The sequence below is a fragment of the Oncorhynchus clarkii genome, chromosome 27 (genome assembly GCF_045791955.1).
Source record: "Oncorhynchus clarkii lewisi isolate Uvic-CL-2024 chromosome 27, UVic_Ocla_1.0, whole genome shotgun sequence".
NCBI lineage: Eukaryota > Metazoa > Chordata > Actinopteri > Salmoniformes > Salmonidae > Oncorhynchus > Oncorhynchus clarkii.
Genome location: NC_092173.1, coordinates 2,462,423 through 2,682,364, shown reverse-complemented (window position 1 = coordinate 2,682,364; position 219,942 = coordinate 2,462,423). Strand labels below are relative to the sequence as shown.

The 219,942-nt window shown below is 43.7% G+C and overlaps 2 protein-coding genes across 3 annotated transcripts; one reads left to right on the top strand and one right to left on the bottom strand.

The window, feature by feature from the left end:
• Window positions 1-13,623: 13,623 nt before the first annotated feature.
• Window positions 13,624-28,409, bottom strand: LOC139386434 (pentraxin fusion protein-like). Its single transcript, XM_071132022.1, has 3 exons — window positions 28,382-28,409; window positions 13,927-14,038; window positions 13,624-13,774 (listed from the first exon to the last, which is right to left on the bottom strand). Exons 1-3 carry the CDS (start codon window positions 28,407-28,409, stop codon window positions 13,624-13,626), a joined length of 291 nt encoding a protein of 96 aa, XP_070988123.1.
• A 65,215-nt stretch (window positions 28,410-93,624) lies between these two features.
• On the top strand, window positions 93,625-215,922 carry LOC139386167 (dedicator of cytokinesis protein 10-like). Of its 2 annotated transcripts, XM_071131626.1 has the most exons (56): window positions 93,626-94,025; window positions 119,798-119,917; window positions 121,279-121,368; window positions 123,964-124,046; window positions 147,166-147,238; window positions 147,817-147,939; window positions 148,702-148,836; window positions 149,731-149,929; window positions 153,276-153,361; window positions 154,342-154,425; window positions 154,700-154,858; window positions 155,333-155,566; window positions 155,800-155,922; window positions 156,904-156,986; window positions 157,227-157,349; window positions 157,627-157,706; window positions 158,140-158,327; window positions 159,787-159,852; window positions 159,966-160,058; window positions 162,115-162,238; window positions 162,744-162,865; window positions 163,197-163,280; window positions 163,630-163,722; window positions 163,926-164,044; window positions 164,189-164,258; window positions 165,718-165,831; window positions 166,323-166,394; window positions 168,967-169,113; window positions 170,394-170,477; window positions 174,840-174,936; window positions 175,064-175,096; window positions 175,598-175,776; window positions 176,939-177,055; window positions 177,545-177,662; window positions 177,750-177,871; window positions 178,249-178,363; window positions 180,540-180,606; window positions 182,514-182,561; window positions 185,253-185,357; window positions 186,888-186,997; window positions 187,335-187,450; window positions 188,187-188,324; window positions 188,539-188,721; window positions 189,032-189,142; window positions 189,702-189,917; window positions 194,300-194,357; window positions 195,287-195,385; window positions 198,884-198,990; window positions 199,192-199,314; window positions 199,431-199,544; window positions 202,792-202,938; window positions 205,331-205,541; window positions 206,069-206,259; window positions 207,129-207,229; window positions 213,933-214,071; window positions 214,808-215,922. In XM_071131626.1, exons 1-56 carry the CDS (start codon window positions 93,858-93,860, stop codon window positions 214,853-214,855), a joined length of 6,552 nt encoding a protein of 2,183 aa, XP_070987727.1. In that variant the 5' UTR covers window positions 93,626-93,857; the 3' UTR covers window positions 214,856-215,922. The 2 variants fall into 2 exon arrangements, with proteins under 2 accessions (XP_070987728.1, XP_070987727.1); XM_071131627.1 differs by lacking the exon at window positions 195,287-195,385 and having other exon boundaries at window positions 93,625-94,025.
• The last annotated feature ends 4,020 nt before the right edge of the window (window positions 215,923-219,942 follow it).

Genomic DNA, 219,942 nt, shown 5'->3' with positions numbered 1-219,942 from the left:
AAGTAGATGTCCTAACCGACTTGGCAAAACTATAGTTTGTTAACAAGAAATTTGTGGAGTGGTTGAAAAACTAGTTTTAATGACTCCAACCTAAGTGTATGTAAACCTCTGACTTCAACTGTATATTAAGATTATCATCAAAAATAGCCAAAACAATGCGTCTCGCTGTGCAATAAAAGCAGTTGTACTTCACTAGCCTGATGCTTTCAACTCGACCCTCAGAATCTGCCACAACAACAACAAACACATGAAAAACCCACAGCTCGCCCGTCAAGTGTGATTTATTTCATATTTCCATTTGATTCTGAACTGTTCCCGGCATTTAGAGGCTTTTAGTCTCTCAGTCTCTTTCTCTGCTGTTTATATGGTTATTTTGGGAACATGTTGACTTGGAGGGAGGGAGGGAGGGATCCTCTCAAGGTCTGCCCACACTGGAGATGGCGGATCTGGGCATAGTAGGGCCGAGAGAGGCTGTGGATCCATGGACCCTGCTCAATTTGCCACACAACCATCCTCTGGCTGGACCTAAGCCACAGGAGGCACAGGCACAACAAGTGGTTTTGGGGCGCATCCCATATCGGGATTACAGTTAGTGTTCACTAACTCAGAGCAGAGGCAGGCAGACCACATGACTGGCAGTCAAGAGTAAATTTTTTTTTTTTTTTAATTTTACCCCTTTTTCTCCCCAATTTCGTAGTATCCAATTGTTGTAGTAGCTACTATCTTGTCTCATCGCTACAACTCCCGTACGGGCTCGGGAGAGACGAAGGTTGAAAGTCATGCGTCCTCCGATACACAACCAACCAAGCCGCTGCTTCTTTAACACAGCGCACATCCAACCCGGAAGCCAGCCGCACCAATGCGCCGGAGGAAACACCGTGCACCTGGCCAGCTTGGCTAGCGTACACTGCGCCCAGCCCGCCACAGGAGTCGCTGGTGCGCGATGAGACAAGGACACCCCTACCGACCAAGCCCTCCCTAACCCGGGCGACGCTAGGCCAATTGTGCGTCGCCCCACGGACCTCCCGGTCGCGGCCGGTTAGGACAGAGCCTGGGCGCGAACCCAGGACTCTGATGGCACAGCTGGCGCTGCAGTACAGCGCCCTTAACCACTGCGCCACCCGGGAGGCCTTCAAGAGTAAATTTCGATGTTTCATTTGAAGAACAGAGAAACAGGCAAAGATCCCACACATCAGCCAGCCTGAGAAATGACCCCAGGCAAAAGAAGAAAGGGTACTTTTCTTTCCCGGGGTGGATAAAGTTTGAGAAACCTTGACAATGGAGTGATTAAGGTGTTGAACATGTTAACAACAACACTTGACATTCTTTATCCATGTTATGTTTACATGCCACTGCATCAGAACGGTATAAAGTTAGGATTGAGTCCATCAATGGCAAAAAGTCCTGTTCCCCTGCACAAACACACAAGTGAACTCTTTGAAAAGCAGAAGCTGACATCCTTAGGAAAGACAAATGCTCCTCTCTTTCCGTCTCCTTTCGCTGTGTCTTTGTACGTGTACGAACCAGAAGGAAACACAAGTCTGCTCTGAGCCATGCACCGGGGGTAACCAACCAACTCCCAGTTTCTTTCTATCTTAAAATAAAATAAATGTATAATGCTGTTAGATATATTTGGCGAGGTGGTGCTGATTTCAATGCCAAATGTCAAATCACCTCCCTATGACTGGAAGGCCTCTTTATGCTAATCACCGGGGCTTTAGTATTCAGATGATATGTCTACACAGCGCTTGAGTGTGTTTTTAATATCCCTAGGAGAGGGGTGTATGCAAGTGTGTGTGCATCTCTGTCTGAGAGTGAGAGAGAGAGAGAAAGAGAGAGAGAGAGAGAGAGACCTTTCAGACTGTCTCACCCAGGGGCGTCTGTGGCAGCGATGGCGGCGCTACTACCCTGACTCGGGCCGCGGTGGTGCGGGCGCCTCTTCTGTTTTAACCGCGGGAAGGAACAAAAAGAGCAGCAGGAATGTTTATTAACACCTCCGTCGGCTCACCCCCCACCCATCTCTTCCTCCTCGCTCCTGCTTCCTCCAGCACCAGTAGGCTGCCCTGATTAGCGCCCGTCTGTAATTACACAGTAAGGAGAGGTGTGCTGCTCCGTAACACTCCTCATGGGGTAGCCCTGATTAATGTGGGGGGGGGCACTGCCTGCCATAACACTGATGGGTATCATTAAAGGAGTGAAGGGGTGACGGGGGGAGATTTTATTTTTCTTTGTGCAAGTAAAGATGGAGCGGGCTTCGAGTCGGAGCCACTATAGGCAGTGCACTTTGCTGCCCCGAAGAGAGGCAGAAAGGGTGTTATTTGAGCTTGTTTTGATTCTTTTAACATGAGCTCTTTCTTCGACTGTCGCCTTTGTAAAACAGGAAATCAAACAACAGAAGGAACAGGATGAAATCTATTTCCCCCCAACCCTGTTCAAATTCTGCCAGCCCCTCCAGCATATACATACCAAAATAAAAAAAAAGTGCTATCTTCACTAGAAAAACTACATTTCTCATTCCTCTAAGTTTGAGAAATTATCTTCCACTTGCGTGTGTGCATATATGTGTGTGTGCATATATGTGTGTGTGTGCGAGCGTGTGCGTGCGTGCGTGTGTGTGTGTGTGACAGTGCGTGTGTGTGCGTGTGCGTGTGTGTGTGTGTGTGTGTGTGTGTGCGCGCGCGTGTGTGTGTGAGTGTGTGTGTCAGTGTGTGTGTGTGCGCGCGTGTGTGTGTGTGTGTGTGTGTCAGTGTGTGTGTGTGTGTGTCTGTGTGTGTGTGTGTGTGTGTGTGTGTGTGTGTGTGTGTGTGTGTGTGTGTGTGTGTGTGTGTGTGTGTGTGTGTGTGTGTGTGTGTGTGTGTGCGTGCGTGTGCGTGTGTGTGTGTGCGTCCATGTGTCAGTGCAGGGCCAGACAGGGTGACAGGCAGTGTTCATGCTGCAGTGTGAAGGACTGAGACCTGGGGTCAGGCTGAAGTTAAAGGTCAGGAGTTGACAGCTGCTGATTGGGATTCTTACTCAGAGATAGTCATGAATAACCCACACTTTTGCAGTAATCAAATTTATGTTGGTTGATAAGAGATCTTCTTAGGAATTTGAGTTTCACATGCGTTATGTTATGGTCATAAGATATCAAACTCTGGTTCTTTGGGTTATAATTTAGACTTTCATTAGTAACCTACTTTAAGGTATTTTATATGCTGGGCCAATTTTTTGTGTGATTCTGTGTATCAGCTGTAGACCGCTGAGATTAAAGGCCTGCCTGCCTGCCTGTACAGAAACACATCATAGCAGAGCAGATATACAGCTGAGTGCTGCCATCTATTGGTCAGACCAGGGAACAGGGCCAAGGGGGCTTGCAAGTTGTCCTAATATGGACACCGTACATGTTCGAGTCAGTTCATCTAATAAACAAAGCCTTGAGCCTTGTGGATCGGAGTGTTTACAAAACATGGCGATGTTTTTACGAGTTAATATTTAGTCAGCCTCGCTTTTCACGTACACAAGTGCTCTCGCAGCGAATCTGCATAGTCTTACCTGAGTGAGCAGGTAATCAAGGAGAATTCTTCAAGAGGCGTATGCTTTCAAGTGCGCTATGATCACTTACCTGTGTACAGCTTGCTGGTATTACTGAGAGTGTCAAGATAACTCACAACGACGTGTGGTGGAGTTATTGCTCTGACTACGAGCCTTCTGGTTCTAGCTGAAGCTCTCGGTTTGATCTTTTATTTAGATTCCTTTTTGCTCACGATTCCAGGATTTTCTTCTTTTTTTTGAAAGCATTTTATAGTCAACAACTACAAAGCACGGGCATTCATTCTATGGACAGAGGCACTCGGAGGCATTTATGAACAGCAAAGAGAGAAACACAGACTGTGGTTTATGGTGTCAGGATGATAGAATATCAACAGCACTAGGTGCTCCCAATTAAAATAGCTTTATCTAAGTCCGGATAGACCATAGTGTTGTCTGAATTGGATATGAAAACAGAACTTGGTGTTATACATTCCGTTGGATATTTAAGTGGATGGACTGTGCGCTGTAGAGTTGCATATGCATTGAAGTGGTCCCCTGTTTTTTGTGTTTGTTTTTTTTTCAAAAGGGAAGGGGGGAGGAGAAGGATGGGGGCAGCTAAAACAATTATTATACCATTAGTTTTCCTCGGGTTACAATTCTGGCATAATGCAATAGGATTCATCTATTTCATTCATTTTCTTTCTTAGAGAGCGACATGCAATTTAATTACCCATGCTCCTCTTTGGCTGCCTGAGCGAGGGCGAGCGTCTCTTCGCAAAGACTGCAGAGCGGCCCCCTCGCGTCTCTCACTCACTTCTCGTAAAGGATCGAGGGTGGCGAAACAATGATGGATAGACTCTGAATAGTGCATTATTTCTGATGCATTTTTGATTATTTCTACCCTTTCCCTTTTTTTCACGTAATGCAATAAGCCATGATATACCCTGAGTTCTGTCAAATGCATGGATATTGCAACGGCTCGGGCCGCTACCCGTTCCCTTTACTGTTAAGAAAGGAACTGTGCAGGCAACTCCTATTGTCTCTGAAACTCTGGGATTCATAGGGTTCTCTTCCTCTCTTCGTTTCTTTCTCTTTCTCTCTCACATACACGCTCACTCTCGCTCACTCTCTCTCTCTCTCCGTATGGCTCTATCTCCCTCTGTCTGTCTTTTCACCCCACCCCCCCACCCCCATCCCCATACATATCACTCTCTCTCTTTCTCTCTCTCTGTTTGTCTCTTTCTCTTGCCTGTAGCATGCTTGGAGACATTCACAGTTGGACCGGTGCCTCCATTCTCTCTGAAGACTGGGCTGTATCGTTCCCTATCTGAAGAATTTCAAGGGCCTCTTTAAAGTAAACAAATCAATAATGCTCATATGAGGGGTGAAAACCGAGGTTACATTCATATGAGACAATTTCCCACATTTTTCCCTTTAACAAAATGTTTCAGACACATTCCCGCTCCTCCAACCTACCCTGGAGATCCCGTGACCTCTTGTTGAGTTTACATAATGCATGCTTTGAATAAAATCATTCAAAAAAAAAATAATGTTGTTTAACATTCTCTACCTCATACGTGTATGTGTGTACAGTACAGTAGGAAGTCTAAGTCAGTATCTGCAATTGAGCTTCTAATTTCACTTAAAGTGGAGCAGGAAGTGGACTATTCATCGTGCGATTGTGGCATGGCCTCGCTCAAAGACATGCTGTAGGACTAGGAGACTCTTGACGCTGTTCTACACTGTTGTTACCACAATATTGATTAGCAAAGCACTGCCTCCTCAACTGATAAACCAGAATTGAACACAAGCCCTAAATTCTACAGCCGTCAAGATATTAAGAAAACACTGTTCATTCCACTTAAATTCTGTTCAAACTAGCTTTATGTCAAAGGGACAACCCAATGTTGGCCACAGCAATGCAATCACTGAAATTAATCAAGTCAATATTGTAATATACTGATGATAATCTTACTAAATCTATGTGAAAAGAGAGTGGTTGTGTGTGGCTGGTTGATCGGTCACGTCCTATGGTATGGTGTCCTGGACAGTCAGGAAGCCCATCACAGTAAGCTCAAATTCTTTCATAAACCATAGTCTAATGTAGCCATCCTCCCAAGTCTCGTTCATCACTCAGCTTTGAGGCTGTCCTAATATGGACACCGTATCACAGCGTTGAGGGTACAGGAACCATAAAACGGAGCAGCTCTTCCAAACGTTTGTTGTGGAGCCCGTATATGTTGAGCCTCCTCCAACCATGTTCTTCTCTCAGGTAGAGAGAACTGCTTTGATTCGACAGAGGGCTTTACTAAGACAGGTGCTGATAGGTCTGTGTGCTAGGGGGAGGGGTCAGGGCTACAGGTGAATGCGGTACAGGTGAGTTTGGCAGCGGAACTCAGGCTCGTCTGTCGAACATGTCGCTGGGATCATCTCCAAAGGCTTTTCTTGGCATGGAACTTCCCTCACAAAGAACAACAATGTAGTAACTCTGGGAAGGACACATCATTGGCTAACCTCCAACAGGAAATTACCAAAAAAGAACAGATGATTATTTTTTGGGTTATGATTAAGCACACAGCCATGTATGTCATGATGACAACCTATCTGTGAGGTCACAGGTCACGCGACCCATTATTAGAGACGCATCACTGATTGCCATAGGCTGTATCACAACTTGAAATCTGGGCCTGTATTCATAAAGCGCCTCATAGTAGGAGCGCTGATCTAGGATCAGTTTTGCCATTTTAGATCATAATGAATGAGATTATATAGACAGGTAGGAGAGAATCCTAGATCAGCACTCCTACTCTGAAACACTTTATAAATATGGGACGTACATAGTAACTCATGTACTGCCTAATGGTGCATTGATGTCAATAAGATATTTGTTGTGAAATTAAAGGTACATTGTTGGATCTGAAGTTATGATTCATTTAAATGTATAATTTGAGTATAAAAGTGTAAAGTTTTTGCTTTAACAGGGCTCTTCATCAGAGCAATAATAGCAGTAAAAGACCTCTCCATCTCATATCTCCAGAACAATGTCTAAAAAAAGTTAGTGCAGAAGAGGAGTGCTTTCTTTAGCTTTAACTTTCTCTTCTCTTGAATGCACACACACACACACGCACGCACGCACGCACGCACGCACACACGCACACACACACACACACGCACACACGCGCACACGCACACACGCACGCACACATGCACACACGCACACACGCACACACGCACACACGCACACACACACACACACAAACAACCCCTCCCACACACACACAAACTACCCCCCCCCCCCCCCCCCCCCCCCATGGTCCTCCAGACACAGCCTCTCCTGTGACATTTCATCAGCAGGTGTGTGAGGTGTCCCGGGCTTGTCCATGTGATTGGCTTTGTGTTGTGCTGTCGGTGACAAGGGGGGGGAGATTGATCGTCCCCCTGCAGCTGAGCTCTGGGAGGACCTGGCTGGCTGCTGTGAAAGGTCAGCCACCAGAGGTGAGGGCTTTGATATTGACTCCACAAAGGTTCTGTCTGATGAGACTATTATGTCTGCGACGCTGGGACACAGACCCACACACAGTGACACAGACACACAGTAACACACACACACACCTCAATGACAACGTCATCCCCAAATATTACACACAAAGACAGGAATATGTACACAGATGCACACACACATGCAGGCGTGCACGAACGCACACACATGTACACTTAAACACGCACGCATGCACACACACACACACAGGCAGGCACCCATGGTCCATAGTCAAAAGTAGTGCACTATATAGGGAATAGGGCACCATTTGGGAAACCTACTACTTACTGTATGTTGGCTGGTTGCTCACAGACAGGACATTCCATTTCCTCATGCTGTCTGACCCTTTCACATCAGGACATAGTATAGACTCATAGGATACACTCTGTCATGCTCCCAAAATAAAGTTCTCTTCCATATTACATGCCAGTCTGGATTCATTACCCGGTAGTCTGCATAGGTTTTCCAGCACTTTCCCCCTCTTACTCTTTTTTTCATTTCCCTCTCCCTCTCTTTCTGCCCCTCCCTCTCTTTCTGCCCCTCCCTCTCTTTCTGCCCCTCCCTCTCTTTCTGCCCCTCCCTCTCTTTCTGCCCCTCCCTCTCTTTCTGCCCCTCCCTCTCTTTCTGCCCCTCCCTCTCTTTCTGCCCCTCCCTCTCTCAGCACCACTGCGGCTGCTATTTTATCTCTCTCTCTCTTTCTCTCTTCCTCTCTCTTCCTTTACCTCTCTCAGTTTCTCCCTTTCCCTCTCTCTTCCTTTACCTCTCTCAGTTTCTCCCTTTCCCTCTCTCTTCCTTTACCTCTCTCAGTTTCTCCCTTTCCCTCTCTCTTCCTTTACCTCTCTCAGTTTCTCCCTTTCCCTCTCTCTTCCTTTACCTCTCTCAGTTTCTCCCTTTCCCTCTCTCTTCCTTTACCTCTCTCAGTTTCTCCCTTTCCCTCTCTCTTCCTTTACCTCTCTCAGTTTCTCCCTTTCCCTCTCTCTTCCTTTACCTCTCTCAGTTTCTCCCTTTCCCTCTCTCTTCCTTTACCTCTCTCAGTTTCTCCCTTTCCCTCTCTCTTCCTTTACCTCTCTCAGTTTCTCCCTTTCCCTCTCTCTCAGCACCACCGCTCATGCTGTTTTCTGCTGGACGTTTCCTATCATTGTGCTTTAATGTCGCTGCGCCAGGCTGTATGTATCCTGAGCCGTCTCCATCTGTGTCCCGCGCCCATTCGTCTTACGCCCACGTATTAATGAATGCTGGAACTAAACGGTTCCTCTCGGCCCTGTTTCTGGGGTCCGGGCCTACGTTAGCCCCTCGCTTTCGGGAACATGGCTTCCTAATTAAAGGAAAACAAACGCTAGTGCTCCCCCCCACCACTCGCTGCGAAACAGACATTATTTGCGTGTAAAAGTCCAACTTCATGATTCATTAAGAAGAGGAAGTGAGAGCTGGTTGGACAGACCATACGCAAGCAGCGAATGGGAGGATGAAAGCAGGGAGGGAGGGGAAATAAGGAAAGAGGATAAGAAGGAGAGTGTGTGTGCACTTGTGCACGTGCACGTGCGTGTGTGTGTCTGATGTGTGAGGGTTTTGTGAGAACAACGGTTATTGATTGTGTTTAGAGAGGGCCATCAGAGTGAAAAGCTGTGCCAGGCTCATTCCTGTAATTACTAGCATTCTTCTGAGTGTGCGTCTGTATTGAGAGGAGAGGGTTGAGAATGACAGGAATGATGGTGAAAGGAGTGAGAGTGGCAGGAATGATGGTGAGAGAGAGGGTTGAGAATGACAGGAATGATGGTGAGAGGAGTGAGAGTGGCAGGAATGAGGGTGAGAGAGAGGGTTGACAGTGACAGGAATGATGGTGAGAGAGAGGGGTGAGAGTAACAGGAATGATAGTGAGAGAGAGGGTTGAGTGACAGGAATGATGGTGAGAGAGAGGGTTGAGAGTGACAGGAAGGATGGTGAGAGAGATGGGTGAGAGTGACAAGAATGATGGTGAGAGAGAGGGGTGAGAGTGGCAGGAATGGTGGTGAGAAAGAGGGTTGAGAGTGACAGGAATGATGGTGAGAGAGAGGGGTGAGAATGACAGGAATGATGGTGAGAGATAGTGGTGAGAGTGACAGGAATGATGGTGAGAGAGAGGGGTGAGAGTGGCAGGAATGATGGTGAGAGAGAGGGTTGAGAGTGACAGGAATGATGGTGAGAGAGAGGGGTGAGAATGACAGGAATGATGGTGAATGATAGGGGTGAGAGTGACAGGAATGATGGTGAGAGAGAGGGGTGAGAGTGACAGGAATAATGGTGAGAGAGAGGGGTGAGAATGACAGGAATGATGGTGAATGATAGGGGTGAGAGTGACAGGAATGATGGTGAAAGAGAGGGGTGAGAGTGACCAGAATGATGGTGAGAGAGAGGGTTGAGAGTGACAGGAATGATGGTGAGAGAGAGGGTTGAGAGTGACAGGAATGATGGTGAAAGGAGTGAGAGTGGCAGGAATGATGGTGAGAGAGAGGGTTGAGAATGACAGGAATGATGGTGAGAGGAGTGAGAGTGGCAGGAATGAGGGTGAGAGAGAGGGTTGACAGTGACAGGAATGATGGTGAGAGAGAGGGGTGAGAGTAACAGGAATGATAGTGAGAGAGAGGGTTGAGTGACAGGAATGATGGTGAGAGAGAGGGTTGAGAGTGACAGGAAGGATGGTGAGAGAGATGGGTGAGAGTGACAAGAATGATGGTGAGAGAGAGGGGTGAGAGTGGCAGGAATGGTGGTGAGAAAGAGGGTTGAGAGTGACAGGAATGATGGTGAGAGAGAGGGGTGAGAATGACAGGAATGATGGTGAGAGATAGTGGTGAGAGTGACAGGAATGATGGTGAGAGAGAGGGGTGAGAGTGGCAGGAATGATGGTGAGAGAGAGGGTTGAGAGTGACAGGAATGATGGTGAGAGAGAGGGGTGAGAATGACAGGAATGATGGTGAATGATAGGGGTGAGAGTGACAGGAATGATGGTGAGAGAGAGGGGTGAGAGTGACAGGAATAATGGTGAGAGAGAGGGGTGAGAATGACAGGAATGATGGTGAATGATAGGGGTGAGAGTGACAGGAATGATGGTGAAAGAGAGGGGTGAGAGTGACCAGAATGATGGTGAGAGAGAGGGTTGAGAGTGACAGGAATGATGGTGAGAGAGAGGGTTGAGAGTGACAGGAATGATGGTGAGAGAGAGGGGCGAGAGTGACAGGAATGATGGTGAGAGAGGGGTGAGAATGACAGGAATGATGGTGAATGATAGGGGTGAGAGTGACAGGAATGATGGTGAGCGAGAGGGGTGAGAGTGACAGGAATGATGGTGTTAGAGAGAGAGAGAGGGATGAGAGTGACCAGGAATGATGGTGAGAGAGAGGGTGAGAGTGACCAGGTATGATGGTGAGAGAGAGGGTGAGACTGACAGGAGTTATGGAGTGAAAGGATGGGGTTTTGGGGTGAGGCTGAGAAATGGTGACAAAGTGAGGAGTGAGAAAGTAAAATGTGAGATGGGAGATTGTGAGAGGAATGGGGACTGTGTTTCATGTAAATTGTCCATTAACTCAACCATTACAATACATGTTACTCAATCACGTGTCAATAGTAAATGTAAGCACAATTACTGTAATGGGAATAAGATATATTTGCAACAAAGAGGATATGAAGTGATAGGACATGGATAACAATGAAATGGAATAGTAAAGTTGAGATGCAGTATGTTCCTCCCTCTAGTAAAATCCTGATCTGTTATACAGCACAGTTGTCGTGTTTTGAGTGGAGCTGTTGCGAGACTAGGCTCCGGCCATGTGTGTCTGTTACTCAAACATCTCCAACTGCCTGTAAAACTCGAGTCATACTGTCACGGATCCCTTCGGAACTATCATTACGCACACCTGGTCCCTATTCCCATTGATTAGTAATTGTATAAGTGTGCCCTTTGTTTACCATTGTCCTGTCGATTGTTGTTCCAATGTCCGTTGGTTCGTGTGAGTACATGTGCTATGTTGTTTTGGGCCTCCGTGCCACGTATATTTAGCAGATGATTACCGGTCTCGTCCCGTGTGATAATCATTGTGCGATTGTGTATTTATTCGAGGTACTCCTTTCTCTTTTGTTTGGGTTTCAACCCTGTGTTTTGTATATGTTTTTGTTTGGTCTTCGTCCCCGTGCCTTTACACGGCGCGCTGTCATTTGGGAAATAAAAAACCCTATTACGCATTCCTGCGCCTGTCTCCCGACCCTTTATGCCAGCGTGACACATATGTGGTGCTCACTCAGATATCAATCAGATGTTCTTATCACTTAACGCTTTTTAAGTACTGTTAACAAATATTAGATGACTTTGTTAATATCTTTTATATCTGTGTTCTGCTGATCTAAAGTTATTTAGAGTTTTTACAAGTTATGATTATTTAATATTTTACAGTCATTCTAAACTTTATTAAATAAGTTGTACTTGGTTCTATTATGTTGTATGTCTTTAACTTAAAGTAATATAGTAGTTGCCAGGCACATTCATATTTGAGTTAAAAACACTTGATTTATCTGTGTTGTGCTGATATAGATTTGAGAATGAGCACGGGTTCAAATGTCACCTCGTCAAGTACAGAAAACAATATTAAACATTAAGACACGACCACTGAAAATGACTCATCAGAACTACTTACACTTGACAAAAATGTGCAATGAAGGTTGATAATTTAAGTAAAATGGGCACTACATTTTTATGTTCAAAACAACAAATATTAAGTAACTTCAATCGTTATAGTTCAGAATACACAATTCAATTTAGTGTCAAAAATTTTTGTAAAACAGTTAAGTACTTAGAACTTAAAAAGATAACCACATGGGTGGTGGTCACGTTATAACTTGAAGTATTGAACACTGACATGCTTTGAGTTGGGTTACTCAAATGGTTCTAGGCACCGGGTTTCATTAGCAGAACTAAATACTTTTTACAGTACATAGTCCATCCCTCACTATCCTCCATGTGTTTGTTTTCTACTTTCTGACACTCCTTAATATGTTTTAATGAATGTCTACTGATGACTGTGGGTTTGTGTACGTGTGACTGTGTTAGTGTATGAGCTTGCGTAGCCTGCATGTGTGTGGACTGTGGACATACTGTATGTGCGTTCCCCTCTCCTCCATCTCCACCAGCTCCTCAGTGTGATGTTTTCCATTAGCTCTAATGAGTTCTAAGTGGCCAATACTTTCTTCTGCAGGGAACTCGTGTCAAACTAATTCACTTTTAATGAGAGGAAACCGACTGATTAGAGTGTTTTTCTTGGCAAACGAGCCAATCAATTCTCTGTTTGGTCGAAGCTGGGGCAAGAAGCGAGCCTTTCTTTCGGGCAGAGAACGCTCATCCAAGCTCTAGGTCTATCTGTCTGTCTGCCCTATTTACATAGTCATTGAACACGGGTCACTTTAATAATGTTGTACCCCATATACTGTTTTACCCACTTCATATGTATATACTGTGTTCTAGTCAAAGCTCATCCTACAGTATAACTACTGCTGTACACCCCTTTTCTAGTCATACTGTCTTTGCACACCTATTATGTATATTATATTCCAGACTCTGACATTGCTTTCTTTTTGTATTTGCATTGTTTTGTATTGTTACGTATTACTGCACTATTTTCACACTGCTTTGTTTGGCAGAACTTTTACTGGGCCTATATAGGTAGTAAACCTTTCAACGTAATGGGATAGTTCAGTGAAATTATGTATTCTGATTTTTGTTTCCTTACTGCACTGAGGAGTGTCTGCAATCCACATTGGTTTGGGTAGAAAAGTCACCGCCAAGAAATGCCAACGTTAGCATTTTCAGACAAAAAAAATAACATAACTTTTACTCAGTATAGACTCTGTTTAAAAGTTACACTTCGCACTACTACAACAGTGTTTCTGTTTTTCAGAATAAAAACAAATATATTTTCCTGCCTATTGTTTAACCATTGATACGTTCTGGCGGCCATTTTGAGATCTTAATTAAGGAGGTGGTCCTGTGTGGCTCAGTAGGCATGGCACCTGCAACTCCAGGATTGTGGGTTTGATTCCCAGGACTAACCATGAATAAAATATTTATGCACGCATGACTGTAAGTCTCTTTGGATAAAGGTATCTGCTAAATGGCATTTATTATTATATTAGGAGCACCAGGCACTGCCAGAGTGTCTATCAATGGCATGTCCATCTTTCTGTGAGAAATTCCACTTGTCACTCAAAACATTTATAAAGTATAAATGGCACTCACTTTATGTTAGGTCATGCAGATATACTTTACTGATGATTAGTACATGTATAAGGACCTATAATTAACATCTCATTAAATTCTTGTCTAGATGACATGATGTGATCGCGTGAAATGCTTTAGATTCACTATTTATCTTCACCAAATACTTTAACTTTAGCAGCCATTAAAATGGCAGAGGCGTTACTTACAGACAGTCTATAAAACAGAGTCTGATTATTTAAAATCCCAAAAGTAATCTAAGAATGAAAAGCCCAGGAGACAGTGTACGGTTGCTGTAGTTTGAGTGTTAGTGGTATGTTCGTATCAATGTTCAGATTCAGTCCAGTGGTGCCCTGTAGCTCTCCACCTCACACAGGGTCAGGTACTCATTCCTTCCTGGAATGACCACGTTGATGTATTGTCCCTCCATGCCGTTACAATGGAAGGTGCTGAAGGCGCGCTCTGGGACAGAAGGGACCAAAGCACGTCTGCAGGATGAATCACAATGACAAGTTACTGCAGAAATAGCAACTATGACTCTGTTTGCACACAGTCTCATGTGAACTCACTCTGACGCTAACAAAATTGAATAATTTGCCCAGTTGAGCAATTCAGTGGAACCACAACTCCCATAGTTCACCTGGGATTGTTGTTGCCGTTGTTGTCCTCCACAGAGTCTCTAATCCGGATCTCAGCTCCATTCAGTCTGCTGGAACAACAATCAATTCTGTTGGTGATGGTAATGAAGAACACTGTATGTATTAAGCAGGTTCAATCACTACCATGGGTTAGGTTCAATCTCAATGTGCAGGAGCCATGTGTCACGGTTCCCATCAATGGCGTTTAGAACATAATAAAGGCCAGTATTGATTACTGGGTGGCTTTTCCCCGTAATGCCACGTTCTTTCCTGGACAAGATGCAAAAAGAGTTGTGAGAAATAAGCTAATTGTGGTTACACATTTAAATTAGTTCGTATAAGAGCTGATTGCTCTGAATTAGTTACTAATTAACCTGTAACATTACTTCAATGATACTCAAATGCAATATAAAGTGATTGGTCTCTCTCTCTCTCTCTCTCTCTCTCTCTCTCTCTCTCTCTCTCTCTCTCTCTCTCTCTCTCTCTCATAACAATATTTGGAAGTTGATCCAATATTTTTGGTAGCCTGCAGCATAGTCTTCACTTTTCAGCAGGAGCCATTTGCTTTCTAACCTTTGTTTTCCCTCAATTGTATTTGAAATATTGTGAAAGTCCTGTTTGGTCTGCATGCTGCTTTTTTCACTGACAGATTTGCAGCGCGTTCCTGACTGTAGGCTATTCCTTGTTCTTTGGGCTACAATCCACAGCTAGGCTTTTTATTTAAACAAATAAATAAGCGATTGATCCTCTGTGGCTAAATTATAGGGCTTCTCTTGGCGTAGTAGGCTATTCTGAATGATGTCATTTATTTATGAACAGACAGTAATTCTATCATTTTGGCAAATGCATTTCAATTTACAGGGGCGCTGCAGTTCTTTCAGAACCCTTCGCGCGGCAATGATTATATGAGGAAATAAATGATGAAGTGCAACGCAGGAACCCCAAAATACAAGCTTGTAAACAAAGAAATGTAAAAAAAGAAAAATAGCACTACATAGCCTGGTTAAAACGATCATTTTGATATCATGGATGGTCAGTCCTTGCATCCATAACTGTCTACGAATTTGAGATTGATGACATTTCTCCAGCCCCATCCCTCAGCTTTTTGCCAAAACAGAGGCGGGGAGGGCGCTTTGTTATTGTTTCTACTGCTGACTGCCACTTTAAGAAGGTTGTAGCACAGCCTGAATGACATAAAGATGATCATCCAGATATCCCCATGTGCACCAGAATCACATCCTTCTCCTGAAATCAACAGCTTGTTCCAAGCTTAAAGCATTGGGGAGTTAGGCATTGTTATCAATTGCTTAAACCCCCCCAAAAATTGTGGTAATTTGACAGGTACAAATACATTGACACATTAAATAAACACTTATCTGATGCATTTCACCACAGTGTGTATAGCTCACACAAATTGTCAACACCTGCCGCAGTAGTATTGATCGTGCTTCAGGAGTATGTTGAGTCATTGTGGCTCTCATCTAAGTTTCAGTCACACTTGGTCACATTGGGGTGGCAGGGTAGCCGAGTGGTTAGCGTGTTGGACTAGTAACCAGAAGGTTGCAAGTTCAAACCCCTGAGCTGACAAGGTACAAATCTATCATTGAAAATAAGAATTTGTTCTTAACTGACTTGCCTAGGTAAAATAAATGAACATTTTTATTTGATTTTTTACAGTGGTTCAAATCACCTCCCTTCTCAGTTTATTCAGATACATTGTCAATACTTCATGCCATCCATGTCCTCATCCTTACTACACCCCCTTTACATGAGATGGGATATAAGGCCAGACCTGCTCCACTGAAACCTGCAACTCAGATTCTTCAATCGAAAGCTCCTAAATACTTGTAAGTACCTACCTTACTTTAACTTTAGATAACTATTACTTTGAACAATTGACCATTTACTTGTGTTTTCTTCATTTGTGTAGGCTTACAGGGAATGGCCATGGTAAAATAAGGCCTAAATTATATATGTATTTGAATTACTTTTGTGTACTATTACATTTTATTTGAACGAAAGTTCTTCATGTAAAAGTTTTAAGTTAGCAGGTTTTGTAGATTATACACTACCGGTCAAACATTTTAGAACACCTACTCATTCAAGGGTTTTTCTTTATTTTTACTATTTTCTATATTGTAAAACAATAGTGAAGACATCAAAACCGCATTGGTGCGGCTGGCTTCCGTGTTGGATGGCGCTGTGTTAAGAAGCAGTGCGGCTTGGTTGGGTTGTGTATCGGAGGACGCATGACTTTCAACCTTCGTCTCTCCCGACCCCGTACGGGAGTTGTAGCGATGAGACAAGATAGTAGCTACTAAAAAATTGGATACCACGAAAAAGGGGTACATTTTTTAAAATTAAATAAATAAATAAGCAAAGAGAAACGACAGTTCATCATTACTTTAAGATATGAAGATCAATCAATATGGAACATTTCAAGAACTTTGAAAGTTTCTTCAAGTGCATTTGCAAAAACAATCAAGCGCTATGATGAAACTGGCTCTCATGAGGACTGCCACAGGAATGGAAGACCCAGAGTTACCTCTGCTGCAGAGAATACGTTCATTAGAGTTACCAGCTTCAGAAATTGCAGCCCAAATACATGCTTCACGGAGTTACTTGCTGTAAATCATGGAGGAGGAGGTCTTATGGTGTGTGGGTGCTTTGCTGGTGACACTGTCTGTGATTAAGAATTCAAGGCACACTTAACCAGCATGGCTACAGTATCACAGCATTCTGCAGCGATATGCCATCCCATCTGGTTTGGGCTTAGTGGGACAATCATTTGTTTTTCAACAGAACAATGACCCAACACACCTCCAGGCTGTGTAAGGGCTATTTGACCAAGAAGGAGAGTGATGGAGTGCTGCATCAGATTACCTGGCCTCCACAATCCCCCGACCTCAATCAAAATGAGATGGTTTGGGATGAGTTGGACCGCAGAGTGAAGGAAAAGCAGCCAACAAATGCTCAGCATATGTGGGAACTGCTTCAAGAATGTTGGAAAGCATTCCAGGTGAAGCTGGTTGAGAGAATGCCAAGTGTGTGCGAAGCTGTCATCAAGGCAAACGGTGACTATTTGAAGAATCTCAAATATAAAACATATTTTGATTTGTTTATCACTTTTTTGGTTACTACATGATTCCATATGCGTTATTTCATAGTTTTAATGTTTTCACTATTAATCTACAATGTAAAAAATAAAAATAAAGAAAAAACCCTTGAATGAGTGTAGGTGTTCTAAAACCTTTGACCAGTAGTGTATATACTCATTATAAAAAAAAGTTTAACACTTGAAAATAATGCAATATATATCCCAAAATGTCCAAATATGTGTCATGACATTGTTATGACCATATTAGAACAGGTTATGACCAAAAAATGTGTTTCCAAAAACTGCTAGTTCAGGCCCATTTTCTGTCTCCCTTTCTTCCCTTTCCTTTTTTTGTGTGACATGCGTCAGCTGACTGTGGTTGCGTTCAGGTCCATCTCGTTATTGGAGGGTGGGATTTGCCTTATAAAATTCCAGTCTTTCCCTGTGCCAGAAAATTCCCTTTACCTGTGAAGGTTGGCGTGCCTAAGAGCGGTGAATGTGCCTTTAGTCCAAATTCCAGTGTGGCAGCCTAATCGTAATGTACAGTGCCTTCAGAAAGTATTCACACCTCTTGACCTTTAAGACATTTTGTTGTGTTAAAGCCTGAATTTACAATTGATTGAATTTAGATTTTTTTTCATCGGCCTACACACAATACCCCATAATGTCAAAGTGGCATTATGTTTTTTGACATTTTTACAAATTAATTAAAAATGTAAGGTGGAATGTCTTGAGTCAATAATTATTCAACCTCTTTGTTATGGCAAGCCTAAATAGGTTCAAGTCACATAATAAGTTGCATGGACTAATAATAGTGTTTAACAAAAAAAATTCAATGACTACCTCATCTCTGTACCCCACACATGCAATTATCTGTAAGGTCCCTCAGTCGAGCAGTGAATTTCAAACACAGATTTCAACCACAGAGACCATAGAGGTTTTCCAACGGCTCGCAAAGAAGGTTCACCTATTGGTAGATGGGTACAAAAAAAAGCAGACATTGAATATCCCTTTGAGCATGGTGAAGTTATTAATTACGTTTTCGATGGTGTATCAGTACACCCAATCACTACAAAGACATAGGCGTCCTTTCTAACTTAGTTGGCAGAGAGGAAGGAAACCGCTCAGGGATTTCACCATGAGGCCAATGGTAACTTTAAAACAGTCACAGAGTTTAAAGGCTGCGTTAGGAGAAAACAGAGGTTAGATCTACAACATTGTTGTTACTCCAGAATACTAACCCAACTAATAGGTTGAAAAGAAGGAAGCCTGTACATAATACAAATATTCAAAAACATGAATCCTGTTTGCAACTAGGCACTAAAGTAATACTTTAGTATTACTTTTTACTTTTTATTAGCCTACTTTCCTCAAGACACTGGGAGAGGAATTCACCTTTCAGCAGAACAATAACCTAAAACACAAGGCCAAATCTACACTAGAGTTCAGTGGAGACTGCTCAGTGGAGGACAGCTCATAATAATGGCTGGAATGGAGTCAATGAAATGGCATCAAACACATTAAACATGTGGTTTCCATGTGCTTGATACCATTCCATTGACCCCATTTCAGCCATTAATATGAGCTGGAATGGAGAAGTGAATGTTCCTGTGTGGCCGAGAATCTGTTTGAAAATATATGGCAAGACCTGAAAATGGTTTGACAGAGCTTGAAGAATTTTGAAACGAATAATGGGCAATTGTTGCACAATACAGGTGGGGAAAGCTCTTAGAGACTTACCCAGAAAGACTCAGCTGTAATCGCTGTCAAAGGTGATTCTGACATGTATAGACTCAGGAGGTTGAATACTTATCTAATCAAGATATATTAATTGTATTTTTAATTGTATGTCTTACAAATGTTAGATTTTTTCCCCACTTTGACATTACAGAGTATTTTGTGTAGATAGTTGACCAAAAAAAAGACAACTAAATCCATTTTAATCCCACTTTGTAACACAACAGAATGTGTGCTTTTGCGAGCAACAGAGCTGAAGATTGTATATATGCAGAGCTTTGATTATTGATGTGTGAAACTACGAATCTATTGAATATAAGAACGAAGCTGATGCTAAAACTATTAAAACTATTAATTGCTGTCGCAGAAAATAAAACTCCTTCTATTTGCAGTCTTGTTGTTTCCTTGGTATTTCCATGCTCCAGCCCTGTTGGTAGAACCTGCGTGCTTATTGGTTAGATAATATTGTTATTTATTGATGAGCTGAAATTATAACTGATAACAACGATATATTGTGATTGAATTGCAGCCTAAAAGATGGTTTCAGTCTTTGTGACAGCGTTTCTGTGGACTGGTTCCTATTAAAGCCGTTGTTGAATTTGCTCTGTGCTTTCCCTTCCGGAGGATGAGATCGACCAAGATGTTTCTAATGTTGACTATGCTGGGACTGGCAGGCTTTATTGGAGCTGCGCGTCCTTGTGCGAGTCAGTGAAACTGGATAGCATTTTTAGGACTATAATTTCCTCCTCATAATGTAGCCTACAATATGTGTCTCCACACACCTAAGGCTATTGATGGATTCAAGACAAGGTATTTTTTTTATTGATTTCAGATTCTCAGTTTGTCAGTGTCAAAGTAGCCTGTCATTTCTGTCATTTGTGCGATATTAAAAAAGATTCTGCCAAAGTCTCCAGTCATGTAAATTGACATAGAACCCCACGAAATGTGTTTATAAAAGGCATACGTTTTCCAGGACCCTAGGCTACTAAAAATGTTCCCAATGGGTACAACTTCTTCAAGCACCTCTACTCTACTGCTCAATGCCACTTCGCAAATGCGATGATATGCATGCAATGCTTTATTATAAAAGGTGTTTTTTGTGTTATTTTTTTAAGCATTCCGGTACCTCAGAACTCCTCAAGACACCCCCCTCTCGTGCTAACTTTTTGTTCTGGCACCTCCCGATTTACAAATGAACAAAAATGCTAAGTTGTCCTTGATGAGATTAGAACACGCTAGACATTAAATCATTGTAATTGATGGGCCTATGATGGGCCTATGATTCAGTGAGGGAGTGTTTGGTCTTCCTCGTTTTTCCCTTTTTACTCAAAGTGATCGTTGCTATAGTCTACATATACACTATGGGCGTGTATTTGCTAATTGTTCATGTCAAAATTTGAGTTGAATGTAGGCTGTATGGTATATTTAATATACACTACATGACCAAAGGTATGTGGACACCTGCTCGTCGAACATCTCATTCCAAAATCATGGGCACTAACATGGAGTTTGTCCCCCATTTGCTGCTATAACATCCTCCACTCTTCTGGGAAGGCTGCAACATGGAACATGGTTGCAGGGACTTGCTTCCATTCAGCCACAAGAGCATTAGTGAGGTCTGGCACTGATGTTGGGCGATTAGGCCTTGCTCGCAGTCAGGGTTCCAATTGATCCAAAAGATGTTCAATGGGGTTGAGGTCAGGTCTCTGTGCAGACCAGTCAAGTTCTTCCACACCGATCTCAACAAACGATCTCTGTATGTACCTTGCTTTGTGCACGGGGGCATTATCATACTGAAACAGGAAAGGGCCTTTCACAAACTGTTGCCACAAAGTTGGAAGCACAGAATCGTGTAGAATGTCATTGTGTGCTGTAGCGTTATGACTTACCTTCACTAGAACTAAGGGTCCTAGCCTGAACCATGAAATACAGACCCAGACCATTATTCCTCCTCCACAAAACTTTACAGTTTGCACTATGCATTGGGGCAGGTAGCGTTCTCCTGGCATCCCAGATTTGTCCGTCGGACTGCCAGATGGTTCTCTTATCACTCCAGAGAACGCGTTTCCACTGCTCCAGAGTCCAATGGTCGACGAGCTTCATACCACTCCAGCCGACGCTTGGCATTGCGCATGGTGATCTTAGGCTTGTATGGCTGCTTGACAATGGAAACCCATTTCATGAAGCTCCCCACGAACCGTTATTGTGCTGATGTTGCTCATAGAGTGGTGGTGAGTGTTGCAACCATGGACAGACGATTTTTAAGCGCTACGCACTTCAGCACTCGGCAGTCCCGTTCTGTGAGCTTGTGTGGCCTACCTCTTTGCAGCTATGTCTATGGAGATTGCATGGCTGTGTGCTCAATTTTATACACCTGCTTCAACGGGTGTGGCTGAAATAGCCGAATCCACTAATTTGAAGGGGTGTCCACATACTTTTGTGTACATTTATATTCCAGACTCTGACATTGCTTGTTCTGATATTTCTTACCTTTTTCTTTCTTTTAACTTTTTGGATTACATGCATATTGTATTGCTAGGTATTATTACTGCACTGTTGGTGCTAGAAACACAATAACTGCAATAACATCTGCAAGTCTGTGTCCTTGACCAATAAACTTGGATTTGATCTACATTTCTTATTTTATGAAATTACACAAATACTTCACATTGGGCAAACATGATATGCTTTTACTCATGGGTGTGGGTGTGCCCCTTTCTGTCCAATGAGGTTATTTCTGGACAATATTTCTGAAAGTAAAAATATGGTTACACTTTAGAATAGGGAACACATTTTAAGGTACTATGTCCTTAATAGTCCCACATTGAGACAGCTTACTAAGAATCTGTTTCTTGTGTAACTTGCTCTTTATTATTACTAATATGTCTTTATTATGGCGAACAAATAGGTTATTAAGGATTGGCCAGTAACACTTGACTTGTAATGTTTGAATAAGAAAACACTTACCTAATAAGACATAATGAAGAACTTTTCAGCTACTTATATGCACACTTACAAACTACAAATGAGTGGCTAATATGTGTAATATGTGTCACTGTGTTTTTAAAATGATTTGCTTGGTTTTGATTATTAAGATCATGTCTAGCCTTAATTGTAACAAGTGCGCTTTTAAATAATAAAAACACAAAAGGTAAAAAGAAGATATTTTTCTTTCTATTGTATCAATGCATTTTAAATAGGGTAGTCTATATGATTGATTAATGAGGCATATGACATTATGAATGTCTGTTATGACCATTTATTAGGATTGTGTTACCATACCTGCATGTGTTTGACATTGTCATTTTCTGTAGAGGTGAGGGATTCAGATGGCCACCAGAGGGCCAGGGACTGTTCATCTGAGGAGAGGCGGGGACTGAGAGACATTAGGCCTAGATGTTCCATGTGAACACAGTGGAGTAAAATCTCCCCTGTAGAATCTGTGGCCCGTACTCATAAAGCATCTCAGACTAGGAGTGCTGATCTAGGATCAGGACCCTGTTGTCCATGTCATCTTATTCATTAGGATTGTAAAGGTCAAACTAATCCTAGATAAGCATTCCTACACTGGGGTGCTTTATGAGTACAGGCCAGTATGTATTTGACTAATAATACTGTATCTTTTATATATCACAGTAATATTTACGTGGGCTAAATGTGCAACTGTGCTCAAATCCTCTAGGAGCCGCACAACGCTCTGTGTCACTCCCAGGCGGGGCCCATTGATGTTCCCAGTTCGATCGGGACTCTCAGAACCTGCAAAATGTGTCCGTTTCATCTCTCAATTACAGAATTAGTTTGTATTGCTGATGTTCAGGCCTTTATCCGTCACAATATGGCTCAAGTTTGTTGAAGTGTTAAAAAAAAATCCTAAAAGAAAAGTCATGCATCACCGGCAGCTGGTGCTGTTTCAAAGCAGCCCCATCCCCTTAAAGATGAAATCAATTTCGTTTCAAGTCCTGTACCTCTGCTGGATGATGAGGGCTCTAGGGGTGGGGTTTTTATTGGGAGTGAAGAGGGGAGAGAGAAAAAAAAATCTGTTTGATTTGTCAGAACTTCTTTAGATTAATATACAGCTGTCACTATACTGAGGAACCAGACCTCATCATCACCTTTCATCTGGCTGATTTAACCCCAGGCACCAGACACACCTTTCACACACACACATGCACGCACGCACACGCACGCTCACAAACACACACGCACATGCATGTGTACGTGTGTGAGTATGGTTATGTCTGTTGTGTGTGTCTCTGTCGTTGAATGTCAATGTATTGCCACACTCGAACAAAGACTACCCTAGTTGTCTATCTGTCTAGTCCACACGTTTACAGGGTCACATGAGCACGTCGTCAGAATGGCAGTCTAATTGAGTGTGATGGGCTTTTGAAGGACCATTTGCATTCCCAGGCTCGGGCTCTAATGCAAACAGAGACATCAAGGGTCTCTCTGTGATTTGAGAGTGTTTAAATAGCACGTTGTGTTCAATCACCAGCCAGGCAGGCCTCACGAGGCACAGAAAGAGGGGGTAAGGTGGAGGGAGAGAAATACAGAGAGATTGGGGGAGAGAGAAGGAGAGAGAAAAGAGGTCACACTCTAATACGAGTATGATGAATTGTTTACACATGTGGATCTTTCAGTACAGTAATCAAGTATTCTAGACTCAGATATTACAGTTGTGCTGTACAAACAGGCACACACACACATGAAACACACGCATACACACACACACACACACACACACACACACACACACTCAGCATGTTTAAGAAACATACTGTAGCTGATCTCTGTACCAGTACTATTGTACACTCAGGGTAGTTTGGAGACTCGGTGAGCGACAAGAGCACTTATGCATGAAACCCTTTGGCTCTGAGGAACACTAATCAGGCAAGCCCGTACTCTGAGAAACAAGCAGGGCTGCCTGAGTGGGACAGGAGTGGGATCATTATTAATTAACACGTTTAAAAGTGAAGGCACACTCTGAGACATCACTAATTACTGCTGCTGGTGCTGCACTTAAAACACATCTGAGACTCAGCACACACTGTAGCGTGTGTGTGTGTGTTTGCTTAACTGTAATGTCATAACGCACACTTTTGGTTCCTCTTCTGTGTGTTCCTACCCCAGTGCGCATTCCTCACCTCTGCCTTGGCTTACACACACACACACACACACACACACACACACACTTCGGCTGTCCCCTGTCCAGGACAATTTTCTGCTTAGCCTTGAAATACCTCTTCACCTGTGTGTGTTTAGATTAATTTATTCCCTCAATGAGTTCCACGGACAGAAAGGAGTATTGAAGTATCTGTCAGTTGACGGCCTCAGTTTAGTGCATAGAGCAGGACGAGGGTGTGGGCTGTGTTATTATTACATTACAGTAAGACAATGATTTACAATTCATTCCATTCCAACACACAGAGTGCCATGGACTCAAACGGGGTGAGCAAGTAAAACATATTTATTATCATTAGTTATTAGAAAAAGAGGGTTGTTATTATTATTTTTTTTTAAGTACTATGAACTGTTAAAAGTGCTCATATTGCTGCACATTTGTAGGGGATTATTCATTATCAATAATATTGTAGGTAAACCCATCGAATTATAGTATCTCTATGAGTAAACCTTTCATCGTAAAGATAGCTCATCAAAATCCTGACAATGTCATTTAAGTTAATACAGCAATGTATCCCAATCTTTTCTTGTCTTCTTATACTTGAACACACACTTTATTTTCTCAATACCTAACTGTCTCGTCTATATTTACTGGAATCGCATAAACGCACACCTCTCCTGTGTTGCTACTCTCCCCATCCCGTTCCTAAGTGGAAAGGCAGGTCTATAGAGGATTCACACCCTGTCTGCTGTTTTAGGGAGATTAGAGGTTCTGAAATGTGAAACTCAGCATTGAGAGAAACGTGGAAGTCTTAAACCCTGGTATTTTATGTCACCTCCCCTCTTTCACATGGGTTGTTCATGAACATGTAGGTGATACTACCTGTCACATGGGTTGTTGATGAAAATGGAGGTGATAATACCTGTCCCATGGGTTGTTGATGAACATACAGGTGATAATACCTGTCACATGCGCTGTTGATGAACATGCAGGTGATACTACCTGTCACATGGGTTGTTGATGAACATGCAGGTGATAATACCTGACACATGGGTTGTTGATGAACATGCAGGTGATAATACCTGTCGCATGGGTTGTTGATGAACATGCAGGTGATAATACCTGTCACATGGGTTGTTGATGAACATGCAGGTGATAATACCTGTCACATGGGTTGTTGATGAACATGCAGGTGATAATACCTGTCACATGGGTTGTTGATGAAAATTGAGGTGATAATACCTGTCACATGGGTTGTTGATGAACATGCAGGTGATACTACCCGTCACATGCGCTGTTGATGAACATGCAGGTGATAATACCTGTCACATGCGCTGTTGATGAAGATGCAGGTGATAATACCTGTCACATGGGTTGTTGATGAACATGCAGGTGATACTACCCGTCACATGCGCTGTTGATGAACATGCAGGTGATACTACCTGTCACATGGGTTGTTGATGAACATGCAGGTGATAATACCTGTCACATGGGTTGTTGATGAACATGCAGGTGATAATCCCTGACACATGGGTTGTTGATGAACATGCAGGTGATACTACCTGTCATATGGGTTGTTGATGAACATGCAGGTAATACTACCTGTCACATGGGTTGTTTATGAACATACAGGTGATACTACCCGTCACATGGGTTGTTGATGAACATGCAGGTGATACTACCTGTCACATGCACTGTTGATGAAGATGCAGGTGATAATAGCTGTCACATGGGCTGTTGATGAACATGTAGGTGATACTACCTGTCACATGTGCTGTTGATGAACATGCAGGTGATACTACCTGTCACATGCGCTGTTGATGAAAATTCTGGTGATAATACCTGTCACATGCGCTGTTGATGAAAATTCTGGTGATAATACCTTTCCAGGAGAAGTAGGTTCTGTCTCTAATGGCACCCTATCTATTTCCTATACAGAGCACTACTTTTGACCGGAGTCCTATGCTCCCTGGTCAAAAGTAGTGCACTATATAGGGATAGGGTGCCATTTGGGATGTAGCCATAGAGAGATCCAACAGGATCTTTTAGAGAATGAAAAATGAAGGGGCTTGACTTTCTCAACTTTGAACCTTGTTCTCTCATGAAAAACACTACATTGAAATCTAAAATCTAAATCCATCTTTCTCTTTTACCTTCTCATAACCTTCATTTCTTATTTTCCATGACTAGGTACAAATGTTTAGTACAACTGGTGCTATGTCTACTGGCAGGATGTGCAGGTGAGAGACCCTCCACCCAGTCTGCTCAACTCTGACATGCTCCTACCTCCATGTAGGCCACAGGTTTGAGACAATAGACTACACAATCTGTCTCTCTGTCTTTCTCATTCTCCCCCTCTCAATCTCTCTGTAGCACTTTTGTCTCTCCCTCTCTATTTCCATAATCCTCTCTGTCTAGCTCCCCATCTCCCTCTCTCTAGGGTCGTATAAATCCACCGTCAGCTTGTCTTTCTCTGGCAGTGCTGCACACCATCTCTCCCCTCTCTCCTTCTCATTCTCACTCTCTCCGCACCGGGTGGGAGGACAACATTGCTCTCAGTCAAACACACAATCCTGTTTTGTTACCTTGTAAATAATTTTCCTGGGAGGATGTTGGGCTTGGAGGAGGAAATGAGATAGAAGGCTCCTCCACCATGTGAGAAATTAGCCCAGAGATATGTGATCCTGCCTGGGCTCCCTTGGCCCCCAGCCTCCTCTCCTCCTCCTCCTCTCCCTCTTCCTCCTCCTTCCCTGGCGGCTAGCTGCTGGCCTGGCTCTGTCCTCAACGCTGGGGTGAGACTAGATGGCCTGTCAGACTGCACATGTTCCTGTGATTCCTCCCAATAATACATCTGGTGTATTAGAGAGAGAGTGTATGAGCGTGTGTGTGTATGAGCGTGTGTGTGTGTGTGTGTGTGTGAGTGTGCGTATGTGTGTGTGCGATAATATGCGTGAAAGGTTAATATTAGGACAGTATATCTCTCTGTTGTCTTTATTTTACTGAAACTTGTTCTCTAATACAAATCATGCAATTAAACACTCTAGTGTAGTTGTATAGTTACACTGTCCATTATGGTGCTAAATGCATACCTGTAAAGGACACACGAGTCTATTCATTACTGATAGGTAAACACCGGTCGCTGTGCTTCACATACTGAAATGAGTTAGAGCAACCTGTAGTAGTAACCTTCCTGTGTGTTGGAGAATCCGTTTCCATTTTGATATGTCCATTTCCTTTACTCTGTCTCCATCTTGTGGTCAACACTGTTCTATAACGTTGATGCCAAAAAGGTGAACGAAAGATGGAAAATGAGAAGGAATACTTATTAAGGTATCTAAAAGGGTTTTTGAAAGGAAGTTCAATTGTTATAGACTAATTATTAAAGGTAGAATTTAAGCTAAGCAAAACCTGAAACAGTTAGATGTAGTAAAATAACAGGTCTGATTCCTGTAGTAAGCCTAAACTTCAATATCAAAGCGCATTCGCATAACGGCCTACTTGATCCTGACAATGACAAAAGACATGGAGCTCGAGACGCGCGAATTAGCCTACAAGCAACGGGAAATGTAGGCCTATACTAATTTATGAAAATAAAAACAAATCCTCTTTCTCATGAGTGTTGCTGGTGTAAACTTATCTTGCATAAACTTGTCTTGAAGGATTGCATACGGGTAAATTAATGTATTTAAATGTTTCACTCAAGTACGAGAACAACGAGAACAACATTTCCCCAACACATTAGATTTGCGCAGGGTAAATACTCATGATAATGGCAGAAAAATGTAATTAAAACTAAATGTATTAGCCTACTTTGGGGAAGCGAATGACTAAATATATATCCTATAGGGAAATAAGAAGTAGACCCAATAATTTAAGTGAAATTCAACTATGTGCTTAAGTAACGACGGAGACTCACTGAGTCACACAGTATAATTGTATTTTTTTAATGAGTTGAGTGTTTCCAAACTAAAACTAACTAGCTAAACTAAATTAAATTAGGGATGTGGGATTAGGCTACTTTCTAAGATCAACTGTTGAAGAGTTGTGTTGTTTTTTTAAAAAATTAGGCTAGTGTTATGATCTCTTAGGGTTTTGAATATGAGTAAATTACTAAATAATAATGTGTTTTAGGCCCTAAACTCTGCCTTTATTCGTTATTTTTGTATGATAATTATGAGTTGTGATAATTAGGCCTATGATACAATAGTTGGTGCGTCAGCTTCTCAATCAAGAGCCTAACATTCCTTGACGATGGGTTTAATTTTATCATCTGTGTCAACACAGTTTGAGATTATTTTGACCCGTAGGCCATTTATTCATTTCAATGCGGATCTGCGCTTTGCTGGAAGAAAAAACCCATGTCGGACCTCGCAACAGTAACTAAGGGGTGCGGCTTGATAATGTCTCTATTATGACGTCACAAAGCATGCATTTAAAAAATTGAGTCTTGTGTATTTTGGTTCAGTCATCGATATGGATGTGTATCAAGAAGTAGGTGTACCGGAGTTTGGTGCTCCTTGGCCCGCCATGACGATGCCCGAACAAGGAGTGATTGGCCAATTTACCATTTTCTTCGCGCTTTTTCTTGGAGGACTAAAGGATGTAGGCCTGAGTACAAAACTAGACAAGGACATTTCCTGAACATAATGTGTGCCTGCTTGTATTGAAGTAATCTAATAATGGTAGAAGTGTGAAGAGCTTGTGGCTGGTGTAGTCTATGGAGCTTAATGCAAATATGAAATGGCTTAAGTTGAAAGAGTAGTTAAATAGCAGTGGTGGAAAAAGTACCCAATTGTCCTACATAAAAGTTAAGATACCTTAATAGAAAATCAAGTACAAGTGAAAGTCACCCAGTAAAATACTACTTAAATAAAAGTCTAAAGGTATTTGGTTTTAAATATACTGTAATGAAACGGCAGGGAGCAGGTCTTCGAGCCCGAGGTCCGGTGCCGCAAAAGCATGCTCGAGCGGCAGAATCGATTTCCGCGCTTATAAACCAAGGGTCGTTACACTACTCCTTCCTTTCAAAGAGCGCGTCCTCGCGCTAGCTTGTGACTCTAGGTCTTACAGGAACGCGCTCACCGGCCAAGCACACGCACTGTCGTGTATGTAAGGTCCGATCACTTCTGACACCAATGTAATGTGACCTTCGAGCCCGCGGTCCGGCGCGCTATCGACTGTGCCGCAAAAGCATGTTCGAGCGGCAGCGTCGATTTCGGCTGAAAACCCAGGGTCGTTACACTACTGAAGTATCAAAAGTAAATGTAGCCTATAAATAATTTCAAATTCCATGTATTAACAAAACCAGAAGGCACAATTTTCTTGTTTTAATTTACGGATAGCCAGGAGCACACTCCAACACTTTTACAAACAAAGTGTGTGTGTTTTGTGAGTCCGCCATCAGAGGCAGTAAGGATGACCAGGGCTGTTCTCTTGATAAGTGCATGAATTGGACAATTTTCCTGTCCTGCTAAGCATTCAAAATGTAACCAGTACTACTTGAGTAGTTTTTGGGGGTAGTTTTTTGGGGGATTTGTACTTTATTAAGGTACTTTACACCACTGGTAAATAGTACCCACAGAGATCCTTTATGGTAATCTACCTTTCTACCTCACTGACAGTCCATTCCATCTGATGTGAATTCCATAATAAATGGTAATGTGACATTTGTTTGTTTGTTTGTCCAGTTTCTCTTCTCTCTAGAAGAGGAATGGTTTGGAGCAACCCATCCTGGAGTGGGATGGGAGCTCACTCTCCCTGCTGCCCTGATTGTTCTTGGTGTGATATTACTATGGAGGAGCGTCCTTGCGGTAAACTTTTTGTATTATTACCATGTTACAACCATTTTCATACACTTCAATTTCCTATGGAAATGAAAGGAATTGAGGGAAAGGCTCATTTTGCAATTTGATTGATCTTCAAATGATGTATGATGTAGTCAATTTTTGAACGTTGTTCTCATTGCCTTGTCTCTGTTTCTCATAGATCAAAAGCAGGCTACGTCTATGTGAGTTTTCCTACCTTTCATTAAGTAGCTCAGATGAGGAGAAGAAAGCTTTTGTACTTACATTTTATACAGTAGATTTAGCTCCTTAGTCATGCCTGAACCAAGACTAATTTCATATTCCCATCTGTATCGCCAGTGACTGAGACACAGCTAAACGTGAAACTCGCCCAGCTATCGAAAAAGAAATGTGACATAATGATTCAATTGTCTGAAATTGAGACACTGGTACGTTTCAGAAGATAAGTCAGACCTGGGACATTCTGGACTTGAATAACATACTTTTCTATGATAATTGTAACTTATGTTCTAAATCTGGTTGGCTTTAGTTGAAGGACTATGACGCGCCAGTGAAAAGGTTGCGGGCATGCCTGCAGTCCTCTCAGGAGGATAGTCAGGAGCTGGATGTAAGCAGTCAGAGAACTATTATTCCTCAACCCCTTTAACTAGTTTCCCTGCCCTCTACAGTGTATGACCAATGTGTCATCAGGTCTAATGGACTGACATTGACTAATGTTTAGTTTCTGGAAATGTATGGAGTTGTATAGGTGCAAAGTCAAAAAACTACCGGTCTACCGGTGAAAATGTATTTGAACTATTAACTCACGGTCAAAGTATAGTCCATTCATCAATTTGTTTAATTGTCATGGTCAGACGTTTCTCACACAGTTAACATTGAGCCCATCTCTTTTATCCCAAGGATATGAAGAAAGAATGGGACATCAGAGCTGGAGAAATGGAGGCATTTCATCTCCAGCTCCAGGAGCGTGCTGAACGCATACAGAAACTGAAAGCTGTTGTAAGTCCATTACTGCTCAATCAAACTCACTGGTTTGGTATGATGATAAAGAGCTATCTTAATGGGGTTTATGTTATGGCTCCCAACAGTGGGGACCGATGGAACCACTTAAAGAGCATCACGGTGGGGATGCCTGGATCCCTAGTGCCACCGACACCCAATCTACCGGTGAGTAAATCACACAGTTTGATCTGCGTGTAGAAAGTTTGCAAACTGTTTATCGACCTACTAAGCTTACTTGTCAGGATTGTTCGAGGGTAGAAGCATGCAGGGTTATCTACAACTAAATGTGCATTAATCTGTTGATCAAATAACCATCTTAGTTACAGATATCAAGAGTGAGGAAAACATTGAGATCGAGGTCACTGTGATGAAGGATGCAACCTTAGTAAGTTAATGTATAGTCTTGTGTAAGCTAGGAGACATTTGGTTAAGTTACTGAAATAAGTAGATGAAAAGAATGGGTGTGATTACAGAAAGGACCCTCTTTTCAGTTTACCCCAAAACTGTAAATACTATAATATTTTACAATGGATCAGTTGTTTGCTGGCTCTAGCACTTAAAAATGCAGAATCTTCTACAGATCAACACCACACTGGAGGAGGTGAACAGGGGTCTTCAGGGTAGGCTATGTTACAAACACACAACATATGTCTCACCAGCCAGAATCACTTTATTCTGTATTGATATGTTCTTTACTTTACATGTATATCTGTTTACTTTGCAACAGACAAAAATTGTCAGCTTGAAGAGAAGAATGCCGCTCTACATCAAAAACTCCACAGCACTGAGAAGATGTATAGACAGACTCTAAACGAGCTGTAAGTGGATTTTGATATTAGTTTGATCATATTAGGATTTGTTCTCATTCACATGACATGTACATTGGTGTTTGTCTTTTCACAGGACCAAAGCCCTGATTCAAGGCAAACATGAGGAAAAGCAACATGTAAGTAAGCCTAAGACAGCCTGCCAAATACTGATCCATAACCGCTCAATAGTAAGCTAAACTACGAAGTACTTAAACCAAACCATAAGCCCCAGTATCAACACTCGTATTGGGTCACATGTGATAGGATGTCTTTGCACACATTTCTAATGCAATTTTTGTTCTCTCTTCAGATTGACACGCTACAAGAGAAAATCCAGACCATATCTGTAAGTAGAACATTCACTTTAAAGTTAGCTACTGTAGTTGCACTAAGGTGTTATTAGCTACGTTTTGCTAGTTAATCTGTGTCTTGCTGTACACTAAGATATACAGTGTTGCTTGAATGTATGTGAACCCTACAGGACTGCTCATTATTTTGCTATAAAATAAACATATAAAATCCTTATCTAAACCCCAATTCGTAAGAAAAACATTCCAAGTAAGTGACAGAAACCAAAAAATTATGATATATTTTCATTGTTTATTTAACAAAAGAGGTTTATTTAACAGAAACTCAGATTTGATGTGTGCAAAATACATGAACTCCTTCAGTCAATCGCTTGTGGCACCTCCATTAGCAGTTATAGTAAACGTCTCCTATATCCAGTAATCAGTTTCTGACATCTGTTTTGAGGGATTTTTGCCCACTCCTCCTTACAGAACTCAGCCAATTGAGTGAGGTTTGAGGGGTGTCTGGCATGAACTTCCTGCTTCAGGTCCTGCCACAGCATCTCGATTGGAAGGGGGTCAGGACTTTGACTTGGCCAATCCAAAACACAAATCTTCTTTCTCGTGAGCCTTTCTTTGGTAGATTTGGTTGAATGCTTTGGGTCATTGTCTTGTTGGAAGCCACATTTTCGACCCAGCTTCAGCTCCTTGACTGATGACCTGGCGTTCTGTTCAAGAATCTCCTGGTATACCTCAGAATTCATGGTTCTCTTAATGATGTGGAGTCATCCGGATCCAGAGGAGGAAAAGCAGCCCCAGATCTTGACATTCCCAGCACCATGCTTGACTGTTGGGATAAGGTTATTTTGGTGGTGGGCAGTGTTGGGATTTTGCCAAATGATGATGATTGTGACCAAAAAGGTCAATTTTTTGATTAATTGATCCAGAGAATGGACTGCCAGAAACACTCAGGTTTGTACAGGTGGTCTCTGGCAAATTTAAGACGGGCAGTTTGGTTATTTTTTGACAGCGGAGACTTCTTCCTAGAAACCCCCCCATGAATGGCATTTGGATTCAGTGTTCTTATTATTGAAGCTTGCACAGTTACCAGAGATGCAGCAAGGGAGGTCTGCAAATCTCTAGATGTTATGTTTGGGTTTGCTTTTACCTGTTCTTGTGGCTCTTGGGGATATTTTGGAAGGGCGCCCACTTCTAGGCCGACTTGCTGTCATGTTAAATGCTCTCCATTTGTAAATGCCTCACAGAGGACTGAGCTCAAATCTTTTAAAGAGGATTTTATAGCCTTCTCCCAGACTGATGTGCTCTCACTACCCTCGTCCTGATGTCCTCTGAGATCTCCTTTCCTCTTGGCATGGTGTGCTTTGCATTCACCTGGATGGGTAACACCAAACTGACCAGGTTTGTTATCTCTATTATCATAGTCCCGCCCAAACTCTGTCCTAACGATCTCTCCTTTTATTGGTTCATTTGGTACCCAATTATGTACCCACCTTATTCGACATACTTACTGATTTAAACAATGCAACTTGGGGTTCAATTCTTTTTGAACCTGCAATAATTCCTTTAAAAACAAAACATTCTACTACACGCATGATTTCTTCTTCACCAACATATGGTATTGGTAAATATTAACCTGTTATGTCAGATCAAAAAGACAGATTCTGGTTCAATTAAGATTTTAATGTGAAAACTACAATAAATCTGTAATTGCACAAGGGGATCACATACTTTCAAGTAGTACTGTAATTCGTTTATTGTCTTTAGCGGAGAGCCTCTGCTGCTGAGCATGCTCTGGCCATGGAGAAGAATGAGGCAGCGCTACTCCGCCAGAGGTGAGTCCAACAGTCAATGGATTCTATAGAAATATATTACTGTCGGAGGCATGTCGAGTGCTAAAACTCGACTGGACCATGCCACGGTTTCGTCGGGTTCTAGTCACTACGCGACGTCTGTCCGTGTTCTTCCTCTCAGTCTTCATCCACCTATCTCTCTCCCTAGCCTCTACTTCCTACTACAGCAGGAGATCGGTCTCCTTTAAAAACGAAAGAAAAAAACATTATTGATGAGTGTACATCTGAATTGTGTCCTATAGAAGGGCATTTCATCCCATCCTTAACCCTAAAACGTAATTTACATTCTATGACACTAAAAGCTACAAACACAACCCCTTATTGTGGTCAGTTGAGTGCTTATGCCACGCTCACGTGCTCGTCGGAACTTCCTATTTTCTAGGAAATACGACTGTTTCATTCATATGCTTTTTGGTTGGAATAATTATCCAACCAATACGATTTTAGCTAGCTTGATAAACTAGCTGACGTTGCTCATAATTGCGTTAGCTAGCATCCTTAACATTGACAATATGGCCAAACTAGCTACATTATCAAATGGCAAATGTCGCCTAATTATCCATTTTGACAGGGTTGTAGTTGTCAAAAACGTATTTGCTGTCATCTTTTGGTTAAAACGGTAAAAGGTCAGTCAGTGGTGAAACGTCACAACTCGGCAACAGCTTTTCTCAGTTTCCCACTTGTAATTCTGATTTGGAGGGCCGTTCAAGGGAAACCTCCTAGTTTGAATTTGTAATTTTGATAACTATTATAGCACGTGAACGTGGCATTAGTCAAGATCTACCCTGTTAGGGACAATTTGGGCAGTCCTCTCTAAGAACTGTGATTTCTTTCTAGGATTTTCCAACTAACCTCAAAGAAGCTGAAAATAGGAAAACCTGGGTTCCTGTTCAAGACCATCCCCAAGCCCCCAACCAAGACAACCAAGACCAACAAACCCTTCTTGAAAACCTGCAAAGTTCTGAAAGCTTTCAAAGCACTAATGAAGAAATGAAGGCAATGCATACAATTGTACATTTGGTGCAATTATTCTCAGCACACGGGGTGAAGCAGAATACAATAAATAAATCCAGATGTCTTATTCCATCAAACAACTGCAAGAAGTCTTCTTTAAAATAAAGCAAGCTAAATTGGACACGTGTTTTATGTCATTTATATGGTAGGTCTCATTAGATATAATCCAACTCTTTAAAAATGCCTTTGTGTGCAGATTTCTGCTCTGTTGCCATTAGGTAAGATACAACTCCATGGGGCTTACCTGCCAATACCTCCATGGAAGTCACATATCCCATCAATTACCAAAGCCAAATGGTAGGCTTATGATGAAGTCTATTTTCTAGGTCTCCAGGGCTATTTTGGCGACGGGAAACCCCCACGTGAAGGTCGATTTGTCCTCACTTTGCAACCCAGACTCTCTTAGGGACCTGAGCTGTCCAAGAAACCAAAACATCTGGACATTTTAAAAGCCGTAGATGGTTCACTTGAATGCTTTGCGCAGAAGCACGAGTAGGACAAGAGTGGACGAATAGATGTCCATTCAGCGAGACGCGCGAATTAGCCTACAAACAAAGGGAAATGCAGAACAAATGCTCTTTCTCGTTAGGGTTGCGGGTGTAAACTTATCTTGCATAAACTTATCTTGGAGGATTATATACGGGTAAATTAACGTATTTAAATGTTTCACTCAAGTACGAGAAGAACGAGAACAACATTTCCCCAACACATTAGATTTGCGCAGGGTAAATACTCATGATAATGGCCAATTTCTTTTATTAAAACAAGATGTATAAGCCTACTTTGGGGAAACAAATGACTAAATATATATCCTATAGGGAAGTAAGAAGGAGTGCCAACAATATAAGTGAAATTCAACAATGTGCTTTAGTAACGACGTTGTAATGGCTGTCGTTGGTGGAAGAAGGTGAGGACCAAGGTGCAGCGTGGTAAGTGTTCATCTTTTTATTTTGAACTGAACACTGAGCTAGCTTAAAACAAAAAAGAGAATGAACGAAACCGAAACAGTTCTGTCTGGTGCAGACACAAAAACAGAAAACAACTACCAACAAAACACAGTGAGACAACAGGCTACCTAAGTATGGTTCTTAATCAGAGACAACGATCGACAGCTGCCTCTGATTGGAAACCATACCAGGCCAAACATAGAAATACAAAACCTAGAACAAAAACATAGAATGCCCACCCCAACTCACGCCCTGACCACACTAAAACAGAGACATAAAAAAGGAACTAAGGTCAGGACGTGACAGACGGAGACTCACTGAGTCTGCTTCGTCACACAGTATAATAAGTGTTTGACTTAAATCCATAAAGGCATCCATTGGGTTTAACATAAAAACTGGAGTTAATTGCCTGTTAAAGAGGGCACGTTTAAATACAGATGCTCTGGTGTCTGGTCCCTAACATATTGTTAGGCCTATACATTTGATTCCTATCTGATGTGTGTTCATACCACTCAAGATTTTATGTTGAGCATTTATTGAGCACTTGTAGGCTTATGTTACTGAGTTGGTTGTTGGAAATACATTTGTATGCAGTTAAGGATAAACATATTTAGGCCTTCCTGTTATTCATTTGCATGGGAGGGTTGTGTATAGTAGATGACAATTTCTTAAAAAATAAATAATTGTATTTTTTTAATGAGTTGAGTGTTTCCAAACTAAAACTAACTAGCTAAACTAAATTAAATTAGGGATGTGGGATTAGGCTACTGTCTAAGATCAACTGTTGAAGAGCTAAACAAAAATATCTTAGATAGGCTACTTTATATTCTGTAGGCCTATTCCCTGATGTTTTTGAAATTAGGCTAGTGTTATGATTCTCTTATGGTTTTGAATATGAGTAAATGACTAAACAATAAAGTGTTTTAGGCCCTAAGCTCTGCCTTTATTTGTTATTTTTGTAATCAGAACCTTCAGCTGCTGGCTAAAGAATTGTGATAATTAGGCCTATGATACAATAGTTGGTGCGTCAGCTTGTCAATCAAGAGCCTAACATTCCTTGACGATGGGTTTAATTTTATCATCTGTGTCAACACAGTTTAGATCATTTTGACCCGTAGGCCTTCCATCCATTTCAATGCGGATATGCGCTTTGCTGGAAGAAAAAAACCATGTCGGACCTCGCAACAGTAACTAAGGGGTGCGGCTTGACAATGTCTCTATTATGATGTCACAAAGCATGCAGTTAAAAAATAGAGTTTAGTGTATTTTGGTTCAGTCATCGATATGGATGTGTATCAAGAAGTAGGTGTACCGGAGTTTGGTGCTCCTTGGCCCGCCATGACGATGCCCGAACAGGGAGTGATTGGCCAATTTACCATTTTCTTCGCGCTTTTTCTTGGAGGACTAAAGGATGTAGGCCTGAGTATAAAACTAGACAAGGATATTTCCTGAACATAATGTGTGCCTGCTTGTATTGAAGTAGGCTAATAATGGTAGAAGTGTGAAGGGCTTGTGGCTGGTGTAGTCTATGGAGCTTAATGCAAATATGAAATGGCTTTAGTTGAAAGAGTAGTTAAATAGCAGTGGTGGAAAAAGTACCCAATTGTCCTACATAAAAGTTAAGATACCTTCATAGAAAATCAAGTAAAAGTGAAAATCACCCAGTAAAATACGACTTAAATAAAAGTCTAAAGGTATTTGGTTTTAAATATACTGTAATGAAACGGCAGGGAGCAGGTCTTCGAGCCCGAGGTCCGGCGCGCTATCGACTGTGCAGCAAAAGCATGCCCGAGCGGCAGAATCGATTTCCGCGCTTATAAACCCAGGGTCGTTACACTACTCCCTCCTTTCAAAGAGCGCGATTTCCGCTGAAAACCCAGAGTCGTTAAACTACTGAAGTATCAAAAGTAAATGTAGCCTATTTCAAATTCCATGTATTAACAAAACCAGAAGGCACAATGTTCTTGTTGTTTTAATTTACGGATAGCCAGGAGCACACTCCAACACTTTTACAAACAAAGTGTGTGTTTTTTGTGAGTCCGCCATCAGAGGCAGTAAGGATGACTAGGGCTGTTCTCTTGAAAAGGGCGTGAATTGGACAATTTTCCTGTCCTGCTAAGCATTCAAAATGTAACAAGTACTTTTGGGTGTCAGGGAAGATGTTTGAAATTAAAAGTACATTATTTAGGGCCTCCCCATAGTCTCAGCAATCTAAGCATCACTACAGCCTGGGGTTCGATACCAGGCTGTGTCATTACCGGCCGTGACCGGGAGTCCCATAAGGTGGTTCACAATTGGCCCAGCAGGTTAGTGCAGGGTTTTGAGGAGGCTTTACTTGGCACATCTCTCTATCTAGCCTGCAGGCTGACCTCTGTTGTCAGTTGAACAGTGTTTCCTCTGACATGTTGGTGCAGCTAAAATGTAAAAGTACTACTTGAATAGTTTTTGGTGGGATTTGTACTTTATGAAGGTACTTTACTGGTAAATAGTACCCACAGAGATCCTTTATGGTAATCTACCTTTCTACCTCACTGACAGTCCATTCCATCTGATGTGAATTCCATAATAAATGGTAATGTGACATTTGTTTGTTTGTTTGTCCAGTTTCTCTTCTCTCTAGAAGAGGAATGGTTTGGAGCAACCCACCCTGGAGTGGGATGGGAGCTCACTCTCCCTGCTGCCCTGATTGTTCTTGGTGTGATATTACTATGGAGGACCGTCCTTGCGGTAAACTTTTTGTATTATTACCATGTTACAACAAAACACTTTCCTATGGAAATGAAAGGAATTGAGGGAAAGGCTCATTTTGCAGTTTGATTGATCTTCAAATGATGTATGATGTAGTCCATGTTTGAACGTTGTTCTCATTGCCTTGTCTCTGTTTCTCATAGATCAAAAGCAGGCTACGTCTATGTGAGTTTTCCTACCTTTCATTAAGTAGCTCAGATGAGGAGAAGAAAGCTTTTGTACTTACATTTTATACAGTAGATTTAGCTCCTTAGTCATGCCTGAACCAAGACTAATTTCATATTCCCATCTGTATCTCCAGTGACTGAGACACAGCTAAACGTGAAACTCGCCCAGCTATCGAAAAAGAAATGTGACATAGTGATTAAATTGTCTGAAATGGAGACACTGGTACGTTTCAGAAGCTAAGTCAGACCTGGCACATTCTGGACTTGAATAACATACTTTTCCATGATCATTGTAACCTATGTTCTAAATCTGGTTGGTTTTAGTAGAAGGACTATGACTCGCGGGTGCAAAGGTCGGGTGCATACCTGCAGTAACATATACTTTTCCATGATAATTGTAACTTATGTTCTAAATCTGGTTGGCTTTAGTTGAAGGACTATGACGCGCCAGTGAAAAGGTTGCGGGCATGCCTGCAGTCCTCTCAGGAGGATAGTCAGGAGCTGGAGGTAAGCAGTCAGAGAACTATTATTCCTCAACCCCTTTAACTAGTTTCCCTGCCCTCTACAGTGTATGACCAATGTGTCATCAGGTCTAATGGACTGACATTGACTAATGTTTAGTTTCTGGAAATGTATGGAGTTGTATAGGTGCAAAGTCAAAAAACTACCGGTCTACCGGTGAAAATGTATTTGAACTATTAACTCACGGTCAAAGTATAGTCCATTTATCAATTTGTTTAATTGTCATGGTCAGACGTTTCTCACACAGTTAACATTGAGCCCACCTCTTTTATCCCAAGGATATGAAGAAACAATGGGACATCAGAGCTGGAGAAATGGAGGCATTTCATCTCCAGCTCCAGGAGCGTGCTGAACGCATACAGAAACTGAAAGCTGTTGTAAGTCCATTACTGCTCAATCAAACTCACTGGTTTGGTATGATGATAAAGAGCTATCTTAATGGGGTTTATGTTATGGCTCCCAACAGTGGGGACCGATGGAACCACTTAAAGAGCATCACGGTGGGGATGCCAGGATCCCTAGTGCCACCAACACCCAATCTACCGGTGAGTAAATCACACAGTTTGATCTGCGTGTAGAAAGTTTGCAAACTGTTTATCGACCTACTAAGCTTACTTGTCAGGATTGTTCGAGGGTAGAAGCATGCAGGGTTATCTACAACTAAATGTGCATTAATCTGTTGATCAAATAACCACCTTGGTTACAGATATCAAGAGTGAGGAAAACATTGAGATCGAGGTCACTGTGATGAAGGATGCAACCTTAGTAAGTTAATGTATAGTCTTGTGTAAACTAGGAGACATTTGGTTAAGTTACTGAAATAAGTAGATGAAAAGAATGGGTGTGATTACAGAAAGGACCCTCTTTTCAGTTTACCCCAAAACTGTAAATACTATAATATTTTACAATGGATCAGTTGTTTGCTGGCTCTAGCACTTAAAAATGCAGAATCTTCTACAGATCAAAACCACACTGGAGGAGGTGAACAGGGGTCTTCAGGGTAGGCTATGTTACAAACACACAACATATGTCTCACCAGCCAGAATCACTTTATTCTGTATTGATATGTTCTTTACTTTACATGTATATCTGTTTACTTTGCAACAGACAAAAATTGTCAGCTTGAAGAGAAGAATGCCGCTCTACATCAAAAACTCCACAGCACTGAGAAGATGTATAGACAGACTCTAAACGAGCTGTAAGTGGATTTTGATATTAGTTTGATCATATTAGGATTTGTTCTGATTCACATGACATGTACATTGGTGTTTGTCTTTTCACAGGACCAAAGCCCTGATTCAAGGCAAACATGAGGAAAAGCAACATGTAAGTAAGCCTAAGACAGCCTGCCAAATACTGATCCATAACCGCTCAATAGTAAGCTAAACTACGAAGTACTTAAACCAAACCATAAGCCCCAGTATCAACATGTGATAGGATGTCTTTGCACACATTTCTAATGCAATTTTTGTTCTCTCTTCAGATTGACACGCTACAAGAGAAAATCCAGACCATATCTGTAAGTAGAACATTCACTTTAAAGTTAGCTACTGTAGTTGCACTAAGGTGTTATTAGCTACGTTTTGATAGTTACTCTGTGTCTTGCTGTACACTAAGATATACAGTGTTGCTTGAATGTATGTGAACCCTACAGGACTGCTCATTATTTTGCTATAAAATAAACATATAAAATCCTTATCTAAACCCCAATTCGTAAGAAAAACATTCCAAGTAAGTGACAGAAACCAAAAAATCATGATATATTTTCATTGTTTATTTAACAAAAGAGGTTTATTTAACAGAAACTCAGATTTGATGTGTGCAAAATACATGAACTCCTTCAGTCAATCGCTTGTGGCACCTCCATTAGCAGTGATAGTAAACGTCTCCTATATCCAGTAATCAGTTTCTGACATCTGTTTTGAGGGATTTTTGCCCACTCCTCCTTACAGAACTCAGCCAATTGAGTGAGGTTTGAGGGGTGTCTGGCATGAACTTCCTGCTTCAGGTCCTGCCACAGCATCTCGATTGGAAGGGGGTCAGGACTTTGACTTGGCCAATCCAAAACACAAATCTTCTTTCTCGTGAGCTATTCTTTGGTAGATTTGATTGAATGCTTTGGGTCATTGTCTTGTTGGAAGACTAATTTTCGACCCAGCTTCTGCTCCTTGACTGATGTTCTGACGTTCTGTTTAAGAATCTCCTGGTATACCTCAGAATCCATGGTTCCCTTAATGATGTGGAGTCATCCGGATCCAGAGGAGGAAAAGCAGCCCCAGATCTTGACATTCCCAGCACCATGCTTGACTGTTGGGATAAGGTTATTTTGGTGGTGGGCAGTGTTGGGTTTTTGCCAAACATAGCGGTGATGATTGTGACCAAAAAGGTCAATTTTTTTGATTAATTGATCCAGAGAATGGACTTCCAGAAACACTCAGGTTTGTACAGGTGGTCTCTGTCGAATTTAAGACGGGCAGTTTGGTTATTTTTTGACAGCGGAGACTTCTTCCTAGAAACCCCCCCATGAAGAGCATTTGGATTCAGTGTTCTTATTATTGAAGCTTGCACAGTTACCGGAGATGCAGCAAGGGAGGTCTGCAAATCTCTAGATGTTATGTTTGGGTTTGCTTTTACCTGATTTATTATTGTTCTTGTGGCTCTTGGGGATATTTTGGAAGGGCGTCCACTTCTAGGCCGACTTGCTGTCATGTTAAATGCTCTCCATTTGTAAATGCTTCACAGTGGACTGAGCTCAAATCTTTTAAAGAGGATTTTATAGCCTCCTCCCAGACTGATGTGCTCTCACTACCCTCGTCCTGATGTCCTCTGAGATCTCCTTTCCTCTTGGCATGGTGTGCTTTGCATTCACCTGGATGGGTAACACCAAACTGACCAGGTTTCTTATCTCTATTATCATAGTCCCGCCCAAACTCTGTCCTAACGATCTCTCCTTTTATTGGTTCATTTGGTACCCAATTATGTACCCACCTTATTCGACATACTTACTGATTTAAACAATGCAACTTGGGGTTCAATTCTTTTTGAACCTGCAATAATTCCTTTAAAAACAAAACATTCTACTACACGCATGATTTCTTCTTCACCAACATATGGTATTGGTAAATATTAACCTGTTATGTCAGATCAAAAAGACAGATTCTGGTTCAATTAAGATTTTAATGTGAAAACTACAATATATCTGTAATTGCACAAGGGGATCACATACTTTCAAGTAGTACTGTAATTCGTTTATTGTCTTTAGCGGAGAGCCTCTGCTGCTGAGCATGCTCTGGCCATGGAGAAGAATGAGGCAGCGCTACTCCGCCAGAGGTGAGTCCAACAGTCAATGAATTCTATTGAAATATATTACTGTCGGAGGCATGTTGAGTGCTAAAACTCGACTGGACCATGCCACGGTTCGGTTTGAATTCTGAATTTTCGATAACTATTATAGCACGTGAACGTGGCATTAGTCAAGATCTATCCTGTTAGGGACAATTTGGGCAGTCCTCTCTAAGAACTGTGATTTCTTTCTAGGATTTTTCAACTAACCTCAAAGAAGCTGAAAATAGGAAAACCTGGGTTCCTGATCAAGACCATCCCCAAGCCCCCGAAAACAACCAAGACCAACAAACCCTTCTTGAAAACCTGCAAAGTTCTGAAAGCTTTCAAAGCACTACTCAAGATATGAAGGCAATGCATACAATTGTACATTTGGTGCAATTATTCTCAGGACACGGGGTGAAGCAGAGTACAATAAATAAATCCAGATGCCTTATTCCATCAAACAACTGCAAGAAGTCTTCTTTAAAATCAACCAAGCTAAATTGGACACGTGTTTTATGTCATTTATATGGTAGGTCTCATTAGATATCATCCAACTCTTTAAAAATGCCTTTGTATGCAGATTTCTGCTCTGTTGCCATTAGGTAAGATACAACTCCATTGGGCTTACCTGCCAAGACCTCCATGGAAGCCACATATCCCATCAATTACCAAAGCCAAATGGTAGGCCTATGATGAAGTCTATTTTCTAGGTCTCCAGGGCTATTTTGGCGACGGGAAACCCCCACGTGAAGGTCGATTTGTCCTCACTTTGCAACCCAGACTCTCTTTAGGGACCTGAGCTGTTCAAGAAACCTAGACATCTTAACAGCTGTAGATGGTTCACTTGAGTGCTTTGCGCTGAAGCACGAAAATGACGAGTGGACGAATAGATGTCCATTGGATAGCCGTGATCATATTGGCATCGTGTTTTCACAAGGACTTAGGTCATGGGGCGGCAGGGTAGCCTAGTGGTTAGAGCGTTGGACTAGGAACCAGAAGGTTGCAAGTTCAAAACCCTGAGCTGACAAGGTACTGCCCCTGAACAGGCAGATAACCCACTGTTCCTAGGCCGTCATTGAAAATAAGAATTTGTTCTTAACAGACTTGCCTGGTTAAATAAAGGTTAAAAAAATGATTTGGAATTGTCAAATTTGAAGGCCTAATGCCATTTTTGGGTTTCTGTTTCCTTCCTGATAGCCAGCTAACATGATCATTTATGCAAAGTAGGGCTTGTATTGCTAAATAGTTCAATGCAAAAAATACCAGAAAGGCATATTGATCATATCCGACGATGGCTTGTATTCAATGTGGATATACAGTATAGTGCCCAACAATGTTGCAACCATGCTACAGGCGTCGTGTAGCCTGTTATGATAATGCTGCCTATAGAAGAAAAAAAACAAAACATTAATGACTGACTAGCACTAGCCTATTCCACCACAATAGGTCGCTGTGTTACCATTTTTCCTCCCTTCCTTTCCCTCCCTCCCCTCCAACCATGGTCCTGCGTAGACTGCTGATGAGTTAATGCCATTCTGGAGGTTATTCTCCTAGATTTCTCTCCTTGGTCTGGTCTGGTCTACCTGTGGCAGAGGTCAAATTGTAGACGTAATGGTCACTGTCATTGCAGACCTATTAGAATTGTGCTTTATGACCAATTAGAACATTTCGTAGACTTGCATTCAGCAACAGATAATCATCAATAGTGGGGTTGAAGAGTACTGTTTGGGAAAGCCCATCCTATGTTAATAGTTTAAAAAGGCTTCTTGCAGACCAGGGTTGGCCGCATGTGGTCTCGTTGGGCAGGGGGCTTGCCTTGGAGGAGATTGGCCATTAGTTCCGCTTCCTTTGACTCTGTAGCGCACGGGAATTAGTAGAATCTCGCTGAATAGGCATCTGTAGCCTACGCAAGCAGGGCTGCTGTGTAGTACTAGTAGGCGCAGCAGCGAGACAAGCAGGCGAGCAGAGCCGTCGCTGGCGTATACAGTGGATTTACAATAGACGAACGCGTTGAACGGCGGCACTTGAAACAGAGGAATAGTGTGGGCCGTTCTGAAATGGCAGCGGAATCGACCCGGAGATTCACGAAGAACCTGCTCAAGCCCGGGAGTGCGGCGGAGATAAGGCAGACGGCATCCAATGCTGTCAGACATTCGGCAATGACGGTGAGTCGATGGGGAAAAACAAAGGTTACGACTGCACCTTCTTCAGTAATGCTGAGTAGGCCTATATTATAGAGCTCGATGTGTAGGGTTCCCCCCTGTACCCTACAATGACGCTATACAGCCGAGAGTCACCCATTGATTGTGAATTGACTGTTGGAGATGCGAGCCGCACCATTTGCACCCTGACCCCAACGTTCAGAATTGTGTTGACGCGATTTGGGTTTAATGAACACAGCTGGTACATTTTAATTGTGATATCAACTGTGATATGCCTGCATGTTTGCAGCGAAGGGACGTTTGTATTGATGCTGCAATATACAATGTTGCATTCGTGTAAAGGATTTCATTAAATGGGCTACAATGTTGCATTTGATGAGGACATGGGTCGAGGTTTGTGAATGCTTATCCTTAATAACGTTACCCACCTCACGGTTTTACTCGTATCGAGATTTGCTGCTCAAATCGAAGCAGCCGCCTATTCTCTAGAGATTTTCGGTATTTTCCATGCTGCCTCGTTGAAATAAATAAATAACGGTCCTGGTTGTAGCCTAGTCCTTGGCTTTCCGCGGGAAATGCCCTCCTGCCTTGAGCCGAGGATGCTGAATGACGTAAGCAGTAGTAACATCAGCCCAGTTTGTGTGTGTGTGTGTGTGTGTGTAAAGAAAAAAACAGCGGTGCGATGGGGTGAGACCCATTCACACATTTCGGATGGATTGGCATTTTAATTAAGATACATTGGCTCTGGAAGATGTGTGTGTTGTACCTACCAGTGGAGGCTCCTCAGAGGAGGAAGGGGAGGACCATCCTCAGTGAATTTCATAAAAATTAAAATAGTGAAATATTTAAAAACTTAGAAACCACTCTAAAACTATTAAATATATGAATATTTCACTCCAAAATGTATTAATGAATGTCAACAGTAGCCTCAACCTCTCATTCTGGGGTAGCACAATGGTGTAGTCAGAGGACAGCTAGTTTCCGTTCTCCTCTGGGTACATTGACGTCAATGCAAAACCTAGGAGGCTCATGGTAATCACCCCTTCCGTAGACTTACACAGTAATTATTATTATTATGACAACTTCCGGAGGACGTCCTCCAATCTAATAGAGCTTTTGCAGCATGAACTGACATGTTGTCCACCCAATCAAAGGAACAGAGAATGAATATAGTACTGAAAGCATAAGCTACAGCTAGCTAGCACTGCAGTGCATAAAATGTGGTGAGCAGCTGACTCAAAGAGAATATAAATTGTTTAACAGTTTTGAACAGATTAATTTATTCGAATATGAAGGAGAAGAGAGAGAGAGAGGAATATTTTGTTATATTTTTGTTCACTTGCACTTACTTAGCTAGCGAACGCAGCAAGCTAGTTTAGCCTAATCAAACAACCGGCTCAAACAGAGAAGGATGCTATGTTAGCTAGTTGGCCATGGCTATCCAACACCGGAACTCTTCCAAGTTAAGGCAAGCTTTTGGTTTGATTAAGTTATTGCCAATGCGGCCGGCCGGTGTAACTGCTAAACTGCTTACTGTACTGCATGACTACATGATTGTTTGCTAACGAGTTCTAGTAGCTATGTTGACTATGACATTAGTAAATATGGTGACAACAATGTAGGCTGTGTGTAGCGGATAGTGGTTATGGCATGAAGGTTTGGCTTGAAAATTATTTTTTTTGCCTGGTCACAGTCCACAAGCAAAGGGAAAAGGTGAAAGGAGGGGAGCGTGTAGATGCGAGAAGGAATATACAATGAGCAAAGTGATTATGCTGTTTGGATGTGACTGCTAGCAACGTGAACTGTGTTTACAGGTGATCAAGGCTGTAATTCGTTCCGTCGATTCTGTTTAAAAACATTTCTTAAACAGAAGCAGACGGAACAAAATGGGGATGAGCATACTTGAATTTGTCCAATAGAAATTCTTGTTTGCAACTGTTGGACTAATGATTACATCCTAGATTAGCTAGATGCAGGCAAGAGTGGGCAAGGCGGTATTGAATGTGTCACTGTCTGTCACCATGATTACACAAATTTGTCTCACGACCTGTGCACCTTTTGTTGTAAACTTTAATTCGTAGGCTATGTTGTAGCGACCTCATGATATTTTCAATCATTCTTTTTGTTACAGATCTTCACTATGGGTTTCTATGCTATTCTCTCTGCTTTTATCAGTACATCAGTGTTCGAATGTGTGAGGTGGTATCTATCACCCTGGCTGTCACATCCAGTCCTAACGTTACTGCCACCACAGCTCTGAGATGACAATTACTGTTTTAGGTGAAGTTGCCCCTAGACGCTGATCTTGGTTCAGTATTGCGTTTTGCCCAGTAATGGTTAAGGTTGGAATTGGGGGAGGGGAATCTGATACTAGATCTGAACTAGGGGCAGCAACAATTATAGATGAGTGGGAAAGCCCAGTGACTCAACTTTCATTATGACAGGTCATTGCCCACCAGTTGTGCCATACATACATACAAACACTGAACAAAAATGTAAACGCAACATGCAACATCTATGGATTACACATGACTGGGAATACAGATATGCATCTGTTGGTCACAGATTCCTTTAAAAAAAAGGCAGGGGCATGGATCAGAAAACCAGTCAGTATCATGTAGAGCGACACATCTCCTTCGCATAGAGTTGATCAGGCTTGTTGGTTGTGGCCTGTGGAATGTTGTCCCACTCCTCTTCAACGGCTGTGCCGAAGTTGCTGGATATCGTCGGGAACTGGAACACACTGTCGTACACGTCCATCCAGAGCATCCCAAACGTGCTTGATGGGTGTCATGTCTGAGTATTCATGCCATGGAAGAACTGGGACATTTTCAGCTTCCAGGAATTGTGTACAGATCCTTGCAACACGGGGCCGTGCATTATCATGCTGATACATGAGGTGAGGGTAGTGGATGAATGGCACGACAATGGGTCTCAGGATATCATCAATGGTATCTCTGTGCGTTCAAATTGCCATCGATAAAATGCAATTGTGTTTGCTGTCCGTAGCTTATGCCTGCCCATACCATAACCCCACCATGGGGCACTCTGTTCACATCAGCAAACCGCTCGCTCACACAAATTCACTTTTAACAAGGTACACCTGTTAATTGAAATGCATTCCAGGTGACTACCTCATGAAGCTGGATGAATGTCAAGCGTGTGCAAAGCTGTCATCAAGGCAAAGGGTGACTACTTTGAAGAATATCAAATATAAAATATATATTTACCACTTTTTGGGGATACGATATGATTCCGTATGTGTTATTTCATAGTGTTGATGTCTTCACTATTATTCTACAATGTAGAAAATATAAAAAAAATAAAGAACAACCCTTGAATGACTCGGTGTGTCCAAACTAGAGGTTGACCGATTATGATTTTATGATTTTTCAACGCTGATACCGATTATTGGAGGACATTAAAAGCCGATACAGATTAATCGGCCGATTTAAAAATAAAAATAAATATGTATTTGTAATAATGACAATTACAACAATACTGAATGAACACTTATCAATCAAATCAATTTAGCCTCAAATAAATAATGAAACGTTCAATTTGGTTTAAATAATGCAAAAACAAAGTGTTGGGGAAGAAAGTAAAAGTGCAGTATGTGCCATGTAAGAAAGCTAACGTTTAAGTTCCTTGCTCAGAACATGAGAACATATGAAAGCTGGTGGTTCCTTTTAACATGTGTCTTCAATATTCCCAGGTAAGAAGTTTTAGGTTGTAGTTATTATAGGAATTATAGGACTATTTCTCTCTCTACCATTTGTATTTCATATACCTTTGACTATTGGATGTTCTTATAGGCACTTTAGTATTGCCAGTGTAACAGTATAGCTTCCGTCCCTCTCCTCGCTCCTACCTGGGCTCGAACCAGGAACACAACGACAACAGCCACCCTCGAAGCAGCGTTACCCATGCAGAGCAAGGGGAACAACTACTCCAAGTCTCAGAGCGAGTGACGTTTGAAACGCTATGAGCGCGCACCCCGCTAACTAGCTAGCCATTTCACATCACATCGTTACACCAGCCTAATCTCGGGAGTTGATAGGCTTGAAGTCATAAACAGCAGAGCTGCTGGTAAAATGCACTGTTTGTGCTGTTTGAATTAATGCTTATGAGCCTGCTGGTGCCTACCATCGCTCAGTCAGACTGCTTTATCAAATCATAGACTTAATTATAACATAATAACACACAGAAATGCGAGCGTTAGGTCAATAATATGGCCGAATCCGGAAACTATCATCTCAAAAACAAGACGTTTATTCTTTCAGTGAAATACGGAACCGTTCCGTATTTAATCTAAGGGGTGGCATCCATAAGTCTAAATATTCCTGTTACATTGCACAACCTTCAATGTTATTTCATAATTACGTAAAATTCTGGCAAATTAGTTCGCAATAGCCAGGCCGCCCAAACTGTTGCATATACCCTGACTCTGCGTGCAATGAACGCAAGAGAAGTGACACAATTTCACCTGGTTAATATTGCCTGCTAACCTGGATTTCTTTTATCTAAATATGCAGGTTTAAAAATATATACTTCTGTGTATTGATTTTAAGAAAGGCATTGACGTTTATGGTTAGGTACACGTTGGAGCAACGACAGTCCTTTTTCGCAAATACGCACTGCATCGATTATATGCTACGCAGGACACGCTAGATAAACTAGTAATATCATCAACCATGTGTAGTTATAACTAGTGATTATGATTGATTAAGTTTAATGCTTGCTAGCAACTTACCTTGGCTTCTTACTGCATTCGCGTAACAGGCGGGCTCCTTGTGAGGCAGGTGGTTAGAGCGTTGGACTAGTTAACCGTAAGGTTGCAAGATTGAATCCCTGAGCTGACAAGGTAAAACTCTGTCGTTCTGCCCCTGAACAAGGCAGTTAACCCACCGTTCCTAGGCCGTCATTGAAAATAAGAATGTGTTCTTAACTGACTTGCCTAGTTAAATAAATATTAAATAAAGGTGTAAAAAAATATATTTAAAACATTTGCAAAATCGGCGTCCAAAATGACCGATTTCCGATTGTTAGGAAAACTTGAAATCGTCCCTAATTAATCGGCCATTCCGATTTTAATCGGTCGAACTCTAGTCCAAACTTTCGACTGGTACTGTATATGTGTATGTATAGACAGTATATCAATAGAACAGGTGTGTTGTCTGTATTTCAGGGCAGGGTACCGGGCGGAGGCCGGCTAGTAATGACTTTTTAAAACACTAATGGACTGGCGATTTAAAAGCTGTTTTTCAGCCTCGGTCCCAGCTTTGATGTACCTGTACTGTCTCCGCCAACTAGAAGAAACAGGCCTTAGCTCGTGTGGCTGACGTCCTTGATGATCGTCTTGGCCTTCCTGTGACACCGGGTGTTGTGGATGTCATGGAGGGCAGGCAGTGTGCCCCCGGTGATGACCGCACCACACTCTGGAGAGCCCTGCGTTTGCGGGCTGTGCAGTTGCTGCACCAGGCGGTGATGCACCACATTTCTTCAGCTTCCTGAGGTTGAAGAGGCGCTCTTGCGCTTTCTTTACCACTCTGTCGACGTGAAGGGATCATTTCAGGTCCTCGGTGATGTGCACGTCGAGGAACTTGAATCTTTTGACCCTCTCCACTGCGGCCCCGTCGATGGGGATAGGGGGCGTGCTCTCTCTGCTGTCTCCTGTAATCCACGATCAGCTCCTTTGTTTTGTTGACGGTAAGGGAGAGGTTATTTTCCTACCACCACTCCCCCAGGGCTCTCACTTCCTCCCTGTAGACCAGGGTTCTCCAACTTTGGCCCGCGTGTGGTTTTATATTTAGTTGTTGGACATAAGACTGTAAAAACACCAGCATATCAGCTCCAAGGCATTCCCACTCATAATAGAGACACAGTATACATGTGATCGTATACAAATGTCAGCAGTTTTTGAAATGATTGTTTTAGTCAAATATTATATCTGTTTTGGCTTCTTGCCGTCAATTTTCAGTCTACAAATTATTTGCAATTATGTTTCGGACCCCTGACCATCCGCTAAAGAGAAAATCAACCCGCGGTTGAATCTAGTTGATGATCCCTGCTTTAAGCTGTATCTTCATTGTTGGTAATCGGGCCTACCACTGTTATGTCGTCAGCAAACTAGATGGTTGAGTTGAGTTGTAAACCATAAATATTGATGCATTACTAGCTCAAACACAATCTGCAAACTTGAGAAGTTAATTAGTGGGTAATGGTGATTTCAGAACCAAAGTGGGGTTAGACTTAGGCTACTTTGTCCCCCCTAATCTGATAGTGGTAGTGGCATGATAGATGCTTAGTCTCCCTTATGGCTCAGATCAGGTGCCTACATAGTATACCCCATAGACATACATCATTTACACACGCGCACACACACACACTTCAGCTCAGACAGATCCAGCCCAAAGAGGCCCAACTCATTAGCTATATCGGCAGCAGATTTGAATTTAGAACGGAAAATAAATGTGTCTATGCAACAAATGTGAGTGCATTGAACCAAATCGCACTGATTTCTTTCTCTAATCAAACCGAATCGCACCGAATCGTTTCAAACTAAATTCCAAATTAAAACGTATTGTTCCTGTATCACATCAGAACCTATGTATCTAGATACATATCGAATTGTCTTGAAAGGTAAAGATGTACATCCCTAGTGACTAGTTTCCCTGCAGATGAACCAAGATAAAGGTCAGAGTCACCCTCCATCTTTCCCCATAGGGCCTGCTGGGTCCTGTGCCTCCTGAGGCTGATCAGCTTCACTTTCTCATCAGCCCTGAGAACAGGGGGGGAGGGAAGGCATAGAAATATTATCTAGATTCTATTTATATTTATATGGGGGAGTGGAACATATAGAACAAATGAATATAGGACCTCTATGTAATTCTATGGAGGGAACCGCCCAGCCAGGATTAGTGTCCATTGGAATTGAAGTCAGTTTTTGGAAGTAAACTGAAAATGCTAATGGCCTTAAACCCTGTAACCTAGAAGCCAGTAGTAGCTAGTAACACACACATTTTGCTGCACCTGCTATAACATCTGCTAAACTGTGTACGTGACCAATATACTTTGATTTGATGACAGCCAGCCTCTCATGTACTTCAAGCGCCCTGACAACATAGTGGAAGATAGCATGTGTTGCTGATACACAATGGCGTTGGCATAATATAATAACAGTCAAGCACTTATATTATTTGTAATTAAATGTGACATTTTCCCGCCCCTTGCTTGATATCAGATCGAGAGGAAATTGAACTGCAATGTCAAGAGCTCTTGAGCTTGTCCACGGAGATGACAAAGGCACACAATGTCGGAGTCCTCAGTTGGAGTCTTTCTCTTTGAGCTGTCTGACAGGCTAGTCTCTCTCTCTCTCTCTACACTCTGAGAAAGAGACTGTTTAATCTGATCCGTTTTCTAGCAATGCACGATTTATTGATTGTGTAATATCAGTTTGTTTGAAAATAACACAAAAGTACAGAAGCATTCCCTAGGTGGGGTCAGGGCTCCGGGTCGGCACCATCTCTCCTGTCTACGGCCAGTACAGTCAATAGTTGAATCCATCAAGGACAAGCCGTCGCTGGAGGGGTTGTTTTGAGTCTGCGTGCAACTGTAAACCTCTAGGTGTCGAGAGGGACAGATGTTGTGGTTGCATAGACCAAGAGAGTAAAAAAGCACTGTGGAGTTGAGTATGAAGAGCGAGCGAGGGATATACTTTACCAGGCATCTGAGGGACAGCTGTAATAAAGGTGAGACACTTTCCTTTCATCTCTCTCTCTCTCTCTTCCAGATCTTCTACCTACCTCAAAAAGAACAAGAATACCTACCACCATTTTGATACCTACCATCTCGGATTGTTCTGAAATTGTTTCTATTGGAAACAGATAAGATTTGGCATTCCCACAACATCATTCTGTTGAAATATAATTTGATCTCTGCGAAAGATAGAAAACTGAAAACTGGTTCTGTGTCTGACAAGTAGTATCCCCTGTTAGAAATTAGTCATTGAAGTTGTTAGGTTTATGTCTCAATTTACATCCTGATATTACCAGGTTCTGACCACTAGATGGTGCTGTTCCAGGTGATTTTGTATTGTATTTTTAAGAACCCCCCCCTCCCCTCAATATTAGAGTGAAAGATGGTTTCCTTACCCTGTAAGCAGCCTATGGACATGATATGACAGCAATCCATGCGTTGGCTTTGTTTTCCACTGTTTCAAATAGGTACCATTCACTTGCATTGGATTTGTGCTACACATGGGGTGGTAGGTAGCCTAGTGGGTAGAACATTGGACTAGTAACCAAAAGGTTTCTAGCTCGAATCCCTGAGCTGACAAGGTAAAAATCTGTTGTTCTGCCCCTGAACAAGGCAGTTAACCCACAGTTCCTAGGCTGTCATTGAAAATAAGAATTAGTTCTTAACTCACTTGCCTAGTTAAATAAAGGTAAAAAAAAAAAACATGCTAAAAAGTTAGCATTTTAAACAGTGGCCAGGTAAACAAAACCAAAGCATAGGTTGTCCATAGACTGCTTACAGGAAAAGGAAACCAATATGTAATTTGGGTGAACTATCCTTTTACCATTGAGGGGAGTGGGATTCTTTCAAATAAATATCCCCTAATAGTAGAAACAGCACCATCTAGTGGTCAGAACCTGGTAAAATCAGGATGTGGAATGGGACATAAACCTAGCAACTTCAATTCCCATAAACCTAGCGACTCATTTCTCTGAACAGGGGTTAAAAACCATCACCAAATTCACTGAGAAGACATAACATAGGATGAAGAAACAATACTCCAATCCACAGCTCCATACTACTTGTCAGACACATAGAACTTATACTGTATACTCCAGTGGAGGCTGATGGGAGGAGCTATAGGAGGATGGGCTCATTGTAATGGTGGGAATGGATTGAAACGGGGTTCCCATATGTTTGATGTATTTGATACCGTTCCATACACTCCATTCCAGCCATTACAATGATCCCGTCCTCCATGGGGGGCTTTTGACAATTTCTTTGGATTCTTTATTGTTAGAGAAATGTTTGTTCCATATTGAGTGTTAGGTACTATATTTATTGCATATTCAATGAATCCAATACATTTAAAAAAGGCCAATTTGGGTGCAATCAATTAACTTAATTTCTCAGGGAGCAAATTATATTTCAACAAAATAATGGTGAAGGAATGCCAGTCTTATCTAACTACAGAAATTATTTCAGGGGCCTCCCGAGTGGTGCAGTGGTTTAAGGCACTGCATCGCTGTGCTAGCTGTGCCACTAGAGATTCTGGGTTTGAGTCCAGGTTCTGTTGCAGCCGGCCGCGACCTGGAGAGAGAGCACAATTACAGAGCACAATTGGCCCAGCGTCGTCTGGGTTAGGGGAGGGTTAGGCCGGCAGGGATGTCCTTGTCCCATCGTGCACTCCTGTGGCGGGCCGGGCGCAGTGTACTCTGACACAGTCGCCAGGTGTATGGGGTGACATATTGGTGCGGCTGGCTTCCGGGTTAAGTGGACATTGTGTCAAGAAGCAGTGGGGTTGTGGTTGTGTTTTGGAGGACGCACGGCTCTCGACCTTCGGGAGTTGCAGCAACGAGATAAGACTGTTTATTTATTTTTTTATTTCACCTTTATTTAACCAGGTAGGCAAGTTGAGAACAAGTTCTCATTTACAATTGCGACCTGGCCAAGATAAAGCAAAGCAGTTCGACACATACAACGACACAGACACATGGAGTAAAACAAACATACAGTCAATAATACAGTATAAACAAGTCTATATACGATGTGAGCAAATGAGCAGCAGAGAACTGGAAGGAGAGGCGGCCAAAGAAAGAATTGGTTTTGGGGGTGACTAGAGAGATATACCTGCTGGAGCGTGTGCTACAGGTGGGAGATGCAATGGTGACCAGCGAGCTGAGATAAGGGGGGACTTTACCTAGCAGGGTCTTGTAGATGACATGGAGCCAGTGGGTTTGGCGACGAGTATGAAGCGAGGGCCAGCCAACGAGAGCGTACAGGTCGCAATGGTGGGTAGTATATGGGGCTTTGGTGACAAAACGGATTGCACTGTGATAGACTGCATCCAATTTGTTGAGTAGGGTATTGGAGGCTATTTTGTAAATGACATCGCCAAAGTCGAGGATTGGTAGGATGTAACTGTAACTACCAATTGGATACTATGAAAAAGGGGGTAAAAAAACCAAAGGATTTCAGATCATTCTGAGATGGTGGGTGTCATATGGCTTTCTGAAATGAAATGGATCCACGTGGGGGAGAGAGAGAGGTGAAGAGGTGCCAAGAGGGGAAGAGAGAGAGAGATGAAGAGGTGTCAAGAGGGGAAGAGAGAGAGATGAAGAGAGCGAGAGAGAGCGATGAAGAGCTCTCTCGCTCTTCATCGCTCTCGCTCTCCATCTCTCTCATCTTCTCTTGGCACCTCTTCACCTCTCTCTCTTCCCCTCTTGGCACCTCTTCACCTGTCTCTCTCTCTCTCTTCTCCTATTGGCACCTCTTCACCTCTCTCTCTTCCCCTCTTGGCACCTCTTCACCTTTCTCTCTTCCCCTCTTGGCACCTCTTCACCTGTCTCTCTCTCTTCTCCTATTGGCACCTCTTCATTGGCGCTGCCCATCTCACGTTGGCTTTCCCCTCTATTTTTCCTCTCTGTGTGTTTCTCAGTCCTGTCCTGCGGCCTGCGCAGCTCCAACACATTGGTCGTTCTCTGGGTTAGCTCAGGCTGACAGAAAGATGCTTAGTGTGTGTTGGTTTGAGTGCCTAGTAAATGCACACAACATCCTCTGCAGGCAAGAGAGGCAGGTCAATCTCTCTGTGGAGCCTAATGGGAAAGTGTGTGGAGGGTGGTGTGTGAGGGGAGTGGGTGTTTGTGTGTTCCCGGGAGGGCGGACATAGTGTGTGTGCTAGTACCAGATTGTCATTGTTTGGACTGAGTCCTCCTCTGTCATCACGATCTGTAAACGGTAACTAGATGACAGCTGTCAGTCATCTAGAGGCCAAGCCTACCTGCTGTGTTCAACCTGCCCTATGCCCAGACGATTCCTAGAGCATGCCTGGGCACAGTGCCATGCCGGACCAAATGCCAAATCTCAAAAGACATCCTAGTATCACTATATAATGCACTACTTTTGACCAGAGACTATACAGAGCTGCCACGTAGGCCTCTAGGTCGAAAGTAGTGCACTATATATAGAGAGTAGGGTGTCATTTGGGAATCAGACACGGAATCTCTGCTGCCCTTCTGCCCCTTGTGTGCCCACTTGGGAGCGTACACACCCTCTCCCCTTGTGTCTTCCGATCCTGGCTTGCTTCCTGATCTGGCAGGGCTGTATGGGAATGGGCAGGTCAAGACTTGGATGGACTGACTGACTGAGTACCGGACTGACGGGCTGCATCTTCCAAGTAGCCATAGTACAGATGTAGGAACTTAATTTGATCACCCTGTTGCAGGAGTACTTTCCTGCAACGCAGGACATCCTAAACTTGTAGTGTATTTGAGGCTTACGAAAAATCTAGCAACTCGTTCAAAAATGGCAATTAATTATAATCCACATAATACTGCTGCAGGATTATTTTCCTGCTGTAGCAAACTGGCTCAAATTAAGATCCTACATCTGTATGTACGGAAAGGCCACATAAACCTTAAAAGGTCGAAAATGATTTTCCTTTTTTCTTCCGGCTCTTCTGGTTTCCATGCCCTTTAGTCTGTTTTTGTCCCATGCACATTGTCAGGGCTGGTGTGACTGTGTGAGCCTCTCTTCTTTCATCTCGCTCTACGTCTGTCTGTCTGTCTGTCTGTCTGTCTGTCTGTCTGTCACTGCATGCCCTGGGAGCAGAGATGTGAAAGGGTAGAAGGAGGAGGGGCTATGGCAGGATGTGCAGATGTCGAGGACCCCCCCTCCCCTCCCTTTCCTCTGTTCTTTTCACCACTCCTCCCTTCTCCTCTCCACTACTTTCTTATTCTCTTCTCCTCCCCACTCCTTTCCTCTCCTCCCTTCTCCCTCTGTGTCCCCTGATGAAAAGAGCTCAGTGACTCAGTGACTCGGTGACAGGGCCCTCGTCTCTCCTCTCACTCTGGGGGGGTTGTTCTCTCTCTCGCTGTGGGAGGAGGAGGGGGTTGCCGAGAGGAATGCCACTGCTCTCCCACAACATCTGTATGCAGACTGTTCTCTTTCTCTCCTTCTCCTGCCCTCTTTCTCTCGCTGACTCTCTCCCGAACCTCGACCAATAGGACTCTGAAAGGTTCTCCTTTCCTCTTTTACACCACACACACGTTTGTTTTACTATTTAATTGATTCCCAATCAAAATCCTATTTTCTTTAACCCCAAACTTCTAATTCTAACCCTAATCCTAAACCTAACCACTAAGCCTAAAATAGTGTTTTTCCTTGTGGGGTGAAGTGTCCTCACTTGTCACAATTTTCCTTGTTTAACTATCCTCTTGAGGACTTCTGGTCCCCACAAGGATAGTAGAGCCAAACAAACACACACACTCTCCTCTCTCTCTCCTCTCTCTCTCTCCTCTCTCTCTCTGTCTCTCTCTCCTCTCTCTCTCTCTGTCTCCCTCTCTGTCTCCCTCTCTCTCTCCTCTCTCTCTCTCTCCTCTCTCTCTCTCTCTCTCTCTCTCTCTCCTCTCTCTCTCTGTCTCTCTCTCTCTCTGTCTCTCTCTCCTCTCTGTCTCTCTCCTCTCTCTCCTTTGTCTCTCTCTCTCCTCTCTCTCTCCTCTCTCTCTCTGTTTCTCTCTCCTCTCTCTCTCTGTCTCTCTCTCCTCTCTCTCTCTGTAAGAGTGTAGAATGTAAGAGTGTAGAATGTAAGAGTGTAGAATGTAAGAGTGTAGTATGTAAGAGTGTATTTCTTTACTTCTTTTGTACATAATGTTTGTTATTGTGTTACTTTTTATTATTTTTTACTTTTGTTTATTTGGTAAATATTTTCTTAAAGCGTTTCACGGTAAGGTCTACATGTGACAAATAAAGTTTGATTTGATTTTGACCCGAAAATGCCTATAGGATCAAATATACCCACGATAGCATGAAATCTAATGTTAGATTGAAAAAAGTGACAGGAGAAATGCAATACTGTACATGCAATAGAGAATGTTGGTGTTAAACATGTGCTTCGTCCAGAATGGCACCCTATTCCCTATGGGCCCTGGTCAAAATTAGTGCACTAAATAGGGAATAGGGTGCCATTTGGGACGATGAGAGCAGAGGAAGTCCCTGCACTCGCAGTGTAATTATGGTGAGTGGGAGAAGAGGATGAGTATGTAAGGGAGGGATGGAGAGAGGCAGTGCTCTTTAGTGTGTTATTGAGATGATGAGGTGCTGCGGGTTTCTCCTGCTAAACCCTCTAAATGTACCCTCCATATGGGAGTAACACACACACACACACACACACGCAGTAAGCTCTCCATCAATGTCTCTGGTGGCAAGAATCAAAAGTTATTAACAATTATAAACTGGGTGGTTCAAGCCCTGAATGCTGATTGGCTGAGAGCCATGGTATATCAGACCATATACCACGGGTATGACAAAACATGTATTTTTACTGCTCTAATTACATTGGAAACCAGTTTATAATAGCAATAAGGCACCATGGGGGTTTGTGGTATATGGCCAATATACCACGGCTAAGGGCTGTACCAGGCACTCCGCGTTGCGTCGTGCAAAAGAACATCCCTTAGCCGTCGTATATTTTCCATATACCACACCCCCTCATGCCTTATTGCTTAATTCTATACCGCAGTGCATCTGACTGAGACAGACAGACAGAGGAATAACAGTCAGACAGACACACAGGCAGACAGAGCAGTGACTGCCAGTTCACCCCATATTCCACGGTCACCAGTCACGTCAGACTGAGTTCCAGACTACTTCTATGCCGTGGGCCCCTGTATATATATCTATATCTCAGTCTCAGCGCTACGGATATGTCTTAAATGGCACCCTATTCCCTATAAAGTGCACTACTTTTGACCAGGACCTAAATGATTCCCATAGTACACTGCTTTTGAGCAGTGCCCTATCCAAGGAATAGGGTGCCATTTAAGAACTAAGAATGTGTGTCAACCAGTGCGGCTCAATGGGTGGTTTGGTGGCTGGAAGCAAAGCCGCTGTCATCCCAGCTCAGCTCCCTCTCCGTGACGCATCATCACTCCGCGTCAGGGCATGAGGACTTGCCTGACTGGTTACACTTTGTCCGTTTGCCCTGTAGTCATCATCTGCGAGTTGCTCGGTCTCTGTCCCAAATTTCTGGGTGTATAGGGTGAACTTGCCCCTAGACGCTGATTTTGGGTCAGTTTAGCATTTTCCCCACTAAATGGTTGAGGTTAGGTTTGGGGGAGAAGCTAGATCTGCAACCAGGGGAAACCTCATCCCGGAGCAGTTTTCTTTACAGGAATGCCACTTGGGGTTGTTTATGAAGTTGTGGGAACACCTACTGGTTTGGTAGTGTATAAAGCTACACACCATAAATGCGTGTGTAGCGGATGGCTAAGTAAGCATTGTTTACTGCCTTCCTCAGTAGAGACTTGTAATAGTGCCGCCCCTGGCCCGCCACAACCATGGATTTGGTAGGCTAGTGGCTAGCACACTAGCTTCCGGAGTACGTTGTGGCGTGGGCTCGAATCCCCGGGTCTGCCATGGCAATGATGGAGCAACTTATACTGCACATGCATAAGGAGCTTAAGAGTTTGCGTTGAGACTGTTTGAGGATCGGTGAGAACCAGACTCAGTCTCACTTGTCTGAGACCCAAATCAGCTGTTTATCAGGGGCCCATTTATAAACCCATGAAGGGAAAGATGGAAGCTTGCCTGGTCATTACTTTGTGTCTGTGCGCGTCCCAAATGGCACCTCTTTCCGTATATACTACACTACTTTTGACCAGGGCCCAGAGCTTTTGGTCTGACGGTTAGACTGAGTCTGGTTTCTCACCAATCCTCAGGCATGGTCTAATTGCCATTTGGGACAGGGACCCTGTCCAGTCAATGCTGTGTAAGCTACAGAGCGGGCTTAATTATGATGGAATGTAAACTAAGGAAATGTTTGTATCATTTTGACTCCTCTCGTATCTCTCCTCCTCCCGACTGCTACACGGCCTAGCTACAGGACATCTGGTTCAACGCAGGCTCTCTCACGCTGTTAGATCAAGAGACGCACGTTGAAATGAATCTCGTCAGTCATTTGTAATCGCAACAAGATACTTTTCCTTGTTTTCCTTGTTATTCTCTCTTTCACTCTCGTGGTGATCAGATAAGCTCTGGCCATAGAGGAGATGGTCGACTTGTCCGGTAGACTGCGGTGTAGGGTGAAGTTGCCCCGAGATCAGCGTCTCGGGGCAACTAATGGTTAAGGTTAGGATTGGAGGGGAAACTGATCCTAGATCTGTACCTAGGGGACACTTTACCCCGGAGCACTAAGTATGAAGGCCCAGAAGCCATAGAAGATATTGTTTTGGGTTTAAGGCACTCCTTTCGCTCTATCTGCCCCTGTCTCTTAGAGGAATGAATAGTATGTGATGTTGCCAGTAGGGCTGGGATGAGATGGCAGTCGCGCGTCTCTGATTAGACCTACTTGTGGGATGATGGGGGGGGGGGGGGTATATTGTGTCACAAGCTATCTGAGGCTTGTGCGTGAGAGAGTGAGAGGGTCAGTCTGTCTCCCTCACTGAGGAGCATGTCCTCACCCTCATACTGCTCACAGACACTTAATTATCCCCCTCCAAACACACACTGTCCCGTGTGTGTGCGCGCGCAGGTCTCTGTCTGTCCGTCCTTTTGTCTGACGTTGTTAGCGCGCATGCATGTGTGTCTTGAAGAGATCGGATGGATGCCGTTGGTTGTTTACTAATCCTGGATCTAGTTTCCTGAAAATGTTTTGACTTGTCAATCGTTGTTCTCTAGGCAGCTAAATCATTCATCATGTGCCTGTTTGTTGAGGTACTTCACTGGTCCTCTGGGTTCCTTAAATGGTGTGGCTGTTTCCCAATGGCACCCTGTTCCCTACATGGTGCACTTCACTTGAGCAGAGCACCATGGGCCATAGTCAAAAGTAGAGCACTATATAGGGGATAAGGTGCCATTATTGTATGCAGCTGGTGTGTGTGTGCCTGGTCTTTGTCTGCGTCGCAGGAAGTCATGTTTTAGCAGTCAGCAAGGTTAACTCTTTGATGACGGCGCTGTCACACACACACACACACACACATGCACAGAGAGACACACACATGCACACTGCTGTTTAACCACAGGACGTGTGTGTCACAGAGCTGTGTCACCTACACTAGTGCCAATCCTGTTCCCATCTGATACTATGTGACTGTGTGTCTCTCTCTAATCTCTCTGGGCCACATCAACATTCTGTACTGGACCATGCTTCTGGCTCATCCTGATACACCACACCCTTCTCTCGTGTGTGTGTGTGTGTGTGTCTGCCTCTCTGTATGCCTGCACATTGAAGGCCAAGCTCCAGTGTCCTCTACTCCGAGACCCAGCATCACAGCAGGCATTTGTTTCCCGAATTCTTGCCGTCCGACAAATCAAGCACTCTGCCAATTAAAGCTAGCATCTGTAGAACTACTAGATCGTGACACATGGGGGAGAGTAGCTATTCCCCTTAGGTCCAGATTGCTTTGCAATATGAATGAGGCCTGTTGTTGCATATTGCATGCCAGCACTGCCATTTCCTTACATAAGCTGTGTTTTTGGAGAGGGGAACCCAAACAAGCTTATAAACCAGACCAACAGCATGAGAGGGATTCAATCCCACCCAAAGCAATTAGGGGAGTGACCACTGTCCGTCTGTCTGGCACCGTGGCCTGCCTGCCACCATGTAGAACTGACCTATGGATTATAGGTGTATGTTTGTCTGTACTGGCAGTGTTGGTCCATGCAGATCTATCTGCTATAGGACAGTGTGTGGTGCTGGTCCATGCAGATCTATCTGCTCTAGATGTATGTGTGGTGGTGGTGCATGCAGATCTATCTGCTATAGGACAGTGTGTGGTGGTGGTCCATGCAGATCTATCTGCTATAGGACAGTGTGTGGTGGTGGTCCATGCAGATCTATCTGCTATAGGACAGTGTGTGGTGGTGGTCCATGCAGATCTATCTGCTATAAGACTGTGTGTGGTGGTGGTGCATGAAGATCTATTTGCTATAGGACAGTGTGTGGTGCTGGTCCATGCAGATCTATCTGCTCTAGATGTATGTGTGGTGGTGGTGCATGCAGATCTATCTGCTATAGGACAGTGTGTGGTGGTGGTCCATGCAGATCTATCTGCTATAGGACAGTGTGTGGTGGTGGTCCATGCAGATCTATCTGCTATAGGACAGTGTGTGGTGGTGGTGCATGCAGATCTATCTGCTATAGGACTGTGTGTGGTGGTGGTGGTCCATGCAGATCTATCTGCTATAAGACTGTGTGTGGTGGTGGTGCATGAAGATCTATTTGCTATAGGACTGTGTGTGGTGGTGGTCCATGCAGATCTATCTGCTATAGGACAGTGTGTGGTGGTGGTCCATGCAGATCTATCTGCTATAGGACTGTGTGTGGTGGTGGTCCATGCAGATCTATCTGCTATAAGACTGTGTGTGGTGGTGGTGCATGCAGATCTATTTGCTATAGGACTGTGTGTGGTGGTGGTCCATGCAGATCTATCTGCTATAGGACAGTGTGTGGTGGTGGTCCATGCAGATCTATCTGCTATAGGACTGTGTGTGGTGGTGGTCCATGCAGATCTATCTGCTATAGGACTGTGTGTGGTGGTGGTCCATGCAGATCTATCTGCTATAGGACTGTGTGTGGTGGTGGTCCATGCAGATCTATCTGCTATAGGACAGTGTGTGGTGGTGGTCCATGCATATCTATCTGCTATAGGACAGTGTGTGGTGGTGGTCCATGCAGATCTATCTGCTATAGGACTGTGTGTGGTGGTGGTGCATGCAGATCTATCTGCTCTATGATTGTGTGGTGGTGCATGCAGATCTATCTACTCTAGGACTATGTGTGGTGGTGGTCCATGCAGATCTATCTGCTCTATGATTGTGTGGTGGTGCATGCAGATCTATCTACTCTAGGACTATGTGTGGTGGTGGTCCATGCAGATCTATCTGCTCTATGATTGTGTGGTGGTGCATGCAGACATATCTGCTCTAGGACTATGTGTGGTGGTGGTGCATGCATATCTACCTGCTCTAGGACTATGTGTGGTGGTGGTCCATGCAGATCTATCTGCTCTAGATGTATGTGTGTTGATGGCCTGCCTGTCTGCCTACCAACCTACCTACCTTCCCACATACATGTCTGCTTCTCTGCCTGTCTGTCTGTTTGCGCAGTAGTGGATAGAGGAGCTGTGTCCCAGCTCTGTGAGGGAGAAACCAGACCATTACCTACAAAGCTTTACAGGCTCACTGGGACAGTAAAAACCGATGCCACTAATATCACGACCATTCTACCATCGCATTCCAGCCTGGGTCGTATTCATTGGTGCACACCATAAGAAAACATTTGCAGCAGAAAACAAAAACAAGTGTTTCTTATTCGACAAGTTCAGTTATTCCCTCCCCGTTTCAGTCAAATTTTCTTTCGTTTGTTGCCTAATGAACATCACCCTGATGTCTTGTCCTTATCTTCGGTCAAGGGGCAAGGCTCTGCACTGGCACTTACAGGTATTTTTTCTCTGCACAGCCACTTACAAAGGCTGCATCCCAAATGACCCCTATTCCACATTTAGTGCACTGCTTTTGTGACACATACACACACTCTATGCCGTACATGGTTCCGCTGTTTTGAAAAGTGACACACTATATAGGGCAGGTGCCATTTGGGACGCTGGCAAAAATATAACCTTGGCCCGAAGAGTAGGTTGTTGGTTCTTGTGCTATACAGCTGATGTACTGCAGAGTGTCAAAGTGGGTGCATGCACAGGTCACATCGCACATAAACAGGATGTCGATCTGTCACAGAGAGTGCAGTGTGGGCCTCGCCGATTCAGTCGTTTCGAATGAAGCGTGAGGCAAGGCGACTGAGCTGGCGCGGTCTGTGTGCTCAGTCAACATCAATATGAATTTGCATTAATGGAATGACATATTGATACAATGTTACATTATGGGGGGGGGAAGTGACTTACACCCACTGTTTCTTTTATTTCTATCTAACCTCTTTTCCCATGTTTCCCCCTCCTACTGACTGCTACTCCGAGACCCTCCAAATATTGACCTCCTCAAAAAGGTGAAACTTACAGTGCAGTAACCTGGACAGGGTTAAAACTAGCACTCATGGATTTCTCCTGGACAGGTCACGGGTTCAGGTAAAACTCCAGGTGTGATTACACTACACGATGGCTACTGAATAAATATCATCCCTTTTGACCCTTTTCACACATACATACATACATCATACATAGCCAAACAGTGCTGCGTCTAGCTGAGCTGTACTGGGCTGTCCTAGGTTTTTTTGTACACCATTGAAAATAATAGAGACGGGGATTATGGGAAGTGAATGGGTCTTTGACTTGTGTTATGACTGAACCGCAGACTCACTCTGACATGTTTGGAACCGTGTACGGCGTGGATGTGTCTCTCCCCCCTGAATGCCTCATTGTGGAAAGAGAGAAAGAAATAAAGGAGAGAAAAGAAGAGGCAGCAGAGAGAACTGGAGCTGGTCAGAACTCAGAAGTGACCGTGTTTTCCTTTTTTTTTCTGGCTGAATCGCCCCAGTGTTTGAACTCTGTGTGATCTCACTGGGGGGGCTGGTGCCATGCACAGTGATCTCAGCTATGTGTGTGCCTGTGTGTGTCTCCCCTGACCATATGCGTCTAGGGGTGTTTCTCAATATGCATACTATCGTGCTCCACACGCTCTCATGCTCAGAGTGCATTCTCCGACCACGTTCTCTTGAGTACGTTCTTGTGAGGACTAGAGTGTGGAGAATGCATCAAACGATACATTTGAGAAGAACTCCCCTTACTGTATTACCTCACACTTCACCTCCCCATTCACTGAACCGTCTTCCAGACGAGGACAATGGCAACAATAGACGAAACAATACAGTGGTGCAAAAAAGTATTTAGTCAGCCACCAATTGTGCAAGTTCTCCCACTTAAAAAGATGAGAGAGCCCTGTAATGTTCATCATAGGTACACTTCAACTATGACAGACAAAATACTTTGTTATATACCCTTTGTTAGCAATGACAGAGGTCAAACGTTTTCTGTAAGTCTTCACAAGGTTTTCACACACTGTTGCTGGTATTTTGGCCCATTCCTCCATGCAGATCTCCTCTAGAGCAGTGATGTTTTGGGGCTGTTGCTGGGCAACGCAGACTTTCAACTCCCTCCAAAGATTTTCTATGGAGTTGAGATCTGGAGACTGGCTAGGCCACTCCAGGACCTTGAAATGCTTCTTACGAAGCCACTCCTTCGTTGCCCGGGCGGTGTGTTTGGGATCATTGTCATGCTGAAAGACCCAGCCACGTTTCATCTTCAATGCCCTTGCTGATGGAAGGAGGGTTTTACTCAAAATCTCACGATACATGGCCCCATTCATTCTTTCCTTTACACGGATCAGTCGTCCTGGTCCCTTTGCAGAAAAACAGCCCCAAAGCATGATGTTTCCACCCCCATGCTTCACAGTGTTCTTTGGATGCAACTCAGCATTCTTTGTCCTCCAAACACGACGAGTTGAGTTTTTACCAAAAAGTTATATTTTGGTTTCATCTGACCATATGACATTCTCCCAATCTTCTTCTGGATCATCCAAATGCTCTCTAGCAAACTTCAGATGGGCCTGGACAAGTACTGGCTTAAGCAGGGGGACACGTCTGGCACTGCAGGATTTGAGTCCCTGGCGGCGTAGTGTGTTACTGATGGTAGGCTTTGTTACTTTGGTCCCAGCTCTCTGCAGGACATTCACTAGGTCCCCCCGTGTGGTTCTGGGATTTTTGCTCACCGTTCTTGTGATCATTTTGACCCCACGGGGTGAGATCTTGCGTGGAGCCCCAGATCGAGGGAGATTATCAGTGGTCTTGTATGTCTTCCATTTCCTAATAATTGCTCCCACAGTTGATTTCTTCAAACCAAGCTGCTTACCTATTGCAGATTCAGTCTTCCCAGCCTGGTGCAGGTCTACAATTTTGTTTCTGGTGTCCTTTGACAGCTCTTTGGTCTTGGCCATAGTGGAGTTTGGAGTGTGACTGTTTTAGGTTGTGGACAGGTGTCTTTTATACTGATAACAAGTTCAAACAGGTGCCATTAATACAGGTAACGAGTGGAGGACAGAGGAGCCTCTTTAAAAATGAATTTACAGGTCTGTGAGAGCCAGAAATCTTGCTTGTTTGTAGGTGACCAAATACTTATTTTCCACCATAATTTGCAAATAAATTCATAACAAATCCTACAATGTGATTTTCTGGATTTTTTTTCTTATTTTGTCTGTCATAGTTGAAGTGTACCTATGATGAAAATATGATGAAACTTGCACAATTGGTGGCTGACTAAATACTTTTTTGTCCCACTGTATATACACAAAGCACACAGTTTTTTTCATAATTATCAGCTAGATATGTAAAATTGTAATAATCTAGTTAGGCAATTAGTTAAACAGGCAAAAATGACCTAAAATGTTATGCAAGGTAGCTAGCCAGGTAGCCATATTGACTTACTATGGACTTACATATTCACTGAACCGTTTTTGCCTGTTTAACTAGTTGGCTTCCAGCCAGGACAACAATGGCAATAGAGATTAAACAATATAAACACAAAGCAACCGTTTTACTTCATAAATATCAGCTAGCTATATGTGAATCGTAATAATGTAGCTAACCAGATAGTTTAACAGGCAAACATGACCTAAAACTAATATTATGCAATAAACTGTAATGTTAATTATTCATGGATATCTGGTTGCTAACAGTATTAACATAAACACACCCCATTCCAGACAAATGTGCGCAACCGCAACATTCAAACGAAGCTACAAAGAAAACTAATGGGACTGTAGCGACTGTGTTGACGTCAAAACCTAGTCATGTTTTGCGTCATCATTGCAAGCGATCATCATTCTCAAAGAAGATCACTTTAGCATCGCCCTAAAAACCCGATTCAAATTCGACACAAACCTTCAAATAGGTATGTAAATGACACATTATATAAACTCTTTATAGTGTTTTATTTACATTTTAGGGGCGATAAGGTGATAAGTTGGACAGGCCGAGTGGAAAAAAAAGCTATTTTCCCACACAACATCTCCTTCTCACTATCACGTATTAGTTTTGTTTCCCCACCCGCCATTTTTAAAAAGACCCGACGGGGCTCATTGCCTGCTTGAATTATGCAGAAACGGGCAGCGTTTAGGTCATGTAATTGATTCTGTTGGAAAGGGGAGAAATATTGACATTACAGTTGATCTGGAAGTATTACGTTTTTGGGGCGCTTAAAATAAGGGCAATTGTACGGACCAAGGCGATGTACGAGTTTACTTGAGTTTACGTTAGTAGCTAGCCAGTTAGCCCTATTGATAGGTAGGTAAACATGCCAAAATCAACACAGCATGTATTTATTAACATATCAAGATAACATATTGTAGTCAGGAAACATATAAGATGTGAAAAGGAAACATTTAATTCTGAAGTCAGTGTATTTTCTCTCACTTTAGCTCAGATATTAGCCGCCATTGATTTCAAGAAATGTTGCATAATTTTTTACGAGGTTGTGTCATATTTCTTCGCATACTTTCTGTTGAAGCTTGCATCGATGCATGCTTCAAAATATGTACAAACGGAGTACGCATTCGAGAAGTCCCCTCCCTCCATGCTCCATTTCGCATACTTTGACTTGGACTCAGGGTAGTATGTATTTTGAGAAAGACCCTAGGTGTCTCTGTTAGTGTGTGTGTGTGTGTGTGTGTGTACCTCTCAATATCCCGTAGCTAGGCGTTGTAATCCCCGCTCACGCTGTGTGTGTGTGTGTGTGTCAGCTTTAGGGGATTAACTCTCTGATGGCAGACCATTAAACCCAATGGGTAAAGAGTGGAAAGGGAGGGGGGTGAAATGTCCTTGGCCATGGCTGTTTTGACTGAGATGCAGAGAGAGAGAGGGGGGGGATAAAGGGTGAATGAGAGCGAGAAGAGGGATCGCTTGGGCTGCATTGCATTGTGCTGGTGGAGCTTTACAATAGTATGTATGAAGTGTGTTTAGAGGCTCTGGGCTCGTGCCATTCAGCCACTGCTGACCAGGCTATGCTTCATTAAAGCTTAGCGTTCACCCCTGTCTGTCTATCTGCCTGCCTGCCTGCCTGGACAAAACCCTATCCACTCTGTCTAGAGCACATACACGCATGCACACACAGAGAGATTCACACAATCCTCTCTCTCTCACTGACTGACGCACACACATCCCCTCTACCGCCCCTACCGGCTTTGCAAACACCCTGACTCCAAACGATACCACAATCTAAAGAGGTTTCTGGGGAATGGGGGGGTATCCATATCAGACTCCAAGAATAGGATTTTTCTGCTTTGGGTACATCCTAAATGGCACCCTATTCCCTATAATGGTGCACTACTTTTGACCAGGGCACCACTACTTTTAGATCTGCCCATAGGGCTCTGGTTGAAAATGCAGTATGTAGGGAATAGGGTGCATTTGGGACGCAGATGTTGATGAGTGAGCGCTCTCTCCAGAGCTCTTAGGGCTTCGGGAGGGACTGCATTCCTGAGTGCAGTAGGAGGCCGGAGTATGCTGCTGTTGCTGCTGCTGCCATTACTGTACGCCCCCCTGCTCTATGCATACTGAATACACTAGCAGCTCAGCACTAGCACAGAGCACACACTCAGAGACACACAAACACACACAGGTTGAGCCCTGCTGCTCATTGTTGGTTATACTCAGAATCAGAAACTAAATAGAAACTATAGCAGAATCACACAGTATAAAGACTCTGCAGGGAGGGGAAGTGTTCTGATTGGGCAGGGGCTAAAGCAGACTTTGCTGATTGGACACCGTCAACAGACCTCGCTCACAGCCCCTGTAGCCAAGACCCCAACCAGTGACCTTGGGTGTGTGTGTGTGTGTGTGTGTGTGTGTGTGTGTGTGTGTGCAAGTCTCTCTCTGATGCCAGCCTTTGCTGAGCCACATGCTGCTGGTGTGGCAGAGTGGCAGAGTGATGGCAGGCAGGGCAGTGACGACAGTGCCAACAGGATTGGCACACTGGATGAACATGAGTTGGCATATCAGCACATGCATACTGCAGTCCAGCTGAGATATGATTGTGTGTGTTTGTCTCCCAAAAGTGTTTTCTTATGTTGGGACAGGTGAACATGTCATAGAAGCACAGAAACTGTTAGAGCGGGGGGTGTTTCCCCGGGGGGGGGCATTGCTGTCTTGTAAACATTTTTTTTCTGCCATCATATTTTTTGCAGCGATGGAAATAATGAAGCCCGTCCTACTCCTCTCTGCCCCTTGCCTGGGCAGGGGTGGGCAGAGGAGAGAGAGCAGGGAACCGTCTGTCAGGCCCGCGGGGTACCCACCATCCCCTGCCAGCCGCATGCCCGCGTCATCATCGTTCGCCACTGAGGCATCATTCATGTTTCATCTGCTCTCAGACAAAACGCCCGCTCACACTCAGGATGCGTCCTAAATGGCACCCTATTTCCTACATAGTGCACTACTTTTGACCAGGGCCCTATTGTCCATTTGAGACACAGATTACGCTATTATGACTGCATTGTCAGTTTGCCTGTTATAAAAATAACATTTTGTGAGTTAATGACCAAAAAGAATGTATAGCAGACGGAGAGGAGGAGAAAAGAAGGAGAGAGTTCTGGGCTCGAGGTCCGTGTGTGTGTGTGTGTGTGTGTGTGTGTGTGTGAAGAGATGCGCGCCCATCAAAAGCAGACCCCTTGGCCCGGTGCCAATGCCACTTCCAGGTGACAGACTCAGGGAGGTGCCACGTTGATAAACGCCCCCGGGGAAACAACGTACCCCTCTGCCCAGGCAAAATAAACAATAAAGTAGAGAAAGGATCCGCTGACTTAAAAGGCAGAGGGAACAATAGAGAGAGATGAATAATGCTGTCACACTTCTGTAAACTGATATTATGTGGAGAGTCAGAGGGTTTGTGTTTTGTGTCTCTTCTACTCTGTTTGGGATTTGCACTCAGTCTCTGGCTCCATGCTGGCTGTGTGTGTGTGTGTGTGTGTGTGTGTGTGTGTGTGTGTGTGTGTGTAACTCTGGGCAGAGAACTCACCGAGGATCTGTAAAAATAATAAGAGAAAATAAAAGCAGGAGGAGGAGGAGGAGGAGGAGGAGGGGGGAGGCAGAGCAAAAATACAAATATTGAAAGTTTGGACACACCTCAGAGGGATTTTTCTTTATTTTCTACATTGTATAATAATAATAAAGATGTCAAAACTATGAAATAACACATATGGAATCATGTAGCAACCCAAAAAAAAACTGTTAAACAAATCAAAATATAATATTTTAGATTCTTCAAAGTAGCCACCCTTTGCCTTGATGACATAAAATAAACGGAACATGATACAAAACAAGAAACACTAACAGCACACAGACATGAAACAGAAACAATAACATCTGGGGAAGGAACCAAAGGGAGTGACATGTATAGGGAAGATAATCAGGGAGTCCAGGTGAGTCTGATGACGTGCAGGTGCGCGTAACGATGGTGACAGGTGTGCGCCATAACGAGCAGACTGGTGACCTATAGGCCGGAGAGGGAGCACACGTGACAGTGTGGTTCATTTATGTAAGTGGCCAGTGATGATTTCAAGTCTATGTACAGTGGCACCAAAAAGTATGTGAACCCTTTGGAATTACCTGGATTTCTAAATAAATTGGTCATCAAATTTGATCTGATCTTCATCTAAGTCACAACAATAGACAAACAGTGTGCTTAAATTAATAACACAGTCATTTCTGTATTTTTTGGAGTCAGGAGTCCGCTAACCTGAAGATGTTGGTTGGAGCTGCCTTGCCCTATAAAAATACTCACTTAATTTGAGTTTGCTATTCACAAAAAGCGTTGTCTGATGTTAACCATACCTCAAACAAAAGAGATCTCAGAAGACTTAAGATTAAGAATTGTTTACTGGAAAGGGTTACAAAAGTATCTCTAAAAGCCTTGATGTTCATCAGTCCACATTTAAGACTAATTGTCTACAAATTGTAACGGTTCTCCTCTTGTGAAGTAAAGGCGGACCAAAGCGCAGCGTGGTGGTTGTTCATTGTATTTATTGACGACACTATACATGAACAAACTAACGAAAACCAAACAAGAAACGTGAGAACTCAAAACAGCCCTGTCTGGTGCAAACACAAAAACAGGAACAATCACCCACACACAAACAGTGAAACCCAGGCTACCTAAGTATGATTCTCAATCAGAGACAACTAATGACACCTGCCTCTGATTGAGAACCATACTAGGCCGAAAACATAGAACTGACCCAAAACATAGAAAAACAAACAGACTGCCCACCCAACTCACGCCCTGACCATACTAAATGAATACAAAAACAAAGGAAATAGAGGTCAGAACGTGACAGTACCCCCCCCCAAAGGTGCGGACTCCGGCCGCAAAACCTTGACCTATAGGGGAGGGTCTGGGTGGGCGTCTGTCCGCGGTGGCGGCTCTGGCGCGGGACGCGGACCCCACTTCACCATTGTCTCAGTCCGCCTTATTGTCCGCCTCCGTGGCTTACTCACCATGCCCACCCCTCTCAATGACCCCACTGGACAGAGGGGCTGCTTGGGACAGAGGGGCAGCTCGGGACAGAGGTGAAGCAGCTGCTCGGGACAGAGGGACAGCTGCTCGGGACAGAGGGACAGCTGCTCGAGACAGAGGGACAGCTGATCGGGACAGAGGGGCAGCTGCTCGGGACAGAGGGGCAGCTGCTCGGGACAGAGGGGCAGCTGCTCGGGACAGAGGGGCTCTAGCGGCCCCTGGCTGACTGGCGGCACTGGCGGCCCCTGGCTGACTGGCGGCCCCTGGTTGACTGGCGGCACTGGCGGCCCCTGGCTGACTGGCGGCACTGGCGGCCCCTGGCTGACTGGCGGCACTGGCGGCCCCTGGCTGACTGGCGGCACTGGCGGCCCCTGGCTGACTGGCGGCACTGGCGGCCCCTGGCTGACGGGCGGCACTGGCGGCCCCTGGCTGACGGGCGGCACTGGCGGCCCCTGGCAGACGGGCGGCATTGGCGGCTCCTGGCAGACGGGCGGCATTGGCGGCTCCTGGCAGACGGGCGGCACTGGCGGCGCTGGGCAGACGGGCGGCACTGGCGGCGCTGGGCAGACGGGCGGCGCTGGCGCTGGGCAGACGGGAGGCTCCGGCAGAGGCGCCGGACAGGCGGGAGGCTCCGGCAGAGGCGCCGGACAGGCGGGAGGCTCCGGCAGAGGCGCCGGACAGGCGGGAGGCTCCGGCAGAGGCGCCGGACAGGCGGGAGGCTCCGGCAGAGGCGCCGGACAGGCGGGAGGCTCCGGCAGAGGCGCCGGACAGGCGGGAGGCTCCGGCAGAGGCGCCGGACAGGCGGGAGGCTCCGGCAGAGGCGCCGGACAGGCGGGAGGCTCCGGCAGAGGCGCCGGACAGGCGGGAGGCTCCGGCAGAGGCGCCGGACAGGCGGGAGGCTCCGGCAGAGGCGCCGGACAGGCGGGAGGCTCCGGCAGAGGCGCCGGACAGGCGGGAGACTCCGGCAGCGCTGGAGAGGAAGGCTCTGGTAGCGCCGGAGAGGCGGGAGACTCCGGCAGCGCTGGAGAGGAAGGCTCTGGTAGCGCCGGAGAGGCGGGAGACTCCGGCAGCGCTGGAGAGGAGGAAGGCTCTGGACGGATGGGCCGGAGAGACAGCCTGGTACGGGGAGCTGCCACCGGAGGGCTGGGGTGTGGAGGTGGTGACGGATAGACCGGGCCGTGCAGGCGCACTGGAGCTCTTGAGCACCGAGCCTGCCCAACCTTACCCGGTTGAATGGTCCCGGTCGCCCTGCCAGTGCGGCGAGGTGGAATAGCCCGCACTGGGCTATGCAGGCGAACCGGGGACACCGTGCGCAAGGCTGGTGCCATGTAAGCCGGCCCAAGGAGACGCACTGGAGACCAGATGCGTAGAGCCGGCTTCATGGCACTTGGCTCGATGCCCACTCTAGCCCGGCCGATACGCGGAGCTGGAATGTACCGCACCGGGCTGTGCACCCGCACTGGGGACACCGTGCGCTCCACAGCATAACACGGTGCCTGCCCGGTCTCTCCAGCCCCCCGGTAACCACAGGAAGTTGGCTCAGGTCTCCTACCTGGCGTAGCCATACTCCCTGTTAGCCCCCCCCCCAAGAAATTTTTGGGGCTGACTCCCGGGCTTCCATCCACGACGCCGCGCTGCCTCCTCATACCAGCGCCTCTCCGCTTTCGCCGCCTCCCGTTCTTCCTTGGGGCGGCGATACTCTCCTGGCTGAGCCCAAGGTCCTTTACCGTCTAGTTCGTCCTCCCATGTCCATACCTCCTCGCGCTGCTCCTGCTGCTGCTTTTTCCTTTGCCCATTACCACACCGCTTGGTCCTGTTGTGGTGGGTGATTCTGTAACGGTTCTCTTCTTGTGAAGTAAAGGCGGACCAAAGCGCAGCGTGGTGGTTGTTCATTGTATTTATTGACGACACTATACATGAACAAACTAACGAAAACCAAACAAGAAACGTGAGAACTCAAAACAGCCCTGTCTGGTGCAAACACAAAAACAGGAACAATCACCCACACACAAACAGTGAAACCCAGGCTACCTAAGTATGATTCTCAATCAGAGACAACTAATGACACCTGCCTCTGATTGAGAACCATACTAGGCCGAAAACATAGAACTGACCCAAAACATAGAAAAACAAACATAGACTGCCCACCCAACTCACGCCCTGACCATACTAAATGAATACAAAAACAAAGGAAATAGAGGTCAGAACGTGACACAAATGGAGAAAGTTCAGCACTGTTGCTACTCTCCCTAGGAGTGGCCATCCTGCGAAGACGTCTCTTTTGACGAGTCTACGATATGTAGAACACTAGACAAGAATGGTGTTCATGTTAGGACACCACGGAAGAAGCCACTGCTGTCCAAAAAAAAAACATTGCTGCACGTCTGAAATTTGCAAAAGTGCACCTGGATGTTCCACAGCGCTACTGGGAAAATATTCTGTGGACAGATTAAACTACAGTTGGGTTGTTTGGAAGGAACACACAACACTATCTGTTGTGTGTTCGTTCTATCATCCCAACTGTAAAGTATGGTGGAGGGAGCATCATGGTTTGGTGGTGTCTCAGGGCCTGGACAGCTTGCTATCATTGACGGAGAAATGAGTTCCCGGGTTTATGAAAATATTTTGCAGGATAATGTTAGGCTATCTGTCCGCCAATTGAAGCGCAACAGAAGTTGGGTGATGCAAAAGGACAACGACCCAAAACACAGAAGTAAATCAACAACTGAATGGCTTCAACAGAAGAAAATACGCCTTCTGGAGTGGCCCAGTCAGAGTCCTGACCTCAACCCGATTGAGATGCTTTGGCATGATCTTGAGAGTTGTTCACACCGTACATCCCAAGAATATTGCTGAACTGAAACAGTTTTGTAAAGAGGAATGGTCCAAAATTCCTCCTGACCGTTGTGCAGGTCTGATCTGCAACTACAGAAAATGTTTGGTTGAGGTTATTGCTGCCAAAGGAGTGTCAACCAGTTATTAAATCCAAGGGTTCACATACTTTTCCCACCCTGCACTATGAATGTTTACACGGTGTGTTCAATAAAGACATGAAAACGTATAATTGTTTGTGTGTTATTAGTTTAAACAGACTGTGTTTGTCTATTGTTTTGACCTAGATGAAGATCAGATCAAATTGTATGACCAATTTATGCAGAAATCCAAGTATTTCCAAAGGGTCCACATACTTTTTCTTGCCACTGTATATATGGCAGCAGCCTTTAATGTGCTAGTGATGGCTATTTAACAGTCTGATGGCCTTGAGATAGAAGTTGTTTTTCAGTCTCTCGGTCCCAGCTTTGATGCACCTGTACTGACCTCGCCTTCTTGATGATAGCGAGGTGAACAGGCAGTGGCTTGGGTGGTTGTTGTCCTTGATCTTTTGGGCCTTCCTGTGACATCGGGTGCTGTAGGTGTCCTGGAGGGTAGGTAGTTTGCCCCCGGTGATGCATTGGGTAGACCACACCACCCTCTGGAGAGCCTTGCGGTTGCGGGCGGTGCAGTTGCCGCACTAGGCGGTGATACAGCCCGACAGGATGCTCTCAATTGTGGATCTGTAAAAGTTTGTGAGGGTTTTAGGTGCCAAGACAAATGTCTTCAGCCTCCTGAGGTTGAAGAGGCGCTGTTGCACCTTCTTCACCACACTGTCTGTGTGGGTGGACCATTTCAGTTTGTCAGTGATGTGTACGCCGAGGAACTTGAAGCTTTCCACCTTCTTCACTGCGGTCCCGTCGATGTGGATAGGTCCGTGCTCCCTCTACTGTTTCCTGAAGTCCACGATCGGCTCCTTTGTTTTGTTGATGTTGGGTGAGAGGTTATTTTCCTGCAAAACACTCCCAGGGCCCTCACCTCCTCTCTGTAGGCTGTCTCGCCATTGTTGGTAATCAGGCCTACTACTGTTGTGTCGTCTGCAAACTTGATGATTAATTTGGAGGCATGCGTGGCCACGCAGTCATGGGTGAACAGGGAGTACAGGAGGGGGCTGAGCACGCATCCTTGTGGGGCAGCAGTGTTGAGGATCAGCGAAGTGGAGGTGATGTTTCTTACCTTCACAACCTGGGGGGCGGCCCGTCAGGAAGTCCAGGACCCAGTTGCACAGGGCGGGGTTCATACCCAGGGTCTCGAGCTTAAGAACGAGCTTGGAGGGTACTATGGTGTTGAATGCTGAGCTGTAGCCAATAAACAGCATTCATACATAGGTATTCCGCTCGTCCAGGTGGGATGTAATACAGTATGTAAGCCGACATGGATAAACAGCTATGCTAAGCAAATAAATGCTAATGCGTACGGCGGCGACAAGATCACCGTTATGCACATTATCCTGGTGGCATGTTTTACTTTGTTCATCGTTGTATTCTTTCACATCGCGTGTGTTGTTTTGGAACAATATGTCTGCGTCCCAAATGGCACTCACGGTCCTGGTCAGAAGTAGTGCTCTGTAAAGGTAATGGGGTACCATTTGGGATGAAGCCTATGACTTTCAGCATCAAGATAATGAAGTCGGAAAGATGTGGGGTGAGATTTAAGTGTATTAGCAGTGACACATACAGTACATTTGCCTCCAAAGCTCTTCTCTTTCTCTCCTTCCCTCTCTCGCTCCCTGCCTTCTTCCCAGGTGAATTCCCATTCAATCAGTGCAGAGGATAACGCTTTAGCCGTGCTACATAGTGCACTAATTTTGACCAGAACCCTACGGGAAACCCTATGGGCCCTGTTCAACAGTAGTGCTCTATAAAGGGACCAAGGCGTCATTTGGGACGCAGGGAGAGCAAGCTTGGCTTTCCTCGCCGACCCCTAACAGTCTGGTTCTCATTACCTTTCTGTTCTCCTGGGTGGAAAAAGACAAAGAGCACAGCAGCGTTGTGCTCGCTCCTCGTTCGCTGCTACTTGTTGTACTTGTAAAAGCTTCTCCTGCTACTTCTTACCTCTACAGTTGTTGTTTACGTCTGTTTTGGCATTTTAGTCGTTTAGCAGACTTATCCAGCACGACTTACAGGGGCAATTAGGGTTAAGTGCCTTGCTCAAGGGCACATCGGGCAGATTTTCACCTAGCCGGCTTATGGATTCTAACCAGCGACCTTTTGTTTACTGGCCCAACTCTCTTAACCGCTAAGCTACCTGCCTGTTGTTGTCGTTGTTGCTATTGTAGATATTACTATGGTACTGCAACTGTACTGTACTGTAGTTAGTTGCTCTGCCACAGTTGTTATACAGATAATTGAACTCTAGTTGTTGTTGTTGTTCTCAGCTTAGTTGTGGTTGTTCTAAGACTAGTTGTAACTGTCGGTGTCATTTGTTATAGGGCTGATATAACAGTAGTTATTGCTGTAGCGGTGCAGCACAGTAGTTGTCAGTGTAGTGTTGATAGTTGCAGTAGCGCTCGTCTCCAGACCCTTGGCTGCACTGAGTAACAGGCAAGTCTGTCCCAGGTAGGAGGTCTGCTCTGCACTGGGGATCTGTGTGGCGTCCCAAATTGCATCCTATTACCTATAAAATAGGTCACAAGTAGTGCACTAAATAGGGAATAGGGTGCATATTTGGGTCTGGGTCCCACTGGTACTGTAAATTTAGGTCAGAGGGGCTGATTTTTGGACCGGGCCCCTGTTCTCTATGTTAGGCCTCCACGCCCCTTCCATTCTGTACCCCATGTCTCACAGCATGCTCTAAATCGTCCGCTTTGTCTTCCTGCTAACAGCTGATTAGTGGGGGACACGGCATAAGTTTAGATCCATAGAAGAAACATTTAACTCAATGTCGGACTGAGAGAGGGGGGACAGAGAGAGAAGCTGAGGTTTATATGAGAGCTGTACCCTTGGAGGGAATGAGGGGGGGGGGGGAGAAGTAAAGAAAATAGAGAGTTAGTACAGTGAAGTGAAGACAAGGCCTTGTGAGCTGTGTGTTGTGTGATTCCAGCAGGGTCGGGTGAGGAGGAGGGGAGGGGAGGAGGGGAGGGGAGGGGGGGGGGGGTGAACTGCCACGTGGGTGGATTAATTAATGAGACCCTGCTTTCTTTCTGACAGTAGGGTTTGTGTGTCTCCGCTCCACCGATAGCTGGCTATTTGTGTCCCTTTCTGTTTCTCTCTGAGATCTAGTAGTGTGTCCCATATGGCACCCTATTCCCTAGTGCACTACTTTTGGCTAAGGCCCATGGGGAATAGATAGCTAATCGGGACACAGCCCCAGTGGTGCATATCTGATCACAGCACTGAGCTGTGCTAGGTTGGGTTTATGTAACCCCTCTGTGAGCTCATACATGCCTAATGTCTTCATGTTTACCATGGGGGCAGAAAGGCAGGGTGGACAGGCAGGCGGACAGACAGGTGAACAGACAGACAGACATGGTGGTGATCCCTGCCTGTCTTGCTTTTCAGATCAACACCTCGTCCCTACACTACCACCACCTTCCAGCCTCTTGACCATGTCTCCTCTCCTCTTTCCCTTCTGATGATTGTGATCTGTGGTTCTCTCCCTCTCCTTCTCCCCCCTGGAGGATGGCTGGGCTGGGGAGGGAGGGAGAGAGAGGGACAGACGGAGAGAGAGGTTCACATATCTAGGGGGAAGGGAGGGGAGGAAGAGACTTGCATGAGAGAGAGAGCGGAAACTTTTGACATCCTCTGTTTTCACCAGCCCTCATCCCCTGTTCCTCTGTTACCCCCTGTCCAGGACTTTAATTCTTCTTTAATGGTTTCCTTCCATAAACAAACGCTCAGCGAGTTCCCTGATATACATCTCAGGGTTAGGGCGCCACCTGGAGGGTATCACAAAGAGCCTGGTTTATCTGATGTACGCGCGCACACATACACAACCACACACACACCCCAGGTTTATACATCTATCACACACTCATTCAAAGGCTCCTTGGAGTAAACACAAATATAAACAGGGATTTTCAATCAGTGCTATTATGACTCTCTTTCTCATATACACACACACACACACACCACTCTCACAAAAAAGTATTGATCTGTGCATTCCGCTGTTTGTGCATGTTTTATTGTGGGCTCAGCACTAGATGGCAATGGCAGAGTACTGTACTGACTGTACTGTAGACCATATATCACTACAACCTTCCCCCTTCTAGCAGAGCAGCTGTAGTTTGTTATACACCATAGTCATCACTGTTACAGGTTGGCTCCAAGTCAGAGTCAAACCTCTCTACAACGTTTTGAGGAGAGAGAGAGAGAGAGAGAGAGAGAGAGAGAGAGAGAGAGAGAGAGAGAGAGAGAGAGAGAGAGAGAGAGAGAGAGAGAGAGAGAGAGAGAGAGAGAGAGAGAGAGAGAGAGAGAGAGAGAGAGAGAGAGAGAGAGAGAGAGAGAGAGAGAGAGAGAGAGAGAGAGAGAGAGAGAGAGAGAGAGAGAGAGAGAGAGAGAGAGAGAGAGAGAGAGAGAGAGAGAGAGAGAATCTTCCTGTTTTATTCAAGGCTTTGTTTCAGAGAACACGGGCGAATTGTGCTATATCCGGCAATAGAGGTTTTACCGAGAATGTGATCGTAGGGGAGGAAGGCTGTGGGTTTGAAGACTGTAGAGCAGAGGTGTGTGTGTGTGTGTACAGTGGCAGTCAAAAGGTTGGACACACCTACTCACTCAATGGTTTTTCTTTCATTTCTCTTTAAATCATCAAAACTATGAAATAACATATGGAATCATGTAATAACAAAAAAAAGTGCTAAACAAATGAAAATGTATTTTTATATTCTATAAAGTAGCCACCATTTGCCTTGATGACAGCTTTGCACACTCTTGGCATTGTCTCAACCAGCTTCATGAGGTAGTCGCCTGGAATGCATTTCAATTAACAGGTGTGCCTTGTTAAAAGTTAATTTGTGGAATTTCTTTCCTTCTTCATGTGTTTGAGCCAATCACTTGTGTTGTGACAAGGTCACTTGTGTTGTGACAAGTCCATATTATGTCAAGAACAGCTCAAACACGCAAAGAGAAACGACAGTCCATCATTACTTCAAAACATGATGGTCAGTCAATACAGAACATTTCAAGAACTTTGAAAGTTTCTTCAAGTGCAGTCGCAAAAAACATCAAGCGCTATGATGAAACTGTCTCTAATGAGGACCGCCACAGGAACACCCAGTTACCTCTGCTTTAGTGGATAAGTTCATTAGAATTACCTGCCTCAGAAATCAGCAATTAACTGCACCTCAGATTGCATCTCAAAGGGTTCAAGTAACAGACACATCTCAACATCAACTGTTCAGAGGAGACTACGTGAATCAGGCCTTTGTGGTCGAATTGCTGCAAAGAAACCACTACTAAAGGACACCAATAAGAAGAAAAGACTTGCTTGGGCCAAGAAACACGAGGAATGGACATTAGAACGGTGGAAATCTGTCCTTTGGTCTGATGATGCAGGGCCGATTTTAGCATGTCAATCTTGGTGGGGCAAAAAAATAAATAAATAAGTGGGATGCATGCCAGCAAAGCCTCTACTCAACACAAAACAATACATATATTGCACTATAACGGTGACAAACGGTGCCCACAAACTGTTAGGTCCTACGTAAAGCAGTCCTAACATCTTCCCAATGCTACACCTGGCTATCAGCGAAGCCTTGTCTGGCAGCGAAACAGTTCATTCAGCCTCATTTACCTGCCTTTTACATAAACATAGCTGATATGGCTGACTTGCTTAAACTAATGTGGCTTCTAATGACAATTGAGATGTACAAACTATGGCATAAGGGGGCGACAAGCAGATAAGATGCAATACGTATAATTTTGATTTAAGACATTAATGAGCGTAGTCAATATAACTATTTGTTTAGCACTTTTGAAATGTACAGTGAGAGAATTCAGAACATGGGCCGTTCTTACAGTGTTATCCCTGTACACCAAGTCAGAACCATAGGATAAATAAAGGGGGCAAATAAGCAGACAATGAAAGCTCTTACAAAATTTGATGATTACATTTCTCTAAAACAGGTTATAGGCTACATGTGCACCACCAAGTCAGAACAGTACATGAAATTAAGAGGGGTAAATAGACCAAATTATTAGTGTGAGGCACATGGGCTACTAACAGCTTACTACACAGCATATACTTAGTATTACTTTCTTAGCTACAGTATACATATCTCTCTGGCATATTACATAATTTATGCAGTAGCATACATGAAATTTTTGGACTCACCTTGTTGTGCTGTGCTCACTTGAACAGGAAGGTGGCCCTTTGTGGGCAAATTTTGTCATTTTTTTTGTCATTTATGGTGCTTTCAAGACAACTGGGAACTCTGAAAAAAAAAAAAAATCAAGGTCCAATCATAATGACGTCATTGATCTTCAGGTCGTAGCTCTAGAAAGAGACCCGAGTTCACGATTTACAATTCCGAGTTGGATGACCGTTCAAAACTTTTCCCTGTCGGAGCTAGTTTTTTTCCCGAATTCCCAGTTGTCTTGAACTCACTGAAGTCAAGTTTTCGCAGTTCCGAGTACACAGTTGTTTTGAGCACGGCTCAAATCATGCTTCATTGACAGTATGGCCAATGTTGAATGTTTATCATTTTAAACTTGGAAAAGAGACCCTTAATCCCAGATTTGAGACTATCAGTGATTGTGATCAGTGATTGATTTGTTGATTTTGCGATTTCCAACTTGTTGTGTAATCTTTATGTCCAATGGCCGATGAGCACTGACACGTTTTATCTATAATTTCTCTTCATTATTTCTCTTCATATGACAAGGATTAAAAATGATTTGCCAGTAGATTGTCGACTTGATTCATGATGATGACCGCTAGCTAAGATTATGAAAGTATGATGTTGACATCAATCCAATCAAAGTGCCCAATGAACTTGAGCCTTCTTGGATGGGCACTTCTAATGTAACTATATGGCAGCACCCAAGGGTGCTAAAAATGTGGGGCTCAAAAAAGGTGGGGCTCCACACCACCTGCCCTGAATGATGGGTCACCACTGGTCTGATGAGTCCAAATGTGAGGTTTTTTGATTCCAACCGCCGTGTCTTTGTGAGACGCAGACTAGGTGAACGGATGATCTCTGCATGTGTGGTTCCCACCTTGAAGCATGGAGGTGTGATGGTGTGGGGATGCTTTGCTGGTGACACTGTCTGTGATTTATTTAGAATCCAAGGCACACTTAACCAACATGGCTAGCACAGCATTCTGCAGTGAAACACCATCCAATATGGTTTGTGATTATTGGGACTATCATTTCAACAGGACAATGACCCAAAACACACCTCCAGGTTGTATAAGGGCTTTGACCAAGAAGGAGAGTGATGGAGTGCTGCATCAGATGACCTGGCCTCCACAATCATCCGACCTCAACCCAATTGAGATGGTTTGGGATGAGTTGAACTGCAGAGTGAAGGAAAAGCAGCAAACAAGTGCTCAGCATGTGGGAACTCCTTCAAGATAGTTGGAAAAGCATTCCAGATGAAGCTGGTTGAGAGAATGCCAAGAGTGTGCAAAGCTGTCGTCAAGGCAAAGGGTGGCTACTTTGAAGAATCTCAAATATGTTTTCATGACTGTTGGAAAAGCATTCCACCTCATCAATCAATCAAATGTATTTATAAAGCCCTTTTTACATCAGCTGATGTCACAAAGTGCTATACAGAAACCCAGCCTAAACCCCTAACAGCAGTCAATGCAGATGTAGAAGCACAGTGGCTAGGAAAAACTTCCTAGAAAGGAAGCTGGTTGAGAGAACGCCAAGCTGTCATCAAGGCAAAGGGTGGCTACTTTGAAAAATCTAAAATCTTAAATATATTTTGATTTGTTAAACACTTTTTTGGGGTTAGTACATGATTCCATGTGTTATTTCATAGTTTTGACGTCTTCACTATTATTATACAATGTAGAAAATAGTAAAAATGACAAAAAAACCCTTGAATGAGTAGGTGTGTCCAAACTTTTGACTGGTACTGTATGTGTGTGTGTGTGTACACCTGTGTGTGTGCATGCATATGTCCCAACACCTCACCATGCACAACAGAAATGTGTTCCATTTGTGGTGTAGAACAGCAGCCAGCAGCAAACTGAGAAGTTACAGGTTTCAAACAACTTTGAGTTTGAGTTAGGTTTTACCTAAACTTAACTTGTGGAAAGTAAGCTCTTCCCTCCCACTCTGTTAATAGTGTTACAAATGGCTCTTGTGCGGCTCAGTTGGTAGAGAATGGTGCAAGGGGGGTGTGTTCGATTCCTGCTGGGGCCACCCATCTGTAAAATGTATGCACGAATGACTGAATTGTTTTGTATAAAAGCATCTTCTAAATTGCATATATTATGAATATACTACCGTTATAATAATACTATTACAGTATTCTACTATATTATGTGTTAATGACATTATCTAAGCAAATACTTTACAAAGTAAACGTACTCTAGTGACAGGGAGAGAGTGTGAGAGAGAGAGAGTGTGAGAGGGAGAAAGAGAGGGAGAGAGTTGAGAGAGAGAGAGAGAGAAAAAAAGATGGGAAGAGAAAGTGAACGAGGGACCTTTTGTGCCTCTGCTGTGCGTCAGATACTCAGGGGCCAAAGCAGAAGTTTTCTGCTGGTAATTCCCTGCTCTGAGTATCAGCATCCTGTTGCAGTCGTCATGACAACGGCGGAATGTTTTCACCATGTCAACCCCAGCCCCCCTTGCCACAACAAACCACCATGGGATGACTCACACACACTGGCTCTAGGTTCCAAATGGCACCATATTCACTACATAGTGCATTGCTTTTGTCAAAAGTAGTTCACTATACAGTATACACTATACAGTTTTCCTGACAATTCCTGATATTTAATCTGAGCAAAAATTCCCTGATTTAGGTCAGTTAGGTCAGTCACCACTTTATTTGAATAATGTGAACTGTCAGAATAATAGTAGACATAATTATTTATTTCAGCTTTTATTTCTTTCATCACATTCCCAGTGGGTCAGAAGTCCATATGCTTCCCACAATAATTAGGGTGAATTTTGGCCCATTCCTCCTGACAGAGCTGGTGTAACTGAGTCAGGTTTGTAGGCCTCCTTGCTCGCACACACTTTTTCAGTTCTGAGATACGTGAGATATTGGCCTATAGGCTACCTGCATCTAGCTCAGCAAACCATGGAAAAGTAGAATTGCAATTATAAACCCATATTTTAGTCAGTAGCTTATGCCTAATGAAATAACAAGTCAATCTCTCAAATAGCCAATAAAAATAAAAAAACAACGTTCATCTCTTAAACTCTCCTGTCGGTTTTACCTGTAGTTTTGCACATGTGATTTATGTACAATCACAAACTTGGTGGTTTGAGGCCTGAATGCTGATTGGTTGAAAGCCATGGTATATCAGACCACGTACCACGGGAATTACAAAAAAATTAGTTTTTACTGTTCTAATTACGATGGTACCGAGTTTATAATAGTAATAAAGCCGATCCCAGGCTGTATCGCAACCGGCCGTGACCGGGAGACCCATGAGACGGCCCACAAGTGGCCCAGCATTGTCCGGTGTTAGGGTAGGGTTTGGCCGGCCGGGTTGTCCTTGTCCCATCGCGCACTAGCGACTCCTGTGGAGGACCAGGCACAATTCACACTCACACGGTCGCCAGGTGTACGGTGTTTCCTCCGACACATGGCTTCCGGGTTAACCGAGCATTGTGTCAAGAAGCAGTGGTGCTTGGTGGAGTTTCGGAGGACGCATGGCTCCTCGACCTTCGCCTCTCCTGAGTCCGTGTGGTAGTTGCAGTGATGGGACAAGACTGTAACTTACCAATTGGATAGCATGAAATTGGGGAGAAAAAAAATTCTAGCAAAAAGGAACCTCAGAGGTTTGTGGTATATGGCCAATATTCCACGGCTAAGGGTTATGTCCTAGGAACAACCCTTAGCTGTGGTATACTGGCCATATACCACACCTCCTCGGGCCTTGTTGCTTAATCATAGCAGTCAAAACAAGTTAAAACGACATCCATTGATGGAAAATGATCTAGAGAGTTTAATAAGGGGGATTTATATTTTCTCTTGCAACTTAATCTTAAACTCGCAAGAATTATAATTTTGATGGACAACCAAATTGTGTTTCTTAGCCTACTATATAAAATGGCGTCGATATTCCTTCTTAATTCGCTCGATAATGTTATGTAAAAAAAGGGTTTATTGGATAAGTGTGCAAACACTTTTCTTTTAGCTAGTTTTCAGGCCTTGTGGGTGGGTTTTCAGAGGTCATTGGGATACATTTTTTTGCTAGACTTGGCAACCCTGAGTGGGCCAGACAGGGCCTACCATTCACTGCAACCGCACCAAAAAAATTCTGGGTTAAAAACAACCCAGCGATGGGTAAATAGTGGACAGGAGACACAGTAAGTTATTTTTGACCCTGCGGGTCAGTTCAGAAGACTGGAGGCGTGGTTTAGTAGGGCAGAGGCTTTCAGATAGTTATTTTTGGCCACCTGTGAGAGTAAATGTCATTCCAGTTAATCTGTTCTGTTGTTTTGTCAACACATGTTTAAGGTTGAGCACGGACACTTTTGTAGCTTAATGAGTCTTACACAAGTTGAGTTCCTGAAGTGCCTATGCGTATCCCAATGTTGGAATAGTTATCACTTTGTTATGGTATTAAAATAATAACGTTATTGATTATATATTAAAATATGCAATGTGATAAAATAATGCAGTGTAGAAACATAACAAAATTAACAGGAATTACATTTAATGGGTGGCCAACATGGGTGGCCAACAATACCCATCTGAACGCCACACCTCCAATAAGCCACTCCTCCAGACAATTACCATTAAAAAATGATGCACAAATTAAAAAATGTAGGTTGTGGTCTAATAAAGAATACTTGTAAAGAACAGGAAGGACCACACACTGTTTATGCTCCCAATTCACTGCTTTATTGACAATGTTTCGATCCGAAATGGATCTTAGTCAGGTCAAACAGACTGAGTGCTCACATTCCAAAATGTACACATTTCACCTCACATGACCATTACGCACATGACACATGGTGGGTGTGGAAACAATTCAATTCCCTTTTGCGCATAGTCAATCATAATCAACTACAGAGGTATATAATCATAAAGGATTATATACCTACAAATCAGTCCAAGTTAAAGTCTAGGCAACAGTAAAAAATAATATGTATGTACAAACTCATGTTGGAAACTGTTGGAATACCCGCCGATATGACCATTACACGCAGGATGTACGGTGGCTGTAGATATACTGTAATAGCAGTGACTTATTTCAAAAACAACTTGTGTACCTCCAATAATTTGTTATCAATGAGATGAGCACATGCAGTAGTTACAGAAAATCTATTATGGACAGACAGTATGTACCAAAGGACCAAGTGGCGACATGGATGGCCAGACAAATCAACGTAACATTCATCTAAGAAATGCTCTGATATCAAACTCTTGGTTCAGATCTTGGCGGACAAACTGTGAATCCAATACAGTTCTCTTTACAGTAATAGATTATCAGTATACCCCCCCCCCCCCCCCCCAGGGGTCTTAACATGTTCAATACCAATGTACTGCATCTCTAAGAGATGATGTTTTGACGAGCCTCTATGAAATGTGCAGCCACAGGGTTTCTCTGGTCAAGAGTCCTGATATTACTCCTGTGTTCCGCTATTCTTGTGTTTAGAGCTCGTTTCGTTTTTCCTACATAGCACAGACCACAAATACACTCGATCAGGTATACCACATTGTTTGTTGAATCACGGAATGATGCCCTTAATCTTAAATGCCTTTTCCCGTCATTGAACATTGTGCATTTGTTCGTAAAGTTACACTGGGTACATCGGCCACATCAGGAATTACCATCCGGCACCTTGTCTAGGAAGGTGCGACGTGGTACCAGTTGAAGATCAGACCTCACCACCATCTGGTTGATGTTGGGGGTGCGTCTGAAGACGAACCGCGGGTGTTCTTTTAAACTTGTTTTCCAGGTGTGGAACAGTGCTCAAGATGTGTGTTTTTTTAATGATAGGGTCAAACTGTTTGCGAAGTGGGGAGTATTGAAGGAAGCATGGAACTTGGTTTGAGCGTGAGGCTGTAATACTGGGTCATATTTTTGTAGCGGTACCCTTGCATCATGCAGCCACTCCCTAGTGGTGCAGCGGTCTAAGGCACTGCATCTCAGCGCTTGAGGAGTCTACTACAGACACCCTGGTTTGATTCCAGACTGTATCACAACAGGACGTGATTGGGAGTCCCATAGGGCGTCTCTCAATTGGCCCAGCGTTGTCCGGGTTTGACCGGTGTAGGCCGTCATTGTAAATAAGAATAAGATTAAATAAAGATGTAAAAAAATACATAAATAAAAAAAATGGCAAAATCGGCGTCCAAAATGACCGATTTCCGATTTGTTATGAAAACTTAAAATCGGCCCTAATTAATCGGCCATTCCGATTAATCGGTCGACCTCTACTCCTGACTATATGTCATCAAGTGAAAATGGAGAAAATGTGCTATGAAGTTCCCTTTTTTCTCTTGAACATTTATTGAATCATGACATTTTTCACTACTTTTGACCAGGGCCCATAGTCCTCAGAAGGTCAGAAATATTGCACTATGTAGAGAGAGCAGTGTTTCTTAATCTTGGTCCTGGGAACCCAAAGAGGGCCGCATTTGAGTTTTTGTCCTCTAGCACTACACACTAGATTCCATTAATCAACTCATCATTAAGTCTTTGAATAGTGGAATCAGGTGTGTAGTGCTGGAGGGGAAAAACTCAAATGTTCCCCTCTTTTTCGGTTCCCATGACTAGGATTAAGAAACACTAATGTAGGGACGCTGCCAGAGGCTGTGGCCCAGTCCAAAAACAACTCCAGAAACAAACCCTCGCCCTCTACTCTCTAGGCTCCTGCACTTAACGGACAGTAAATCCAGAAGAATTGGTTTGGTATATATAGCAAACTGGTTTTCTGCCAAGGAAGGAGAGGGAGAGGAGAAAAGGGCTCCTCTCACCTTGTAGTGGAGGAAAACTGATGAGATGTGAGTCTATGGTTGGTATATACAGTAGAGGAGCAATATATTTTATTTATGCATTTTCTATATTCAGACTTTTTCACCCAGCACTTAGTGTAATATATTGTGATGTGAGGATAATAGCATTGCTTTCAAGTATTTCTGCCCTGTGATACAGTGTATCCCTACACCAGCAATCTATCTCATCGGGGAATTAGGATCAGTTTTATGTATACAGTGTGTGTGAGTGCGAGCAAGCGTGTGTGTGTGTGTGTCTGGATAGAGTTTAGATAGGAGCCAGACCGGGTTTATGGTGCTGCTTAGCATTTCGTTTGAAAGTGCCAGAAAGGGAGAACGATCAAACTGGGTTGTTATATTCTGTGGAATGCAGAACAGGGGAATTATAGCAGATTCCTGCTCGCTCGCTCTCTCTCAATATTGGTCAATAAGGCAGTGCCTGCAAACTCCAGTCACAATGCATAGTTCAAAGGTAGAAGGCGAAGCCAGGCTTACGATGTGACACGGAAATGCTAACCTTTTGGACCTGGGTCACATTCATTTGTGCACACCGTATCAAAATGTTTTGCAATAGGAAAATGAAAAACAACCATTTCTTATTGGACAAATAAGTAGGTCCCGCCCCGTTTCGGCCCATTTGCTTCCTAGTGAATATATCCCAGTCCTCATCTCCTTAGACAGTGCACTTAACCACGAGGACCTGGAGAACACGTCTGTGTCCTCCAGGTAAACGCTGGGTAGACAGTCTGGTCCCTTGTATCAGACCCACCATCACAGGCCTGACTGGAAACACAGCAGGGCAGCAACAGCAGACTCAACACAAGATAATAGCATCCTCATACAGTAAAATCCATAAACCAAATCAGTAGCCTTATGGTTAGAGTGTCTTCCCTGAGATTGGAAGGTTGGGAGGTTTGTTCCTCAGCCATTCGTTCTCCTTCTCAGTGCCTAATCTCTGTTGGTCCAATCAGTCCTTTTTCGGGGTTATTTCTTTTTCTTTTAAAGGGAGTGGGTCAGTCCCGTCCCTCGCATATTTATTGGACAGGATAGAGAGAGTATGTTGAAATAGCAGTTTTCCAGATTCAAACCCATGCTGCAGCGGTGTATATATGTCCCAGAGGCAGCAGCTTAGACCTCTAGACCACCCTAGGCCAATCTTTCTGACTCTCAGGCCCAGTAAACTGTCTGCGACTGCTGGACCGATGCGATACCATGAGCTGTAATGAACTTGTAGAGACATTTCACATGCTTCCCTTTCCTCAATAGTCCTTAAACCCAGGGAGTCCCTCCCTCTTTGTTTTCTCTGGAACCCTGGTAACCTATAATTACTCTAGTATACACATCTCGTTCTCCCTCTCCCCCTCTATATCTATCTCTCGCTCTCTGTTCCACCTCTATATCTATCTCTCGCTCTCTGTTCCCCCTCTATATCTATCTCTCGCTCTCTGTTCCCCCTCTATATCTATCTCTCGCTCTCTGTTCCCCCTCTATATCTACAGTGCCTTGCGAAAGTATTCGGCCCCCTTGAACTTTGCGACCTTTTGCCACATTTCAGGCTTCAAACATAAAGATATAAAACTGTATTTTTTTTGTGAAGAATCAACAACAAGTGGGACACAATCATGAAGTGGAACGACATTTATTGGATATTTCAAACTTTTTTAACAAATCAAAAACTGAAAAATTGGGCGTGCAAAATTATTCAGCCCCCTTAAGTTAATACTTTGTAGCACCACCTTTAGCTGTGATTAAAGCTGTAAGTCGCTTGGGGTATGTCTCTATCAGTTTTGCACATCGAGAGACTGAAATTTTTTCCCATTCCTCCTTGCAAAACAGCTCGAGCTCAGTGAGGTTGGATGGAGAGCATTTGTGAACAGCAGTTTTCAGTTCTTTCCACAGATTCTCGATTGGATTCAGGTCTGGACTTTGACTTGGCCATTCTAACACCTGGATATGTTTATTTTTGAACCATTCCATTGTAGATTTTGCTTCATGTTTTGGATCATTGTCTTGTTGGAAGACAAATCTCCGTCCCAGTCTCAGGTCTTTTGCAGACTCCATCAGGTTTTCTTCCAGAATGGTCCTGTATTTGGCTCCATCCATCTTCCCATCAATTTTATCCATCTTCCCTGTCCCTGCTGAAGAAAAGCAGGCCCAAACCATGATGCTGCCACCACCATGTTTGACAGTGGGGATGGTGTGTTCAGAGTGATGAGCTGTGTTGCTTTTACGCCAAACATAACGTTTTGCATTGTTGCCAAAAAGTTAAATTTTGGTTTCATCTGACCAGAGCACCTTCTTCCACATGTTTGGTGTGTCTCCCAGGTGGCTTGTGGCAAACTTTAAACGACACTTTTTATGGATATCTTTAAGAAATGGCTTTCTTCTTGCCACTCTTCCATAAAGGCCAGATTTGTGCAATATACGACTGATTGTTGTCCTATGGACAGAGTCTCCCACCTCAGCTGTAGATCTCTGTAGTTCATCCAGAGTGATCATGGGCCTCTTGGCTGCATCTCTGATCAGTCTTCTCCTTGTATGAGCTGAAAGTTTAGAGGGACGGCCAGGTCTTGGTAGATTTGCAGTGGTCTGATACTCCTTCCATTTCAATATTATCGCTTGCACAGTGCTCCTTGTGATGTTTAAAGCTTGGGAAATCTTTTTGTATCCAAATCCGGCTTTAAACTTCTTCACAACAGTATCTCGGACCTGCCTGGTGTGTTCCTTGTTCTTCATGATGCTCTCTGCGCTTTTAACGGACCTCTGAGACTATCACAGTGCAGGTGCATTTATACGGAGACTTGATTACACACAGGTGGATTGTATTTATCATCATTAGTCATTTAGGTCAACATTGGATCATTCAGAGATCCTCACTGAACTTCTGGAGAGAGTTTGCTGCACTGAAAGTAAAGGGGCTGAATAATTTTGCACGCCCTATTTTTCAGTTTTTGATTTGTTAAAAAAGTTTGAAATATCCAATAAATGTCATTCCACTTCATGATTGTGTCCCACTTGTTGTTGATTCTTCACAAAAAAATACAGTTTTATATCTTTATGTTTGAAGCCTGAAATGTGGCAAAAGGTCGCAAAGTTCAAGGGGGCCGAATACTTTCGCAAGGCACTGTATCTCTCGCTCTCTGTTCTCCCTCTCCCCCTCTATATCTATCTCTCGCTCTCTGTTCTCCCTCTCCCCCTCTATATCTATCTCTCGCTCTCTGTTCCCCCTCTATATCTATCTCTCGCTCTCTGTTCTCCCTCTCCCCCTCTATATCTATCTCTCGCTCTCTGTTCTCCCTCTCCCCCTCTATTTATCTCTCCCTCTCCCCCTCCATATCTCTGTCTCGCTCTCCATCCTTTCTCCATCTCTTGCTCGCACGCCAGGGCTGTGGCGGTTATTGTCATGTAAAAGTAATTGACCATTAATTAAGATACGTGCGTTTAGCATCTCCAGGCCTCCGCGCATATAAACCGCATGCAGGCCGCTGATGCACGCCTTTGGAGCGTTTACATTTAAATATAAATTAAATATACACACCATCACAATAAATCAATGTTTTATTTTAGGCAGGTTTAAATAAGCACGATATGAAGAAAATGTATTTCAGGAGAACAGCATATGTGTTGGACGACTGTATGTTATCTGGCTATACACCATGCCATAGGCTGTAGGCGTGCTTATTTAGGAGATCAGATGTGCTTATAAATCCCGTGCCATTATTTTATATTCTATGATTTTATAGTAAAAAGAATATACTTGAACTCAGCTAAATGAAATAGAAAGGATATTTGTCCCATTCCGGGAGCGAGTATGCACGTGAAGTGGCTGTGTTGAGTGCAAAAGTGATCATTTGAAACAAATCCTATATGCTTGATTTAGAGTTATTTGGCAACTTTAGTTGTGAATGATCCAATCCTTAGAATGTCTTCGAAATCTAAACCTAAACGGGATGCATGATGCAACTATAGACTATTGATGATTTGATAAAGTCTCTAAAAAAAACTTGCGCTCTGTTCCTTGAGTCCAGGCTGCACATGCTGTTCTCTCATCAAGTGGTCCTATTATCACCCATCAGACTATTCACAATTGAATTTAGTCTTTGCTAATATGTAAAATTTGTTCCAATTTAGAATGGCCCATTATCAAATGGGCAGGGCCAGGGGGGAAATGACTGTATTTTGTAATCTGTATGCACTGGAATGGCTCATTATCAAATGGGCAGGGCCAGGGGGGAAATGACTGTATGCTGTCATCTGTATGCACTGGAATGGCGAATGGAGGCCGCCGCTTTCCCACTGGTTCGGTTTTCAATCATGCTGGTAGGCTACCCGGTTATTTCACTCCAGGCATCAACCACTGTTTGAGGAGCATGCAGTCTCTTGCTGTATGCAGTCTCTTGGGTATGCAGTCTCTTTGGTATTCCGCCCAAACTCTGTATGCCAGCGGCTCTCCTACCCTGTTCCTGCAGCTACCCAGTGTTTAATTTGGGGAACCATGTGAAATCGGGAATATATGGATAGTAACACGTTTTCAAAACAAAACATATTCAATTCAACTGTTGGCAGCCCCTCTCCTCTGCAAGCTGGAGAAAGGAATTGAAGCCAAGAGAGGAGATGGAAACGCATGGTGTGGAGAAATTCTGTAGCTAAAGGTAACGTGTCAGCCTATTTAATTATGAAAATATAACAAAATCCCTATTACTAGGCTATTCAAAATCAAATACAAATCCACTATAATTGTAGGCTAACTGTAAGCCGCCCTGCACAATCAGTAAACCAACAGCATCGCCTAGGCCTATACTTTCTCTCTAAGACTCATGGATAGAAAGTTTGGAGCGTAGCATGAGGTAACCAGTCCATCCAGTATGCATAATAATACAGTCCACACGCAAAGGCAATTACGAGAATTTGTTTAATTTTGGAGTATAGGCTAGCTAGAGCAATTATGTACCAATTGTGTGCCCATCTGAAATCAGTTATTATATGTTTTTCTGCCATGCATAATATGTGGTAGGCTATGTATTGTCATTATTTTAATTTCACTTTTTTTTTGCAGGCTTAATATAAAATGATCACCTTAGAAAGCGCTGTCCATTTCATTGTGTTTGTCTTTGAAACAACGTCCCGCAATGACCATGTTTTCAACCCGTTGTTGAACTTCTTTCTTCAACTTGATTGATCCCAGTGAGGTGAGTTTTAAAAGCACGATACTGTTTTGGTGATGTGTTGGATGTGATTTTAGATTGTATTTGCGTTGATGTCAGAGTGATTAGATGGACAATAGAGCCCTGATGGACTCTAATGTCCATCCCTGATGGACATTAGCGACCTGATGGTCAGTAGTCAGCTGGGTACTACCAATGGATGCCTAGAGTGCATAAGAGGAGATTACCATGGAATTTTACTGCGGTCATGACTCATGACTGCCGGTATGGCCGTAACATGGTCACCGCAACAGCCCTAATCACACCCTCTTTCTCCCTTACTCTGTCCTCTCTTTCTTTCTCTCTTTCTCCCTCACACTCTTCTCACTTCTCTTTCTCCCTCTCTTTCTTTCTGTCAATTCCACTAGGTAGGGTAGCCTAGTGGTTAGAGCATTGGACTAGTAACCAGAAGGTTGCAAGTTCAAACCCCCGAGCTGACAAGGTACAATACTGTCGTTCTGCCCCTGAACAGGCAGTTAACCCACTGTTCCTAGACCGTCATTGAAAATAAGAATTTGTTGTTAACTGACTTGCCTAGTAAAATAAAAATATTCTCCTACTTTTTCTTGCTCTGAAATCTGCTTTTCGGTGCAGGCGGCAGCACTCTAGGTACCGCGAAGTGAGTGTACAGTATGAGCCAGATTTCAACATTCTTAAGTAGGAGAGAGGAAGAGAAAGAAGTGCGGAGTGAGAGATAGTGTGTGGAGTAGGTGTCTGGTCTGGATAGTTGAACGACACTGAAACTGCTGATGTAACACAGCTGGTTGTTTTAGACACGCATGCACAGACACACACACACACTCACCCCTTTGCGTATGCATAGTGCAATTCCCGGAGCTTGCTCCAGCTTGGATTGACTTCCAGGCGTTTTACCATCTCCCTCTCAATCAGAATATTTGTGTGAGTGTGTACAGTATGTGTGGAAGAGGGAGGGAGTGCACGAGACCTAGAGGGAGCGGGTGAGACTGGGTGGTAGTGCGTGCGTGCCTGTGTGTGTGTGTGTTTGACCGTCAGTTCTGGTCAGCTGATGGCCGTGGCTTGCTTCGATTGGAGGAGCCAGCTGTGTTCAGCTGCAGTGTAGGCAGATCAGTGCGGAGAGTGGAGAGACAAGGCAGCCTCTGTCTCCTGCAGCCGGAGGGAGCCCAGCGCTCAGCAGTGCAGAGCTAGAGGAGAGCAGTGGGTCTGCAGTACGAAGCAGGCAGGCAGGGCTGGAGCACCGGTGCTTTAGGACTGGAGCAGGGCTACAGGGGGAACCTGGGCTAACCTAATCTGGACTGGACTAGGCTGTAGCTGGGCTTTCCTGAACTTAGCTCCATTAGGCTGGTCCAAGGTCCAGACTGCTAGGGACAGGTTGGCCAGAGCTGGGTGGTGATCCCAGGGCAGAGGGCTCTGTCTGGGGGTGACGTGGTTGGGTACCTGGGTATGGGCTGCTCGGCCAGCTTGGTGCTTCTCCAGGCCCTGCGTTCCGTGGGCCGGGCCAACTGTGCCCACATGTGCTCCCGCCAGGACCAGCTATCCCCGGATGTCCTGCCGCCCGGCGAGGGCCACGCCACCTCCGGGGGAAGTAGAGCCCTCACCATCATCGTTATGGTAACTAACATCAGACTGCGGAGCTGTAGGCTGCAGCCTCCCTTGTTCCTTTGTTGGGGGTTGGGGGGTGTGTAAGAGGGCTAGAGGGAATCTGTTTGGTCTCCTATTTTTGGATATGAGGGTTTTACCATGTGGTTTTCTCCCCTTGCTGTATGTTAGTGTGTCCTCTGTGTGTGTGTGTGTGTGTGTGTGTGTGTGTGTGTGTGTGTGTGTGTGTGTGTGTGTGTGTGTGTGTGTGTGTGTGTGTGTGTGTGTGTGTGTGTGTGTGTGTGTGTGTGTGTGTGTGTGTGTGTGTGTGTGTGTGTGTGTGTGTGTGTGTGTGTGTGTGCGTGTGACTGAGTGTGTGTGTGCATGGGTGTGTGAAGGGTAATGTACAGTATTATCGAGGAGCGAGGCATGACGTGATCAGAGCTGTGTGAGGGAGTGGGGCGAAAACAGAAGCAGGGGGCTGGCGGGGGTGTACAGGGAGAGAAGTGGGGTGGGGGGCTGTCTGGGGTTCAGTCCTGAGGAATTTAGTTTCTGTGGGAAAAATGTGCCTCATTGCTCATGGTTCGTCTAGTAGGCTGCTGATAAGATGTGAGTGTTTGTCTAAGTCAACGGGTGAATGAATGAACAAATGTAGGATACTGGACTTGTCAACATTCTTATGTTTCTGTCTGTGAGTGACAGTGATACTGATTGTGCAATACCATTTGGATCCATTATTAGGAGCAGTAGGGTGAAGTTGCCCCTATACGCTGCTCTTGGTTCAGTTTAGCATTTTCCCTACTAATGGTTAAGGCCATGATTGTGGAGGGGAAGCTGATCCAAGATCTGTACCTAGAGGAAGGTTGACCCCAGAGTTATTAAGACAGCGTTGAGACGTGACAGCTTGGTTCATGATGATTCATAAATTAGTAGGCGTGACATCAGTGGGGAGTCTGAGACGGATGGTATGTGAGGTGAGGATATACCCAGGGTGGCAAGGTGGTGCCGAGGAGCAGGGGTGTAGAGATATTTAATAGTTACCCCTGTTGAATGGTGACGACAATCCTGGCTGCATCTGTATTTCAATGTCCCTGTCTGTCCGACCGTCCATATGCCTGGTCGTTGTATGGACAATCCCCCTCTCTGGGACACGCATCAATATCAGCCTCTGTTTCCCCGAGGGCTGCATGGATGACAACATTGAAGAAGTAGAAAAAATGTCAGGCTCATTTTGGCAGGGGTGTGATCCATAAAGTTTGCCTGACGACTCAAACTGAGTCCTTACGCTGCTCTGTCGCTCGCTACGTACTTCAGTCTGAGACTGCAATCATTGAAGTAGTTTGTGGTGACGTCAAAATGAGGGGCGTTGTACAAAACAACGGCATCGGCGTTTGGACGTAACCAATCGGAGGAACAAAGTCAATGATACGTTTTCAAAATGTCGCTTTACCCACGTGTGTTTTGGCTCTGGTGCAACCCGTCGTTTTTGTGTGACCAATCAGACGATCTAGAATGTATTTCCATTCTAGACATCGTAGGGGAGGCTAGCCAGGCAACCACAAAGTTCTCTCTCTCTCTCCTCACATATACCAGAGGAACCTGTCTGTCTACCCACTCACCTTCTCCTTGTGGCACTTAAAGTCTTGTTCATCTGCAGACTGGACCCATGCACGGTGTAGTCCTCTCTGCTGGAAGGAGCCGGAGAGAGACAGAGGAAGAAAAGACTGGGAGGGTAAAAGACTCCTGGTCTGGTTATCTTCCCTTCTCTGCTTTCCTCTCCTTTTTTCTGGTCCTGCACAGGGGCACGAGTAAGACGCTCGGGCAGACCTTTCTTCTGTACGGTAGTCTGCAGGGAGCTGAGGACTCGTAATCCTCCTGGTCCATTAAGACATTGACCCACATCTGACCTGACGGTGTAGGAGAGGAAGCAGGACGGACAGTTATGGGCTGGGAAAAGAGTCTGCACTGAGCTCACAGTGATGGAAGACATGAAGAACTTAAATGAATTAATCTATGTAATGCATGTTGGGAGGGAAGTAGAGAGCGCTCCAACCAACATGAGTCGAGGGGATGGCCAAAAATCACAAGAACATAAAAAAAGCATGTTAATATGTTTTATAGACATTTTTTAGGTAGCCTAGTGGTTAGAACGTTGGGTCAGTAACCGAAAGGTTGCTAGATTGAATCCCCAAGCTGACAAGGTATAAATCTGTCATTCCGCCCCTGAACAAGGCAGTTAACCCACTGTTCTTACGCCAAATAGTTAAATCTTGGTTTCTTCTGACCAGAGAATCTTGTTTCTCATGGTCTGAAAGTATTTTGGTTCACCTCCCTGACCAAGGTCCTTCTCCTCCGATTGCTCAGTTTGACTGGCCTGCCAGCTCTAGGAAAAGTCTTGGTGGTTCGAAACTTCTTCCATTTAAGAATGATGGAGGCCACTGTGCTCTTGGGGACCTTCAATGCTGCAGAAATGTTTTGGTACCCTTCCCCAGATCGGTGCCTCAACAGAATCCTGTTTCGGAGCTCTACGGACAATTCCTTCGACCTCATGGCTTGGTTTTTGCTCTGACATGCACTGTCAACTGTATGACCAGGTGTGTGCCTTTCCAAATCATGTACAATCAATTGAATTTACCACAGGTGGACTCCAATCAAGTTGTAGAAACATCTCAAGGATGATCAATGGAAACAGGATGCACCTGAGCTCAATTCCGAGTCTTATAGCAAAGGGTACTTATGTAATAAATTTGCAAACATGTCTAAACACCTGATTTTGCTTTGCCATTATGGGGTGTTGTGTATAGATTGCTGTGGGAATTGTTATTTAATCAATTTTAGAAGAAGGCTGTAACGTAACAAAATGTGGAAAAAGTCAACGGGTCTGAATACTTCCCCGAAGGCTCTGTACATTGCTGTCAAAACATTTTTCACGTCTTCCATCACTGTGAGCTCAGTGCATACTCTATTCCCAGCATTTTGACTGCAATGTATCTCCATAAATAGCAACAAAAAAGTAATCAAGTTCAGGGTGAGGGCTGCAGTATGAAGCTCATTAAACTAAGGTTGATTGAGGTCCAGACATTAGGCTGTTCTCAGTCTCTCCATGGTCCCTATCTGTCTGTCGCTGACACTGGTGTTAAGAGGAAATATGTAACGACTTCCTGCCATTCCATTCCTTCATCTCTGCTTCTCTATCTCCTCCCTCTCTCGGCAGGTTGTGTTGGGCCAGTAACAAAAGGTTGCTGGTTTGAATACCCGAGCCGACGAGGTGAAAAATATGCTGATGTGCCCTTGAGCCAAGCACTTAACCCTAATTTGCTCTAACCCTAATAATATATTTGTTTACCTGCCTCCTTCCCCTGTTCATAAGAGTATGATATTCTCACTCTCTGTACTCTCTAGCCCTCTCTCTTTACTCTTTCCCGCCCTCTCCTCCCCCTCTTTTTCTCTCTCCCCCTCTATCCCCTCATCTCTCATTATCTCTGTCTCTCTCTCTACCCCCCCCCCCTCCTCTCTCCCCCTTGCTTTCTCTCTCTCTGTAGTAGATGTGGACTGAGTTGATGTGATCCAGATGGCGATAGCTGCAGTCTGGTCCTGGACCCTGTCCTGTGCTGTTTCAGCACTAGGAAACATAAACTCTCTGGCTCCCATCATACAACAGACTATTACTGCCTCCCAAACGGCACCTATATTCCTACAGTACATAGTGCTGTGTACTGCTTTTGACCAGAGCCCTATGTGCCCTGATCAAAAGGAGTGCTCTGCAAAGGGAATAGGGTGCCATTTGGGACATAGATATAAATTGTAATTGAGATAAACATTCCCAGCTTCTACAGGTGGTCACACTCCAAGATATTACATGACCTTGGACCTACCTTGTCAGCTCTGCTTTTCATCTGTTTCCTTCCGTCTTCTCTTGTGTTTTCTCTGATCATATCGCTCTCTCGCTTTCTCTCAATTCAAAGGGATTTATTGGCATGGGAAGCTTATGTTTACATTGCCAAAGCAAGTGAAATAGATAATAAACAAAAGTGAAATTAACAATATAAAATGAACAGCAAACATTACTTATGCAAATGTTCCAAAGGAGTAGACATTTTAAATGTCATATTATGGCGATGTGCAAATAGTTACAAAAGGGAAAATGAATAAACATAAATATGGGTTGTATATACAATGGTGTTTGTTCTTCACTGGTTGCCCTTTTCTTGTTGCAACAGGTCACAAATCTTGCTGCTGTGATGTAATTCACTGGCTTGTATGCGAAGCAGTAATTGTTTCAAAACATCTCCTGCCATGTCACTGATGCGTCGTGAATTCACTTTTTTTTTAAAACAGGGCTATACATTTGGGTGAGTTTTTTTCCTCGCCTAAGTAGCCTCGTTTCACTGCCAAAAATAAAATTAAACGATCTAGTGTTCGGCAAAATAACACAATGTCAAATACAGGTAGCCTAGTCAAATAATTAACATCTAATCACATTAACCGTTACTCTCTCGCGGGAAACCTTAACTCTTGCGCAGACATTTAGAAACTAAACAAGACCATTTGAAAAATAACCCACGGGAGTGTTTTGAGCGAGAATAAAGACGACTTTCGAGTAGTAAGACGGATAGTGTTACTACAGCTCCTGCTATATGTCCGTTACGTTTATTGGGTGTATTTATTTTATTTTATTTTTTTACATTTATTTAACTAGGCAGGGGCAGCACGACAGGTTTTTACCTTGTCAGCTCGGGGATTCGATCCAACAACCCAACGCTCTAACAACTAGGCTACCTGCCGCCCCAATTAAGGTAGACATCCTCTTCTGCAAACCACTGGAAACCAGGTCAACATGAGAGGATATTTTTTAATTACTGGACAAAAGCCATGACAGGGAGACATAGTGGAGTGGTAACGCACATGCAAGCAGTTGCTCCCGACGCCACTTGGGTACACAGCAGCATCCACTGAGAGGCTCTTGCAGCCAAAGGAATGCCTGACAGCTTGAAAGACGTTTTGTTTTGGACACTACAGTGAAAATGGTTAAAAGGCCCCTGAACTCTCGTGCGCCGGTTATCAAGGGGAAAAGTATTGACACGTTTTTTGAACTGAGAGACGAGCTTAAAGTTTTCTTTACTGACCATCATTTTCACTTGTCTGACCGCTTGCATGATGACAAGTTTCTCAGATGACTGGCCTATTTGGGGGATGTTTTTTCTCACCTTAATGATCTGAATCTAGGATTACAGGGACTCAACTATATTCAATGATGCACGACAAAATTGAGGCTATGATTAAGAAGTTGGAGCTCTTTTCTGACAACACACAGGTTTTTCCATTATTGTAGGATTTTTTTGTGTGCAAATGAACTCAAGCTTACGGACAATGTCAAATGTGATTATAGCGAAGCACTTGAGTAAGCTGGGTGCGTAATTACGCAGGTACTTTCCCGAAACGGACGACACAAACAACTGGATTCGTTATCCCTTTCATGCCCTGCCTCCAGTCCACTTACCGATATCTGAACAAGAGAGCCTCATCAAAATTGCAACAAGCGGTTCTGTGAAAATGTAATTTAATCAGAAGCCACTTCCAGATTTCTGGATAGGGCTGCGCTCAGAGTTTTTTGCCTAGGCAAATCGCGCTGTTAAGACACTGATGCCCTTTGCAACCACGTACCTATGTGAGAGTGGATTCTCGGCCCTCACTAGCATGAAAACTAAATACAGGCACAGACTGTGTGGACTGAGACTCTCTCCAATACAACCTAACATTACAGAGTTATGTGCATCCTTTCAAGCACACCCTTCTCATTAACCTGTGGTGAGTTATTCACAATTTTTGTTGAACAAATAAGGTTTTATATGTAAGATGACTAAATAAAGAGCAAAATTATTGATTATTATTATTTGTGCCCAGGCCCTATAAGAGCTCTTTGTCACTTCCCACGAGACGCGTTGTGACAAACTCATACTCATTCTTATGTTTAATAAATGTATCATATAGTGTGTGTGTGGCAGGCTTACAATGATGTCAAAAAAACAACATTTGAGAGTGCACTGACCCATGTGCTAGATGGAGGTTGAATGTTTGAAGGGCTACGGGACTATAAAAAGTTTGGGAACCAATGTTCTAGGGCAACGGTGTCTAGATGGAATTTGTATTTGTAGTTCTGACATCTGGACCTTTTTTGGAACACCATTATTTTTGTCTTACTGAGATTTACTGTCAGGGCCCAAGTCTGACATAATCTGTGCAGAAGATATAGGTGCTGCTGTAGACCCTCCTTGATTGTGGACAGAAGCACCAGATCATCAGCAAACAATAGACATTTGACTTCAGATTTCAGTAGGGTGTGGCCGGGTGCTGCAGACTGTCCTAGTGCCTTCGCCAATTCGTTGATATATATGTTGAAGATGGTGGGGCTCAAGCTGCATCCCTGTCTCACCCCACGGCTCTGTGGAAAGAAATGTGTGTGTTTTTGTCCATTTTAACCGCACACTTGTTGTTTGTGTACACAGATTTTATAATGTTGTATGTTTTTCCCCCAACACTGCTTTCCATCAATTTGTATTGTAGACCCTCATGCCAAATTGAGTCAAAAGCTTTTTTGAACTCAACCAAGCATGAAAAGACTTTGCCTTTGTTTTGGTTTGTTTGTTTGTCAATTACGGTGTGCAGGGTGAATACATGGTAAAAGCCAATATGACATTTGCTCAGAACAGTGTTTTCACTGGGGAAATGTACAAGTCTGCTGTTAATGATAATGCAGAGGATTTTCTCAAGGTTGCTGTTGACGCATATCCCACAGTAGTTATTTGGGTCAGATTTGTCTCCACTTTTGTGGATTGGGGTGATCAGTCCTTTGTTCCAAATATTGGGGAAGATGCCAGAGCTGAGGATGATGTTAAAGAGTTTAAGTAAAGCCAATTGGAATTTTTGGTCTGTATATTTTATCATTTCATTTAGGATAACATCAACACCATAATCAACATCAACGCCTTTTTGGGTTGGAGGGTTTGTATTTTGGCCTGTGTAATTGGAGAATTCAGTGTGTTCTGGTAGTGTTTAATAGTTGATTCGAAGATTTTGTATTTGATCATGTATATGTTTTTGCTGTTTGGTCTTTGTTATAGAGCCCAAATGTATCTACAGTGGGGCAAAAAAGTATTTAGTCAGCCACCAATTGTGCAAGTTATCCCACTTAAAAAGATGAGAGAGTCTTGTAATTTTCATCATAGGTACACTTCAACTATGACAGACAAAATGAGAAAAAAAATCCAGAAAGTCACGTTGTAGGATTTTTAATCAATTTATTTGCAAATGATGGTGGAAAATAAGTATTTGGTCAATAACAAAAGGTTATCTCAATACTTTGTTATATACCCTTTGTTGGCAATGACAGAGGTCAAACGTTTTCTGTAAGTCTTCACAAGGTTTTCACACACTGTTGCTGGTATTTTGGCCCATTCCTCCATGCAGATCTCCTCTAGAGCAGTGATGTTTTGGGGCTGTTGCTGGGCAACACGGACTTTCAACTCCCTCCAAAGATTTTCTATGGGGTTGAGATCTGGAGACTGGCTAGGCCACTCCAGGACCTTGAAATGCTTCTTACGAAGCCACTCCTTCGTTGCCCGGGTGGTGTGTTTGGGATCATTGTCATGCTGAAAGACCCAGCCACGTTTCATCTTCAATGCCCTTGCTGATGGAAGGAGGTTTTCACTCAAAATCTTACGATACATGGCCCCATTCATTCTTTCCTTTACACGGATCAGTCGTCCTGGTCCCTTTGCAGAAAAACAGCCCCAAAGCATGATGTTTCCACCCCCATGCTTCACAGTAGGTATGGTGTTCTTTGGATGCAACTCAGCATTCTTTGTCCTCCAAACACGACGAGTTGAGTTTTTACCAAAAAGTTCTATTTTGGTTTCATCTGACCATATGACATTCTCCCAATCTTCTTCTGGATCATCCAAATGCTCTCTAGCAAACTTCAGACGGGCCTGGACATGTACTGGCTTAAGTAGGGGGACACGTCTGGCACTGCAGGATTTGAGTCCCTGGCGGCGTAGTGTGTTACCGAGGGTAGGCTTTGTTACTTTGGTCCCAGCTCTCTGCTGGTCATTCACTAGGTCACCCCGTGTGGTTCTGGGATTTTTGCTCACCGTTCTTGTGATCATTTTGACCCCACGGGGTGAGATCTTGTGTGGAGCCCCAGATCGAGGGAGATTATCAGTGGTGTTGAATGTCTTCTATTTCCTAATAATTGCTCCCACAGTTGATTTCTTCAAACCAAGCTGCTTACCTATTGCAGATTCAGTCTTCCCAGCCTGGTGCAGGTCTACAATTTTGTTTCTGGTGTCCTTTGACAGCTCTTTGGTCTTGGCCATAGTGGAGTTTGGAGTGTGACTGTTTGAGGTTGTGGACAGGTGTCTTTTATACTGATAACAAGTTCAAACAGGTGCCATTAATACAGGTAACAAGTGGAGGACAGAGGAGCCTCTTAAAGAAGAAGTTCCAGGTCTGTGAGAGGAAGAAATCTTGCTTGTTTGTAGGTGACCAAATACTTATTTTCCACCATAATTTGCAAATAAATTCATAAAAAATCCTACAATGTGATTTTCTGGAATTTTTTTCTCATTTTGTCTGTCATAGTTGAAGTGTACCTATGATGAAAATTACAGGCCTCTCTCATCTTTTTAAGTGAGAGAACTTGCACAATTGTTGGCTGACTAAATACTTTTTTGCCCCACTGTATGTGTCTCTCTCCCCCAGCCTACATTCTCTCTCTCTCGCGCTCTCTCTCTCTCTCTTTAACTCTAATACTTTTTCTATTTGTTTATTGTGATATCTTATGTTGTTCTTGCCTATAACTGTTCTGTACTTTAGCAGATATTTGTACATGTTATGTGGACCCCAGGAAGAGTAGCTGCTGAATGTGCAGTAGTTAATGGGGATCCTAATTAACTTAACTCTCTCTCTGTCTATTTTCTCTTTGTCTCTTTCTCTCTCTGTGTCTCTCTCCCTCAGTCTATTTTCTCTCTCTCTCGTTCACACCCCTGTTTGATAAGCAGTCGCTGCTAATTCCAAGGCCTGCACTCATTCTATTTTAATCCTGCACAGCTGCAGTTTACTGACAGAATCAGCACAGGGGTGGATGGAGAGAAAGGGAGAAAATAAGGAGAAAGGGGCTGTTTGGTGGGATGTGGAAGTGAGTGAGTCAGGGTGGGTAGACAGGAAAGAGGGAGAGATGGAGGGATGGAAGCAGCCCAGACAGCTGAGGCAGAATTCGAGGGGGGAATAAGGGAAGGAGGAAAGGAAGGAGAGAGAGAGAGGTGGTTGGATGTTTGATGGGCTGCAGGTGTTTTAGAAGCTTGTTAAAGGACTTAATGGGCTGGTGTGCAACAGAGCCTGTTGATGAAGCACACTGATGGAGATTTTCTAAATATTAAGCAATTATGGAACTCAAAATAGTTTGAAATAAGGAGGAAGAATGGTACTACTACCACTACTAATAGCAGTACTACTATATGGGATCAATGTGTCCTCTCTTACTGGAAGTTTAGAGGTGTCAACCATTAATCTCGTGTGTGTGTGTGTGTGTGTGTGTGTGTGTGTGTGTGTGTGTGTGTGTGTGTGTGTGTGTGTGTGTGTGTGTGTGTGTGTGTGTGTGTGTGTGTGTGTGTGTGTGTGTGTGTGTGTGTGTGTGTGTGTGTGTGTGTGTGTGTGTGTGTGTGTGTGTGAGAGAGAGACACTGTTTCCCTGATCTGCCTGAGAAAAGTGGTCTGTGGTCTAACTGTCACTAAGAGCAAGAGAGAAGGGGGCTAGCTAGAGGGAAGACGGAGAGGTACATAACATTGAGTATGACACACTCACGGTGTGTTTTCAGACTGTACTGTCTCTCTGTCCATTAGATACAAGTTAGGTCCATCTGTATAGGGTCGTCTATATGAATTCAATCACTTTATGACCTTACCCCTTTTGATTTTAACAAAACGTTCCATACATTTTTGCCCATTGCAGAAGGGGTCAGAAAGTGACTTTTTGAACCTGAATGCCAAAACATTTAGGAGAAAGAGGTGCTCAAAAGTTGACCCATTTTGCATACTACACCCTAGCATGAGGCATCCATGTTTTAATCACTGAAAAACATCAACGGTTGAGTTTGGTATCATTTGAAAGCCTGAAGCATGAAATACAGCCAAAGACCATTATTCCTCCTCCACCAAACTTTACAGTTGGCACTATGCATTGGGGCAGGTAGCGTTCTCCTTGTATCCGCCAAACTCAGATTCGTCCTTCAGACTACCAGATGGTGAAGCGGCATTCATCAATCCAGCGAATACGTTTCCACTGCTACAGATTCCAATGGCGGCGAGCTTTACACCACTCCATGCTACACTTGTCATTGCGCATGGTGATCTTAGGCATGTGTGCAGCTGTTTTGGCCATTGAAACCCATTTAAAGAAGCTCCAGGCGAACAGCTGCTGACGTTGCTTCCAGAGGCAGTTTGGAACTCGGTAGTGAGTGTTGCAACCGAGGACAGATGACTTTTACGCACTACTCGCTTCAGTACTCGGCAGTCCCGTTCTGTGAGCTTGTGTGGCCTACCACTTCGCGGCTGAGCCGTTGTTGCTCCTAGACGTTTTCACTTCACAATAACAGCACTTACTGTTGACCGGGGCAGCTCTAGCAGGGCAGGAATTTGTCGAACTGACTTGTTGGAAAGGATGCATTCTATGACAGTGCCACGTTGAAAGTCACTGATCTCTTCAGTAAGGCCATTCTACTGCCAATGATTTTCTATGGCTGTGTGCTCGATTTTTATATACCTGTCAATAAAGGGTGTGGCTGAAATAGCCGAATACACTTGAAGGGGTGTCCACATACTTTTGTGTATATACAGTGTATGTTGGACCTTAGACCCTAATTTACATAATCTAGGGTTTTTCATGTGTGTCCACCATCAGTTGAGACACAGCATACTCTTGAATACAGGGTGGGTGCCAATTCACTCATAGAAACATAATCCATAGAATGGACCTATCCCTTCAGACCACTGAAATTAGCTGGTACACTATTGACATTAATATTGTATTGACATTTTTACTTCCATTTACTACCACAAAGATAGATGGCCACCGCTCCACCCACCGTTGAATGTAAACTTAGATGGGAATATATTTTCTATGATCTATATTTCTATGATTTCAATAGCTTTCCTATGAAAGATTGATAGTATAATTTGAAAAGAACAGATATTCCCATTCAAGTAAACAAACCCTGATGTGTGGACCTCCAGCCATCTTTATGGTACTATGTGAAAGTTGAAATGTAATGTTTAGCAGCTACATTTATCAGCCAAAACATGACACTTTATTCAAGAGCATGTCGTGTCTCAACCGATGGCGGGCGCAAGATGAACACCTCAGATGACATAAAACAGTGACTAAGCTACAAAAGTGAAAATGATGAAAATGTTCGATAATTGCCCATTTAAAGGTTAAAAATTGACATAATGTTGAGAGAAAAAAAAACGTTTTCAAGAAATTATAAAATAGTTTGACCATCCTGATTGTAAGCTTTCAAATGATATCAAATTCAACCGTTTCTCTTTTTCAGTAATGAAGACATGACCGTGTCATTGTAGGGTGAGGTATGCAAAATGGGTCAACTTTGAGCAGCTTTATCTCCTGAATGTTTTGGTGTCGAAAAGTTATTGAAATCAAATGGAATGGCCCTATACTAACATATGCCTGGAGAGTTGTTGATCTGAGGTGTGCGTCCCAATTGGCACCCTATTGTTCCCTATATAGTGCGCTACTTTCTCTATATAATGCATTACTATGGGCTCTGGTCAAAAGTAATGCACTATATAGGGAATAGGCAGGGCTGGATTAATGCAGGGGCTTACCAGTGCTGAAGCCCCTGGGCCCAGGCCGTGGGGGGCCGAAGAGGCATGTAATTAAGGAAATGTGTATTAAGGAAATATATACGGTATATACAGTGGACAAAACATTAATGACACCTTCCTAATAATGAGTTGCACCCCTCCCCTTTTCCCTCAGAACAGCCTCAATTTGTTGGGGCTTGGACTCAAAGTCTTCCACACGGATTCTGGCACACGTTGACTAAAATGCTTCCCACAGTTGTGTCAAGTTGGCTGGATGTCCTTTGGGTGGTGGACCATTCTTGATACACACGGGAAGCTGTTGAGCGTGAAAAACCCAGCAGCGTTGCAGTTCTTGACACAAACTGGTGCACCTGACACCTACTACCATACCCCGTTCAAAGGCACTTAAATATTTTGTCTTGCCCATTCACCTTCTGAATGGCACACACACACACAAGCCATGTCTCAATTGTCTCAAGGCTTAAAAATCCTACTTTAACCTGTCTCCTCCCCTTCATCTACACCGATTGAAGTGTATTTAACAAGTGACATCAATAAGGAATCATAGCTTTCACCTGGTCAGTCTGTCATTGAAAAAGCAGGTGTCCTTAATGTTTTGTACACTCAGTGTAATATATACAGTGGGGCAAAAAAGTATTTAGTCAGCCACCAATTGTGCAAGTTCCCCCACTTAAAAAGATGAGAGAGGCCTGTAATTTTCATCATAGGTACACTTCAACTATGACAGACAAAATGAGAAAAAAAAATCCAGAAAATCACATTGTAGGATTTTTTAATGAATTTATTTGCAAATTATGGTGGAAAATAAGTATTTAGTCACCTACAAACAAGCAAGATTTCTAGCTCTCACAGACCTGTAACTTCTTCTTTAAGAGGCTCCTCTGTCCTCCACTTGTTACCTTTATTAATGGCACCTGTTTGAACTTGTTATCAGTATAAAATACACCTGTCCACAACCTCAAACAGCCACACTCCAAACTCCACTATGGCCAAGACCAAAGAGCTGTCAAAGGACACCAGAAACAAAATTGTAGAACTGCACCAGGCTGGGAAGACTGAATCTGCAATAGGTAAGCAGCTTGGTTTGAAGAAATCAACTGTGGGAGCAATTATTAGGAAATGGAAGACATACAAGACCACTGATAATCTCCCTCGATCTGGGGCTCCACGCAAGATCTCACCCCGTGGGGTCAAAATGATCACAAGAACGGTGAGCAAAAATCCCAGAACCACACGGGGGGACCTAGTGAATGACCAGAGCTGGGACCAAAGTAACAAAGCCTACCATCAGTAACACACTACGCCGCCAGGGACTCAAATCCTGCAGTGCCAGACGTGTCCCCCTGCTTAAGCCAGTACATGTCCAGGCCCGTCTGAAGTTTGCTAGAGAGCATTTGGATGATCCAGAAGAAGATTGGGAGAATGTCATATGGTCAGATGAAACCAAAATATAACTGTTTGGTAAAAACTCAACTCGTTGTGTTTGGAGAACAAAGAATGCTGAGTTGCATCCAAAGAACACCATACCTACTGTGAAGCATGGGGGTGGAAACATCATGCTTTGGGGCTGTTTTTCTGCAAAGGGACCAGGACGACTGATCCGTGTAAAGGAAAGAATGAATGGGGCCATGTATCGTGAGATATTGAGTGAAAACCTCCTTCCATCAGCAAGGGCATTGAAGATGAAACGTGGCTGGGTCTTTCAGCATGACAATGATCCCAAACACACCGCCCGGGCAACGAAGGAGTGGCTTCGTAAGAAGCATTTCAAGGTCCTGGAGTGGCCTAGCCAGTCTCCAGAGCTCAACCCCATAGAAAATCTTTGGAGGGAGTTGAAAGTCCGTGTTGCCCAGCAACAGCCCCAAAACATCACTGCTCTAGAGGAGATCTGCATGGAGGAATGGGCCAAAATACCAGCAACAGTGTGTGAAAACCTTGTGAAGACTTACAGAAAATGTTTGACCTCTGTCATTGCCAACAAAGGGTATATAACAAAGTACTGAGATAAACTTTTGTTATTGACCAAATACTTATTTTCCACCATATTTTGCCAATAAAATGTGGTCCCATGGTGTTTATACTTGAGTTCTATTGTTTGTACAGATGAACGTGGTACTTTCAGGCATTTGGAAATTGCTCCCAAGGATCAACCAGACTTGTGGACGTCTACGATTTTTTTTCTGAGGTCTTTACTGATTTCTTTTGATTTTCCCATGATGTCAAGGAAAGAGGCACTGAGTTTGAAGGTAAAGCCTTGAAATATGCACAAAGTAGATGTCCTATCCGACTTGTCAAATCTATAGTTTGTTAACAAGAAATTTGTGGAGTGGTTGAAAAATGAGTTTTAATGATTCCAACCTAAGTGTATGTAAACTTCTGACTTCAACTGTATGTTACCAATTGAACGACATCTATTGCAGGATAAATCAATGTTAAAGTTTACATAGCTGACCATATATGGATTTTCAATTTTACTTTGTGTTGGTTGTGTAGGCTTCTTCTAACCCATCACTTTCTACTACATATAAATAATATGATTCAATTATATCTTTACATTAAAAACCAAAGTCTATCAGAATTCCAGTCATTCCAATAAATGTTATACCCCTTGATCTTCAAGAATAGGACTTGGAAATATGGAAGTATAGATTATCCCCCCCCCAAAATCCTGAGCATATCCCCAAAACAAAGGACTTATTAGCCAGCCCTACTCTGTTGATTATGATTTTGCTTTCATGGAGGACTGATTGGGCTGAGCTTATGGAATGGCATGCTTTGAGCACTACAGAAAAGTGCTATTTACACGTGGGAAATGAATGCCATATGTTGCATTTGCTATAGGCCTACTGTTTACCTTTTTGTTGGTGACACTTTGATTTCTTGATAAGGATGAAACAATTACAAAATGGGCTCCCCACCTCTGTTTTGGTAAATAAAATAGCTGAAGGACGGGCCTGGAGAAATGTAACCACTCTCAGATTAATAGACAGAGTTATGGATGCAAGGACTGACCGTCCATGATATCAAAACTATTGTTTTAACCACATTATGAGGCTATACAATGTTTGTTTACATTTACAATGTTTACAAACATAAGCTTATATTTTGGGTTATCATGGAGTGTGACAGTTGAACTAAGTTCATGAGGCATTTATAAGTTATATTCTTCAAGAATCAATGGATATATGTATACAGTTTCAGTCAAAAGTTTGGACACACCTACTCATTTAAGGGTTTTCTTTATTTTTTACTATTTTCTACATTGTAGAGTAATTGTGAAGACATCAACACTATGAAATAACACATATGTAGTAACCAAAAAAGTGTAAAACAGATCTAAATATATTTGAGATTTGAGATTTGAGATTCTTCAAAGTAGCCACCCTTTGCCTTGATAACAGCTTTGCACACTCTTGGCATTCTCTCAACCAGCTTCATGAAGGAGTCACATGAAATGCATTTCAATTAACAAGTGTGCCTTGTTAAGTGGAATTTCTTTCCTTAATGCGTTTGAGCCACTCAGTTGTGTTGTGACAAGGTAGGGTTGGTATACCAAGTCGGTAAAAGACCAAGTCCATATTATGGCATGAACAGCTCAAATAAGCAAAGAGAAATGACAGTCCATCATTACTTTAAGACATGAAGGTCAGTCAATCTGGAAAATTTCAAGAACTTTGAAAGTTTCTTCAAGTGCAGTCACAAAAACCATTAAGCGCAATGATGATACTGGCTCTCATGAGATCCGCCACAGGAATAGAAGACCCAGAGTTACCTTTGCTGTAGAGGATAAGTTCATTAGAAGTCGGCAATTAACTGCACCTCAGATTGCAGCCCAAATAAATGCTTCAGAGAGTTCAAGTAACAGACACATCTCAACATCAACTGTTCAGAGGAGACTGTATGAATCAGGCCTTCATGGTCGGACACCAATAAGAAGAAGAGACTTGCTTGGGCCAAGAAACACAAGCAATGGACATTAGACCGGTGGACATCTGTCCTTTGGTCTGATGAGTCCAAATTTGAGATTTTTGGTTTCAACTGCCCTGTCTTTGTGAGACGCAGAGAGTGTGAACAGCCGTCCACAACAGCCACAATCTGTGAGGCGCTAATAGCTGAATGAGAGCAGCAGTGTGATTCACATCAATGCGCTTTGTAGATATCAATAACAAGTGATATCCGTATCGCCGTAGACTACACCACTGCCGGCATCCTTACCACCAAGCGTTTATTCAAGTTGGATAATCTTTGGATGCCGACAGCAGTCGCACCATTGGAAGACATAGCTTGGACTGTAGCCTACAAGAGCCTATTCCTGCACCTTTCCCGAGATCCATCAAACACATTTGGCGTGTCATCATAGTGGTCTCTGACTTGTGGTCAGACTCGCTCAGGTGGAACAAATTTAAACTTGTGCCTTTTTTCAATGCTGATTTTAATCAAGTGTCAAAGATTTTTTTCTTGCAAACATCCTTTCAGATTTTAAACGTAATCCTCGAAGTAATCATCTACTTTTTCAAAAGTATCTGTATTCTGATTACAATATTTTTGCTGGTAGTGTAACAGATGACAGTTACTGTTTATTTTGCAATCCCTTACATGTAATCCGTTACTCCCCAACCCTGGTAGTTACAGTCTTGTTCTGTTGCTGCAACTCCCCTACGGACTCTGGAGGGGCGAAGGTCGAGAGCCATGCGTTCTCCGAAACACGACCCTGACAAGCACCGATTCTTGACACGCTGCTCGCTGAACCCGGAAGCCAGCCGCACTAATTTGTCAGGGAAAACACCGTCCAGCTGGCGACCATAGTCAGCTTGCAGGCGCCCGCCCCGCCACAAGGAGCCACTAGAGCGCGATGAGACAAGGAAATCCCAGCCGGCCAAACCCTCCCCTAACTGGGCCAATTGTGCGCTGCCTCATGGGTCTCCCGGTCACGGCCGGCTGTGACAGCCTGGGATCGAACCCCGGGTCTGTAGTGACGCCTCACGACTCAAGCCTTAGACCGCTGCGGCACTCTGGAGGCCCCGGATTATATTTCTATGGTTGGTTGCGGCTGTCAGTTTGCCTTTTGCAGATTTCAAAAGTTGTGGGAAATTGTGGGATTGTGGGAAAAACGCTCAATTTGGAAAGTACTAATCCTACTATTGTACATTAACACTTTATGTGAAACCCAGCGTCATAACAAATTATGTTTATTTTTAATAAAATAAGGCAAGTCAGTAAAGAACAAATTCTTATTTTCATTGACGGCCTAGTTCTGCCTGTTCAGGGGCAGAACGACAGATTTGTACCTTGTCAGCTCGGGGGTTTGAACTTGCAACCTTCCGGTTACTAGTCCAACGCTCTAACCACTCTGCCACCCCAAAATGTGCCATCTAACCATGTCATGATATGGCATAGCAGCTGACATAACTTGTCATAACCTGTCATAATATGTTCACAACTCTGTCATGACCCATATGTTTACACCTATTGTGACATATATACTGCATTATTTTTTGGCTAGTTATGACACCTACCTACATAAGAGTGTCAAAACCCACATTTATTTAAAAATATATATTCTCCCAAGAAGTTTCCTTTAAAAAAAAGTTTGTTTCTTAAATCCTTTGTTGTTGTTGTAATGACGACTTGTCATGTTTTTGTCCTCATATTTTATATCACTTGTAGAAAATACAATTTATGACCCTGTCATGAAGCATTATGACCATTCTTTGTCACTTTACTTGGACTAAGAAAATACACTTAATGACACTGTCAAGAAGCATTACGACTATCATAATCATATGCGGCAGATAGGCCTATCACGTACATGCCCTTATATCAGTCATCAGTCAAAAAGAGGGTGCCTTGTCCTGCTCCTGAAATCTGCTCCTCCCAGTCATCAGCAACAGATCACTGGAGTAGGTGCATGTCTGACATCAATGTGTGTGCAATTACAATGATAATATAATATGATACATTTGAATATATACAGTGCCTTGCAAAAGTATTCATACCCCTTGGCGTTTTTCCTATTTTTGTTGCATTACAACCTGTAATTTAAATTGATTTTTATTTGGATTTCATGTAATGGACATACACAAAATAGTCAAAATTTGGTGAAGTGAAATTAAAAAAAAAAAGTGTATACATTTTTTTATAAAAACATAAACGGAAGTGGTGCGTGCTTATGTATTCACCCCCTTTGCTATGAAGCCCCTAAATAAGATCTGGTGCAACCAATTACCTTCAGAAGTCACATAATTAGTTAGATTGCACACATGTGACTTTATTTAAGTGTCACATGATCTGTCACATGATCTCAGTGTATATATATATATACACGTGTTCTGAAAGGTCCCAGAGTCTGCAAGGGGCACCACCAAGCAAGTGGCACCCTGAAGACCAAGGAGATCTCCAAACAGGTCAGGGACAAAGTTGTGGAGAAGTACAGTTGGGTTATAAAAAAAGATCCAAAACTTTGAACATCCTACGGAGTACCATTTCAATCCATTACTAAAAAATGGAAAGAAAATGGCACCACAACAAACCTGCCAAGAGAGGGCCGCCCACGAAAACTCATGGACCAGGCAAGGAGGGCATTAATCAGAGAGGCAACAAAGAGACCAAAGATAACCCTGAAGGAGCTACAAAGCTCCACAGCAGAGATTGGAGTATCTATCCATAGGACCACTTTAAGCCGTAGAGCTGGGCTTTACAGAAGAGTGGCCAGAAAAAAGACACTGCTTAAAAAAAAAAATAAGCAAACACGTTTGGTGTTCACCAAAAGGTATGTGGGAGACTCCCAAAATATGGAAGAACGTACTCTGGTCAAATGAGACTAAAATTGAGCTTTTTGGCCATCAAGGAAAATGCTATGTCTGGCGCAATCCCACCACCTCTCATCACCCTGAGATCATCATCCCCAGAGTAAGGTATGGTGGTGGCAGCATCATGCTGTCGGGATATTTTTCATCGGCAGGGACTGGGAAACTGATCAGAATTGAAGGAATGATGGATGGCACTAAATACAGTGAAATTCTTGAGGGAAACCTGTTTCAGTCTTCCAAAGATTTGAGACTGGGACAGAGGTTCACCTTCCAGCAGGACAATGACCCTAAGCATACTGCTAAAGCAACACTTAAGTGGTTTAAGGAGAATAATTTAAATGTATTGGAATGGCCTAGTCAAAGCCCAGACCTCAATCAAACAAGAATCTGTGGAATGACATAAAGATTGCTGTACACCAGCCGAACCCATCCAACTTGAAGGAGCTGGAGCAGTTTTGCCTTGAAGAATGGGCAAAACTCCCAATGGCTAGATGTGCCAAGCTTATAGAGACATACCCCAAGAGACTTGAAAATCAAATGAAACAAACCACGAAAAAAATCCAAAATCCATCCATTTAATTCTAGGTTGTAAGGCAACAAAATAGGAAAGATGCCAAGGGGGGTGAATACTTTCGCAAGCCACTGTATACACTACCGTTCAAAAGTTTGGGTTCACTTAGAAATGTCCTTGTTTTCAAAAGAAAAGCACATTTTTTGTCCATTAAAATAACATCAAATTGATCAGAAATACAGAGTAGACATTGTTCATGTTGTAAATGACTATTGTAGCTGGAAACGGCAGATAACAAAAAATAATAATAATATCTACATGGGCCCATTATCAGCAACCATCACTCCTGTGTTCCAATGACACTTTGTGTTAGTTAATCCAAGTTTATACTTCTAAAAGGCTAATTGATCATTAGAAAACCCCTTTGCGGGCCTCCCGGGTGGCGCAGTGGTTAAGGGCGCTGTACTGCAGCACCAGCTGTGCCACCAGAGACCCTGGGTTCTCGTCCAGGCTCTGGTGTACCGGCCGCGACCGGGAGGTCCTAGCGTTGTCCGAGTTAGGGAGGGTTTGCCCGGGAGGGATATCCTTGTTTCATCGCGCACCAGCGACTCCTGTGGCGGGCCGGGCGCGCTAACCAAGGTTGCCAGGTGCACGGTGTTGCGGCTGGCTTCCTTGCGGCTGGCTTGGATGTGTGCTGTGTTAAGAAGCAGTGCGGCTTGGTTGGGTTGTGTATTGGACGCATGACTTTCAACCTTTGTCTCTCCCGAGCCCGTACGGGAGTTGAGATCAGAAATACTAAAATATTTGGATACCACGAAAAAGGGGTAAAATTCAAAACAAAAAAATAATTTTGCAATTATGCACAGCTGAAAACTGCCCCGGGGCCTATGATTTCTTAATTTGGCCATTGGAATAGGGTACTAATTTGGGATGCAACCCTTGTCTCCTCTCTCTCTATCAGTGTCTGTCAATGACTCTTCCTGTGACCCCTGTCTGTATCATTCTTCTCATGTGTTGGTTTGCGTGTCAAAGTCATGCTGCATTTCCGCTTTAAACTCTCGGTACTCTTCCCTGGTGTTGCATTGACCACCATTGGATGGAGAGAGTAAAAATCGATTGCATTTTCACCTCTTTTTAAATGATCAATAACATAAAAAGACGTAACAGTAGCTAATGTAATCAGGCTAACAGCACTCAGACAGGTTGATTCCTAAATGGCATCCTATTCCCTATATAGTGCACTAATTTTGACACAGCCCTATGAGCCCTGGTCAAAAGTACATTAATGCCCTATGTAGGGAATAGGGTGCCATTTGGGACACGGAATCAGATGGTGTGACGTCACAGGGTCAGTTCCTCAAACTGTCTGGCAGCTGACAGCTCTCTGTTCTGCATTGAAATTCCATCAAGGGAAGTGTGTGGGGGGGGGGGGGGGGGGGTTTGTCAGAATACTAGTAGAGAGAATTATTTATTTCAGCTTTTATTTCTTTCATCACATTCCCAGTGGGTAAGAAGTTTCATACACTCAATTAGTATTTGGTAGCATTGCCTCGTTTAACTTGGGTCAAACGTTTGGGTAGCCTTCCACAAGCTTCCCACAATAAGTGGGGTGAATTTTGTCCCATTCCTCCTGACAGAGCTGGTGTAACTGAGTCAGTTTTGTAAGCCTCCATGTTCGCACATGCTTTTTCAGTTCTGCCCACAAATTTTCTATAGGATCGAGGTCAGGGTTTTGTGATGGCCACTCCAATACCTTGACTTTGTTTTCCTTAAGCCAATTTGCCACAACTTTGAAAGTATGCTTGGGGTCGTTGTCCATTTGGAAGACCCATTTGCGACCAAGCTTTAACTTCCTGACTGATATCTTGAGATGTTGCTTCAATATATCCACATAATTTTTGTTCCTCATGATGCCATCTATTTTGTGAAGTGCACCAGTCCCTCCTGCAGAAAAGCACCCCCACAACATGATGCTGCTGGTGTTCTTCTGCTTGCAAGCCTCCCCCTTTTTCCTCCAAGCATAATAATGGTCATTATGGCCAAACAGTTCTATTTTTGTTTCATCAGACCAGAGGACATTTCTCCAAAAAATATGATCTTCGTCCCCATGTGCAGTTGCAAACCGTAGTCTGGCTTTTTATGGCGGTTTTGGAGCAGTGGCTTCTTCCTTGCTGAGCGGCCTTTCAGGTTATGTCAATATAGGACTTGTTTTACTGTGGATATAGATACTTTTGTACCTGTTTCCTCCAGAATCTGTTGTTCTGGGATTGATTTGCACTTTTCACACCAAAATACGTTAATCTCTAGGAGACAGAGCGCATCTCCTTCCTGAGCGGTATGACGGCTGCGTGGTCCCATGGTGTTTATACTTGTGTGCTATTGTTTGTACAGAAGAACGTGGTACCTTCAGGTGTTTGGAAATTGCTCCCAAGGATGAACCAGACTTGTGGAGGTCTACAATTTTTTTTTCTGAGGTCTTGGCTGATTTCTTTTGATTTTCCCATGATGTCAAGCAAAGAGGCACTGAGTTTGAAGGCAGGCCTTGAAATACATCCACAGGTACACCAATTGACTCAAATTATGTCAATTAGCCCATCAGAAGCTTCTAAAGCCATGACATCATTTTCTGGATTTTTACGAGTTTTCATGACTCCACCCTTGGTGTATGTAAACTTCCGATTTCAACTGTAGGTTGTGTGTGTGTGTGCGTGTGTGTGTGTGTGTGTGTGTGTGTGCGCGCATGTTTGTGAAAAGAGAGTGAGAGGGTTGGGCATTGATTACAACCATGGAGACAAAAACCGAGAGTGTGTGATGGTGGCAGTTTGCAAGAATTCAGTTGTGTGACGTAGCGAGGGGATGTGGTCACTTTATTGTGTACGCAGTGTCAGTATTACCAAGCAGTACCAAGCACAACTAAGTATAGCCAGCCCTGTAATGGTACTATGGCTAATGTATCTAATAATATTAATAATAATAATGATGATATAATTAATGCCATTTATCAGACATTTTTATACCAAGTGACTGACCGTAGTGTGTGCATACAGTACATTTTCCATATGGGCGGCCCCAGCGGGAATCCATCCCGAAAATGTGGTGAGATTAAGAACAGAGAGAGCGAGAGAGCAGTCTACAGAGAGAAACAGAGAGAGAGAGAGAGAGAGAGAGAGAGAGAGAGAGAGAGAGAGAGAGAGAGAGAGAGAGAGAGAGAGAGAGAGAGAGAGAGAGAGAGAGAGAGAGAGAGAGAGAGAGAGAGAGAGAGAGAGAGAGAGAGAGAGAGAGAGAGAGAGAGAGAGAGAGAGAGAGAGAGAGAGAGAGAGAGAGAGAGAGAGAGAGAGAGAGGTTTGGTGGTTGGACTTTCTTTTTTTGTTGTAAGTTTCCCCTGCTGCACCTCTGTCACTGTGTGACATCAAGCCTCTACTTCCTCCTTGGGCCACCACGCGCTCCAACAGGTCTCGCACACCCTTCAATGGACCTTCTGCTTCTGCCTGCTGGAACACATGTCCTCTCCGTGTTCTCGTGTCAGTGTGTGTCACCGGTATCCGTGTGCAGTAGTCTCCTGTTTTGAATCAGGATGAGTTTCAGGAGTAAGATCACGTTCCGAAGGAAGAACAGGGATAAGAACAGGCGTGTGCGGAACGATTTCAACCGCCTGAGCGTTGTATGTATGGCCTCTTTCTATCTAGCTATCTATATTTCTATCTTTCTATCTCCCTCTTTAGTGCAGTGCCGTACCTGTGTGTTTTTATTGCCCTGGGCTTCCTGTTCCTTTCTGTTGCACCTGTCGATCCGGGGTGAAGTTCCCCTTAGGTACAGATCTAGGATCAGCTTCCCCTTCCCCAGTCCTAACCTTAATCATTAGTGGGTGAAAGACGAAACTGACCCGAGATCAGTCTCTATGGGGCAACTTCACTCGACACTGCACCTGTCCGTCAACATGCGGCACAGTTTGGAATTGGACATTGCTAGCCTTTGTCTAATACTAGTTAGCCAATGCCTCTCTGTTTGACTATCTGATCGGTGTGTTGGTATCTGTAACTGGCAGAGACTCCAACAGTATTGCTCCCTATGTCTATCTGAGTTTTTAACCAGTGGAGTGGCCATGTACAATCAGGAAGGGCATCTTTTTGTTCACAACATTTCAACTGGAGATATGAGGTTGTCAGCAAGGGACTTGTACGCCTCTATACGTAGGTCTGATTGTACAAATGCTCTGCACATTCCTAACTATATCGGGTGTGATGTAGTCTGGCGCAACATAGACCCCGAGCGTGTAGGTGTTACGTAGCGTGTATCAAGCTGCTCTGAGATTTGATACGACGCCGACAGCAACACGGCTGACTCTGAAGTCTCAGTCAGTACCAAGCTGTTGTGTGACTGAGCCGATAGTACGTCAGGCGTCAGGGAAGGTGGCGCCACTGTACGACGCTAAGCTAGCTTCGGCCGACTGTCATCAGCGCCCATTTCCTTCCACATTGTTGTGTCATTTTCCAAGCAGTTTTGTCTGTCTTAATGACACCCTACTCCCTCACCATTGCACTACTTTTGACCAGACTAAAGGGGAACCAAAACTTAAGGGGTGCCATTTGACCTCTCTGTGCCCCTGGTCAAGTCACAAGTCAAAACTGAATGAGCCAAATCCACAGCCCTGCTCAGTAGGGTGATTAAGTGATTTGGCAACAGCTTGAATGAATGCTGAATATGAATGGCTGTTGTTCATGTGTTTCTTTGCCCCTCCCCCGGGTTCATCTTTATGGTAAGATCCCTACTGACTGGAACCAAGGTAGGAGAGATTGCGAGGCAGATTCGAACCCATGCCGATGGATAGTTTTGGCTAAACATGTGTGCCGGGGCGGGTACTCGGCACTAACTGCTGGACCACAGGCCACTCAGGCAAAATATACTGTCTTGGTAGACATTTCTGTGAGGTTGAGAAATTAAATTGTCCTCAGTCGTCATTCTCTCTTCCAGTCAGGTACAGTTCGTATAAACATTTATTATTATTTATTTTTTTACAGTGGAGTCACACCAAGATCCTTCCTCACAACAAGGAATATTATGATTCTGGGTATTTTTCAGTCTTTCGTTTTTTGTCACATTCTTTGTCGTGGTTTTATGCCTCAATGACGGCTTGGTTTCTACCTCTTTCCCCTGTGGGTGAGCGGTGCATTCTGTCAGAGTTGTATTCACTAGGAACCAAATGGAAGCAAACAGGCTGAAACGCGGAGGGACCTAGCTGAACTTAAGAAGCCCTTTTAAGAAATCCAATAAACCCTATTTCCTTTTCAAAACGTTTTGCTACGGTGTGCACTAATGAATACACCCCTGGTCTTACTGAACAGGGGATAGTGGTCGGAACCCCCCGCTATGGGCGTGTAAACAGAGAACACAGGTCTCCAGTTTTCCACCCCTCTGACCACAGTTTGTGTTAGCAGTGATGAATAAGACATACTGCTTTCCTTTGAGGACGGAAATAGCCTCGTCTCATCATGTGCAGTCCATTTCGCTTTCTGTGAAACGCTCTGTCTGGATGGGCTTGTTGAGACCATGTGCTGTGCAGATGTGTAGCCTAACCCTTAACCTAAAACGTATTGTAAACTTCTGCCTTTGTGACATATCAGACTACTGTCTTTTCAGAACTCAAATCTCCTTTGCATCGAAATACTATTAAGTACCAGAATCTAAAAATAATAGGTGACATTGAGCCTATCATTTAAATATGTTTTCTGAGCTGTTATGATCACTGCTAATGTGATATAGTCTCCATCTGTCAGTAAAACAGTTTCCCTTGTTGGAAAGAGGGGAACAGCTCGACATGTTTCTGGTTCAGTTTGGTTTGGCACATGACATGTAAACCACTTCATCCTCTATTTTACTTCTCTCTTCCCCGCCCCTCTAGACTGGGGCCTGCGTCCCAAATGGCACTCTCTTCACTATGTAGTGCACCACTTCTGGCCAGGGTCTATAGGGAACGGGGCCGCATTTTGGGTGCAGCCTTGATGTTTGTGGAGCTGATCCAATTGTGACGGAGTGAACACAGGAAGTGAGGTGGTAGCTAGTTTTTCATGCCGTTTCAAAAACGAACAAAAAAAGAAAAGAGAAATGGATAGATGAACAGATATTCTGAGGTTTTAGACAATTTGCCTAGCCACACCATTTGGCTCGTCTTTGATTTGAAGAATACTTGTTGACTGGCTGACTTCTCTCAGAGTTCAGAGAGGTTTATGAGTCATGATTATTGAACAGTGTAGAGGCAAATTGCACTTGGTGTTAGCCTAGTCATTTGTGTCGCTGGCGGTCTGTCTTTCTCTCTCTCTGTGTGTTACAGCAGGGTAAGTCCTAGATGTAGAAGACTTTCTGTGTGACCTAATAGTTGACTATGTTGGATATCCCAATGGTGTGACTGTTAGTCATCAAGTGTATGGCTGACCTCGCAATTTTGAAAACGAGTGTGTTCCACGTGGACCGGGATTTGAATCCTGCCTCCGCCACTGTCTCATCTGCGTTTCCCCATGTAGTACCCAAGTATTTATTTCACTGCCATATGGGATAAGTCAAATGTCTGTCTGCGTGTGTGTGTTCCAGCAGGAGAAACCCAAGCTGATAGACCCTCTGGACTATGAGGCTGTGATCTGTGACCTGGGAGATGAGCTGAAGGAAGACCCCCTCCGAGAGCTGCTCCTCTTCCCCGACAACGATTTCACGGTGGGTACAAGCGTGTCTGTGTCTGTGCTTGGAGGGGGGCGGGGGGGGGGGGGGGGGGGTGTTGTATGTGCGTGTGCGTTTGAGACGTGTGTGTGAATGCCATCCTGTCTCTGTCAAGTCTGTCTGTATTGTCACCCACAAACGACCTCCTTTCACTTATTTCGTTTGCTGTGTGTGTGTGGGAATGGGGGTGTGGGTGTGTGTGGGACTGTGTCTGTGTCTGGCTCATGCCAGCCACACCAATGTTTTTCAACAAGACGGAAGGACTGACAGACACACACACTCATTTTGCATTCTCAACCCCACATTCCCCCCATTGCTTCTGCTCCCCAATGTCCTGTGGCTGTTGCTCATTAGTGACTTAATTAGTGCGCTAATGTGACTCCTTAAGACCGCCACTTCATATTAACTAATTTTAATTGGTTTTCGGGAAATGACTCGGCTCTCGAGTTGATGTTTAAAGTCATGACTCTGCTACCGTGAAATACACACACACACACACACACACACACACACACAGGCCCGGCAACCAAACAGTCCTGTTTCATTTGCTGGGTCTCCATAGCTCAATCTAATTGAAACTCCAAGTCACTTGCTAATGGACAAACCTAATTCGCTTCCAAAACCCCAAACTAAATGTCCTTCCTCTGAGTGTGCTGCATTTTAAACAGCTGACTGCAGACACAGTAAATCAGAACCAAGCATTGATCAGAAAGGGCGGGAACTTGGCTGTTCTCAGTGGCCTGTTCTCAATGACACCCTATTCCCTGTATAGTGCACTACTTTTGACTAGAGTCCCATGGGCCCTGGTCAAAAGTAGTGCACTACATTGGGAATAGGGTGCTATTTGGGACAGAATTGCATTGAGTTGCCACTAGCTGCGTAATAATCAGTGAGATCAGTATTTCTCCAACTTTCAATCTTTCCTTCTAGGTATGGATGATTTATTTGAGCCATTTGCTATTTTTGACCTCAATATTTATGAATGAATTATGACGACACCGGAGCTCTCGGTCGGATGTTATTCGTCAAGTGCTGACACACTGGAATAGGGCTCAGTGATCTGACAGTACATCATAGTGGTAAAGACTGTATCCTTAGATTTCATATGTCCCCTCAAGCATTTACATATTCAGACTTGCACATATATCTTATCCCACGACTGCGTGTAGTACCTAATCTCAGTAATCCAAAACCCGCTCTCGCGTCAACAACAGCTACAGAGTTTTGTTCTAGGGGAAGAGGTTGAGATGTCAAGTCCACACCCCTTCCAGCCCGACAGTCTTTCACAAGAGATTAGCTTTTACCTGACATCAAACTGTCCCTCCCCATCTGATTTCTCCTTCCCCTCTGTCCCCCAGGTGTTCACAGTGCCTCTGGAGAGACGGACACTGCAGTCCACCGTGCCCCAGGGGGCCGAGCTCCAGGCCGAGTGTCTGCTGGTCAGACAGGTGAGTGTGTGAGAGAGAGAGAGAGAGAGAGAGAGAGAGAGAGAGTGCCATGCTTAGTTGTGTGATTGAGCTCGGGTGCAGAGGAGGGCTATGGAGCAGGGCTGACTCCACATTCAGTCTGGCAGGCAGGCAGCTTGGCCTGGTGGTTGTCCGGGTAAGGGTCCGGACTGCATGCAGTTGTTAGTGTACTTTAAACATATCCTCAACACAGAGGTCTACATCAACATCATGAGCTCGTAAGGCAGTGACATCAGGAGCACAGATGTGTTCTGTTCCTCCAGGAGCTGTGTGTGATTCTGTGTGCCTGCGAGTGTGTGTGTGTGCGTGGGTGGGAGAGAGAGAGAGAGAACGAGAGTTTCCCCAGCTAGCTCTATTAGTGAAAGTGCAAGACTACAGAGAGAGAGAGAGAGAGAGAGAGAGAGAGAGAGAGAGAGAGAGAGAGAGAGAGAGAGAGAGAGAGAGCGCTTCCTGGTCCTTGACCCACTTCAGTCCCTATGTACGGAATACATACGAGAAAGTTCCTAACATGTATTCTGAACCCATGCCTTGGAGTTACTGCTCCTCCTCTGAACCAGAGGGAACGAGAAGTACAGTCGTGCAGCTTGCTGCTGGATCATGTTTCTCTCTGGGAATCAACAGCATCTGGAGTGTGTGTGGGGGGGGAGACCCAGCCCATGTTGTCAGAGCTGTGTGGCTGAGCTGACTGGACTGCTGACTGCTGCTTCCAATGAGCTCGTCTATGGAGCGGAATCATCTGAGGCTGCCTGCTGACCATGCAGGGAGGGAGGAGAGAGAGCAGGGATTTTGTCCACTGCATCCTGTTGTTTTGAAGGAACTCTGCTCTACTCAGCTTAGTTAGGCTGGCAAAGACACTAAGGGCACTAATGACTGCGACCTTTTGCACCATGAAACCATTTCATCTATTTTTGAGGAACCCTAGAAATGCAAATGATGACGACCAGCGAAATTTTTGCATACATTTCCCCTATTGGATTGTCAGTTGAAGATGTGGATCTGATAAGCCTATACTGTGGCTGTGACCCAAATGGCACGCCATTCCCTTTTATAGGGCAATCATTTGGGGTGGTACCCTATGGGCCGTGGTCAAAAGTAGTGCACTATAGAGAATTGGGTGCCATTTGGGTGTGCCTGTTTTCATGCTCTTATCGTGTGACAAGTCATGTTTGATGGTGAGGCTGAAGTGAAAGAGTTACAGCACACGCTGGCTAGGAGGAAGTGCTCAAATTAGCCAAACATTGTCTCACAGATATCCTCGCTGCATACGGAAACACACCAGACACCACACCGTCACAGCTTACTGATGATGGGGTGCGTGTGAGAGACTAGAGAGAGACTAGACACACAGAGAGAGAGAGAGAGAGAGAGAGAGAGAGCTGGAAGAAAGAGAATGGCTATTTAAGTATGTGCTCCCAGACATGTGTTATTGCCTTGTAGAAGTAAATATGTTTTGAGTGTCTTTAATAATGAATGTGATGACTGCCAGTGGAGCTGTGTTTAAGTGATAGATAATGATACTGCCACTCAGACAGAAAGAAGATAAGAATCCACAGAACAACAGAGAAAACATACTGCCGAGAGGAGAGAGATAGAGAGAGACAGGGTGAGAGTGCATGCGTGCGTGAGCTTCTGTGTGTGTTAATGAGTGAGAGGGAGTGCGCTTGCGCGCAGCCGAGCTTGCGTATCTGCGCTTTGTGTGCATGTGAGAGACAGAGAGAAGAGAGCGAGAGGGAGAGAAAGAAAGTCTGTAACTCAAGCCCGTGGGACAGAATGTTAATTCAATTCTTCTTATGGTTTGATTCATCTAATCATGGATTCAATCTTGTAACTCTGTAAGCTTGTGGGGCTCCAAGACGGCCTGTGTGAAGCAAGCTAGGGCTGCGGAGTCTGCGTCCCTCTTCAACATTAATGTCATGTCCCAAATTGCGCCCTATTCCCTACATAGTGCACTACTTTTGACAAGGGCCCATAGGGAAACGGGTGCCATTTGGGACACACACTTAATGTTGTTGAGGGAGGCAGACTCTGCAGCCCTAGCTTGCTTCACACAGGTCGTCTTGGTTGTATGAGGACAGCTACTCATGTAAAACAAAGCTGTACACTGCATTTACATTACCATTACCGTGCCTTGGATCTACTTATTTCAATGGATAGAGTGTGTGTGTGTGTGTGTGTGTGTGTGTGTGAGAGAGACTACTCTCTGATAGACATCTGTAGAGCTGTATAAGAACCACGTTGTGACAGAGAGGGGATTTTAAGCATCAACTGCCCATGCCAAGACGCGCACACACACACACACAAATCTCTATTGTTGTTGATTGAGAACCTCTTTGCTGAGGAATGTGACTGGTATATTCCCTAGGTGTAATTTGTTGTGTAGTTGCAAAAGAGACCATTGTCTCAATGCGACTCCCTGTTAAAATAAAGGTCAAATAAATACATGAAATAAAACACTCTCATACACACGGTCATATATACAGACAGAATCAACTGTCTGTTATTCACCTGCACTAGGCATTAACAGAACCTCTTTCCCCTCCACTTCCTCCTCTTCCTCTTTCTTCTCCTCTATTCCAGGCCTGCGAGTACTACAACTCCCAACTACACGTGGTCCATTACAAATATGATGAGTACGCAGGAGATTACCGGCTACTTCCCAGGTACAGAACAGGCTATGAAAGAGTTGCAAAATTCCGTCAACTTTCCCAAAATACCCAGGTTTTCCAGAAATGTTGTGAAAGTTACCAGAATTTTGCAACCCTTGTCTATGATTACACCAATGTACAGAGCAGTGTGTGTACATATTTTCATTGTTCCGCATAAGAAAAGCACAGTACTTCGCCACTTCGTGCACTTCTAAGTGTCATGATGTTATGGGTATTAAGTTAGACAGGGCCCACTCCAGGGCTTAACTGTTTTTGACATAGCGTCTTTGTCAGGAACGCATGCCAGACTTTCCAAAAGCGTACTTCACATAAACACCAGGAAAGACGCAGCTGAAAACCTCAGCTAGACCAGAAGATCCAGGGGCAGTGTCCCTAATGGAACCCTACTCCCTATTTAGTGCACTACTTTTGACCAGAGTTCACTAAATAGGGAATAGGGTGCCAATTAAGATTCAGCCTGTGGTCTGCGGTTGCATAACGGGCCTCTTGAAAAATAGCTCTCTGTGATGTCAACAATGGGAACAAAAAAACCAAAATGGTGGACGTCGGTGGGATGTGTTGTTGAGTGGCAGGCTGTCCAGCTGCGGAGATGTCAGGGCTGTGCATTGGTCACTCAACCCCTGGGAGCCCAGCCATCAGAGCAGGGCCTCTTTGACCTCTGACCCCTATCCAGACCACTATAATGTTCTCCTGGTCTCCCATGGGTTGGTTATGTTGGAGTCCAGTTAATTTCACGTGACCTTTCTGAGTTTGTTGAACTTACAATCTTTTTGAGTTCATATACTGTACATCGACTCTAAAACTGATCCATAGTTTACTTTTGATACTGTGTACAGTAGTTAACATCATAGATACTAAGAGACGATGTACATGCTCTTATAGAGGTTATATCCACATGATGAGTTTTCTTTCTGAATCAGTTCCTCTGTCTTTCCCTGGACACAGAGTTATCAGCAGATCTGAGATCAGTTTGGGCTCATCATACTATACAGTGCCTTGCGAAAGTATTCGGCCCCCTTGAACTTTGCGACCTTTTGCCACATTTCAGGCTTCAAACATAAAGATATAAAACTGTATTTGTTTTGTGAAGAATCAACAAGAAGTGGGACACAATCATGAAGTGGAACGACATTTATTGGATATTTCAAACTTTTTTAACATATCAAAAACTGAAAAATTGGGTGTGCAAAATTATTCAGCCCCTTTACTTTCAGTGCAGCAAACTCTCTCCAGAAGTTCAGTGAGGATCTCTGAATGATCCAATGTTGACCTAAATGACTAATGATGATAAATACAATCCACCTGTGTGTAATCAAGTCTCCGTATAAATGCACCTGCACTGTGATAGTCTCAGAGGTCCGTTAAAAGTGCAGAGAGCATCATGAAGAACAAGGAACATACCAGGCAGGTCCGAGATACTGCTGTGAAGAAGTTTAAAGCCGGATTTGGATACAAAAAGATTTCCCAAGCTTTAAACATCCCAAGGAGCACTGTGCAAGCGATATATTGAAATGGAAGGAGTATCAGACCACTTAAAATCTACCAAGACCTGGCCATCCCTATAAACTTTCAGCTCATACAAGGAGAAGACTGATCAGAGATGCAGCCAAGAGGCCCATGATCACTCTGGATGAACTACAGAGATCTACAGCTGAGGTGGGAGACTCTGTCCATAGGACAACAATCAGTCGTATATTGCACAAATCTGGCCTTTATGGAAGAGTGGCAAGAAGAAAGCAATTTCTTAAAGATATCCATAAAAAGTGTCGTTTAAAGTTTGCCACAAGCCACCTGGGAGACAAACCAAACATGTGGAAGAAGGTGCTCTGGTCAGATGAAACCAAAATTGAACTTTTTGTCAACAATGCAAAATGTTATGTTTGGCGTAAAAGCAACACAGCTCATCACTCTGAACACACCATCCCCACTGTCAAACATGGTGGTGGCAGCATCATGGTTTGGGCCTGCTTTTCTTCAGCAGGGACAGGGAAGATGGTTAAAATTGATGGGAAGATGGATGGAGCCAAATACAGGACCATTCTGGAAGAAAACCTGATGGAGTCTGCAAAAGACCTGAGACTGGGATGGAGATTTGTCTTCCAACAAGACAATGATCCAAAACATAAAGCAAAGTCTACAATGGAATGGTTCAAAAATAAACATATCCAGGTGTTAGAATGGCCAAGTCAAAGTCCAGACCTGAATCCAATCGAGAATCAGTGGAAAGAACTGAAAACTGCTGTTCACAAATGCTCTCCATCCAACCTCACTGAGCTCGAGCTGTTTTGCAAGGAGGAATGGGAAAAAATTTCAGTCTCTCGATGTGCAAAACTGATAGAGACATACCCCAAGCGACTTACAGCTGTAATCGCAGCAAAAGGTGGCGCTACAAAGTATTAACTACAGGGGGCTGAATAATTTTGCATGCCCAATTTTTCGGTTTTTGATATGTTAAAAAAGTTTGAAATATCCAATAAATGTCGTTCCACTTCATGATTGTGTCCCACTTGTTGTTGATTCTTCACAAAAAAATACAGTTTTATATATTTATGTTTGAAGCCTGAAATGTGGCAAAAGGTCGCAAAGTTCAAGGGGGCCGAATACTTTCGCAGGGCACTGTATGTCTGGGATCCAATTGGCAGATTGACAGCCCAGTTCACTATGAGCTAGTCATCTTCACAAGCTGTGTCTTCGCATGGGAAACAGTGTTTAAACCCTTTACAATGAAGATATGTGAAGTTATTTGGATTTTTACGAATTATCTTTGATAAACAGGGTCCTGAAAAAGGGCTGTTTCTTTTTTTACAAGAGTTTACAAGAGCCTTGAAGTCTGGCATGATGCAAGACTATTCAAACTATGACGTCCAAACACAGGGGTGTCCCTGAAGATTGCCTTTTTTTTAAGCCTGTTGGAGACACTTTTAAAAAGATGGCATGAATTATATTTGCTGAGACTAGTTCCAGTGCTGGGTCTGCTAAAAAAGAGGGCTCAGTGCACACACACAAACACAGGGCGGCTCATGAGCGCACTTGAGCGAGGGCAGCCCCTTGTCGGGTCCTTTTCGGGAGGAGATGGAGAGGACTCGGCCGCACATACAGTAAGTCAGGGCTCATCTCAGACACCCAGCCATAGAGATGGAGGAGAGAACACCTATCTTTGCTATGATAATCTCCCCAAGGGGCAATCTGCTGTTTACCAAAACTGAACATTGTCCCTTTAACCCATTTAAAATGGAGAAAGACCTCGATGGCGCTGCCCATGCTATAACAAGCTGTGTAGCAAGTCTACCCTCTATCCAACTCCATGCACCCAGCACATCTACAGTAAAGCTTACCGTATGCTTCCCAGTCAAAAGAGTTCACGGATATATTACACAACATTTTTCTTGCGTTTGTTCATTTTGGTGTTCGGCAGGGTTCAGCTGGGTTTTTTCCAGCTGTTTGAGACCACAACATTTTTTCTTGAGGCTTGTCGAAATTCGGTAGCCAAAGTTTATGCCCCTTCATCAGTGATTGGTCAAAAGCAGGGATTCTTCAATTAAGTGTTTGTTGTCATTCAACAACAGACGACTCGTTTTCATGCACATTTTATTTGAGAAATACTGCACCAAACATCTTAGTTACATCTAAAACTTCCTCGGCAAAAACGTCAAAAAGAATTACAGATTTCTTGACTTATCTTAGATTCATTCGGACTATTTTGAGGAAGGGTACTTGTTGCTATGGCGTCTCAAGAGGGACAAACAGTAATATTTTTCTAGTTTTTCAAGCAACGGTATTGTAAGGGAGTATGCAAGGGAGTATTTACTTCGCATAGCCGAGTTTTGCTAGGAGCAAACCAAACCTATGTATGCAGACACCTTCAGGGGAGTGAGAGCGCCAAAGGTTTCTAACTGTGTCTTGTAATCGTGAGTTAGTACCTAGGTGATCCTAGAACTTATACACAGAGCCAGGGGTTTTCCCTGACAATGTGATCTGGTCAGAAACAACTCTGGGCTCAAGTTAGCCCCTGCCTGTGTAGTTAAACAGGCCCTACTACTACTACAATATACTGCTGGACTGTTATGTTGCTATCACAACACAGGTATCAACAGTAGAGTTGAGGTTGAATGTCATTACTGAGTCTAGTACATTTACGATATGATGAAAGGAGACATTGAAAGAGGACATCCTCCCTGTCTGCGTCCCATATGACAGCCTATTGCCTAACTGCATAGTGCACTACTTTTGACCAGAGCCCTATGGGCCCTGTTCAAATGTAGTGCACTATGTAGTGGCAATAGGGTGCCTTTTGGAACGCAGACCGTCTCTCTTTCTGCCTGGAGGCTTTTAAGTGTAGTCTTCTCCCTCTTGATATCCCTAATGGAAGACCCCCCCCCCGACTGTCTGTGAGGGGAGAGAGAAATGGGGAAGGCAGAATGAGGAGGGTGGGGAGAAAGAGCAAGTAAGCAAAGTTGAGAGGTTGGAAATCCCGCTCATCGCTCATGGAACGATGCTTGTGGTCCAGCCTTCCATGTCCTTTCAAACAGCGATGCTAACGCTCAGCGCTCACAGGGGGAACAACTGCCGCTCCTAACTGGATTCATTCTTCAAAATCACAATTTAACATGCATCTATGTGGTGCCTGCAAAGCCGGTCAGCAGCGGAGAATACCCTTCCCACACTTGCAGAGCCACTGTGGATGCTAAACACCCTTTTGGCTAGTCTTAGGTTTTTAGGCAAAATAACCCAATCAAAACGGAAAGCTCCTTGAATGTGGGAATATACCAGGCCTACTGAACCAAAATCAATGATGGCCTATTATATAGATAATAGAACAAAAATGAACGAAACGTTTAAGAGATCAGATTTTTGGTTGATGCATACATTGCTACAATGACACACTTAGTATTCTAACCACCGCCTTCCTTTTAGCATGTGCGCGTATGTAAGTACACCGTCATGCTTGCTATAGCAGCACACAAGTAGACTACAGATGCATGCTGAGTCGGGCATGACCTGAGCTTGTGAAGTGACAACTACTGGAGCGATATTAGAGGACGAGAAGGCTGACGCCCCAGACTTTGGGAATCTCACTCCGCGCTGCTATGGGGGGTGATTCATGGCAGAATTAAGCCTCCTGAAGCTACTGATACCTCTCACCAAGTCACCGAGCGTCTTCCTAGCACTATAAAATAACGCCATGAATTACTGTCAGTGGAGACAAGTTTGTTTCTAAGGAGTCAAACTGCCGACGCGTTCACGTCACGTGTAAGTTATTATGAATGATCTTACCATGAACGCCTTAAAAACGTCTACATGTGTTACGTGTTAGTTTAAGTGTGTTTTAGTTCATCAATTTCAGTTGGCCTAAAATAGGCCTATCACCTCGATTCAAAAATTATTAGGCTAGTTGATATCGTAGCCACCATTATTGTGTAGATAAGCCTATTTCTCACATCAATACAAACACAAGGGATTCTTGGTAGCCTAGTGGTTAGTGTTGGGCCAGTAACCAAAAGGTTGCTAGATTGAATCCCAAAGCTGACAAACCTTTTTTTGTCGTTTTGCCCGAGCAAGGCTGTCAACCCATTGTTCCCTGGGCGACGAATATGTGGATTTCGGTTAAGGAGGCCCCGCACCACTCTGATTCAGAGGGGTTGGGATGAATGCATTCAGTTGTACAACTGACTAGGTATCCCACTTTCCTTTGCTTTGTTGTGGGTAGTCTAGATCTCTAGTGGCGCATTCAAAACAACTCGGAAGTTGGCAATCTCTGACTTCCGACTTCAATGCGTTCAAGTCATCCAACTCGGAATCTCTGGCATCTTTCTATTGACCTGAAAATCACTGATGTCATGATTTGACCTCGTCCCCCCCAACTTCCCAGTGTACTGGATTAACAGACACATTTACTGTCACCATGCAATCCTTTGTCTATACATTTCTGTGGAAAGCAGGGTTCAAATTGAGGGAGTATGTGAGGATATAGGCCTTGTTATAGAGACGTGCAAAAGAATATGCTACCACTTGTTTGCTTAGCCATAGGGAAAGCAACAGTCCAGATTTTATAAAGCGATCTAGGCTACAACAATGATAAACTCCAGATTATTTCCACAGTCTACTAGCCTATCGAAGGTCTTGCGCAGCCTTAACATCCCAGGAAAATGTGGTTGGTTTATTAAATGCTCTGCAATGTAGAGCTATGCCTAATGCAAAATACCAAAAAGTTAGAATTGGTATGGATCTATGCGTAGACCAAACAGTTTAACAGATAAAAACATGTATTATTCAGGAGAATCCCGTTGAATCAGGGTATTCATTTCAGTGCAGTTGCTTTCTTACGCATATCTTTAGACTAAACGGAACCAAAAACACAGTTTCCTACACATGAAGACCTATATTTAATCTGGAGTTGACAAACAAAAGCCTGGCTATTGTCCCGACTTTCCCCCTCATCATATTACCAATTAGGCTAAATGTATTCCTATTAAATTTGTATAGGCTAACCATTGCGATTAATGTTATTTACCATCTTCTGCTTTTTATGAATAAACAGGCATCAAAATAAACATAATATAATTTCAATGCCCCCCCACGCACACATAGTTACTTACCTTACAGATCACAAAGTTAACTGATTTCCACTCATTCATATGCAAATACATTTGATTCATACACTTGCTTGTCTGGCTGGCATGTTTTCATTTTAAATAGGCATTCCCTTACCTACACTGAAATCATTTTAGTCCTCAATTATGATTTAAAAAAATCATAGCACATTAGTACACCCTTGTGGTTGAATATATATCTATTGTAAGTCTTATAATACAATTAATAATGTTGAACTAACAAATACCATCAAGGGATACGTTACAATTTACAATAACAAACCAATCTAGCAATATTTTTGATTAAAATACACAACCATTGATATTTTTTTGGTACGTGTGTGTCAATTTACTTTCCAATTTTTTTGTACACTCACATGGCAATCAGACTGAAATACAGAATTGTGGTGTGTGGAATAGAGAGGAGGTGGGTCTTGTGTGAATAGGAGGTTCTGCCTGTCACTTGTTTTTCAACATGTAGTGGACTCAAGAGGGAAACTGCAAAGTCCAGGCGCTGCTGACCTCTTTGTTCTGAGTGTTTGCAGTGCTAGTGTTTTTAGCAAATCTGTGCAGCCCACATTGTGCCCAGTATGATAGTTGTCTTGCTCTTTCTTAGCGGATAATGACAACTTGACAATAACAGTAGCTGATGTAATGAAAAGTTGGAGGGTGGTTGGTAATGGTAGTGGATCCATGTCTGGGTGTTAGGCAGAATCCCTAGGTCCTGGAGAACAGGAGTAGAGTAAAGGAACAGGGTAGGAGACAGACTTAAACAAGCAAACACACAGGTTAAATTATTCAGGTATGTAAAAAAATAAATACAGTTTTTGAATTATTTCATTTAGATGTTTGATTAGACAGGCAATAATGTTAAAGGATACCTGTCTATCATTTTTGATGTCAGTGGGGTTGGTAAAGGATGGTCCCTGGGAAAGATGGAGAGATGAGTTGAGAGAAACTCTAGTGTGGTGTCATGACGACTGGAGTCATACACCTTAACAGTACCTACCTGGAAGTGGCGGTTACTTAACGTGACCCAGTGGTTAGCCTTAAGATTGACTATTTGGATTGACCCCTGGGCCAGTGTTGGTTACTTAATGTGACCCAGTGGTTAGCCTTAAGATTGACTATTTGGATTGACCCCTGGGCCAGTGTTGGTTACTTAACATGACCCAGTGGTTAGCCTTAAGATTGACTATTTGGATTGACCCCTGGGCCAGTGTTGGTTACTTAACGTGACCCAGTGGTTAGCCTTAAGATTTACTATTTGGATTGACCCCTGGGCCAGTGTTGGTACTGCTGACAGCATGGCGATGCCACCCACCACGAGGCAGCAAATGCAAATAGTTATCATCTGAGATTTTTATATTCACCTTAATAATGGATATTGACCCCAGCTAGGAGCAAAAGAGCACCAAGCTTTCCCGGGTCTCGCCTTCCTTTCGTCCTTCTTCCAAGCCAAGTAATTCGCCCGGATGTCGAAGCACTTGGTCCGTTCATCCAAACGGGGACTGTATTATCAGTGTCAATTTCGGAGAAAAAAACTCCTAACTCCTATAAAACGCCTATGCAAAACAATGCCACAACCATTACATTAAGCTGACATGGACTAAAACCAACTAGGCTAAAGCTAACTACTATAGCCAAGCTAAATTTGGTTAGCAACAAGCTAGCGAACTGTTAAACACGATTTTCTTTTTTACAAATATTAACACTAACACATTTTATCGTGACATCGCATATTTACATATATTACCTAAAGTAAACTGAGTCTTTGTTCATAGAAAATAAAACAAATAGCATCTAAAATGTTGAGAAAAAATTTACAGAAAGTTTGGACGCCATGTTGATCCTTTCTCGTTGATGTAAACCATTAGCAACCTAGCCTAACTCCATTAGTTTACTTACAATGGGGGAAAATACCAACCAGTTCTTCAGTCAGTTAAAACTGCCTTCAAACATCATCAAACTCACAGACTATGTAATTAACCATGTTACCTCAATATTTTGAGTCATATTGCATTTTCGCACATTACATACCTGAATTAATAGGGTAAAATGATAAGATGGAGAAACATTAGTTTTCAGAACTAGTCGTTCTCCACCATGAAGAAGAAATGTTAAATATCTCACTAACTCACTTCATTGGCGTCACAGCTCCCCTAGCAGCAGTAATTATATACATACATTAAATGCAAATACCTGGGAGGCAAAATAAACAAAATAAAACTTAAAAAATATCACCATACATGTGTGTCATAAACACATGGCATATGCTTGAGTACCACCATGACATCTCTGATCTTCTTGCCTCAATAAATGAATACTAGAACATTAGTAGCCAGGATTAGGTATTTTGAATCTAATCAAACTTTATTTGTCACATGCGCCGAATACAAGTATAGACCTTACCGTGAAATGCCTACTTGCAAGCCCTTAACAAACAGTGCAGTTTTGTTTTACACGGTACCGTGTCAGTGTGCGGGGGTACAGGTTAGTTGAGGTAATTTGTACATGTAGGTAGGGGTGAAGTGACTAAGCATAGATAATAAACAGCGAGTAGAAGCTTTGTAGAAAATAAATGGAGGGGGGGGGGTCAATGTAGCAGCAGTGTATCTAGTCCCTAATATTTGCATAACTGTGCAAGTTAGACAAGTCATCTTTTGTTTGCATGTTTTTTCATTGAACCTTTACTTTACTAGGCAAGTCTTGTTAAGAACAAATTCTTATTTACAATGATGACCTGCCCCGGCCAAACCTTAGCCCGGACGATGCTGGGCCAATTATGGGACTCCCAATCACAGCCGGTTGTGATACAGCCTGGAAACAAACCAGGGTCTGTAGTGATGCAGTGCCTTAGATAGCTGCGCCACTCGGGAGTCCCAAGCATGTCTTTTTTGTTGGACCTGTCAGTGTTGAGTGATCACACATGCCTCAGCACACACAGGCTACTTTGCCTGCTTGCAAATGTGGGGATATTTCATAGTATTTCTTTTTATCTTAACTCGCCACCACCAATGAACTTTATTTTTCACAGATATCCACAGAACCACGACTGAAATATAGGCCTACACTCAGATAAAAAGGTGCTGCTATCTACAAACGAATTGGATTATTCTGCTGTCCCCATAGGAGAACCCTTTTTGGTTCCAGGGAGAACCTGGAAGTGTCTAGGGCATGGGTGTCAAACTCTGGCCCGTGGGCCAAATTTGGCCCGCGGGGTAATTATATTTGGCCCGCGAGACAATACCAAATTACTACTAGAGCTGGCCCGCCGGTATTATACAGCGCATTCACCACTAATACTACGAATCCCATAATGCTCTGCTGTTTTCGCGCGCCAATCAGGACAGGACCCAGAAACGCAAGGACCTGGACATGACTCAAAGGAGCCAGAAAGTAGAGGAGATGAAAATAAGTTTGGTTTCACAACAGAATATGTTTAAAAAAGCCACATCACAAAGCGAGGCTGCTGTAAAGGCTAGTTATATAGTGGCAGCAGAGATCGCAAAATTAGCCCGGCCCTTTAATGAGGGAGAGTTCATGAAAAAGTGCATGATGAAGGTTTGTGACCTCGTATGCCCAGAGAAAAAACAAGCATTTTCAAACGTGAGCCTGAGCAGGAACACAGTAGCTGATCGCACATGTGATCTTGCCACCAATCTGTATGACCAGCTGATGGAAAAGGGAAAAGATTTTGTTGCGTTCTCCCTCGCTGTGGATGAGAGCTGCGACGCATCTGATACTGCTCAGTTGTCAGTCTTCATCCGTGGAGTGGACTCAAATCTGTGTGTAACGGAGGAGCTATTAGGATTCAAATCAATGCATGGCACAACCACATGAAAGGAAATCTTTGAGGAGGTTTCCAAATGTGTAACTGAAATAAAGCTGCCGTGGGATAAACTCGTTGGATTAACGACAGATGGTGCGCCAGCGATGTGCGGTAAAAAGAGTGGACTGGTGGGCATGGTTCGGGAGAAGATGCGGGAAGAGAACTGTGCAGGTGAGCTAACTGTTTACCACTGCATCATACATCAGGAAGCACTGTGTGCCAAAGCCCTAAAGATGGAACATGTTATGACCACAGTAACACAGGTAGTTAACTTTATAAGAGCCAAAGGTCTAAATCACCGCCAGTTTAAATCTTTTCTGGAGGAGTGTGGTTCGGAATACGCAGACAGAGGTGAGATGGCTAAGCAGAGGAAAAGTACTGAACAGATGTTTCGAGCTGCGTGAGGAAATATGTCAATTCCTGGAAACCAAAGGGAAGGATACAGCAGAGCTCCGGGAGCAAAAGTTCCTGTGTGAGCTGGCCTTTCTCTGTGACATCTCGAGCCATCTCGATGCGCTGAACCTGCAGCTTCAGGGGCGGGGGCGCATCATCACAGACATGTACGCTGAAGTGAGGGCCTTCAAAACTAAACTGTGCCTGTGGGAGAATCAGATGCTGCAAGGAAACCCTTGCCATTTTCCCTGCTGCCAATCCATAAAAGCGCAGATCTCTACCGCCGTGTTCCCATGCGCACAGTTTGCTGAAAAACTCAGTGTTCTCGCCGCTGAGTTTAGCCGGCGATTTGCCGACTTCGATGCCCAGAAATGCAAGTTTGAACTGCTTAGTAATCCCTTCGCAGTTGATGTGGAAAATGCACCAACCAACATCCAAATGGAGCTGATTGAACTCCAGTGCAACGACACGCTGAAGTCAAAGTATGATGCTGTGGGCGCCGCACAGTTTCCACGGTTCATCCCTGACACAATGCCTCAGCTCCGCACCCAAGCTGCTCAGATGCTCTCCATGTTCGGCAGCACTTATCTATGCGAGCAACTTTTCTCCTCGATGAAGATGACCAAAACAACTCACAGGAGACGTCTGACTGATGAACATCTTCGCTCGATACTGAGGATTTCTTCAGCTCAGAGCTTGAGCCCAGACATTGATGAACTAGCATCCAAGAAGAGATGCCAGGTATCTGGCTTGGGCACATCAGATTAGACCAGTGTGCAATAATTAACGTTTTCTTTATGCACTTTTTCTTGCTATAAGGCATGGGCTTGAATGGTTGATTGATTTATTATCATTTTATTTGTAAAATTATTAGCCAGTGGAAAAAGTTTATTTTGGTATTTAAATCAGAAGGCTGCAAATAGAAAAGAGGCATACAATTTTTATTTAAATTTTATTTATTTAATAAATGAATGCCATTGATGTGTTTTTTCATTTGAAATTCGATTTTGCATGTCTCCACTATTAAATTATATATTGTATGGTAATAAGCGATGCTTGTTCCATATTCAATGTTAAAGCAAAACTTGTTTGGGTCCATATTAAAAGGTTAATTTGTTCAATGTTGGCCCGTGACTTTGTTCAGGTTTTACATTTTGGCCCACTGGGTATTTGAGTTTGACACCCCTGGTCTAGGGAGAACCATTTTGGGCTCCATTCCACAAAGGGTTCTACCTGGAACCAAAATGTTCTCTCCTTTGGTGACAGCCAAAGAACCCTTTTTGAACCCGTAACCTTTCTCAGAGTGTACTGAACAAGTTTAGCCTGTTAAGTTTACACCATTTGATTCTGTACTCTGCCTGGTATTCAAGATAAAATGCAACATATCACCACCACCTTTGGAAGGTTTCCGTCAACCTCTGCGACTTATATCGCAGTGTTCCAAGAACCTCCACCAGGGGTGACTGTAGTATCCTCAAACGGACAAAAAGGAGACACAAGAGGCACCCCACACTCATTTTTAGATCCCAAGGGGTCTTTATTTTCATACCGTATGCTCTCACTCTCATCACTATCTCCTTTGCCATCTTCTCAAGTCTTTACTTGGAACTCCATCCATCCATCCACACACAGTATAGCATCTCGCTTACATTTCTCACATTTTAGGCATCCAGCTGAGGCATTGGATGGATCATGTTACACTGAGATGGGCACAGGGGTATATGTACAGTCATTTTTAGGAGTTGAACAGGAGAAGAGGATGTGGTTACTTGTGGAGGGAGAGCAGTGAGGGTGGTGGGTTGAGCACCTGCAGTGAAGCCGATTGTCTGGCTCGTCACATAGAGATTTAGAGATTTAGAAATTAGTTTAACATTGCCATAGTTCAACAGCTGAAAAGCCGTCATTAACATACTACCAGAGATAGCAATATATTCAGTATTCACTGAATGAAGTAGCCTACCCATCCCCACCTACAATTGTCTTCATCAATTAAATAAATGATACTATAGCACACTCAATTACATTATTATTATTACATTATTATTGTAGGCTATAGACTACTCCTGTATCTACCTTGTACAAAACATAATCGTTTAATGAAATAGAGTACCCATCCACATTTACAATATAATTGATCAGTTAGATAAATAATACTAGGACATACATTTATATTGTTGTAGAATAGGCTACTGCTGTATCCCCACTATATTAGGATACTGTTGTGATATTGTCAGGCATGAATCTCAATTCAACGGCTCAGACACAAGAGGCATGTGGCAGGGTCTACAGTCAATCACGGACTACAGGAAGAAACCCAGCCCAGTCACGGACCAGGATGTCTTGCTCCCAGGCAGACTAAATAACTTTTTTGCCCGCTTTGAGGACAATACAGTGCCACTGACACGGCCTGCAACGAAAACATGCGGTCTCTCCTTCACTGCAGCCGAGGTGAGTAAGACATTTAAACGTGTTAACCCTCGCAAGGCTGCAGGCCCAGATGGCATCCCCAGCCGCGCCCTCAGAGCATGCGCAGACCAGCTGGCCGGTGTGTTTACGGACATATTCAATCAATCCCTATACCAGTCTGCTGTTCCCACATGCTTCAAGAGGGCCACCATTGTTCCTGTTCCCAAGAAAGCTAAGGTAACTGAGCTAAATGACTACCGCCCCGTAGCACTCACATCCGTCATCATGAAGTGCTTTGAGAGACTAGTCAAGGACCATATCACCTCCACCCTACCTGACACCCCAGACCCACTCCAATTTGCTTACCGCCCAAATAGGTCCACAGACGATGCAATCTCAACCACACTGCACACTGCCCTAACCCATCTGGACAAGAGGAATACCTATGTGAGAATGCTGTTCATCGACTACAGCTCGGCATTCAACACCATAGTACCCTCCAAGCTCGTCATCAAGCTCGAGACCCTGGGTCTCGACCCCGCCCTGTGCAACTGGGTACTGGACTTCCTGACGGGCCGCCCCCAGGTGGTGAGGGTAGGCAACAACATCTCCTCCCCGCTGATCCTCAACACTGGGGCCCCACAAGGTTGCGTTCTGAGCCCTCTCCTGTACTCCCTGTTCACCCACGACTGCGTGGCCACGCACGCCTCCAACTCAATCATCAAGTTTGCGGACGACACAACAGTGGTAGGCTTGATTACCAACAACGATGAGACGGCCTACAGGGAGGAGGTGAGGGCCCTCGGAGTGTGGTGTCAGGAAAACAACCTCACACTCAACGTCAACAAAACTAAGGAGATGATTGTGGACTTCAGGAAACAGCAGAGGGAACACCCCCCTATCCACATCGATGGAACAGTAGTGGAGAGGGTAGCAAGTTTTAAGTTCCTCGGCATACACATCACAGACAAACTGAATTGGTCCACTCACACAGACAGCATCGTGAAGAAGGCGCAGCAGCGCCTCTTCAACCTCAGGAGGCTGAAGAAATTCGGCTTGTCACCAAAAGCACTCACAAACTTCTACAGATGCACAATCGAGAGCATCCTGGCGGGCTGTATCACCGCCTGGTATGGCAACTGCACCGCCCTCAACCGTAAGGCTCTCCAGAGGGTAGTGAGGTCTGCACAACGCATCACCGGGGGCAAACTACCTGCCCTCCAGGACACCTACACCACCCGATGCCACAGGAAGGCCATAAAGATCATCAAGGACATCAACCACCCGAGCCACTGCCTGTTCACCCCGCTATCATCCAGAAGGCGAGGTCAGTACAGGTGCATCAAAGCTGGGACCGAGAGACTGAAAAACAGCTTCTATCTCAAGGCCATCAGACTGTTAAACAGCCACCACTAACACTGAGTGGCTGCTGCCAACACACTGACACTGACTCAACTCCAGCCACTTTAATAATGGGAATTGATGGGAAATGATGTAAATATATCACTAGCCACTTTAAACAATGCTACCTTATATAAATGTTACTTACCCTACATTATTCATCTCATACGCATACGTATATACTGTACTCTATATCATCGACGGTATCCTTATGTAATACATGTATCACTAGCCACTTTATACTATACTATGCCACTTTGTTTACATACTCATCTCATTTGTACATACTGTACCCGATACCATCTACTGTATCTTGCCTATGCTGCTCTGTACCATCACTCATTCATATATCCTTATGTACATATTCTTTATCCCCTTACACTGTGTACAAGACAGTAGTTTTGGAATTGTTAGTTAGATTACTTGTTATTACTGCATTGTCGGAACTAGAAGCACAAGCATTTCGCTACACTCGCATTAACATCTGCTAACCATGTGTATGTGACAAATAAAATTTGATTTGATTTGATGATTTTAGGTATTCGATCGAAGTTGTACCTCGTTTCCCTTCAGTGAAAAATAGTTATTTCATTTACAATTGAATTAATCCATTAAATAAATAATACTAGCACATCAAATTACGTTATTATACACTAGCCTACCCCCACTATCGACACAGTAAATAACATTGCCTACGTGCTTTCGACAATACGTTATCAACAAACATTTGCCTAAATACAGTAGGCCTAAATATTTCCTAACGCTATCACAACTTAAGTATAGCCTACTTACTCCTCAACTGGATCAAGTACATATTGGTAATTATTTTCATAGTCTCTAATGAAACTATCTAGGGCCGACACTCGAAAATCCCTTCTGCCGCTTTAAAAAAGAACAACAACAAATGAATGGCTGTGTCGCGTGCCAGTCGCTCACTCTATGAACGGTCACTGCAATCCGGATTCCTTGGAACGTCCTTACCCTAAACTAACACTAAATTTAACCAATTAACATTTATACTTGATAGAGGAATGGACATCCCAATGATTCCGAATAGCTCAGACCCTCTAGGAAAGTCTATGAACTGCTCTATTCGACTGAAGGGACATCCCAAGGATCCCGAATAGCACCTATGAACTCATCTGAAAGCCGTGGACACAAAACTGATATGGAACTGGTAACAACACAGTCTATGATTGGCTAACAACATCTAGATCTGTATACAGCGAGATAACATATCATAACATGCCATTAGGTGTTGACGGAGACAGATTATATACACACACATTGGGCATCATCTTTTCTAGGCCATTAGCGATACAGGAAATACACAAGCCGTAGGCTACACTATAGTTCAAGTTGGCTACCACGGAATGCCTGCTTGCACGGGAAAAATTGTATGTTTCAACATTTATGGTTGAGATTTAATTCATATAAATATAAACTATGCACATTATGACTTTCATTAACACGTGATACAGGCGTCACGCAGACATTAGTAAGGCGTTGGTATCATGTCATGTGGTACGGTGGCCTAGGCTTATATATGTCCCTTATCACCCCCCATACACTACAGTCAAATTGGGCACGCTCAGCTCCTCGTTCCGGTCCAGCTCCGCTCAGCTCACATACTCTGGTGGGGAGTAGACTAGAACAGTCGGGAGGCTTATTTCCAGTGGTGGTGGGAGAGGGCAGATAAGGCTGGGCGATATATCTCATTTTCGATTCATTCCAATGTATGGTGCGATATTCCAAATGCCTGTATCGCAAGAATCAGGGTTTTGTTATTTTTCGTTTTTATGAGCGTTTATGTCCGCTTGTTCTTGTGTTGTATTTTTGCCCGTCTTTCGCTCCTCTTGTGCTGGATGCACCTCCTCATTTACACCAGAGATCTGTATATAATGAAGAGATGCACTTCTCCACCCTAACAATGAGAGTCATTGTCCCAAAAGCGGGAAGGCTGGCAACAAGTTTCGGTCCAAATCCAAAATAAGACCATAGAAACGCATTGGGCTAATTTTGGACAGATTTTAGCTTCGCCTCTTCCTCTATGATTTGCACACACCAAGCCTATCCCCCAGCCTGTCACGCGAACAAAGTTGAGAGGTGTCACGCCCTGACCTTAAAGCTTTTTATGTCTCTATTTTGGTTTGGTCAGGGTGTGATTTGGGTGGGCATTCTATGTTCCTTTTTCTATGTTTTTGTATTTCTTTGTTTTGGCCGGGTATGGTTCTCAATCAGGGACAGCTGTCTATCGTTAGGTAGCTTTTTCCCACAGGGTTTTTGTGGGTAGTTAATTTCTGTTTAGTGTTTTGCACCTTTAAGGACTGTTTCGGTTATCCCCTTTGTTATTTGTTATAGTGTTCCGTTTTAATAAAGAAAGCATGGACACTTACCACGCTGAGCTTTGGTCCGATGATTCCTCTTCTTCAGACGACGAATACCGTTACATGAGGACTCATCTTCCTCTATGACAAGCGGTTTGAACTCGCTATTTGCGTTTGAGCTTTGGGCCCACAGAATGGACACAAAACACATTGAAACATTATTTTACTGTAATTGAGGATAAGTTATTTTCTAACAATACCCTTTTTAGGTCTTAACCACTCAAATTGCGCGCAGAGCAGACACGACTAAAACGAGTTTCAATGAACATTGATTCTGGAAAATGAATGCTCAGTTTGTTGCACAGCATTGGTGTACCGTGTACCGCTAGCAGCATTTTAGCCAAAAACTGTTATACTAGCTAGTCTGTTTTATAAATGGGTTTTATAAATGTGCAGAAAGCATAAAACACAATTATATAAGGAATTAGCAACTCTTTCTCATTCTGATAAAAAAAAAGTTAGGCCACTTGATTTCAACATCTGAACAAACTGAATTTTCAAACAGTTGGAGACAGACAGAAGAGTGTGTTCATAACAATTCAACTGTTCAACCTACTTAGCTAGCAAATAGGTCCAAGTTGGCTAAACTTGAAATATACAAATTGTCTGGCTAATCACTAGCACATGGGCTTGAGAGACTGTTGATGAGACCTGTGTTAATTTAGCCTAATTTCTGCTACAAGAAGCACTGCTGGAAAAAGTACTCAAACGTCATACTTGAGTAAAAGTGAAAATACCATAATAGAAAAAATGACTAAAGTAAAAGTGAAAGTCGGCCAGTAAAATATTACTTGAGCAAAAGTCAAGAATATTTTTTTAAATATATACTTATATATACTTAAGTATCAAAAGTAAAAGTATTAATACTTTCAAATCCTTATATTATGCAAACCAGACAGCATAATTTATATATTTTTGTGTATTTATGGATAGCCAGGGGCACACTCTGACATTAATTTACAAACAAAGCATTTGTGTTTAGTTAGTCCGCCAGATCAGAGGCAGCAGAGGTGACCAGGGATGTTCTCTTGATAAGTATGTGAATTTAAAAATGTTCCTGTCAAAATGTACCCAAGTACTTTTGGGTGTCAGAGAAAGTGTATGTAGTAAAAAGCACATTATTTTATTTAGGAATGTAGTGAAGTAAAAGTTGTCAAAAACATAAATAGTAAATTACAGATACCCCAAAAAATACTTAAGTAGTACTTTTAAAGTATTTTTATCAATCCAATGTATTTATATAGCCCTTCTTACATCAGCTGATATCTCAAAGTGCTGTACAGAAACCCAGCCTAAAACTCCAAACAGCAAGCAATGCAGGTGTTGAAGCACGTTGGCTAGGAAAAACTCCCTAGAAAGGCCAAAACCTAGGAAGAAACCTAGAGAGGAACCAGGCTATGAGGGGTGGCCAGTCCTCTTCTGGCTGTGCCGGGTGGAGATTATAACAGAACATGGACAAGATGTTCAAATGTTCATAAATGACCAGCATGGTCAAAAAATAATAGGTCTGGGACAGGTGTGCTACCTGTCCGGTGAACAGGTCAGGATTCCATAGCCGCAGGCAGAACAGTTGAAACTGGAGCAGCAGCACGGCCAGGTGGACTGGGGACAGCAATAAGTCATCAGGCCATGTAGTCCTGAGGCATGGTCCTAGGGCTCAGGTCCTCCGAGAGAGAGAAAGAAAGAGAGAGCATATTTAAATTCACACAGGACACCGGATAAGACAGAAGTACTCCAGATATAACAAACTGACCCTAGCCCCCTGACACATACACTACTCCAGCATAAATACTGGAGGCTGAGACAGGAGGGGTCAGGAGACACTGTGGACCCATCCGATGATACCCCCGGACAGGGCCAAACAGGAAGGATATAACCCCACCCACTTTGCCAACGCACAGCCCTCACACCACTAGAGGGATACCACCAACTTACCATCCTGAGACAAGGCCGAGTATAGCCCACAAAGATCTCCGCCACGACACAACCCAAGGGGGGGCGCAAACCCAGACAGGAAGATCACATCAGTGACTCAACCCACTCAAGTGATGCACCCCTCCTAGGGACGGCATGAAAGAGCACCAGTAAGCCAGTGACTCAGCCCCTGTAATAGGGTTAGAGGCAGAGAATCCCAGTGGAAAGAGGGGAACCGGCCAGGCAGAGACAGCAAGGGTGGTTCGTTGCTCCAGAGCCTTTCCGTTCACCTTCACACTCCTGGGCCAGACTACACTCAATCATATGACCCACTGAAGAGATGAGTCTTCAGTAAAGACTTAAAGGTTGAGACCGAGTTTGCGTCTCTCACATGGGTAGGCAGACCATTCCATAAAAATGGAGCTCTATAGGAGAAAGCCCTGCCTCCAGCTGTTTGCTTAGAAATTCTAGGGACAATTAGGAGGCCTGCGTCTTGTGACCGTAGCGTACGTGTAGGTATGTACGGCTGGACCAAATCAGAGAGATAGGTAGGAGCAAGCCCATGTAATGCTTTGTAGGTTAGCAGTAAAACCTTGAAATCAGCCCTTGCCTTGACAGGAAGCCAGTGTAGGGAGGCTAGCACCGGAGTAATATGATCACATTTTTGGGCTCTAGTCAGGATTCTAGCAGCCGTATTTAGCACTAACTGAAGTTTATTTAGTGCTTTATCCGGGTAGCAGTAGTCTAATATAGAAGTGACAAAAGCATGGATACATTTTTCTACATCATTTTTGGACAAAGTTTCTGATTTTTACAATGTTACGAAGATCAAAAAAATTTGTCCTTGAAATATTAATCAAAAGAGAGATCAGGGTCCAGAGCAATGCCGAGGTCCTTCAGTTTTATTTGAGATTACTGTACAACCATCAAGATTAATTGTCAGATCCAACAGAAGATCTCTTTGTTTCTTGGGACTTAGAACTAGCATCTCTGTTTTGTCCTAGTTTACAAGTAAAATATTTGCCGCCATCCACTTCCTTATGTCTGAAACACAGGCTTCCAGGGAGAGCAATTTTGGGGCTTCACGATGTTTCATCGAATGTACAGCTGTGTATTGTCTGCATAGCAGTGAAAGTTAACCTTAGGTTTCCGAATTACATCATCAAGAGGTAAAATATATAGTGAAAACAATAGTGGTCCTAAAACGGAACCTTGAGGAACACCGAAATTTACAGGTGATTTGTCAGAAGACAAACCATCCACAGAAACAAACGGATATATTTCCAACAGATAAGATCTAAACCAGGCCAGAACTTGTCCGTGTAGACCTATTTGGATTTCCAATCTCTCCAAAAGAATGTGGTGATCGATGGTAATCAAAAGCAGCACTAAGGTCTAGGAGCACGAGGACAGATGCAGAGTCTTGGTCTGACGCCATAAAAAGGTAATTTACCACCATCACGAGTGCAGTCTCAGTGCTATGATGGGGTCTAAAACCAGACTGAAGTATTTTGTATACATTGTTTGTTTTCAGGAAGGTAGTGAGTTGCTTGAGAGGAAAGGGAGATTCGATATAGGCTGATTTAGTTTTTTATATTTTCTGGGTCAAGGTTTGGCATTTTCAAGAGAGGCTTTATTGCTGCCACTTTTAATGAGTTTGGTACACATCCTGTGAATATAGAGCCGTTTATTATATTCAACATAGGAGGGCCAAGCACAGGAAACATCTCATTCAGTAGTTTAGTTGGAATAGGGCCCAGTATGCTGCTTGAAGGTTTAGAGACTAAGACTATTTTCATCAATGTGTCAAGAGATAGAGTATTAAACAACTTGAGTGTCTCCCTTAATCCAAGGTCCTGGCAGTGTTGTGCAGACTCAGGACAACTGAGCTTTGGAGAAATACGCAGATTTAAAGATAAGACAATAAAAAGCATTTTAGATCTGCATTTACAAAATGCAGCAAGAGATTTCTTATGCGTTATCTTTTTGTCCTGTAGAATTCTGCGTTAACGTGGCCCCTAAGTTTTACTTGCTAGTTATCTAAGTAAGTCGCTGAATTAATAAGGTGACGGGGCATCATATTGTGTTAGCTGTCTGCTGTGTTTGAGAAGTCAAAGCCCTTTGGATGAGTTATCTGTACAGCTGCTATCTTGATTTCCTTCTGTTTTTTTTCCTCTCCATTCTCGGCCCATATTCTCCTCCCCCATCTTCTCCGAGCACAGCAGGCAGGCCCATTGCCCTATCCACTCTAGACTCCACACAGACACAGCGTGTAAACATGCTGCTCCAGAGCCAGTATTGTTCTTCCTTCAAACAAGCATGTGTCAAAATGTTGTTCATTTCATAGAGACCATGAAACATTAAAAGCGTCTCAGGATCAAGAGACACTGCACCAATGCCTGAACAGCTTTCTAAGTATCCTACAGGAATACACCTCACGCAACCACTAAGGCTTCGCCTGCATCGCTACTCCTGAAGAGATAGCTACACACGAGCTTCGACCTACTCAAACCCCAGAACGCAAATGAGACAGTACAATACTACAGTTTACTATAGAATGCTACGGTACTTACTATATCATTCTGTAATAAACTGTAGTATACTGTAGAATACTATACTCCACACTAGTATTCCTCGATCATAGTAGTTCTTAGTATTGCATTTTGTAGTATACTGTAGAATACTATAGTAAATACTGAAGTATTATCCACAAAAAAACATTGTAGTAAATACTACAGAAATGTCTGCAAAAACACTAGATTGTTTTAGCTATAGTAAATACTACAGCATTTAATTTGCCATCCCCTGCCCATTCCCCTCCCCCATATCCCAATTTGTGCCACCCGTAAGTGAGAAACCTACATGCCCAGTATAGACCATATATTGTGTTCCCTACAGGTTATAGAATAGAGCAGAAGCTCTGAACTACGTTCAGAACCCAGTCCTTGCCTACCTGTTATGGAACATTTGCTATTTTACTATTTCTCCAGTATGTTTCCTCAAGGACAAAGCCCACCACTTCTATATCAAAGATAATTAAATGAAAACACTTTAGTAAATACTACAGTAACGTCCCTAAAAACTACAATATACTATAGTCTGCAAAAACACTACAGTAAAACCTACAGTATACGACAGTCCACAAAACCAATGCAGTAATTACTATAGTAACGGACCAAAGGATGAGGTTGTATATAAAGGTTGTATGGCCACTTCAGTCCCCACAAGACTACAGTGAATACTGTACGTAAAGTCTGCAAAAACACTACAGTGAATACTATAGTATTCCTACCATAGTATACACTATAGTATTTTTTTCATGTGGGATGTCAACAGGAGTGCCAAGTCAAACGTTGTGAACAAAGAACAAAGAACAGCTTTTAATCCTAGAGGAACTGTCTTGGCTAGGAACTACCTCAACAGACCAAAGTGTGGGTTCCTGCTCCAGTCATTGCACAGATTGGTCCTGTGTCCTACACTGTCCAGACCGCAGAGGACTGTTGTTCATAATGGGGACAATTTGTGTAAGAGGGGAGGAGATGTTGTATATAAAGGTTGTACCTCCGTACCTACCTTAGTTGTATGTAGTTGTACTTAGGTACTGTACCTACCTTAGTTTTATGTAGTAGTACTTAGGTACCGTACCTACCTTAGTTGTATGTAGTAGTACTTCGGTACCGTACCTACCTTAGTTGTATGTAGTAGTACTTAGGTACTGTACCTACCTTAGTTTTATGTAGTAGTACTTAGGTACCGTACCTACCTTAGTTGTATGTAGTAGTACTTAGGTACCGTACCTACCTTAGTTGTATGTAGTAGTACTTCGGTACCGTACCTACCTTAGTTGTATGTAGTAGTACTTAGGTACCGTACCTACCTTAGTTGTATGCGCAAAGCGTCATGGGTGTTGAATGTTGAACTGATCAGTGGTGGATAAAGTACTCAATTGTAATACTTGAGTAAAAGTAAAGATAACAGAATAGAAAATGACTCAATTAAAGTGAAAGTCAGAGTACGACTTCAGTATTTTTACCCCGTTACTTTACACCACTGGAACTGATCCCCGTCTCCCGTCCCATCATTATTGAATTGTTATAAAGACGTGGTTATGAAGCCCACGAGACATGTTAATCACATACATTGCCAAAGCAAACATAAAGAAACATATCAAATCTCTCTCTCCCTCACAGGAAGCTGTACAAGGCGGAGAAGTTACCCTCCCACTCCTTTGAGATTGACCATGAGGACGTGGACAAGGATGAGGTCAAGCCTGTTTTCATGGATCCTATTCCCTTTCAATTCACTACTTTTGATATGGCTCTGGTCAATAGTAGTGCACTGTATAGGGAATAGGGTGTCATTTGGGACGTTGCCTGAGTATGATGAATAGTCAGAGGCCATTGATTAGCCCTACTGTTAAACTGTCATAATGCACGTCTGCTCGCATATTTCTACTCTGTTGTTTTTGGTTTAGGGACATTGCGTAGAAGCTTTATTCAATTGAGTTCAACTGAGCCAGAATCAATGACTCTCCAAAAACAATATCCTCTATGGCTCCTCCAGCTTCGGCTCTCTTACAGCAGGTGTATGTTCATGACAAATTAGGCATCATAGAATGAAATGGAACAAAGTATCTTATTGCATGTCAATGGCAGACATATTTAGACCTTGGTTATTGAGACATAGTTGGTCCCAAATGACACCCTTTGTAGTGCACTACTTTTGACCAGAGCCCTATAAAGTTAGATTGCCTAAAAGTAGTACATTTCATAGAGAATAGTTTGTCATGTGGGATGTACCCATCGAGCCTGATTTGAAGATGTCTGTTTTGGTTTTTGCAGGACACAACGTCTTTGTCCTCGTCTAAAGGAGGGTGTGGAGGAGGAGGGATCGGTGTGTTCCGATCGGGATGGCTCTATAAAGGGAACTTCAATAGCACTGTCAACAACAGCATCACTGTTCGGGTGAGGAAGTGTGCCACAGACTCCCCAACAATACCCCCCCCCCCCCCCCCCCTCTCAATTAACTTTTTTTCAAATGGCTTTATTGGCATGGGAAACATACACTATATATTGAAAGTATGTACCCCTTCAAATTAGTGGATTTGTCTATTTCATCCACACCCGTTGCTGACAGGTGTATACAATCGAGCACACAGCCATGCAATCTCCATAGACAAACATTGGCAGTAGAAAGGCCTTACCTCGTCGTAGGACTTTTTCCTACTTCATTCCTCTTTCTCGCAAACACACATTTCTTGACTCTCTCTTCTTTCTATCGTCTCCCTCTTTTCCTGGTCTCCCTCTCAGCCTCTCCCTCCCAATCTGTCTTCTGAAAAAGCAGACTCTTAGTCAGACCGGCCCTGCAGGGTCCTGGCACTTTTTTATGACCTCATCAGTCCCCTGTGGCTTTAAGTTATGTCCTGTCTCTTCTAAAGAGACTTTGTGTTAATGTAGAGCACCACTGGCCCAGGCCATGTTCAATTTACTGTCACATAGTCAGTGGTTACGTCCCAAATGGCACCCTGTTCGCTATGTAGTGCACTACTACTTACTTTTATACAGAGCCCTACCCATAGGGCCCTGGTCAAAAGTAGTGCACTTTATAGGGAATAGGGTGCCATTTGGGACAGGACCTCAGATTATTGTCTGGGTTAGGGTAACTGCGTCTTTATTGCCTGTAATTGATTTTGATGGGGTTGTATTTTCATTTTGACGTCCTTGTAGTCGTTCAAGAGGAGGTACTTCCAGCTGACACAGCTGACTGATAACTCCTACATCATGAACTTTTACAAAGATGAGAAGATCTCCAAAGAACCCAAGGGCTGCATCTTCCTGGACTCGTGTACCGGTGTGGTTCAGGTGGGTAGACGATGATAGAGTCCCAATAGACTGTGAAATTAGATTGGCACACACATGCATGCATTCGGGGACACACACACACACACACACACACAGATTGACACACTTTCTATCTGTAGAACGCCACAGGCACACATTAAAACCGGTTCCCTATAGACTGTCCAATCGAGGAGCTCAGAGTGTTGCAACTTTCCCTAGCTAAGACTCTTGAGAGGAAATAAACTGAACAAAAACAAAAATGTAATACGCTCTAAAATATTATTTCTCTCACAGATTTGTTTACCACCCTGTTTGTGAGCATTTCTCATTTGCCAAGATAATCCATCCACCTGACAGGTGTTGCATATCAAGAAGCTGATTAAACAGCTGAGGAGTATTTATGTCTGTACAAAAGCCCTTTTGTGGGGGAAACCTCATCCTGATTGGCTGAGCATTGCTCCCCTGTGGGTGGGCCTATGCCCCCCCAGGCCCACCCATGGCTGCACCCATGTGAAATCCATAAATTAGGGCCTAATTCATGTATTTCAATTGACTGATTTCCTTATATGTACTGTAACTCAGAAGAATCTCAGAAATTGTTGGATGTTGCATATATTTTTTTGTTCAGTATAGGTGTAGTCAGGTCTATAAATGCAGCAGGAAGGCTACCAAAGAACTCGTATTAACTGCGTCCCAACTGCATCCCTATTCCCTACATAGTGCACTACTTATGACCAGAGCCCTATGGGTTATTGTAACACAATGTTACAATACGGATACGATATGGTAAGATACGATAGGAGATTTCACAGACGCAACTAGTCGTGCACTACCCAAATGCACAAAATTCACTAATTTACTGACTTGTCTGTCAAAGTATGGGCGAACTAACACTAACCAAAACACCCCCTGTAGAACAACCGTCTGAGGAAGTATGCCTTTGAGCTGAAGATGAACGAGGTGACGTACTTCGTGCTGGCGGCGGAGAGCGAGCAGGACATGGAGGAGTGGATCAGTACCTTGACCCGGATCCTCCAGATCAGCCCCAACGACGGCCCCACCCCACTGACGCAGCTGGACCGTAAGAATGTAGACCTCATCGACACACGGCAAGGTGAGTACTCTGGACCTCCATACAGATTCAGGATCAGCTTCCCCTCCCCCAATCCTAACCGTTACCATTAGTGGGGAAAATACTAAACTCACCCAAGATCAGCGTCTAGATGCAACTTCACCCTACATCTACTCTGGACCTGGTTCCGGTTTATTAGGACTCAGTGTAGTAAAACCTTTCGCAACGGATAATGAGAAAAAGGGTTTCTTATTTTGACGAGCCCAGATAGTACCTCACTCCATTTTGAACCGTTTTTGTTCCGTGTGCCTACTGAACATGACCCCGATGATGAGAAGAGACACACTCATCGTAACGTGTCCTGAAAACAAACATCTTAAGGAAGATGTTCCCTGACTATTTGCTGTCTCCCAAAAGTGATTTAAAAAAAATGTAATATCACTGAGTTTCATAGAAAATAACTTATGGGAGCAGCAAATGCTGAGTGGACATATTCCTTTAAAAAAAAAACTTAGATCCTGACACCTAAGCCTCATAGCCCCAGAGCGGGAGAGGAAAGAGTAGAGGAGTTTGGAATATAGATTAGAATATGCCCAACAGAACCCTAGCCTGGTTCCAGATCTGTTTGTGCATTAAGGTATTCATAATCTGGTATTCATAATGGCTGTAGGATATTCTGCCATGGCTAAGTTGAGACTTAATGTGCGGTGACTTGATCCTTATTGTTTGTGGTCCACCAGGAAATTAGACCGGACACAAGGCAAAGCACTCCACCTTGGTTTTTCTAGCTTAAACATAGTTTTTTTTTTAAAGCCTCAGTGTGGAATATAACCAAACAAATTGCACACATCAAGTTCGGTGTACTAACTGACCTGAGCCTTATTAGCCATTAAGCTCCATATAATATCACCTGGAGGTGGTGTGGTGTACAGTTTCATCAACCGCACTGGCTGGTGGAGCTCACAGAGCTAATCCTGAAACTAACAAGTCATGCTGAGTAAGTTATTATCCAGGAGTAGGAGTAGTGGTGGCTATTCAACAACCTGATGGTCAGGGGGGATAGAAGCTGTTTGCCATTCTGTTAGCTTGTATTACATTAATTCACCAATCAGTGAGGATAGAGCAGGCAAGCTAGTTGTTTACATGTGTCATGGAAAGACAAGTGTAGCCTATGGCGCAAGATGAGACTGAAATGTTAAGGGTGGGGAGAGAGCGAGAGGGTTACATTATCTTAATTAGGTCCGCAGAATTATACCCAGGAGGAGCGGCTTCTACTGTATGAAGGAACTTTGAATGTCCTTTGAGCTAGCTAGCTAACAAGCTAGCGTTATCAAGCAAACAAGCTTGTGAGAGCGCCGGCAGAATTAAAAACACGTCTTACCTTTTTGTAATTAATAAATCCAACGTGAAACATGCTAACTAATCCTTTAACTAGTATTGAAAAAGTGAATCCATTCTTCTCTAGCTAATAAAACATCTCTCTCCCTATCTTCACATGCTTCTAACGTCAGTACAGTGGCCTACAGTATGCTTCGGAGGGGGGGTGGGCAGGTAGCCCGCATACACAAAGATTTCGGCTCGTAGACAGATGCTGGAATAAGTTTCTGAGTGACAGAGTGGGGGCTTTGCATTTGGTGCTTTTGTTGCGTGTCTGGAATGTATAAGAAAGTTATTACCGGTTTCCATGTTTTAAAATAACAGTTCTCTTCTGGAACAGTATGGGTCACTTTTGTTCCAGGTTCCATTTCGGTTCCTTGAAAAATGACTTATTTTCCGGTTTTCGGTTCTGTTCCCTGAACCGGTTCCAACCCTTGGGAAGAGGTAATGTTGCCTACCTTCACCACCCGGGTGCGGCCTGTCAGGAAGTCCAGGACCCACTTGCATTGGGAGGAGTTCAGTCCCAGGGCTGTGAGCTTAGAGAGCACTATGGTATTGAAGGCTGAGCTGTAGTCGATTTAACAGCATCCTCACGTATGCATTCTTCTTGTCCAGATGGGTGAGGGCGGTGTGCAGTGCAGTGGTGATTGCATGGTCCGTGGATCTGTCGGGGCGGTATTCGAATTCGAGAGGGTGGAGTGTGTCAAGGGAAGGAGGAGGTTATGTGGTCTTTGACTCTCGAAGCACTTCATGATGACGGAGGTGGCGGTAGTCATTCAGTTCAGTTACTTTCCCTTTCTTGAGCACAGGGATGATAGCTAGAGAGAGTTTGAAAATGTCAGAAAACACAACAACTAGCTGGCCTGCACATGCTCTGAGGGCGTGGCTAGGGACGCCACCTGGGCCGCCAGCTTTGCGAGGGTTAACACGTTTGAATGACTTACATTTTATTTATTTGACCTTTATTTAACTAGGCAAGTCAGTTAAGAAGAAATTCTTATTTTCAATGACATCCTAGGATCAGTGGGGTTAACTGCCTTGTTCAGGGGCAGAAGGGCAGATTAGTACCTTGTCAGCTCAGGGATTCGATCTTGCAACCTTTCGGTCCAAGTCCAACGCTCTAACCACTAGACTTGGACTTCCTCCAACCGTAAGCACGTAGCCCTTGTTGTCCTCAGAGGCTCTCCTCGGCAGAGTCGTTTTGCATGAACCGTGAGAAAACGGTGTTTAGCTGTCTTTTTGTAATCCGTGATCGTTAGAAACCCCTGCCACATATGCCTAGTATCTGACACGCAGAATTGCTCCTCCACTTTCTCCCTATACTTGTGTCTCGCCATCTTGATCGATCTTCGTAGGTCGTATCTGTTCTGTTTAACCATGCAATGAGAGAAGAGGAGCAGCATCAGCAGACCTAATACACATTCAGGGCTCTGTACTACTTCTGCTCTTTCTGTCTCTCTCTTTCGTTCTTTCTCTATTCCCCCTCTCTCTCTCTTTCTCGTTCTCTCTCTTTCTTTCTCTATTCCCTCTCTCTCTCTCTCTCTCTCTCTCTCTCTCGCTCTCTCTCTCTCTTTCTGTCTCTCTTTCTTTCTCTATTCCCCCTTCTCTCTCTCTCTCTCTCTCTCTATGTGAAAGAAAACAGCTGTCTATTTCCCTCCCTCTCTTTGTGTGGGGCCTCTTTTACAGTACCACATAAAAGGTTGACCTACACTGACTGAATAGAGGGATGGTAGTGAAAGGATAAACACATACAGTAAGCTCCATTAGAGGCCAGGGAAGGCCAATGTGAGAGAGCGCTCCCCTACTCCCCCCCCCCCCTCCTCCCCACCTTTACCCCTCTCAGAACACACTCAGGTATGGCGGCTTCCATGACAACAGCCTTGCAGTCTCCTTCTCATTCTATAGCTGTCATTGAAGACCAGAGGAAATGAGCCAATACTAACAACAGGAATGGGAGACATGAATTTCACCGGAGATATTGACTGTAACTGTCTGTCTCTTTCCCCACCAGACGTCTGTGATCTGTCTCTAAGCGACGTGTGTTTACCTGAGAATGAAGAGGTGACCGAGAACGGCGTCAACCCTGAGCTGGCCAAGGTGGGTGTGTGGAGATGTCATTTGACCCGTAAAAAAAGTATCAATGCTTCTACTTGTATTATGCTAATTTAAAATCGAATTGGATTTGTCACATGCTTACTTACAAGCCCTTAACCAACAATGCAGTTTAAAAAAAATACCAACAAAAAAATGGTAATAGATAAGAATAACAAATGATTAAAGAGCAGCAGTAAATAACAATAGCGGGGCTATATACAGGGGGAACCGGTACAGAGTCAATGTGCGGGGACACAGGTGTCGAGGCAATTGAGGTAATATGTACATGTAGGTAGAGTTATTAAAGTGGCTATGCATAGATAATAACAGAGAGTAGCAGCAGCGTTCCGGGGTGGGGGGGCACTGAAAATAGTCTGGGTAGCCATTGGATTAGCTGTTCAGGAGTTTTATGGCTTGGGGGTAGAAGCTATTTAGGAGCCTCTTTTACCTAGACTTGGCGCTCCGGTACCGTTTGCTGTGCGGTAGCAGAGAGAACAGTCTACGACTAGGGTGGCTGGAGTCTTTGACAATTTTTAGGGCCTTCCTCTGACACCGCCTGGTATAGAGGTCCTGGATGGCGGGAAGCTTGGCCCCGGTGATGTACTGGGCCGTACGCACTGCCCTCTGTCGTGCCTTGCGGTCGGAGGCCGAGAATACCAGGCAGTGATGTAACCCGTCAGGATGCTCTCGATGGTGCAGCTGTAAAAGCTTTTGAGTATCTGAGGAACCATGCCAAATATTTTCAGTCTCCTGAGGGGGGAATAGGTTTTGGTCGTGCCCTCTTCATGACTGTCTTGGTGTGCTTGGATCATGTTAGTTTGTTGGTGATGTGGACGCCAAGGAACTTGAAGCTCTCAACCTGCCCCACTACAGCCCCGTCGATGAGAATGGGGTGTACTCAGTCCTCCTTTTCCTGTAGTCCTCCTTTAATACATATTCTGTATTTTATTTGTGGGGATATCTTCTCTCTTTCTCTCTCTCAGTATTTCTCTGAAACTGAGGAGGTGGTCCGATCGGCCAGAAGAGAAGAAAGGCTCAACCTGTTCTCCCTGGACCCTGACACCCCGGTAGGTAGTGTTTAGGGGTTAATACACTGACACTGTAGGTACCCTATAGGGGTTAACACACCTTGTGCAGAACTGTTGGTGGTACAGTCCTGCACAATTCACCTGTTAATTAAGCACTGTTAGGTCAGGGATGATAATCTCTGTCCCAGGAGGGCCTCCTGTGTCTGCAGGCTTCTGGTCCAGACCAGTGCTTACACACCACATTCAACTTCAGCCCGCTGCCCACTGATAGTCCAATTGTGTGCCCCTCTGATGCTGTCTGGTTCTGTGTCAGGTGTTGCGGAGTCCGCGTGAGGAGTACCCTAGGGGTGAGGGCCTCCCAATCCGTCCCTTCGAGGAGAAGCTGGGGAGGAGACTGATGATCGCCTGTGGATCCCTCAACCTGACGCTGCAGGGCTGCATCAATGAGACCGAGACTGGTCCGATCACCAATGTAAGACCCCCTTAAAACCACAAGTACACCACCACCATCTCACGCTCACTTGCACGCGCGCACGTACAGTTCTCCGCAGCTTTTAAAGGTCGACTTAGCATGATGACGTTGCAACTAACAGCGCCACAGATATTGAGATGCGCTCATGCATTACATAACTGATAGTGCTCAATGGTCAAAACACTTTTCACTCTGTTGTTTACTGTGCTGCGATGGATGATCCGAGATCAGCTATTGAGTGCAGTGGTCACTGGAAAAGTGAATAGTGTTAATCTTTTGAATGATTTGCTTGGTGCAATACTCATATGCTAACGAATACGGGAGTAGGAATAAGAGAGGTGGTTTGAATCCTAATCAACCTGCCTACAAATTGTTTGAAGTACAGTAGAACAACATAGCAAGCATGTCAAAGCTGTGTGCTGGAAAACCTTGGTAAATCCCTGGTGTTCATCACATGTAGTATATCCCCATCAGATTGAGCCCTTCTTTGTGACTGTGGCCCTGCTGGATGTGCGTGAGGGAAGGAAGGTGTCGGCCGACTTCCATGTTGACCTGAACCACGAGACGGTGCGTCAGATGCTGGGTGGGGCTGGGTCGGGAGGGCCCGGGGCGGGGCAGGAGAATGGCCTGAGCTCCCCTGCAGAGAAGAGACCCGGAGACTGTCATCTCAGCCTGGAACTGGACGACTGGCTCCGCTTCCCCAAACAGGTACGCTACAGCAACGCTCCGGAGGAAGTTTCCCAAAGGTGCAAATCTAGGATCAGTTTCAGCAACACACAAAGGGGATAGGGCAGACCTGGGAATGTCATAGGGAGAAAAGAGAGATACTTAGTCCTTTCGTGTGTGTGTGTGTGTGTGTGTGTGTGTGTGTGTGTGTGTGTGTGTGTGTGTGTGTGTGTGTGTGTGTGTGTGTGTGTGTGTGTGTGTGTGTGTGTACGCAGGCCATCTTCTCTGTGACAAACCCCCACACGGACATTGTTCTAGTGGCGAGGGTGGAGAAGGTGCTGATGGGAAATATCGCCGTGGGAACAGAGCCGTACATCAAAAACACAGACTCCAGCAAGGTGACGCAACTCTACATCACAGTTAAATTCTCTCTAACTACCACCCCTTACCTTTATAGCCTATTACCTATGGGTAGGGTTGTAAAATTCAGGTAACTTTCCCCAAATTCCCATTTTTCCCAGTAATGTATTTATTTATTTAATTGAAGTTTTGCGGGATAGAATCTCTTGAGATGCACAATCAAAAAAAACTAAAAAACAAACAAACTTAGAAACAAGAATAATATGGCAAATAATTTGTAATATTAACAATGAAATAACAATAATACAAAACTTAAACTTACATTATTAACAGCTAAAAAAAGAAAGAAATACTACTAGACTTGCAACCAATAAAAACTACAAATCCAGGTTAGAAATATCTGGGAATCAGGAGGTAATAAGCAGGAAATCTATGAATCCTCCAACCTGGAAAAAATGTGACATTTGGGGAAATTACAGGAATTGTGTAACTCTACCTATGGACAATCTATTATGGAACATAAGTTGAGGGGAGTTGGTGTGTAGAACAACGTACAGTAAAACACAGCTTGTTTTCCCCAGGCCCTTAGTAGTGAAACAGTGGTATGCACAACCTTTACAAGGTCTTTCCAGTGAGATTTCTTGTAAAGCTCTATTTAAATTCCCCTTAATCACACAGAAAATCAGATGGTTTGGAAATACATTTTTCCTCATAGAATTTCCAATATTTTTTTCCAAGACGCCCCCATAGAATTCCACAGAGTCAAATCCTGGCCTTTGTTTGGGAGGTTGACTGGATGAGCAGACGGGAGTTGATTTAGACTTGCAATTTATCTACGTCGAGGATCATTCATTTCTGTGTTTTCCCGAAACCCACCGGCAGACTTCAAGAATATCAACAATGCTGCCCCTTTTTAAAGTAATGTTTCCTTCGCTCTGACTCTCTCGCTCTTTCTCTCTCCCCCACTCTGCTCCCCTCTCTCTCCATCTCTCTCTCTCTCTGTTCCTGTCCCTTTGAAGACGGTTCAGAAGATGCTGAAATCCAACAAGCAGTTCTGCAGTAAACTGGGGAAGTACCACATGCCCTTTGCCTGGTGCATCAGGTGAGGGACACTGAGCCTCACCGTGTTTTCTGTAATCCTACTCACTCTATATCCATTTATTGACCTTTTCTCCTTTAATGAGCAACCTGCACCACACAGATGTCTATAAAGGTGTAGGTGATTGATTAAGTATCTTACACTCTAAACTATTTTCCTGTCTGTCTGTCTTGTCTGTGCATCCATCTGTCTGTCTCGCCTGTTCCTGTCTGCTCTCCCTGTCTGTCTTTCTGTCTGTCTCAGGTCTGTGTTTAAGGACAATCAGGGGACGGTGGACCGGGAGTCTCGCTTCTCGCCCCTCTTCAAACAGGAGAGCAACAAGATCTCCACCGAAGATCTCATCAAGCTGGTGTCTGAATACAGGAGGTTAGGCACCGAAAAGACAAGATTGCGTCCCAAATAGCCTATTCCCTATTTAGTGCACAACATTTGACCAGAGCCCATAGGGCTCTAGTTGAAGGTAGTGCACTATATAGGGAATAGGTTGCCATTTGGGATGCAGACCAACTACTGTCAGTTCAACCCATGGTCCAGAGTTTATCATGACCACCTAATCTGACCTGGAAAACTCCTGGCCCTAGTCTTAGTGACTGTATGGTGCTCATTGCTCACTCATTCCTTGGCTCTCTCTGTGTCTTTGCAGGGCTGAGAAGACCAGTAAACTGCAGACCATTCCAGGGAACCTGGACATCACAGTGGACTATGTCCCTATGGAGCATCCAAGTTAGTCCAACACCTTTATGTTCTCTTTCTCTCTCTTTTCTCTTTCTCACTTCGACAACCCTCATGTCTCCCTTTCTCATTCTCTCTCTCTCTTTATTTTCTGTTTCCCTCTCTCTCTCTACCTCTCGTCTCTATCTCTCTTTATACCCCCCCCCCCTCTCTCTCTCTCTCTACTGTTGAATAGCCGTCAGTGTTACATGTATTACAAATGTCTTCTCTCTCGCTCTATCTACCTCTCTTTATTTTCTCTCTCTCTCGCTCTCTCCTTATTTTCTCTCTCTCTACCTCTCCCCTATCTATCTCTATTTCTACCCCTGTCTTCCTCTCTCTCTATCTCTCTTTCTACCTCTCTCTCTCTCTACTGTTGATAGCCATCAGTGTTACATGTATTACATATGTATCTCTCTCTCTCTCTGTCTCTCTCTGTCTGCAGACTGTGTGACGTCATCCTATGTGCCTGTCAAGCCCTTCGAGGACTGCAGCCAGCACCAGGCCACCGTGGAGGTGGAGGAGTTTGTCCAGGACTCCACCAAGTTCACCCAGCCACACCACGTCTACAAGAACCACGTCTACGTCTACCCCCGACACCTCAAATACGACAGCCAGAAGAGCTTCGCCAAGGTACCGTAAACCACCCAAACCCACACACCACTTTTTTTATTTTTATTTGTATTTTTTATTATTTATTATTAACCCCTCCACCAGGAGGATAAATATCTTAGTTTTTTTACAGCTTTTTTTCTACATATACATACATTTTACATATACATGGTACTTTTATATAAAGCAGTCACATAACAATAATACATTACCAAACATAAACTCTTTAATCCCACCCCTCAGCCCATCCCACCTATCACCATAGACCTCAGCTCTTTAATCCCACCTCTCTCAGCTCATCCCACCTATCACCATAGACCACCCTTGTTTGGTTTCCATGTACCATATATTTTTCAATTGTGCTGTGATGTTTTACAGAAAAATGTAACCTTTCTAATCATATTTTATCCACAGATTGTGAGCTAAAGATGAAAACCTTTCCTACCAGTATTATTATATTATTTATTGACTGACTATGGCTTTCCAAATCGCCCAACACTGCTATTTGTAAGGTTAATTTTAAGTGCATGTTGATATTTTAACCATTCCTGAACCTGTGACCAGAAACAAGCTACATAGGGGCAATACCAGAATAAATGATCTAGTGATTCTGTCTCTTCCCAGCAAAATCTACACAGCTGAGATTGTTGTATGCCCCATATATATATAGCATTCTGTTGGTGGCAAGAATTGTATATAATAATTGAAATTGAAAAACTCGAAGGGTCTAATTTTTTGTACCAGTTCATAAAACCATGTGCCATGGGATTGGTACGTTGAAAATCTCCTCCCATTTTGCAACCTAGTGTAAGGTAGTGTAAACACTGTATTTTTTTTAACGATCCAATATGTAATGTGGTACACTTGTCATAATTAGTTTTGATCCATAGAGGCTAGAAAATTTATAAAGATCTTCAATGAGACTGTGCAGGGATCCAGATTGCGGACTTAAGAATAAACTAGAATCATCAGCATACATGGACACTTTTGTTTTTATCCCCTGGATTTCTAATTAACGTTCTTGTTGGATCTAATTTGAATAGCTAGTATTTCAATGGCCAAAGTAAATAGATATGGAGACAACGTTGTTGTCGTTGATGTTGTTGTTGACAGCCTTGTTGTACTCCTCTTAAAAGCTCAATACTCTCTGAGAATTAACCATTATTTACTATTTTACATCTGGGGCTGCTTATACATAACTTTAACCCATTGTATAAGAAATTCACCAAAATTAAAGAAATCCAGGCATTTATATATAAATTCTAGTCGTACCAAACATCACTTGTGATCTATACTAGATATACTCAGAAATATGATGGCAAGGAAACCTATATGCTGGTATTGTGAAAACTGTACTAGATACGAAGGAAAGGACATGTAGTAGACACACAAGTCACACTGTACATATATGGTACCTCTTTGCAGACATGCATGAAATACTGTATACTCACAAATATAACAACGTCATTTTCATTCACAGGCTCGTAACCTTGCAGTCTATGTGGAGTTTCGGAGTTCAGATGAGGAAGTTGCCAAATCTTTGAAGGTGTAGTATCTTCTCAATATCTTCTTTGTCATTGATAGCATTTAGAGTATCATGGTGCATTTTTTGAAAAACGTCACTTTTCCCTTCATTCGTTTTTTTACATGTTGCCTCAGTGCATATACGGCAAGCCTGGGGGTCCAGTTTTCACCACAGCAGCCTGTTCAACGGTTCTTCACCACTCCCAGAACCCAGACTTCTATGATGAGGTGAGTGTGGAATGAGTGTGTTGAAGAGGTGTATGGCTAGGGGGAGAGGAATGGGAAGAGATTGATTGAAAGGGGCATGTGCAGGGCTCTAATTGCCTGGTAGCCAGTTTTGTTTTTGCCTAGGCCAACTCTGCTCATTATCATGAATTTGAGAGGCTGAAGCACAATCAGACGTGTGCATACCAGGCTAGAGCCCTCACCGTGTAGTGGCAGGTGTAGGATAAAGTTACCCCGAGATGCTGATCTTAGGTCAGTTTTGTATTTCCCTCACTAATGGTTAGGATTGGGGGAAGGGGAAGATTATACGAGATCTGTACCCAAGGGAAACTTCACCACGGAACTTAGTGGCTCAGTTGATTGTTCACCACTGTGACACCAGTTCTGCCACTTGTGTCAATTAATATATATATATATACTGTAGCAGTCAAAGGTTTGGACACACCTACTCATTCAAGGGTTTTTCTTTATTTTTACAATTTTCTACATTGTAGAATAATAGTGAAGACATCAAAACTATGAAATAACACATATGGAATCATGTAGTAACCAAATATTTTATATTTGAGATTCTTCAAAGTAGCCACCCTTTGCCTTGATGACAGCATTGCACATTCTTGGCATTCTCTCAACCAGCATCATGAAGTAGTCACCTGGAATGCATTTCAATTAATAGGTGTGCCTTCTTAATTTGTGGAATTTATTTCCTTCTTAATGCGTTTGAGACAATCAGTTGTATTGTGACAAGGAAGGGGTGGTATACAGAACATAGCTCTATTTGGTAAAAGACCAAGTCCATATTATGGCAAGAAGAGCTCAAATAAGCAAAGAGAAATGACAGTCCATCACTACACACTTCGAAAGTTTCGTTAAGTGCAGTTGCAAAAAAACATCAAGCGCTATGATGAAACTGGCTCTCATGAGGACCGCCACAGGAATGGAAGACCCAGAGTTACCTCTGCTGCAGAGGATAAGTTCATTAGAGTTACCAGCCTCAGAAATTGCAGCCCAAATAAATGCTTCACAGAGTTCAAGTAACAGACACATCTCAACATCAACTGTTCAGAGGAGACTGCGTGAATCAGGCCTTCATGGTCGAATTGCTGCAAAGAAACCACTACTAAAGGACAACAATAACAATAAGAGACTTGCTTGGGCCAAGAAACACGAGCAATGGAAATTAGACCAGTGGAAATTTGTCCTTTGGTCTGATGAGTACAAATTTGAGATTGTTGGTTCCAACCGCTGTGTCTTTGTGAGACGCAGAGAAGGTGAACAGGTGATCTCTGCATATGTGGTTCCCACCGTGAAACAAGGAGGAGGTGTGATGGTGCTTTTCTGGTGACACTATCAGTGATTTATTTCGAATTCAAGGCACACTTAACCAGCATGGCTACCACAGCATTCTGCAGCGATACGCCATCCCATCTGGTTTGCGCTTAGTGGGACTATCACTTGTTTTTAACAGGACAGTGACCCAACACACCTCCAGGCTGTGTAAGAGATATTTGACCAAGAAGGAGAGTGATGGAGTGCTGCATCAGATGACCTGGCCTCCACGATCATCCGACCTCAACCCAGTTGAGATGGTTTGGGCTGATTTGGACCACAGAGTGAAGGAAAAGCAGCCAACAAGTGCTCAGCATATGTGGGAACTCCTTCAAACTGTTCCAGGTGAAGCATTCCAGGTGAAGCTGGTTGAGAGAATGCCAAGCGCGTGCAAAGCTGTCATCAAGACAAAGGGTGGCTACTTTGAAGAATCTCAAATATAAAATATATTTTGATTTGATTAACACTTTTTTGGTTACTACATTATTCCATATGTGTTATTTCATAGTGTTGATGACTTCACTATTATTCTACAATGAAGAAAATAGTCCAAATAAAGAAAAACCCTTTCATGAATATGTGTGTCCGAATTTTTGACTGGTACACTGTATATTATAATTTTTTTAATATATTGAGGCTTTTGTTAAATGCACTTTAAATAATGTGTGATTTTCTTATTTTTTTGCCTGATTCTGTAATTGTTTCCTTTGTGTCATCCTCTGTTTCTCAGGTGAAGATTGAGTTGCCCACCCAGCTCCACGAGAAGCACCATCTACTCTTCTCCTTCTACCATGTGACCTGTGACATCAACACCAAGACCAACTCCAAGAAGAAGGAGGCCCTGGAGACCCCAGGTAGGAGGAAGGAGAAATGCTGTGACCCTGTGTGGCTCAGTTGGTAGAGCATGGTGTTTGCGACGGCAGGGTAATGGGTTTGGTTCCCGCTTCGGGCTCGCAGTCCAAAAATGTATGGATGAAAGCATCTGTTAGATGGCATATATGTCTTTGAGGCAAGTTTGTCAATGGATTGGATGGTAGCTAGTTGGTGTTAGCTTATCATTGTGCAGCAACATTGCCTCGATACTGTTGTGATTGTGTTATTGGATTCTGGAGTGTGATGGTGCATGCTACGTCTACAGGCCAATACTACTGTGCTCTTGCTTCTGATTGAGCTTGCTGTAAGAAGACTTTGTGACAACTGCTGATATAACAAGGGCTTTATTAATACATTTCATTGATTGATTTACACATTACATACAGTATAGTGTTTTTCCATGTGTTCTTTCTCGTGTGTGTGTGTGTGTGTGTGTGTGTGTGTGTGTGTGTGTACGCCCTGTGCACTGTGTGTGTGTGACTGCAGTGGGCTACTCGTGGCTGCCTCTGCTCAGAGAGGGTCGCCTGGCCTCACAGGATTTCAACATCCCTGTGGCCTGTAGCCTGCCCTCTGGATACCTGCTCGTCAAAGAACCTGGATCGACTAAGGTACAGGAGGGAGGGATGGGGTGAGATGAATGGAAGGGAGGGAAGGAGAGAGGAGAGAAAATAGGGGGGAAAATAGAAAGAAAATATTTGGATGGAAGGAGATGCAGGAATTGATAGAGAAAGCATTGTTGCTTTGGCAATACAAATGTAAGTTTTGTCATGCCAATAAAAAAAACATTTTGAATGCGAGAGAGCGGGGGGGGGGGGGGGAGAGGGAGAGGGAGAGGGAGTGAGGTATGAAGTGAGCACACCAAATGGAACAACAGTAAAGTGTTAAGCAAGCATGGATCTCCTTGGTGCTCAGGGACCCTTCCTCCCTCTCTCCCCCCAGAACGGCTCAGATCTGAAGTGGGTGGACGGAGGTAAGCCCATATTCAAGGTCTCCACCAACGTCCTCTCCACAGTCTATACTCAGGTATGAGTCTGGACTTACCCTGCAAACTCCATGAAACCACCACAAGTAAAACATAAAATACAAATCTTATTTAACCAACCTTTAATGGGTTTCAACTCCAGCAAGTCAATCCTTGTTATCCCATTGTGACTTTTAGGATTGCGCCCCAAATGGCAACCTATTCCCTATCTTGTGCACTACTTTTGTCATAGGACTCTGGTCAAAACTAGTGCACTATGTAGGGAATAAGATGCCTTTTGGGATGCAAATTCAGTTTGCTTCTGGATTTAGTCCTTATCTCCTGTGCACAGTCTATCACTCATTGATGGTGGTTCTGGTTGTGACTGTGTCTTCTGTCCTTGATTGCCAGGACCCCCACCTGAACCGCTTCTTCCAACAGTGCCAAAAACGAGACACGGACCTCTCCCAATCACCTACCTCAAACTTCCTCAACTGCCTAAAGGTCTGGAGAAACGAAGGAAGGGAGGGAGGATAGAGAGATGACTTCACATCTTTCCGTTCTGCATTTCACTCCCACACCCCTTCCCATACTATACACCCCTTCACTGACCGTCTTTCTCTCTCTCTCTTTCTCTCTCTCTCTATCCCGCTCTGTCTCTGACTACCTCTCTCTCTGATTCTCTTTATTCTCTCTCTCTCCCACAGGGCTTACTGAGCATTGAGAAGATTCCAGTGATAATTCGCTTCCTGCCTGTGCTCTTCAACCAGCTGTTCAAGGTCCTCACCCAGAACGACAACGACGAAGTCACCACCACCACCACCAGGTAGGATGAGGCACTGCAGGCCACGGACTCCACTCTCACTGCCACCGGATCATGCAGGAATACATGTTGCCAGAATTCACATTGCCAACTATTAATGTTGCCAGACAATGATGATGACTGAGTGACCACCTTGTGTTTCACCAGGGTGCTGGTCCACATTGTTGCCAAGTGCCATGAAGAAAAACTTGACCACTACCTGCACTCCTACATAAAGGTATGGTGCTCATTTCATTGGGATGTTAGCCCTGTCTTGCAGGAAGAGCAGTTTTTCTGCAGTTTAGCCAGGTGGTGTCATAGGGTAGAGGAGAGGGGTTGGGCTGAGTGGAGAGGAGGGGAAAGGAGATGAGAGGAGAAGAGGAGAGGTGAGGTGAGGAGAGCTAATGAGAGCAAAGGGGAGGAGAATAACTCAGACAGCTTCATTAGTGAAGGGAGAGAAGGGGGCTTTGTGTGCGTGCTGTGTATGTGTGTGTTTGTGCGCATTCACACGTGACTGTGTGTGTGCGTGTGTGTACATGTGTGTGTGTGTGTGTGTGTGTGTGGGCTACGGTGGGGGCTTTGGGGTGTGGTGAGTGCAGGAGTGTGGCTGAGGGTCTAGGGCAATGTGCCCAGAACACTGTGGATACAGAGAGACGAGAGAGAGAGTCTGCCACACACACGGCTCTCAGCTCACACACAGACAAGCATGGCTGTGGGGAAGAGAGAAGGGGGGTGTCTGGTGGAAGGCAAACAAGGACACCGAGCCTTTTCAATAAGAATGCAAGGCATGCTTGTTAAGAAGAGAGTGAGAGGCAGAGGAAGAGACAGAAAGTGAGTAAGGGAAATGGAGGATAGAACCAGCTTACCACAAGATTTTACATGTCTTGTAGAAAGAAAATGAGAATCCTACTATTGATCTTTAAGAGGGGCAGAGAGACAGAAAGAGAAATGGAGGGGGGGTGGAAGGAGAAGAGGGGAGGAAAGAATGGGAGGGCCACTGTAATGGAACTGGCGTTGCTATGGCAACTGATTGGCATGCTGCTCGTGGGGCTAGCAGCAAGCAATTTTCGACCAGTGCTTTCTCGCCGTGTGGGTGTGTGTGGCTGGATACCAGATGTGTGTGTTTGTGTGCGTGTAGCATGTGTGTGTTTGTGGACGTTGCATATGCACGTGTGCGTGCATCGTTGCAATATGTGTGGGTGCGCGTACGTGTGGTTACCATTGTTAATGAATTAACTCAATTGGGTGACGTCTGTGGTAATGAGGTGTGTGTGTGCCATACACGTACAGTGTGGGTGGAACATTCCCCACAAAAAGAGAAAAATAGATTGAGTGCCAAAATAATCACATAGATTTATAGATACGGTACAGAAGCACGTACCCCAATGCATTTCATGTGCCAAGGAAAACTACATTAGATCAAGATTTTTTGATGCATAATTTATTGCAAATTTTGTCAGACTCAGCTTTTTCTTCTTCCTCAACTCTGATTACATCAACCTTAATCAGCGTTGTTTTGTTTTTATGTAGGTTTAATTCAATGCAGAGCCAAGCATATTGTGTGTTTGGTTCCCTTGATGCTACTAATTGCATGTACAGAAAGTGAGAGAGCAAAAGTGTCGGTACAGTGTGTTTGTCTTACTGTCTCTATGTCCGTCTGTCTCATTGACCTTGTTCTCTCCACTGCGGTTGGTCAGTTTGTGTTCAAGGCGGAGTCGCATGGCTTCCGGACGGTCCACGAGGAGCTGGCCAAGGGCATGTCCTCTGACCTGAAGAGCAACGAGCAGCTGGCCATCAGGAACATCCTCAGGGTGAGCCTAGAGGGACGCCACGCCCAGTCCCAAATGACACCCTATTCCCTTTATAGGAACATCAGGGCTCTGGTTAAAAAAAATAGTGCACTATATAGGGAATAGGGTGTCATTTGGGTGGATCCCTGATCTACAGATGCTCACACTGTCAACAAACTGTCAGCTGCATCTCTGTTAACAGGGTTACGGTTGGGTTTAAGGTTAGAGTAAGGATTAAGGGTTAGGCCTAGCATTAAGGTTAGTGGATAGTTCATTGAAATGTAGTTGAAATGTTGTTGACAGTCTACTGAACAAACCTATTAGGGACTATCCAAATAAAGACATACTTAGAAATGTCACACATAGCCATGCTAGGATTCCTTATCGTACATATCTGCTCTACGTGATATATATCTATCTGAATGTGCCGTTGAATGTGACCCTGAGTGCTTAACTGAACGTAACCCGGATGATCTGACCCCTGTTTGACCTTTTACCCCTGTCTGCTGCAGTTTTCCTGGTTCTTCTTCGAGCTCATTGTCAAGTCCATGGCCCAGCATCTAGTGGACTCCGACAATGTCAAGGTATAGAAACATAAGATATGAAGTTGTTATATATGTACATATACACTCCCTGTGCGAGGGGAGGGGACAGATTAGCATACCCATAAACACTACATGAGACGAATTCTGTCTTCGTCACACTGAGGAATACATTTTGACATTTTAGTGTCATTGTCCCTGTTGTATTTAACTCACGCAAAGAGACCATCACATTCTCAAACCTCATCACTCAGAGTATATCTAATGATTATATTATACACTCACCGGCCAGTTTATTAGGTACTGAGTCGGACACCCCTTTGCCTTCAGAACAGTCTGAATTCTTCGGGGCATTCTACATAGTGTCGGAAGAATTCCACAGGGATTTTGGTCCATACAGCCCATTCCATCCCATCCCAAAGATGCGCTTTTGTGTTGAGGTCTGGGGATTCCACAGCCCAATCAAGTAAACTGAACTCCCTGTCATGTTCCAGGCAATGTTTTTCACCTCCTCAATTGTCCAGTGTTGGTGATCGTGTGTCAACTGGAGTCGCTCGTTTCTTCTTGTTTTAGCTGATAGCAGTGGAACCCGGTGTGGTCGACTGCTGCAATAACCCATCCGTGACAAGGCTGGACAAATGTGCGCTCCGAGATGCCGTTCTGCACACCACTGTTGTAGTGCGCTGTTATTTGTCTGTCTGTGGCCCGCCTGTTAGTTTGCACTATTCTTGGCATTCTCCTTCGATCTCTCTCATCAACGAGCTGTTTTCGCCCAGAGGACTGCCACTGACTGAATGTTCTCTGTAAACCCTAGACACAGGGTTGGCACAAGGTGGTTGAGGTGCTTAAAAGTACTTGAATTTGGCATTCTGAAATTCAAGTACTGAAATACCTTGAAAATCTGACATTTTCTCAAGTTGGTACTTGAAAAGCACAATTAAAATGAGAGGAGAACAGATAATGATACATATGTTTATGAAAGATATTAGAAAAATGTATTCCAGGCAGACTACTGAGTTGTATTTCCTCACGTGTTTCGGGCTGCGGTTGCCATGCGAACTCACTCATTCCACCCACACTGCCACTCAGCCAGGCATGTACGGACTGTTTAGGCGTGGCCAAATGTCACATCGATAGCTAAAAATGCAGAGCAAATGTCGATTAAATCCTGCCTTTTGTGGGTATGGAACGTTTCTGAGATCTTATATTTCAGCTCATGAAACATAGGAACGACAACTTTACATGTTGCATCTTATATTTTTGTTCAGTGTAGTTTACCCACCTTTTTCTTAAACCACTATGTCACTGGACACAACCAACCCACACTGTGTAAGGTGCAAAACATGCGTCAGACTTTGACATTGCGAGCGTGGGTGAATCGGCCCTGAAGAGCAACATGAAGGGGGAAAGACACAACGCTGCATCCTGCGCTGGCGCCAGTTCTACATTATGTAGACTTTTTCTCTGCAACAACCTCCAGAGCTTTTTTTTGCAAATCGCCTCATTCACGGGGGCGCCCGTGATATTCCACTTTATCAAGCCATGCTCCTGCCGTTCTGTTGGCCGTTAACATGCAGTTTCCTCACCCAGCCCACCCGCCCTTCTCCCGACCGGCGACACTAAAGGCTATTAAGTAGTAGAATCCCAAATTCCCCCAAAAAACAGTCATTAAGATGGAATTGTGTGGTCATGCGAATAGAAAATGTGTGTTCACCAGTAGGCATGTCCCAAAACTCTGCTCATCACTACTCAAATTGCAAAATCATAAGTACTGACTTAACACTCATGTGTATATATAGTAAATACGTAGTGAAACAACGTATTGTTATTTACAAGCATTTCGCTACACTCGCAATAACATCTGCTAACCATGTGTGTATGATCAATAACATTTGATTTGATTTGGAACTTTTTTTGCATGAGGTGGTGGCGATATACTGCCATCTGGTGGCAACTATTGCAAAATAATAATATTAACTATTACAAATTGATGGTCCTTGAAAATTAAATATTAGTGCTTGAAAAAGTACTTTAAAGTCCTTGAGTCCTGTCGTGCGGGAAAAGCCCATCAGTGTGGCCGTTTCTGTGATATTGGATGCCACGCTCGAAGTCGCTTAGGTCACTTGTTTTGCCCATTCTAACGTTCATTCGAACAGTAACTGAATGCCTTGATGGCTGCTTTATATAGCAAACCGTGGCCAAGTGAATCACTGTCTTGTTAAGAGCAATCCATTTTTGTGAACGGGGTGGTGTATGTATGCCACTTACCAGACACTTTTATCAAAGCAACTTACAGTACGATACAATATAATTTATTTTCCTTTTACAGGGAAATTCATTTTGGAAAGACCGCATACAAATACACAAACACGATACACTATAATACATGCAGTGTGGAAAACACTTGAAAGTTAGTACTGAAGTCAGACATATTCAGATTCCCTGCGGCCTACTTTCCGACCTTGTATTGGGCCTGCATCTGTCCTATGTCCCACTGTTCCATTCAGTGCTGTTAGTATGTATATGTGATCCCTGCTGGAATTGAACCTACGACCTTAGTGTTGCTAGGGCAACTAATACAATCTGTTAAGTTCCATATTATGTGTGTCCTCAGCTCCCTCGACCACAGAGGTTCCCTTCAACCTACCTGAGTCGTCTGGAGAGCCTAGTCATGACCGTGTCCGACCACATCTTCTGGAAGAACAAAGAGCTGGCAGAGGAGACCCGCAGTGCCAACCTGGCCGTGGCTGCCTTTGTCAAGGTGGGCATCACACACATCACACACAAATTACATGTTTAGGGAGCTGTCTTTAGCGCTTGTCGAAATCAGGCTCAAATGCTGCCGAGGGTAATGCATTTATATTCCCTGACTAATGATACGGAAGCCGAGTTGAATGCAATTAAGCTAACTGTAAATTAAAATGGCTTCCACTGCTAATTATTGTTAGATACTGATTTCCTTCAAGAGATTCTCCGGTACTTTTGTATACTTTTTAGACAGTATTTCTGAAAGTAGCACTCATGAGCCAAAAGTGGTCTCCCCGGAAATTGCACACTACGTCACATATTGTGCATATATGTGCACCCCTTCATCGCATTCTCTCTCACTCTGCCCTGTGGGCATGATGTGCCTTTTGCTAGATGTCACTCAAATACGAGGGCTGAAACTCATGAGCTAGAATTCTTTCATTCTTATTTACAATGACGGCCTACCAAAAGACAAAAGGCCTCCTGTGGCGACGGGGGCTGGGATGAGAAATACAAATATAGGAACAACAAAGAGAGACTCCACAACACTACATAAAGAGAGACGTAAAAACAACAACATAGCATGGCAGCAACACCACATGACAACAACATGGTAGCAACACAACATGGTACAAACATTACTTGGCACAAACAACAACACAAAGGCAAAAAGGTAGAGAACAATACATCACGTGAAGCAGCCACAACTGTCAGTAAGAGTGTCCATGATTGAGTCTTTGAATGAGAGATGAAGATAAAACTGTCCCGTTTGAGTGTTTTTTGTAGCTCGTTCCAGTCACTAGCTGCACCGAACTGAAAATAGGAGCGACCCAGGGATGTGTGTGCTTTGGGGACCTTTAATAGAATGTGACTGGCAGAACAGGTGTTGTATGTGGGAGGATGAGGGCTGCAGTAGGTATCTCAGATAGGGAGGAGTGAGGCCTAAGAGGGTTTTATAAATAAGCATCAACCAGTGGGTCTTGCGATGGGTATACAGAGATGACCAGTTTACAGAGGAAAGATTACGCATGTATGAACTACACATTGACACATCCATCCTAAAACGGGAAGTTTAAAAGATACTTAGTAGTCGCCAGAGTTCCAGAGCATGTTTTCAACTGTGTTGTGAAATTATGAAATGGGCTCTCTCTTTCATGTTCTTTATTAACTAATGCTGACCTCCCTCCCTCCATCCATCACTCCCTCTTTCCCTACTTCCTTCCTCTCCTCCTTATCTCCCTCCCCCCTCCTTTCCCTCCATCCACCCCGCCCTCTTTTCCTCCCTCCCTCCAGCGTTGCTTCACCCTCATGGACCGAGGGTTCACCTTCAAGCTGATCAGCAACTATGTCAACATGATCACAGCCACTGACAACAAGGTAACACACACACACACACACACACACACACACACACACATACACACATCCTTCTCATTCTGTTTCTCAGTGACGGAGGATATGTGAATAAAGCATTTCCTCATCTGTCAGTGTAATAGCCAATGTCACTCACGGTAGAATAGAATGCAATAGAAAACAATTATATATCTACTAGAATAGAAAACAATGAACTTCAGAGGTGTTGTGGTGTTTTTAGTCGGTCAATCAGGTGGTGACTAGGGCTGTTGCGGTGACCGTATTACCGCCACACTGACAGTCACGAGTCATGAAGGCAGTCAAATTCCACGTGACCTTTTAGTCACAGTAATTAGGCTTCTCCAAGCTCTGATGCTGCTGATGGTCATTAGTAGCCTCCCAAACTTGCTAAGTGTCTGGTACTCAGCACTCTATTGTCCCTCTAATCACTCTGACATCAATGCAAATGTAATGGAAAATCTAATCAAGCACTTCATGAGAGCCCATGAGCTCATGCTGCATAACATTTCTATAGGCTATGCAATTGCGCAAGAAAACAGAATGGTGGCCTCTATTAAAAAAAGAGGAGGATCCCATCAGCTTTCTATAGGCTAGGCCTACTATATTTATTGTTCAACCTTCCTAATATTAAGCACATTGCTTATCTTTACAACAGGAGTATAGCCTTCCTGGTTGGCATGAAAATGAACCACGGAAAAAGCGTCCTCCATGGATTTAAGTCAGAGATGACATGTATTTTTTTCCCTGCCCCTGTTTTGAATCAGATGCATGATAATGGTCCATTTTAAATTGAAAAAACTAATTTCACACATATATTATTTAGTATATGTAAAGACAAGATTAGTCTGATGGGTGACAATATTAGCCAAACACTTGTGAGTTATATATTATCACTTGTGAATTATTCCCAGCATAAGGCAAGAAACAATGCCTTTTTTGTTTTGAACTTTTTCTAATCATAGTCACACACCTGATGTAGCCTAGCCCATAAGCCTATATGTTTGCATAAGGTTTGTAATCACAACATAGTGGCCAAATAGTTTCTTTTAAAATGAAGCACATTAATCCACTTTACAACGGGTGTGGAGCCTAACTGTCAGCGCGTGAGTTTCAAGTTTGGGGAAGATCATTTTCACCATAAAAATGCACCTTTTATAATAAAAGCATTACATGCAGAATCACATTTGTGGTCACTTTTGATAATGGTGTTTTCCCGCTAATGGCATTGCTGCACTTATAATGTGAAGAAATAGCTTAACAGTTTATCAACATTTTAAGCTAAACGTTCTGATCTGTTGCGTCAGTCTCAGTGCGTAAATTTTTGTTTTGTTTTTGATGCTAGTGGTTGTATTCATTTGGGATCTATCGCATCCCACAACTGTCCCAGACGGTTTGGAATATGTATTTCTCACACAGAATAGAATAGGTCAACTGTTGTACTATGGGGGATAGTAGAACGACATAGGCTAGTGCTTGGCTGTTCATTAGGCCTACTTATCTTGTTGGCTGAGGAAAAGTAAATGTGGACAGTTCTTCCAATATCTTCAATATGCACCTCGGAATTGGAAAAGGACGCGAGCATTTGCGTCCACGATGTGTCTGTCTTCACTTGTAGCCTGTAGGAAAGACCCAATCAAGTGATGGAGAGCCATGTGAGTGAGATGAGAGGTGCTTCAGAGCGGCCAGCATTTAGGGAGAAGGCGTGCAAAAGGCATGGATTTTTTGGGGTGCTTTGTGGCCACACAAAGTGGATGCCGCCAGGAAATGTGAGGCATTATCAAGTGCTTCTCAAATTGTGAATGAGAGATTGACTAAGTGTATACGGCCTGCGCAAAAAAACAAAGCAGAGCTCATGCCTTTCAAGTGACTTTTTTCAAATATTAGAGTCGCATCATGCAGCTTTAGTGTATTAAAAATCAAAACATATAGCCCAACGTTTATAGAACAACTAAAGTTACATGAATAACTCTAAATTAGCATATAGGAGTCCCTATTTCTTTGTTAACTGCTCAACACAGAATAGACGCATGTGCGCACTCCCTCAAATCGTTTGGAGAAAATATGCTTTCTATTTTATTCAGCTCTGTTCAATTGTATTCTTCATACTATAAAATAATGCCGCAGAAATCTAAGCAAATCTTGTCTGCTAAATGAACAAGTGAAGCCCTCAGCCATTTGGCATAGCTAGATCAGGACCCAACATAAGGACAACTCAGAGTATGCTGTTCTGTTCTTCTGAAATAGACTACAGTTTCGTCATATCATGTTTCTTTAGACCTGTCTAAAAGAAATGATGGATTTATTGTGAAGGTGTAGGTTATATTACATGGATTTATTGTGAAGGTGTAGGTTATATTACATGGATTTATTGTGAAGGTGTAGGCTATAGTACATGGATTTATTGTGAAGGTGTAGGTTATACTACATGGATTTATTGTGACGGTGTAGGTTATATTACATGGATTTATTGTGAAGGTGTAGGCTATATTACATGGATTTATTGTGAAGGTGTAGGCTATATTACATGGATTTATTGTGAAGGTGTAGGTTATATTACATGGATTTATTGTGACGGTGTAGGTTATATTACATGGATTTATTGTGAAGGTGTAGGCTATATTACATGGATTTATTGTGAAGGTGTAGGCATATTACATGGATTTATTGTGAAGGTGTAGGTTATATTACATGGATTTATTGTGACGGTGTAGGTTATATTACATGGATTTATTGTGAAGGTGTAGGCTATATTACATGGATTTATTGTGAAGGTGTAGGTTATATTACATGGATTTATTGTGATGGTGTAGGCTATATTACATGGATTTATTGTGAAGGTGTAGGTTATATTACATGGATTTATTGTGAAGGTGTAGGTTATATTACATGGATTTATTGTGACGGTGTAGGTTATATTACATGGATTTATTGTGACGGTGTAGGTTATATTACATGGATTTATTGTGAAGGTGTAGGTTATATTACATGGATTTATTGTGAAGGTGTAGGCTATATAACATGGATTTATTGTGAAGGTGTAGGTTATTTTACATGGATTTATTGTGAAGGTGTAGGCTATATTACATGGATTTATTGTGAAGGTGTAGGTTATATTACATGGATTTATTGTGAAGGTGTAGGCTATATTACATGGATTTATTGTGAAGGTGTAGGTTATATTACATGGATTTATTGTGACGGTGTAGGCTATATTACATGGATTTATTGTGACGGTGTAGGTTATATTACATGGATTTATTGTGAAGGTGTAGGCTATATTACATGGATTTATTGTGAAGGTGTAGGCTATATTACATGGATTTATTGTGAAGGTGTAGGTTATATTACATGGATTTATTGTGACGGTGTAGGTTATATTACATGGATTTATTGTGAAGGTGTAGGCTATATTACATGGATTTATTGTGAAGGTGTAGGCATATTACATGGATTTATTGTGAAGGTGTAGGTTATATTACATGGATTTATTGTGAAGGTGTAGGTTATATTACATGGATTTATTGTGACGGTGTAGGTTATATTACATGGATTTATTGTGACGGTGTAGGTTATATTACATGGATTTATTGTGAAGGTGTAGGTTATATTACATGGATTTATTGTGAAGGTGTAGGCTATATTACATGGATTTATTGTGAAGGTGTAGGTTATTTTACATGGATTTATTGTGAAGGTGTAGGCTATATTACATGGATTTATTGTGAAGGTGTAGGTTATATTACATGGATTTATTGTGAAGGTGTAGGCTATATTACATGGATTTATTGTGAAGGTGTAGGTTATATTACATGGATTTATTGTGACGGTGTAGGCTATATTACATGGATTTATTGTGACGGTGTAGGTTATATTACATGGATTTATTGTGACGGTGTAGGTTATATTACATGGATTTATTGTGAAGGTGTAGGTTATATTACATGGATTTATTGTGACGGTGTAGGTTATATTACATGGATTTATTGTGACGGTGTAGGTTATATTACATGGATTTATTGTGACGGTGTAGGTTATATTACATGGATTTATTGTGAAGATGTAGGCTATATTACATGGATTTATTGTGAAGGTGTAGGTTATATTACATGGATTTATTGTGAAGGTGTAGGTTATATTACATGGATTTATTGTGAAGGTGTAGGTTATATTACATGGATTTATTGGACTTTTTAAAATGTATATGTTACAAAGGTCTGCATCAGTCGCCAGGAGATGCTAAATGTGTTTATGTTAATTAACGGTCAATTACCGTGAGACCAACAGTTATTTGCTTGACAATCACCGGCTGACGAAATTCCGTGACCACCACAGCCCTAGTTGTGACCCCGATGTTTCTCTCAACAGGTGCTGTGTGAGTTCAAGTTTGAGTTCCTGCGAGAGGTGTGCAACCACGAGCACTACATCCCTCTCAGTCTGCCCCTCCCCTCCGCTCACATCACAGGTCAGAGGTCATCTGGGGTTCACAGGGACCCAATCGGAGTCCGTTTAACACCGTTGTATTCATCTTCATTCATTACACCGCTTAACACTTTTCTTTTCTGTTCTTTCTCTTTCCTGTCCATTTTCAGACAATGCATCACAAGAAAAGCAAAGTGCTCAGGGTAACTATTGGTCCCGTGTTGTGATATTCACATGATGTTGTACTGGTGCTCTTTACCATACGACCGGAACTGGATGGAATAAACAACCCATCATTTAGTTCTAACATTTAGTGTAGTGGTGGTTGTGCAGGAGAATTCTCGTATGGGCAGCAGTAGTATATTTTTCAACCTCTGGTACTAGGACCAGCTCAGCTCTCTCTCACTAAAATGATTAGCTGACATCAATTTAGTCTAAAGTGTTAGTTTTAATGTAAGCATTCCTCCAAGGAAGGAAGGACCATAGCTTTCTGGTCTCTGCTATAAAGAAGGTTGAGAACCACTTGTACATGAGCGCTCTCTCTCTCTCTCTCTCTCTCTCTCTCTCTCTCTCTCTCTCTCTCTCTCTCTCTCTCTCTCTCTCTCTCTCTCTTCCTCCCACACTCTCTCTTTCTGCCTCTTTCTCTCCCCCTGTCTTTCTCCCCCCCCCAACCGCCTCTCTCTCCCTCCTTATTCTCCCCCTAGTGGATGTGCCGGAGTACAGCCTGACGGGCGAGTTCTGCCGGAAGCACTTCCTGACGGGCTTGTTGCTACGGGAGCTGGGCCTGGCGTTGCAGGATGAGCAGGACCTGCGCCACCTGGCCCTCGCCAGCCTCAAGAACCTGATGGCAAAGCACTCAATGGATGCCCGCTATGCCATGAAGGTACGCCACACACGCCAACGCCATGCACCAGATGATAATATAATGTCCCCAATGGCACCCTATTTTTTATAGTGCACTACTTTTGACCAGAGCCCTGTAGTTGAGAAGTATACTATATATACAAAAGTATGTGGACACCCCTTAAAATGAGTGGATTCGACTGTTTCAGCCAGACCCATTGCTGACAGGTGTATAAAATGGAGCACACAGCCGTACAATCTCCATAGACAAACATTGTCGGTAGGATGGCCTCACTGAAGAGCTCAGTGACTTTCAACGTGGCCCCATCATAGGATGTCACCTTTCCAACAAGTCAGTTTGTCATATTTCTTGTTCCAGATCTGATCATGTAATGTTTGTCTGTAATAAAAGTTGTGACGGTAAGCTAGGGCCAGGTAGCAATATTAGCCTGCTTCCAGATCGGTTTTAGCCAACTCCTCTGATTACCGTTGTGAGTTGGCTGAAGTGCAAGCAGATCTGGGACCAGGCTGTACCAATATTGATGTTCCACACAGGAAACTGAAATGTTCTGATTGGACAGTGTACAATGTACTACAGTTGACGGAAACATATACACAGTAAAAATCACTTTTTATTTTGCCTGTCATCACGTCACACTTCTAGGAGTGTTCTCTGTGTCAAGATTTTCTCACAGATATTGGATTGACTAAAAGTGTGTATGTGTTGTGTGTGTTAGGAAAGAGAGGTGCATTACAGTGGTGGCTAGGATGATATGAAACAGCAGGAAATCATTAATCTGGACACACACACACCCTATCCTGCGGTTCGGTGTACAGGAAGTGTATAGGGCACTGTACAGTTGGGAATAGGGTGCCATTTTGGACTCAACCCCAGACAACCAGAACCCATCTGAGATTAGAAGTCTGCCAAACCCAACACTGTACAACTGTTGACAGATCTCTGTTCCTCTCTCAATCAGGCACAGTTTAAAACCCCTGATATTTACTCTCTGTAGGTCTGTCGCTCACTATCGGTGTCTCTCGCTCTATCTCTGTCTCAAATTCTCTCTCTCTCTATTCCCTCCTTTTCTCTCTCCTCTCTCTCTCCTCCCTATCCCTCTGTTTCTCTCTGCCACCCCTCTCTTTTCTCCCTCTGCCCCTCCCCCCTCTCTCTCTCCTATCTCTCTCTTCATATTCTCCAGGATAAGCAGGCGAGGATAGCGTCCCTCTACCTGCCTCTGTACGGCCTCATCCTGGACAACATGCCTCGCTTCTTCCTCCGAGACCTCTTCCCCATCTACTTCACCTCCAGTGACCAAGTAAGAGTTTGAGATCTATTTAAACAGTGAACTGTGTCCCTCTGGCCCAGTGCAGTTACAGTGAAATGTGTCCCTCTGGCCCGCTGGAGTCACGGTGAAATGTTTCCCTCTGTCCTAGTGGTGTCACGGTGAAATGTTTTCCTCTGGCCTAGTGGTGTCATAGTGAAATGTTTTCCTCTGACCAAGTGGTGTCACAGTGAAATGCTTTCCTCTGTCCTAGTGGTGTCACAGTGAAATGTTTTCCTCTGGCCTAGTGGTGTCACTGTGAAATGTATCCATCTGACCAAGTGGTGTCACGGTGAAATGTTTCCCTCTGGCCTAGTGGTGTCATAGTGAAATGTTTTCCTCTGTCCTAGTGGTGTCACAGTGAAATGTTTTCCTCTGGCCTAGTGGTGTCACGGTGAAATGTTTTCCTCTGGCCTAGTGGTGTCACAGTGAAATGTTTTCCTCTGTCCTAGTGGTGTTAGAGAACTCTTTCCCCCTCTCCAGGGTTCAAGAGATGACCTGAGTGTGGGAGTGGGCGTGGCAGGTCCGGTGGCTCACGTCATTCGCCATGGTAACTCGGTGGATGCCTCCTTTTCCAAAGAAGTGCTCAACTCTATCACAGGTAGTGTGTGCGTGCGTGCATACTTTTGCATGTGTGTAGGCGTGTTTGCAACTGTGTGTGCACATAAGTCTAACTCCCCCCCCCCAGCTTTCTCCTCCCTGGCTGTTTCCACGGGTAACCATGCCGACTCACGGGGTTCTCTGATCAGCATAGAGTCCAACCCCAGCACCAGTGACAGGAACAGCGAGAAGATGGACGGGTGTGAAAAGGTGAGAAAGATGACAACACTCACTCAGCAGTATTTCATGTCCAGAAATGTTGTGCAGACACTGTGCTGGCTTAATTAAAGAAAGAACAAAAAGAAAATAGCTACAGCATAAAGAAGAATGTGTGTCTTCCTCCTCTCTCTCTCTCTCTCTCTCTCTCTCTCTCTGCCACCCCCCTCTCTACCTCTCACCTCTCTCTTCCCACCTCCCACCTCTCTCTCCCCTCCCCCTCTCCCTAACTTCTTCCTTCCTTCCCTCTCTCTCTCTCTCTGCCACCCCCCTCTCTACCTCTCACCTCTCTCTTCCCACCTCCCACCACTCTCTCCCCTCCCCCTCTCCCTAACTTCTTCCTTCCTTCCTCTCTCTCTCTCTGTCATCAGTTTGCCCGGCCTCAGTCTCTGATAGGCTTTGGATCTCGCTTTGACAAGCTGGACCAGGCCGAGACTCGCAGTCTGCTCATGTGTTTCCTCCACATCATGAAGACCATATCGGAGGGTGAGACACATAGTGTTACCTCCATGCAGGTCCAACTGTATAATTCACTACAGTACGCTCCAAAAGTATTGGGACAGTGACACAATTTATTTATTTATTTTATTTTGGGATTTAAAATGATACAATGACTGAGGTTAAAGTAGTAAAAAGTTACGTAGTATGTGGACGCCACTTCAAATGAGTGGATTCGGCTATTTCAGCCACACCAGTTGCTGACGTGTGTATAAAATCGAGCACACAACCATGAAATCTCCATAGACAAACATTAGCAGTAGAATGGCCTTACTGAAGAGCTCAGTGTCTTTCATCGTGGCAACGTCATAGGATGACACCTTTCCAACAAGTCAGTTCGTCAAATTTCTGCCCTGCTAGAGCTGCCCCGGTCAACTGTAAGTGCTGTTATTGTGAAGTGGAAATGTCACCGCGAAGTGGTAGGCCACACAAGCCTCCCAGAACGGGACTGCCGAGTGCTGAATATCGGCTGTCCCCGGTTGCAACACTCACTACTGAGTTCAAAACTGCCTCTGGAAGAAACATCAACACAATAACTGTTAGTCGGAGCTTCATGAAATGGGTTTCCATGGCCGAACAGCAGAACACAAGCCTAAGATCACCATGTGCAATGCCAAGCGTCGCCTGGAGTGGTGTAAAGCTCACCGCCATTAGACTCTGGAACAGTGGAAAAGCGTTCTCTGGAGTGAGGAATCACGCTTCACCATCTGTCAGTCCAAAGGACAAATCTGGGTTTGGCAGATGCCAGGAGAACTCTACCTGCCCGAATGCATAGAGCCAACTGTAAAGTTTGGTGGAGGAGGAATAATGGTCTGAGGCTGTTTTTCACGGTTCAGGCTCTTAGTTCCAGCGAAGGGAAATCTTAACGCTGCTACATACAATGACATTCTAGACGATTCTGTTCTTCTAATTTTGTGGCAACAGTTTGGGGGAAGGCCCTTTCCTGTTTCAGCATGACAATGCCCCCATACATAAAGCGAGGTCCATACAGAAATGGTTTGTCGAGATCGGTGTGGAATAACTTGACTGGCCTGCACAGAGCCCTGACCTCAACTCCATTGAGGATGGGATGAATTGGAACTCCGACTGCAAGCCAGGCCTAATCGCCCAACATCAGTGACCGACCTCACTAATACTCTTGTGACTAAATGGAAGCAAGTCCCCGCAGCAATGTTCCAACATCTAGTGGAAATCCTTCCCAGAAGACTAGAGGCTGTTACAGCAGCAAAGGAGGGACCAACTCCATATTAATGCCCATGATTTTGGAATGAGATGTTTGAAGAGCAGGTGTCCACATACCTTTTGACCATGTAGTGTATTTGGTCCAATATTCACAACACGCAATGTCTACATCAAGCCTGTGACTCTACACATTTGTTGGATGTATTTGCTGTTTGTTTTGGTTGTGTTTCAGTTAATTTCGTGGACAATAGAAAGGAATGGTGCATCATGTATTGTGTCATGTTGAAGTCGCTTTTTTTGTAAGTAAGAATAGAACATGTCGTCTCTAAACACTTCTACAGCGATGTGGATGCTACCATGGTTACGGATCATCCTGAATGAGTCACGAATGATGATGAGCGAGAAAGTTACGGAAGCACAAGTATCATCTGCACTTTAACCTCGGCCATTGCGTCATTTCAAATCCAAACTGCTGGAATCCAGAGCCAAAACAGCAACAAAAAAAGTGTCACTGTCCCAGTGCCTTTTGGAGTGCACTGTATATGTGTTCTTTATGTAGTTCAATGGTTAACCCCTTCACTACCAGACCATAGCCAATAGTACAGTGGCCTGCTAGCAATCGGACCATTTGCTAAGCCCACACTGCAGTAGCCGGGAAGCTGGTACCAATTCCTTGGCGTTAACCTCTTCCATACCAGACCGTAGCCAACAGTAGGGTTGTTACGATACCAGTATACTCGATTTTCCATGGCAACAAAAAGAACACGGGAAGAAGTCTAAACTATGTCTTATTGGTGCTAACGCTTGGGAAGTAAGCATATGTGTCTCTGGATGACGAAAATAAGGCTGTTCGTTTGTTTGTTTTGCTTGCCATGATACTTAGAGTATCGCGATACTGGCACGCACTGTTAGTCAACTTCTTGCTTTTGCAACAAGTACAGGTACGTGTGATAAGAACACGGCCTTTTTCTTCTATTTGCAGAGGTGATGGTTTCCTATTGGCACCGAGCGATACACCAGGAGATCTCCGACTTCTTCAACATCCTGGAGTGAGTAGCCACAGTGTTAACACTGTCCCTGTGTCGATGGGCAGATACTACAGGTGGCTGGATACATTGCATTTATTGTCAAAGACACGGCTGCCCATTTCAGACTTCAAATAAGTAGTTGAACACGCAAAGCTGGGAAGAAGTTGAATAAAAGGAGAATATGGAGAATTAAAAAGAGTGTTCTTGCTGACTCAAGCACACTAATGAGTATTGTTCCGCTGACTTACACTTTAATGTGGTTGGGGTATTGGTGCTGGTGTCTCCAATATTATTGCTTGATGACTAGCAGAAACCTACTAAAGGACCCTCCCTTGGTGAAATAGAAAAGCTTACGTTCTCAAAAGATGAAATGTGTGATCGTAGTTTGACAATGCAACACCCCACACCTGATAAAAACACTAGCTTTTACAAAAATAATCACATTTGTGTTTTAAAAAACAGTCGTGATCTAATTCACAGTTGTGATGTATTCATTGCCAAATTAACGGTCTTGTCAATCAATACAAATGTATCGCACTGCATACTTGTACTGTAAGGCCTATCACATGCTGAAGAACAGGAACCCACTGACGGTGTTGTAGTGATTGATGTTGCTTCGAAGACCGTCCTGCCACTGAACTGGACATACACAGTGTCTCCCACCTCCAACGGAACGCTGTTACACTGTTTCCCACTCACATAATTGATCAATTCACCATTCTTCACTAAAACACTGTACATTGTGTAACAGAAATGGTTCATTCCTTTTAACATTGGTTGTGAAGAAGCCTATAGAGGAAGAGAAGAAATTATGACATTTTTTTGTTGTTGACCATACCGCATAGATGTATACTGAACAAAAATATAAACCCAACATGCAACAATGTCGAAGATTTGGCTGAGTTACAGTTAATAAAAGGAAATCAGTCAGTTGAAATAAATGTATTAGGCCCTAATCTATGGATTTCACATGACTGGGCAGGGGTGCAACCATGGGTGGTCCTTGGAGGGCATAGACCTACCCACTTGGCAGCCAGGCCCACCCACTGGGGAGCCAGGCCCAACCACTTGGCAGCCAGGCCCACCCACTGGGGAGCCAGGCCCAGCCAATCAGAATGGGGTTTTCCCTACAAAAGGGCTTTTTTACAGAAATAAATACTCCACCCCCTCTTCATACGATCCCGCTGGTGAAGAAGCCAGATGTGGAGGTCCTGGGCTAGCGTGGCTTCACGTGGTCTGTGGCTGTGAGGCTGGTTGGATGCCCTGCCAAATTCTCTAAAACGACGTTGGAGTCAGCTTACGGTAGAGAAATGAACATTCAATTCTCTGGCAACAGCTCTGGTTGACATTCCTGCAGTCAGCATGCCAATTGCGGTCCGGATTGAATCTAAACCTAACTTGAAGTTGAACTTTAATAGGCTTAGTTGAACTTGAACTTGAACTTTAGTAGTTGAACTTTAGTAGGACTAATGAGTCTGTCCTCTCATTACGTGGAGGGAGGGAAGGAGGAAAGTGTACATATCAGAGAGAGACAGAGGAGGAAGGGAATAATGGGAGACTTGGCAGAGGGGAACGAATGAGACTGATAAAAGAGTGAGAGAGAGAGAGAGCGGGGGGCTCTTAAACTGACGAGAGTTATAGAGAAATAGGCTCCAACTTTTCTCCCCTAGCCTCCACTCAGCTCTGCAGTAAATTCACTGCAGTAAATTCACTTTCCTGTCTCTGCTGGAGCTTCAGTTTTTATAACACACAGCTCCAAGACACACAGTGCTGTAGTACCTCTCCTCAGCTCACACTGGACACACACGCACATTGTGACAGCACGCACGCACGCACGCACAACACATACCCACATGCACACACATGCTTATAAACTTATACTCAACACACACACCCTAATACACACTCTCTCCTCTTCCTCTATGCAGGCTGTGTCTTCAGCACTTTAGATTCCTGGGGAAGCGCCACATAGCCAGGTAAGTATCAGCCTTCCACAGGGGCTTTTAGCTGATACTATGTACCTGCAAAACCCCTCCCACTCAGAGGTTTTGTGTGTGTGTGTGTGCATGTGTGTATGTGTGCGTGTGTGTGTGTGTGTGTGTGTATTTTCATTGGTTTTATCAATGAAAGACATGCAACAGAACCTTGTGTCAGATTGTTTGAAATGTAATGTTTGCTCAACAGCCAGATACACACACACACACACACACACACACATTCAACCACACACACATTCAACTACCCTCCCCCCAACTGACACACAGTCACATACACACTTAATGTGCATAATATATGCGCATGCAACAGTCAGTCACACACAAACACATAAACGGAATATGTGTACTGTATGCGTATGCACACATACCCAGACTACTCCAAGGATCCAGGGTGGGGCTCACTGACTGTCTCCCTAGCCACAGCTGCTGCTGCCTGTGTGTCTGTGTCTGTGTGCATGTGTGTTTGCGTGCTTGTGTCTGCATCTACTGGGGACACAAGAAAGAAGGTGGATCCCCTGCCAACCCCATAGTTCTCCTGCTGCTGGCTGCAGTCGATAGGGGGAGGGAGAGAGAGAGAGAGAGAGAGAGAGAGAGAGAGAGAGAGAGAGAGAGAGAGAGAGAGAGAGAGAGAGAGAGGGTGGAGAGGAAGGGGGAAATATGATTAATGGCAGACACAGATGTTGACAACGAGGTGGGCGAACTGGGACGTTTCTCGCTGTCGTGGTTGGCAAGAGCATGGTAGTTGGGGGGGGGGGGGGGGGGTCTGTTTGCTGTGTCTGTATGTGTCTGTCTGTCTGTTTGCTGTGTCTGTCTGTTTGTGTGTGTCTGTCTGTCTGTCTGTCTGTCTGTCTGTCTGTCTGTCTGTCTGTCTGTGTCTGGTGTGTGTGTCGGTGTGTGTGTGTGTGTGTGGTGAAGAGCCTGATCACATGGATATGCTCTCGTGTGCTCAAACCAGTGTGATGCTGTTCAATTCACACCTCAGATATAGATATTGGGGTACACTGTGTGTGTACGTGGATCCTGGAGCAGTCATAGGCTTTCCCAGCCAGACTTTTTCTCTTCGCCTGAATTCGAATTCCTCTCGTCTAATTTAATTTGTCCTTATTTCCTCCTCAATGTGAAGAAGAAGAAAAAGCAGAGACGTTTATTTTTTATTTTTGTCAGAGCCAACAAAAGGCTGGGAATGTGGCGTTTTTAACTTTGTCAGGCATTAGTAGAATAAAAACGAAGGGGCTGGGAGACTTTTGACCAGAGTCCGTAAGTGCACTATAAAGGGAACAGGGTGCCATTTGGGTCACATACGTTGTCTGGGGCTGATAAGTTACATGCAACCTTAATCAGAGAGGCTGCTGGGGAATTTGAATAGTCTCTATTCTAGATTCTGACACAGGCTCTAATAGATCTACCCCTGGATTGTTAATAGAACCAGTTCTGCTTTTTCTCGAGTTCTTGTTTAGATTTGTTTTATTATTTGTGTGTGTTTGTATTGTATTTGCGAGACATCCTAGCCGCACTGTTTGACGCTAGAAACGTAAGCATTTCGCAGGCACCTGCTATAACACCTGCACATCTATGTATGTGACCAATCCACTGATTTGGATTAGACAAAGGCAAATAGGGTGCCATTTGGGACCCATCCACTAAACGGCTGTTTTTCGTGACACTTGTCAGCGTTTCTGTAACATTGATAAGGTATGAGACACTCGTAAACACTGATATGACATGTTAACACACTGATCACACTGGAATGTGTGTCCGTTGACCTTGCTCTTGCCTCCCCCTCTGTGTTTTCTCCTCCACGCTCCACGTGTTGATGTGTGTATTGATGTGCTAATGGATGGTCCATGTGACTGCACATGTATTGATGGCCACACTTTCATGTGCGGCGAATGCGGTGCAACGAAGACTGATTTCTTACTGTTTAACCCTAAAACTTCTGCTGGGGATATTGTTGTGTGTGTGTGCGCGCGTGCGGGTGTGTGTGTGTGTGGCTACTTGCATGGCTTTGCCGCTGTCATATGTAAGCTAATGATCATGTAGCATTCATGTGGCATGATGACCATCCCTCCTCCCCATCATCCCTCCATCCGCTGCTCTACATTCTCTGTGTGTACTGACCGTAGTAGCATCAGTGACCTGACCACTAACAAATCTGCTAATTGAGATAGCATTAGCTGGTCTTGTTAGGCTCAATTCATCTGTTCCTCTCTGTCACCACATACACTAGCTAATGTATTAGCAGCAAGCAAACTAATGCTCTATAGCCCTTAAAATACTTCCTAACTAACGGCAACCTCAACCTAACATTGGAAAAATGTATTTATTTCTCTATCTAACGCCACTAACCCCGCTACTTTGCTGTGGCAGCGTTCAATACTGAAATGACCCCTTCCTCTTTCTGCTTGGCTTGATGGCTTTAGCCCACCTGATTCCACATGTATCACGCGTTTCAGAGTAGGAGTGCTGATCTAGGTTCAGGACCCCCCCTGTCCATAATAATCTGATTCATTATGATCTGAAAGGCTAAACTGATCCTAGATCAGCTCTCCTACTCTGAGATGCTTGGTAAATTTGGGTAGTGATGTTCATATTGACAACGAGGAGGAAGAGTAATGATGATAATGATGATGATGCTGTTACTTAACGCTGGTGTCATTGGCTTGTGAACAGGAAGCTAGCGGCCGTGGTAAAGCTGGCCCAGGGCACCCAGAACAATGGCACCCTGAAGGGCTCTAACCATTCCACCCAGCCCTCCACAGGCCTGCTCCCTCAATGGTAAACACACAGTCGCTACCTGGGGGCCCTCCACACAGGGAGCAGGGTGAAGTTTTCCCTACCACCTGATCTTGGATCAGTTTAGCGTTTACCCCACTAATGGTTAAGGTTAGGACCGGGGGAGGGGAATCTGTACCTAGGGGAAACTTCACCTCGGAGCTCCACACAGCGTCCGACACATCCTCACACACACATGTACCCTTTTCACACTACTGAGCTGAGCTGAGCCGAGCTGTACTCTGCTGGCCTGGTTACGCATCCACTATAGTTGCTGGAACCGGGCTGGAGAGGACCATGTGAAAATAAGATATCAGAGCCAGTATAATATAGTTCAGGTTGTCACCACGGTGACAAGGGTGATAAATACAGTGGAGTTCTGAAAGTATTCAGACCCCTTGACTTTTTCCCCAAAAATGTAACGTTACAGTTTTATTGTAAAATGCGTGTAGATCGATGTCAAAAAAGGACAATTAAATCAATTTGAATCCCTCTTTGTAACGCAACAAAATGTGAAAAAAAGTTAAAGGGGGTGTAGACTTTCAACAGGCAGTGTATGTATGTAACAATAGCTACAATAGTCTTACATTTGGGGGGGGGGGGGGGGGGGGGGGGGGTTTACTGGACAAAAATGTATAGCTTACTGGACAAAAGCTCTAAATAAAGTGGAACAGAAAAGCTCCTTTCTGCCTCTATATCCCTCAACTCCATGTTAGTCCAGTAAACTACACGTTTTTAGTCCAGGAGACTATAAATAGGACTTAAACCAGCCGAGTTTGTGTACACCATTTGTCCTGTTATGAGTTTAGTTCACCATTGCTGCTCATCAGTGTCGTCTTCATGGTCCTGAACAAGTGACCATCCATGGTGGACATTGTGAGTGTGTCATGTGACAGTGTGGTGGCCACTCTGTTTGCCCAGCATGCCCCCTGTGTCTACCATACGTGTGGCGTGGTGTAATTGGCTAGTCCTTTGTCTGCATATCCCCCCCTCATTAAAAATAGGATCCCTGTTTTAACGGCAATCCCGTTTAACTACGTGGTCGCATTAACATGTGTGTTGTCACGTTACAGGGGATGTTGTTTTCTTAGACATTTTCACACACTTAGGACCAATCCCAAATGGACCCCTGGATCCTACGCCCTATGCACTTGTGGAGATCTGATAAGATTTAACAGGTGCAGTCAATAAATGGTCCTCCAAGGTTAGTTGGACTTTTCCCCATATTGCTTATACCAATCACGTCCTCTCAGATCTCCACAAGTGCATAGGGTGTACTGGTCCATTTGGGATTGGGCGGCAGTGCAGAATTACAGGCTGTTTTCGAAGGTGGAGTGACTATATTGGGTGTCGTGTTCACGAAACGCAAAACATTATGAAACGGGTCAAATGAGCGTTCCTATTGGATACGTTCACAGAGTATCTCTCTTTGTTTCAAAACGCTTTCACCTGTTTCGTCTCTGCTGAACACCACCCCTTGTGAGGTTGAAAGTTGTGTGTTGTGTGTTTGACCCCTGACCGTCTGGTCACCAGGATGCAGTCAGGACAGGATGGCCATCGGCACGCCCGCTCCCAGACAATGCCCATCATCCGGGCCAAGAACGCCCTGACCAACCCCAAGCTGCTGCAGATGATGGAGACTGGTAATGTCCCCCGAGTACTCCCGCCTAACAACACTGCTGGGCAATGCCACCCCGGTCCCATTTCAAAACTGTTTAGTTCACATCAATGTGTTCTGTTATTTAGTTAGTTAAGTTAGCTTTTGTTGTCCTAGGCCAATAGCTTGTTTTACTTTTACCAACTGCCAATAGTGCTATTTCTTATCTATTACAGTGCTAAGTAACATTACTTAGCTATTATAATTCTGTCTCTAGTGTTGTCTTTTGTTAGGTGCGTGAGGCTTATTGCTAGGGTTAGGGTTGGGCTGTTGTTGCTAGCTGTGCTGCTGTACCATTGCCCTTTTTCCTGTCCTTCCCTCAGATGGGAACATCCCAGAGGGTGACCACCTGAGCCCGACGGACATCGAGGCCAATCTGTCCACCGAGGTGGCCCTCATCGTACTGGATGTCCTGGGCCTCTTTGTCCATCACCACAAGGTCAGACAACAACACTGACCACTGTCTGAATGGTCAAACACCGATCCCGACAACCTACAGACCTGTTACGGTTGCTCAACTTTCCCGAAATCCCAGTTGGAAGATTCCTGGAATCTCGAGGGAATAAACAGGAAATCCAACGAGGATTTCTGGAAAACATGGAAATTGTAGGGGAAATTTCTAGAATTTTGCCTTATCCTAGACCTGTCATTCATGAGCCTATTTTAATACGCCACTGCCACCTTGTGGTTATTACTAAGAACTACAGTGACTTTTTCACCTGAAATCTGTTTAACTATTCACTATTGTTTCACCTCACTGAATCTGAGATATTCCGTTTGTATTCCAAGCTAGGGATTTGTATCTTCTGTTGTTCTTGTAGGTTACTGTGCACTCCTCAGTCCTCAAGTTAGCTGTTCCTCAATACCTATAACCTATAATTGCTATACTCTGTAAAGCAGCCCGGCAACCTAGACATGCTGCTTTTTTTGTCTTTTGACTCTTTTGTGATTCATATTACGTCTGTGTCCCAAAGGGCACCATTTTCTCTATATAGTGCACTGATTTTGGCAAGAGCCCTATAGGCCCTGGTCAAAAAATAGTGCACTATATATGGAATAGGGTACCCTTATTCCCAGACTCAATTGGTACCGCAGTGCCGGCTGGTGGACGAGATAAGGAATAGGGTGCCATTTGGGAAGCACATATGTTGATTGTTGTTCATTCCCTCCCACAGAAACAGTTACTGCAGGACGAGGGTCAGAACCTGCTGATGAAGAAGGTGTTCGACACCTACCTCCTCTTCTTCCAGATCAATCAGTCCACCAGCACCCTGAGACACGTCTTCGCTGCCCTGCGCCTCTTCATACAGAAGGTCTGTGTACTGGCTGATAGCTCTCTCACACCCATGCACACTAACTGACTTCATATTACATTATTGACGCTGAACTCTCTCTCTCTGTCCCTCTTTCTCGTCCTTTCTCTCCTTCCCTACTCTCTTCTTATTTAACCCCATCTCTTCTCTCTATCCCCTTCCTTACTTCCCCTCTTTCTCCCTTCTTACACCCTCTCTATGTCTCTCTGTCTAGTTCCCCTCTGCGTTCTTCCAGGGTAAAGCGGACCTGTGTGGCTGCCTGTGCTACGAGATCCTGAAGTGTTGTAACCACCGCTCCAGCTCCACCCAGACTGAGGCCTCCGCACTCCTCTACTTCTTCATGAGGAAAAACTTTGAGTTCACCAAGGGAAAGTCCATCGTCCGCTCACACCTACAGGTCAGTCAGCGGGGATGGAGGGATGTGTGTGGTGTGGGTCTTGGTGTGGGGGTGGGGGTGGGTATGTGTGTGTGTGGGTGTGTTTGTGTGTGGCAGAGCTTTCTTTATTTTCACTGTTTTGTTCGGTGAACACAGGGCCTGGATAGAGAAAGGCCACAATATTTCTATGGCTTTGTTTACCTCTGAAACAGACAGTTTGGCAGCCGATCAGAGACCACACACACATCGCCACACTGTTTCCGAGCGGTTGTGATTAGCGTCACCTTCACTCTCGTTCCCTTTCCCTCCTCTCTCTCTTCCATCCCTCCAGCTGATCAAGGCAGTGAGTCAGCTGATTGCGGATGCTGGCATCGGAGGCTCACGCTTCCAACAGTCTCTGGCCATCATCAATAACTTTGCCAACGGAGATGCTCCTCTCAAGGTGAGAACAGGGACTTTAGTGAGAAATGTTTTGCATCCCAAATGGCACCCTATTCCCTTTAAAATCCACTACAGTATATATCAGGGATGGGCAACTGGCGGGGGAACTCAATTGGGGTGTCAACTTACGAGTTAGAAAATTAGACAACACAAGGTGCAATTTCTAAATTACGCAGTGTATCAACAGTTTTTCTCTTGTAATGTCAGTCACTAATAGTCACTCAATTAGCCCTTGTCAGCAAAACATTTTTTGATTGGTAAGTTAGTCTAGGGGCCAGCTATGGCAATAGGGTGGTGTTTATTTGGGTGTCAGCCATGGTGTTGAGGAATTAGCGAGTTAGTGATTCCTCTCTTAACTCCCTCTAGTGACTAATAATGTTTGTATATGCTGCGATTGTGCATACTGCCCGTGTTTGATCTGATGTGACGTCATGCACATTGTTTCTGTAACTGAGCCACACAGAAGCCACAAACCCTTTGCCTGTGTTTACGGGCAAAAAGGACAATAAAACCTTTTATGAAGTGTGACTTCATCGTGTATGATCCATCCGCCCTCCCAGAACACACCGCTCCCTGCCGAGGTGAAAGACCTGACCAAGCGGATCCGAACGGTGCTGATGGCCACGTCCCAGATGAAGGAGCACGAGAAGGACCCGGAGATGCTGGTGGACCTGCAGTACAGCCTGGCCAACTCCTACGCCAGCACGCCCGAGCTCCGGCGCACCTGGCTGGAGAGCATGGCCAAGATACACGTTCGCAACGGAGACCTCTCCGAGGTACAGTAGGACTGGGTTACTGGGATATGTTATGGGTTGTGTGATCTATGTTGTGTATACAGGGTACAGAGGTATGTACAGTGGGTATCATAAGTATTCACCCCCTTGGATTTTTTTAAACCTTTTGTTGCGTTACAAAGTGGGACTGAAATGAATTATATATTTTGTTGTCATAGATCTGCGCAAAATGCTCTATAATGTCGAAGTGAAAAGAAAATTCTACAGAAGTTTACACATTTAAATAACAAAAAAATAGCTGTGGCATAAGTATTCATCCCCTTTGTTTAGGCAAGACTAAATTACACTGATCAAAAATATAAACGCAGCATGCAACAATTTCAACGTTTTTACTGAGTTACTGTTCATAAGGAAATCAGTCAGTTGAAATACATTCATTAGGCCCTAATCTATGGATTTCACACGACTGGGAATACGCATCTGTTATTCACAGAACTTTTTTTTTAAAGATGGGGGCGTGGAATGGGAAAACCAGTCAGTATCTGGTGGGACCACCATTTGCCTTGTGCAGCGCGACACATCTCCTTCGCATAGAGTTGATCAGGCTGTCGATTGTGTTCTGTGAAATGTTATCCCACTTCTCTTCAATGGCTGTGCGAAGTTGCTGGATGTTGGTGGGAACTGGAACACGCCGATCCAGAGCATCCCAAACATGCTCAATGGCTGACATGAGTATGCAGGCCAGGGAAGAACTGGGACATTTTCAGCTTCTAGGAATTGTGTACAGAGAATTGCGACATGGGACCGTGCATTTTCATGCTGAAACATGAGGTGATGGCGGCGGATGAATGGCACGACAATGTTCCTCAGGATCTCATCATGGTATCTCTTCGCATTTCAAATTGCCATCAATAAAATACAATTGTGATTTGTTGTCTGTAGCTTATGCCTGCCCATACCATAATCCCACTGCCACCATGGGGAACTCTGTTCACAACGTTGACATCAGCTAATCGCTTGCCCACACAATGCCATACACGTACCATCTACCTGGTACAATTGAAACCGGGATTCATCCGTGAAGAGCACACTTCCAGTGTGCAAGTGGCCATCAAAGATGAGCATTTTCCCACTGAAGTCGTTTACAACGCCAAACTGCAGTCAGGTCAAGACCCTGGTGAGGACTACTAGCATGCAGCATGCTTCCCTGAAGCCCATTCCCCCGCCAGTTGCCCTTTGTGCAGAAATTCTTCTGTTGTGCAAATCCATAGTTTCATCAGTCCAGGTGGCTGGTCTCAGACGATCCCGCAGGTAAAGAAGCCAGATGTGGAGGTCCTGGGCTGGAGTGGCTACATGTGATCTGCGGTCGTGAGGCGTTTGACGTACTGACAAATTCTACAAAGCAACGTTGGAAGTCAGCTTACGGTAGAGAAATTAACAATAAATGATCTGGCAACAGCTCTGGTGGACATTCCTGCAGTCAGCATGCCAACTCCCCTCAGCAAACTTGAGGCATCAAATCAAATCAAATTTATTTATATAGCCCTTCGTACATCAGCTGATATCTCAAAGTGCTGTACAGAAACCCAGCCTAAAACCCCAAACAGCAAGCAATGCAGGTGTAGAAGCACGGTGGCTAGGAAAAACTCCCTAGAAAGGCCAAAACCTAGGAAGAAACCTAGAGAGGAACCAGGCTATGTGGGGTGGCCAGTCCTCTTCTGGCTGTGCCGGGTGGAGATTATAACAGAACATGGCCAAGATGTTCAAATGTTCATAAATGACCAGCATGGTCAAATAATAATAAGGCAGAACAGTTGAAACTGGAGCAGCAGCACAGTCAGGTGGACTGGGGACAGCAAGGAGTCATCATGTCAGGTATTCCTGGGGCATGGTCCTAGGGCTCAGGTCCTCCGAGAGAGAGAAAGAAAGAGAGAATTAGAGAGCGCATATGTGGGATGGCCAGTCCTCTTTTGGCTGTGCCGGGTGGAGATTATAACAGAACATGGCCAAGATGTTCAAATGTTCATAAATGACCAGCATGGTCGAATAATAATAAGGCAGAACAGTTGAAACTGGAGCAGCAGCACGGCCAGGTGGACTGGAGACAGCAAGGAGTCATCATGTCAGGTAGTCCTGGGGCATGGTCCTCCGAGAGAGAGAAAGAAAGAGAGAAGGAGAGAATTAGAGAACGCACACTTAGATTCACACAGGACACCGAATAGGACAGGAGAAGTACTCCAGATATAACAAACTGACCCTAGCCCCCCGACACATAAACTACTGCAGCATAAATACTGGAGGCTGAGACAGGATGGGTCAGGAGACACTGTGGCCCCATCCGAGGACACCCCCGGAGAGGGCCAAACAGGAAGGATATAACCCCACCCACTTTGCCAAAGCACAGCCCCCACACCACTAGAGGGATATCTTCAACCACCAACTTACCATCCTGAGACAAGGCTGAGTATAGCCCACAAAGACCTCCGCCACGGCACAACCCAAGGGGGTTGTGTGACATTACTGCAGTCAACATGCCAACTACCTCTAACTTGAGGCATCGTGTTGTGTGACATTACTGCAGTCAGCATGCCAACTCCCTCTAAACTTGAGGCATCGTGTTGTGTGACATTACTGCAGTCAGCATGCCAACTCCCTCTAAACTTGAGGCATCGTGTTGTGTGACATTACTGCACATTTTAGAGTGGCCTTTTATTGTCCAGTGGATGAATTATCTTGGCAATGGAGAAATGATCACTAACAGGGATGTAAACCAATATGGAACATTTTGGGCATCTTTTATTTCAACTCATGAAACATGGGGTCAACACTTTACATGTTGCGTTTATATTTTTCTTCAGTGTAGTTCAGTTGTAAAATCTGGTTTAACAAATCACAAAGTAAGTTATATGAACTCAATCTGTGTGAGTAAAAAAAAATGACTACCCCCTTCCTCTGTCCTCCATACATACACACAACATCTGTAAGCTCCCTCAGTCAAGTATTGCATTTCAAACGCAGATTCATTAACAAAGACCAGGGAGCTTTTCGAAAGCCTCATAAAGAAGGGCAGTGATTGGCAGATGGATAACAATAACAAACCAGACATTGAATATCTTTTCATGCATGGTCAAGTTAATGATGGATGATGTATTAAACCCCCCAAACACAACAAAGACACAGTCGTCCTTCAGAACTGACCTGCAAGACAGGAAGGAAACTGCTCAGGGATGTCACCATGGTGATTCTTTTAAACAGTTACAGAGTTCAATGGCTGTGACGGGAGAAAAAACAGAGGGTGGATCAACAATATTGTAGTTACTCCACAATAATGACCTAAATGACAGTGAAAAGAATGCATATATACGGAATAAAAAATATTGCAAAACATGCATCCAGTTTGCAACAAGGCACTAAAGTTGGAATAAACTTTTTGGTCTAAATGCAAAGCCTTATGACAACACATCAGTGAGTGACTGCCTCCTTATTTTCAAGCATGGTGGTGGCTGCATCATGGTATGGGTATGCTCGACATCGGCAAAGACTGCCCAGTTTTTCAGGATAAAAAGAAACGGGATGAAGCTAAACACAGGCATAATCCTAGGGGAAAACCTGCTTCAGTCTGCTTTCCACCAGACATTGGGAGACAAATTCACCTTTCAGTAGGACAATAACGTACAACACGAGGCCAAATCTACACTGGGGTTGGTTACCAATAAGACAGTGAGTGTGCCTGAGTGGCCAAGTTACAGTTTTGACTTAAATCTGATTTCAAATCTATGGCAAGACTTGAACATTTCTGTGTAGCCATGACCCCCAACACCTAATGGCCAAATATTGCACAGTCCAGGTGTGCAGAGCTCTTAGAGACAAACCCAAGAAGACTCACAGCTGTAATCACTGCCAGAGGTGATTACATCTAATCAAGGAATATTTGTGTTTTCATTTTTTATTACTTTTTAAGAAATGTTGTGTAGATCATTGATTAATAAAATCACAATTAAATCTATTTTAAACTCACTTTGTAACACAATAAAATGTGTAGAAATCTAAGGGGGTGAATACTTATTATATTATTATATTATATCCCACCTCTGACACCATAGCATCATTTTTAGCGGGTAATTCAAACTTGTTCAGACTGCCACAGTCTCAAGAAGCCTACCTCCATTGGAAGTGTTTATAATGTACTTTCCAAGACTAGGTTTGTCACCATGTGATAGTGTTCAGGGGCTATATCAGAGCATCTCAGAGTAGGAGTGCTGATCTAGAATCATCTCACCCACTGTCCATGTAATCCAGCTAATCTTATTCATTGTGAACTAAAAGTCCAAACTGATCGTAGATCAGAGACGCCTAGTTAATGATGTGATGGTATCTGTGAATAAACTGTTCACCTCCTTTCCTCCTGTTCCTCTGTCCCTTAGGCGGCCATGTGTTACATCCACATCTCAGCCCTGATCGCTGAGTCCCTCAAGAGGAGAGGTGAGCACAGCCCGGTGGGCCATAACATGGCAGTACTGCTAACAAGCTTCTGGTGTGTGTGTGTGTGTGTGTGTGTGTGTGTGTATACATGCGTGTTCTCTCCAGCATGTGTGTGTGGAGAACCTATAACCTCTTTGCTTGTGAGTCTTCTGGCCACTTCTGTCCATCGATTGGCTGGACAGCATGTGTGACATCATCATTCAGCGCTTTGTGCATATGGCTATTGTAGCCTCTCTGTGCAAACATTTGTTTCTAACTAGTTCTTCTGCTTGTGTAGGGGTGGAAATGGTATGAGTGGGTTGATGTGTATGCTTGTGCGTGTGTTTGTGTATACATGTGCTTGTGGGTTTGTTATACACTGTGTATGTTTGCATGCTTTTGTGTGTTGGCATATTACTTAGTGTGTGAGAGAAGAGAGGTTAGTCAGAGCTGAGCTGTGTGTGCTCTCTCACAACTCGAGTGTCTGGAAACAATGACATCATCCAATCAGCACACAGAGGCCTCTATGTGCTACAGTACTGGCCATCCACTCTTTACTCTCTCATACACAAACATAGGATGCATCCCAAATAGCACCATATTCCCTGGACAAAAGTAGTGCACTTACATAGGAAATAGGGTGCCATTTGGGACTTAGCCAGTGTCTGCTGCTGTGAGTGTGACTTCACATCCTCTCATGTATAGTATGCGCTACTATGACACGGGAACTCGGTGTCTCCATCTGCGCGGGATTGTGCTTGCTAGCCTATGCATGCTTCACCGTTCAGCGCATGAGCCGTCATCGCTCTCTCTCTTTCTGCCGCCACACGCCGGGTGTGGAAAGCATGCCCTGTGAAGCACTGGCTTGTCGTGAAGTGAAAAAAGGCAAAACAGCAAGTGGAAAGTTACATTGTGTACCTTAAACTCCTATACTCCTCCTTATAACGCAGGCTACTGGAAACCTGACAAGGCCAGGATGTCAAGTGTGGTTCCTGAGGAGCCCAATGTCATTAACTGTAGCCCCTTACTAACCCCCCGAGATGGAGAAAGTGAGTGTGCCGCCACGGAACAGGGATGTTTAAAGGGTGGGGGCGATACAAGCTATGCTTACTTCAGAATCAGAACTTTATTCGTACATTTACAGTTGAAGTCGGAAGTTTACGTACACCTTAGCCAAATACATTTAAACCTTTTCACAATTCCTGACATTTAATCCTAGTAAAAATGCCCTGTCTTAGGTCAGTTAGGATCACCACTTTGTTTTAAGAATGTGAAATGTCAGAATAATAGTAGGGAGAATGATTTATTTCATATTTAATTTATTTGATCACATTCCCAGAGGGTCAGAAGTTTACATACACTCAATTAGTATTTGGTAGCATTGCATTTAAATTGGGCCAAACGTTTTGGGTAGCCTTCCACAAGCTTCCCACAATAAGTTGGGTGAATTTTGGCCCATTCCTCCTGACAGAGCTGGTGTAACTGAGTCAGGTTTGTAGGCCTCCTTGCACGCACAAACTTGTTCAGTTCTGCCCACAAATGTTCAATAGGATTGAGGTCAGGGCTTTGTGTTGGCCACTCCAATACCTTGACTTTGTTGTCCTTAAGCCATTTTGCCACAACTTTGGAAGTATGCTTGGGGTCATTGTCCATTTGGAAGACCCATTTGTGAACCAAGCTTTAACTTCCTGACTGATGTCTTGACATGTTGCTTTAATATATCCACATAATTGTCCTGCCTCATGATGCAATCTATTTTGTGAAGTGCACCAGGCCTTCCTGCAGCAAAGCACCCCAGCAACATGATGCTGCCACCCCCGTTCTTCACGGTTGGGATGGTGTTCTTCGGCTTGCAGGCCTCCCCCTTTTTCCTCCAAACATAACGATGGTCATTATGGCCAAATAGTTATATTTTTGTTTCATTAGACCATAGGACATTTCTCCAAAAAATACGATGTGCAGTTGCAAACCGTAGTTTGGCTTTTTGATGCCAGTTTTGGAGCAGTGACTTCTTCCTTGCTGAGCGGCCATTCAGGTTATGTCGATATAGGACTCGTTTTACTGTGTGCGTGTGTGTGTATATACAGTGCCTTGCGAAAGTATTCGGCCCCCTTGAACTTTGCGACCTTTTGACACATTTCAGGCTTCAAACATAAAGATATAAAACTGTATTTTTTGTGAAGAATCAACAACAAGTGGGACACAATCATGAAGTGGAACGACATTTATTGGATATTTCAAACTTTAACAAATCAAAAACTGAAAAATTGGGCGTGCAAAATTATTCAGCCCCCTTAAGTTAATACTTTTTGCTGCGATTACAGCTGTAAGTCGCTTGGGGTATGTCTCTATCAGTTTTGCACATCGAGAGACTGACAATTTTTTCCCATTCCTCCTTGCAAAACAGCTCGAGCTCAGTGAGGTTGGATGGAGAGCATTTGTGAACAGCAGTTTTCAGTTCTTTCCACAGATTCTCGATTGGATTCAGGTCTGGACTTTGACTTGGCCATTCTAACACCTGGATATGTTTATTTTTGAACCATTCCATTGTAGATTTTGCTTTATGTTTTGGATCATTGTCTTGTTGGAAGACAAATCTCCGTCCCAGTCTCAGGTCTTTTGCAGACTCCATCAGGTTTTCTTCCAGAATGGTCCTGTATTTGGCTCCATCCATCATCCCATCAATTTTAACCATCTTCCCTGTCCCTGCTGAAGAAAAGCAGGCCCAAACCATGATGCTGCCACCACCATGTTTGACAGTGGGGATGGTGTGTTCAGCTGTGTTGCTTTTACGCCAAACATAACGTTTTGTATTGTTGCCAAAAAGTTCAATTTTGGTTTCATCTGACCAGAGCACCTTCTTCCACATGTTTGGTGTGTCTCCCAGGTGGCTTGTGGCAAACTTTAAACAACACTTTTTATGGATATCTTTAAGAAATGGCTTTCTTCTTGCCACTCTTCCATAAAGGCCAGATTTGTGCAATATACGACTGATTGTTGTCCTATGGACAGAGTCTCCCACCTCAGCTGTAGATCTCTGCAGTTCATCCAGAGTGATCATGGGCCTCTTGGCTGCATCTCTGATCAGTCTTCTCCTTGTATGAGCTGAAAGTTTAGAGGGACGGCCAGGTCTTGGTAGATTTGCAGTGGTCTGATACTCCTTCCATTTCAATATTATCGCTTGCACAGTGCTCCTTGGGATGTTTAAAGCTTGGGAAATGTTTTTGTATCCAAATCCGGCTTTAAACTTCTTCACAACAGTATCTCGGACCTGCCTGGTGTGTTCCTTGTTCTTCATGATGCTCTCTGCGCTTTTAACGGACCTCTGAGACTATCAATTTTCAATTTTCAACTATCAGACTACGATGTTTTTTATGAGGTCTTGGCTGATTTCTTTTGATTTTCCCATGATGTCAAGCAAAGAGGCACTGAGTTTGAATGTAGGCCTTGAACTACATCCACAGGTACGCCTCCAATTGACTCAAATGATGTCAATTAGCCTATCAGAAGCTTCTAAAGCCATGACATCATTTTCTGGACTTTTCCAAGCTGTTTAAAGGCACAGTCAACTCAGTGTATGTACACTTCTGACCCACTGGAATTGTGATACAGTGAATTATAAGTGAAATAATCTGTCTGTAAATAATTGTTGGGAAAATTACTTGTCATGCACAAAGTAGATGTCCTAACCGACTTGCCAAAACTATAGTTTGTTAACAAGAAATTTGTGGAGTGGTTGAAAAACAAGTTTTAATGACTCCAACCTAAGTGTATGTAAAGTGTACATCTACCAGGAATGTAACCTTGTGAAATGGTGCTGACAGCAATAAACAGAGTATATAGAACGTACACATAATCTACATACAGTATACAATATAGACAGTGAAAACAGCTTACTTAAAAATACTAGGACCAAACTTTGACTGCAACTAGCAAAATGGAGTTTGAATTATTACAGATGCACAGTGTTTTGAAGTCCACTGCAATGGCTTAGCCGTACCACTTAGAACAAAGCAATGTATTGGACATGCATTCTAAGTGATATGCTGAACATACCTCATGACTCAAAAGACTAGCAGAATGTCCAGGCAGGTTTAATGTCCACTGATTTGCCTTTGCTATTGAAAGATGTCTTGATGTCTGTGGTCTACCTTGCCCTTTTGAGATGCCTTTATTGATGTCCACCAACGTTTCACTTGATATGTGTACAGAAAGCATGTTCACAATGAATGGAGTTAGTGTTCTTTGTTTGGGTTTGTTGATATGGAACACAAGGAAAGTTAAGTACCACTGTGTGTGTGTGTGTGTGTGTGTGTGTGTGTGTGTGTGTGTGTGTGTGTGTGTGTGTGTGTGTGTGTGTGTGTGTGTGTGTGTGTGTGTGTGTGTGTGTGTGTGTGTGTGTGTGTGAGAGAGAGTGTATGGGTTCATACCATTGGATGATAAAATGCACAGAAGCATAAAGAAGGGAGTGACAACATGTTGTTCCTATGAGCTCTCTGCTCCTATGTCCCTCCTTCCCTGATGTCATATCCTGTTTGAAACCTCAGCGTCCTTCTCCATGGGCTGGGCGGCCTTCCTGTGCATCTCACCGAACGTGAAGGAAGAGGGGGCCATGAAAGAGGACACCGGGACTCAGGATACCCCCTACACTGAGGTACCCTCACCACCACTGGCTGCAGTACAATTTTTTTTTATAGATTTGGAAGATCATTCAATGACAATGCAGTGCAGAGCCTGGGCCCGTATTCATAAAGTGTCTCAGAGTAGGAGTGTCGATCTAGGATCAGGTCGCCCCCCCCCCTTATTCATTTAGACTTCAAATGCTACACAGATCCTAACCTTCCTGTGTATGTAGGACACTCTAGTGGAGCAGCTGGAGCTGTGTGTGGACTACCTGTGGAAGTCTGAGAGGCACGAGCTCATCGCCGATATCAACAAACCCGTCATTGCCGTCTTTGAGAAGAGGCGAGATTTCAAGGTGACCGGGGGCATAGGACAAGGTTGTTTCTTGACCAGGCCAGAAACACTCTGACAGGAAGGAGATCAGAAGTAATATCAGATGTGATTGACATTGTGTGTGTGTGTGATCCACAGAGGCTATCGGAGCTGTACTACGACATTCACCGCTCCTACCTGAAGGTGACAGAGGTCGTGAACTCTGAGAAGCGTCTGTTTGGCCGATACTACCGCGTGGCGTTCTACGGACTGGTAAGTGCCATCAGAACCACTGAAGACACTGAAAATGACAAACACACCTTATTGATAGGTGTACTGTGTACCTAGCCTGAGTGACAGTCTGTTTGTGCACAGACTGGCACTCAGGCTAGCGTGTACCATCCCTGCTCTGGGATTCAGTCTTTCAGGTCTCAGGGGAGGAGGAATGATGTCACAGTGCGATGCTAAACTAGCTTCAACTAGCTTCTACTAGCTTTGACTAGCTTGATAGCTAGTCAGTACATGCTATAGCTATAGCCCTCTGATACGAACCCAGTCTCACCGAGTATTTTGTCCCGTAAAGGACGTCAAACTCCTACATTCACTAAGCTGGTTGGACACATCTTAGAAGAGCCTGAATCCTTTAGACATTTAACCTTTGGTGAATGGAGAGAGGGGTGGGTCAGTCTCTTTAATAGTCAGTCTCTTTAATTCTAGTCAGTCTCTTTAATTCTAGTCAGTCTCTTTAATTCTAGTCAGTCTCTTTAATTCTAGTCAGTCTCTTTAATTCTAGTCAGTCTCTTTAATTCTAGTCAGTCTCTTTAATTCTAGTCAGTCTCTTTAATTCTAGTCAGTCTCTTTAATTCCTCCATCTGCTCTTTTTCTTTTCTTCCTTTTGGTTTTTCTGTATCAAGATTGCGGTAAGTTTTTTTGTCTCTTTGTCTCTGTTTCCGATCTTTTTTGTTCCGCTTACCTTCTCTCTTCTCCCTTCACCGGTAGTAGCTTCTCTAACCTTTTCTTCTAAGATATATGCTGTATACATATTGTTACATGATATGTATACCTACCGGGGTTTGGGGTCGATTATATATCAATTCAGTCAATTCAGGAATAAAGCAGAATTTACATTTCCCTCATTGAAAAGAAATGAGTAAAATTAGGAAATTGGAATTTCGGTTTACTTCCTGAGTTGAAGGAATTTAAATAGAATTGACCCCGATACCTACATCCTATAATCTCCAGTAATCTTTTTCCCCTCAACGATCCCAATCTCTAATCTCTAGCTCCTTTGAACAGATCTTAGAACAGTTGGTGTCAAGATGAAATAGCAGTATACATGCAGGCAGGCCAGACCAGGGCCTGTATTCACAAAACATCTCAGAGTGGGACTGCTGATTTTAGGATCTGTTTAGCATTTTAAGTCATAATGAATAAGAGGGGCGACCTGATCCTAGATCAGCACTCCTATTCTGAGGCACTTTATGAATGCGGGCCCTGGTCATGAATGTTGGAATGTAGGGCTCTTTCTCAACTCATCACTCCTCGATTCCTCTCATCCCCTCTTAGCCGCTTTGATCGAGAATTCAAGCCTAATGAGCCATACATTAAAGACATTTTATGAGCCCAAGCCCAAAAAAGCCAAAATGATTGTGCCATTATCCAATACATATATGATACTCTAGGCTACTGCACATTACGCACAACAGAAAAAAACAACAAATTCAGCAAGCTATTCTAGTCTAGCTTTTCCTGCATGGGACTCCAAGAGCTAAGGAGAGAGGCCAGAGGAGCCCAGGTGCGTGCATATTGCGCAGGAGACAGAGGCTAGTTAGAAGCTTATTATGCATAATCCATCATTCATTACCTGAAAGAGGTAGGCTAGGACATATGTAGCCATTCAAAAGTTTGGGGTCACTTAGAAATGTCCTTGTTTTTGAAAGAAAATCACTTTTTTTGTCCCCTGAAGATCTTGTACAACGCTGTGTACTACTCCCTTCACAGAACAGCACAAACTGGCTCCAATGCTGTAAATTACTATTGTAGCTGGAAACGGACAATTTTTTTATGAAATATCTACATAGGCGTAAAAGGCCCATTATCAGCAACCATCACTCCTGTGTTCCAATGGCATGTTGTGTTAGCTAATCCAAGTTTATCATTTTAAAAGGCTAATTGATCATTATAAAACCCTTTTGCAATTATGTTAGCACAGCTGAAAACTGTTGTCCTGATTTAAAGAAGCAATAGGACTGGCCTTCTTTAGACTAGTTGAGTATCTGGTGCATCAGCATTTGTGGGTTCGATTACAGGCTCAAAATGGCCAGAAACAAAGTACTTTCTTCTGAAACCTGTCAGTCTATTCTTGTTCTGAGAAATGAAGGCTAAATGCGAGAAATTGCCAAGAAACTGAAGATCTTGTACAACGCTGTATACTACTCCCTTCACAGAACAGCGCAAACTGGCTCTAACCAGAATAGAAAGAGGAGGACAAGTACATTAGAGTGTCTAGTTTGAGAAACAGACGGCTCACAAGTCCTCAACTGGCAGCATCATGAAATAGTACCTGCAAAACACGGGTTCAATCCCAGGCTGTGTTACAGCCGACCGTGACCGGGAGACCCATGAGGCGGTGTACAATTCCAGCGTCGTCTAAGTAAGGGGAAGGTTTGGCCCATTTCCTTGTCCCATCGCACTCTAGCGACTCCTTGTGGAGGGCCAGGCACCTGCAAGCTGACCCCGGTCGCCATCTGGATGGTGTTTTCCTCTGACACATGGGTGCTTCTGGGTTAAGTGATCTGTGTTTCAAGAAGCAATGCGGGTTGGCAGGGTCGTGTTTCGGGGGATGCATGGCTCTTGACCTTCGCCTCTCCCGAGTCCGTAGGGGAGTTGCAGCGATCTAACTACCAGATGGATATCACGAAACTGGGGAGAAAAATGGGTTAAAGTACAAAAAATACATTGAAAGGAGGGACGATATAGGATGCCAGGAATTGAAGAAAGACTCATTGAGACAGAGCCCAGGAAGTTTTCCATAGGAAAGAACACACTGTCTGAAAATAACCCTCATTGCCCTTTGACCCCACGGTGCTTTGAGAATGACCTCTACATGGCCTCTGTTTTATCCAGAACATAACATTGCAATTTTGTCAGTAACTTTTGTGATTAAAATTGTGTTCTAACAAGCTGACCTAACACTAAGAAACACATGACCTGACTGATAGGGAAGCGCAGTAAACCACTAAGGGGTGATGTGAGTCTAGAAATTCCAGCTACGGGTTATTAATATTCAGCTAAGGGATGAAGAAAGAAAACAAAGGGCCACAGTTTCTAAACAATACACGCACATATACATACTCTTCAAAGTATTGATGCAGGCATTGCATTCAGACAAACACACACACACACTTACATTACATTTTACAACAAAAGAGTTGTTGTGACTTATAGTCAGAAGCACAGACAAGCACACACACACACACACACACACAGGTGGTTGGGTAAAATGGTGTTTCTGTAACAGGGGTTCTTTGAGGAGGAGGAGAGTAAAGAGTTCATCTATAAGGAGCCTAAGCTGACAGGACTGTCCGAGATCTCCCAGAGGCTCCTCAAACTCTACTCAGACAAGTTTGGGGCCGACAACGTCAAGATGATCCAGGACTCCAACAAGGTTAGTCTACTACCTCCCCCCAGCTTTCAAACACTGTCACATCTATATGTTTCATATACGGTATTATTCAAAGTGTTTCGGCCTCTTTAGTACTTGTCTCTGTTTCTTTCATAGAAAGATTGTTGTCAAAATGCTGTAAATTAATTCATTTACTGCTACATTTTGACAGCAATCTTTCTCCATAGAAAAGCAGTCAGTGAAGTAGTGATTCATTTAGACCATGGGCTCCAAAAGGTCGATTGTGAAACTACCAGTAGCTCGCAGCCCACCTACTGTATGCGTAGCTCACCAAACAATTCTGAAAGAATATGCAAGTTTCACGTGTTCCATCACAAACTGTCATAAACAAATCTCACAAGTATCAGACACCGCCAGCTCCCAACTACTAGGTAATCAACACAACATGACACCCCCGGTTAGCCGCTATTGGCTTAAAAAGCCAAAGCTAACACAATATCTGCCAATATCTGCCATTTCTAGCAATATTGCCCCTGTCTGTCTGTGTGGTGCGCACGTTTGTCTTTCACTCCGGGTGTAGCCAGTTGATGTGATAACCGTCTCAATTAAACGTTAACTGCAAAGTAGGTTTGCCTGGCAGAAGTATATCATGAGCAAGTATATCATTTCTATCGAACTTTGCTATGAAATGAGCAGCATCGCTTGACCGGCACATCATACTGCACGTTCCTCACTCGCTAGATGCGCAATTAAAGGGTCAGAATCGCAATGAATGGGGTGTTACACTCAAAAATCTAAATGTGTTAGTTTTCTTCCAGACCTATAGGTCAGCAACCACAGCTAGTGAAGTTTACTGCAACCCTAAACAAAGAGTTGCAGTCAGTTTTTGAAACGGTGGCCAGTTATAAACGGGTCCTGAACATCTCTAAAACTAATAGCAGTGTATTTGGTGCTAAGTTCTAGACCTCGGCTGAACCTGGTAATGAATGGTGTGGATGTTGAGCAAGTTGAGGAGACTAAATGACTTAGGGTTACCTTAGATTGTAAACTGTCATGGCCAACACATATACTGTAGATTCAATGGTTGTAAAGATGGGGAGAGGTCTTTGCTTCTTTTTTTTTACACCACACAAAGCAAGTCCTGCAGGCTGTAGTTTTCTCTCATCTTGATTATTGTCCAGTCATATGATTCAGAGATTTCGGATTGTTTAAAGGTCACGTGTACAGGGGTTGCAGGTGTGATTGCAGAGTACAGTGAAAATCTTAGGCTACGAGCTCCAACAAGAAGGAGTAAGTGAAATAAAATAATGAAAATTGTAATTTAAAAAATGTTAAAAAATTACACTATATATATCATAACTGTAGCAGTGATGAATAAATAAATGCCCATTGGGTTGGAGGCAGAGTAAAGTCTGTTTAGGGGTTGTGGGGGAATGACCATAGGAAGAGCAGCATGACCATTGGCCAGGAGGTGTGGGGAGCCAAGTGAAAAAGAAAAGTGCTGCAAAGTGCTGCAAACAAGGTCCTAGTTAAGCTGCAGCTGGCCCAGAACAGAGCGTCACTTTTTGCTCTTCATTGTAATCAGAGGGCTAATATCAATACTATTTCTCTTGGCTAAGAGTTGAGGAGATACTGACTGCATGTGTTGGAAATTCCAAATGGTTTGCATAGTCAACTTACACACAGCACTGTCACACACTTACCCACCAGACATGCCAACAGCAGTCTTTTCACAGTCTCCAGGTCCAGAACAAATTCAAGGAAACGTACAATATTATACTGAGCCATGATTGCATGGAACTCATATAGCGCAAGTGAACAGCAAACTTGTTTTCAAAAAACGAATAAAGCAACACCTCACGGCACAATGCCTCTCCCTCATGTGACCTACTTTTTGTGTGTACAGATGTAGAATCTTAATATGAGCCAGTTTGCTACAGCAGGAAAATAATCCTACAGCAACAGGAAATGTAAATGATTGTGTGATAAATGTTTCATTAGGGCATGTCAAGTCTGACATTTTAAAGTGGAAATTACAAGCCTTTTAAACCTCAAATACACTACAAGTTTGCATTTCCAGCTGTACAGGAACATTTCTGTAACAGCAGGATGATCAAATTAAGATATGACATCTGTATGTAAGCAATAGATTCATACATGTTAATGTTTTAAATGCATGTCAATTCTAAAGTATTTAGTCTTTTTTGTTGTGTGTCGAACCCCTGTAAGACTAGCTGTCTCCATTGGTGTCGGCTAATGGGGATCTTAATCAAATCTAAAAAATACACTCAATCGTTCACCATAAGTAACTCTCGTTTTTGTTTGCAGAACATTTTCCATTGCAAAAATGTTTTGCCACGTTTTTTCTACGTAGTGACCTAATGAATACGACCCAGATTGTGAACTGATTGTTCTGTTTGATATAACCCACCAGGTAAATCCTAAAGACCTGGACCCCAAGTACGCCTACATCCAGGTGACCTACGTAGTGCCCTACTTCGACGACAAGGAGCAGCAGGAGAAGAAGACGGACTTTGAGCGACACCACAACATCAATCGCTTCGTGTTCGAGACGCCTTTCACTCTGTCGGGGAAGAAACATGGCGACGTGGAGGAGCAGTGCAAGAGACGCACCATACTAACAAGTGAGTTATTTAAAAGGTCATTTTTGCTAATATTTTAATCCGAAAGAGCTGTCGACATTGACTCTCACATATATTCAGTATGTGGAATGTGCAGGATTCGAACCTACAACCCAGGTGACGCTCTAGCCCACTGAGCCATTGGCTTGTATGGTAGTACACTATACTAATGGGAAGTGTCTGAATGACCAGTAAACACTGAGCTGTAACTGTCTGAATCACTAGTATACTGACCAGTGCTGTAATCAGCGATAATATTCTGACCAGTAAAGTTATGGTGTAGGTTCAAAATAAAATGAATTCCTAAACAAACCCAATAAAATATATCCCATCTTGCAGACACTTTTCTCCAAAGCATACATTTTTTCATATGGGTAGCCCCAGTGGGCATCAAACCCACAGTCCTGACTCTATACTCTAACAATGCTCCTCATGCTCTAACAACTGAGCCACCCAGGACCACAAGTTTTAACCAATTGATTCCTCATACCCTGTGTCTACTCCCCCTTCCTTTCTCTCTCCCTACCCAGCGAACTCCACCTTCCCCTACCTGAAAAAGCGTATCCAGGTGGTGGAGCAGCAGAGCACGGAGATGAACCCCATCGAGGTGGCCATCGACGAGATGTCCTGCAAGGTGTCCGAGCTCAACCAGCTGTGTGCCATGGCAGAGGTTGACATGATCCGGCTGCAGCTCAAACTGCAGGGTAGCGTCAGCGTCAAGGTAAGGATAGGGGTGGAGGAGGAGAAAGATGGAGAGAGACACACAGAAGGGAGTTGTTGAGAGGTCATGGCAGAGCTGACATACACGTACTGTACACACACACACACTACCACTCAAGTGAGTTGAGCTGACAGACACAACTGACAGACAGACACGCTCACAAACAACAACACACATACGCACATTAGTGAGTTCAGAAATAGCTGAGCTGATACACACGTACAGTACCCCCCATGCAGCTATGAAACGGCACATTTTTCTCTCAGCCTCATGGGAAAATGTGTAGAATAGCATGAGATCAGCTATACAACTGCACATTTTTCTTTCTGCCCCATGGCAAAATGTGTGGAAGTGTGGGAAGTTAGCCGTTTTCCTAAATAAAAATGTTTGCTCGGGGCCTCGCGAGAACAGTGCTTGATTTGTAAATCGGGAGGTACCAAACAAAAAGCGAGCATAAGAGGGGCGGGGGCTCTGAGGTACCTGAACGCATGGGGGGAAAAAACACCTTTATAATTAATAGATTTTTATGAAATGTTTTGCATTTCAAGTATACTGATCAGTGATTACAGCACTGGTCAGTATACTAGTGATTCAGACATTTCATAAAAATCTATTAATTATGTACAAATATTTACAAAATGTAAGGGAGCTCTCTGCCTAAGTGACCTCATGGGGCAATGGCAACCACAGAATTCGCATTAGCCTCTAGCATCACTATTAGCATTAGTGTCTTGCATCTTTAGCATTTGCCTCTTTCATCACTAGCATTAGCCTGTTGCATTATTAGCATTACCCTCAGTTCTCATTTCTTCTTACTGCGGTGTCTGTTGAAAATGGTGCAGGTGAATAACCATGAACTTACCTTACAGGTCAATGCAGGGCCCATGGCCTATGCCCGAGCCTTCCTGGAAGAGAAAAATGCCAAGAGGTACCCCGACAACCAAGTCAAACTGCTCAAGGAGATTTTCAGGTATTCATCACAACACTTCTCCTTATTTATGCACCACTTAGCATATGCTTTTATCCAAAAGGTAAATGTTTAGTATAGTTATGTTTAGGGCTGTTGCGGTGACCGTATTACTGCCACTCCGACTGTCACGAGTCACGAAGGCAGTCAAATTCCACGTGACCTTTTAGTCACAGTAATTAGGCTTCTCCAAGCTCTGATGCTGCTGATGGTCATTAGTAGCCTCCCAAACTTGCTAAGTGTCTGGTACTCAAGCACTCTATTGTCCCTCTAATCACTCTGACATCAATGCAAATGTAATGGAAAATCTAATCAAACACTTCATGAGAGCCCATGAGCTCATGTTGCGCGACCTTTCTATAGGCTATGCAACTGCGGAGAAAACAGAGTGATGGCTATTAAAAGGATCCCATCAGCTTTCTATAGGCTGGGCCTACTATATTTATTTTTCAACTTTCCTAATATTAAGCAAATATTAAGCACATTGCTTATCTTTACAACAGGAGTAATAGCCTACCTGGCTGGCAGGAAAATGAACGACAGGAAAACCGTCCTCCATTCGCTATTTACATTTTTTTTTACGATTGCTTAGGCACTATCTTTGAAACTGTAGACTATTTTTGCAAAACTCTACACACTAACCACAAAACCTTAAATCTAACCAGCAAACAATTCTTGCAAAACTCTTCAAACAAAGCGTCAATACAGTACACACAAACCATAACTTGAATAAGCACGCGAAGCACCAACTGCGCACTGATCGTATAAATGAACACTTGTGTGGCTTTTGCTTTTTCTGTGTGCAGGGCATAGAAGTTTGCAATAAAGTTTTGTCATACGTGTAGTAAACACACATACACACAGGTATCCAAATGTGTAAAGTAAGGATGTGTATTCTGAACATAACACACTATCAATACAAATAAGGGGAAAAAGTTTTGTTTTTTCTCAGAATGTTCTAACATTCCTCAAACAACAAAAGCGCAGTAAGAGAAAACAAAAACATTTGTGCTCGGGAAAAAAAAGAACAGAAAAAAATTAAGCTACATCTCGCCCGCCTTTGTGAGTCTGGCCATAAGACTTCGTTCACATCACATGCGATGTTGTCTTGAGCTAGGCAGCGTGGAAAGAATCGCCTGGAGTGCCGTATCCACCCCTGATCGATGTCTCCACAAGCCTCCTCCATTGCCTGTAGAAGGGGTAAGGGGTATGCGTTGGTGGGGCTGATGATCATAAACCTACCAACGCCATGCAGAGAAGAATTCTTCAATAGGATTCAAGAAAGGAGAGTATGGGGGAGATTGAGTGCGATGAAAAGTGGGTGACCTGTGAACCAATTGCGGACCACAGCAGCCCGGTGGAAACTAACATTGTCCCAGATGGTAACGTACCTGGGCTGCTCTGGCCCCTGGTCATTAGGGATTAGTCTGTTGTGGAGGGGGCCCAGACATGTGATAATGTGTGCAGTGTTGTATGGGCCTAGGATTGCATGATGGTGAAGGATACCGTTTTGACTAATAGCCACACACATTATGTTGCCACCACATTGTCCCGGGACGTTGATGATGACACGGCGTCCGAGGATATTTCTGCCATGGCCCGTGTTTTTGCATGGTTGAAACCTGCCTCGTCCACATATATTAGCTCATGATGTACTGCAGCTTTGCCAGCAGCATACCACCCTGCATACCACTGCTGTCTTGCTTCGGAAGCTAAGCAGGGTTGGTCCTGGTCAGTCCCTGGGTGGGAGACCAGATGCTGCTTGAAGTGGTGTTGGAGGGCCAGTAGGAGGCACTCTTTCCTCTGGTCTAAAAAAAATATCCCAATGCCCCAGGGACTGCCCTGTGTAGGGTGCCGTTGAACGGGTGTCCTGACTCTCTGAGGTCATTAAAGATCCCGTGGCACTTATGGTAAGAGTAGGGGTGTTAACCCCGGTGTCCTGGCTAAATTCCCAATCTGGCCCTCAAACCATCATGGTCGCCTAATAATCCCCAATTGGCTCATTCATCCCCCTCTTCTCCCCTGTAACTATTCCCCAGGTCGTTGCTGTAAATGAGAACATGTTCTCAGTCAACTTACCTGGTAAAATAACCGATAAATAAAATCTGCTTCTAGCTCCATGACTCTCTGAAAGAGACAAGACAAAACAACGTAGCGCAGTACGAAAAGCAGGGATCAGTCAATTATAATTAGCACCATACACTTCCAGATCCAGTACCAATGATCAGATAGTATAGCTTACCTGCACATATTCATATCTCAGTTGTTTAACACGGTCTGCGTTTCTTTCGAAAGGGACTGTACAGCTGCTTCATCCTAATTCTATTGCGTTTCAGTAGACGAGACAGTGCAGAGACTCACTCTGTTTCAGTAGACGAGACAGTGCAGAGAGAGACTCACTCTGTTGACGTTTTGGAATATGGTGTTATCTGTCATTATGTGGTCCTGCAGTTCTCTGAGTCTGATGCAGTTATTTGCAATGACCATATTTACAATGTGGGTCTCCTGCTCTGAGGTGAACAGTCCACCTCTTCCACCAGATACTGTTTTTCATGCAGTTCTGTAAAAACATTTGAATGGTTTCAGTGATAGATCCTGCTCATTATGGAAGTGCAGTACATAATACTGTACCAGTAAGACTACAGCACTTAAAGTTACTCATTTCGAAATATCCGGATGATACCTGCAACAGTATAGCGACTCAGATTTGGTTGAACCCGTTGCCCAGCCTCTCTCATGCTCATCCCATGGGTGACAACATGGTCCATCACAGACGCTCTGATTTCATCAGTTATTGTGTTCCTGACTCCCCTTCCTCTTCCCCGTCCTCTCCTTCTCCCACCTCTTCCTTCTCGTCCTCCTCCTCCCCTTACTTCTTCACCTCCTCGTCCTTCTCTTCCTCCTCCTCATCCTCCTCTAGTTCTCACCCCTTTACTCTGTCGAATATTGGCCTCCATTGTTGTCCAAACCAAATGTTTACCTGTGGCCTATGTATAGTGCTCAAGCTCTGATTTGTAAGTGAACTCATGATCTAAAAGTGTTTTCACATTGTCAATGTGGAAAAGCAATTGGCGAAATAGTGTAGCAATGTAGGGACCAATGTTTACAGTCTTGCTAGAAGTGTGTTATTAAATTGCAAACTGAGTGTAAAGCAGAGAACGTGCAGTGAGTTGTGTTTACAGTTTTGCAAATAGTGTGTTATAAAATGACAAACTGAGTGTAAGCAAAAAACGTGCATTGAGTTTGGCACACTTGGTAAATGCATTGGCTACAAGTGTTAATTATTTCAGATATCATGCTTCAAGAATCACTGTTAGTGTTTAAGCATTCAGAAAAAAATGTAAGTGCTGAGATGTATTTTTTTCCCTGCCCCTGTTTCGAGACAGGTGCATGATAATGGTCCATTCTAAATCAAAATGTCACACATTATTTAGTATAAGTAAAGACAAGATTAAATCAAGAATAGTCTGATGGGTGACAAAATTAGCCTATCACTTGTGAATGATACATTATCACTTTTTTTGTGACTTTTTCGAATCATAGATGTACACCTCATGTTTTGATAAGGTTTGTAATCACAGCTAAATTGGCCAAAAACCTTCTTATAATCTGCTTTACAAGGGGCGTAGAGCCTAACTGGCACACATAAACAGCGCGTGAGTTTCAAGTTTGGGGAAGATAATTTTCACCATAAAAATGCACCTTTATAATAAAAGCATTACATGCATAATTGAATTTGTGGTCACTTTTGATAATGGTGCTTTCTGCTAATGGAACATTTGCGCTTATAGCCTACTGCCATGTGCGCATTGCTGCGCTTATAATGTGAAGAAATAGCCTAATCATTTATCAACATTTTAATCTGATCTGTTGCATCAGCCTCAGTGCGTAAAAAAAAAAAAAACTTTTTGATGCTAGTGGTTGTATTCATTTGTGATCTATCGCATCCCACAACTGTCCCAGACTGTTTGGAATATGTATTTCTCGCACAGAATAGAATAGGTCAACTGTTGTACTATGGGGGATAGTAGAATGACATAGGCTAGTGCGTTTGCTGTTCGTTGGGCCTACTTATCTTGTTGGCTGACGAAAAGTACATGTGGACAGTTCAATACCTCGGAATTGGATAAGGACGCGCGCAGTTGCGTCCCGGATGTGTTTGTCTTCATTGTAGCCTGTGAGAAAAGACCCGATCATGTGATATGGAAAGCGATGTGAGTGAGAGGTGCTTCGGAGCAGGCAGCACACAGGGAGAAGGGCTGCAAAAGGAATGGATTTTTTTAAGGGTGCATTATGGCCACACAAAGGGGACGCCGCTGGAAAAATCGAGACATTATCAAGTGTGTACAGCTTGTACAAATGTGTACTGACGAAGTGTGTACAGCCTGTGTAAAAAAACAAAGCATAGATCATGGACTTTTTTCAAATCATTGGAGTCACATCATGCAGCCTTAAAATGTATCAAAAATCAAAACATATAGCCCAAAGTTTGTAGAACAACCAAAGTTACATTAATAACTCAAAATTAAGCATATAAACTCAGCAAAAAAAGAAATGCCCTCTCACTGTCAACTGCGTTAATTTTCAGCCAACTTATTAATGCCTCTCTGAACAAAGGGGGGGGGGGGGGGGGTCAAAATCAAAAGTAACCGTCAGTATCTGGTGTGGCCACCAGCTGCATTAAGTACTGCAGTGCATCTCCTCCTTATGGACTGCACCAGATTTGCCAGTTCTTGCTGTGAGATTTTACCCACTCTTCCACCAAGGCACCTGCAAGTTCCCAGACATTTCTGGGGGGAATGGCCCTAGCCCTCACCCTCCGACCCAAAAGGTCCCAGACGTGCTCAATGGGATCCGGGCTCTTCGCTGGCCATGGCAGAACACTGACATTCCTGTCTTGCAGGAAATCATGCACAGAACGAGCAGTATGGCTGGTGGCATAGTCATGCTGGAGGGTCATGTCAGGATGAGCCTGCAGGAAGGATACCAGATGAGGGAGGAGGATTTCTTCCCTGTAACGCACAGAGCGAATGCTTGCAGATTGCTTGAGATTGCTTGCAATGACAACAAGCTCAGTCCTGTTGATGCTGTGACACACCGCCCCAGACCATGACGGACCCTCCACCTCCAAATCGATCCCGCTCCAGAGTACAGGCCTCGGTGTAACGCTCATTCCTTCAACGATAAATGAGAATCCGACCATTTCCCCTGGTGAGACAAAACCGTGACTCGTCAGTGAAGAGCACTTTTTGCCAGTCCTGTCTGGTCCAGTGACGGTGGGTTTGTGCCCATAGGTGACATTGTTGCCGGTGATGTCTGGTGAGGACCTGCCTTACAACAGGCCCACAAGCCCTCAATCCAGCCTCTCTCAGTCTGCGGGACAGTGTGAGCACTGATGGAGGGATTGTGCATTCCTGGTGTAACTCGGGCAGTTGTTGTTGCCATCCTGTACCTGCCCCGCAGGTGTGATGTTTGCATGTACCGATCCTGTGCAGGTGTTGGTACAAGTGGTCTGCCACTGCGAGGATGATCAGCTGTCCTCCTGTCTCCCTGTAGCGCTGTCTTAGGCGTCTCACAGTATGGACATTGCAATTTATTGCCCTGGCCACATCTGCAGTCCTCATGCCTCCTTGCAGCATGCCTAAGGCACGTTCACACAGATGAGCAGGGACCATGGGCATCTTTCTTTCAGTGTTTTTCAGAGTCAGTAGAAAGGGCACTTTCTTTCAGTGTTTTTCAGAGTCAGTAGAAAGGGCACTTTAGTGTGCAAAGTTTTCATAGCTGTGACCTTAATTGCCTACCGTCTGTAAGCTGTTAGTGTCTTCACGACCGTTCCACAGGTGCATGTTCATTAATTGTTTATGGTTCATTGAACAAGCATGAAGATCTGTGAAGTTATTTGGATTTTTACAAATTATCTTTGAAAAACAGGGTCCTGAAAAAGGGACATTTCTTTTTTTGCTGAGTTTAGTACCTATTTCTTTGTTAACCGCTCAGTACAGAATAGCTGCATGTGCGCTATCCTTGAAATCTTTTGGAGAAAATATCCTTTCTATTTTATTCAGCTTTGTTCAATTGTATTCTTCATACTATAAAATAATATAAAATGATGCCACGGAATTCTAAGGAAATCTTGACAGCTAGTGTAGCCCTCAGCCATTTGGCATAGCCAGATCAGGACCTAACATAAGGACAACTCAGAGTATGCTGTTCTGTTCTTCTGAAATAGACTACATTTTTCTTCATATCATGTTTCTTTAGACATGTCTAAAATAAATCATGGGTTTATTATGAAGGTGTAGGTTATATTACATGGATTTATTTGACTTTTAAAGATGTAGATGTTCCAAAGGTCTGCATCAGTCGCCAGGAGATGCTAAATGTATTTATATTAACGGTCAATTACCGTGAGACCAACAGTTATTTGCCTGACAATCACCAGCTGACGAAATGTCGTGACCACCACAGCCCTAGTTATGTGACCCCTGTGGGAATTGGATCCACGAGCTTGGCGTTGCTAGAGCCACGCTTTTACCAACTGCTCCACACATAGATCAATGATGCATTGGAAAAAGTCTTCAGCAAAAGGGTTGGAGTCAATTCAGGTCAAGATAACTAGAACCCAGAGTTTTTCCAGATCAAGTCACGTGGTCAGGAAAACTCTTGGCCCTCATAGTGCCCTAACATACTCTGTTTGGCCCTGAAGGCAGTTTGCAGAGGCGTGCGGCCAGGCGCTGGATGTCAACGAGCGGCTGATCAAGGAGGACCAGCTGGAGTACCAGGAGGAGATGAGAGCCCACTACAGGGACATGCTCACAGAGCTCTCCACCGTCATGAATGAGCAGGTCTGCGGAACCGCCCCGAAAACATTGAAACTGTTGTTCCTTTAGACAACCGAGGCTGTATGCATCAAATGTCTCCGAATAGGAGTACTGATCTAGGATCAGCTCAGCCCCTCCCCCGTCCATGTTATCTTATTCATTGTGATGTTTAAGGAAAACGGACCCTAAGTCAGCACTCCTATTGTGAGAAGCTTGATACATTCGGCCAATGGGCTGTTCAGTCATTAGCCTAGCTACTTACAGTACTAACCTTCACGCTCTTCATGTCAATGTGTTTGTTTTCTTTCGTGTGGTACAGTTTTGTTCATCACTCTTTTTAATCCGTCATTACTTTCTCTGATATCATTGTTTCATTATTTATTTTTACACATGAGCTTTTGCTGGATTAGCTAGAGTTTTATCTCTTGGTCTCATCTCCTTGTGTTGCTCTCTTTGTTCATTTGTTCTCTTTCATTGGATCTCAGCTGCATAGACAACTCCTCTCATTCAGTTTCTGCTCCTCTCTTTCTAATATCTCCCTCACTATCGTTTCTAAGACTGGCACGTCACACAATCCCCCCTCCCACTTTACCATGCTTTCGACTCTGTCATTATGGAGCAAGTGGCACTGTGCTGTGCATTATACTAACCTCTCAGCATATATGTGTGTGCGTGCTTGGTCGCAACATACATTCATCAGATGTCTGTTTGTGTGATTTGAAAGATGAATTGACTATCTATGTCTCTCCTCCATGCCAAGATCCCTCACACAAGACCACCAGGAACAGAACGACACAGCGCCTACTGAGCAGCCAATAGGCATGCTGGAATCTGACAGTGCCCAGGAGGACATGTTTACCCAAAATAGCTCCTGGTGACAGACGTCGTTCTTCCTCCTGCCAGGAATTATACAGAAATGAGCAGGGGACTGGAACTGTGACTTTATGGGAACTGGGGAAAAAAGGGAAGTGGATGGGGAAGTCCAGAAGTCTGTAGACTTTGGTCGTGGTAGTCTGGAGTTGTGGTAGTCTGGCGTCCCGGTAGTCTGCAGTCCTGGTGATGATGATGTTCAGTAGAACAGGCTGCTGTACTCTTACTTTGTTTTGTTTTTAAGGCTCAATCCATGTTTGCACTCCCCTGCCGACCACCTCGTCTCCTTACTCTATACACACATACCCAGACAACACACGCCTTCTCTCCCCAGACCCATCCCTTTAGAATATTGTGACCTTAATGAGCTTGAGGTGCGGTCAACAGAGCAAAAGTTTGCTTGTAATTCTGGTCACAACAATTTGTCCATATTCTGTTGGTTATATTTATGCTGCAAATGTTTGCCACCTGGGGTAAGCAATTCCAAAAGCTATTGTAAAATGACAGTTCAAGGAATTCTACAAAGGAAATTAGGGTCACGTTCAGTAGCCAAACATTGTTGAATGATGCAGATAGAAATACTATGGATTCAGCCAACATGAATCCTTCTATAAGGCAGAGTTTTATTCCACATCATTTATTTCTATCGGAATATTCCACAACGTTGTGTCCTGCTGAACAAATTGACATGTTGCCTACTTCTTGTTTGATTGAACACACCTCAAGTTCCTGTTTGAATGTAGAACAACTCCGCATAGCTACTTTGTATCCTAACATTCTGGAATTCCCAGCTCACAGATTTTCGAATTGAAAGTTTGTTTTATAACATTTTTATGATTGATAATGTTGTTGTTATTATTTACTGTACTGTTTTAAATTGTAAATAAGAATTCTTAATATTTAAAAAAAAATATATGATTTTTTTGTTTGGCTAAATAAAAACAAGAATGAACAAACTAATGTTTTATGTATAACATTGAAATAAAATTTGTTAACGTCCATAAACCACAGGGTAAGTGAAAATTAATCTCTAGTAGTATGTTTCTTTACATACATACATACATACATACATACTGTACATACAGTTGAAGTCTGAAGTTTACATACACTTAGGTTGGCGTCATTAAAACTTGTTTTTCAACGACTCCACAAATTGTTTGTTAACAAACTATAGTTTTGGCAAGTCAGTTAGGACATCTACTTTGTGCATGACACAAGTCATTTTTCCAACAATTGTTTGCAGACAGATTATTTCACTTACACTGCTCAAAAAAATAAAGGGAACACTAAAATAACACATCCTAGATCTGAATGAATGAAATATTCTTATTAAATACTTATTTCTTTACATAGTTGAATGTGCTGACAACAAAATGACACAAAAATTATCAATGGAAATCAAATGTATCAACCCATAGAGGTCTGGATTTGCAGTCACACTCAAAATTAAAGTGGAAAACCACACTACAGGCTGATCCAACTTTGATGTAATGTCCTTAAAACAAGTTAAAATGAGGCTCAGTAGTGTGTGTGGCCTCCACGTGCCTGTATGACCTCCCTACAAGAAGCCACTGCTTCAAAACCACCATAAAAAAGCCAGACTACGGTTTGCAACTGCACATGGGGACTAAGATCGTACTTTTTGGAGAAATGTCCTCTGGTCTGATGAAACAAAAATATAACTGTTTGGCCATAATGACCATCACTATGTTTGGAGGAAAAATGGGGAGGCTTGCAAGTCGAAGAACACCATCCCAACCGTGAAGCACGGGGGTGGCAGCATCATGTTGTGGGGGTGCTTTGCTTCAGGAGGGACTGGTGCACCTCACATAATAGATGGCATCATGAGGAAGGAAAATTATGTGGATATATTGAAGCAACTTCTCAAGACATCAGTCAGGAAGTATAAGCTTGGTCGCAAATTGGTCTTCCAAATGGACAATGACACCAAGCATACTTCCAAAGTTGTGGCAAAAATGTCTTAAAGTCAAGGTATTGGAGTGGCCATCCCAAAGCCCTGACCTCAATCCTATAGAACAGGGGTGTCAAACTCAAATACCCAGTGGGCCAAAATGTAAAACCTGAACAAAGTCACGGGCCAACATTGAACAAATTAACCTTTTAATATGGACCCAAACAAGTTTTGCTTTAACATTGAATATGGAACAAGCATCGCTTATTACCATACAATATATAATTTAATAGTGGAGACATGCAAAATCGAATTTCAAATGAAAAAACACATCAATGGCATTCATTTATTAAATAAATCAAATTTAAATAAAAATTGTATGCCTCTTTTCTATTTGCAGCCTTCTGATTTAAATACCAAAATAAACTTTTTCCACTGGCAAATAATTTTACAAATAAAATGATAATAAATCAATCAACCATTCAAGCCCATGCCTTATAGCAAGAAAAAGTGCATAAAGAAAACGTTAATTATTGCACACTGGTCTAATCTGATGTGCCCAAGCCAGATACCTGGCATCTCTTCTTGGATGCTAGTTCATCAATGTCTGGGCTCAAGCTCTGAGCTGAAGAAATCCTCAGTATCGAGCGAAGATGTTCATCAGTCAGACGTCTCCTGTGAGTTGTTTTGGTCATCTTCATCGAGGAGAAAAGTTGCTCGCATAGATAAGTGCTGCCGAACATGGAGAGCATCTGAGCAGCTTGGGTGCGGAGCTGAGGCATTGTGTCAGGGATGAACCGTGGAAACTGTGCGGCGCCCACAGCATCATACTTTGACTTCAGCGTGTCGTTGCACTGGAGTTCAATCAGCTCCATTTGGATGTTGGTTGGTGCATTTTCCACATCAACTGCGAAGGGATTACTAAGCAGTTCAAACTTGCATTTCTGGGCATCGAAGTCGGCAAATCGCCGGCTAAACTCAGCGGCGAGAACACTGAGTTTTTCAGCAAACTGTGCGCATGGGAACACGGCGGTAGAGATCTGCGCTTTTATGGATTGGCAGCAGGGAAAATGGCAAGGGTTTCCTTGCAGCATCTGATTCTCCCACAGGCACAGTTTAGTTTTGAAGGCCCTCACTGCAGCGTACATGTCTGTGATGATGCGCCCCCGCCCCTGAAGCTGCAGGTTCAGCGCATCGAGATGGCTCGAGAAGTCACAGAGAAAGGCCAGCTCACACAGGAACTTTTGCTCCCGGAGCTCTGCTGTATCCTTCCCTTTGGTTTCCAGGAATTGACATATTTCCTCACGCAGCTCGAAACATCTGTTCAGTACTTTTCCTCTGCTTAGCCATCTCACCTCTGTGTGATACGGCACGTCTGCGTATTCCGAACCACACTCCTCCAGAAAATATTTAAACTGGCGGTGATTTAGACCTTTGGCTCTTATAAAGTTAACTACCTGTGTTACTGTGGTCATAACATGTTCCATCTTTAGGGCTTTGGCACACAGTGCTTCCTGATGTATGATGCAGTGGTAAACAGTTAGCTCACCTGCACAGTTCTCTTCCCGCATCTTCTCCCGAACCATGCCCACCAGTCCACTCTTTTTACCGCACATCGCTGGCGCACCATCTGTCGTTAATCAAACGAGTTTATCCCACGGCAGCTTTATTTCAGTTACACATTTGGAAACCTCCTCAAAGATTTCCTTTCCTGTGGTTGTGCCATGCATTGATTTGAATCCTAATAGCTCCTCCGTAACACACAGATTTGAGTCCACTCCACGGATGAAGACTGACAGCTGAGCAGTATCAGATGCGTCGCAGCTCTCATCCACAGCGAGGGAGAACGCAACAAAATCTTTTCCCTTTTCCATCAGCTGGTCATACAGATTGGTGGCAAGATCACATGTGCGATCAGCTACTGTGTTCCTGCTCAGGCTCACGTTTGAAAATGCTTGTTTTTTCTCTGGGCATACGAGGTCACAAACCTTCATCATGCACTTTTTCATGAACTCTCCCTCATTAAAGGGCCAGGCTGATTTTGCGATCTCTGCTGCCACTATATAACTAGCCTTTACAGCAGCCTCGCTTTGTGATGTGGCTTTTTTAAACATATTCTGTTGTGAAACCAAACTTATTTTCATCTCCTCTACTTTCTGGCTCCTTTGAGTCATGTCCAGGTCCTTGTATTTGTCATGGTGTTTCGTTTCATAGTGTCGTCTAATGTTGTACTCCTTACTTACAGCCACGTTGACTCCACAAACAAGACAAACAGGTTTGTCTTTTACATATGTAAACAGATATTCTGCCTCCCACTTGTCCAGAAAGCTCCTGTTTTCTGCCTTTCTTTTCGGCATTTTTGGGAAGGGTTAGCTCGCTGACAGTTGTAGCGTCTATGTTGCTATGACTACTGTCACAGAGGAGAGAGCGTTTCTGGGTCCTGTCCTGATTGGCGCGCGAAAACAGCAGAGCATTATGGGATTCGTAGTATTAGTGGTGAATGCGCTGTATAATACCGGCGGGCCAGCTCTAGTAGTAATTTGGTATTGTCTCGCGGGCCAAATATAATTACCCCGCGGGCCAAATTTGGCCCACGGGCCAGAGTTTGACACCCATGCTATAGAACATTTGTGTGCAGAACAGAAAAAGTGTGTGAGAGCAAGGAGGCCTACAAACCTGACTCAGTTACACCAGCTGTCAGGAGAAATGGGCCAAAATTCACCCCACTTATTGTGGGACGCTTGTGGAAGGCTACCCGAAACGTGTGACCCAAGTTAAACAATTTAAAGGCGATGTTACCAATTACTAATTGAGTGTATGTAAACTTCTGACCCACTAGGAATAAAAGCTGAAATAAATCACTCTACTATTATTCTGACCTTTCACATTCTTAAAATAAAGTGGTGATCCTAACTGACCTAAGACAAGGAATTTTTACTAGGATTAAATGTCAGGAATTGCGAAAAAATTGAGTTTAAATGTATTTGCCTAAGGTGTAAACTTCTGACTTCAACAGTATATATTTTTTTTCATTATTCCATTCTCTCATTGAAGTGATAATCATATTACATTAGGCCTACACTGTCTTGACATGTGTCAATATAGTTAACCAC

Coding starts and splice junctions, on each gene's coding strand:
- LOC139386167 (XM_071131626.1), top strand. CDS start 93,858: ATGGGCTGCTCGGCCAGCTTGGTGCTTCTCCAGGCCCTGCGTTCCGTG. Junction 178,364..180,539: donor CATGAAGACCATATCGGAGG/GTGAGACACATA, acceptor TTCTATTTGCAG/AGGTGATGGTTTCCTATTGG. Junction 188,722..189,031: donor TCGTCCGCTCACACCTACAG/GTCAGTCAGCGG, acceptor CCATCCCTCCAG/CTGATCAAGGCAGTGAGTCA.
- LOC139386434 (XM_071132022.1), bottom strand. CDS start 28,409: ATGGCGGGCCAAGGAGCACCAAACTCCG. Junction 14,039..28,381: donor CCAAGGAGCACCAAACTCCG/GTACACCTACTT, acceptor TAATACATACAG/TGTTCTTCATTACCATCACC. Junction 13,775..13,926: donor AACGGCAACAACAATCCCAG/GTGAACTATGGG, acceptor TTCATCCTGCAG/ACGTGCTTTGGTCCCTTCTG.